At 39.9% G+C, this 288,358-nt stretch overlaps 2 protein-coding genes across 6 annotated transcripts; one reads left to right on the forward strand and one right to left on the reverse strand.

Annotated features, from left to right (window-relative positions):
• The first annotated feature begins 12,562 nt into the window (after positions 1-12,562).
• AASS (aminoadipate-semialdehyde synthase) lies at positions 12,563-72,482 on the forward strand. 2 transcript variants are annotated; one of them, XM_070755443.1, is made up of 24 exons: positions 12,563-12,736; positions 17,683-17,906; positions 20,537-20,713; positions 24,242-24,326; positions 26,345-26,412; positions 26,513-26,659; positions 31,190-31,268; positions 31,351-31,478; positions 33,026-33,174; positions 35,951-36,073; positions 37,348-37,459; positions 41,353-41,412; positions 41,501-41,568; positions 43,879-44,000; positions 47,410-47,536; positions 49,628-49,738; positions 52,280-52,388; positions 53,744-53,884; positions 57,490-57,657; positions 60,232-60,327; positions 62,733-62,848; positions 64,115-64,203; positions 69,027-69,203; positions 69,749-72,482. In XM_070755443.1, exons 2-24 carry the CDS (start codon positions 17,694-17,696, stop codon positions 69,865-69,867), a joined length of 2,784 nt encoding a protein of 927 aa, XP_070611544.1. In that variant the 5' UTR covers positions 12,563-12,736; positions 17,683-17,693; the 3' UTR covers positions 69,868-72,482. The 2 variants fall into 2 exon arrangements, with proteins under 2 accessions (XP_070611544.1, XP_070611545.1); XM_070755444.1 differs by lacking the exon at positions 12,563-12,736 and having other exon boundaries at positions 17,665-17,906.
• A 2,780-nt stretch (positions 72,483-75,262) lies between these two features.
• On the reverse strand, positions 75,263-230,783 carry PTPRZ1 (protein tyrosine phosphatase receptor type Z1). 4 transcript variants are annotated; one of them, XM_070754742.1, is made up of 30 exons: positions 230,503-230,783; positions 189,330-189,395; positions 148,134-148,313; positions 146,356-146,507; positions 143,202-143,297; positions 142,886-142,952; positions 140,247-140,404; positions 139,232-139,382; positions 135,877-136,061; positions 131,580-131,706; positions 127,162-127,205; positions 125,762-126,086; positions 117,212-117,341; positions 113,813-113,904; positions 109,194-109,279; positions 107,381-107,401; positions 107,153-107,249; positions 105,704-105,786; positions 102,801-102,935; positions 102,026-102,160; positions 101,674-101,837; positions 101,148-101,283; positions 89,293-89,439; positions 87,293-87,386; positions 86,389-86,462; positions 83,943-84,071; positions 83,260-83,409; positions 80,133-80,275; positions 77,904-78,039; positions 75,263-76,251 (listed from the first exon to the last, which is right to left on the reverse strand). In XM_070754742.1, the coding sequence occupies exons 1-30, from the start codon at positions 230,561-230,563 to the stop codon at positions 76,111-76,113; spliced, it is 3,705 nt and encodes a 1,234-aa protein (XP_070610843.1). In that variant the 5' UTR covers positions 230,564-230,783; the 3' UTR covers positions 75,263-76,110. The 4 variants fall into 4 exon arrangements, with proteins under 4 accessions (XP_070610843.1, XP_070610841.1, XP_070610840.1 ...); XM_070754740.1 differs by having other exon boundaries at positions 125,159-126,086; XM_070754739.1 differs by having other exon boundaries at positions 122,573-126,086.
• Between the last annotated feature and the right edge of the window lie 57,575 nt (positions 230,784-288,358).

A 288,358-nucleotide genomic window follows, 5' to 3' on the forward strand; every position in this document is an offset into this window, starting at 1 on the left:
ATGTAAGTCGAGGACTTAACAGTTCACTGAAACGATGATGATCGTTCAAGCCACTCCAAACCTTGTTACCTGGCTGGCTAGCCACTCCTATCCAGTTACATGACCATCAAGCCACACCCACAAATATAAGCCATACCCACAGTGACGCTGCCCGTTACTACCTATGACCATCATTAAGTGTTGTACCACAAAGCTATGTTTTCTTTTATGTCCACTGAGAGCATCTGCACCAAAGACAAATTCCTTGTGTGTCCAATCACTCTTGGCCAATAAAGAATAATATTCTATTCTTGGGAGAGTAGAGGAACCATCCTTTGGTCTACTCACCGAAGGATCCTCAATTTCCAAGAGAAAAACGGTCTCTCACAAGTAGTCCACCATCAACAACAGCTGAGTCCGAGCCCAACTGTCATCAACGACCTTACCGCTGATGTCACAATTCACAGAGTCTCCAGCCAATCAGGGCCTTTTATGGGCGTCATCCTTCCTGGAGGCAAGTCATTGGTTCTCCCATGACTTGTGGACTTCAACTGCCAGAATTCCTCAGCCAATCAGGCTAGCTCAGGAATTCTGGCAGTTATTATTATTATTATTATTATTATTATTATTATTATTATTATTATTTATTGGATTTGTATGCCGCCCCTCTCCGCAGACTCGGGGCGGCTAACAACAATGATAAAAAACAACATGTAACAATCCAATTTAATAAAACAACTAAAAACCCTTATTATTAAAAAAAAAAAAAAGGAATTCTGGGAGTTGAAGTCCACATGTCATAGAAGAGCCAATTTTTCCTACCCCTGATCTAGGACAAGGGTAGGGAATATGGCCCCTTCGTGATTTGTGGACTTCAATTCCCAGAATTCCTCAGCCAATCATGTTAGCTCAGGAATTCTGGGAGTTGAAGACCACATGTCATAGAAGAGCCAACTTTGCCTACCCCTGCGACTAAAGAAACACACTCTCACACTCCTGGCAATGGAAGGGAGATCTCAGTGCAAGGCGTATTCCCAATCCTGCTGCTACTGGTGCGCATGCGCACGTAGCTTCCCTTCTCTTGCAGCAATTTTTGCTCCTGCGTATGCGCAGGAAGCAAAATCTTGCAAGGGGACGTACACACGAGATTTCAGTGATTTTTTTTTTGCTTCTGTGGATGCATAAAAAAAAATCACCAAAATCTCACATGCGCGCCCCCTCGTGAGATTTTGCTTCCAGCGCATGCACCAGAAGCTTAGTTTCCAGCACTGCACGTATGTCGCCATCTTGTTTTGGACTTTTCATGAGATTCAGCCACAAGGTGTGGTTATGAGTCCCAGCCACGACATGCAGGAGCTCATCTGTTTGGAACAGCTCATCTGTTTGGAACCCATATCACATCTCAGACATCAACACCCTTGAAAATGTCCAAAGATACTTCACCAGAAGAGCCCTTCACTCCTCCACTCAAAACAGAATACCCTACGAGACTAGACTTTCAATCCTGGGCCTAGAAAGTTTAGAACTAAGATGCCTTAAACAAGATCTAAGTATTGCCCACAAGATCATATGCTACAACGTCCTGCCTGTCGGCGACTACTTCAGCTTCAACCACAACAACACAAGAGCACACAACAGATTTAAACTTAATTTTAACCGCTCCAAACCTGACTGTAAAAAATACGACTTCAGTAACCGAGTTGTTCGAAGCGTGGAACTCATTACCGGACTCCGTAGTGTCATCCCCAAACCCCCAACACTTTACCCTTAGATTATCTACGGTTGACCTATCCAGATTGCTAAGAGGTCAGTAAGGGGCGAGTACAAGTGCACTAGAGTGCCTTCCGTCCCCTGTCCTATTGCTCTCCTATATCTCCTATACCTTTCTTCTATTCCTATATCTCTTCTTCTATTCTTTCATTGATATGTTCTATTACTATACCTTCTTTTCTATTCTTTCTTAGATATATTTTGCTATGAGTATCTCCTCTATAACCTTCATCATGTATTTTACTATGTGTATATAGATATATACCCACTAAAACCATCATTGTGTATTGGACTAAATAAATGAATGAATGAATGAATGAATGAATAAATAAAGGAGTAAGAATTAAAGAAACCAAAGAGATATGGAAAAAATGGCATGAATGGATCTGCAATAAAAATTAAATATATCAATATAGAGTATAAGTGTACATTTAGAAATTTAAATATACTAATATTATAGGTTTTACTAATTTATGGAAATGTATATAGTTTGCTTAAGATATAGAGATATGATTTGTAACTTCAATATGCAAAATGAAACTGCATTGGATCTGTAATAACAATTATGTGAATTATTTTTTTTTAACAATAAAAGTTTAAATAATTTTTTAAAAAAATTAAAAAAAGAAGAGAAGATATAGGAATAAAATGTATCAATGAAAGAATAGAGCAAGGATATAGGAATAGAAGAAAAGATATAGGAGATATAGGAGAGACAATAGGACAGGGGACGGAAGGCATTCTAGTGCAGTGTTTCCCAACCTTGGCAACTTGAAGATATTTGGACTTCAACTCCCAGAATTCCCCAGCCAGCGAATGCTGGCTGGGGAATTCTGGGAGTTGAAGTCCAGATATGTTCAAGTTTCCAAGGTTGGGAAACACTGCTCTAGTGCACTTATACATGCTCCTTATTTGTTGGGACTATTTGTGTTGAATTCTGTTTTTTAAAAACTTTTCTTGACGGATAACGTGGAATAAAAGACACAGTGCGCAATTTTAAAAAATGGGAATCGGACTGTAAAAAATTGCCCTTATAAGAACAAAGGTGGAGGAAAATCAAAGGGCAGGAAGACAAAAGGAACTCTGTCTGCTAACGTATTCCCCATCCAAGGACTTTTCTGGGACACTAATTTTGTCATAACATTTGAAGCTTTTGTTGCTTGTTGCTCACTTCCCATTGATAGAGAAATACTCGGATTGTGCACCCTAGTGGTTATGTCATCCTCATTAAAATTGGTGTTCACAATATGGCCAGCCAGAGTTTTGGACTGGATTTGGCATTTTTAATCCAACTATCAAGTCCTTCTGAAAGAACCAGGATAGTGTTCTGTCGGGCTCTCTGGTAGACTCCTCTCAAAAATTCACTGGTACAAATTTCACACACACACACATTTGAAAATTCAAAACAATGTCCTTTCTAATGAAAATTCCCTTAAACCAAGCCCTCTTTTGGTATAGCAAAGAGCACTCGTCTCCAAACAAACTGGTAATTTGTACAAGTCCCTTATCAGTCCTGTGATACTTAGCTTGCAGCTGTGAGGCAATTCACAATCCTTCTTCTTTCACAAAGTGACACACACTTTGCTCTGGTTTAGTTTCAAAGCGGGAAAAAGCAGCACACCAAAGGTCAAAGTCAGTAAAGCAGTCACGAAACACAATGATCACATAATCCTCCACAATGGCCAAACCCACAGGCTGCTATTTATAGCAGCCTCACTAATGACCACAGCCCCACCCAACCACAGGTGGCCTCATTTTCTTTGATAATAATCTCTCAGTTGTTGTTGCCTATGCATCGCTCTCCGCATGCGTGGCTGTATCATTAACTCTTGTTCTGAATCCAAGGAGGAGCTAGAGTCTTCGGAGAGGGGCGGCATACAAATCTAATAAATTATTATTATTATTATTATTATTATTATTATTAATTGATCTCCTTCTGAGCTGTCTGCCACACTCTCCTCCTCCCTGTCACTCATGTCTTCTTGGTCAGAGGAGCCTTCATCAGCAGATTCCACTGGGGGCAAAACAGGCCTGCAGCATGTGGATGTCTCCCCCACATCCACAGTCCTTGGGGCAGGAGCTGGGCCAGAGCTAACCATAACAGATAGGCAGATGTTCTCCTTTGACGATGTTAATAAAAGGATCGTGGCAAGGGATGTAAAAGCTGTTCTAAATAAAGCTGCCTTTTGCAATTGACAATGAAGATTTTTGTCAATGCCGATGGTGTTCAAGTAATGCAACAAATGTTTGCATTCAAGGCATCTATTGTTTATCAGTACTATTTTTGCCTTCTTTTGCTACAGACCTTCGACTGCTATTTAACCAAGGAGAGAAGCAACCTTGGAACTAAGGAGAAATTCCCTGACCAATGAGGCCAATTAATCAATGGAGCAACTTGCCTCCAGAAGTTGTAAATGCTCCAACACTGGAAGTTTTAAAGAAATTGTTGGAGAACCATTGATCTGAAATAGTATAGGATTTTCTGCCTAAGCAAGGGGTTGGGGTAGAAGATCTCCAAGGTCCCTTCCAACTCAGTTATTCTAAATATTATATTTCCACCAAAGGAGAAATGGAGAAACATAATCTTAGAGGCAGAAAGCAGCCCCAATTCTAACTTTTATTTTATAACCCAATAACTTCTCTTACCTTGCAACCAGGGCCGCCATCAGGAATTTTCGGGCCCCATACAGCCTAAGTGTCTGGGCCCCCCGCCATTTTAAAACTATTTTAAGTCGCCAAGCCACTCCATCCCCCGGGGATCATTTCCCGCTTCACGCCAAGCGAGGCGGTCCCATAGGCCAGTGTTTCCCAACCTTGGCAACTTGAAGATATCTGGACTTCAACTCCCAGAATTCCCCAGCCAGCGAACGCTGGCTGGGGAATTCTGGGAATTGAAGTCCAGATATCTTCAAGTTGTCAAGGTTGGGAAGCACTGCCATAGGCTATTTCAGGAACTGGGTTAAGCCGATTGTGTGGACTCGTCCAGTAGAAAGAAAGAAGCGGGAGTGGCGAGGGAAAGAAAGAGCCTCCTGGCATCGGTCAGGCGGAGCGAGGCTTATTTACGGCTCCTTGGCACTTCTCCCTTCTTGGAAGAGGCCTTGTTGACAAAACCATGTGCTTTCTAGCGAGGGGAGAGGGGATACAACACTCGGCAGCCACCGGCGAGGAGCTGGAAAGGACGACGGAAGAGAAAAAGCAGGGTACCAGCAGTTGGGCGGGTGTCTTGAGGGGGCACTCCCATCTGGAAGGAAGGGAAGAAAGGCGAGGGCAAGCTATGAAGGAAGGAAGGAGGAAGGAAGGAAGGAAGGAAGGAAGGAAGGGTAAAAGGGGCGATCAAGAGAGGAATGGGTGAATGAATGGACAGAGGGTGGGAAGGAAGGAAGGAAAGAGGGAAGGGACAGGAACATAGGAAGGGTGCAAAGGAAGCAAGGAAAAGTGTGAAAGGGGAGAGTAAGAGAGGAAGGAGTGAAAGAAGGGAGTGAGGGAGGAAAGAAGGGAGGAAGGAGAAGGAAAGCAAGAAATGGAGGGAAGGAAGGAAAAAAAGAAAGAAAGAAAGAAAGAAAGAAAGGGGGAAGGGACAGAAACAGAGGAAGGAAGCAAGGAAACTTATGAAAGGGGAGAGTAAGAGAGGAAGGACTGAAGGAAGGGAGGGAAGGAAGAAGGTAGGAAGGAGAAAGAAAAGAAGAAATAGAGGAAGGGGAGGTAAAAGAGAGAAAGAAAAAGAGCAAGAAAGAAAGCAAGAAAGAAATAATGAAAGAGAAATAAAAAGAGAGAGGGGGAATGAAAGACATGGAAGGAGGGAAGGAAGGAGAGAAAGAAAAAGGAAGAAAGAAAGCAAGAGAAAGAAAAAAAGAATGAAAGAGCAAGTGAGAAAGAGAGAAAAAAAGAAAAAGAAACAAAAGAAAGAAGGAAAGAAAGAAAGAAAGAGAAAAGAAAGAAAGAGAATGAAAGAGAAATAAAAATAGAGAGGGGGAATGAAAGAAATGGAAGGAGGGACGGAAGGAGAGAAAGAGAAAGAAAGAAAGCAAGAGAAAGAAAAAAAGAATGAAAGAGCAAGAGAGAAAGAGAGAAAGAAAGAAAAAGAAATGAAAGAAAGAAAGAAGGAAAGAAAGAGAAAAGAAAGAAAGAGAATGCAAGAGAAATAAAAAAGAGAGGGGGAATGAAAGAAATGGAAGGAGGGAAGGAAGGAGAGAAAGAAAGAGAAAGAAAGAAAAAAGAATGAAAGAGCAAGAAAGAGAGAAAGAAAGAAAAAGAAATGATCCCCTTTCATGCAGGCTCTGGGTAGGGAGCTACCAGCGGCCTCTCTTTTTCCCATACATATTGTTTCAAGCTGTTTATTGCACTTCGGAGACTGTGAGAAAAAGATAAAAGGGAGAAATCTTACTATGCCTCAGTGACTCAGTTCAACTGCGTCCCTCAGATCATTTTGTTTTCTTAGCAAATTACATGTTGCTTTCAGCCCCAGGATTATTTTAGGGCTAAAACAAATTATGTCATTTAAAAAAATGTGCTACAAAAACTGTATTTTTTTCTTGGAACTGCAATAGTATGATTCTATGTTGCTATAATTATTTGTCACAAAGAAATATTACTTTGCTTGGAGAGGTAGATTCTCTTTCTTTCTAAGAAGTTATTTCAAGTCCTTAGCGTAGCTTATCAGTGGGTGAACGTTTACTGCAAATTATCGCACTGCATCAGTAATCTAATGGAAATGACAAGATTAAAAAGCTCACATTATATGAAATGAAATAAGGCTTCCCTGTATGTCTTACCTATTTAACATAATGAATACTTCCATAGCAACAAAATTCAGATGGTAAGCAATTACCTTCTTCTGAGTCCTTGAAAAGAAGACATTTGACACAAAACAAGTGGTGAAAATCAGAATGAATGAAAAGATCTGGGTGAATAAGATGTTTTCAACCCACTTCCCCCCCCCCTCCGGATAATAACAATAGCTCTTAGACTTGTATACCGCTTCACAATGCTTTACAGCCCACTCTAAGTGGTTTACAGAGTCAGCATATTGCCCCCCTACATTCTGGGTCCTCATCTTACCAATCTTGGAGGGATGGAAGGCTGAGTCAACTTTGAGACTCAAACAGCTGAACTGCTGGCAATTGGCAGTTAGTAGAATGAGTTTGGAATGCTGCATTCTAACCACTATGTCATATTTTACCAATTTAATTGTGATGGAAAATGGAAAAAAAGATGGAGGACCAAAAGTCACAGTTGTTTGGGAACAGGGGCATCTGCAGAATAAAGATGCTAAAAGAATTGAAGAAGGCAATTGGGAATGGATGGTTGAAGCTTGTCTTGAGTGGTTTTAACATATCCCAAAAAAGTTAATGATGTCTCAGTCACAAAATTGCAATCTCTATCGTCACTCCCTGTGGATAGCTTTTTGGAGATTCCTTAAGGTCTTCATTTACTTACTTACTTACTCACTTATTTGATTTATAGAAACATAGAAGACTGACGGCAGAAAAAGACCTCATGGTCCATCTAGTCTGCCCTTATACTATTTCCTGTATTTTATCTTAGGATGGATATATGTCTATCCCAGGTATGTTTAAATTCAGTTACTGTGGATTTACCAACCACGTCTGCTGGAAGTTTGTTCCAAGGACCTACTACTCTTTCAGTAAAATAATATTTTCTCATGTTGCTTTTGATCTTTCCCCCAACTAACTTCAGATTGTGTCCCCTTGTTCTTGTGTTCACTTTACTATTAAAAACACTTCCTTCCTGAACCTTATATGCCAATAAATGCCCTCTCCGAAGACTCAGAGTCTTGGGTCTCTAGGTCACTTCCATGTCTCATTTATAATCCCAAATAGGGAGCAGAGATTTATGTGAACTTAAAATAGTTCAGTATTGTAAGCACCATCCATAATGCTGTAAAGCCAAGAAATAAGTTTCTTGATAATAAGATTAAAGTTGAATGGAGCTTTAATTCATTTAATGGAAGCCCCTGAAACCATAATTATTTTGTTAAATGTGCAAATAGCGAAGAGTTACAGCAAATCTGACATTTTAGATAGCAATAATTTACAGTGGTGGGTTATCAACTTGCCCACTAATATCACCAGTCATAATAGATACAACTTACTTTTCTTGTATAGAATTCTCTAATTATTCTGTTAAACTTTTAGTACAGAACAGTATATCATATTTCTATACTAGCGGTAATATGGAATATTTCTTTTCAATTGAATAGAAATGCATTAAATATATTTTATTCATCCTTCTTTAACTACAACACTTAAACGATTATGGTACTCCATGAATAATGTGTTTTGTCAAGTGCTGAAAGGTTAAAATGTTCTCAGTGAATGATTTTTATACATTTTCCAAACAAAAAGCTGATTTACAAATGGATTCTATTTTTTTTTTCTATTACCAGGATTCTTTTTAAACTATGGAAGTTGGATCTTGTACTTTCAGATTCGCAAATGTGTTTGTTTGGCAGAATAGAGTTTTACAAATCATACTGGCACTTTACAGAGGCACTCCATTTAATGATGTCTTAACTTATTGTAGGAGAGCTATGCTACCTTGTGTATCTGAAATTCAGGAATCTGGTGGCCACTTCAATTAATACATTTTATTAAAAGTCATAAGCTTTTGTGAGCTGAAGGTCACTTCTTCAGATACATGAAGGAGTTTGACCAATGTAGGACTTGGATTTTAATGAGATGAGGAGGAGGAGAAAACAGGATGGTGACAGAAATAGAGGTTACGTGGGAAAATCTCTCTTACAATTTTATTTATTTTAAAAATCTGTGTGGCTGCCCATCTTAAGAGTACAACTCTGAGCAGTTCATATAAAAAGTAAGAAACCATGTAAACCATTGTCACGGCGGCATCATGTGACATATCAGAACTTTTTTCCCCTTTGCTAAACCTGGTGTGGATGTGGCCAACGTGGACTGGGAGTTTGACAGTCTGATATAAATCATAAAAGCAAAAACTAAAAGCCAGTGCAAGCATTCGTAGGCAGCGGTGGGCTACTAGCTGGAACGCTAAATTGCGCTCGCCGCTGCAGCTCTTAAGTGCTTGCAGGGCCAGCGTGATTTTGCTTCTGCATCTGTGGAGATAGCAAAATTATGCATGAAGCTGCAGGTGTGCCTGTGTTTTGGTGAGGGTTTTTTGCTTCCGCGCATGCCGAAACATGGGCGCACCTACAGCTCCGTGCCCAATTTTGCTATCTCCACAGGTGCAGAAGCAAACTTGCGCTGGCCCCGCAAGCACTTACAAGCTGTGGCAGCGAGCACAATTTAGCGTTCCAGCTAGTAGCCCACAGCAGCGGTTCATAGGTCCAATCATTCTTCCCCAGAGCCAAATCTTGATGGCCTTCCAAAAGACTAAAATGGTGGCGTGGATAAAGTTTCTTCCCATTATCTTCTTCAGGGTTTGAAACAAAAGCTTCTCAGATGTGGTAGATATTTATCGTAGCCTCAATATTCTTTCATTTCATTTTATTAGCTGGCCCAGTTTACTTAGTTTAAGACTTGTAAATAGCTGCCCATTGTATAACAAACTCTGGTTGTCTTCTAGTCAAAAATGAAACCATTAAAACCACATTAAACCAACAAATCCAAACAGATAAGAACAAAAGGGGCTTGCCAAGTCGAGCTTCTGAAATGTAGTCGCAGCATCTTATTTTATTTATTTGTATTCCGTCTTTATTATTTTTTTTCTTCTTATTTTCCCCACAACAACCCTGTGAGGAAGGTTGGGCTGAGAGAGAGTCACTGGCCCAAAATCACTGGCTTTCATGGCTACAGCAGGACCTGAACTCACAATTTCTCACTTTCTAGGTTTACTTCACACTTCGGGGGGGGGGGGGGGGGAACTAGGTCTTTGGTGTTTTGGAAGGCTAGGATGGAAGAGGCCTGCATAACTTCAGTAGGGAGTGTTTTCCTTAGGGTAGGGGCTGGCTTCATGGCTTCCATAAGGTGCAGTCATCTTTAAAGCCGGGGTCCTCAGACTTGGCAACTTTGAGACTTGGAAGTCCACAAGCCTTAAAGTTGCCACGTTTGAAGACCTCTGCTTTAAAGGAAGGAATTAGGAGGGTGTTCACTCTCAGGTTCCCCAACCTTTCCAGCTTTGCAGACTGGCTCGTTGAGTGGAGGAGGGGAAAGACAGGATGGTTTTGCACGAGTGGCCAGCAAATGTACATTTGCAGGTTCGTTTGCGCAGTGGCAGGCACAGGTGTTCACTGCTCACACAAATGGAGCCCGCATGCACATGTGTTTGCCCACTGCTTGCACAAAAACATAAGAAGAGCCATGCTGAATCAGGCCAAAGCCCATTGAGTCCAGCATTCTGTGTCACACAGTGGCCCACCAATTGTACATGGGGATCTTGAGCAGAAAGAGAAGGCAAAACCCTCCCTTTCTCTTGACCCTCAACAAATGGTACCCAAGGGAATCCTGCCTGCCTCAACCAACATAGAGGCAGCACATGGACATCCGTTTCAATAACCACTGATACACTTGGCATCCATGAATCTGTCTAATCCTGCCTTGAAGCTATCAAGGCTGACAGCTGTCACGACCTCTTCTGGAAGTGAATTCCATAAACCACCTCTCGGTGAAGAAATATTTCCCTTTATTTGTCCTCACTTTCTTACCTATGAACGTTAGGGAGTGCCCCCTTGTCCTAGTATGGTGTGATAAAGATTTTTTCTCTATCCACCTTTTCTACCCCATGCATGTTTTTATACACTTTGATAAAGTCACCCCTTAAACGCCGTCTTTCAAGGCTGAAGAGACCAAGGCGTTGCAATCTGGTTTCATAAGGGAGGCGCTCCATTTTCTTGATCATACTTGTTGCCCTTTTTTGCATCTTTTCCAGTTCCACTATATCCTTCTTGAGGTGCAGTAACCAGAAACGTACACAGTATTCCAAGTGTGGCTCACCCACTGCTTTTGAAGCCCAAATGGTTCACGGCCCAGTAGTGGATTAGGGATCCCTGCTCTATCTAACCTGGCAAACTGGATAGATGTTATTTATTATGCATTCAATTTTACTTATCATGTTTATATTCTATGTGTTGTATCTGTGGGATAATTTCTCTCCCTCACCTGTACTATCTTTACAATAACTATGGGAAGTTATGTGACCAAGTCCATTTCATTACTGGGAGAAGCGTGAATGTGGGTTGAGTTACTCTGGGAATATTTTATGCATAATCAATCAAACAGAACTGGAAGGGACCTTGGGAGGACTTCTAGCAGGAGATACCAGTGATGGCAAACCTATGGCACGGGTGCCACAGGTGACACGCAGAGCAATGTCTGCTGGCACGCGAGCCATTGCCCTAGCTGAGCTCATGTATGTATGTGCCGGCCAGCTGATTTTTGGATCGCACAGAGGCTCTGGGAGGGTGTTTTTGGTTTCCAGAGAGCCCCCAGGGGGATGGGGAGGGCATTTTTACCTTCCCGCAGCAGCAGGGAAGCCTTTGGAGCCTGGGAAGGGAAAAACAGGAACCTACTGGGCCCACCAGAAGTTGGGAAACAGGCCATTTCTGGCCTCCAGAGGGCCTCTGGGTGGGCAGGGGAAGCTGTTTTTGCCCTCTCCGGGCATTGAATTATGCAATATCGCATGCATAATCCTCTTTCAGCATCGGATTAAAAAGAGGTTCGCTGTCACTGCCCTATACATGTATAAGTGCACTAGAGAGCCTTCCGACCCGTCCTATTGTCTCTCCTATATCCCATATATCTTCTCTTCTATCCCTATATCTTTCTTCTATTCTCTCATTGATTATTTTGTCCTATACTCTCTCTTCTATTCTTTCTCTAATTCTATTTCCTCGAAGGTGTCCTCTATTACCTTCATTGTGTATTATTGTGTATTGGGCAAAATAAATAAATAAATAAATATACCATTTCAGACCAATGGCTGTCTGTACTGATTGTCCCATTTCATCCCAGTAATTAAATGGAATAAACTTTTGACTCTTCAATTTAGGAACATATATTTGTTTATGGATCTAAACACCTTTTGGCACCCTTCTCTCTACTTGTCCTTGAAGCAACTGCGGCCAGTGACACTAGAGACATGCTAAATCTTGGCACTGGAAACAGATTTCATGCCAGGCTAATTTTCTGCCATCTTGAAGGCTGGGTGGAAAGGCCTTTGCCCATTGGTGAGGAAAAGGCCTCTAATGGGAAATAGAGGGCAGTCAGGCAAACTAAAGCCTATCTGGTCCGGTGATGAGTTAGCTGGTTGCACTCCATAGTTTGCAGGGATGGAGAAATCAGCAAACAATTTTTGAAACTAAAATGCAGATGTGAGCATGTGCCCTTTTTTCTTACTTTCCCTCCTTCCTTCCTATTTTCTCTTTCTTTCTCCTTTCTTTCTTTCTCTCTCCCTTTTTTCTTTCGCCTTCGTTTCTTTTCTTTTTTCTTTCCTTTCTTCTTCCTTCTTCTTTCTTTCCTTCCTCTCCCTTTCTCCTTCCTTCCTTTTTCTTTCCTTCCTTCTTCCTTCCATCCTTTTTTCTTTACTTCCTTCTTTTTCCTTCCTTCTTTCTTTCTCCTTCCTTTTCTCTCTTTCTTTCTCCTTCCTTCCTTTCTTCCTTTCTTTCTCTCCCTCCTGCCTTCCTTTCTCTTATCAGCCCTTCACGCGCAACAACCCAGAAAAGTTTAACGCGCCCTTCTGAACTTGCAACTCTTCTGGACGAAGCAGCGTTACTCCGCGCAGGATGCCCAGGGCGCCCGCCCAACGAGGCGCGCCGGGCGAAAGGGGGAGGCGAGGGCTCTGCCGGGCGGCGGCGCCTGACGGAAGAGGAAGGCTCGTACCCATGCAGTGGCAGGGGATTGGCTGCCGGGGAGGGAGGGAGGCCACTCGCCCCGCCGACTCCCTCCGCTCTGTAAATAGCGGCGCTTGGCAAGGTCTGGCGCCTGCTCGCCCTGGTGCGCGTCGAGCCCTCTTGGGGGAACTGTGGCAGCTCTGGCGTTAGTCCCCAACCCTCGAGGTAAGCGGCTTCCTGCAAACTGGACGCCTGGTCCACCCGGGGGATGGCTGGGTTGGGCGAGTCGGGCCTAGGGGTCTCCCGGGCTCCCGGCGCGCACATGTTGCTGCGGCTGTTTTTGCAGCGCCTGCTTTCCCTCTCCTTACTTGAGCCCCTTTGCAGTAGGCCTCGCGGGGAAGCGCATGGGCAGTGGGAGCAGCGCGCCAGGTTCGCAAAGGGAGGTGGGAGCGGATCCTCTTCCCTTGACCTCTGCAGCCAATCTGCATCTCCTGGGAACTTCTTTTCTTCTTCCTGGCGTTTAATGGAGCTTCGTAGCCCCTTTAGCTCTTCTCTCTTTCTCATTTCTCCTGAACCCCTGGCTTTGGGTAGAGGGTACGCTTGCCTTTTCCCAAATTGGTTTGGGCACATTCCCAATCGGCCTTTGGGAATCATGGTTCCAATATAACGTCGAGTCCTTCACATGGGAAGAAATATTCTGGCTATGAATCAGAGAGGAGCAAAAGAAAAACTTTCGGATTTTTTCCCCCTCAGCATGAAAATCCCTCAGGCTTTCAGAGCTAGAAACTGAGGCGAAGAGAAAGGAGTTGACTCCAAAGTTTCTTTAGCCACTAGATTCCTAAATCGAAATACAACAGCTAAAGACGTTTAGGCCTCCCAGATATAAACACTGCTCAAAAAAATAAAGGTAACGCTCAAATAACATATCCTAGATCTGAATGAATGAAATACTGTATTTTCATTGAATACTTTGTTCTGTACAATGTTGAAAGTGCTGACAACAAAATGAAATTGATTGTCTATCAGTGGACAGTTTGATTTCACAGAAGTTTGATTTACTTGGAGTTATATTCTGTTGTTTAAGTGTTCCCTTTATTTTTTTGAGCAGGATATATAGATACATAAAAAGGTGGAATGCTAAGGTGAAACTGTGAGGTGTGCTCGCCCCATGGCTCTGAGTGCTAGTGGAGACAAGTGCAATTATGCTACTGCACCTGGGCAGGTAGCAAAATCGCACGTGGACACTGCCCAGGTGCAATAGCATAATTGCACTGGATTCTGCTTGCACTCAGAGCCACGGAGGTGAGCACACCTCATCGTTCCACCTTAGCAGACCACCTCTGTATATATATACATACATACATATGACAGTCTTGGTATATTCGGGTTTCTTCCCGTGTAGGATTTGGAAATTTCTGGCGACGTTTCGACGAGGTCCCACTCGTCATCTTCAGGCTGGTGTTTCTGTCCTTGTTCTAGGGCGATATACACACAGTGGTACCTCTACCTAAAAACGCCTCTGCTTACGAACTTTTCTAGATAAGAACCTGTTGTTCAAGATTTTTTTGCCTCTTCTCAAGAACCATTTTCCACTTACAAATCCAAGCCTCCAGAAAAGGCAGGGAGAAGACTCTGGGGCTTCTCTAGGAATCTCCTGGGAGGAAACAAGGCCTCCACCCGCTCTGTGGTTTCCCCAGTCGCACACATTATTTGCTTTTACATTGATTCCTATGGGAAAAATTGCTTCTTCTTACAAACTTTTCTATTTAAGAACCTGGTCACGGAACGAATTAAGTTCATAAGTAGAGGTACTAATGTATGTATGTATGTATGTATGTATGTATGTATGTATGTATGTATGTATAATTCATTTATTTATTTTTCAAACATTTATAGGATAGTAGTAATTTGTAAAAACATAACATAAATAAAAATTAACAATAAAAGGACAATAGGATGGTAGGCACAGTGGTGCGCTTATGCACGCCCTTTACAGACCTCTTAGAAATGGGAAGAGGTCGACAGTAGACTATCTAAGGTTGGGGCCTCCCAGATCTGTCTGGCTAATGAAATTGTTGGAATATGAATGTTCAAATGGTTTCAAGGCAGTTGAAGATTTTGCTTTAGAGAATTGCTTTAGAGATTAGAGATTTCCAAAGGCAACTTGAATATATTCCTGTTTAACATACACGGTGAGGCAGTTTGGTGTAGGCAGGGAATAAAAGAACTAAGGTAGAAATTGATTTCTAGTCCTGCTTAGGCACAAAGTTAGCTGGCTGACTTTAGGCAACTCCTCCTCCCTCAACTCTGCCAGAAAGAAGGCAATGGCAAACGACTACTGAAAATGCTGCCAAAGAAATTGCATAGAAAACAGCATTCATTATTTAGAAGGGCAGAAAGTTTTGAGGTTATGACCCCATCATATCCCCATTCAACATAATACCATTGGCTTCTAGATTCTTATTCTTGTTTAGATTAAAGGTTTGGCTATGTTTTTGCTACTTTTGCAGGTTTTCTGGGATTGTTTCTGTATCAGATAAGGATTATCTATTTCCATACTATAAACATCAGGTCAATAACACAATTCAGTAATGTAGAGGAGACATTGATTTTCCGTTGCCATTTCTTAGTAGCTAGTGTTCAGTAAATGCTCCCTGTGATTTCAGAGAAAATAAATAGGTGTGTTGGATGCCTAAATTGTAACTGTGGTATTTATTGACTTTTATTTTTATTTTGTTGGTTATAAAAATCCAGAGTATTTCTAGTATTGGTGCACTTCCATGAGTAGCAGTATAAGAAAAATAAGTAAATAACTTATTAAGATGAATTCTCATTGATGATCCTGTATGAATTTTTCTAGAGCCTTTTAAAGGCCAACTTAATTGGTGACCATCAACAGATCATTCATTCATTAGTGTATTTAAGTATTTTGCAGAATTTTGAAGAGCATGTCAGAATAATTCCATCCTGAATTTTGCATATTTAATTTTATTGGATATCCTGGATTCTGGCATTGAGAGAAAGAATTTTTTTATACCATGATGATTTATAAACCCTTATCATGTTTCTTCTATGGTTTTGCTGCAAGCTAAAACTGCAGGCTTTTCTTGTAGAGGCACACAGTTCCACCATACTTCGACAATCACTACTCTAGAATATCCCTTTTTTTCCAGTTTTGGTGATCACAAAGATTAGCAGTGCCCCAAGCTTGAAGTCATAAAGGAAGATAAGAAAATTCTGTTGTCTTTTTTTTATTCCTGGTTCCCTTCTGAATTATTTCATTTAAGCAGCCATATACTGGATTGATATTTTTAAATGTTATTTATTTGTTAAATTTATTTGCCGCCTATCTGGCTATGAGAGCTATTTTTCTTAAGCTACCAATTTGTGAGTCAAAAAAAGTCTTCTGATCTGCTTAGGTCCTCTTAATGTGTATTTTAAGTTTAGATTTTTTTTAAAAAAAGTGAATGACACTCTTCCATTTAATTAGTTTGCTATTTGATAATTGGGATTGATACTATTAGAGCTCATTATAATCTCCTTTTGCTTTTAATATAATTAGCAACTTCTAATATTAGTAAATTTGATCAACTCGCTGCTTTAATAGAATTCCAGCTTGTATGTTTTTTTCAAGCATGAAAACGATTCATTTATTTAAGTCAGTTAACAATTCAAAAGAACTTGTGCCTTCTTACCCCATGTTACTCATTTTAGTAACTGTAATAGTCAAGGAAGGTGTTATATAACTGTACAGTATATTGATTTGAGAAGTGGCAACTAAACTGTGAAACAATGTTGCCGTTGGCAGAACATTATGAATATATTTGCTACAGTGTTGAAAATTGGCTATAAACTATTGCCAATATATTTGTAGAACTTTTTTTAAGGCTAAAATTTCTTGTTACTAATGAATGCATGCTAGTGCATATATAAATTCCGAAACTCCAATGGCCATGTAAATCACCGAATAGCAAGAGCACTCTGACTTTGGAGGCATAGTGGGTGAAATTGTGGGTACTGTGGTTGAAAACTTTGAAGGATTGAGGATTCCTCAACAGCAAGATGTAAAGTCTCTTTGTCTTTTGTTCCATTGGAGATTACATCATGAACAGAAATCTATTGTTCTGTAGATTATTTCTTATCTTTTCCCCTGAAGTAGCAGAAAAACTTCTTTGCCACCTTCTGATTCACAGTTTCAGGTGTTTCAAAAATGTATCCCTGTGATTAGGTAAGAATATCTCATAGCAACACTATAAAATTATTGTAAGGTATAGTCCTAGTACAGTGGTACCTCTACTTAAGAACTTAATTTGTTCTTTGACCAGGTTCTTAAGTAAAAAAGTTTGTAAGTAGAAATAATTTTTCCCATAGGAATCAGTGTAAAAGCAAATAATGCGTGCAAACCCATTAAGAAAGAAATAAAAGCTTGGAATTTGGGTGGGAGGAGGAGGAAGAAGAAGAGGAGGAGGAGGACAGTCACTGCTGAAGGAAGAAGGTGAAATTGCTAAGTTTGGGAACCCTTGGGTTAGAGAAAAGATCCCCACCCATGTCTTGCCTATCTTGCAGCTTTTTAGTCTATTTAATTTTTCTTAATTTTTAATTAATCTTTTTATTATGCTATAAGCTGTTCATAGTCACTATTACAAGTGTGGTGGAGTGGGTGGCATATAAATTTAATAAATGAATTTTAAAAATAAATGGAATTGGAATTGTGGATTATTATAATTTTGATCAATGCAGTTGATAGGAACTTTTGCTCAGAACCACGAACAATGTTAATTCTAAGGGAAGGTTAGGCTTGATTGGTTTGGATCTGTTGTTTGAGTTCTTGGAGCACTTTTGAGGGTTTTGGAATTATGGATGTATATTTATGGTGTTTCTTTCCCTCCCTCTCTCTCTCTCTCTCTCTTTTATATGTTACCTGTGTTTAGTAAAAAAAAACCATTTGAACAATTAAAAAAAGGGCTCAAAGTGCTTGACTATTAGTATAGTAACACTAAGAGCAGTAATGGTAATCTTAATGTCAATATGCAATTTTAGCTTATTAGCTGCCTAAATTTTACAGCAGATTTCTAAGGAGTCAACATTTCCTTTTCTCTTGTTCCATTAAAAAGTTGCTTCGAAACATATTTATGCTGTATTTGTTTTTGCTGCATCTTTGCTGGGGCAAGGTTTTTTAATCATGTTGCAAGCATTCAAGCACACGGGGGATCGGTTTGAGAGACACCTTTCAAGATGGCGGCATTATCATAAATCTGTCCTGGCAATCCGAAGGGAGGATGTTAATGCTTGGGAAAGAAGAGCCCCTCTAGCACCACGCCATGTCAAGATGTTGACCAACTTGGGGTACAAAGTTCTGGTGCAACCGTCCAATCGCAGGGCCATCCATGAAAAGGTAAGTTTGGGTCATGGTGGTGTTTATGCGTACTGTTTTGTTTTGCTCTTTAGAACAGAAAGAATATATGAAACACATGGGCAAATTTATAAATGGTCTATATTATATAGAAATGTTTTATGGAAAGCTTAAATGAAATCCTGGCATGGGTAGGCTGAAATGCCCTTAATAAGGAGAAAAGCATCCAGAGGCTTTTAGAAAAGAAAAAGGGAAGAGGCAGAGACTTAGAAAAAGATACCTGGGATGCCAGTAAAGTCTAGATCCATCATGGCGAACCTATGGCATGCGTGCCACAGGTAGCACACGGAGCCATATCGGAGGGCACGTGAGACTTGGCCATGTTTTGGCTCCAGTGCGCGCCAGCTGATTTTCGGCCTTGGGAAAGGCTGGTTTTGTCCTCTGGACATTTCAGGAAAGCTTCCCTGAAGTCCTGGAGACAAAAAAAAAATCCCTCAATGGAGAAACCAGAAATCTGGAATAACGCACTTCCGGTTTGCTGTTGTGCTTCTTTTTCCAATTGGGAGGGTTCTGGGAAGCTTCCTGAAGCCCCATAGTGCAAAAAACAGCACAATGGGCAAAGTGGAAATGCATTTTCTCAACTTCCGCTTTGCCCATTATGCTGTTCTTTGTGCTCTGGAGCTTCAAGAAGGCAAACTTGGCAACTTTAAGACTTATGGACTTCAACTCCAAGAATTCTCCAGCCAGTTATGCACAACGGCAAACCAGAAGTGTGCTTTCCCAAACTTCCCGTTCACCTGTTTGGGCATATTTTTCACCTACCAGGCTTCAGAAAGGCCTGTGCGCATGTGTGGAGGGCAGCACGGGAGGAGGGTGCACCTGCGTGGTGGGAGGGAAGGGGTTTGGGCATGTGCACACATGCTAGCACACCTGCACACGCCTCTTTTGGCACGCAAACCAAAAAAGGTTTGCCATCACTGCTCTAGATCAAAAGTGACACTCAGAAGAAGGAATGTAACCAGTGGTCAGTTTCAAAAATTTTTGCTACTGGTTTGATGGACATGGCTAGGTGGGAGGGGCATGGGACTGAATGAGCATGGCCAACTTGATATCATTCACGCCCACAACACTCAGTCACATGACCCTCCCACCTAGCCACACCCACAGGAAAAGGTAGGATTTTTGGGGGAATTTCCATCTATCTACCCCCGCTGTCCCTTTGCCAGTCACCGCCATTTCCCCTCCTTCGGTGGGCCTGGCCCTAGCCCCACTTTCTCCCCCCCCAAACCGCCTCTTTGTTCGGGCTGCTTACCATCTGGAGTGGCTGGTCCAGAATCTGGAAAGCAAGCTGACCAGAGTTTTCAAGGGTTTCTAGCCAGCCACCACTGCTGGAAAGGCCCAGAAGTCATGGAAAAAGCTGCTGCCGCGCCATCGCCCCCATGTTCTTAGTGCATGCACATTCCATTGGACTTGCAAGGCAATGGGATGTGCGTGCACAAAGAACACGGCAACAGGGTAAGCAAGTGGTAACTAGGGAACCGGTTCAGAGGCATAGCCTGACTTGGCGACCTTGGCCAAATTTCCGGCAATGGTTCACATGAACCGGTGCAAACCAGGTGAATACCACCTCCGGTGTTAATAAAGGCAGCTAGGCAAGAGCAGCAGAAGTGAAGAAGAAAGAATTTCACACTGAAGAATCTTCCGTTCAGAAACCTCTGGCCTTCTTAAATGGGAAAGTAATTATATTGCAGCTCTGCTCTGTGCTGCTGAATATGATCTAACTCAGTGATGGAAACCCTTTTTCTCATGGGTGCCGAAAGTGCATGTATGCATGCTATCACACATGCTCGAGTGCCCGCCCATAATTCAATGCCTGGGGAGGGTGAAAACAGCCTCCCTCTCACCCTGGAGGCCCTCTGGAGGCCAGAAATGGTCTGTTTTCCAACTTCTGGTAGGCTGAGTAGCCCATTTCTCAACTTGTGGTGGGCCTGATAAGCCCATTTTCACCCTCCCCAGGCTTTAGAGGCTTCCCTGGAGCCTGAAGAGGGCAAAAATGCCACCCCCCATTCCCCCAGAGGCCCTCTATAAACTGAAAATGCTCTCCCATAGCCTCTATGTGAGCAGTGGCTTGTGTGCCAGTAGATATGGAATTTTGGAATTTCCACCTATCTACCCCCGCTGTCCCTTCGCCAGTCACTGCCATTTCCCCTCCTTTGGTGGGCCTGGCCCTAGCCCCACTTTCTCCAACCCACACACCGCCTCTTTGTTTGGGCTGCTTACCATCTGGAGCGGTGCCACCTGTGGTACCCATGCTATAGGTTCGCCATCACTGATCTAACTGAAAATCAAGTTAGACCCACTCCATGGGGAGGCTTCTGCTATAGCTATTTGACCTAGAAACAGATAGGACAGGCACAACAGACTTAACAACTGCCTTTATTAACCTCATTAACCTTATTAACCTGTGGCTGTAAGTCGAGGACTGCCTATAACTTGGCCTTGCCTGTGTTATAAAAAAGCTTTTCAAAATCAAATCTGAAGTGCCGCACATTTCTCTTGACCAGTGTAGATATAAATAATACTCATTCAGAATAGCATCTAGAAAACCTGTCTGTTTTCTGCTTTTTGTTCGTCTCGGCTCTGTCGGTAACCTTTTAATGATCCATTGGCAGGACTATATTAAAGCGGGAGGCATTATACAGGAAGATATTTCCCAGGCTTGCCTCATTGTGGGTGTGAAGAGGCCTCCAGAAGATAAGCTAATTCCTAACAAGAACTATGCATTCTTCTCTCATACTATCAAAGCTCAAGAGGCAAATATGTCCTTGCTGGATGAGATCCTAAATAAGGTAATACTGAACTTACCGAGAACTATTGTTGTGATGAAACCATTATGAAATGCAATAGAAGCAGTGTGACAATACTTGTCAAGCATGTAATTAACTTTCCATGCTATGACAATGATCTATAATGTGCGTTTTAAAGGCAAAAGGGAGGAGAAAAATACACACACTCCTAATCTATTTTTACGCATTTTTAGGCTATACAGTAATACCTCATGATACGAACTTAATTGGTGCAGGGAGGAGGTTCGTAAGACGAAAGGTTCGTAAGACGAAACATTGTTTCCCATAGGAAACAATGTAAAGTCAATTAATCCGTGCAACCAAAAAAACCCCCACAAAAAAATGGCTTTCGGCGACTGCTGGGAAGCCGCGCGGCTGTTTTAAAAGGTGACAGCCGGCCTGGGGGGCTTCCCAGCACCCCCCGAACCCGGGTTCGGGGGGGTGCTGGCAAGCCCCCCAGGCAGGCTGCGACCTTTTAAAACACCCGCGCCACTTCGCAGCTGTCTCCTGAAGCCGAACGCTAAAGCCGAACTTCCGCGTTCGGCTTCGGGAGACAGCTGCGAAGCGGTGCAGGTGTTTTAAAAGGTCGCAGCCAGCCTGGGGGGCTTCCCAGCACCCCCCCCGAACCCCCAAACCCCGAACCTGGAAGTTTGGCAAAAGTTCGGGGTTCAGGGGGGTGCTGGCAAGCCCCCCAGGCTGGCTGCGACCTTTTAAAACACCCGCGCCGCTTCCCAGCTGTCTCCTGAAGCCGAACGCTAAAGCCGAACTTCCGCGTTCGGCTTCGGGAGACAGCTGCGAAGCGGCGCGGGTGTTTTAAAAGGTCGCAGCCGGCCTGGGGGGCTTCCCAGCACCCCCCCGAACCCGGGAAGTTCGGCAAAAGTTCGGGGTTCGGGAGGGTGCTGGCAAGCCCCCCAGGCCGGACGCGACCTTTTAAAACACCCGCGCCGCTTCCCAGCTGTCTCCTGAAGCCGAACGCTAAAGCCGAACTTCCGCGTTCGGCTTCGGGAGACAGCTGCGAAGCGGCGCGGGTGTTTTAAAAGGTCGCAGCCGGCCTGGGGGGCTTCCCAGCAACCTCCCGAACCCAACCCGGGGTTCAGCAAAATTTTGCCTCTTCTTACGAACTTTGTTTGAGTTACGAACCGGCGTTCGGGAGGCTTATGGGAAGCCCCGCCGCCCGGCTGTTACCTTTTAAAACAGCCGCGCGGCTTCCCAGCAGTCTCCGAACGCCGGTTCGTAACTCGAAAAAAGTTCGTAAGAAGAGGCAAAATTTTTCTGAACCCCGGGTTCGTATCACGAGTTGTTCGTAAGACGAGGGGTTCGTATCTTGAGGTACCACTGTATTAATCTAAGCAGGCAACCTTCCCATCAGCGAAGCTTACATTTCAGTAGACATGCATCAAATGCTTGATTTAATTTTTTTTACTATAATTAAAAGATGTTTATTTTTACTTGATTTTCCCTTCTGTTCTCATACATATCTTTCACTAACTTTTCTCCACTCACACAGTAAATTATTAAATTAGGCCAGGGGTCGGCAACCTTAAACACTCAAAGAGCCATTTGGACCAGTTTCCCAGAGGGGGAAAAAAAGCACCAGGAGCCACAAAACCTAGTTGGACGTGGCCAACTTAATGTCACTCCCTCCCACCGAGTCACATGACACCCCTTCCCAGCTACGCTTACCCAGGTTTTGTGGATCTCTATATTTTATTTTCTAGGGAAAACAGGTATATATATATCTCTTTTCCCTCTCTCTTTCTCTCTCTCTCCCTCATCTCTCTCTTTTGCCTCCTCTCTCTGCTGAGGAATGATCGCCACCCCGGTGGAGACTTCTCTTCAGCTGACCCTCCTCCCCTCTTGCAAGTCCCTGGCTGTTTGTGGCACACATGGGGAGACCCTCCTCAAGTCAGTACCAAATTGTAGCAAAGGCATGCACAAGGTGGCCGGTCACTCGTTTAAGGAGGGTCTTAATTGGACACAAAAGGACGCAGCTTCTGTCCTGCCCTAAAGATCTGGTCATTGTCTTGCCGTTTCCTCTTACCCATCTGCAGCTCTTCAGCCAAGTGGTGAGGGTGTAAGCTACAGCCTGAAGCAGCAGGAAGTGAAGGCTGCTTTATGCGCAAATGTGGCATGAAGGCAGGTGCAGGGCTGCTTCACTCCTGCACTAGGGCTGTGGTCCTTGCCTTGCCCTGCCCCACTCCCCGCATGAGAGAAGAAGGGGAGGGGGAGAAGGGTCGCTGGAGCTTTAATGCAGGAGCAAAGCAGCCCTGTTCCTGCCTTTGCACCACATTTGCGCATAACGCAGCCTTTGCTTCCTGCTGATTTGGACTGGAGCTTATGCCCTCCCTGCTCAGCCAAAGAGCTGCAGGGGTGTGTGTGTGTGGACATGACAAGACAATGGCCAGATCCTTGGGGCTGGAGAGAAGCCATGTCCAAAGACCCTCTTTATGCAAGCAGCCGCCCATCTGCTGCGCGCACCTTTGCTGCACTTTGGCGCTTGCTTGAAGAAGATCTCCCCCTGCTTGCACACCCTCCTAGCCCTGTCACAGCCAGCAAGGGAGTCACCAGAGGGGGAGGAAGGTTGCCTGAAGGGAAGCTTCCACTGGAGGTGGCGATTGTTCCTCAACCAGCTCTGGAGAATCAGCCCCGGCTGCTTCTCCATTCCCACCATTGCCCTTACCTTCTCAGGCGAGGTGCGGGCGGGGTGGGTGAGATTAACCAGTGATGGGACATGGAGCCACAGCAAGTGGGCCCAAAGAGCTGCATGCGGCTCTAGAGCCACGGGTTGCCGATCCCTGAGTTAAGCAAAGGATTAGAGAGAGAAATTGTATTTTAGGTTATTTAGAGAAATCTAAGTGGAGTAAGGGAAGGATAAGTCAAACGCAAATTGAAAAATCAAGATTGCCTTGAAACAAAATAGTCACTAATGCTAAGAAATACCTGCAGTGTCCACATAGTAACAGCCGGCTGTCAGAGCCGCGATCGCTCGTCCCTATCCAGGGTGCTGATTGGGCGCGTATGCCCCAGTTACATTGTAAGCGGGAACTTTCCTCTGTTTGGATTGGTGGCTGCCTCAGGCAGCTAGCTGTATAAAAGCCTGTGTATTCATGTTATCTGTAAGCCTGTACCTGCCACTGCTGGCATGTTGTTTGATTAAACTACTATGTTTGAATAAGGCCTCAGTTATTATAATACCCTCTGGGGACAGAGAGGAATTTCAATTCATATTAATGATTTTTTAAAAGCCTACATAATATTTTGAACTTGTGAGTAAAACAAAGGTACTGTACATTTCTCTTATTCTGCTATTTCTGAAATGAAAGATATTGAAGCTGGCTTTATCTTTGATATTTGCTTCAATCCCATTTGTTCCAGCAATATATGCATAGGATTTGTGAAGCACCCAAACCAGATATAAAAACTGAAACCATATTCACCTCTGCTAAATGTATCTGTAGCTGGATCATGGAGACTAATGTGAGCAGCTTGGCTTCTATGACTTGACACAAGCTCTCTGCTTTATGTTTTTAGAATATTCGATTGATAGATTATGAGAAAATGGTGAATCACACAGGAGTGCGAGGTGTAGCATTTGGAAAGTGGGCTGGAGTTGCAGGTATCTGGATTGAATATTAATATTGTGCATTTATTTCCAAGGAGAATATTTGGGGTAACTATGAAGTGACACTGTAGATAAAGCGATGCTTCTGTTTTGTTCAGTTTTAGTTCATTTAGAACAAGGGCGTCAAACCTAAGGCCCAGGAGCTGGATGTGGCCCTTGGGGTGCTTAGATCTGGCCTGTGGGACCACTCTGAAACAGTGAAAGACCAGCCTGTGGGACCTCTGACAGTGAAAATGGAGCTTCAGAGGATGGACCTCCTGGGATCTGTTTTCACTGGCAGAGGGGTTGCAGGAGGCCATTGCAGCCGAAACGGAGCTTGGGAGCCTGTTTTCGCTGATAGAACACTCGGGCACCCTGACATGAGTGACATTGAGCTGGCCATGTGTACCCTGACCACGCCCACCCAAGTTCCCAAAGGTCAAATACAACCCTGATGTGTCCCTCAATGAAATTGAGTTTGATACCTTTGATTTAGAATGTCTTAAGTTTCTGCAACATATTGCACTCTTAGACCTTAAGATTCTACCTTATCACTATTTGTATACAGTGATCTCTCGATTAGCGCGGGGGTTACGTTCCAAGACCTCCCGCGCTAATCGATTTCCGCGTTATAGTGGTGCGGAAGTAAAAAACACCATCTACGCATGCGCGCCATTTTTTTTCATGGCCGCACATGCGCAGATGGTGGAGTTTGCGTGTGGGCGGCGGGGAAGACCAAGGGAAGGTTCCTTCAGCCGCCCAACAGCTGATCTGCTCCGCAGCGCGGAAGCAGCGAGGAGCCGAAGATGGGGTAAAGGCAAAGGGGAAACCCCATCTTCGGCTCCTCGCTGCTGCCGCGCTGCGGAGCGGATCAGGTGTTGGGCGGCTGAAGGAACCTTCCCTTGGTCTTCCCGCCGCCCAGGCAAAGGGGAAACCCCAAGATCGCTTGCCGCTTGCCGCTTGCCGTATTGCAGCTTGGAGCCTTGCTTCGCCTCCTTCGCTGCAATACGGCAAGCGGCAAGCGATCTTGGGGTTTCCCCTTTGCCTGGGCGGCGCTGGGGCCATGCGGAGCCGCTCATCTAGGGGGGCGTGGACCGGCAAGGTGCCCTCCGCTCTCTCTCTTTCTCTCCCTGTTACCGGTGTGGTATAAGAGAGAGAAAGAAAGAGAAAGGAGGGCGACTTGCCAGTCCACGCCCCCCCTGGATGAGCGGCCCCGCATGGCCCCAGCGCCGGACTCCGCCGTTGCCTCCGCCCTTGTTCAGCTCTGCAGCTGAGAGGCCACGTCCACCCCCTCCTCGGTGTCCCCGGCACCCAGCATCCCCACGCCGCCTCCACCTCCCGGTAATGCGCCCGACCTCTGCCTCTCTTTTTCTCTCTCATATACCACGCCGGCAACAGGGAGAGAAAGAGAGAGAGAACTAGCGCGGACTTATAGAAACATAGAAACATAGAAGACTGATTATTATTTTGATTATTTTATTATTAATTATTTTTTAATTAATATTTTTTGAAAAACCGCATTGCAGCGTTTCGCGCTAATCGAGACCGTGCTAATCGAGGGATCACTGTATCTCAGTTTCATTTGGGAGGTTGCAGTATGCCTGGTAGCTAGTCATCCTGCCTCTTCCCATTAAAACAAAAACTAGAATGCAATGCCTCACTCAGGGGTGGATGATCCACATTATCTAATCAGTAGGATACGTAATAGAGGATCTAATCCAGTATTTATTTGAATAGGAGATTGCATTGATATGTAGGATCTAGTCTGGCTCAGTTTTAGATAACAACAGATAGCAACTTTCTCCAACAGGGGAAACTCAAACAATGCAGACTAGAGTTCCTTCATTCCTAGTAATTTATTTGATAAAGGTCTGAAGGTATTTGTGCTTCTGAACTTCAGAACTAACCCCATTTTAGAAAGGATGGTGATATATTTTTGATATACAAGCTATAATGCCATTCTCTGTCTCAATTGATTTTTTGGCAACATGATTCCCTCATTTGATTAATAACTATATAAATTGCAATTCCAGGCATGATCAATATTTTACATGGAATGGGATTACGTTTTCTTGCTTTGGGACATCATACTCCATTTATGGTAAGACTGTGTACCAAACTGCCAGCCAAACATTGGATTACAGGCATTTTTAACCTTTCTGAAAGTGTTACTGACAACAGTGTTCTGTCTTTGGTTTTAGCATATTGGTATGGCCCATAATTATAGAAATAGCAACCAGGCTGTTCAAGCAGTTCGGGATGCTGGCTATGAAATTTCCTTAGGATTGATGCCGAAATCTATTGGGCCCCTCACATTTGTGTTTACAGGAACTGGCAATGTCTCTAAGGTAGGACACATTTCAAACATGCCACATTAATACATTTTCTCACTGAAATCAGAAGCTATTATCTACATCAGGGTAATAAATAGTTTTTAGAAGTATACATAGTAATGTCTACTTACCTTATAAATACTGAGCACAGTAATGTGATTGATCCAGGTGGCAGGTAGAAGAAGGCATTGCCCTTATATTAAAGTGGGAAATTCATGGTCTTTTTTCCTGATAATTTGCTCCTATTTTTTTCTTTTGGACCAGAACTACCCAATGGGGCTACCTTTGAAAAGTGTTCGGAAACTTCAGATCGTGCAGAATGCAGCTGCGAGAGCAATTATGGGCTTCTCTAAGTATGCCCATATTGCTCCAACTCTCCACAGTCTGCATTGGTTGCCGATCAGTTTCCGGTCACAATTCAAAGTGTTGGTTATGACCTATAAAGCCCTTCATGACCAGAATATCTTCGGGACCGCCTTCTGCCGCACGAATCCCAGCGACTGGTTAGGTCCCACAGAGTCGGCCTTCTTCGGGTCCCATCGACTAAACAATGTCGTCTGGCAGGACCAAGGGGAAGAGCCTTCTCTGTGGTGGCTCCGACCCTCTGGAACCAGCTCCCCCCTGAGATTAGGATTGCCCCCACCCTCCTTGCCTTTCGTAAACTCCTTAAAACCCACCTCTGCCGTCAGGCATGGGGGAACTGAAACATCTCCCCCTTGCCCATGTTGTTTTGGTGTTTGATTAATGTGTGCTTGTTTTTTATATATATTGGGATTGTTTTATGAATTTCTTAACTTAAAATTGTAATTGGATTGGTGGGTATTGGATTTGTCACTATGTACTGTTTTATGCCATTGTTGTGAGCCGCCCCGAGTCTGCAGAGAGGGGCGGCATATAAATCCAATAAATCCAATCTAATATAATCTAATCTACCCTTACAGATATCACTGAATCTCTCTTATTGTTGTAAGTTGTCTTGATAGTGAAATACGGTACAGTGGAACCCCGACATAAGAGCTGCTCTACTTAAGAGCAACTCGAGATAAGAGGTGGGAGGGGAGAGATATTTTTGTTCTACTTACAAGCCCAAATTCGAGATACAAGCGCCAAGGAGCTGTCTCCTGAAGCCAAACGCTAACTTCCGCGTTCGGCTTCAGGAGACAGCTGCGAAGCGGCGCGCGTGTTTTAAAAGGTTGCAGCCGGCCTGGGGGGCTCGGGGGGTGCTTGCAGCTTTCTTTCTTGCTCTTTTTCTTTCTCTCTTTTACCTTCCCTTCCTCTATTTCTTCTTTTCTTTCTCCTTCCCACCTTCTTCCCTCCCTCCCTCCCTTCACTCATTCCTCTCTTACTCTCCCCTTTCATAAGTTTCCTTGCTTCCTTCCTCTGTTCCTGTCCCTTCCCCCTTTCTTTCTTTCTTTCTTTCTTTCTTTCTTTCTTTCTTTCTTGCTCTTTTTCTTTCTCTCTTTTACCTTCCCTTCCTCTATTTCTTCTTTTCTTTCTCCTTCCCACCTTCTTCCCTCCCTCCCTTCACTCATTCCTCTCTTACTCTCCCCTTTCATAAGTTTCCTTGCTTCCTTCCTCTGTTCCTGTCCCTTCCCCCTTTCTTTCTTTCTTTCTTTCTTGCTCTTTTTCTTTCTCTCTTTTACCTTCCCTTCCTCTATTTCTTCTTTTCTTTCTCCTTCCCACCTTCTTCCCTCCCTCCCTCCCTTCACTCATTCCTCTCTTACTCTCCCCTTTCATAAGTTTCCTTGCTTCCTTCCTCTGTTCCTGTCCCTTCCCTCTTTCCTTCCTTCCTTCCCACCCTCCGTCCATTCATTCACCCATTCCTCTCTTGATCGCTTAAAGCCGGTCCCTGGTGCAAAAAGGGTTGGGGACCTCTGTCCTACAGGATTGGGTGGCAGAGAAGTTGAACATATGTAAATTTAAAAGTTTAAGAAAGTTTACAAGTTAAGTGAAAGAAACCTCATTATTCATTTATATGTACATGTACATTTCTTCATTAAAAACATGTCTTTCTGCATAATTTAGACTAACTTTGTGAGTTTTTTGAGGGCTGGAACCAATTAAAATTATTTACATTAATTCCTATGGGGAAAAGTCGTTCGAGATAAGAGCTGCTCGACTTAAGAGCCCAGGTCCGGAACGAATTAAACTCGTATCTCGAGGTACCACTGTACTGGTTTTCACTGTGTTTTCTATGAAATCACAATTCATGAGAACTGGATGGAGTTTTACAAAGGACTAAGTGCAAAACCTCTCTTTCTTTCTCCCTCCCTCTACCCCCCCTCACACACAAACAATACTTTTAAAAAATTAACATTCTCAGCTTTATGACTCAAAAAAGTATAAACACTCCTGCAACAGTCAGAAGGGTAAATTAGGAATCCAACAGGACATTTAATTTACAAAGTTGATATTAGTAAGGTTTTTTTTTAATGCTTTGTGGAAATAAAGTACGGGCAAAATAGTTTATTATTTATTTATTAAATTTATATACCGCCCGTCTCATTATAAAGCTTCCACGAGACTCAACACACATTTTTCTCCTTAGCTATTTCTTTTTTTCAAAAGTAAATGAAAATGGACTACAAAAGTTTAGTCATATTAAAACTGATTATATCCCACAGTGGGATCGTGTACACTCATTGGTGGAATTTCCAGGATTTTGGAGGCTTTCTCAGATCTTCCCATAGGATTTCTAGGCTGAAGGCAGATAATTTGCTTCTTAGAGTCAGAGTTTGAAATAGCATGGGGAAACAAATGCCCCTTGTGGTCCAGAGTCTCTTTCTGTAGTATCTATCTCACATTCGGTAGTAGAGTCTACAGGGAGCAAGAAATGAGAGCAAGGATTGAGAAGGAGGGAGTAGTGATCTAAAGTCAAGTAGGACATGAATGGCACTTTTCCTTAGCCAATTTGAGCATCGTGCCATTATCGACTCAGCATACTGGTTCTATAAAGCAGTGGTCACCAGCTGAAGGTGCAAGGACCAATGGTGGCCTGTGAGAAAATTCGGGTGGTCTGCAGATAAATTTTTACATTTCTCTCAAGCCCGGCTGAAGTTTTCTTGACATTTGTGCTACAGCGCTTTGACTCCCAGTGACAGGATGGGGTCCTTCAGGAGGTTAGCTTGGGCGCCTGTTAGTGGAGAGAAGTGGCCTAGGTCAATCCAACTTTGCTGTCCATTGCAGCTAGAAATCTCAAATGTGGCTGTGAATGAATGCTTCTTTTGCAGCCAGTCTAGATGCTAGATCAGCCCCCTGTAAACTCTCATCTCTCGAGGAGTGCTTGCTGAAGCAGCATGGGAAACTTTGGCCGGACTCCTCAAGAGACAAGAGCTTGCAGCTGTAGTGCTTCTCAGACTTGCTTTACCACTTCGAGCCCCAAGCGACAGGAGACAAGGACTGCCTCGGTAGGAACTGGTGCAAATACTGTATAATGCGGTGAAGGTGGAATGCTGATGTCGTGCAAATGCAAGTAACACTTTGCTCCTGCACTTTCCAGCCATCGCCATTGGTACTTCAGCCAGCTTGGACCACTCTCACCTACGCTTTAACAGTACCATTACCTTGTTCTGCTCCTTTTTGCATGTTGCACCACTTGCAAAGTTGCACATTGCACATGCTACCCCCTATGGTGGAGATTTCCAGCCCCACCACAAGCTGGTCCCATATTCCAGAATTGTAGTAGTCACAGGACTAGCCCTTTGGTCATCCCGGAGCAGCTCCTCCATTCAGGTGCACTGGCCTGCCGGGTGGTGTCCCAGAGTGGAGAACCTTCTGTAGGATGACCAAAGGGCCAGTCCTGTGACTACTACAGTTCTGGAATATGGGACTGACTTTCTCACCAACATCAGCAAACCACCTGTCAGTCTGCCCGTCTTCATTTTCCTTCATTCAGTTTGACCAAGCTTCTTGAGAGAAGGAACACAAAAGAGGTTTCCAGGCTGTGTGCCTGGACCAGGCACTTTCTCTTGGGTCTCCCACCTGGAGACCTCACAGAAGCAGGCAGATAGGCCCGAAAGGGGGATAATTGCCCCCCCCCCCCAGTCATCCGTGGGATTTAAAATTATGGATTTGGTGTTCCCCGAGGTCCCAAAAGTTGGATAAACAAGAAGAAATATTAAAAGTAAAAATAAACAAATAAATAAATAATAGAATTGTATTAGTAGAGATATGATTTAAGTGTTATGTTAGAATTAGTAGGGATAAGATTTAAGAATTTAGTTTATATATGAAGATTTATTATAAAAAGTTAAACAAATTTCTTCTTTTCATTTAAAGTAATAAGTCGATTTTAAGCATTTTTTGAATGTATTCTTTTTTCTGTATTGAAAGTTTACTTCTAGAATAAGCGGGGAAGATACAACCCCATTTCTATGTTAAATGTATGTTTGTCAGTTTTGTCTGTTTTAAGAAAATTAATAAAATTTATTGAAAAAAAAAAGTTGGAGATCCCTGCTATAAAGTATAGTATGCAACTGTCTTTAGTATAAATATTATTTCCCATTACATTGCATTATTTCTAAAACCTTATACTTTTATCTGCAGGGTGCCCAGGAAATGTTTAATGCTCTGCCTTGTGAGTTTGTGGAACCCCATGAATTGAAGGAGGTCTCTAGAACTGGAGGTACTACTGAATTAATCATACGTGCATTAGAAATTTGCAGTATTTAATATCTCTGTCTGATTTACTGCCTACTTCATCACAGACCTTAGAAAAGTATATGGAACAGTACTAAGTCGACATCATCATGTTGTAAGGAAAACTGACGGGGTTTATGATCCAGTAGAATACAACGAGCATCCAGAACGCTATATATCACGGTTTAACAATGATGTAAGTAGGACTTCTAATTTTTCTAGGTTAGGAGCTCCTTGTTCTTTGAAGTCCACCATAGATTGTGAGCACCTGCCCTTTAGTCATGAAACATTTCTCTGAAATTCATGCTAACGCTGGAAATTCTTGGCAAAGTATCCTATCCAAACAAGGCTTTTTTTGGCTTTTTTGGGGGGTGGGTATCTTCAATTCTTGATTACCTAGATCTGCTTTTGGAAAGCGCACAATTTGCATGTAACCCCCAATGATTAAAAGTGTCCGCTTCTGAAGGAACCCAATGTGCTGTCACCAAAAGTTTCTGCCAACTACCACCGAAGGAAGTACGCTTAGGGCTCCTCTTCAGTGAGGTAGGAAAGGATAATTTTTCCAGAAGTACAGAGTGGTACAATCTGTCCTCAAGCATTCAGCATTGTAAAAGGAGGTCTATCTTGACCACCAATTATCAGGCAGCCTGTTCTGCACCCAATTTTTTTGATGTCAAAATAAGTGTGAGGGACCTGGATGGGTGTCAACAAACTCAAACTCAATCCAGACAAGACGGAGTGGCTGTGGGTCTTGCCTCCCAAGGACAATTCTATCTGTCCATCCATTACCCTGGGGGGGAATTATTGACCCCCTCAGAGAGGGTCCGCAACTTGGGCGTCCTCCTCAACCCACAGCTCACATTAGAGAAACATCTTTCAGCTGTGGCGAGGGGGGCGTTTGCCTGGTGCGCCAGTTGTGGCCCTATTTGGACCGGGAGTCATTGCTCACAGTCACTCATGCCCTCATCACCCCGAGGCTCAACTACTGTAACACTCTCTACATGGGGCTACCTTTGAAAAGTGTTCGGAAACTTCAGATCGTGCAGAATGCAGCTGCGAGAGCAATTATGGGCTTCTCTAAATATGCCCATATCACTCCAACACTCCGCAGTCTGCATTGGTTGCCGATCAGTTTCCGGTCACAATTCAAAGTGTTGGTTATGACCTATAAAGCCCTTCATGGCACCGGACCAGAATATCTCCAGGACCGCCTTCTGCCGCACGAATCCCAGCGACCGGTTCGGTCCCACAGAGTTGGCCTTCTCCGGGTCCCGTCGACTAAACAATGCCATCTGGCGGGACCCAGGGGAAGAGCCTTCTCTGTGGCGGCTCCGACCCTCTGGAACCAGCTTCCCCCTGAGATTAGGATTGCCCCCACCCTCCTTGCCTTTCGCAAACTTCTTAAAACTCACCTCTGCCGTCAGGCATGGGGGAACTGAAAGATCTCTCCCTTGCCCATGTTGTTTTGGTGTTAGATTGATTGTGTGCTTGTTTTTTTTTTAATATATATTCTGGGGTTGTTTTTTATGAATTTTTTAGCTTAAATTGTAATTGGATTGGTGGGTATTGGATTTGTTATTATGTATTGTTTTTACCTTGTTGTGAGCTGCCCCAAGTTTGCGGAGAGGGGCGGCATATAAATCCAATAAATCTAATCTAATCTAATTCAGTTGATGGAAACAGCCATTCAAAGTAATGAATTTGACATCGCAGGCAATAAGTAAAATACCGTTTCGTTTACAGATTGCACCCTATGCCACCTGCGTGATAAATGGAATCTACTGGGAGCCGAACACTCCACGCTTGCTAAGCAGACAGGATGCACAAAATCTTTTGACTCCTCTCCAGCCTTCTCCTGCTGCTACAGAGGGCTGTCCTGAATTGCCACACAAGTAAGATCTTTCAACTGGGACGTGATTTGGAAACAACCAGCTCAGTATCACAGCATAATGGATGGAGTTGGAACCAGACTTAGAGCTTGCGGAGTTTGACTGGCACAGAAAAAATGAAAACATCTCAGAAAGCATTGGAAAAGCAATGCCCTTTAATCCCCCCTTTCCTTCTGTCATGCCCTATGCCACTTTAATATTATTCCAGAAGATGCTCAGATGTTCTAGAACATGAGTAGTGCTGTAGGTTTATTAATTTATTTTATTAGATTTGTATGCCGCCCCTCTCCGAAGACTCGGGGCGGCTCACAACAACAATAAAAAACAGTATAAACAATGGAATAAATCTAATAATAAGAATTATATAAAAACCCCAACTGTTAAAAAAACCATACAACACATACATTCCAAACATAAAATATAAGAAAGCCTGGGGGAGATGTCTTAGTTCCCCCATGCCTGGCAATATAGGTGGGTCTTGAGTAACTTGCAAAAGACAAGGAGGGTGGGGGCTGTTTTAATCTCTGGGGGGAGTTGATTCCAGAGGACCGGGGCCACCACAGAGAAGGCTTTTCCCCTGGGGCCTCCCAAATGACATTGTTTGGTCGATGGGACCTGGAGAAGGCCAACTCTGTGGGACCTTATTGGCCGCTGGGATTCGTGCGGTAGAAGGCGGTTCTGGAGGTATTCTGGTCCAATGTCATGAAGGGCTTTAAAGGTCATTACCAACACTTTGAATTGTGACCGGAAACCGATCGGCAGCCAGTGCAGGCCACAGAGTGTTGTAGAAACGTGGGCGAATCTAGGAAGCCCCACGATAACTCTCGCGGCCACATTCTGCACGATCTGAAGTTTCCGAACACTTTTCAAAGGTAGCCCCATGTAGAGAGCGTTGCAGTAATCGAACCTTGAGGTGATAAGGGCATGAGTGACTGTGAGTAATGACTCCCTGTCCAAATAGGGCTGCAACTGATGCACCAGGCGAACCTGGGCAAACACCCCCCTCACCACAGCCGAAAGATGGTTGCAAGACAGATGATAATTGATAAACTGGGCCTAATATATCCAAAATAGCCAGATGCCAAATTATCTTCTTCAGCTACTATCGTCATCATTTCTATTATTAGTCATGCCGGTTAGGCTGGCAGAGTAATAGGTAATGATTAATTTATCTAATTGCTACTTAAAACTCTCACTCCTGTCCAATAAAGACAAATAGTAATAAAAGATCTTAGAATATTAAATGTTAATATTAATATTAGAATATTAAACGGCTTGCCAGCTACAAATATAGGGCAAATATCATTTAAAACTAGTTAGGGCAAGCGAGACAGTTTAAAAACTGCAGATCTGTTTGGATGAAAATTCCTTTGCCTATTAATAGATAACATTGAGGGGTTCCTTGTCAATCTGAAGAAGTTAAAATCCTTACAAATAGCATGTCTGCAAATGATGTCAAGATTTATAGACCAATCATTTGAGTTTTAATAGAATATGTCAACTCTAGAAAGTGACACATTTAATCCCAATTGTCAGGGCTTGAATAAGTCTCTGCTGAAGGTCTCCTATTCTTACCAATGCAGTAACTTTTCTGTTATTGCTAATAATATTTTTCCCCCTCTACTGAGTTCAGGTATGCATACGAATTCAGCTGCACTTCTCTATCTCTTGTGTCGGTAACTTGGTGACCTCAGATAGTTTGGGTTTATACAGTCTCTTGCCACTAGCCATGGTGGTTGGTACTGGTAAAAATGAATCCAAAATATTTGGATGACAACAGTTATCGATCTGTCTTATATGACCTACTGTATATGGTTATTGCATTATGATTTCATGAATTTTAATTAATTAATTAATTAAGTAAGTAAGTGATTTTATAGGCTGCCCTTCTCCAAGTTGACTCAGGCGGCTTAAAAGAATAAAAAGACACAATAATAAAATACAGTTATAAAAATACAGTTTAGAACCCCAATACTAAACATCCATACTTCATGCATTCATAGCTAATAACCAGAACAGAATATAATGCTCAATGGCCCCAAGCTTGCCAGCAGAACCGGTGTTTTTAAGGCCTTTCAAAAGGCCAGGAGGATGGGGGAATCCGAATCTCTGGGGAAAGTTGATTCCAGAGGACCGGAGCTGCCACAGAGAAGGCCCTTCCCCACAGTCATGCCAGGCGACATTGCTTGGCTGGCGGGGCCTGGAGAGGGCCGACTCTGTGGGCTCTTATCAGTCGCTGGGATCATGAGGCAGAAGATGGTCCCACAGGTAATCTGCTCCTATGCCATTTTAGTCATGTCCCATTCTGCTGTCTTGATTTTAAACATACCTTTAAAAATACTAAAATTAAAAAAAAATCATACTACTATTTACGTATAAACTTTACCTGATGACTAGCATTGGGTTAGCATTCTTCCCACAGTTTTCATTCCTTTTTAAAAAATTGTACCCCAGAATTGCTAATGCTTCTCAAGTTTCCAATTTTATTGTTTTTTTAAAATTAATGTCAACCTTCTGGGGATGAATGTAGTTAAATCAGCCTCACTATTTAAGCTATAAGTAGTGTTGAAAACACAAAGAGACAAAGGAAGCTCCAGAACTATTCCTAATTTGGGTCATTGTCCAATTAGAACATGGTTAGAGGCTAGATATTCAGAAATATGATTCTCATAAGACAATGAAGACAATATTTTTTCCACTTAAATCTATCCATAATGACCATTCATTCATTATTTTGAGGGATTTTTTGGTCAATTGATTATTATTTAATCTATTCTAGACTTGTTGCAATATGTGACATCTCAGCAGACACTGAAGGATCTATAGAATTTATGACAGAATGTACAACGATTGATAGTCCATTCTGTATGTATGATGCTGACCAGCACATTATTCATGACAGGTAAGAGATTTTATTTTTACGTTTGTACCGGCTTGCTTTTGAATTGGATTAAGAATTTTTTTGTTTTTTAGAATCCTTTACCTTAACTAGGATGAATGTAATCAAGCATAAGGGATGACAAAATAACTTAGTTTAAGGAATTTCTGGAAATAAAAGTTTCCTGTCTAACCAGTCCTTTTTTGCAGTCATTTGTAAATGAGTCCCTTCTCAAAACCTCTCTGTTCTCTTAAACAGTGTGCAAAAATTAATCAGACTTTTTGGAAGGGAAATGAATTTTTTATTCTGCGTATTATTTACTTTAAGTAAATAGTAGATAGCCAGATTTGGGAAGTAGGTCACACTCCCTAGAATTCCGTAGACCAGGAATATCAAACTGAAGGCCCAGGGGCTGTATCTGGCCCACATGGTGCTTAGATCTGGCCCATTCTGGCCGCCTGTAGCCCTCACAAGCTCTATTTTCACTTTTAGAGGGTTGCCACTGCAGCCACAAAGGGAGCTTGTGAGACCTGCGGTTAGTCCTCCTGAGCTCCATTTTCAGTATTTCAGTAGCAGAGGATTGCAGGAAGCTGTTGCAGCCAAAAACAGATCTTGGGAGCCCGATTTCACGGGCAGAGTGCTCGGGTCATCACAGGCTCCCCCAACACAAGTGACGTTAAGCTGACCATGCTCACCCTGGCCACGCCCATCCTGGCTATGCTCATCCTGGTGCCCATGCTCAAAGAAAACGCTGATGTGGCCCTCAGAGAAATTGAGTTTGGCACCCCTGCCCTAGACCCTATCTGATAGGTCCATGATGGCATACCTAGGGCACGGCTCCACAGGTGGCATTCGGAGCTTTATCTGAGGGCACACGAGACATTACCGTATGTCAGCTCCAGCATGCATACATGTACTGGCCAGCTGATTTTTGGCCTTGGGGAAGCCTCTGGAGGACAAAAAACAGCCCAATGGGCAAACTGAAAGTCCATTTTTCAAAAGTTCCCATTTGCCCTTTGGGCTGTTCTTCTCACTCTAGAGGCTTCAGAGAAGCCTGAGGTTGAAAAATGGCCCAATGGGCGGGGCACATGCAGTGATGCGATCATGCACAGTGTGGCACATGCATGGACATATGTACACTAGCATGCGCCCATACTCCTGTTTTTGGCACACAAGAAGAAAAAGATTCACCATCTCTGTGATAGGTTGTTCCTTCCACCTTAAGAGACATTTATTCTCTCTCCCAACTCCATTCTTTGGCTGTTCATAACATGGAATGAAATGTCTCTTTCTTCCAGTGTGGAGGGACTTGGGATTTTGATGTGTTCCATTGATAACCTACCAGCTCAGCTTCCAATAGAGGCAACAGAATGTTTTGGTGACATGCTGTTCCCCTACATTGAAGAAATGGTAAGTAGAGGATGCACCTTTTGATCTATTCTAAATAAGAGAAATCTGCTGTAAAATGTAACAGGCTTTCATGAAATGATTTCTAAATATTCTTTATTTCATCTTGCTAAAGTTTAATCTCTTCAAATGGTTTAATATTTTCAAATGTTGTTGGACGGCTTTTCTTTCTTTCTCTGCTCACATTGCTTGAGAAAAAAAAATCATCATTTGGGATAATAATATAGAAGATGAATGTTGCGTACATATGGCAGCTGTTTCGTTGAAGTTGTCTTCCTGCCTAAATTATGATGGCTCTTTTCTGGATATGTTTCATCTCTGCTAATTTGGGCAGTTCTTCAAAAGGTGGCTAGGAAAACATTTTTTTTAAAAAAAAAAATTCAATAGATAATATTATACTATATCCCAATCTGATTGGCTATGTGGTATCATGATATAATTACATTTGTGATATTTAAAGTGGAAAATGGACAATATTGAATTTGAAAAAAAATATGTCTGTAAATAGTTATAGTAAAACCAGTGAAAATTTAGATAGCAGAAAACCTCCAATACAGTGGTTACAAAATTTAATATAGCTTTAATCTGCACTGGAAATATATCTTGGGTAGAGTTGTGTAAAGTAATAACTCTATTTGTGGAGTCCTTGGTGCTCTCTGAACTTGGTTGTTTGTTTTTAGATGTTTTATTACCTGAGTAGGTAACATCATCAGAGTTAGTGAGTACACAGTTTACTCCCTGTTTATTTATGTAGTAGCTTACCCTACTAGTGTTGATAGGAATGTGGTTTTCTCCTCATTAGTTTCTGTTTATGATATTCGGATATTTTTAATTTTTTGGCTAGATTTTGTCTGCTTATCCTGCTTTTCTGTTTGCTAGATTCCTGCTTATATGGGTTTTGGTTTTCTAGAGTATAATGTGGTCTTTTTGGTTCCTTCTTACATCACAAAAGTGCAGCAATGCTTTTGACATTTGACAAAAGGGGCTACCTTTGAATAGTGTTCGGAAACTTCAGATCGTGCAGAATGCAGCTGCGAGAGCAATCATGGGCTTCCCCAGGTATGCCCGTGTTACACCAACACTCTGCAGTCTGCATTGGTTGCCGATCAGTTTCCGGTCACAATTCAAAGTGTTGGTTATCACCTATAAAGCCCTTCATGGCATCGGACCAGAATATCTCTGTGACCGCCTTTTGCCACATGAATCCCAGCGACCGGTTAGGTCCCACAGAGTTGGCCTTCTCCTGGTCCCGTCGATGAAACAATGTCGTCTGGTGGGACCCAGGGGAAGAGCCTTCTCTGTGGCGGCCCTGACCCTCTGGAATTAACACCCCCTAAGAGATTAGGATTGCCCCCACCCTCCTTGCCTTTCGCAAACTTCTCAAAACCCACCTCTGTTGCCAAGCTTGGGGAAATTGATTCCCCTGGACCGTTTCCGCTTTGTGTATGGTTTGTATGAAATGCATGAGTGTTTTTTATATTAAGGGTTTTAAAGTGTTTTTAAGTATTGGATTTGTACTGTTCTTGTTGTGAGCCACTCCGAGTCTGCAGAGAGGGGCGGCATACAAATCTAATAAATAAATAAAAAATAAAAGCCTTTAATCCTATGGATGCCTCTGGAAACTATCGTTAACTTAATTTTATTTTAAATCTTTATTGATTCACCCAGTACTGTACAACAATTTTCTGACAACTGATAAATAGAGGTTAGGAAAGATTTGTGGCTGACAAATCTTACCTGTAGAGGGACGTGACTATTATAGCAGTTTTTTAAATACAGTGGTACCTCTACTTACAAACTTAATTTGTTCTGTGACCAGGTTCTTAAGTAGATAGGTTTGTTAGAAGAAGCAATGTTTCCCATAGGAATCAATGTAAAAGCAAATAACGCATGCGATTGGGAAAACCACAGGGAGGGTGGAGGCCCTGTTTCCTCCCTGGAGATTCCTAGAGAGGCTCCATGGAGACTTCTCCCTGTCTTTTCTGCCTCTGTTTCCTCCCAGGAGGTTCCTAGAAAGGCCCCACAGAAGCTTCTCCCCACCTTTTCTGGCCCTGTTTCCTCCCAGGAGATTCCTAGAGAGGCCCCATGGAGGCTTCTCCCCACCTTTTCTGGTTACAGTTTCAGAGGCTCGGGTTTGTAAGTGGAAAATGGTTCTTGAGAAGAGGCAAAAAAATCTTGTACACCCGGTTCTTATCTAGAAAAGTCTGTAAGTGGAGGCGTTCTTAGGTGCCACTGTACTAGGCTGCAATTCTATATCTTTAAGCACTAATTGCATGACATAAAAACAATGAACTAAGTTTATAGCAGCATTATTGATTATTTTGAGAGTAGGGCGGTTTAAAATAGCTACTAAAGATAAATATGTACATATTAAACATCAAATTTTAATCAATTTGGATTCTGAATATCTTTTAAAATGGAGACAGCAGTGACTGAATTTGGGATAATCTCATATAAGACTAAGCTATTCTGTGGGCTAGAAATGGACTTCAAATGTGTTCATAGCACATCAAATGGTGCTTCCAGTTCAAGTTATTCCTTTGTTATGAGGAATTATTCAAATACATTAGACTATAACTTTCACAGTCATTGGTGTGATATCGCTTTGCTTATCCCTATTTAAACAGTGATTATGTAAAATCCAGTTGTTAAGCTGGTTTCTTATAGTTTCTTTTCTGTTGTGATATGAAAACTTATCTGTTAAATTTAGTTCCTTTCTAAAATTTACTCAAGAGCAAAAAGAATGATCTTTTATGTTACATACTAAGAATCATAGTTCTTGCATCTTTTGCCTTCTAGATAAAACCTGTAATTATCAAGGAATGTACAAAAAGACATGTCTTGTATATTTGACCTTTTAAAATTTATTTTGTCATTCTTCTTTTCTTCCTGCCTTCCCACTTTTGTATATGTCACAGATCAGACATCCTCTGGATAAAAAGTTGGAACTGTTTCTTGATTTCATCTTTATAAAATTGTACACATGTAACATAGTCTGTGGTATAAAAATATAGTGCGCTTGTATTCTTCTCACTTCAGTGATGTTAATACAGTATTAAGTTAAAATGTGGAGAAGTTAATCCTAGAAAAGCTTTAATTGGCAATTAACATTTCAGAAAATTTCTCATTTTCAAAATAACGTGGCTACTATGCAGCCAGCTTTTTCATCTAAGTTTCTGTCTTGACAGTTCCTATGTTTTTAATAATCCCCCCCCAAGGTTCTCTTACCTGCCCAACATAATTACATACCGTGTTTCCCCGAAAGTAAGACAGTGTCTTCCTTTTTTTTTATCCCCAAAAGCCCCACTATGTCTTACTTTTGGGGTATGTCTTATATTGTCCCGGGCACCGGGGCCGGCTCGTCTTTGGGCTTCGGCCCGGGTGAGGCCTCTTCGGGCGCCGGAGCCGGCGGCGACTTCCTGACGCGCTACCGGCTGGTGTCGTCTAAGCTCCGCAAGCGCTTCCTGCACAAGCCCAACGTGTCAGAGGCGTAGGAGCAGTTCGCGGCGCTGGTGAGGGAGCTGCGCGCCCAGGAGAGTCTCCCATACGCAGCCTGGTGCCAGCTGGCGGTGGCGCGCTGCGCCCAGAGCTTGGGCCACCCGGCGGGTGAGGCGGCGGCCCTGGCCGAAGCGGCGCGGCTCTGGCTGCGGCACGAGCGGGAGCTCCAACTGCGGCAAGGCAGCTAGATGAGAGGGAGGCGGCAATACCCCCGTGTTTCCCCGAAAGTAAGACATATGTCTTACTTTCGGGGTACGGCTTATATTAGCTGACCCCCCTGAAACCCCCGATACGTCTTACAATTGGGGGTGTCTTACTATCGGGGAAACAGGGTATCTGAGGGGGGGGGGTGTCTATGTGAAAGCAAGTATTCTGACACAAAATCTTGTTCTCCGCAGCTCCTCTCTGATGCTTCAGAATCACTGGATAGCCAGAATTACTCACCTGTAGTTAGAGATGTAAGTCTTAAAAATCAATTGTCTTTCTTCCACACACTTTAAAAAGGAAATGTAAAGTGAGTAACGAAGTCTCTCCTATATCTTCTAGGCAGTGATTGCATCCAATGGTTCACTGACTGATAAGTATAAATATATCCAGAAACTGAGGGAGAAGAGGTAATACACAGAGTATTTCTTTCCTCTTCAGAATATATTAATCTCAAGTGTAAAATTATTGAGTTTGTGTGTGCATGCTAATATGAATGTTTTCTTTTATGACATGAGGTTAACATAGCAATCACAACGTGTCTATGTAAAGTCATGCAAAAATAAAAGAAGCAAATATGGACCATTCCTTCTAGTGCTACCACTAATGTTTAGGTATTTGTGATTCTTTGGGAAAATGTGCAAAATTTACTTTTAGACCTGATCATCTGGATTATAGTCTCTTGCCACTGAAATATGTCGTATATAAAGATTCACTTGAAAATTACATTGTCATTGATTTGAAGGATTCATTTGAAGGCAATTCAATTTAGTGCAGAACTCAATTGATATAATAAAGTGGTTTCTGCATTTTGTGATTGTGGCGACATGCGGACAACAACACATGACTTTTGTGCCCTGTTTAATGCACACTTGAGGACCTTATGGCAGTGCAACAGAAACCAATTAATATTGTTAGTTTCTGGGCAAGATCTGTGTGACTTGTACATATTTTAATCTTGTATTTTATATTTTGTATTCTGTATCGTATACTATGTGTTATTTTAATTGTGATGCTTCTGACACAATTAAACAAATTACAAAGCGGCTTTATATAACACTAATTCTGAAAGGGTTACATTGGTTGCCCATTAGCTTTTGAACCCAAGATGCTGGTTCCCATCTTTATTGCACATTCAGAACCTGCAATTAACAATTTAGCAAGATGCCAAAGATCACAGAGGGAGAAGTAATGGTGCAAATTAGCTGAAATTTGTCATCTTTTTTCATTTGGGTTTTTAGAGGGATTTTGATTCTTCTTTGTTTTAAAATGTATATCTATCATATTTTAAGACTTGGGGTACATTTCTGTGTGTTTCCCATCACATACTTCAGAAAAAAAAAGGTACCATTTTTAGCAATTTTGGACAAAGAATCTTCTACAGTTTATAAGTGATAGTTGAGGCTTGTTTTGATCTTGTAATGATTCTATTTCTCTGTGGAAGTGTTTCTTTCAGTACTTCATCCAGAGAGAGGGAGGCGCTTCCATTTTGCCTAAGGACAGATAACCTCTGGTCTTAGATTGAGCAGGGCTGTGCAACATTTTTAAAGTTTAAAGTTTGCATCTCACTTAGAGGTCTTTTGGAAAGACCTCCACCAATATCATGCAGCCTTGGTCTTTCGTTATACACTGGCCTCAGGCAATTCATTTAGTTTTGGGGTGTGGGAAGAAGAGTTGTCCTGATATAGTTTTGGATGATGTAGTAGAAGTTGTGGGATTAAACCCTATTGTTTATGTATTATCATATTTTCTTTTTTTTAATTATAATTTTTTAAATTTAAAATGAAACAGACACATAAAAACGCACAAACATAAAAGAAAAATACACATTTTCTTTTTGTGAATGAATTCAGACTGGCTAGCTAAAAGATTATTAACATTTATATTTGAACAACTCTCACTGATCAATACAGCAAGCCCTATAATCGCGCTTAATAATATGTATTGATATTATGATGGCAGCAGATTTATTTATTTAGCATATGGCACTTGTTAGCCAAGGATCACTGAGATGGCTGGCTGCCTCTGTGAAAGGATTTTTTCAAGTGGGGTTATCTTTATCTGCAGGATGCCTGACTACCAGTAGCCAATCAGGGAAGGCTCCTTTCTTGTCTCTTCCGCTGTTTATTCACTCACGGGAATTGAACCGCTGACCTGCTGACCTCAGCGGTGCACAAGCCCAGTGTCTTACCTCATGAGCCAGCATGGCCCCTGGCAGCAGAAAGAAATATATACTGCTAAAAAAAATAAAGGGAACACTTAAACAACAGAATATAACTCCAAGTAAATCAAACTTCTGTGAAATCAAACTGTCCACTTAGGAAGCAAAACTGATTGACAATCAATTTTATTTTGTTGTCAGTACATTCAACTTTCTACAGAACAAAGTATTCAGTGAGAATATTTCATTCATTCAGATCTAGGATGTGTTATTTGAGTGTTTCCTTCATTTTTTTGAGCAGTGTAGATTATTTTCAACCTTGTAACACTAAAGCTACTGCTAAAGTTAGTAGAAGCACATATTTGCACACTATTAAGCTGAGCATTTTCACTATTCAAATGCAAATGCAATATTGAAAATATTTTCATATGGGCTGACGTTTAATGAGCTCTGAAGGAATAAAACCCTAGTAATAAAAAGGTTTAAAGCTAATTTATAATGTTAACAAAGTTCATGTTTGTTATGCTGATAAACACTTTTAATTGTATATCTATTTTAGGGAATATATGCAATCCCTGACCATGGATAAGAAGAAGAGGGTTTTAATACTTGGATCTGGATATGTTTCTGAGCCTGTAATAGAATATCTTACAAGAGACCCCAATGTTGAAATAACAGCAGGTTTGTAAGTAAGGTTATAACCTTAAAATCTCAGCATTGTTGAAACTAGGGGAATTTCATTTATTCAATTTCTCATTTATTTGAGAAGGACTGTCTCTTTGTTCCTTCTGTTTGTTCTTGGCTGGGGTACATGTAGTCCTCACCTTATGACCACAATTGGGACCAGAATTTCCATTGTTCAGCAAAGCATTTGTTAAGGGAGTCATGCCCAATTTTACGGTCTTGTTTCTTTGTCATGGTTGTTAAAGCGAATCAATGCATTTAACTGAATCAGGCAGTTGTTCTGGCTTCCCCAAATGGTGATCACATGACTCTGGGACATTGTAACCAACGTAACTACATGCTGGTTGCTAAGTGCCCAACTTTTTTTTGCCTGTTCATGGGGATACTGCAATGGTTGCGATAGCACTAGCAATAGCACTTAGACTTACATACCACTTTTACAGTATAAAGTATAAAGTATATAAGTGCTCTTTATAGCCTTCTCTAAGCAGTTTACAGAGTCAGCATATTGCCCACAACAATCTGGGTCCTCATTTTACCCACCTCGGAAGGATGGAAGGCTGAGTCAACCTTGAGCCAATTAGACTTGAACTGCCAAACTTCTGGCAGCCGGTAGTCAGCAGAAATAGCCTGCACTACTGCATCCTAACCACTATGCCACCATTGCTCTTGCAAGTGGATGGACTAGTCATAAGTCACTTTTTCTGGGCCATTTTAATGATCACTAAAGAAATACTCTGTCTTACATATTGGCAAAAAGAATCAGAACACAAAATACAAACTTGGTAGAAATGAACTTTGGTCACTCTGTCAAAGACCTTGGAGTACTCATATCCAATGACCTAAGTTGCAGAACTCACTGTAACAACATTCATTCATTCATTCATTCATTCATTCATTCATTCATTCATTCATTCATTCATTCGATTTTTATGCCACCTTTCTCCTTAGACTCAGGGCGGCTTACAACATATTAGCAATAGCACTTTTTAACAGAGCCAGCATATTGCCCCCACAATCCGGGTCCTCATTTTATCCACTTTGGAAGGATGGAAGGCTGAGTCAACCTTGAGCCGGTGATGAGATTTGAACCGCTGATCTGCAGTCAGCTTTAGTGGCCTGCAGTACAGCACTCTAACCACTGCACCACCTCGGCTCTTAGTATTGCCAAAAAAAGCATTAAGAGTTGTTAATCTAATCTTACATAGCTTCTTCTCCAAAAACATTGAACTGCTAACCAGATCTTACAAAACCTTTGTCAGATCAATTCTAGAATACAGTTCACCTGTATAGAACCTGCATTGCATATCAGACATAAATACAATCAAGAGAGTCCAGAAATATTTCACAAGAAGAGTGCTTCACTCCCCCTCTCGCAACAAAACACCTTACTCCATCAGACTTGAAATACTGCGATTAGACAATTTACCACTACGTCGCCTCTGATATGATCTAACAGTAGTTCAGAAAATCATATACCTAAATGTCCTTCCTGTTAGTGACTACTTCACATTCAACCACAACAACACACGAGCACATAATAGATTCAAACTTAACGTAAACCACTACAAACTAGATTGCAGAAAATACGCCTGGAACGCATTACCTGACTCTGGTTTCTTCCCCAAACCCCCAAATCTTTAACCTCAAATTGTCTACAGTTGACTTCTCCCCTTTTCTAAGAGATTTGTAAGAGGCGTGCATAAGCGCACCATTGTGCCAACCGTCCCTGTCTTAGTCTTCTTTTATCATTATTTACTCCTTATGTTATGCTTATACAAACTACAATCCTATACTTGTTCGACAAAATAAAAATAAAAAATGGTTGTAATTCAAGGGCTCCCTGTGCAGGCCATTGGGTGGAATAAACATAGATTCTACTTGCAGAAGGGCATCACAGAGGCAGCCTGACATGAAAACTAAATATTTAAAAAATATTTTAACACTAAATCTTATGAAAACAACTACACTTACTGATTTATGAATTTACAACAAGAAATGGGTAAAAGCAGAAGAAGGCAAGCTTGTGTTTCAGTGCCAAAGGGTTCTGTACATCTTTAGGCCTGCATGCGTGAATATTTGCTTTGCTTTTCCTCAGTTCCCTGTTTTTTATTATTATTATTATTATTATTATTATTATTATTATTATTATTGGGTGTGTTTTTAAAAATCCTATTATGGAAGCTGCCTAGACTGAGGTTTATAAATGTTTAGAAATAAAAAAACACAGGTGTCTGAGATACTAACCTAAGATGGAAATTAATCCAATATACCTGTGTGCACTGATGTTTGTGATGTGTTGCTAAATCTTCTCCCTGAAATATGCTGTGTTCCTTTGGAATTAACTTTTCCAAAAGTGGCATTAGCAGCTGTGCATTTTTTTTAAATTGCAGAATTGAGATTTTAAACTGAGAATTGGTATTTGGATGGAGCCTCTTCCTACTGTGATTACACTTTTAATTTTTAAAATTTTGTTTAGTGATGTTCTCAACATCTCTCCATCCATGCTGATAAAATTCTAGGGTGGGGTGTTTTTTTCCTCTTTTGCTTCATTTATTTAGATGAAGATCCAGAGCCTTATGCTAGCAACTTGAGTTAAAATGCACCTAAAATGCTTACGGTGTCACCCACATTAATCTTCTGCCTGGTGGAGAATGTGGGAGTAGTTTACCTGAATGGCTTGGAAAAACTAAGCCATCATTTCATTATTTTCATTTGTTGATACTCTTGATTTCTTTCCCCTCCAAACAGTTTCTTCGGTGGGCCTTTGTCCTAGAACAGGTACTGCTTTGCCTGCATGGATTAGCTTAGTTTTAACTAAATATTGATCAGAACTCCCTTCTGTTCTTGCCACTATGTACCAAAACATGGTTTTAGAGAACATTCACTTTTTGATCATGATTCTACAGATAATATTTTCCAGAAATAAACCTTGTTTGTTGAAGTTTTATTGCTCTAATCCATTTGATACCTCGTTCTCCTTTCATCTTAAAATGCTGCCTCCCTGTTAGAATGGCTGCTTTCAGAAACCATTGCAAATCAGAGATGTTTATTACACCTATTTTGCCTAAGAAAAATAATTTTGCCAATTTGTGATGGCTAAGGTACAGAAATTTTTTGCCATTATTGGTTTACATGACCAGTTGGGCTTTATATCTCACAGATAATCCCCTTTTTTTCTGGATGGTTCAGCAAGCTATGCCTAATCTGATAAGGATGTGAAACTTTCTGACATTGTTTCAGTGGAGGAGGATTGCATGAGAACAAGGTTTTCCTGAGCTCATCCTGCTAGCGCTAAGCTATGGTTCTGGTTTTGAGAGGCAGCATACTTCTCAAATCAAAGATAATATACAGGTTAAAAACACTATGGGAGCCTTTTTCATCTATCATTTGCACTCTCCAATAGCCTCTATCATGAAGACTCAGCTTGAGCATTTGTCCAAGAAATACAATAATGTTGATCCCGTCGTTATGAACATCACAGAAGAGGAGAGATTATCATCATTGGTGAAGAAACATAATCTTGTTGTTAGGTCAGTATTTGATCATCAATTTCAGAAAGTGAAAATGAACTGTTCAAGAATAAGCTTGATAATTTAAGCAATTCCTAGCAATCCACCAGGTTGGAATTTTATTTATTGAAACTTTTTAGGTCTTTATCCAAAATACTATGTGCATAATTAGATAACATTAGCATTACACACAAAAAATAGAATAGAATAGAATAGAATCCTTTATTGGCCAAGTATGATTGGACACACAAGGAATTTATCTTTGGTGTACATAAAAGAAAGTGTACATAAAAGAAAGTGTACATAAAAGAAAGATTCTTGTCAAGAATCATTAGGTACAACACTTAATGATTGTCGGGTACAAATAAGCAATCGGGACAATCAATGTTAATATAAATTGTAAGGATACAAGCAATAAGTTATAGTCATACAGTCATAAGTGGGAGGAAATGGGTGATAGGAACGATGGGAAGATTAATAGTAACAGTAATTCAGCCTTGGTGAATAGTTTGACAGTGTTGAGGAAATTATTTGTTTAGCAGGGTGATGGTGTTCAGGAAAAAACTGTTCTTGTGTCTATTGTCTTGGTGTGCAATGCTCTATAGAGTCATTTTGAGGGTAGGAGTTGAAACCATTTATGTCCAGGATGCAAGGGGTCTTGAATTATGAATTAAATGAATTAAATTAAAGGTAAATGAATTATAATGATAAAATCATCACAAAAATAAAAGTCTAAATGTATATTTCATATATCTCATAAGTATACCCTGATGAAATATAGTGAAATACACAAAAGATTATATGATAATACATTTGGTCTTATATAGATGTTGCCTTTTATATTATTGGTTTTTTAATTTTTTTTTAATTAAGAGCATGTTCCAGGCTAATTGAAATATGCAGTATATTTTCTGGTTCAGGTGTTTGTTCCCCAAAGAACTCAGGATTATATATGCTAATTTCTCTCAACTTAGTGTTTTGTATGGAGTGTGATGCAAGATCATAATCTGGAACAGCAAAGTTTGAGAAAAAAATAAGATGTAAACTCCCTCCCTTCCATTTATTCTTAACCATATCTGTGTGAGAGAAGGATAGAAACTGGCCCATATTCACTTAATGATATTATTTATTTTATTTTATTTATTTTTTTATTTTATTTATTTTTTTATTTAAAATGCTTGGCTGTACATTTAAAATAACTGAGTGGAAACAATAAAAGCAACATAAAACAACAAAGATAAAATTAAAAGAGATATAATAAATATAAATGCTGAAGTATCCTATGCATAATTAAAAATCCCAATGCACATACACTATATCAAGTTCCGCCAACAACTCTGCCTTCTACTATGTTAAACCCAGTTTATTCAATTTCAAATTTGTCATAGTAACTGAAGAAGTTCATAATTCTGATTTCAGTGGACTATGTGGAACTAAAGAAGTATGTGTGGGTGTGTGAGTATCCATGCAAACACGCAAACACAAGAAAGCTCATGTAGCAAGAACTAAATGCATTAATTGCCGCACGTTTAATTAAGTATTGGTCCATTTGAGTTAGCACTGACAACTAATGATTTCCCATAATGATGGAGCAGAAAGATGAAAAGGTAGAGGTATTCTACCTACAAATGTTCATGAGAGAGTCTAGATTTAAACCTGGATCATTACATATGTAGGATGTGCCCTAGCCCTCTCAAAATTTCATTTAGCAATTTTTTTATGTTGCAAAAATGCTGCTTAATTACATTTGAAAAATAAATTAGAGCAGTTCATATTTAGAGACAAACAAGTTAGTCCATTTCTCAGAAAATTTATTTTAAAAAGTCTGACAATTATTTCCTTCTTATACCTTGATACTGAATACTATTTGTGGATGTAAGCGTGCTTGGAAAAAAGTTATTTTTCTTTTCGCTTTGTAACCTTATTTTAAAAGTCAGAGAATGACCTTTCCAATTAAACTGATTTTATAGAAATTGGTAATAATGGGCTACTTTTCTCTTTAGAAATGAGACAACATTGTCCTGGGTTTTCTACCTGTTTTGACAGCATAGAAGGGAATTGGCATTTTCTAGTGTTAACCTTGCCCTCACTTTTCCCCCCTCTTGTTTTTAGTTTGTTGCCATATTCATTCCATCCTCTGGTTGCTAAGAAATGCATTGACAGCAGAGTGAATTTGGTGACCGCGAGTTACCTGACGCCTGAAATGAAAGAGCTACAGAAAAGGTATGACCCACCATGTTTCAGCATTTAGCATCCTCCGCAGATTTCTCAACATCATTCTTGAAGCTGAATATAAATTTAAGTCAGGTAAATGACTTAAATGTGGATTATCTCCAGGCAGAGAAAGTCACCATTTTAATCGGAATATCAAAATCCAGCCTGGCCAAGTCACAACTTGGGGCAAGGTTTGTGACAATTCTGCAGTGCTGATGAGTGACAACGGTCTGGCCACTCCTCATTTCTCCTTCAGATGTCACTTCCTCCAGCAAGAATGGATAGCTGGCCTCAGGATTTCCCCCCTCAAAATCCTTTGCAAACCATGGCTGGATTATATTGCTTAAGAAATACAGTCTTTTGGTGGCAACACTTAGCTGTTTTTAAGAGGATGAAACAAAGCAGGCAGAATGATGTCTTGTCCCTATATGCTTGTCTTGCCAGCCATCCCACCCCCAAGTTTCTGTTTGTTTTATAAAATATTAAACATGTTGTAGGCACATGCAATAAGATTCCTCCCCCCAATTTTTCCCATTGGGAACCCATATCAATGAGTTTTGGTAGTTATAATAGGGAAGTGCACAAGGAAGGAAAGGAAGGAAGGAAGGAAGGAAGGAAGGAAGGAAGGAAGGAAGGAAGGAAGGAAGGAAGGAAGATCAAAGACTATGTATATGACCTGGAGTCGACAGTTTGCTCCCCCTGTTTGAAAGAAAGTCATTTAAATTAAAAATTGGGTTTTCCAGATAATTTCTTGTGTTTAGAAAGCACATGCACACCAATATACATAGCTTATTCACTGAAGGAATCAAGTGTGGTCCATTCAACTCACTGTAGTGATATTTGAAAACAATGAAATACAATGAATTGTATGTACCCCGCCTGCTGAAGTAGTGTCTTTTAAGTTTGGCCTCTTTGAGACATATGGACTTGAACACCCAGATTTCATCGGGCAGGGTGGGTTCAGTTCTGGATGTTGAAATCCACACTTCTTAACAATTGCAAGGTTGAAAATCCCTTTATTAGAGGATGGTTTGGGAACTACTTAGTTCAATCAACAATGGAATATAAGTAGTCCTCGATTTACTGAACCCAAACTTTCTGTTGCTAAGTGAGACAATTAAGTACATTTTGCCCCTTTCCGGACCTTACTTACCATAGTTGTTATGTGAATCACTACATTTGTTAAGTTAGTAACACAGTTGTTAAGGGAATTTGGTGTCCCCATTGACTTTGCTGGTCAGAAGGTTGCAAAAGGGATCACATGATCCTGGGACACTGCAACTGTCATAACACGAACCAGTTGCCAAACATCTGAATTTTGATCACTTGATCCTGTGGATGCTGCAATGGTGGTAAGTTGCTGTTGTAACTTCAATGGTCACTAAACGAAAGGTTGAAAATTGAGGGCTACCTGTAGTTCAGGCATGTCAAACTGGCAGCTCAATAGGCCGCATGTGTCATATGCAGGTCATGTCCATCTCTCGTCCATGAAGGGGAAAAATGTTGCGATATGTCACATGACGGCAACCTGATGCTGCAAGTTTGACACTTGTTACCATGTATTGATACTTGTTACCATGAATTGTTTTTATCACTGTTGTGAGCCGCCCCGAGTCTACGGAGAGGGGCGGCATACAAATCTAATAAATAATAAATAATAATAATAATACTTGTGCTGTAGTTAGTAGAGAGAAGGATAGAAACTGGCCCATATTCACTTAATGATATTATTTATTTTATTTTATTTATTTTTTTATTTTATTTATTTTTTTATTTAAAATGCTTGGCTGTACATTTAAAATAACTGAGTGGAAACAATAAAAGCAACATAAAACAACAAAGATAAAATTAAAAGAGATATAATAAATATAAATGCTGAAGTATCCTATGCATAATTAAAAATCCCAATGCACATACACTATATCAAGTTCCGCCAACAACTCTGCCTTCTACTATGTTAAACCCAGTTTATTCAATTTCAAATTTGTCATAGTAACTGAAGAAGTTCATAATTCTGATTTCAGTGGACTATGTGGAACTAAAGAAGTATGTGTGGGTGTGTGAGTATCCATGCAAACACGCAAACACAAGAAAGCTCATGTAGCAAGAACTAAATGCATTAATTGCCGCACGTTTAATTAAGTATTGGTCCATTTGAGTTAGCACTGACAACTAATGATTTCCCATAATGATGGAGCAGAAAGATGAAAAGGTAGAGGTATTCTACCTACAAATGTTCATGAGAGAGTCTAGATTTAAACCTGGATCATTACATATGTAGGATGTGCCCTAGCCCTCTCAAAATTTCATTTAGCAATTTTTTTATGTTGCAAAAATGCTGCTTAATTACATTTGAAAAATAAATTAGAGCAGTTCATATTTAGAGACAAACAAGTTAGTCCATTTCTCAGTTGTGAGCCGCCCCGAGTCTACGGAGAGGGGCGGCATACAAATCTAATAAATAATAAATAATAATAATAATACTTGTGCTGTAGTTAGTAGAGGTACCTTGCTGTTTCCTTTCACCTGACAACTTTCCTTGTATTATAGCGCAGAGGCAGCTGGCATTGCCATTATCAGTGAAGTAGGTTTGGATCCTGGCCTTGATCATATGTTGGCAATGGAATGTATCGACAAAGCAAAAGAAGTGGGCGCTACGGTAAGCTCAACTAAAAAAAGAATCCACGTCATCGCCCATGCTCCTTTTCCCTGGTTTTGTTTTTATTTTTCTCTTCCGCCTTAGAAAAACTGGAAAGCTTTCCTCTTTCCTTTGCTTTTTCTATGAAGCATCAGGTTTTCCACATGCCAAGACAAAATAGAAAGGGCAAATTCCGATGAATCTTAAATTTTGAGTTTCACCCAAGCAAAGTTCATAGTCTGAGGAGCTGATTAAGTCCTGCAGAAACCAATGATATAGAGCTGCTGTAATTTTAATACATTTATAATGAATCTGAATCATTTTCAGAGGGATTTGTTGTGTAGTAGAATTCCCTTCATATCACAGTCACTCATGCCCCCATCACCTCGAGGCTCGACTACTGTAACGCTCTCTACATGGGGCTACCTTTGAAAAGTGTTCAGAAACTTCAGATCGTGCAGAATGCAGCTGCGAGAGCAATTATGGGCTTCTCTAAGTATGCCCATATCACTCCAACACTCCGCAGTCTGCATTGGTTGCCGATCAGATTCCGGTCACAATTCAAAGTGTTGGTTATGACCTATAAAGCCCTTCATGGCACCGGACCAGAATATCTCCGGGACCGCCTTCTGCCACACGAATCCCAGCGACCGGTTCGGTCCCACAGAATGGGCCTTCTCCAGGTCCCGTCGACTAAACAATGTCGTCTGGCGGGACCCAGGGGAAGAGCCTTCTCTGTGGTGGCTCCGACCCTCTGGAACCAGCTCCCCCCTGAGATTAGGATTGCCCCCACCCTCCTCGCCTTTCGCAAACTCCTTAAAACCCACCTCTGCCATCAGGCATGGGGGAACTGAAACATCTTCCCCTTGCCCATGTTGTTTTGGTGTTAGATTGATTGTGTGCTTGTTTTTTAATATTCTGGGGTTGTTTTTTATGAATTTTTTAGCTTAACATTGTAATTGGATTGGTGGGTATTGGATTTGTTATTATGTATTGTTTTTACTTTGTTGCGGAGAGGGGCGGCATATAAATCCAATAAATCTAATCTAATCTAAACTAATCTTTTTCTGAAGTTCCCTCATGGGATTGCAGTGAACTCTCTTTTATGATTTGTTTGTGGTTAGAATGTGCAGGCTTCATATAAATAGTAGATCCTAATTCTAAAAGAATTAATTTTTAATTCTTTTTTGTTACTAGGCATTATAAAAGTTAACTGGATGACTTTCGAAGGAAAACTGTAAAAATGGCTTAGATGTCTTTCTGTAGACATAGATTAATCAGAAAAACAGAATTAGACTATGTTAAATAAATTCAGGAATCTCTATTGGATAAACTAACTGAATTTAAATTGAGAACTTTATTTTCACCAACTACAGGTAATCTCCTACACTTCCTTCTGTGGAGGCTTGCCTGCTCCTGAATATTCTGACAACCCCCTAAGATATAAATTTAGCTGGAGTCCACAGGGTGTCCTACTGAACACAGTTAAACCTGCAACCTATTTAAAAGATGGAGAGGTGATGTAATTTCTCTCTAGATGTATATACTTTTGTTTGTATGTGTGAATGCTTTCAAGTCCATGGCTTTCTTGTAATATGTCACCAATGATCAATCACTGCCTTTCTCCTGGGACTAAAAGAAAGTGACTAGACCAAAATCACCCATAACTCCTGGTTTTTAGCTTGGTGATTTTAACCACTATATCAAACTGGTTTGCATGTACTGGTTTGCATCTACTTACGAACTTAATTTGTTCTGTGACCAGGTTCTTAAGAAGAAAAGTTTGTAAGAAGAAGCAATTTTTCCCATAGGAATCAATGTAAAAGCAAATAATGCATGCGATTGGGGAAACCACAGGGAGGGTGGAGGCCCTGTTTTCTCCCATGAGATTCCTAGAGAGGCCCCACAGAGGCTTCTTCCCACCTTTTCCAGCCCTGTTTCCTTGCAAGAGATTCTTAGGCCCCACAAAGGCTTTTCCCCACCTTTTCTGGCCCTCTTTCCTCCCAGGAGATTCCCAGAGAGGCCCCACGAAGGCTTCTCCCTGCCTTTTCTGGTCATAGTTTCGGAGGCTTGGGTTTGAGGGTGAAAAATGGTTCTTAAGAAGAAGCAAAAAAATCTTGAACATCTGGTTCTTATCTAGAAAAGTTTGTAAGTAGAGGCATTCTTAGGGAGAGGTACCACTGTATATGTTAAAACGAAAAGGTGGCTAATCATTATATCAGATTGAGGTGTTTTGAAAATTCTTCTGAAGTGAACAAAGTCAGTTCTTAATGGAACATTTATTTTCATTTTCAGTTAGGCAGGGACTGATATAACTGAGCCAGTCCTTTTTTGTATCACTACCCATTTCCAAAGTTGTCTTTCCTATGTCATCCATGGCTAAGGGAAATGTAGCCTTAGCTGTCAATCAACTGTTCTATTAACTAAACTATCTGGTTCAGGGGTGCCAAACTCCTAGCCCCTGGGTATGCCCAGTGAAGGGCTACCAAATTTTTTACTACCACACTGTGGGCGTGGCTTATGCAGGACGCCCTGCATTTTCTTTCAACATCTTTCAGTGCAAATTGTGTGCTCTGGGGTGGAGCTCAATTTTCGCCACCACACTGCGTTCCCCCCCCATCTGGGCAGTAGCCCACCCCTGGGTACACCTCCACCAAGTTTAGCGAAGGGAGAAGAAGTGATGATACAGCATACATAGACATAGACATAGAAGACTGACGGCAGAAAAAGACCTCATAGTCCATCTAGTCTGCCCTTATACTATTTCCTGTATTTTATCTTACAATGGATATATGTTTATCCCAGGCATGTTTAAATTCAGTTACTGTGGATTTACCAACCACGTCTGCTGGAAGTTTGTTCCAAGGATCTACTACTCTTTCAGTAAAATAATATTTTCTCATGTTGCCTTTGATCATTCCCCCAACTAACTTCAGATTGTGTCCCCTTGTTCTTGTGTTCACTTTCCTATTAAAAACACTTCCCTCCTGAACCTTATTTAACCCTTTAACATATTTAAATGTTTCGATTATGTCCCCCCTTTTCCTTCTGTCCTCCAGACTATACAGATTGAGTTCATTAAGTCTTTCCTGATACGTTTTATGCTTAAGACCTTCCACCATTCTTGTAGCCCGTCTTTGGACCCGTTCAATTTTGTCAATATCTTTTTGTAGGTGAGGTCTCCAGAACTGAACACAGTACTCCAAATGTGGTCTCACCAGCGCTCTATATAAGGGGATCACAATCTCCCTCTTCCTGCTTGTTATACCTCTAGCTAAGCAGCCAAGCATCCTACTTGCTTTTCCTACTGCCTGACCACACTGCTCGCCCATTTTGAGAATCACTACCCCTAAATCCTTCTCTTCTGAAGTTTTTGCTAACACAGAACTGCCAATGCAATACTCAGATTGAGGATTCCTTTTCCCCAAGTGCATTATTTTACATTTGGAAACATTAAACTGCAGTTTCCATTGCTTTGACCATTTATCTAGTAAAGCTAAATCATTTACCATATTACAGACCCCTCCAGGAATATCAACCCTATTGCACACTTTAGAGTCATCGGCAAATAGGCAAACCTTCCCTACCAAACCTTCCCCTATGTCACTCACAAACATATTAAAAAGAATAGGACCCAGAACAGACCCTTGTGGCACACCGCTTGTAACCTGTCTCTGCTCAGAATACTCGCCATTAACAATAACTCTCTGATGTCTATGCTTCAGCCAGCTTGAAATCCACTGAACTATCCAGGGATTAAGTCCAATCTTCACTAATTTATCTATCAGCTCTTTATGTGGAACCATATCAAAGGCTTTGCTGAAGTCCAGATAGGCAATATCCACGGCACCACCTTGATCCAACACCTTTGTTTCATAGTCAAAGAAATCAATGAGATTAGTCTGACATGATTTGCCTTCAGTAAAGCCATGCTGATTTGGGACCAATAAGTTATTGTTTTTTAGGTGCTGATTTATCCTCTTTTTGAGTAGAGTCTCCATCATTTTAACTATAACTGATGTCAAACTAACTGGCCTGTAGTTACTAGCTTCTTCTCTACTGCCCTTCTTGTGGATAGGCACAACACTGGCCATTCTCCAATCCTCAGGAACATCTCCTGTTAACATCTCCTGTTAAACAAATCAGTCAGGGGGGTAGCAATGACAGATCTGAGTTCTTTAAGAACTCTGGGGTGGATGCCATCTGGACCCATTGCCTTATTTATCTTTAATTGTTCAAGTTCTTCTAAGACATCAGCTTCTAAGATCACTGGAGCATGATACCTGTATGTTACATGACACCCCTGGTCTAGTTCCTTCCTGTTAGAATAATCAATGGACAACACAATGTCATGTGGTTAGGTAATCAAGGAAGAAATCACTCTATGGGGGAGATAAATTTGATAAACAGTAAGAAAGCAAACTGTTTCATGATGCTGTAAATGGCACGGAGACTGTTTTAAAGAAAAGCAAAACATTTGATCTGCTCAAGAAAAGGGAGCACCCACTTTCTCCTAATTCTGAATTAAATCTCCTTTGAATTCAGCCACACCCTTTAGAAGAAATTTGAAGAGGAACAAACAATTTGGCATAGTAATAATAACTTGTTACCTCAAAATACCTAATTATGAGATTATGTTAGTAACATTGGCTTTGGGGCTATGAATCGATAAGATTTGAGGCAATGAGGACCCAGATTGTGGGGGCAATATACTGGCTGTGTTAAAAAGTGCTATTGCTAACATGTTGTAAGCTGCCCTGCATCTAAGGAGAAGGGCGGCATAAAAATCGAACAAACAAACAAACAAACAAATAAATAAATAAATAAATAAATAAATAAATAAATAAATAAATAAATAAATAAATAAATAAATGTCAAAACTTGTCTTAACAAAGTTTCTGTTAAGGGAATGCAGGTTATGTGTGTCATGTAGTATACTGAAGGTCTTGTGAAGGAACAGCAGGGGCTGGAAAGGAAATTGCCATAAATAAGATTTGGGAGAGATGCTCAACCTTCATAATTATGGAAGACAGGCATTTGTAAAGAAGAGCTTACAAAGTTTGGTGGGTCCTGTCCTCAAATGTAATACACTTACACGATTGTTATTTTTCCTAATCCTTAGATTATTAATATTCCAGCTGGAGGAGCTTTGCTTGATTCTGTTACTGACATGGATTTTTTCCCAGGATTAAATTTGGAAGGTTTTCCAAACAGGGACAGTACAAAATATGCCGAACCTTATGGCATTCAATCAGCTCATACTCTTTTAAGAGGAACTTTAAGGTACACGGTAGGTACATTTGGCATCATGGAAGCATGATTGATGGTAGAGAGCGCATGGGCACCCACAGAGGAGGGGGGAAATGGTAAAATAGCCATCATGACTCAAACCACATGGGTTATGTATTTGCATGGATAGGGAACAAAAGGATGAAAGATTGGGCTTTTGTATTGTGATATCCTAATCCATACATCATTGTTTTTCTGTCATTGTGGTTCATACATACATGCCTATGTTAGAGCGCTGAAAGTACTGTATGTGCGCATCAATTAAAATATTAGTTAATTGCTCTTTGGTTTTAATTCTGGAACAGGAGGCTTTTTTATTTTTTATTTTTTTATTTTTTTTATTTTTCTCGACATTAAAGATATACAGTCATACCTCGTCTTACGAACCTAATTGGTTCCAGGGAGAAGTTCGTAAGACGAAAGGTTCGTAAGACGAAACATTGTTTCCCATAGGAAACAATGTAAAGTCAATTAATCCGTGCAACCAAAAAAACCCCCGCAAAAAAATGGCGTTTGGTGACTGCTGGGAAGCCGCACGGCTATTTTAAAAGGTGACAGCCGGGCTGGGGGGCTTCCCAGCAACCTCCCGAACCCTGAACCCAGAAGTTTGGCAAAAGTTTGGGGTTCGGGAGGTTGCTGGGAAGCCCCCCAGGCCAGCTGTCACCTTTTAAAACAGCCGCGCGGCTTCCCAGCAGCTTCCCGAAGCCGAACGCCAAACCCGAACTTCCGCGTTCGGCATTCGCCGACTGCTGGGAAGCCGCACGGCTGTTTTAAAAGGTGACAGCCGGGCTGGGGGGCTTCCCAGCAACCTCCCGAACCCCGAACCCGGAAGTTCGGCAAAAGTTCAGGGTTCGGGAGGTTGCTGGGAAGCCCCCCAGGCCGACTGTCACCTTTTAAAACAGCCGTGCGGCTTCCCAGCAGCTTCCCGAAGCCGAACACCAAACCCGAACTTCCGCGTTCGGCGTTCGGAGACAGCTGGGAAGCTGCACGGCTGTTTTAAAAGGTGACAGCCGGGTTGGGGGGCTTCCCAGCACCCCCCGTACCCCGAACCCGGAAGTTCGGCAAAAGTTCGGGGTTTGGGGGGGGTGCTGGGAAGCCCCCCAGCCCGGCTGTGACCTTTTAAAACAGCTGCGCGGCTTCCCAGCTGTCTCCCGAAGCTGAACGCCAAACCCGAACTTCCGCGTTCGCGTCCAGAGACAGCTGGGAAGCCGCGTGGCTGTTTTAAAAGGTCACAGCCGGGCTGGGGGGCTTCCCAGCACCCCCCCGAACCCCGATCCCAGAAGTTCGGCAAAAGTTCAGGGTTCGGGGGGGTGCTGGGAAGCCCCCCAGCCCGGCTGTGACCTTTTAAAGCAGCCGCGCGGCTTCCCAGCTGTCTCCCAAAGCCGAACGGCAAACCCGAACTTCCGCGTTCGGCGTTCAGCGACTGCTGGGAAGCCGCACGGCTGTTTTAAAAGGTGACAGCCAGGCTGGGGGGCTTCCCAGCAACCTCCCGAACCCCGAACCCGGAAGTTCGGCAAAAGTTCAGGGTTCGGGAGGTTGCTGGGAAGCCCCCCAGGCCGGCTGTCACCTTTTAAAACAGCCGTCCGGCTTCCCAGCAGCTTCCCGAAGCCGAACGCCAAACCCGAACTTCCGCATTCGGCGTTCGGAGACAGCTGGGAAGCCGCGCGGCTGTTTTAAAAGGTGACAGCCGGGCTAGGGGGCTTCCCAGCACCCCCCGAACCCCGAACCCGGAAGTTCGGCAAAAGTTCGGGGGTTGGGGGGGTGCTGGGAAGCCCCCCAGCCCAGCTGTCACCTTTTAAAACAGCCACGCGGCTTCCCAGCTGTCTCCCGAAGCCGAACGCCAAACCCAAACTTCCGCGTTCGGCATTCGGAGACAGATGGGAAGCCCCACGGCTGTTTTAAAAGGTCACAGCCGGGCTGGGGGGCTTCCCAGCAACCTCCCGAACCGAACCCGGGATTCAGAAAAATTTTGCCTCTTCTTACGAACTTTTTTCGAGTTACGAACCGGCGTTCTAGAGGCTGCTGGGAAGCCCCGCCGCCCGGCTGTTACCTTTTAAAACAGCCGCGCGGCTTCCCAGCAGTCTCCGAACGCCGGTTCGTAACTCGAAAAAAGTTCGTAAGAAGAGGCAAAATTTTTCTGAACCCCGGGTTCGTATCACGAGTTGTTCGTAAGATGAGGGGTTCGTATCTTGAGGTACCACTGTACTACAACATCATATACCCTCAATACAACTTAATAATCATATATCATTTTTCAATTGCAATAGGCTAAATCACACTCCAATTTTGCTTTTTCTTATTCAGTCCAAATTAGAACAGCACTGAAAAAGTGACTGATGGATGGTCCTCACAGTTATGACTGTTGCAGCTTCCCCATTCAGGCTCTTGACAACTGGCATCTAACTGGTTGCAGTGTGCCAAGGTCCTGTAATTACCATTTGTGACCTTGCCAACAGGCCTCCGACAAACAAAGTCAATGGAGTCAATATGGTCATGTGCTGTTTTCATGCTTATTAGGTTAGAAGGTCTGAAGGTTTGTGTCCTTTCCTAAATCTTTTCCATTTGTCTTTTCTAGGGTTACTGTAAAGCTATAGAAGGTTTTGTGAAATTGGGACTAATAAATCAAGAACCCTGCCCTATGCTTAGTGCAACTACACCTTCTGTAAAATGGGTAAGTTACACCCGTTCCAAATGAAAGAAATAAAACTGAGGATGGTATGATAATCAATTAGTTCTTGTAAATTTAGTAAGTTTTAAAAGTGTATTGTTTTAAATTAGTGTAAATAAGAGCAAACCTGCAAAAACATTTCCTCTTGAGGGATTCTGAGTACAGGGGCTGCCATTCAGAGGGCTGAATCTATGGTTAACTGCCAGCCTTTTAATCATTTTTATTAAAGTTTTTTTTTTACAAAGTTAAAATTACAGGAAAAAAACTCATAGAAGAGAGAAAGGGCTATAAAGAGGAAAATAGAAGAAAAAATTATAGTATAGATCAAGGAAAGAGAAAGAAATAAAGCAATTCCAATCTTCTTTGCAGAGGTTGCAAACATGATTAATTCCCCCCAAATTAAATAATTTAGTTCCCTTCTTCCCATCTATAGCTCTTTTTAATCAGTAAGTCCAGAGATCACCATTCATTTTTATCTATTTTCATCAAAAACTTCATTAAGTCTATTATAGTCTATTATAAAAGTAGTTATTGCTCCGTCCCTAGTCAGATAAGTCAGTTTAGCCTTTTCGCGACATTCTGGCATCTTCCTGATTCACTTTTCCATTGTGGATATTTGTATATTTTTCCATCTTTGTTGCATCTTCAGTGAGTCTTTTCTTATTGTCTATCCTTAAGCTCTGTTAGGAAAACTTCTGTTTTTAGCTGAATATTAATTTTTAAAATTCTCTGTATATGTATTTGTACCCAGCTTATTTTTTTAAAAAACCCAAACTTTTCCCCAAGTGTACCTAATATGGTAAAACTCCACTTCATGTTTTTGCCATTTTCAACAATTAGTGATCTGTGTCTCTAATGATATATGTTATCATCCCATACTGGGCTTATAACCAATGTTAGAACCCTAAATTGAAAAACAGAGTATATGTGGTAGTGGTGGTTTTCAGACAATAACCCAGACTAATATAAGTAGAGTATAAATATTATTTACAGATATTCAATAGTAGTAAGTAAACAGTCCACTTCATACATATACAAGTCAAGCAATTATATGCAAACCAGATATCAGGATGCACAGTTCTGTGCATACAGCAGCTAACCAATAATATTCCCTTTCAGAACATACAGTTCTATATACATATATATAATTCTACAATATTTCTCTCCTGCAAAATATGCAGTTCTATATAGTACAATAAGTATTACATAATAGCAAGAGCCGGGGTGGCGCAGCAGCTAGAGTGCTGTACTGCAGGCCACTGAAGCTGACTTGTAGATCCGAAGGTCAGCGGTTCAAATCTCATCACCGGCTCAAGGTTGACTCAGCCTTCCATCCTTCCGAGGTGGGTAAAATGAGGACCCGGGTTGTGGGGGCAATAGCCTAGCTCTGTTAAAAAAGTGCTATTGCTAACATGTTGTAAGCCGCCCTGAGTCTAAGGAGAAGAGCAGCATAAAAGTTGAATAAATAAATAAATAAATAATACATAGACTAACATTTAGCACACAGCAAATGTATAGTATAGTCACACAGACAAAACTAGCAGAGAGTGAGATGAGGGAGTTAGCCTGTTAGCAAAAGCAATAGAGCAATAGCAAGCATTAGCAACAATAACAGCAATAACTGAGAGAAACACATCTGACTCACTTTTATAGCTAATTGCAGCACTAGCCCTTAAAGCAACATTATGCTGATTCCTCCAAACATACATTGCTTGTTAGTTCATATATTGACAAACCCAACCGATGAGGTATGTAGTACTGGCAACATATACCTATAGTATATCATTATGTTAAAAAAAATCCCTTAAATTAGAAGGCAGTGTAAATTTCATTTCTTTTAACCACATTCTTTCCCATTGATCTGTCTGTATGTTGTAAAATGTTCTTAGCCTATGTTATCTTGTATTCTAACTCATTCATCTTCTATTTCAAATTTCAATAGTCATTTATAGATTTTAGCAATGACATGTTTATCATTTCTTGTATACGTGTTTTCTATATCATTCTAGATAAAAAGCTAGCTTCTATACCTGATAACTTTTAATCTATATTCAACCTTTTCCTTAGTGATGCATATGAAAACCATTGAAAAATAAAACCTTCTATAGCAGGGTGGGCAACTATGGCTCCTTTACAACCTATGGACTTCAATTCCCAGAATTCCCGAGCCAACATGGCTGGCTCAGAAATTCTGGGAGTTGACGTCTACAGGTCAGAGGTGTCCACCTCTCTTCTATGGTCATTTGATTTCAAATTCTCAATTTTCCTGTATTAACAAAACTTGATATGTTACCCATATTTCCTTGCCTGCTGTTTCTTTTGCTATAATTTTTTTCTGCAATTTTTAAAGGCCTCAGTATTTTAGTTTTCAAATTTTCAACCATTTTTCTTAAACTGTTTGTATTTAGAAAGAACTAATGTGTAAGTTACTTGGACTTCAGCCTTCTGCCAAACATGATGAACTCCAACAGGCTGTCTGCAAACATCTGAATAACAACAAAAAACAATTGGAAGCAGTGGAATGGTATGATTAAAATTGTAGTATCCCCCCCCCCTTCCATTTCTAGCATTTGGATATTTCATATACTGGACTGTTATATTGTTTTTATTTAAAATGTGAATCACTCATGTTTATCTCGAAATGCTTAGCTTCATGAATAAATCAGTACTCAGATTTGCTTGCAAGATTACTGGGTTTTTTTTAGTTTCCAGTCCTTGAATACCTATAAGGGGAGTGTAATACTGTTAGAACAAAAGTAGCTTTATTAGCAAAAGACAAGTTTTGAGCTAAAAATATATCAGCAATACTCTGATTTTGCCAAATAGGTTCAATATTTGAATGCATTACTGAAGGTCACAAAATTGAATGACTGTGAGGGAATGTAGGAGGGGGGGTTACATTCCTGAGACAACTCAACTTTGATTTTATGTGAGAGAGAAAGTGGGTGAAGACACCTACCATTACAGTTACAGAGTAAATTGGTGATGGAGATAGAGGAGATGGAGGATTATTTCTATAAATGTGGGGGAAAAAGTCATCTTGGAAGAATCATCATGTATCATTCTTTGTGTTAAGCCTGATATCAACAGAATATCCGCGGAAAGGGGCGGCATACAAATCTAATAAATAATAATAAAAAATTGTAATAATAACAGAACAGTCCACCCCCCCCAAAAGACCATAGCTTGTACCAAGGCACAAAAATATTCCTAGACTTCATGCTTAATCATTAAGATAGTGAATTCTTCCCTAAAAAAAGGAAAAACTAAGATTTATCTGCTACCTATCTTATTTAGATAAATGCTTTTGTACAGCTAATAATAAATAATAATTTATTAGATTTGTATGCCACCCCTCTCCGAAGACTCCCATATGTATGCCATTGTAACTTCAGTGCTCACTAAACAAATGGTTGTAAGTCAAAGACTGTAACTTTGCTTCTCAGTCATTTCTGTGCAGAATATGAAATTCATACATCTTTGTCAATCCTGCATGTATTTTAGGCTTCTTTTCCTAGTTTGATGTTTTAAGGTGTGAATTTTTAATAAGAAAATTGTGTCAGAAATTTGTGTATATTCAGGTTACATAGCCTACCTATATCCATGAAACTATAATTTTCAGGGTAGCTGTAATAATACTTTTTCAGATATGCATAGAATTTGAAAAAAAACAAAAACAAAGTTCAAGTGCATTATTTTCTGCCCTTTATACCTGTTGAACAAACTCCATTTCGCTGGGGAAAAGTCTTCTTATTGTTCTTGGCATTACCTGTTTTTATCTACCTTTCAGGTTGGGGTTGCTTGGAGATGAGCCTGTTCCAACAGCACATAGTATAGTGGAAGCATTGGCTAAACACATGGAAGCAAAACTCTCGTACGGTAGGTAACAGGCTCTTCACCCATAGTTTTATTTTCCAATCAGGTAGTCCTTAACTTATGACTGAGCCTAAGTCATTGCAGTCATTAAGAGAGTCACCATGTCACAGTGTCTGATTTTCCAATCATTTTTGTGGTGGCTATTAAGCAAATGCTGTAGTTGTTAAGTACAGTGATCCCCCGCTCGTTGCGAGGGTTCCGTTCCAGGACCCCCCGCAACGAGCAGGTTTTAGCGAAGTAGCGCTGCGGAAGTAAAAACACCATCTGCGCATGTGCAGATGGTGTTTTAAACTTCCGCAGCGCTAGCGAGCAGCCGAAGATTGGGGGGCGGCGCGGCTCTTTTAAAACATTGCCGCTGACATGGGGGGCTCGCTAGCACCCCCCGAACCCCCAACCCGGGTTTGGGGGGGTGCTAGCAAGCCCCCCATGTCGGCGGCGATGTTTTAAAAGAGCCGCGCCGCCCCCAATCTTTGGCTCCTCAGCGGCGAGCGAGCGAGCGAAGCCAAGCCGGCAGCAATGTCGCCGCCGCTGCAGCCAACGCGCGCTACGATCTTCCGGGCCAGCCAGGCTCAGTGACGGAAGGCAGCCGCTTGGCCCGGGATGCTGGGCCGAGAGGAGCCGGGCTTGATCCGCTGAGCCTGGCTGGCCCGGAAGATCGTAGCGCGCGTTGGCTGCAGCGGCGGCGACATTGCTGCCGGCTTGGCTTCGCTCGCTCGCCGCTGAGGAGCCAAAGATTGGGGGGCGGCGCGGCTCTTTTAAAACATCGCCGCCGACATGGGGGGCTCGCTAGCACCCCCCCGAACCCCCAACCCGGGTTTGGGGGGGTGCTAGCAAGCCCCCCATGTCGGCGGCGATGTTTTAAAAGAGCCGCGCCGCCCCCCAATCTTCGGCTCCTCAGCGGCGAGCGAGCGAAGCCAAGCCGGCAGCAATGTCGCCACCGCTGCAGCCAACGCGCACTACGATCTTCCGGGCCAGCCAGGCTCAGCGGATCAAGCCCGGCTCCTCTCGGCCCAGCATCCCGGGCCAAACGGCTGCCTTCTGTCACTGAGCCTGGCTGGCCCGGAAGATCGTAGCGTGCGTTGGCTGCAGCGGCGGCGACATTGCTGCCGGCTTGGCTTCGCTCGCCGCTGCAGCCAACGCGCGCTACGATCTTCCGGGCCAGCCAGGCTCAGTCACGGAAGGCAGCTGCTTGGCCCGGGATGCTGGGCCGAAAGGAGCCGGGCTTGAAGATCGCAGCGCGCGTTGGCTGCGGTGGCGAGGGCTTGCGATGGAGGGTGGAGGAAGCGGCCATGGGAGGGCGAGCTGCCTCAGGGAGGAGGATCGGGCGGGACCAGGTGGGGGCTGGAATTTCTCCGCTGGGAAGAAGCGGCCAGGGCGAAGGGCGGGCGAGTGGCGAAGGGCGGGTGAGCGGGTGCTGGGGAGGGCTTCTCGCCCTCCCGCCAGCAAGAGGGGGAGCGAACGGCGTGGGCAGGCGAAGGGCGGGCGAGCGGCAGCGAGGAGTTTGCGTGGGCGGTGGGGAAACTCCTCGCTGATGCCAGCAAGAGGGGGAAGACCCAGGGAAGCCGCCCAGCAGCTGATCTCCCGGTTGCCATCTACGCATGCGTGCCCATAGAAAAAAAGGGCACGCATGCGTAGATGGTATTTTGACTTCCGGGTTGAAAAATCGCAAATTACCCTGTTCACAATGGTCGGGGACGCAATAACCGGGGGATCACTGTATATCCATTTTATCCAATGAGTATTTTTGGTGGAATCTAGAAGCTAATAAAAAGAAGGAAGGAAATACCCAACTATCAGATGGATTCATCCAATCTGTCCTAATTAATGTCAAGGAAACAACCAAGCATTGAAATGGTCAAGCCATTCAAATGATACAGTATAGATAGTCCTTGCTTAAGTGCTATTTGAGACTTCAAAACCTGTTGTTAAGGAGCACAGTTCGGTCAGCCATCCCAGGTTCGTTTGTTTATTCATATCAGAAACATCACAATTAAAATAAGGCATACTGTATAACATAAAACTTAAAATATAAAATTAGAATATCTACAAATTAAACAGATCTTGCCCAGAAACTAGCAACATTAATTGTGTTCTGTCTTGCTGCCATGAGGTCCTCAAGTGTACATTGATCGGGGCACAAAGGGCAGGTATACATATGTGTTGTTGCCTGCATGTCATTACAATCGCAAGGAACAGAAGCAACCAGATAGCCCCATTTGTTCAGAATGTCTCTGGATGTTCTTGTTGTGCACAATCATCTATTCAATGATTTCTATATTTCCAAGCTTTCATCAGATCTAAGTGTCAGCTTCTTCATTGGTCCCATCCAGTGTTGGTTCTTTGTAGCTTTCCATAGATCCACTCTGCTTTCAAATTCTTTAAAGTCTTCCATCGACTTAAGGAAGCTTTATCTGGATTTTAGTCTCTGTTGAGCTGGTTGTAGGCAATAGATAGTTGTGTAGATGTTGATGAAATGTCTCTCTCTGTTTGCTGCTGCTGCTCTGTGAACTGCCAGCTTGGTGGTAGATCTTTATCTAAAGAGGTTGGCTTAAGGCATTTGGTGAGAAGCAAGGGGGAAAAGTTCAGTTTTGGGACAACTATGATCTGGGTGACTGAGAATGTCTAGGCATTTGGTAATATTCTGCTACCTTCATTCAGAGCAACATTTACTTTCCCAGCATGTACCGATTTATATCAGACTGGGCACAATGTTGTTCAACCTCCTCAAATATTTTCCTCTGTACAGCTATTGCCAGTGGTCCCAGGTAATCAATCAGGAAACATGATCATATGAGCTAAATCTATTTTATTATAAGGCTCCATTCACAGCTTCTTGCAGATGAAAGTGCAAACTTCCCGCTGTCCCTTTTAACCATCTGATTGGGTCCATCCTACAATTCTTTCTGTGTTAATTCTTTAGGGATTGTACTCTCTCTTTGATTGTTTCCTAGGCAACATCTCTTTCCCTCATTCCCTCAAGGTCACTCACACATTCCATTAGGCGTCATAAGTCAAAAGAATCATGTGACTGGTTGCAACACTTAGCAACCAGTTCTGCAGTTCCAATTGCAATAATTAATCGACAACCACGAGGGCCATTAAGTGAGAACTTCATGTGACTGCAACTGCCTTCCAGTTTCCTGACCTGTGTTTGCTCATCCTAATCTGGCAGAGAAGGCCCTAAATAGCAACCATGTGGCCTTTTTAAATAGAGAAGTGAATCTTTAGTATGATTTGGATGGGAATTAAACCGCTGTTTTAATGCACTTTTATTTTATGGTAAAGTTAGTGAATAACTGATTTTCATACTGTAAGTACAAAATTTTTTTTTTTTGCAATTAAAACTTTATTTAGCAATAGCACTACACATGCAGATATACAGTGGTACCTCATCTTACGAACACCTCTTCTAACGAACTTTTCAAGATACGAACCCGGTATTTAAGATTTTTTTGCCTCTTCTTCCGAACTATTTTCACCTTACAAACCCAAGCAGCTGCTGCTGGGATGAAGGGGTTTATTTTTTTCCCCTTTTTTGAAGAAAGAAAAGGGAGGGGCTGCTTGGAGTAGGAAAGATTTTGCAGAGAACAACGTGCTTGCAAAGGCACTGAAAGGGTGTCTTTTTAAGAAAGAAAAGGGAGGGGCAGCTTGGGGGAGGAAAGATTTTGCAGAGAACAATGTGCTTGCAAAGGCACTGAAACGGTGTCTTTTGAAGAAAGAAAAGGGAGGGGTGCCACCCTTGCCTTTCTTCCTTCCCACTCACCCTTTAGCCTAGCCTTACTTCTTCCACCCGCCCCCTTTAGCTGCTCCTCCCTGCCCTCTGTTCGCCTCCCTTCTAAAGTTTGGGATTTTCCTGAAGGATTTGCACACATTATTTGCTTTTACATTGATTCCTTTGGGAAACATTGTTTCATCTTACGAACTTTTCACCTTACGAACCTCCTCCTGGAACCGTATGATGAGGTACCACTGTACATGGAGATATGTATTCAATTCCCTCTTTCAAAAGGTGCCTTAGCAGTTCTTTGCTATTTTTTAAAATTGTGCTTTTATTGGTTTTTCACATTTTACATATCATAACATTTCTTTTGAACAGATGTACAGTCTTTTATATACATCACTATATTTATAAAATGTATACATCATTTTACATTGTTTTCTAATTCTATATTTTTGTCCAACTTTTATTCTTTGATTTCTGTCATTAGTCCATCCATACCATTTTCCTCATATTTCGTAATAGTCTTGAGTCCTTTTGTCCTCTAAGTTATATGGTTAATTTGTCCATTTCTGCACAATCACATATCTTCTTGATTATCAAACTTTTAATAGATATATTAGAGTTCCTCCAGCATTGTGCTTATACAATCCTAGCAGCTATTGTGATATGCAAAATCAGAAACTTAGTTCTTTTATCGTCTTGCCTTTTAAATATATCTAATAAAAAAAGTTCTGGGGTAGATTCTACTATTGTTCCTATTATTCTCTATAACCGATTATGTATTTTTGTCCAATATTTCTTTACTTTGGGACACAAGTACGTGTGAAAAAAAGGTGCCTTGCTCTTTTTTGCATTTCCAACAAATCAGATTTGAATTTGGATATATTTTAGCCAATCATGCAGGGGCGAAATGCCAACGGTAAAACATTTTATAGATGCTAATTTCTATTCCAGATTTGTTCATTGTTCTGTTCTTATATTTTATTATAATGCTTTTATTGTACTTAATAATGTATTTTCAAAAAACATTGTCTATAAATAACAGACCAGTTCATTTTAATGCACAACTTGGTCAATTTTTAAAGAACAATTTCCTTTTGTTTAGGATCTGGAGAGCGAGATATGATAGTTATGAGGAATGAATTAGGAATTAGGCATCCCTCTGGTCACGTGGAAGACATATATATCAATCTTGTGGTATATGGAGATAATAATGGGTATTCTGCGATGGCCAAAACTGTGGGGTACCCTACTGCTATTGCAGCAAAGATGATTCTTGAAGGTATGTATCTTTCTTCCCATAAGGAGTCCTTGAAAGTAATGTGGTTGCTTTACACAATTGTTATAAAATGCCTCCTGAAAGAGCACAACGTATTTACAGTATTATGCCTTTCTATTATACCTTTCTATTTATGTGGTAAATTAAGCCTCGGTGCCCAACTACTTATTAAAGGGCTGCGATTACACTTGGTGAGATTTCGTTAAGATACGTTCTGTTGTTCTAATCCAGAAATATGTACGGAGTAATTTCCCATAATGATCCTGTCCTTACATTCCTAGTACGGTATGTTCCCCATTTTTCTTTTTCTTTCACTTCTCTTTCTCTGAGTGAAAGGAAGTGAATTGTTCACTTGAAATTAATACACTTGCAGTAATGTTTCAAGAATAAGTAAAGACACAAGCCTTAAATGCAAGTAGAATACCATTCCTTTTTTAAAAAAATAATGAGTATCTTCCCTTTCTTAAAAGAAATGTTATAAAACTATTATGCGGTTATGCCCCTCTCAATCTTTTTCAAATAGAAAATTATATTATTTTGTATTTCAGGTGAAATTAACAGCAAAGGTATGATCGTCCCGTTGACAAAGGATATATATGGACCAATACTAAAATATATTCGGGCAGAAGGCATTGCATACACAACCCAGAGTGTTATCAGACAATAAAGTAGCCTTCATGTTCTTCATAGCCACCAATCTACTGAATTTCTAGTATGCAAATTGAAGCTTGAAAATCTGCCATGGATACCTTCAGTTGAGAAGTCTTCTTCTGACTGAATCCATTGAAATAAACAGAAGAGCAACTGTGTTTCTATTATCTTGAGTATCTCCAGCCTTTGGTTCAGGCTTTTACCTGAGATGATCCTATTGAATTGGGTTTATTAAAGGCTGCAGTCCCAATGAACTTATTTGGAAGCACATCTCAATGACTTCTGTTCCATTTGTGTACTTATCACAATATTTATCATTTGTATACATGAAACAAAGCTATTAAGATTGTGCAGAAGTATTTTTCATTGTTTAATAAATGCTGCAAAATTGCTGTATATGGTGAATGTTAAGACTATTTTCTAATACAGTGTTTAAAATGGGTTTCTAAAACAAATTTTAAATTTGCTCTTTATTAGGAATGGTTTATGAAGTAATTACACATACTATTGATTTTGAAAAGCTCCCACTTCACCCAGCTATGGTTAAGTTTTGTTATATCGTTGGTCTTCTAAGAATGTGTAAGGGGTAGTTCATTTTTCCAGAAGCCATTTTTGTAGTCACTTTGTGATTTGATCCATATGCTTGATGAGCATCTACACTAATTCCTCAAATGGTAATTACAGAGTCAAAAGTAGTTTGGCTTTTTAAAAACGTAAATCAAATTGCTGAGCTAGCTCAGTCTAAGAACTTTCAGTTAATGGCTACAATTAGCAGAATTGGAAAAGATCTAGGACTTTGAAAAAGGAGATGTTAATGTGCAATACCCCAACCTTTTCTAACCTGGTTACCCTCCAACAGTATTGGGACTGCAGTTTCCCATATTGTTAGAATGTATAAACCGTTCTTTGAATATCATAAAAACTGATACAACTGTAAGAGAGATATGCTTTTATAGCCAAAGGGAAAACTTTTTCAGTTGCACTTTTTATTTCGCATTTTTAATGTATTTACAATGTGATTGTTCTAGATACTTCTATAATATATATTTAAAATCCTATTGTGGAGGTAAAATGCCAACTGTTTGCCAACTGTTATATTCCTTGAAATTATGTTTTATATACTAGACAACTTCTAAATTCTGAAGTGACATGTAAAGTTGCCAATTAGTTTATTTATATTATCTTGAAGACAGAATATTCTTCAGTGCCTTGTAAAATCCTTACATGCTTCGATATTGGAGAGAAACAATATTAGGTAGATATCTGGTATATTTAAAAAATCTGTTCTTATTCTGTAATGGACTTCCAAATCACTGTTACACACATAATATGAATTATCTGTTTCAAATGGAAATATGCTATAGAGAAAAGAAATCAGGATATTTTCCTTAAAACCATTCTGGAATGGACAAAGGTCTTTTTTTTTTTTTTGCATCCCAGGAAATGGGATTGGAAGTATGGATAAAAACTGAATGTGATGGAGAAAATGTGGAATCTCCACTGACATATGCAGTCAAACAACATTGACCATAGATAGCTAAAATAATGCCATCATAATTTTCCCAGGAGTTTTAATTCCAATGTGTGATAGCTCTGGCTCTTTTCTTAGTATTTTTGGATATACAAATACTAAATTTGATATTTGATGTATTAGATGAGAGTAATTTTTAATATTGTATAATCCTGTACACATTTATTGAAAAGTAAATTCTGTTGTAGCAATGAAATGTATTGTGTATATACAAGTGTATCAGTAGAAGCTTTAATATCTATATAGCATTACTATCCTTAATTTTATTTATTTTTTGATGCTCACTTATTTTAACAGAAGATAATTGCTATCTGAAATCATTTAGGTTTTTCTAAACACTATCCAATGTTCTTTCTGTGCCTTTTGCGGTCACTGAGAAGTAGAAAAATGTGAGTACAAGATATTAACTGGAAAGTGGTGGAACTGCTTCATTTATACTTAGCAAATTTTGCAGAAATTCTTTTTAGAGCTGCTGGCCTGCAAACAATTTTTCACCTAATTTCACAACAAAATGTTTCACTTTGTACAATCCTCATAAAACAAATAAACAAACAAGCAAATAAACCCTGTTCAAAAACAAAATCTGAAAAGGTTAAATAATAAAGCTGTGTTACTGTACATTTCTGTGGCTCCTGCATTAAAAAAATGTATGCATGGAGAAGTAAGAGAGTAAGGAAACTAAGAAGTAAGGAGTAAATGTATCAGTAGAATTTTAGGAGGGATGATATATAAGTTTAGACTTTACTCAGGGAGGCACAACCTGTTTAAGAGAAATGTTTTAGGTAATCCAGAATTGATTCAGATCTTTACCTTTACCTTTTATCCTCCCCAAATAAAAGGATTATAACGGAAGCCTTAGTTTTTATATGGTTTTCAGTTTACAATATTGGAAAGGGACAAGAAATTGCCTAACAATAGTCACTGAGTCCAGAGTCACTGACAATAAAAAGAGTGCTTGTGAATGGACTATTTTGTAATTTGTATTGTTTTTGAAAATTTCCTGCAGAGAGGTAAAGTGAAGGGTAATGTATTACATTGGGTTTTAAAAAATCTGGTGCTTTTGCTATCCTGCCACACAAAATAAAAATGTTTGACCTTCATGTGTGAGCATCTTTTTAGAGTAATACTGTGGGAGCAATTCTTCATATATATGAGAGTGTTCATACTGATTATTATTATTATTATTATTATTATTATTATTATTATTATTATTATTATTATACAGTTTATATACATTTAGTGCAAAGAAGCATTAGACCTACATGCAGAAATGTTTTGACTTATTTTAAGTATAAGGTATCTGTCAGAGATCCTGTAAGGCCTTCTGTTTGAAGATCTCTATTTCTAATAACTGCATTGATGTAGTAAAGTATTAACTGCGATGAAATCTCCTTAGCTTTTAAGATCACTCAATTTTGGCTAAAAAGAAAAGTACAGTTAGCCACAGAGTGGCTTGTTCACTACAAAGAAGACTTTCTATGTCTCAGGTATTGAATTTTTTCTCCAGAATTAATGAGGATTGGTAACGTTGCTGCAATGTTACCAAATATCAAAATGAATCTTAATGGAAAAACTTATATATCCATAGCATTGTCCTCTTTTACATCTAAGGAGGCACCTTAGAATGTTGCCTGATTTTGTAATGAAATATTTGGTTCTAACGATGAGAAATGAAGCAACAAGTTAAAATCAAAATATTTGGTTAACAATGTGCCAGAAAGGTGTGTATTGGAACTATGAATCACTATTATCAGTGAATACTAGTGCTGCACTATGAAACTATGTGATCAGGCTTGTCCCCTTCTCTCCTCAGGTTTGCCTCACAGAGGCCTCTCCTATCCCTTCTCTCCCTCAGGCTGGCCCCATTGATCCTCTCCTATCCCCTTCTCTCCTCAGGTTTGCCTCACAGAGGCCTCTCATCTCCTATTCCCCTTTCTCTCCCTCTGACTGGCCCCACTGATCCTCTCCAAATTCACAGGATGCAGGTCGGATGAGTCATGGATTGGCCATGCCCAAATGGCAGTTGGAACAGAGTTCTTTCCAGGTGTGGGGGGCTAATAAAATGTCTAACTCCTTAGCATCAGAGCATGTTAACAAACACTAATTACCTGATGGTCATTTTAAAACATTGTTTCTTAGCGAGCACCTAGAAGACAACGGGAGCATATGTGCCAAGTTTCAAATTTGTAGGCTTTATGGTTCTGGAGATTTCGTGATTCTGCGCCATTCACATTTTTATATACAGAAATACTGGAAAATTTGCAAGCTTCATAGTGGTTGGACTGACATTTAGGAAAGGAACTATGTACAAGAATAATATGAAGGTTTGCCTTTGTTAGGATTATTTGTATCTCTGATATACAGTGATCCCCCGATTATCGCGAGGGTTCCGTTCCAAGACCCCTCGCGATAATCGATTTTTCGCGATATAGTGGTGTGGAAGTAAAAACACCATCTGCGCATGCGCGCCCTGTTTTCCATGGCCGCGCATGCGCAGATGGTGTTTTTACTTCCACACCTGGGAAGACCCAGGGAAGGTTCCTTCCGCCGCCCAGCAGCTGATCTGCTCGGCAGTGCCGCAGCAGCGAGGAGCCGAAGATCGGGGTTTCCCCTTTGCGTGGGCGGCGGGGAAGACCCAGGGAAGGTTCCTTCGGCCGCCCAGCAGCTGATTTGCTCGGCAGTGCCGCAGCAGCGAGGAGCCGAAGATCGGGATTTCCCCGCCGCCCACGCAAAGGGGAAATCCCGATCTTCGGCTCCTCGCTGCTGCGGCGCTGCTGAGCAGATCAGCTGCTGGGCGGCCGAAGGAACCTTCCCTGGGTCTTCCCCGCCGCCCACGCAAAGGGGAAACCCCGATCTTCGGCTCCTCGCTGCTGCCCGCCCGCCGCTCGCCCGCCGCCCGCCGCTCGAGAGCAAGAGGGGGAGAGATAGAGAAAGAGAGAGAAGGAAAGAAAGAGATGAGAGAGGGAGGAAGAGAGTGTGAGAGAGGAAGAAGCAAGATAGAGAAAGAGAGAGAGAAAGAAAGATGAGAAAGGAAGAGAGTGACATCATCGGGTGGGAAAATATTTTTAATTAATATTTTTTGAAAAATCGCGATATAGCGTTTCGCGAAGATCGAGATCGCGAAAATCGAGGGATCACTGTACTCATTTTTAAAATATATATGCCATTCAGTTCCCAAAAAGATTCTAAGCCCCTTACAAATACAGATGTTGCTTCACATATAACTTCGTTTAACAATCATTCAAATTACAATAGCCTTGGAGATAAATGTAATTTACAACCTGTCCTCAAAGTTACAGCTGTTGCACTGCCCCTTTGATCATGTGATCACAATTTGGTTGCTTTGGCCACTGGCTTGCACTTACAATTGGTTGCAGTCAAGTGGTCAGGATTTGCAACCTTTCCAGCTGGTTTCCAACATGCAACATCAATTGGAGAAAACTGGATTTGCTTAACTATGTGACTTTCTTAACAACAACTGTGATTCATTTGATAGTGGTAAAGACAGCGTAAAATCAGATCCATATGTGATGACTCACTTGACCGCATTGCTTAGCAACTGAAATTCCAGTCCCAGAACTACCTGTAACTACCTAATAAAAAGAAAGCAACAAGAAAAACGCCATCCAAAACAAATCCTTAGCAACAGTAAGGTTTCTTGTTGAATAATGCAGAGGGCAAACTTATTTGCCTCCTATAGGCAAATCTTGCATACAGATGTCACCATATTAGCAGCCCTTAAAAAACAGTAACAGTTTGGAGGATTTGGGTGCAAAATTTAATCCTAAGTATCAAGGCCTATGAACATTTTTCTGCCTTGCTAATATTTTGCTACTGAAAAATGAAAAGGCATCTCTGAAGGTAAAACGAGGGTCTTTAAGAGTGATGAGGCAGACTTTATTTTTGCCAAGTGTTCATACAGGCTAAAATATTGATATTCATTTTTGTAATGCCATGGATAAAAACCATTGAAACAATGCTTAGTACAGACGTTATTTTCATAGAAACTTCGTATTTCAAAACAAGTATATTTCAATTTTCCACAAAAGTTAAAATTACATGCAGAGATAGTTACCATTTAGGATGCATGACAATATATCAGAAGCTACTAAAATTAAGAACAGGTAATGTACTACATCATTTTAACAATGCAATTACACAGAACTAGAAAACTGACTTTGTAGTAAAATATAAAAATCTACAATTATAAATATAAATTTGGTCCATGGAATCCACTCTAGAAATATTTACAATAAGTATCAGTTCTACCAAATGCCTACTAAAATCTTAAAATGTTGAATATAGTAGAGAATATATTTACATTCTACCATATTAAAAGTTAAATTTCTAACAAAGGTATTAGGAGTGCTATAAATAACAGGGAATTGAATACTAAAACACATGTTGCTGAAAACTTCAGCATCTATAGTTATGATAAAATTTAAGTGAAAATGTAATCACAAAAATTAAAAACTAATACTGTAAAAGACTACATACCATTCTTAGAAACTGCAGAGTTCAGTAAAATTAGTTCAAACATAACAAAATGCATTACGAGATTTTTTTTCCCCAAAAAGGCACACATTGTTAATGCATTTGCAAGAAATGTTTATTCAAATAAAATGAAATAAAAAAGATTATCTAATAGCTGGACATCACCCTGCCCCATGTAAAAAAAGGAAGTATTTCCAGCTCTGAATAAATTGCTCTGTTGTATTTTGATTGAAGTCAAACTAATGATTCCAAGCTCTCTGCTGCGCTGCCATCTGGTAACGCTGAGCCATTACTGTCGATGGATATTGAGGGATTTTCTTCTTGCCTTGAACTAACAAGGCTGAGGACAGTTTTGTACAAAAACTGGTAATGGTCCTAAAAGATTGGGGATGTGTAGAAAATGATGGGACATTAGAGCGGCTTTTATGGATTACAAGAATCACTAACAGCACCAGATAGGAAGAAACAAGGTTCGCCTGGTGCACCAGCTGTGGCCCGATTTGGATAGGGAGTCTTTACTCAGGGTCGCTCATGCCCTTATCACCTCAAGCTTTGACTATTGCAATGCTTTCTACATGGGGCTACCTCTGAAGAATGTTCAGAAAATTCAAATTGTGCAGAATGTGGCCGCGCGAGCAGTCATGGGTCTCCCCAGATATACCCATATTTCTTTAACACTCTGTGGACTGCATTGGGTGCCGATTGGTTTCTAGACACAATTCAAAGTGTTGATGATGACCTATAAAGGCCTACATGACACTGGACCAGACTACTTACGGGACCGCCTTCTGCCGCACAAATCCCAGTAGCCGATTAAGTCCCACAGAGTTGGTCTTCTCCAGGTCCCGTCGACCAGACAATGTTGTTTGGTGGGACCTAGGGGAAGAGCCTTCTCTGTGGGGGCCCCGGCCCTCTGAAATCAGCTCCCTCCGGAGATTTGCACTGTTCCCACCCACCTTGCCTTTTGCGAGAGCTTCAAGACCCATCTTTGTCGCCAGGCATGGGGCAGTTAGATCATGCCCCCCTTTTCTGATCATTAATATAAAGGGATTTTAGCTTATAGTTTTCAATTATTAGCTTTGTACACATATTGTTTTTGTATTGTGTTCTGTAAGCCACCCTGGGTCTTTGGAGAGGGGTGGCATAAAAGTCTAATAAATAATAATAATAATAATAACAACAACAACAACAATAACAACAACAACCCCACAGAAAGGAGAGCACTTTCTTGGCCAAGAATAGTGCCTAGATCCATGATGGCGAACTTGTGGCATGCAGAGCCCTCTCTGTGGGCAAACCAGCCATCACCCCAGCCCAACTCCCCCATGTATGCGCTTGCACCTCTCAACGGTCAGCTGGTCTTCGGGATTCTGCTGCACATGTGCAGAGAGGTGCGGCATATGCAGGGATGCACATGTGCATGCATTGTATTTGGGGGGCTCATAAGGTATCGCCATGCCCTGTTTTGTCCTCCAGATTAGTGCAGGAAACTTTCCAGTCCCAAAATGGGGCATATCTGTGCTCCGTTTTGGGCCTAGAAGGCCTCCTGCACCAACCTGGAAGCCAAAAATGGATGAAGGGAATTGGGGCGCATACATAGAGATCATATATGCATGCACAGGCAGTGGGGCACATGTGGGAGATCACATGCACATGCACAGGGGTGGGTCACATGGGGGTGAGTTGCGCGCACAATTCATTATGGGTGTGGGCGTGCTGATATGCACTGTTACGTGCTCTTTTGGCACACAATGACAAAAAGGTTAGCCATCACTGGCCTGTGTGATGGTAAGGAGGAAATATAAAATGACATATTCAAAATGGTAAAAGTAGCAGTTCCTGAGTTATAGATCAAGTATATCTGTGTTCAGCAAATTGGCAAATTAATTGTTGCCAATATGAAACAATACCAAGCCATAGCAATATTATTTTAAATACTTAAATTGAGATTTTAATCTCTTGGGGAATGGAATTTCACTCCACAAAGAAAGCAGTTTCATCATGCAGAGTAATTCTTGCCTACTTACAATATCTGTGAAGACTCCAGGTCTCATCAAATTGACCATTTTAGCTACATGATAAACATCCACACAACTTTCATTTTCTAGCTGATGCATAAGTGTTGTTAAAGCACAGAAGGTACCCGCTGTCACTCCTCCATGCCTGATGGGGGGAAAAATACATGAACGTACATCTAGAAAAAAGCACAGGCTTTAAATTTTGATAAAATACACAACCGCCTAATAAAAATGCCATTTAGGATTTCCAAGAAGGGTAGAGTATCAGTCAAATGTGATTTATTTATGATCAACTATTGGTTCTAATCACTATTAGATGGGCATATCCACTAAAAAGAAAAATATTAAAGATTCACATTCTCTTACTTAAGAGCAGTGTTTTTCAACCAGTGTGCCGTGGCACACTAGTGTGCCGCGAGACATGGTCAGGTGTGCCACGAAGAAGGAAGCTCAGGTTCCGGTCTCGCAACTTTTTGCTGAGAGAGTGAGAAAGAGAGAGAGAAAGAGTGAGAGAGAGAGAGAAAGCAAGAGAGAAAGAAAAGAGAGAAAGAGAGAAAGCAAGAGTGTGAGAGAAAGAAGGCAAGAGGAGAGAGAGAGAACGAAAGCGAGAGAGAGAAAAGGAGAGGAAGGGAGAGAGAGAGAGAGAAATGAGCAAAAAGGGGAGGAAAAAAGAGAAATGAGAAAATGACTGAGACAGAGAATGAGAGGAAAGAAAGAGAAACAAAAGAGAGAGAGAAGTGACTCTTGATTTAAAGCATATGATAAAAAGCACCCAAAGAATAAGAGAGAAAAAAACCCATCCATCATCTGTTTTTGGAAATGGTTCAAGAGTGTGTATACACACACACACACACACACACAAGGGTGGGGAGGAGACAGGGATGGAAAAAGAGAGGAGAGTGTCTTAGGGTGTCATTTTGTGTCATTTTGGTTAGTGGTGTGCCCCAGGATTTTGTAAATGTAAAAAATGTGCCGTGGCTCAAAAAAGGTTGAAAAACACTGCTTAAGAGCACTCTTAGTTACCACTTGACCTGTTTAAGTGTTGCAGTTTTTATGAAACATAAGAATATAAAAAAGTGATGGATGCAGACTACTTTTGGATCTTTTAACAACTGGGTTATTATAAACCAGTAAATCTCTTGCCCTTTATTCCAGAACTATGCTTGCTATCTTTCTTTTTTCCTTTTTTCTCAAAATTATTTATTGTAGGTATTTCTTGGATCTACAGTAGTACCTCTAGATACGAGCTGCTCCACATGCGAATATTCCAAGTTACGAGCCACGACGTGTGTGAAATTTCTGTTCAACACCCGAGCTCAAATTCGGGATACGAGCCAAGCTTCCACTAGGTGGCGCAAGAATCCTTGCTTCTGGTTATCTCGGTGTGAAAAACAAAGTCTAAAGGCATTCGTTCGAGATGCGAGTTGATCGACTTACGAGCTCGGGTCTGGAACGAATTAAACTCGTATGTCGAGGTGCCACTGTATTTTGAAGCTGAATTAATGTCTTTGAGTTGACATGACAGTTAACTTTTCTGTGCCACTATGTATTTTATTATTATCCTTCTAAATAGTTTTATGTGCATGCTGTTTTAAATGTGCAAATATAGCAATAGACAATTTAAATACATTTCATTGCCTTAATTTACAGAGTATAGCATTAGGGCAACTGACTAGAAAGTGGGAGGCCATGAGTTCTAGTCCTGCCTTAGCCAGGAATGACTTAGGGCCAGTCACTCTCAGCCCAACCCTCCTCACAGGGTTGTTGTGGGAAAAATAGGACAAGGAAGGAAGAAATCAAGGTATGCTCACCACCTTTAGTTATTTGTAAAAATAATAAAGAGAAGATGCAAATAAGTAAGTAAATAAAATTTTTAAAAATTTTCCTTTTTTTCCTGATACGACTGAATAATAAGAAATTATTAGTGATTGCTTTTGCATGATCTTTTACTTATAATAATTTTCTTATTCTATTAAAGTTTTGATATTTCTTTTCCACGTACTGTACTCTTAAACTATTTTGCTCCTTGGATAGTTCCTACAGCTGCAATATACTGAAGTACTGACAGGATCAAGAGACAAGTCACATTGTTAAGAGATGTTGAATACTGCCAATTTTTAAGTGGAAGAGAAATTTGATTACAATTGCTTTCTATAAATACGAGTTTTATAAATCACAGATGCTGTACAAAACATACAAAGAGATGCCAACAACTATTAAAATTGAATTAATACTTACTCATCATGCACAATTATTGGGCCATCTCTGTTGGAAGTTTCTTCTTTTATGACGCTTATAAGTTCAAATGTTTTACTAATAGGGCTATCTGGATTTGGCCATTTTGGACACTGAAAGTGCCTCACTTCAAGAACGTAATCATCCTCAAAGATTAAAAAAAATATTGATTCACAATTATGAAATAGGTGAAAAAGACCAGAAAAACATATTTGGATTGAACATTTCCCACAGTTCTGTTAAAAGGTACTTGGGCCTTTAGGATTTTCTGAATGATGACAGATCTTTGCCACTAAATGCATCAGAATTACTGATATATAAAAGACTGAGTGAACAGAACTTCAATCTCCTCCTCCTCAAATGTTTGGGACATGTTTCATTTATGGCCAGCATTCTGATATAGGAATATAAAGAACTAATAAATAATTATAAGAAGCATACTAATCAATTAATTGTTAACCCACTGCCTTCAGTTACTTAAAAGGTATTAAAGGTAGAATATAATCTACCTTTAATATACTGTATACCCAATCAAAGGAAACAATTATTTTTCATACCAGTTCACTACATATTTTGGTTACAATGTGTGAAATAAATGAAACAAGTATCAATAAAACTTATTCACTCAGACTCCTTTTCATATCAGCAAAACTACATGAATTTCTGATAACATTGAATGGCAAAGCTAAATAAAAATTAAGAACCTCCAAAAAGGTTAAACACAGATACTGTAGTCCTCTACTTATGACCATTCTCTGAGTCTTCAGAGAAAGGCGGCATACAAATCTAATTAATAATAATAATAATAATAATAATAATAATAATAATAATAATAATAATAATAGAGCCTACAATTTCTATTATTAAGTGAGACATTTGTTAAGTGAGCTTTGCTTCATTTTACGACTTGCCGCAGTTGTTAAGCAAATCACTGTAGTTGATAAATTAGGAACCAGGCTGTTAAGTGAATCTGGCTTTCTAATTGACCTTGCTTGTCAGAAGATCTCAACAGGTGATCATGTGACCTTGGGACACGGCAATAGTCATAAGTATGAATCGGCTGCCAAGCACCTGAATTTTGATCACATGTTCATGGGGATGCTGCAAATGTTGCAACTGTGAAAAATGGTCATAAGTCACTTTTTTCATTGCAACTTTGAATGGTCGCTAAACGAACTATTGTAAGTTGAGGACTACCTGTACTTCTTTATAAAAGTATATATACGTATGTAATAGTTTAGAAATGGTTTCCATGAAGATTTTAACTTTAATCATTTTTAAATTATGACTGTACAGGTATACTGTGTCAATGATTCAAATCTGGCAATTTGCATAAACGTGCTTAAAATTATATTTTTGGAAGAAATAATTATATTCATGGCTTTACTTTATGCCTTACTATGGCATATTTAATTATGATACAGTGGTACCTCTACTTAAGAACTTAATTCGTTCCGTGACCAGGTTCTTAAGTAGAAACGTTCTTAAGTAGAAGCAATTTTTCCCATAGGAATCAAATGTGCAAACCCATCAAATGTGCAAACCCATTAGGAAAGAAATAAAAGCTCGGAATTTGGGTGGGAGGAGGAGGAGGAAGAAGAGGAGAAGGACAGTCGCTGCCTAAGGAAAAAGGTGAGGTGAGCGTCCCCTTTTGCCCTTCCGCGCCCAGACGCTCCGGGAGGCAACCTCACACTGGGTGTGTGGGAGGCAGTGCGAGGGAGTCACCACAGCAAAGTGGTTTATTCCTTCTCCAAGTGCCCAGAAAAAGGAAAATGCTCCGTTTGCTCTGGGCTACCAAAGCCTCCTTAAGCACCACCGAAAGTCCGAGATGGCCGGGATTAAAGGGAGAATGGCAGGAAACTGTCCAGGCATTCATGCCATTCTCAAATTTCCTGGGAAATTTTTCTGGGCTCGGGTTCTTAAGTAGAAAATGGTTCTTAAGTAGAGGCAAAAATATCTTGAGCACCTGGTTCTTATCTAGAAAAGTTCTTAAATAGAGGCGTTCTTAAGTACCACTGTATTTGGAATTACAAAAATATAAGTTACAAGAGTAGAAACCAAGCTATAAAGCCCTACATGGCATCGGGCTAGATTACCAACGGGACCGCCTTATGCTACATGAATCCCAGCGACCGGTGGGGTCCCACAGAGTCGGTCTTCTCAAGATTCTGTCAACTAGACAATGTTGCTTGGCGAGGCCTAGGGGAAGAGCCTTCTCTGTTGGGCTCCGACCCTCTGGAATTAGCTCCCCCTGGAGATTCGTACTGCCCCCACCCTCCTCGCCTTCTGCAAGAGTCTTAAGACTCATCTATGCCGCCAGGCTTGGGGTGATTAGACCCTAGCCCTCTGACCAATGAATGTTACGTATGATTGTTGTGTGAATGAGCATGACTGGATTTTATAGATTAGTACACTTAGTTTTAAATTAATTGGATTAAAATGATTATATATTATATTCTTCTTTTTATATGTTGTAAGCTGCCCCAAGTCTTTGGAGAGGGGCAGCATATAAATCCAATTAAATAAACAAACAAACAAACAAACAAACAAATAATAAATATTGTAATCCCCCCATAAAATCCCAGCGACCGATTAGGCATTGGACCAGAATATCTCCGAGACCGCCTCCTGCTGCACGAATCCCAGCGACCGATCAGGTCCCACAGAGTGGGCCTTCTCCGGGTCCCATCAACTAAACAATGTCGGTTGGCGGGCCCCAGGGGAAGAGCCTTCTCTGTGGCGGCACCGGCCCTCTGGAACCAACTCCCCCTGGAGATCAGAACTGCCCCTACTCTTCCTGCCTTCCGCAAACTCCTCAAAACTCACCTTTGCCGTCAGGCATGGGGAAACTAAACATCTCCCCCTGGGCACATTGAATTTATATATGGTATGCTTGTGTGTATGTATTTTAGTATATGGGGTTTTTTAAATTTTTCAATATTTTAATTAATTGGATTATGTATTGGATTGCTTTTCACTTGTTGTGAGCCGCCCCGAGTCTTCGGAGAGGGGCGGCATACAAATCCAAATAATAAATAAAATAAATAAATAAAAGCAAAACAATTATCTGAGTTGCGTTTGAATTTAAATGACAGTAATACTCTATTGTATGGTAAGAGAGTAAGTATACTTGTGTAGCTTCTAAAATGAAATCCTGGATTATGAGTTTCTCTTCACTGGATAAACACTTATGCTCTTCTGAAATCAGGCTGACTTTAAAGCTCTCACAATTTATAGGATCTTCTTTGCTTGGCCAGTAGACAAATTCATCTTCTGCCTGCTAAAAGGAAAGGAAAAGAAAAGAAACCTTTCAGATTTGCTAGTTTATTTTAATAAACTAACCGGAATGTAATTTAATTGTGCATTCTAAAATAGGTCAGTAATCATGATGACCGCTTTATGAGTACAATTAAGATTTTAAAAATATGTTTTAAAAGACATTGTCCTGGTTTTGTTTAGAAAATCAGTAATTGTTTAGTCCATCTTAAAGCATAAATACCAACTTTTAAACAAAGTTATCATGATAACACATGCCAGGCAACAATCTCCTATCTCTTATTCTTATGACAAATATATTATCTTTCAAGAATTCCATCTTTTAAAGTATTTTATTTTATTATCCCTATTATGACCAAAAGACTATTTCCCATGTCTTCATTAAGATATTAGTAATGAGAAAAGTGGTTTCTTATATCATTTTATTATTTTTAACACCGAGTTCACTAATCAGTAAAGCGATGAGATTCTGTTTCGTGATTAACAACTCTAGTAAGTAATAAAAATGCTGATATGAAGCAAAGCATTTAATCTTACCATATTCTGACTATCGGGGAGCATAACAATAATTTGAGCATTGTGATCCCATATCATTTTCCAGAAATCTTTGATAGTGTGTAGCAAAGGATGTTGGGTAATAATGAATTCATTACTTTGATAATAACCCTGCAAAGAATACAAATTAAATTAAAGACACCCTGTTTCTTATAAGCATGTGTTTCTTATAAGGAGTGCTTTCTTTTAATAGGATTGTGCTGTTTCTTTGAAGCATCTTACTTATTAAAAGCAAGATTTCTCCAGAAGATGAAGTATTAAAGCAGTGCATAGACCCCAGACTACTGTAGAAACACTTCAGAGCAATAGTGGGTTCTACTTACCTTTGCTACTCGTTTGGGAACAGGAGCACGTGGATGTATGCGCGCAGTTCACATATGCGCAATATTTCTGCACATGCACAGAAGCTTTTGCACATGCGCAGAATGTTTTTGATGACATTTGGGCAGATGGGCAGACCTCCCCCTGCTGCAACCGGCTTGCAGAACCAGTCCTAACTGGGAGCAATCCACTACTACTTAAAAGAATTGCTTATTTAACCTTTTCCTTGACCTGTTTTATAACTACATGGTTTAGGGCTTTTTAAAATGGTTATATTGGCAAGGAAGAATATAGTGAGTATGTTAACTTTTGTCCAAAAGTAATCTCAAAGATGCTTTTTTCAAAAGGCAACTGGACTTTCTTTGTTTTTCCTTGAAGATGTTTTGCTTCTCATCCAGGAAGCTTCTTCAGTTCTTCAGAGTTCTTCAGGGAACTGAAAAGGCTTCTTGAATGAGAAGCAAAATGTCTTCAAAGAAAAACCAAGAAAGTCCAGTTGTCTCTTGAAAAAGCACTTTTGGGATAACCATGACCTGGATGACTGAGAATATCCATAGACATTTGTCTAAAAGTAAGTTATTTTTGAGGAACTATGCAAGGTGACCTACATAAGAATTATTTGTAAAACCTTTATGAATGCTAAACAGGAAGTTATTTTTCTTCATGCATTTGAAGCAGAACATTATTTGAATCATATAAAACAGAGCTATTGGGGGTAAAGTGAAAGACTTGTTAGATCTTGGCAAAAATAACTGCAGTAGTTTAATAGTATCTACACTATAATTCTGCATAATCTGTATTTAATTCATTGCTCAAAACTGATTTAAAAATGATATAGTATAATTTTACTAGTTTTCTGTAAATATACTTCAAATTGGCTATTTATGTATACAATTAGAGTGATTCATAATTTGTGCTTTTGTTTTTGTGGTTTTAACTATTTTTATCTGCTTATAGATTTTTAATTTCCTTTTTATTTTCCAGGGTATTTTCCCACTGCCTTTTCCCTTTTCAGTATAGTATATTATAGTATGGTACGGTATGTTATGGCATAGCATGGTATGGTGCAGTACAGTATATACTCCCTTCACTGTATAACTTATTAATTTTTAAAAAAAATTAAGACAGCAACACCGCCACAAAACCAATGGCAGAAATGACAAAACTCAATTGGTTGAGGTCTTTGTGTTGAAAAATTACCGTAGTCTGAATTGTGTTTGTGTGGTATTTTTCCTCTTCCCGTCATTGTATTTGTTTTAATATTTTTTTCCTCTTTTTAATATTGACCCACAGAACACTGAGTCTGTGGAGAGGGGCGGCATACAAATCCAATAAATAATAATAAATAATAATAATTTCAGATTGCACCATGGATTCTCAGTGGGACTGATTATTTAGCTTTCTTTTCCTTCCAAAAGTTACAAAATAGGCAAATTAAAGTTCCCAGAGATGATGCCTTTCATTAAAAAGACCCAATATGAGCCTGCAGTCCCTGGCCTCTATGTCTTTTCAGTCTTTAATCAGTGGGAACAGACTAAGCTGGATGAGAGGAGATTGTTTAAAAGCTGCAGTTACTCCATCCTGGGGTTGGGATCAGTAGTGGGTTGCCACTGGTTCACCACGGTTTGGGAAAACCGGTAGCAGAGGTGGTGGGAAGCCCTGCCTATCTGGCTGGACGTCATCTCGGATGATCTGTGCATGCGCACAAGAAGCGGGTGCACACATCTCCAAATAAGTAGCAAAGGTAAGTGAAGCCCATTACCAGTTGGGATGGTTCAAAAAGCTACAAATAAAGGTTAAACAGTCACATCCAACTATAAATAGTTCATGTTTACTAACTTAAGGACTGGCATGGATTTCTGAATAACTCTTCAACTTAAAACCAAACATAGTCCTTACATTTACTTGGTTACACATGTATTCAACCTATGGATGCCACTTCAGACAAGTTAATTTCAGCTCTTGATGTTCCCCTTGCCCTATCTAGTCTTGTTACTGATTTGTTTGGTCAAATGGGCAAGCCTTGGCTGACACAAAGGATATTCCTGAGAAAGTTGACACCAATTTGTAGATCAATTCAAATTGCAATGTGATTTACAAGATAACTCACCATAATATAGGAAGCATTAATGTAATCAGTGCCCTCACCAGACAATGAGGAAATACCAACTCTAGATCTTTCCACTGTAACACAAGGATAAGAATTTATTGGAGTGTGTTGTGCCAAACACCAACCATTTTCTGACATACATTTTTAAAATTCTCCAAATCAGAGAAACTGAAAGAGTACCTGCTATTAATATCTGCAGCTATCTATTGTAGAACCAATATCTGCAGCTATCTATTGTATTTATTTTTACTGAGGTTTCCTGAGATCCAGAAGAATAATAGGGCCTTCCTTTCTTTCACCCATCTATGCAAATGATACATTTGGGATCATTTGCACATTGGATCCCTACATTTTATCCCTTCAGAAAAAGCTATGGTAAATTGCTCCTCCTTCACTTAGTAGTATGTGAATGGTCTGTAAATTATGAAAATGAATCTTTCTTTCTTTCTTTCTTTCTTTCTCTCTCTTTCTCTCTTTCTTTTACTTCTTCCCTTCCTTCCTTCCCTTCCTTTCCTCCCTCCTAAAAGTGCATTAAATACAAAACTCAAAAGAGAGTGTTTGGGATGATCTGAGTTATATTATCTGAAATGTACAGTGTTTCACAAACTGTCGTTTCAAGGTGCATCCATCTTACTCATTTTGAATTATAGCTATTTAGGCTTATATAGAAAAATACCAAAAGTTAATATAAATGACTACTTACCACAGGTTTTAGTATACAGTACTGCATAGCTAACTTCAGAATTGGTCAAAATATTAAAAATAGAAAGTGTAAAACAGCAGATTTGTTTTCCCAAACTTTCTTTATTATGGTATACTTCTTGTATATTGATAATAACCGCAATAAAATCACTGTCTTAATTTTGTGGTTATATTTAGTAAATTTTGTTTTTGATAAACCTACCAGGAATTATAGATGAAGTCCTGTTCTTTTCTCTGTTGCACTGTTTCAATGCGGTAGAATAATCACATTGCTGTATATTTGATTGACTCAGAAGCTGAATAAATACACACATAATAATGGTATTAGTAATAAATAAACAATTTTAGTACCACTTGAATACCAGTACTATCAGCACTGACAAAATTACCACCAGTCAATTGCCAAAGGCAGCTTCATTCCAAATAGATTACATCCTGCAACAATCCCTTTAATGCTATCAAACACCCACACCTGCCTACCCCAGGTTCTTGGGAAGGACTTGATAGATAAATAAATATGCCAAACCCAGTATGAACAACTGGTTGACTTTGCAATTAACCATAATAATAAAGAAGAATTGCTTTAGGTGGACAATGCATGTTTCTCTTTATCCTCTTATCTCAGAATAGATAAAGTCTACAGTGTTCCCTCGCTTTTCGCGGGGGATGTGTTCTGAGACCGCCCGCGAAAGTCGCATTTCCGCGAAGTAGAGATGCGGAAGTAAATACACTATTTTGGGCTATGAACAGTATCACAAACCTTCCCTTAACACTTTAAACCCCTAAATTGCAATTTTCCATTCCCTTAGCAACCATTTAGATTATTAATCGCCATGTTTATTTATTAAAGTTTATTTAAAAAAATATTTATTAAAAGCAGACGAAAGTTTGGAGATGACATATGACGTCATTGTGTGGGAAAAACCGTGGTATAAGGAAAAAACCCACGAAGTATTTTTTAATTAATATTTTTGAAAAACCGTGGTATAGACTTTTCGCGAAGTTTGAACCCGCAAAAATCGAGGTAACACTGTATTGCCTTTACCATGACTGCAATCCTTCTGCATAAAAGCTATTGACCTACAAAAGCTTTTATGCAAAAGCTATTCTGCAGGGACCATATAAAATGTTTGGTTCAGACATCTATAATTTTTCTAAATCTCAAGTTATACTAATCAATGAAAAAGTAAAATAGATTAATGATAAAATTCCAAAGTACAACAAATTTATTTATATTCTGCCTTTGTTACAGTTAATTTAGAAATAACTCAAGGCAGCCAATTCTCCCTCCTTCTCCTATTCTCCCCACAACAACGCTCTGAAGTGAGTTGAGCTGAGAGAGTGTGACTGGCCTTAAGTCACCCAGAAGGCTTTCATGCCTAAGGTGCAATAGTGGGTTCTACTTACCTTTGCTACCGGTTTGGGAATGGGAGCGCGCACGCATGCATCGTATGCATGCAATGCTTCTGCACATGCGCAAAGCATTTTTTGATAATATATTCTTGGGTGGGCAGAACCTCCTGCCACTGCTGCCACCAGTTTGCCCTACTAGGTCGAAGCGGTAGTATCCCACCACTGCTAAGGTGGAACTATAACTCATGAACTCTGGCCTAGTGCTTTAACCACAAGACTTAACTGGCCCTCAATGAAAGAGGTTTTGTAATTAGTGGTGCAGTTTAAGATACAAAGCAGCTGATGAAGATTAAATATCATCATCTGGGTTCTATAGCAGCGCCTGGGACATAAAGATACTGCATACTATCAAGTACTGTATATTCATTGCCATAGATAACCAGATTATTATTATTCTTTTTTTCAGTTCAAATATATATATATTATTTTCTACAGAGTCTAAGTGATCGAAGCTTCAAATCCAATTCCTTTTTATTCCTGACAGGCATTGCAACTGCAATAATGGAAAAAAAACATATGTTAAGATGTCAAAATGCAAACCCTGGGGTTTTCTCTTGTATTCCAATGTTGTACACAAAATCTGTAAATTATATCAATTATGTTACGAAGTTATAACATACATTTTGTCATGCTTAATCTGCAGAAATATATGGTAATGGTCCTATGATTTCAGTGAGTCAAAATGTTAGGCAGCAAAAGCATAGAGTATTTCTCTATGACTGACATGTAATGTAAGGAGGAAACAGCTGAGGTAGAATTGCCAATTTCTTGAAATCCAAACAGCCTCACCTTGAATTGTTTCTCTAATCTTGTCTTTCCCATTGGTCCTGGTATTAAGAGTGAATTCATATAGGCATGAATGTGATTTTCGGGTACTTCTGTTTCTTTGCTTAGTATGGCTTCCACAAGGGCATCATGAATGAAGATGTACTGTTCCTGATTTACAATGTGAAAAAATAGACTTGGTCATAGCATTAATATTTATTGTGATTTAGGCTATGTCCTACTATAAACTGTTTAGCAGAGCAGAATTGATCCCACTAATTGTACACATTTTATTCCAAAGTAAGAAATATGTTTTCCACAGTTACAGAGATTGCTATCTTTTACCATGTTTACTGATACTAGGAGGCATAAACAAACTCTAAGGAGTGTAATGTTTCGTTTTTGTTAGAACTTGTCAGTCACATGTAGTCTCCTGTGTTTGGACTAGATGCTCAAATGCTGAGTTGCCCTTAGATCTTGAGGACTTAGTATGAGTCCTCAGATCTCTAGTGAAAAAGTGCAAGGAAATAAGAAAGAAAGGTATACCATTCATAGCACCAATGCAGATACTACTTGACTTACAAGCAATCATTTAGCAACCATTTAAAATTACAATGGCATTGCAAAGAAGAGACAACCAGTGCATCATCCCCATGGTAACGTGATCAAAAACCGGACGCTTGGAAACTGACATACAGTATAGTTGTTGTGAGTTAGAAAGGGTGCAGAGAAGAGCAACAAAGATGATTAGGGGATTGGAGGCTAAAACATATAAAGAACATATAAACATATAAAGTTGTAGGAACTGGATATGTCTAGTTTAATGAAAAGGGGTAGGAGGACATGACAGCAGTGTTTCAATATCTCAGGGGCTGCCACAAAGAAGAGGGAGTCAAACTATTCTCCAAAGCAACTGAGGGTAGAACAAGAAGCAATGAGTGGAAACTAAACCAGAAGACACTTAGAACTAAGGAGAAATTTCCTGACAAAACAATTAATCAGTGGAACAACTTTTCTCCAGAAGTTGTGAATGCGCCAGCACTGGAAGTTTTAAAGAAAATGTTGGATAACCATTTGTCTAAAGATGTGTAGAGTTTCCTGCCTAAGCAAGGGGTTGGACTAGAAGACCCCCAAGGTTCCTTCCAACTCTGTTATTATTAATGACACCAAACTGGCAGGAATAGCCAACTCTCCAGAAGATAGGTACAAAATACAGAAGGATCCTGACAAACTTGAACAATGGGCGCTATCTAACAAAATGAAATTCAATGGTGAAAAAAGTAAAGTTCTACATGTAGGCAAGAAAAACAAAATGCACAGGTGCAGTATATGTGGTACATTGCTCAACAGTAGTAACTGTGAGAGGGATCTTGTAGTCCTAGTATACAACCATTAAATATGAGCCAGCAGTGTGCAGCAACTGCCAAAAAAGCCAACACAGTCCTAGGCTGCATTAACAGAGGGATAGAATCAAGATCACATATAGTGTTAATATCACTTTATAAGGCCTTGATAAGGCCACACTTGGAATACTGCATTCAGTTTTGGTCGCCATGATGCAAAAAGGATGTTAAGACTCTAGAAAAAGTGCAGAGAAGAGTGACAAAGATGATTAGGGGACTAAGGGCTAAAACATATAAGAACTGAAAGAACTGGGCATGGCTAGTTTAATGAAAAGAAGGGCCAGGGGAGACATCCAATATCTCAGGGGTTGCCACAAAGAAGAAGGAGTCAACCTATTCTCCAAAGTATCTGAGGGTAGAACAAGAAGCAATAGGTGGAAGCTGAACAAGGAGAGAAGCAACTTAGAACTAAGGAGAAATTTCCTAACAGGTAGAACAATTAATCAACGGAACAGCTTGCCTCCAGAAGTTGTGAATGCTCCAACACTGGGAGTTTTTAAGAAGATGTTGGATAACCATCTGCCTGAAGTAATGTAGGGTTTCCTGCCTAAGCAGGGGGTTGGACTAGAAGACCTCCAAGATCCCTTCCAACTCTGTTGTTGTTATTATTATTAGTAGTATTTTTACCTTTAATTGCACATATATATTTGCAGGTATATAAGAATATTTTGAACGATGCTATATTTTAAACCCAATTGGCTGCCGATCAGTTTCCGGTCACAATTCAAAGTGTTGGTTATGACCTATAAAGCCCTTCATGGCACCGGACCAGAATATCTTCGGGACCGCCTCCTGCCGCACGAATCCCAGCGACCGGTTAGGTCCCACAGAGTTGGCCTTCTCCGGGTCCCGTCGACTAAACAATGTCGTCTGGCGGGACCCAGGGGAAGAGCCTTCTCTGTGGGGGCCCCGACCCTCTGGAACCAGCTCCCCCCTGAGATTAGGATTGCCCCCACCCTCCCTGCCTTTCGTAAACTCCTTAAGACCCACCTTTGCCGTCAGGCATGGGGGAACTAAAACACCTCCCCCTTGCCCATGTTGTTTTGTTGATTGACTGACTGTGTGCCTGTTTTTTATATATACTGTTTTTTATGAGATTATTAATTTCAATTGGAATCTGGATGGGTGGGCATTGGATTTGGTATTGTGTACTGTACTGTTTTTTATTATTGTTGTGAGCCGCCCCGAGTTTGCGGAGAGGGGCGGCATATAAATCCAATAAACCTAAACCTAAACCCATCCCAGAACTGATCTGCATGACAAATTTTTAGTTTTTCATTTTAGATCTAGATCAGCAAAGCTCATAAAAAGATCTCATAAAAAGTAAGATGTGGTATGGAAATACCATAACATTAACATAAGGTGTCAAGAAAGATCAGCTTAATGCTCCTGATACTGACTCCACTGTTATGATTTCTTATAATTAGTTGCAGAATAAAAATCAGCAAGCTGATATTAATTTTATCTTGTAAAATGATATAGGCATTTTTTACACTTTCCTTATAATAACTTTCAAAATACAACTCTAGTGCATTCTTTCATTTTGGAGTTCCCTAATGAAACAAACCCAGATTTACAAGACACCTTTTTCTTTACAAGTGGCTTCTTGTATCAAGTCAGCAGTGGTGATAATAGAGTATTGGGGGGAGGAATTCAAGGTGGGCCCCAGTGCTGTGATAAAAAAAATCAGGTGGAACTTCGATAGCACCAATGTGCATGCCATCCCCTTTTTTGCCCATATATCACTAGAATGTAAAATGTGGATGAAGCCCACAAATAAAATATGCATTTTCTGTGATAGAATAGATTTTAATTAATTTATCTAATATATTTTTTCTAATACAGTACACTGAAAAGGTTACAGGTAGCCTTTGACTAATAACAACAATTGTGCCCAGAATTTCAACATAAGATATTGGCAGTCACTCAGTGGTTCACCACATGATTTTATGACCTTGTTATAGCAGTTATTAAGAGAACATTGCAGTCATTAAGTGAATGCTGCAGTTATTAAATGAACCCATTGTATCCAATGCAGCTTTTTTTACTTGAAGTAAAGATTGGCCTCTGGCAAAAAGTGCCGGAACTCATGGTCAAGTGATCATGGGATGCTGCACATGGCCAAATGGTCAAAATGCAATCATGTGACTACAGGGCAGCCATTGTAACCTCAAATGATCCCTAAATATCTGGCCATAAGTTAATGATTATCTATATATTTCTTTTTCAAAACTAATCAGCTTTCAGGTGGAATATGAACTGTTTTATTGTGGGGCAGGGGAGCCATTTTATAACACGGGTCTATCACTGGTATTGGAACCATAGAATATTTTGATTTATCTCTGATAAGTCCATTTAAAAAGTTATCCTCTCTTTTTTACCTCCTGCACTTTTTTCTTTTTTTTTTATTATTAACACATATCAACTGAGATTGATGTAAGCTCCCTATTTTTCCATCAATTGCTTTTGTCTATGTGCAATAAAATTACAAAGAATGTATACCAAAAACGGGTATTGATCTGTAAATAGATGTATATTTACATATAACAAAAAACTAAAATAAAACATTTAAAAAAAATATCTTTGTGAGTTTTTATGATACTATAACAATGTTTCGCTATAACATTGTTTTTTATTATTGTTGTGAGCCGCCCCGAGTCTTCGGATACAAATCTAATAAATTATTATTATTATAAATTATTATTATATATAGGCCAGTGTTTCCCAACCTTGGCAACTTGAAGATAAAGTAAATGGGTGAACCAAAGTTAACTTGGATGAAGGCCCAAGGCTTTGGCTCAGGTCACTATAATCTTGGCTATTATTGCTTTCTGTATAATCAGCAGCTGCAGCTACGATAAGGAAGTAGGGAAAATGTGTAGGGGGACTTGCTTACTGGAAATGTGCTATTGTGTGGGTATAAGATCCTCTTTTTATGTTAGGAGAAACAGGATGTTCCCATGTACACATGCCAACTGATGATATATATCGAAAACTGTTATTTTCCACAAACTGTTATAACCATATATGGCGACTTATGCTCCCCCAAGCTACTGTGTATTCCAAGGGTATATAAGAAAGATTCTGACACCCATTCGGGGTTCAGGCCATTTATTTTGTTATCTTGTGCTTGAACCTGCGCAATAAACCTTTCCTTCATCTAAAGTGCTGGCTTCTGTCTCGTCAATTCTACAACATTTTCTGGCACCCCAGATGGGACAGTAAGCGAGGCGATATTTCGCTGAGGGTAGCCTGACCCCTCGGGCCCATCCGGGGGCCACTGCTGAATATTCTCCAGGCGCCACGGGGGATCAAGCCTCCGGGAGACTGCAGTGACACCCCGCTGGGACCGACGGAGCTGAAGGTGAGCCCAAGATCCCTTGAGGGAAGGAAAGGAGGTCTGAACGGATTGGTATCCTGGCCAGGAAGGTTTGGGAAGACGTCTGCAGGCGAGTATTTGTAAATTCAAGTGGTACCGGTCTCATTTGAAGATCGAAGAGGGGGTCTGATCACCCCCCTGGACTCGGGGCGATTGTCCTAACGAAGTCTGTGTAGGCTGTGTGGGTGGTTAAACCTTCGCGGTTCCCTTCAGTGACTGTTGGAAAGTCCAGCACTGTGGGCCGGAGGTAGTGTGGTTAGGGTAGAATGGGTGGTGGAGGAAGCGTTCCCAGTACCCCACTGGAATGCATGCTGAAGGGTTTTGATACTTATTTCAATCATAGTGATTACAAGCCCCCCCCCCGTCCTAGGGCAACTAAGGAGAGGTTGCGTTTTTTATGCCAACAACAATGGCCTCATTTGGGGGTGGGGTGGCCACCGGAGGGAACGTTTAAAGACCAAATTATAGATGATGTGTGGGGAAAGATAGTTGTAAATGAGGAGCAGTACCCCAATCAGTTGCAATATATAGAGGCATGGGAAAATGCGGTGGCAGAAAAGCCAGGGGAGCTTTTGCAATGTCAGGCTGAAATGGTACGTTTGTGTGTGGCTAGACCACGGAAGGAAAAGGCTAAGAATACGCTGAGTAAAGGAGGAACTGCGAAGGGAATTGTGAAAAGGCAAGAACCGAAGGTGTCAGACTTTAAGAAGAAGGTGTTGGGGCAGGCTGAGGAGGAAATAATCAGGCCCCCACCATACGCACAAGTGTCACCCCCGGTAGATAACGCACAGATGGCAGCGGCTGCTGCATTATCAGATGATGAGGAAGGAGAGGCTGTGGGGCCCGCCAAAAGGGAAGGGGGTGGTGAAGGAATGGCATATGGAGCAGGTCGTGAGAGGGGCGCTGGGGCGATTGATCGAATACAAACAAGGGCTGTGACTGCGAGGGCTGAGGCAGCCAGGGAGGAAGCGGCAAAACTAGAGGAGACGCAGAGAGATTTTATGGCTCCGTTGCGTCAAATGGATCAGCAAGTGGTGAATGCTCAGACTGGGGATTTGGAATATAGACCGTGTTTTCAGTATGTCCCCTTCTCAACAACTGCTTTGCTCAATTGGAAGCAGCACTTTGGGCCGTTGTCGGTTAACCCAACTGAGTTGGCTGATTTGTTTCAAACTATTATGCAGACTCATAACCCTAATTGGGTTGTTACGGATGGTTGGTATGTTTTACCGGATGGTCGAATATATGTACCGGCATCAATGACTTGGCAATTGGTTCAGCTCAGAGCTATGAAGATATAAGGGAGAAAGTTGCAAAAGTTAGAGGGAGCCTTGGGGAAGAATACTATAGAGCTATTAGAAGTGGCACGTAAGGTGTTTGTGAATAGGGATAAGGTGGAGAAGAAGGAAAAGGATGCGCGGATGCATAAGAAGGCTGAGTTGTTGGCGGTGGCGTTACAAGGAAGGGCAGGGTTTCCAGGAAGGACTGGGTTTCAGGGCAGAGCTGGTTTTCAAGGCAGGGTAGGTTTGGGACCGAATCAATGTGCGATATGCAAGTTGGAAGGACATTGGAAATGGGAATGCCCACAGGGGGCACGGTGGGGACAAAGTGAGTGGAGACGGCCATTCGGACGACCTTTTGGGAGGCGAGGGCAAGGAATGGGCCACGGAGGCCCCCCTCGGTTCCCCTATAGAGGAGGAAATGCACAAGGAAATCCCATAGGTGGGGGAGCTACAGGATTAGCCGGAGTAGCCCCAGAGAATGCCGCTCAGGTTGAAGGAATTGGCTTGGCGGGTACTGGATGGACTGCGTGACGGGGACCCGGCTTAGAGCAGACCCCCCCTGAGCCTATGGTTACAATGAATATTGGGGGTCATCAGACTACATTTTTGGTGGATACAGGGGCTGGCCGGTCAGTGGTGAATGAGCAGATTGCCCCTCCCGGACCCCATGAAATACAAGTTCAGGGGGTGTCTGGACGGGTAGTCGGGAGACAAATTTTGAACCCAGTCACCTGTGAATTTAATGGTTCTGAGCTCAGACATGAGTTTGTGTAAATTCCGGAATGCCCTGTGCCATTGCTGGGCAGGGATTTATTGAATAATTTAGGGGCTACGATTTTGTTTAATGGGGGACGGCAATTTTTAACGCTTAGTCATCGCCCTGAGACAATGTGGAGATTGATGGTGGCTAAGGAAGTGGAGCAGGCGGTGTCAGAAAAGTGGAGGGGGTTTGCGGTGCCTGGTCTGTGGGCTGAAGATAACCCCCCCGGCTTTGCCTCGCATCACCCCCCCCATTATAGTGGAAGTGAAACCGCTTGCCACTCCTGTGAACATTAGGCAGCGCCCTTGTTCTAGGGAAGCAATAGCAGCAATTTATGATTGTATCCAAAAGTATTTAAAAGCTGGAATTTTGGTCCCTATTCAATCCCCATGGAATACCCCGATTTTGCCAATACGGAAACCAGATGGATCTTATAGGCCTGTGCAGGATTTGAGGGTGGTAAATAGTATGACAGTTACCATTCACCCGGCAGTGCCCAACCCCTATACACTGTTGAGTTTGATTCCACCAAGGGCAAAGTGGTTTTCTGTGATAGATTTGAAGGATGCATTTTTTACGATCCCAATACATCCAATTAGCCAGCCGCTGTTTGCTTTTGAATGGGAGAATCCAGAGACGGGGGCTAAGAGGCAGTATGCATGGACTCGTTTACCTCAAGGTTTTAAAAATTCACCGACGTTGTTTGGGACAGCTTTGGCTAAGGATTTGGTATATTATGTACCTAGACAGCAAGGGGATACAATATTGCAATATGTAGATGATGTTTTGGTTACAGGACAATCAGAGGAATCATGTTGGGACAACACTAATGCTTTACTTGTATTGTTGTTGGAGTGTGGTTATAGGGTGTTTCGGAAAAAGGCACAATTTGCACGGAATCCCATTTGAGGTGGCCGGACGCTCTACCATTGGCTCTTTATTCCATAAGGAGTGCTCCAAGAAGGCAGCACCGACTTTCACCTTATGAGCTGATGTTTGGGCGCCCTCCAACACTTCAGAGGAGAGATCTGGCTGGATGGCCTGAATTGGGACATAAGGGGGGAGTATGGAAAATGGAAATGGTACAGGAATTGGAGAAACATGTAGAAAAAAACTCCGAAATTATGTATTGGAACAATCCCCCCCCCAAGACTTGTAACCAAGTGCCATACTTTTCAGCCAGGGGATAGGGTGTGGGTGAAACATTGGAAACAGGAACCATCAGAAGGGAGATGGAAGGGTCCGTATGTCGTAATTATGACATCTCCCCTTGCTATTAAGATAGCCGAGTCCAAATTTTGGATACATTGGACTCGAGTGACGAAAGCAGCAGATGAGGAATGGAGCGTGCAGCCAACTGCTCATCCAATGAAATTGAAATTTTGCTTTGGGTATATTAATTGCTACACGCTTTGCTTTTAGCATATGTGTTGTGTACAAATATAACTGGGCTATCGAGAAAAGGCTGCGTGTTAAAGGGAGACCACTCTGCAGGGACCTTACCGGCAATAGGTCTGCATCGCACAGTGGTGAAGAAGCCCCCTGCTAAACCACACCGGAAGCTGGTTTTCAACGCACGGGAGAGGCTGGGATGAAGGGGTCAAGGGGTTTTGGGGTGCTTATGTTAATCTTGCTCTTATGCTTTGCTGATGCTAATCATGTATGTATTCATAACTGTGTGTGTGCTTATACTGGAGGTCTGGCGGGGAAGATCTATAAAGGGTGTAAATATATAATATCTTTTAGGAGAGTTTTTGGAAACATTGTGCAGATAGAGGTCGACCGTTCCATTCCGTCAGGAACTACGATTGCATTTGGTATAAATGGCCGAGGTAGGGACCCAATCACATATCTCACAATTAAAATGTGGAAAGCAGTTGAAGGAGAGGTGCGGACCCTAGGTTGGTCTGTTTATGATTCCCTTAGGAAACTGGAAAAACCCCTGCCAATCAGTGCCATAGTCAAAAATTTGTTTGTTGAAATGGCTGAGAAAGTAGCAAAGACACTGACTGTTAGGAATTGTTTTGTGTGTGGAGGGACGAATATGGGGGAACAATGGCCATGGGAGGCCTTGGAGGCAGAGCCCCTTGTTTTTAATAATCTGTCTGTTACTGGCAACATAACTAAAAGGGAAAGAGTGACAGGAACCATGTGGACTTTAACCACTAACTTAGTGGGTAGAAATTGCTTTACGAGAATGGGTAGTGTGAATGTTGGACACTTGATTTGTTTGGGATTTTGGGATTTAGCTTATGAAAAGTGGATTTCCCCGGGGAATGCTACTGAACCTGTGAAATTTGATACTACTACTCTTGAATACCTTGGGTCTGTAGGTCAGGGAGAAGAATGGGTAGCTCCTCAGAATATGTATTGGATATGTGGCAAGATAGCCTATGAAGCCCTACCTAGTAATTGGTCTGGCTCCTGTGTGCTAGGCTGGATTAAACCTTCATTTTTCTTATTGCCGATAGCGACTCGCCAAATGTTAGGTGTCCCCCTGTATGAACCCATTGGCCCACGCGATAGAAGACGGCGAGATATAGAGAACACGGACAGCCAGGATAATACCTTTTCTGGGTTCCCATGTAAGACCTTGGCTGAATATGAGGAAAGTGAGGTTTGGAGCTCAGAAAGGATTGTGTGTACATATGGGAAGGCTACGTGGGCGGAGGATGGGTCCTGGGGATACCGGACACCGGTTTATATGTTAAATAGGATCATTAGGCTACAGGCAGTCCTTGACTTGTCTGGAAGGAGGATAGATTTTGCTTTGAATTATCTATCGGAAACCTCTACCAAGCTTCGGACTGCTGTGTATCAAAATAGATTGGCATTGGATTACCTCCTGGCGAAGGAGGGAGGAGTTTGTGGGAAGTTTAATCTTTCTAATTGCTGCTTACAGATAGATGATACTGGAAAGGTGATTAAGCAGCTCACTAAGGAGATACGACAATTGACCCATAATCCGGACCAGGTATGGAAGGGCATTAATTTAAAAGATATGTTCGGTACTTGGTTTCCTAAGTTGCCTGGATTACAGGCAATAGTGGCATTTATTGGGTTAATTGCTGCGGGCTGTGTACTTTTACCTTGTATCTTACCTGTCTTCATTAAGACTATATCCAATAGCTTATCTTTGCTGGCTGAGCGTAAAGCTACTGCTCAGGTAATGGCTATGTGGGAATTTGCTAAAGATCGTAATGAAGCTGAATATGCTGCATTGGATGCGGAAACTGCGGAAACTGAGTATGCGACTCTCCTTGCTGAGGAAGAAGAGTCGCAAAGGGGGGAATAAAGTAAATGGGTGAACCAAAGTTAACTTGGATGAAGGCCCAAGGCTTTGGCTCAGGTCACTATAATCTTGGCTATTATTGCTTTCTGTATAATCAGCAGCTGCAGCTACGATAAGGAAGTAGGGAAAATGTGTAGGGGGACTTGCTTACTGGAAATGTGCTATTGTGTGGGTATAAGATCCTCTTTTTATGTTAGGAGAAACAGGATGTTCCCATGTACACATGCCAACTGATGATATATATCGAAAACTGTTATTTTCCACAAACTGTTATAACCATATATGGCGACTTATGCTCCCCCAAGCTACTGTGTATTCCAAGGGTATATAAGAAAGATTCTGACACCCATTCGGGGTTCAGGCCATTTATTTTGTTATCTTGTGCTTGAACCTGCGCAATAAACCTTTCCTTCATCTAAAGTGCTGGCTTCTGTCTCGTCAATTCTACAACAAAGAGATCTGGACTTCAATTCCCAGAATTCCCCAGCCAGAGAATGCTGGCTGGGGAATTCTGGGAGTTGAAGTCCAGATCTCTTCAAGTTGCCAAGGTTGGGAAACACTGATATAGGCAACCTAATTCAAAGCAAACCTTTTTTTCTTTTGGGGTATACATTTTTTATTGTTTTTCACACCTCACAGAGAGTCCAATTTACATACCTCAAATTAAAATATAATACAATATCAAATGCCAATTTCTTAGTCAAATTAATCAAATTTTTCTAATTATTTATCCAATTATTTCTGGTATATATCATTCATCCTGTGCTACCTCCTTTCCAAATGCTATCATCCGGATTTTAGATACTGTTCTTCGCTTTCATTTATATTTAAAGTGCTATAGCTGTCTACATTTCTCTTGGCTATTTGCTGTTTTTCCTAACTATCCCATCGTGCTTCAGTCTCTTTCAAGCGTTCTTAGAAAACACATTCCTACTTTCATATAACCCCCCCTCATTTTATCATAACTGCCCTTAACAATAGAAAATATCAAAATCTACATCTCTTTAAAAGCCCAGGAAGGAAAGAAAAAAAATAAAGAAAGAATAAAAGAATAAGAAAAGGAAAAACACTATTCATATTGTATCTTAATCTATACATACGAGGAAGGATTATTATTAGAAATTTTAAAATACATTTCCTACTCAATTCATTTATTTCACTTCTTTCATTATATCAGTATGTCATTTCTACTTTAACAAATCAAAATAAATATAAAATATTATTACTCCATTACTTTATGCAAAAAGTATCCTCCATTAAAAAAGAAAAAACCCACAAAATATTAATATTCTTCCCTAATCTAGATATTTTCCACTGCTGTTCTTAGTGTGATAATCTTCCCTAATCTATAAACCCCACTGGCAATCCCAGTGCAATAATCTTCCCTATTCTAATTGTTTTCACTGCTAAATGCAATGTCATAATCTTCCCTATTCTATATATTTCCCTAATCTATATGTTATCCCTAATTCTAAATGTCTTCCACTATCGAACTCAGTGATAATCTTCCCTAATCTATTTATTTTAACTCTTTGTTGTTTCATCTGTCTTTCCTATATAATAGCGAGTCTTCGGAGAGGGGCGGCATACAAATCTAATAAATTATTATTATTATTATTATTATTATTATTATTACTAACATAATTACTGCTAGTTATTATCCCATATTAATCCTACTCCTGTTATTGTAACTCTCCTCCCTTATCTCTTCCCCTTCCTCCCACTTTATTTATCACCATAAAGCAAACCTTTTTTTTCTTACCTCTGTCTGCACCAAATAATTTCTTTGTGTTCGAATATGCTTCAGGAACCCAAATATGTTGACAGTCCCTTCATGCTGAATTTGCTGGAGCATGCTGTCTAATACTATGTATGTTCCTGTCCTTCCAACACCAGCACTGTTAAACATTGAAAATGAAGAATATATCTAAATGTGAGAAAAAGCATTAATACTTTTTCATTAATTCATATCAACTCATTCACAAAAGAAGCCACCCGCAGAAGAAAGGGCTTGATACCTTCTTATACATAGTTGAAAACAACAATTTGCACTTTATTATTCAAATACAAATCCAATTAAATAAATAAAAATAAAATAAATAAACCTGTTTTATTAAAGTGAAACCTAAATGAGAAAGCCAAGTAATAAAGCAGACTGAAGTTCACTTGAATTGAAAACATTAAGAAAATATAGTTTACTTATGGAGAGATTCATTATGTTTATCCTAATAATTAAAAGGGGAGAAGTGGAACAAATACCTAACAAGTGAAAGATAAGAACCACAGACCTGCAATGAACCACTACAGGACCTACAGCATGTCTTTTAGCGTAGGATGCCTTTCGAACAAATGTCAGCACTGGCAACGTGTATTCAGGAACACCCATGTCAGGCCACTGAGTATAATGATACTGAGAAATTAAACGACCACTTGACCTTCCTTTTTGGGAGCCCTATGACATAGAATAAAAATTAAATCATATTATATATTTATTTCATAGTTTGGTGAAGCCGTATCTCCCACAATGTGACTCTGGCAATGTATGAAATGAATATGGTACTATTATTCAAGACAATACAATAAAACCTGCAGGTCCCAATAAAATTGAAAACATAAGCAACAATCAAATAGAATATCTACCTTTTTCACTTTGGTGTTCCTGATAGTGAAATTTCTCACAGTATAATAGGCAAGAACATAAATGCTCTTTTGTGTCACCAGAAAATTTCCGTATTCTTCACTGCCATCAGCAGGCCAGTACTGGTCACATTTTCTCTGACAGCCAAGAAACATACAATGTTAATAAGGCATTATTTTAACTAGTAAACTGTCTGAGCATGTGCATGTAAACATCTCTAAGAGACTACCTAATATAAAGTGTCTGTGAAGGCGGTTATTGTTCCCCAGACTTTGGAATTTTAAAATATTTAATCTGATTTGAATGGAATGCTAGGCATGGAAATGGCGTGTTTGAAAAATAGCACTAAATTAGATTACTTTCAATCAAGGATTAATACTTTTCTTTCCAATTTTCTTCAATGTTTTTTATTAATTTTGTAGAATTATGGAATTCACCAATACAAATGAAAATAAGATCAAATCCAGGCTTCTGCCTTCAAGATTCCTGGAAATGCAGTTATCACTTTTAAAAGCTAGAGAGAGGGGTGGTGGTGGTGGCATTAAAAGCAGATTTTAAAAAAAATCTTCTCAATTGAGTTTGGACAGCTCAGGTTTTCTAATGATTGTACAAGTGATTGCTTCATACTAGTATTAGGTCTTCCACTGTTATGAGTCGTTTTCATAAGAATATTTCAAACCTCTGTTCCATGAGTTTATAAAGCATTCAATTAATAGGTTTTATTAATAAGTTCATATACCATATAAAACTAAAGAATATTAACTAAGAGGTTTATACCCGTCCTTTCTCAACAAGATTCGTTATCATAACGATGACTTCCACATTATGTTCCCATATCATTCTCCAGAAATCTTCTGCTGTTGATTTTAAAGGGCCTTGGGCTGCAATATAAGCTTTTGGTCTGTTGTAGCCCTGCATGAAACAAAGCAAAGAATACAGTTTATGAAAGGACAGTAGTTCTATTTTTTAAATGCAATTATAGATTCAGGCACTCCTCTAGAAGTATATCTTTTTTTTTTACGGAATGAAAAATAAAAATTACATATTTTTCTTGGATTGAGGTTATATTTGAGGATGGATTTCTCAGACTTTCAAGCTGAATTGGATTGATGACTGGTTCTCGCATCCTTTTATATAGGGTTTTTTTTAAAGGGAATAACATGAATGGCTTTGTGAGAGACCAATATTTTATGTAAATTTATTTCATTTGCTGATCAACTGCTATTTGACCCATGAGGTAAACACCAATATGCAATTTATCTTAAACAGGGGAAAAAGAAAGAAAGATGGATGGATGGATAGATAGATAGATGATTGATAGATATCTATCTATCTATCTATCTATCTATCATTTATCCATCCATTCATCCATCCATCTATCTATCTATCATCTATCTATCTACCCATCTATCATCCATCCATCTGTCTGTCTCTCTGTCTGTCAATCAATCAATCAATCAATCATTTATCCATCCATCCATCCATCTATCTATCTATCATCTATCTATCTACCCATCTATCATCCATCCATCTGTCTGTCTCTCTGTCTGTCAATCAATCAATCAATCAATCATTTATCCATCCATCCATCCATCCATCCATCCATCCATCTATCTATATATCTATCTATCGGGAATGGAGCTACGGTGGCGTCATCCCGGCTTCGGGGTTTCTGAGGGGAGGCTCAGAGAAGCGGGGAGCTGCCGACTCGACTTGGGAGCACCGAGGGGAGGCAACTCTGGACCCCGAACCAGACATCCCCCCCCAAATGCTTCGTCACCCATCGGGCAACAGGGGTGGAGGCAGGTGTGGCCGGGCTGGCTTCGGAGGGTCCTGGCGGGCAGCAGTTGCAGTTCAACCGGCCAATGGGCAGGAGGGGCGAGGAGGACTCAGAGCGGTTTCTCCCATATGGAGAAGCTGCGCAGGCTCGCTGGAGGGAGGGAGGTGAAATGGCAGCAGGATTAGGACTCTGGGCCACAACTTCAACTGGCTGCCACTTCTTTGGTTGCGGAAACAAAGGGGAGCACATGGCTGTCCTTGAGGGCTCTGGAGGAGGGGGAGGGGGAGGAAGGGGGGCATCTCGCCAAAAGTTTAAAATAAAAGTTTCCCATTGTTCCCAACCAGGAGGAGGAGGGTCTGCCTTCCTGCTTAGAGTCCCGAGTCCCCTCAAATACCCCCCACCGCTTTCCAGCCACTGTCAAAAAACCCACGAGTGGACTGAGCACAGAAAAGGGAACATGGGCATGTTTTTGGCATGTTAGAAAAATTCTCTTTCAAAGGCAAGGAGAAACTTAGCCTGGGTGGGAAATTTTCAACACGGCTTCGCATAAGATCCATTGTTTGGAGAGGGGGCTTCAAATTTCCCCCCCTTCATTCCTCCTCTTTACGACCACAAATGAGCCCTGAAGGGACTTAAAGGGACTCCCCCAGAGGAAGCGAGTGTCAGGCATGGAGTGAGAGGCAGGGAGCCTTGTCTGAAGCTGAAGCGCCGGAATTCTCCTTTGCCACTGTCGCTGAAAACTTTCAAAAAGGGTGGAAGCCCCACCGGCTGACAAGCCACCAGCAGCTTCCCACGCGTGTCAATCCTCCCACGAGGCTCCCTCCAGGCAGCTTCCACTGTCTTTCCTTCCCCCTCCCCCGCCTCCAAACAAGGATCCGAATGCTGGCGGTAATAAGGCAAAAGGGGTGAGTTTTGGGATTGCACGCATTGTTCGCTTTTATATTGATTCCTATGGGTAAAATTGCTGCTTCTTACGAACTTATGAACCTGATGACGGAATGAATTAAGTTTGTAAGTAGAGGTGCCACTGTACTATCTACAGTTTATATAGTGTAGGAAGAAAGAGGAAAGAAAGAAGGAAAGAAGGAAAGAAAGAAAGAAAGAAAGAAAGAAGGAAGGAAGGAAAGAAAGAAAGAGGAAGGAAGGAACGAAGGAACATAGAGGGATAAGAAAGTAAGTAAGAAGGAAGATATATTTTTGCATGCCTATGCACACTCTATACTATGTAATATGTATACCATATGTACACATATGGTATATTTATACATAGGATTAAATAGTATATTTTTGATGCTCAATAGTAGTAAATAAATAGACAGGGAAATTGTATCTTGTTGAAGACTTGGAGGCCAGACACCCTAACTCTAACCCTAACCCTATCCCTTGATGTGAGTGACGTTGAGTTGGTCATGCCCACTCAGTCACATGACCAAGCCACGCACACAGCTTTATATCTTTTTATACAAAGAATGATATATATCTTATAAAGATATAAGACCTCTCCATCCTTCTTAATAAATATTCTCTAAAGCAATGTTTCTTAACTTTGGCAAGTTTATGAGATGTGGACTTCAACACCCCAAATTCCCCCAGCCAGCAGAAAAACACTGCTCTAAAGAATACATTTTATTAATGTTCTTAATTTATTTTATTGGTTGGGTGGCTTAAGCTCCCAGCTGGGTCTCTTTCTTTCTTTCTTTCTTTCTTTCTTTCTTTCTTTCTTTCTTTCCTTCTTTCTTTCTTTCTTTTTTTCTTTTTTTCTTAGCAATTTGGTATACTTCTCTCAAATTTCTTATTGTTTCCAGTGCTGGAAAAGGAGAAATCTTTCAGGGATCCAAGGTCAAAAATCACAGAAACAAACAAAAATAAAAGAACCATATCTGGGAAGATGCAAACTTACGTCAACATAATTGGCATTAATATAGTCAGTAACTTTTCCGTCCTTGTCTGAAAGTTGGGTAAGTTTAACTCTGCTATGATCATCTACATTGGAAAGAAAGTGAAAATAAGAATGTTTTAGCAACAGGAATACAGTAATAGTCTTTCTCAATAGTGAACTACTAAAATTTAAAAATTCAGAAATTATTTATAGCGCATCTACTATCCTGTTTTCTAAACATAGTACAATAAAGTGAAAACAAACCAAAATAAAAATATGCAGGATTCAAAGAGAGAGAGAATAATGACTTTTAGTAGAGGGGTTTTTGGCTATATATGAAAGCTTCTATGTGAGTTTTTAGTGTAATACAGTGATCCCCCGCTCGTTACGAGGGTTCCGTTCCAGGACCCCCCGCAATGAGCGGGTTTTCGCGAAGTAGCGCTGCGGAAGTAAAAACACCATCTGCGCATGTGCAGATGGTGTTTTTACTCCCGCAGCGCTAGCGAGGAGCCGAAGATTGGGGGCGGCGCGGCTGTTTTAAAATGTCGCCGCCGGCATGGGGGGCTTCCTAGCAGCCCCCCAAACCCGGGTTGGGGGTCCGGGGGGTGCTGGCAAGCCCCCCATGCCGGCGGCGACATTTTAAAACAGCCGCGCCGCGCTGGCTGTCGGCGCTTTTGAGCTGAGTCCCGGAGCGAATTCGCTCCGGGACTCAGCTCAAAAGCGCCGACAGCCAGCGCCAGCAAACGGCTTCTCCGTGCTGGCTGTCGCTGCTTTCGAGCTGAGTCCCGGAGCGAATTCGCTTCAGGACTCAGCTCGAAAGCGGCGAGAATGAACGGCGTGGGCGGGCGAAGGGCGGGCGGCAGCGAGGAGTTTGCGTGGGCGGTGGGGAAACTCCTTGCTGATGCCCGCTGCTCGCCCTCCCGCCAGCAAGAGGGGGAAGACCCAGGGAAGCCGCCCAGCAGCTGATCTGCCGGGCGCCATCTACGCATGCGTGCCCATAGAAAAAAAGGGCACACATGCGCAGATGGTGTTTTGACTTCCGGGTTGAAAAATTGCAAATTACCCTGTTCGCAATGGTCGGGGACGCAATAACCGGGGTATTACTGTATTCCTTTTGTAAATAATCCACACTGTTCCTAGAGAGACAAAAGATTATGTGTAGTAACTAGAGAGGGAAGAAATTGTTTTCTGTTCTGTGCATATTGACTTATAAATTCATTATCATTTAAATTAAACTGTTATGATTTTTTTTAAAGTTTCATTGGAATACCCAAACATAGTAAAGTTATTTGTTTATACCTCACCTTCCTTCTATAGCAAATAGTCAAGATGGCTTCTCCAATTACATAGAAATATAGCAGCTAATTTATATCATATTTCTTAACATTAACAACTTTAGGATGTTAATTCAAGTTGTAGAATTTCTCAGCATATTACTATTTATAATAAACAATATGTAGAATTACTTACAGGCAACAATATTTATGTATCTATTCTTAGTCTTGTTATCTGGATGATTAGAGCTATCTGATGTAATACCTAGATCTACTGTGCAACTCTGGATTTCCTGGGAGAAAAAAAATAGAAACATGCTGCTAAATACAGATGTATATTTGTATACATGCCCCACCCCACCAAATAGCCACATCTTGCCACTAGTTCTTTACTAAAGTAAGATTTGTTTAAATAATTCCTTACCTGATAAAATTCTTTCAGTGTCTAATGAAGGAATGAATGCAAAAATAAAAATAAATCAAATTTCACAGCACACAAATGAATGTTTATATATTACAAATACAATGGAAAGCAGTTATGGTTATGAGATACACATATATACGATAGATATATACATGTTGATACTTGAACATTGCTGAGCATTTCCAATAATAAGGCATGCAATTAAAATAATTTTAAAATATAATTTTATTGCCTAGATCAGGGGTGTCAAACTTGATTTCAAACTTGAAGGCTGTATCAGAGTTTTGCTTGACCTCGGGGTTTGTGATATGGCCAGAGTTTGGCCGTTTTGACATTATGCATGTCTGGGGGGGGGGGAATGGACCACTGAGCTCTGTTTTTGGCTGGGACGTCCTCCCGCAACCCTCTACCAGCAAATAGATGTGGCTTGTGGGTCTTAAGTTTGACACCCCTGGCCTAGATATATGGCCTACAATGTTCATTGAAGTCAGTGAAAATACATCACTTTGCTATCTTAAATCATGGATTGTTGTTTCAATGCATAATGCAGAAAAATGCTTGTGATTTTTCAGTAGTATTGTCTTCAACAGAAAGTGGCTTGGTAAATGCAAACTTGTTTTGCAAATAAAAATATTAATGGCAACGTTTCCATTAAAACATGCAAATAATGTCATGCATAAAACTGGTAAAATACATGAACTGCAAATGAAGTTAAATTTCTATTTCACTGATGCAAGACACAGAAATTAGGTTACTTTTTATGTTTTCAATGCCTTATATCAATACTATTCATATATTGCTTCCTAGAGAAGAAAATCATAATGTATACATGTATTCTTATGAAACTAACCAAAAAATGAAACATTGGGAATCTCCCAAATGTAAGATGTTAAACCGAATAAGGTAAAATTCAATGTATTATTCTGTTACATATTGATCAAGACTTCCAAATGTTTTTCTTTTCCTGTACTTCGGTCACACTCTGTTGAAGTATAGCGAACAGAACCATTTTACTTTCATATTTATTATTCAGAATTAAGGTCAGAAGTAGCACTTCTCAGGTGCGACATGCCAATTATGTCAAAATCCCAAAACTGCTCAGCTTCAAGAGCATAAAGTATAGAATGAGAAGTCCAGTAAAAAAGAAGAAAGGGCAGAAGAAGAAAAGTTAAGAAAGGGCAGAAGAAAAAGGTTAAGAGGTTTAAACTACAGTACTGTGGGTGTAAAAGAGACCTATACTTAAGCATAGAGGTGATTAATTCAACCATGTCAAATGAAAGAGTTCAACCGAATTCACATTTAGTAGCATATTGCAGTTAAGAATTTGATTTTTAGCCAGGTTCTCATCAGTGAGCCTCAACTATGAAATGTATAACATGTGAAATGGGAGTACAGGATAATAGTAAGTTTGAGATGGGGAGATTTATAGGACACTGTCAGAATAAAATTTCCTCTTCAAATGCTCCATGTGCAGAAAAAGCCCAAACATAGTTTCTTGCACTTTTTAAAGTTAGTTCAGATGTGTACTTTTTGCAGCCTTATTACTATAGGTTTCTACTAAAGTAATTAAAAGTGTGCTTCAACCCCACACAGGCCTAAAAATTCTTTTCATACAGAAACTTTGTTAAGATGAAAAACTACTCAACTTGATCATTGCCACCTACCCAGTCCACTTTGTGCTCATCTTTTCCATATATAAATACGGACATTTCACATTTCATTCTCTTAATTTCAAAAAATCTGATTCCCCCACCCACACTTATGAATATACTTTCAACTGTGCCTTTAATTTTAAGGATGCAATAATTTGTACCTCAAATTCTTCTGCAAATCCATTACTGGCATGCAAATCCGCAACATGTTTTGGAAAATGTTTTGTTGGGATTGCTCCAACATCATCTTAAAGGTAAATTGAGAAAGGGGGAAAATTTAAACAAGATAAATAAAGTAATTGTAAATAAGTACTTATGATCCATGATTGATTGGTTCTCCTGAAAACTAGAATAACCACATTGTTATTGAGTGCCTTATTTTATTCCTTTCTTTTTTCTTTTTCTTTTTGAAATAAACTCTAGCCAGAGTTTTTTAGTGTTTCTTTTTAACTTTTTCCCCCTCAAACTTTTAAGAAGATGACTGTATTTTTCGGAGTATAAGACATACCAGAGTATAAGACACACCTTAATTTTGGGGGAGGAAAACAATGAAAAAACAAATCTGCCTCTGTCTCCCAACTATTTGCCTCCCAGCAACCAGCAAACAGTACAGATTATATACACTGTTCATCACCTCGAGGTTCGACTACTGTAATGCTCTCTACATGGGGCTACCTTTGAAAATGTTCGGAAACTTCAGATTGTGCAGAATGCAGCTGCGAGAGCAGTCATGGGCTTACCTAGGTATGCCCATGTTACACCAACACTCCGCAGTCTGCATTGGTTGCCGATCAATTTCCGGTCACAATTCAAAGTGTTGGTTATGACCTTTAAAGCCCTTCATGGCATCGGACCAGAATATCTCCGAGACCGCCTTCTGCCGCACGAATCCCAGCGACCGATCAGGTCCCACAGGGTCCAGGTCCCGTCAACTAAACAATGTCGGTTGGCGGGCCCCAGGGGAAGAGCCTTCTCTGTGGCGGCCCCGACTCTCTGGAACCAGCTCCCCCCAGAGATTAGAACTGCCCCTACCCTCCTCACCTTTTGCAAACTCCTTAAAACCCACCTTTGTCGTCAGGCATGGGGGAACTAAGATATCTCCCCCGGGCCTATACAATTTATGTATGGTATGCTTGTGTGTATGTCTGTTTAATAATGGTTTTTTAAAAATATTTTAAACTGTAAATTATTAGATTTGTTATAAACTGTTTTTTTATTGTGTTGTGAACCGCCCCGAGTCTGCGGAGAGGGGCGGCATACAAATCTAATAAATAATAATAATAAAAAATAATTTCTGTGCATGTGCGTCTGACCCATAGAAATAGCAAAGAAATGGAGAAATATCCATTATGGCAGTATATAAATTCCAGAAAGTTTTCTTAAATGTAGCCACACTAGCTCCTCCCAATTATTTAAATAGATCTACTCCAAACATGACTAAGTTGGGGTTTAGCTCAGCTGCCTTATCTTAATATTAAACAGGACCACTACTACATTTCAGATTATACTTTTACATATCCTGTTAAAATTGATGTGGCTTTCTGGAAGTATAGATATTCTATACTATTTAAAATAATATACAATAGAACTGGGCCTCTTCAGATCAAACATTTATTTTAAAAAGTTTCTTCATTTTGTTGTCTAGAACAATAATAAAGTAGTCTTTAAAAAATAAGACTAATAATTTGAACATTCTATTGCTATTTATAACTATTGCCTAACCTCCCTGCAGCAAGCAACAGCCAGTTTCAGCATAGTCTGATTAGCACAAGAAAATAAAATTCTGCCTTGCCTCTCCCTGCCAGCAATTTGCCTCCATGCAGCTTTTGTTTCACTTTCATTTTAGCACATGGGATTGCCTGCAGCTTCAATCAATCAACTGAGGGTCAGGAGGCATATAATCAGTGGCTTGTGTTAATCAGGCTCTGGGCTGCTTGCTGCAAAGAGGTAAATTGCTGGGAGGCAGAAACCAAAGGGTGGGGGTTAGTTAGGGCTACATTTGGTGTATAACACGTAGCCAAGTTTTCCCTCTCTTTTTGCGGATAAGAAGGTGTGTCTTATACTCCAAAAATAAGGTATTTATTTAATTGTTTTTGTTGGCTGTTTTTAGCTGGATGAAATCTACATATTAAATGGGTAGCTATAATATTTTCCAAATAAATAAACATAACTTCAGTGGGATACCTATACATTTTTCAGGTCCTCAATTTATTAAAAGGCTAAAGTATATATAAATATTTTCTGCGATAAAAGTTTAATTAACTTTGTGTCTGAATGTTTTTTTAGAGGGATACTATGATTATCTTCTTCAAAGTGTTGGTTATGACTATAAAGCCCTACATGGCATAGAACCAGACTATCTCCGAGACCGCCTTCTGCTGTATGAATCCCAGCAACCGGTGAGGTCCCACACAGTTAATCTCCTCTAGGGTCCCGTGGACCAAACAGTGTTGGCAGAACCTAGGGGAAGAGAATCAGTTCACCCCTGGAGATTCGCACTGCTCCCACCCTCCTTGCATTTCGAAAGAGCCTAAAAACACATCTTTGCTATCAGGCCTGGGGACATTAGACCTTCCCCTGTCCAATGAATGCCATTAGCGTGATTAATGTGTGAATGTGAATGAATGTTTTAAAATTAGAATTTTAAGAATTCTTTTTAGTACATTAATTGGACAAACTATTGTTATGTATTTTGCTATATGTTGTGAGCCTCCCCGAGTCCATGGAGAGGGGCACCATACAAGTCCAATTAAAATAAAATAAATAAAATAAAATCTTATTAAAAATGAGATATTGAACTACCCCCCCCCCCCAATTATGATCAATAGATTGCTTTGTATGTTGTTTTTCTTATGTCATAATTTGTAATTTCAAATGATGAATAAACATTGAAAAAAATCTACACAAGTAATTTAGGGAGTTTGGCTGTATACAAATTGAACCAACTAACTAACTAAATAAATAAATAATGATTATGTCAGCAGATGTTCCCTTATTTAAGTTAAATAACATTTTAAAGCTTCAGCTAACAATAATTTGCTGTTTTGTATTAGGATTCATCTGTTCTTCTTTTATTTGAATAGGCTTGAATGCACAGATCAAATTAGCAGTTCAAACCTGCATAAAACTGCATGAATGTGCAAGAATAACTTCACACCTTGGCGAAGGAAACTGTCAAAATGTATTTCCTAATGAAATTAGACTATATGTTAATTTTCTTTTAAATACAAAGCCATACAATTTCACTATAGGTAAAAGACACAAACACCCTTGTAATAGGCATAAAAATTACATGTTATATAAAGTGGGTTAAACTTATATGAATATCTACACATATAAACACACAAGGGATAAAGATCCAGATGTTGCAAAATAAATAATTAAAACAGAAAGATAAGTTGTATGAAGCTCTGTTTGCAACTGTTAGGCTGCTTAGAAAGTTCACTTCAACAAGATGGAACACAGCATAAAATAAATCTTCTTGAATACAATTTTATTTAGAAAATTGCTCAATATCATTTTGTGAGCATACTGCAGATGCTTATTGCTGACAGTGTGATTGTCGTTTATTGAAGCTTGCTAGAATGCTAGAGATAGCGCCTATACACTTTTATCCAGAAAAGGACTCTTTGGCCAGCCTTTTCTTTGTGCTTTTCCTATGTGATGATTAATCCTGGAATTTAACTTTTAAAATATATATATATATATTCTTAAATGCAAGGCACATACATTTGGCTTTTATTTCTCCTCAGAACTGATTTTGGATTAATATCTACAAATGGTAATTAAACTTTATATATTCTCTATAAAGCTAAATATAGAGCCATTGTTAATAATGAAGGTGGCACAGGGGATGATAAAATAGATTTAAGTTTAAATGTCTTTGCTTTGTGCTCCTACATAGTTTCACAAATATAAAATTGTGAAACAATATGTTTGCCTTTTAGGAACCACATTTAGAAATACAGAAGACCTAAGAGTCACTCATGATTACATTTCAAAGTGATTATGATTATCTACCATGTTATTGTTAATGGCGAGTATTCTGAGCAGAGACAGGTTACAAGCGGTGTGCCACAAGGGTCTGTTCTGGGTCCTATTCTTTTTAATATGTTTGTGAGTGACATAGGGGAAGGTTTGGTAGGGAAGGTTTGCCTATTTGCCGATGACTCTAAAGTGTGCAATAGGGTTGATATTCCTGGAGGGGTCTGTAATATGGTAAATGATTTAGCTTTACTAGATAAATGGTCAAAGCAATGGAAACTGCAGTTTAATGTTTCCAAATGTAAAATAATCCACTTGGGGAAAAGGAATCCTCAATCTGACTATTGCATTGGCAGTTCTGTGTTAGCAAAAACTTCAGAAGAGAAGGATTTAGGGGTAGTGATTTCTGACAGTCTCAAAATGGGTGAGCAGTGTGGTCGGGCAGTAGGAAAAGCAAGTAGGATGCTTGGCTGCATAGCTAGAGGTATGTCTTCTATGTTTCTATGTTCAGAAATTTCTAGAAAAGGCTTCTGCTCAGATACCCAAATGCAGGAGAACATAAACTTCTTATTCTGCATATAGAATTGATCTTGATGTTTTTCTGCTGGATGCTTAGATTTTATAATCTGAGCGCAAAAACCAAAATGGAAAATATCTATTCAACACATAATTATATGGTATATCACACTAATATCATGCCTCTTCTTCAACTCACAATTTTATTTACTGAAACGACACATTAATTACCATGATTAAAATTTGTCATTCTTCCTAAAATAATTTAGAAGCACACTACCTGACACAGGAAAGACTGGTGCTGGGGGAATGGATATCACTCGGGGGGATGTATTATCTTCTAAATAAAAGTGTGCAGTTTGAAAGCATTTCCTAAAACAAAAGAAAACAAAACTTCACATAAATATAAGATAGTTCCACCCAATATTAAGATGACATGCAGTTATTTGTCTGTTGAATCATGACTGAAACACATATGTTCTGACACCTACATGTCAACACCAGTACAGTATATTCCAAATAATAGGGCATTCCTCAGCCACAGTTTAATACATTTATATTGCCTTGGTTTATAAATGACAGTTTTAAAATATGACACCTTCAAGCTTTAATTTTGGCTAGATCACACCAAAACATTATATGATATCATTTGTTTTTTAAATACAACTTTTACCTGAAGTTGCAGAAAATATAGCAGACATCTGTCATGGGGCAAGAGTGTACCACCAAAACACATATACAGTACTTAATAATCAAGTTCAATGTTTCAGTGATAATAAAACTATTACTACAATCAAATCCAAATGCTTCCTTAACAGGTCTTTTTCATAAGCCAGCTAGCTTAATCCTGGATCTGCTCTTTCAAATACCTTTTTATATTATACTGAGATATGTTTCTCCAGGGATATTGGATTTAATGAAAAAATAAACCGTTGTGAAGAGGTTCTAGAAGTTTCACATAAAACAGCTAAAATTCAAGGAGGAAAGGTTAATTAATCTAATGATCATCACCCTGTTGCACTCCTCATCTATGCCCATTTATTATAGATTATAGAACATTTCATTGATCAACAAAGAATTTAAGTCAAAACATTTACTGTGCTGCATAACATAATTTGAATATTCTTTCAGTACTCCAGATGTGATAATAGAAATAGCATCTGGTAATGGCATGCTATTAACAAATTAAAAACAGTAGTAATCAACTTCAGATTTCAAACAATGCAGTTTTGTATTTGTTTTCTGGCTACTACATAAATTAATGAAACTGGATTTTTAAAAATTTTCAAAACTATTATGCTTCACTGATTTAAATACTAATATATTATAGTGTACATAAAATTATTTTACAATGGACTTAATAGACTTCGTTGCATTATGCTTCAATAATTTTTTTGCTAAGGAAAAAGGAAATATCAAGATAAATTAGTTTTTTTAAAACTCTAAGTTAAAATATAAGAAGAAATAATATTTAAAATTTGAACAACTAAAACATGTTACACCAACACTCCGCAGTCTGCATTGGTTGCCGATCAGTTTCCGGTCACAATTCAAAGTGTTGGTTATGACCTATAAAGCCCTTCATGGCACAGGGCCAGATTATCTCAGGGACCGCCTTCTGCTGCACGAATCCCAGCGACCAGTTAGGTCCCACAGAGTGGATCTTCTCCGGGTCCCGTCAACTAAAGAATGTCGCTTGGTGGGACCCAGGGGAAGAGCCTTCTCTGTGGTGGCCCCGGCCCTCTGGAACCAACTCCCCCCAAAGATTAGAATTGCCCCCCCTTGCCTTTCGTAAGCTGCTTAAAACCCACCTCTGCCGTCAGGCATGGGGGAATTGAGATCCTCTTCCCCCTAGGCCTTTACAATTCTATGCATGGTATGTATGTATGTATGTGTGTATGTATGTTTGGTTTTTTATATTAATGGGTTTTTAATTGTTTCTAACATCAGACTACTATTGTACACTGCTTTATTGTTGCTGTTAGCCGCCCCGAGTCTCCAGAGAGGGGCGGCATACAAATCCAATAAATAAATAAATAATAGAAGAATATTCAGCTAATTAACACGGTTTACTAAGTTAAATCAGTTCAATTCAAATCAAGCGCAGTTTAGATGTTTAAGTCGCAAAATATTCCAAGCAGAGTTCCAACTTCTGGAATATTTCTGTGTTAAGACAGAAGGAAAGATTTTGTTCTTGTATGAGACAGCACTGGTCTTTTCTTACATGACACCAGTATTAAATGGTGTCGAAAGAGGGATCTGAACACAGCAGCAGCTGTAGAAAGAATAACCTCAAATACATGGCAAGTACAGCAATTGATTTCTTATTTTGGGAAAGTGGCAGAAAATTGGTTCAAGTCCAGCAGGAGTTAGAATTTGCAGGCTTTGAGGCTGAAAAATGGCCTGAAGAGGACAAGGAGGCACGCTCCTAATAGCCATAGGTGGGAAAGAGGGTATTCATGTGTATTTGTGTGTGTGTTTGCAAGTGTTATCAGCTAGCTACTGCCTAATCACAAACTGTTATTTATCATCAATTATTATTTACTATTATATTATAATAATTGAGCAAGAACAAGACTATGGAGAACAGGTTTAGCTGCAAGGACAATTCATAGGTGAATTGATTAGACATTGCCATAGGATTTGAACATTTCATGAAATGGCCAAAATACAAATCAAACTGGCAAAAATAAACAATTAATAATAATTATAATAAATAAAAATAATAATAATTAGCAGGACAAAATGAAAATGTCATCAACCTCCGTTGAGATAAAGCTGTAAATGTTGAAGAGCTGAAGATGGGGAATCATAATGCCCTGTAAGACTCTAAATTATATATGTTAAGTGCAATATGTAATTAATTCCTTGCTCTACAAAACAATTTTAATATTCCTCATCTGTTTTTGTGCGATTTTACCACATCCAGAATTAAGATGTGCCAAGAAGGCAAGAAAGATAGGAAATGTTGCTTTATTTGCATTTTAACATGAATCTGATAAATTTGTGTTTTGAGACAATGTTGCAAACTGAGATCCAATTATTAGTTGAAATTCACACCTTTTTGTGATGATGTTCCCAATCTCTCATATCAATTGAAAACACTGCACTTCTATTTTACACATAGTACTAATAATCACAATATCCATATGGGTTTTCACATTATACAGATATTAACAGAATTGGTTTAAAAGTGCCATTAAAAACAACTAGGAATTCACCAAAATATGCTCAAGCAAATATTTCTTGTGCCTAATCAAATATGTGCATCTTTATACCAGTAATTTGCTTGGATCTTAAATTGTGGAAAAATCATCTCCTCAACAATTCAAAGAAGTGGTCATAGAATAAGTAACATAACCCAGAAGACCATCCATTTATCTAGCACAATGTGTTACTTCACTTGAAGAAGTATCATCCATCATTTGCTCAATATCACAGTGCATATTTAGGATTGTTCTTAATATTTTAGCAGCATTTTAACACGGTTGAAATTTTATTTCAAACAAGGAACCATTATGTTCAGACTTTCAATTATGGTTTTCTATTAAATTCATTCATCTTAATTTATTAACTCGCTATTAAAAAATTACCCAAACAGGATTTACCAGTATCAGGCAGAGAAATTATTAACAAACACGTAAGAGTATAAGGAGGCTGATAAAAAAGAAAATCTTACCTCCAGTATATTAGAATAGCAACAAGTATCACTAGACAGGTGAATGTCAAGGCTGATACAATCACAAGGGGTATAACTGTCTTCTGTTCTGGAAGTCCAATAATCAATTGATGGCTACTATTACTTGCTTCTGCAGTCGGAGAAAATTGAAACAGCCTATATTTAAACTTTGGCAAAAGACACCACATAATTGGCCATGATTTCAGAAGCCTAGGTTATTGTCACTTACCCTAATGCTTTAGCACATAGAGCAAAATGTGCATAAAACTGTGTATGTATAGACAGCACATGCACATTTGCAAACCAGTTTAAAGGAAATAGACAGAAAAGGCAGCAAAGCAGAAGTCAGGCTTAAGCAACTGACCCCCCTCAGAGTCCAGAATCCCATTTGCTATTCATGATCTTTATGGTGAAAAAAAAATCAGGTTTGATTTAATCCAGAATAATAAAATAGGCAAGTACTTTATTTGTGATTAGAAATAATAAAAATAAGTTCATATGTTTCCCTATGGTTTAATGCGGATAGGATGCAATTACTACTTCTAACTTATCATTTCTATTCTTTATAATTAAAGGCTTCATTGAAGATCAAACCTGCAACTCCCATAAGAAAATAGGATTTTACTAAAATAATACAACCCAAAAATAGACAAGACTTAACCTTTCTGCCACGAGAACTTGGAAGAAATTGTAGAATTTTTGTATCAAAATGTCTGCTTTGCTTCATTAGTATATTGATATCAAATGGCAGGTATGTAATTATAAATGGTTCCATAAATATATTGTAATGATCTCATGAAAAGAGTAGAAGCTAAAAGCTACAATTATAATCTTCTAAATCTTCACAGAGTATATTTGAAATATTAACATAGTCTGGAGACAAAGGCACATATTGTAAAATATTTCTAAGTAAATTTCCCAGCAATGACAATATAAATGCATTTATGTAACCGATACATAAATCTGAGCTCTTAGTTGAAAATGAAAACAATAATAACAATGGGATTGGGGAAGACAGCATGACAGGGTGCCAAATTTGGAAATTTACTATCTGAAACAAATGATTGTATTAAGACAAATTGAAAATGCTTTTTTGGGCCAAATTAAGTAATTTATATTTTAGTAAATACCCTATTTGTTAGAAAAGTCTATATTTAAATTGCATCACAGGACTAGAGAAATTAGCCCTGATTTTTTAAAATGGGGATCAATTATAAACTATTATTACACTTAAGAGATCCTGACAATGATTTCTAGACATTGTGTGGCCCATGGAGTTATGCCCAACAATCAACAGAATGGATATGGCTATCAAAATTGATTTCTCCTTCTGCAAAGAGGGCAGTGATCCTTCTAAGCAGATTTTGAAAGCGCAGAAAAAGGAATGAAAAGCCAAATAGCAAATAGCACTTCATTCATTGTAACATCATGAAAAAGTAGGTGCTGTGTGAAAGAGATGGGTGCACATAAAACTTCACAAAATCCTAAAGGAAAAAGGCAGTCACTACTCATACCAAACTGTACACATGTATTAGCATCTAAAATAACATTAGGCTTCTCTATTGTAAGCTATCAGCTACACAAGACTGAACAGAACACCTGAATGCCTGTAAAAACAATTGAGGTTTTTTTCCTTTGGATCTTCAGATTTCAATAATTTATATTACTGACAATGGAAGGAGATAAAACATGTATTTCATACATCAGAATGCACAGGAAAAAAAAGTAAGCAGCCTTTTAAATAATCTATTTAACACTATTGACAGTCAAGAATCTGTTCAAGGCAACTAATTCTTCTGCTTTTAAGTTTGTCTTATTTATACAGATCTGACTTGCATAATCTGATTAGAATTTTCATGTGATTTTAATGCAGAAAATAAAAATAAAAACATGTAATAGCATTAAAGAGGTTTTTTTCCTTCACTGAAGAGACAGGGGTATTTATGAGCATTGCAAATACAGTGGTACCTCTACTTATGAACTTAATTCGTTCCATGACCAGGTTCTTAAGTAGAAAAGTTTGTAAGAAGAAGCAATTTTTCGAATAGGAATCAATGTAAAAGCAAATAATGTGTGCTATTGGGGAAACCACAGGGGTGGGTGGGGTGGAGGCCCTGTTTCCTCCCAGGAGATTCCTAGAGAGGCCCCACACAAGGCTTCTCCCTGCCTTTTCCGCCCCGAGTCTACGGAGAGGGGCAGCATACAAATCCAATAAATTATTATTATTATTATTATTATTATTATTATTAATACTGTTTAGTGAATGGAGAATAATGGGCAGCATTTAAACGCTATTTAGAGAGAGCAACAGAAAAATTTTAATCTATTTTTTTGCCTAATGCTACAGGAATGCTATTAATGAGACCATCCCTCTTACCAATATTTATTTGTTTACTACACCCGTGCACACTTGGAATAAGGACCTGGATTGTGGGGGCAATATGCTGGCTCTGTTAAAAAGTGCTATTGCTAACATGTTGTAAGCTGCCCTGAGTCTAAGGAGAAGGATGGCATAAAAATCAAATCAAATCAATCAATCAATCAATAACAGGTATTTTTGTTTAAAGTGGAATAAATGCAGTCGAAGCAGAAATGATTATCACTTTGGGATCTGCTAGAATTGCAACCCCTCCTGGACCCCCCCCCCATACCCGCATCATGGTCTGCTGGAAGACTAACTACCTTGGTACCCACAGAAGTACCTTGGCATTTGGTTAGGTTTGTAGAGTTCAGATAGAATTAGTCATGGCAGACTGCTGATGACACAGTGGTCAGCCTTATTCTGTGCTGCATAATATGAACTATGAGTGGCATCAAAGTGATACAGAAATCTCTCTGTTTTGCTGTCTTATAGTTTTCTAGATTTCTGCAATTCAGATATGGTAACAATCTGTAAGTGCTTTAAAGGTAGTGATGACTGATTACAATGAGGGACCTCATTTATTTAGGGACAAAAAAGCTTTACTCATACATTGCCTTCCGTAATAGTCGCAAGACTCATTTGTGTCACCAGGCTTGTGGCTATTAGACTTCTGCCCCTGGCCAACAAACATTATGCAAGTTAGTGGACTGAATGGGTATGAGTGTTTTTACGGTCTTTGAGTTTTAGATTATTAATTATTGATTGGATTCAGGATGTGATATATTGTTATTTTATATGTTGTAAGCCACCACGAGTTCTCAGAGAGGGGCAGCATAAAAGTCAAATAAATAAATAAATAAATAAATAAATAAATAAATAAATAAATAAATAAATAAATAATAAATAAATAAATAATAAATAAATAAATAAATAAATAAATAAATAAATAATATGGTTTAGAGTCAAAGGGTCAGATAACCAAATCTTGCATTTTGCTAGCTAGCTAGCTAGCTAGCTAGCTAGCTAGCTAGATAGATAGATAGATAGATAGATAGATAGATAGATAGATAGATAGATAGATAGATAGATAGATAGAATCCACTGGTGGGTTGCTACGGGTTTGCCTTGGTTCGGGCGAACCAGCAGCGGTGGCAGGAGGCTCCACCCACCCATGCAGACATCATCATGGACATTCTGCAAATGAGCAGAAAGTTCTACGCATGAGCAGAAGTGTTGTGTGTGCACATTTCCATTCTTGAACTTGTAGCAAAGGTAAGTGAAGCCCACCACTGCATAAGTCTAATATTCAATCCATTCATTTAGAGTTGAAAACATTTACACAACTTCAGGCTTACTCAAGACTCCTATTTCCTATACATAGATTTCTAGTTGATTAGCAAAATATTGCTTCATAGAAAACATTAATGTTTAACTGCTGCTCTGCTGAAATAAAAATAAAGCAAAGTGGAAGAAGTACTGTTATAATACAAGGGTTGCTTCCTGTTAAGCAACAGTTCTAATGTATCCTTTAATTGCTGTTTAGGGTGAAATGCATATTTTATTGTTAATTAGAATAAATTAAATGTATTGTCTTTACAGTGATACCTCGTCTTATGAACTTAATTGGTTCCAGGATGAGGTTTGTAAGGTGAAAAGTTTGTAAGACGAAAAAATGTTTCCCATAGGAATCAATGGAAAAGCGATTAATGCGTGCAAGCCCAAAATTCACCCCTATTGCCAGCCGAAGCGCCCGTTTTTGCACTGCTGGCATTCCTCTGAGGCTCCCCTCCATGGGAAACTCCCCTCCATGGGAAGTCTGGAGATGGGGTTTCCCATGGAGGGGAGCCTCAGGGGAATCCCAGCAGCGCAAAAGCAGGCACTTCACTGGCAACAGAAGTCCGGAGGCGGGGCATCCCAATGGTGGCGGCTTGGGTTTGTAAGGTAAAAATAGTTTGGAAGAAGAGGCAAAAAAATCTTAAACCCCGGGTTTGTATCTCGAAAAGTTTGTATGACGAAGGGTTTGTAAGATGAGATATCACTGTACTTAACTTTTAAAAACTTTTTGACTCTAAACTGTACTTTTCATTTCTACCCTTTATACAAATTGTCAATAATCTGATTGATGATCTTCCTGGAAAGCTGTTCAGTGTGACACATAGGTATACATTTTACTGGATTGTTCCGATGGTGAATATTTCTTGTGATGATCTAAAATCTATATATTGGATACCGATAATGTCATTTCAGTGAAGGTAAAAAGAAAAAAAGAAGAAAAAAATGTATTCCTCAGAATCTTTAGCCTTCTAACCATGCACAGTAGCTCAAATTGTTGAATACTTAAATTGTCAATTGTCAAAAACTTAAAGACACAATTGTTTCCTATACACAAAAGATAAAAGATTATATAATACTGCCCTCTACAGTTACAGCCTCAGTGTGCAATTTACTCAATTTATCAAATTTAAATCTGTATGAGTCCGTAATTTTGACATTGCATTATATCATGTGAATAAAAAACTGATCTATATTTCTTAATGTTTATTTTAAATTAAGTCATATTGATATATAAAAAGATATTTAATTCTTCTTTCAGTTTTAGTGTGAGGGCAAATAGCAAAGCCCTTATGCCAAAACATTGAGATCAAAAGCTTTTCCTTACCAAGAATTGTCTTATCCTCAGCTATTCCAGCCAAATATTATATGATCAATTCATAGCTCTAAAAGTCAATACTATGCTGTTTTCTTCCTACCCCAATTCATTTTTTTCTTTTGTATTATATTAGAACGTAAGCTAACATAAAGAAATGTTTTGCACTTAATCTCCAAAAGGTGTCATATTAATGAACATTTCCTATATTCAAAGAACACATTGTTTTGAATCAACATGGGTCTTCTCATAGTATTGCCTCCAAGTTACAATCCATTTTTAAAAAGATATTAAAATCAAATTAGAAGACTGCTATAGCTATGCAAATCAAAAATACCCACCCACAACTAACCTGCCTCAGAAATGTTGAATACTGTGGAGACAGCTCTAGATATGAATTCTATTGATGACTGTTGCAGTCCAGAGGTTAATTCTGAGTTACCTGTTCCAACTACCCCCTCCAAGTCATGTTCATTAGCATCAAAGAAACTGAAATCTGTCGACATCTCCTCATTTATGCTATCTGAGGTACCTGGGCCAGAACCACTTTCTTCATCAGTGGTAAAAACTGCCCAAGATTTAGATTCTAATGTTCTCTGCAATGGGCTACTAAGAGTCTGGATGGAATTATCCAGTAAAGCCTGATCGCCGTGTTTCTTCATCTTCCTGTTTGGAGCCATGGCTGGAACTGATGCTTGCTTGAGTTGGTCCGTCTCATCAGAAACTGTACGCTCTGGCAAAGAACTGAGGGTTTTCTTTGCTTCCTTTTTATGAAGCCTTTCAAAATGTAGTTTTCTAATTATGTTCTGATGACTGTTCACACTGCTTAGGCCAGTATCTGGCTCATCTACCTCTTCCTGAGTTTCTCTGTTGGAAATGCATGTGTGACAACCACTTACGGGCAAGCCACTATCATACTCATCATATTCATGATCAACAAGAGAAGACCACGGTTCAGAATCAGATATGGTTGTGGGGAGCGATTGAGTGGGAATTAATAGAGGGTTTAAACTTTTGCTGCCTTCACTGCTGGAAGAATCAGCCATAAGAGGACTATGTATATCTGGTGCATTGATAGAGGAATACTGAATAGAATCAGAAATGATTTCAGGCATAGAAAATGTCACATCAACTATCTTAACACTTGAGGATAAAGTGAAAGGCTCAGCCTTTGGCAAATCATTTGAAAGGCTGTAACCGTGAGGAAAGATAGCTGCCTTTGGCAATATTTCAGTTGGCCCAATAGGAATAGTCACTGTATTCACTGCATTATGGGACAAAGCATTTTTATTTTCAAAATTGGTTGGTGGATTTGGCACACCATTATTATACAGGGAAGGAGAAACCTGTTGCATGTCTTCATTCTTATGCAAATAGGGAGAGATGTATTCATCACTTATATGTGAAAATGTTAAACTTTCTGGTGAACTGATAGCCTTACCAACAGTATGGGATATATTTGCAGCAGATGGTTTTGATGTAGAATGCAATACTTTTTTATTTTCAGCTGCATTTGTTGCCATTTGAGGCAATATTGGGTTAAAAATAGAGCTACTACTATGACCATTTGTAACATTTTCAACCAGTACTGGATCCCCAGCCACAGATGTTTTACGAACTGTATCATCATTGGAGGACTGAAAGGAGTTTTGCAGCAATGAAATATTATTTAGGGTAGCTGAAGCCCAGTAAAAGTACTGTTTGCTGGGAGAAGGCAGTGCTTTGCTAGAAGCAGGGGTAGAGAAAGCTTGCTGTGAGCTTGCACTAAGCATAGGCTTAAGCAAAGTGTCATCAAAGGCTGGAGTTGTAACATGCAAAGACTGAATAGGAACATTTTCCAAGCGCTTACTAACATAATAATCAAACACCTTAGTAACAGGAAAAGCAATAGATCCTGGCAGGATTCCCTTTGCACTAGAGACAGTAATGAGGCTTTCTTGAGGATGTGTATCCTGCTTAAGTATTTCATAATTAGAAACATATCTAGGAGGTTCAGTCATTTCATTTTCAGTATGAGAAGCCATTTCACTGAAATCAGAAATTTGCAGTCCTTTGTCATATCCATGCATTACACCATTTGGGGGAGTTGTCTCAACCTCACCTGTGAATACAGGTGTGCTGCACATTACTTCACTGGAAGGAACATGCGAAGAAGCTTTCAGTACCGACCAAATATCTGTGTCAGGCAAAAGGGACTCACTACCAGAATGAGCTTCAGAGCAATCCATTTCACTAGAAAGAAAACATGGAGGCCGAAGAAAAGCATCAGCTTGCAGGACTGCAGAAGAAGGCGTAGGCACCAGCATATTGCTATAGCCGATAAACAATGGACCCCGATGAAATGTGCCAACAGACTCATGCACAAATTCAGACGTGTAATAAGAAGCAGCAACAGTTTGAGGAGAGCCCACATTACCAGATAAAGCATAAATAGACTCAGACATTGTAGACACTCCATGCCCATTGAAATCATTGCTGGATGGTTCCACTTGAAATAACAAGTGAGCTCTATCATGGCCAAATCTCAATGTCTCTGAAGTAGCATGGACCATCTGATATGATGTCACGTCAGAAAACTGAGTGAGGCGTGATTGGGTTAATGTGCCACCCTCCTCCAATGTCAAAGAAACATGCAGGGGCCCTTTATCATTTTCAATAGCTGGAGCAACTTGTGGAAATGTTTGAGAAACCTTATATAAATGGTGAAACATTTTACTACTGGAGGAAGCAGAGGAAAATGGAAGCAGAGGTACATCATCATAGGAAGACAAGGTGGATTCAAATGACACATCAACACTGGGAAATACAGGTGTAGCATGCAAGGTCACATCACTACTTGATGCTTCAGGGGAAATGTTGAGCAACTGAGTGTCAGACAATAAAGGGGTGACTAGAGGAAACACTTCACTACTGTAGGAAGGTTGAAGTGGTATCTCACCATTATAAACTGCTTGAGTTGTCTGAGAGAGTACCTCACTTCCAGAAGAAGCAGAGCCATGTTCTTCAGAATTTGATGAGACAGAGTAAGATGATAACTCAGAAGAGGAGAGAGAAAAGGTAGAAGAATGTAGCAATACTGTAACTGCTGCTGGAGTATCTTGTTGCCCCTCGGGATCATTAGGATAAAGTGCTGTTGTAGGAATAGGGGAATTAATGTTAGAAAGATCCTTGCTATCCAATGTAACAGCAGTACTATCTGTGCTATTAGGATACCACTCATTTTCATTGATTGCAGATATTTTTGGGGCAGATTCTTTTGCTTTTGAGGGTAACATGTCTTCTGATAGAATTTTGACATAGTTTTGAGAAAGATCATCCTGTGTGGTTGTGTCTGGACTTCCAGAACTAAAAGTATTTTCCTGAGATGTCTCCATAGTAACTAACCGGGTAGCAGAGGTGATAGGAATGGAACCCCAAGAGTCATCAGTTTCTAGGTCAGGCTTAAAAGCAGATACCTCTATATCATCTTCATTACTATCAGCAGCAGATTCTATGGTTGTTTCATTGCCAGAAAAAGTGTGTGCATACTCTTCCTCATTACCTTTGGTGGAGCTGCTTGCAGGAGGAACAATTGCTGTTGCGGCTTGAAATTCCATGGTCTTATCCTCTTCCTCCTTTAGTCCTTCAGTGATAGGTGGGGAAGTTTGATGAAAAATTGTTTTGGAACGATCGTATAAGTCTTTCTCTTCTGTGAGGTATCTCTGTGTCCCATCTTCATTGAATTTTGTTTCCATTCTTTCCTGACTGTAGCTAGATGTGGTAAAAGGGTACTTGCTTTTTTGTATTTGGTTTGTTGAATCTCTACTGGCAATTACAGTAGCTTCTTCATACAACCCTGTCCTTTCATCTTCCATTTCATCTTCCTCCTATAAAACAGGCAACAAACATGTGTAAAATTTAGTTAATGTCTTCTTAAATAATGCCTGAATAAATTAGCTAAGATATTATAAAGAACTGTACTTCTGTAGAAGTATAGAAGCAGAGTATAGAAGTATAGAAGCAGAGAAGTGAGCCCCTGGCTTTGCAGACTGGCTGGGGGTGGGGGTGGGGAGGAGAGAATGGTTACATGTAAGTGCATGCATGTGCACAGCTCCATTTGTGTGAGTGGTGAGCACCTGTGCTGCTGCTCACCCAAATGGAGCTGTGTGCACGCTCATCTGCCGCTTCAGAACAGTCCAGTTCTGAAATGGCCTGGCAGTGGTCTGTGGCCTAGAGGTTGGAGACACCTATAATAGAGTACTGAAATATGATCTCTCTATGGATTATCTTTTTTTAAAAGACTGCCAAAAGTAGAATCGATGTTGTTTTTGGAATTAGCAATATTCCAGAATTTTGCAAACATACCAAATGTTTTCAGTGATATACATAATCACTATTAAGAAATGCACATGGTAATGAACCAGAAAATATTTTCATTAGATGTCATGAATTACATTGATTCCCATCCAATAATAAGCTCTATGTATGATAATTTCCCCTCTATCTTGATAATAGTTACTGATACAAAATGTACAACATATCATAACAAAGATTTCATCTCCTCAAAAAGTATGAAGTACAGCATGACTGGGAAACCTATTTAAAAGAACACACAACAAGACCTATTTTGGGGTACGGTTGCTTTCTGCATTGGGTATAATGTATATTTTTGAGAAGTTGATATAAATTGGTCTGATTCATACAGCCAATCAATAGCCATGTCCTACAAGTATCTACTGAGATATATGGGATATTAGTTCAATAGATCTACTTTTAGACATTGTAATCATTTTTCATGCTTTAATACAACTCTCCATATTATTTAGAATACACTGATTTTGTGATAGCTAAATATTTTACTTCAAATGTCAAAATATCCACACAATTTTCTATTAAACTCAAGACTTTTATTTTCTAATAGCAGTTAGCATAATATCTTGCAAAATAATGTAATAACAATACCTCATAATCTTCTGTTTCAGTCAATTCAGGAAACAGTTCAATTTCTACAAAAGAAAAATATAAATGCTTTTATAAATATAAATTTTAAATTCATAGACAACAAATTGTTTAAGTGCTTAAGATCTATTCTAAAGGTTTTTAAAAAAATGTTTCAAGTGTGTTTTTTAAAAGTTTTCATGTAATTGCTGAATAATTTTTGTGCTCTGATTTCCAGCACAATAATTCACGAGATATAGTATGGTATGTAACAGAAATATTACAAAGTATGGATGTTTCCTCATAAAAGGAGCAGAAATAATTATCTAGAACACACTGATAGAATCAACCTATTCTAGGATACAAATGTATGGGGAAGATTAAAAAATTAATCTTTAGTTTAATATTGGAACTTCTATGACCAAGGACTAAGTTATATGCGACTATGATGAACATAGTATCATAGATCACATAAATGACATAAATGCATAATAATTAAATAAACCATGTGTACTGAGAAAATGCAATCTAGGTATCTATCTTTTGATTCATATAATACCAGAGTTGTATTTGTGTATTTTAAATTTGGAACTGATCATACTATACTTTGGAGGTTAATCTTAATATTGTTTGTCCCATATTTTATTAATGATATTATCATCTCTGAATTATGTTCTGTTTTAATATTTTCAGTATTTTATGAATGTTTAAAGTTGGGATCAAATATTCTCAGTAAATAATATATTTAAAATCGATAATGTGTAGCACAAATAATATCCTCACCATCTTCCAAAATATTACATTGATTAAGTTTTTGCAAACAAAAGATGTCAAATTTCCAATCATGAATTCCCACATTATGTCTTAGTCTTTTAATTAAGGAAGCAGGAAAATCAATGCACCCTTGTGACTTTCTTAAACTTGAATCTGTTGAACATGTCCATCTTTACAGCTCATTCCATAGGAATGTTAGAATTAGTCTAAGAAGTTACTCTTACATTTTCATTTATTACAAGATTATGCTATGACTGATTGTAATCCTTTAATAACTTTTAAGACTGGGGTGTGGTCCGGCAGCATAAAATTTGGAATTGACTGCTAGTAAAGCAAGACAAATATATTAATAAATCTGCATTTTTCCCATTATCAGTAATTATTTATCTTTTAGTTTTTATTATTGTATTATATAATAAACCTCATTCTAATGCAAGGGCAGAATTTAAATATATTTAAATAGTCAACTCAAGATTTTTTATCTTAGGCAACTCTACAACTATATTAAGTTTTTTTATTTGATCTGAGGAAAAAACAAATTTATGTAGGCATATGCTATTATTTTTCATCAACGAGGCAAATCACAAGCTAAAAGGGAAGAAACCTGACAAGGTTACAATTGTTGATGTGCTGGTAAGTGTTTAAAACTCAATTCAGTTGCCATCATTGCACTGCTAACCCAAATGTTTATTCAGATTCAACCAATTCACAAAATTTCAGGAAATTTAACAATTGCCTCTTGCAAGCCTGTATGATCTGGCCCAAGAACTAGTTGTACCCCTTAATAAATAATTTAGGAATAATTGGAATAGTTTGGGCATAATTGGAAGTTCCATAAAAAAAGTGCATCATACTTTTCTGGTGTAGAATGTGCACCAGAGGTGTTTAAACAGTGTATATAAATATGTAAGTGTACAAAAATAACATATTTAGGGGGAAAATAGCATGGAATGCAAGAGTTAAAAAAACAAAGCAAAAAGAGATGAAGAATTTTATTAGATGTTTAGGAAAAATGGTCTTACCTGTTATGTTCTGAAGATTAAGAAGCTAATGGATAAAATAATGATGATATTCCCTAGCTTCTTAATACTGATTTATATATATAAATGCTTACGCACGCACGCACGCACGCACACACACACTCATATTTTTGTTGCCAGGAGTTTAGACATTAATGGCTGTGTGTTGCGTTATTTTGAGGGGACAACACATTTACATTGTTATACAAGCTATACACACACTACTTTACATTGTAGCCAAGTGTCATTTCTTCTGTAACATCACATGAAAACATATACTTAAATATGTACAAAATATGATGGGATGTACTCACTTCTGTGACATATGGTGTGCATGTATGTACATAGTAACATTTTTGCTGATAATGAAAATGAAAGGAGACTAGTATAGATCTATTCAAATAGATCTATCATATTAGATATAGTATAGATCTATTTAAATAGATCATATCATATCCCATCATATTTTGTACATATTTATTCTCATCAGCTAGATATATGTACGTATGTATGTATATAGGGTTGATAGACTCCTGGCGATGTTTTGACGAGGTCCCACTCGTCATCTTCAGGCTGTTGTCTTCGGCTTTGTGCTCGGATGAACAAAGCATGGTCTGAGCTAAGCCAGGAGTCTATCAACCTTATACGGGAAAAGACACGAATATACCTAGACCTACATACCTATATCCATGAAAATCTACGAAAACAAATATAAATGTGTGTGTATGCGTGTGCGTGGGTGCTTGCATGTATGTATGTATGTAACATATTTTTGCTGATAATGAAAAGGAAGGGAGACTACTATAGATCTATACACAAACACAGTGATTTGTATGTATGTATATGTATGTATGTATGTAACATATTTTTGCTGATAATAAAAAGGAAAGGAGACTACTAAAGATCTATACATACACACACACAGTAATTTGTATGTATGTATATGTGTGTATGTATGTATGAATGCATGAATGTATGTACACAAACACAAATGGTGATTTAAATATTTTTCTATTTCATTCATTAGTCACAATTACAGCACAATCTTACAGATATTCCTTTTGCAAATTATAACCATGCAGAAGTTATGGCTGAACTTATTCACCTTTCCCCTCTCTATTCCTCTTTTTAAAAGTACGTAGTTTCAGAGTCTATACTTAATTTTAATTATATAAAAATTGCACTGGGTGGCTTCCAGCCAAAAACTTTATACTTAAAATAAACAAATGCTGCTTTTCTTTTTTAAAAACACTCACTGATAAAATTTTACATATTCTTGTATTTTTGCTATCACTTGCCCAATTTAAATTACCAACAAAACACTGGAGACAGCACGATGAAGAGCCAGGTCTCCCTTGAATAATATTGAAGGAATAAATTTAAGTGAGTTTTATTTGCATAAACCAGAAACCAGGCTGAAAAATCAGGATGCATCTCGTTTGAGAAGATGCAAAAAGGAGACAAGAAGAAAGACTCTGAAATGCAACAGAAGCTTTTTCAACTTCATCACAATAAGTCTAAGACAAAATAGTTTCTCGAGCTTTCTATAACAGTTTCCTAACGTGATACTTCCTTGCTTGGATGAAAAAAAAATGTTGGATAGGTTTATGAGTTCTTTGTTGATAAAGGGAATAACAAATAAATTTAATGTTATTAAACAATCAACTTAAAGCTATTTGGAAATATATTCTTTAAAAACAAAAACACTTTACAAGCAGGGGAACAAATTCAGTATTTCATGAATGGATGTTTGTTCTCCTGTTGACTCCTGAAAGTTCACCAACCCTTCTGAACTAGATTTAAAACAGAAAGGCTTTAAGAAGAGCATCTATGAGAAGAAAGGGAGAATTTATTCTGCTGGAAAAAAATTGTTAAATACAACCATATTTATGGTTCTGAGTCATCATAATACATTTTCTCAAAGAATATTTCACATAAATTCAGTCCTTCCAGTAAATGTGCAATAGCGCTATTGTTTTACATGAAAGCTGAAATTTTTTAAGAAATTAGTGACAATACAATAGATACTAGCTGCAAAATTGGATAATATTCATTTCAGTGGGAAACAGATGAAACAAGTGAGTTGGATTATGTCTTTCAAGCATGAAAATGAAGTTTTGAAATAAGTGCAATTAATTGTTAGTCTTCTGATTTCAGCAATTCAACATTAAGAAGCAAGGGAATTCCATCACCACTGCACTGAAATCTTATTTCAGAAAAAGCAACATGCAATGGAATTTCAGAATCATAAGAACAGAATTTGTTAATTACTGGATCCCGTGTCACAGGCCTTTCCTTAATATATAAAAAATAGTCATGTTTTATACATTCTTTTAATCACAGGTACTTATTATTTTTTCTCAATTATGTTTCTCAGTTATGTCTGAATCTAGATTTATTATTTTAAATGTAATATTTGGCATATTTTATGTACCAGCTCATAATAAAACTTATTATGGATATTATTTTTATTCTAAAATAATAAATCTGGTTCTAACATTTCAAATAAATCTTTGAAATATCTCATAAAATGAGATATTTAAGGTGAAGAACATTGATACAGAAATACCATTGCATTGTGTTTTGAGCTGGTTTGCAAATACAAGACTATTGTGGATTTTAAAATAAAATTTACCTTTGTAAACTTACCTGGGTCATCTAAAGGCATGTCAACAATAACTTGATCACTGTACTTTCCATACAGACCATTAGCACAAATAGCAACGATCTGAAGAATATAACTTGTATTGGGCAGCAGATTATTCAGAATTGCTCCCTGAAATGATTTAAATTCATAAACCATATTTATTACTTTCTGTATTTCATGTGAAAATGCATATTATATTTTTTTTAGTCACAGAAAATTCCACTGTCAAGAAAAGGCTTTCAAGTTAACTTAATGTAAAAATAAACATGAAATTTTAATTATTCCAACACTTCCACCCATCCATAGCTTATTACCATATCTTTGGTGTATAAGACGCACCTTTTTACCTCCAAAAAGTGTGCCAAAAATTGGGTGTGTCTTATACACCGAATGTAGTTGGGTGGCGAGCAGCAGAAGCAGCCTTCCTGTAGTCTTCCGGTGGCAGCTTTTCACGCAGTTTGGCTGCTGGTGTCAGCCGCCACTACCAAACTGTGCGAGAAGCCGCTATCACCGGACTGCAGGAAGGCTGCTGCTGCTGCTGCGAACCGCCACTGCAGAAGCCATCCCCACCAGATTCTGGGACATGGGGGAAAGCCGAGCTTCTTATTTCTGTCGTGTGGGTGTCTATCTCCCTTTGTAGGTTTGTCTCGCACGTGAGAGTGCCCACCTTTCCTTACCCCCCTTGGCCACCGAGGAGAGCAGTGCGGCGCTTGCAACTCTTTCTCCCGGCCTTGAAGCAACAGCAGCTGTAATGACGCTGCCGCTTCCTCCTCGGCCTTGACGGGTTTCAGTTCTGGGTGGGGATGGCAGCGAAGGAAAGTGTGTGTGCGGCGGCAGGAAGGAGAACAAGATACCTGCCACAGGCAAGGCTGGGGCTTACAATCGGGTGGGGGCTCCTTTCCTCAGTGGTTCGTCTTGTAGCTGTAGGCAGCTACACCAACTTTCTCCTTCCCGGTGGTGGCGGTGGCGACTTTCCTTCGAGCAGCAACAGCGCCGGGAATGTCACATGAGAAAGGGAAGCTGCATATATTTTCTGTGGCTGTTCGGTATCCGAATTTTTGTTCAGATACCGAAGCAAATTTTTGCCGAAAATTTTGTTCGGTATCCGAAATGTACGAGAAACAAAGCGTCCGAGAACCGAAGTACCACTGTACATACATACATATACATATGTTCGGGCAAAACCCGAACTCAGAACAATCTACATACATATACCCGTGAAAATCTACGAAAACAAATACATACATATACATATACATACATATGTATTATGTATTCAATATATATTATTGCAACTGTTACTTTTTTCTCATAATATTCAAGGGAAAATGTTTTTGTTTATATTCCTCATGAGTCAATAATGATGGCTTAAAACACATTTAAATTCAGTTGTACAAAAATTCCTTGACTTATGACCATAACTGGGGATAGAATTTCCATTGCTAAGCAAATAACTTCATTTGTTAAATGAAGCATGCAGTCATTAAGTGAATCTGGCTTCTCCCATTAACTTTGCTTGTTGGAAACTGGTAATACAAGTGTCATAAATACATGCCAGTTTCCATTGACAAGTCCATGGGGATGCTACAATCAAGTGAATGGGAGGACTGGCTTTAAGTCACTTTTTCAGTGCTATTGTAACTTCGATTTAATAGTTTGAAATCAAAACTACCTGTACTTTATCGGCATAGCTTATTTAACATTATTGCAATCAATTTGGAAATAAGACAATATTTGTGTTAACCAATGTGGACTCAGAGTGAGCAACACAGTGATCTAGTGGTGGAGCTCTCAGGTCACAATTGTGAGGCTGTCAGTTCAATCCTATGTAGCAACAGATATTTCTCTCTCTGGGCACAAAGTGAAAACATCTTCTGCAAAGGCATCATGAAAGCATCTGGTTAGTAAATGTTCAGCCTCATTCAGTCACCCCAACTCTACCACAATGCCAGGGTTTTTAAAAAGAAAAAGAAAAAATGCAGACTCAGCATACCACTGACACTATTGGTACAGGCTACAAAAAGCACCAACTTTTCACCTTGCAAATACAAATGACTAAAACTTTCATATTGTCACTTGTCTGCTATAGGTTTCCCAGTTTTTAAAAAGCATCACTGAAAGTGACCTCCAAGGCAATGTGCAAGATGGACTGGTAGAGAAAAGTAGGCAGCAAAGCTTCCTTTTTCTTAAGATCCCTTAAGCTAACTTACCTAAGATTTGGAGTGAGTCTACTCTCCAGTAATGCCTATGTCCCACTCCATTGTGTTATAGAGAATCCAGAGAGATTTTAAAGTATAGATGGAGGAGGAGAAGAAGAATTTGGAAATTTGCCTTATGCAGACTTTAAAAACTCTTTAAAGTTTATTTATTTTGAAACTGAGAATAGTCTCTCTAGCTAAGCCCTAGATGTTTTGAATTAGTATATGATTTTATGCAGTTGGTTCACAGAGCAATTGTTTTATAACAATTTTTATAATATAATCAGATGATATTTTGGATACCATCCACAAGGACATTTAACATTAAAAAGGGAGTACATATAAAAATATTTGGAGTTAAAAGCTGCACTGAATGGCCATTAAGGCAAGTAATCAATATGAATTTGAATATCATTGGCTTAAATGATGGGTGAACTGCACAACATTGATTTTGTCATCATTTAGGATAGTAAGTTGTTTCAGATAGATAATTATTTGCATATTTTTCTTATGCTTCTGATTAATATCTTTATTGTAAGAGATTTATGTAGGTTATGTGGCTGCTAACCTGTTACAATGATCCTGGCAGGCTAAAAGTAATAAGGAACACCCAATAGAACAATTAAAAATAATCTCATGGATGACAGGTCGTCTAGGGCAGGGGTCTCCAAAGCTGGCTGAGGAACTCTGGGAGCTGAAGTCAACAAGTCTTAAAGTTGCCAAAGTTGGAGACCCCTGGTCTAGGGCCTGGGGCAGGTTATAGGACCCACTAGCACATGAAACCTGAGACTGATTCCTGTCTCAACATTCCCAGGAAACCAAAATGACCAGGAGGTTCAGTCCCAAGCCCCCCTCACCAATTCTGCCAATGTTCATCAACAGGTGTGACCAAAGCTATTACAGCTTGCTGTAACCTGGTCTAAAATCTGGCTGAAAAGTGTCAAAATAATCAGATGGAGACTTCAATCATCATCATTCCAAGCATCTAAGGCCCTGGTAGAACCATGTATCAGAGGCCCAAGGAAAGACCAAGTTCCCTCTGAAACCCAATAAGAATCCATCAGATGCTGGAATAGACTGTTCAACTAGGTCCTATCTTCCTGCAGTAGAGCAGTCACAGATTACTCCAAGACCAATAGAGAGAGGTGTGTCCATGTCATGGCATTTAAAGCAACATCACTCTAATCTAGATCATGTCACCATAGACCTAGATTAAAAACCAGATAAGAACCGGGTGTTCAAGATTTTTTTGCCTCTTCTTAAGAACCATTTTCTACTTAAGAACCCAAGCTCAGAAAAATTTTCCAGGAAATTTCAGAGTGGCACAAAGGCCTGGCCAGTTTCCTGCCATTCCCCCTGGGTTTCTCTCTCTGGCGCAGTCTACGGGAGGCAGCCTCGTGCCAGATGTATGGGAGGCATGTGTTCTTCCTCGCTGCCTCCGAGTCCCCCTTTTTAAAAAAACCTGAAAGTTTTCTATTTTTTTTATTCACCTCACCTCACCTTCTTCTTTAAGCAGTAACTGTCCTCCTCCTCTTCTTCTTCCCCCTCCTCCCACCCAAATTCCAAGCTTTTATTTCTTTCCTAATGGGTTTGCACACATTATTTGCTTTTACATTGATTCCTATGGGAAAAATTGCTTCTACTTACAAACGTTTCTACTTAAGAACCTGGTCACAGAACGAATTAAGTTCTTAAGTAGAGGTGCCACTGTATTAGTCTCCCCATCAGCCTGATTTCACCAACAGGGTCCCTGTGCCAATTATTTCTTTGGCAAGGGGTATTTATTTTTATAGCAATATTTACACAATCCATGAAATGTATTAGTAAGGGAATGGTTTTAAGGAATGGGAATGGCTTTAGGGTATTGCATCAGGTGAAAACAACTTGGTAATAAAAAGCTGTCACAACAATTATGCTGTAAGCCGCCCCATGTCCCGGGAGAGGGGTGGCATATAAATCCAATAAATGAATAAATAAATTATCCCACTGAAGCACTTTAAATTCAAGTTTATCTAATCCACTATATTTGCGCAATCCCAAACATTTTGATTTCCAGCTCTATAGAAAACATTCACAGAAAACCTTTTAAATGTTCATTTACCAAGTCCTGATAACCATCTGTTAGAAATTCATGCTTTGTCTGGTCTTCTCCTTCCAACTGTTGGTAAAAAACAGCAAATTTTTCTATCATTGTGTCATATACAACTCGTGGCCTTTCCCAAGTAACAAGAAGACTGGTATAGTTCTTTGGATCGGCTTGAACATTTTCTGGTTCTAAGCTGCAAACTTAAAAGAAAGAAAAGGTGGTTTACAAGTTATAGCAACTATGTATTAAAAAGCAACAACTACAAGATGGACCTACAAAGAGAAAATTCACATTTATGGCTTTTACTCATAAAATAAATATAATTTTAAATTAAGCAATAAATAGTCCTCCTCCCCAAGAGGCTTGAGTACTGCACTCAATAATCTTCACTAGAGCTGTTACTAGAGATGTTAGCCTCACTTTTCAGTTTTCATACTGTAATATATGTCTTTATATATTGTGAGTTCATATCAGGGGTGGGCTACACCCTGGACGGGGGAAACACAGTGGGGTAGCAAAAATGGAGCTCCACCCCAGAGCACTCAATTTGTACTGAAAGATATTGAAAGAAAATGCAGGGCATCCTGCATAAGCCACGCCCACAGTGTGGTAGTAAAAATGTTAGTTCATATATAAACATTTTAGTAGTACATGTTAATTTGTTAAATTTATGTCTTTTTAAACATGGAAATTGAATAAATATGATGAGGAAATAAATAAAACTTGTCCTATTACTGTGATATAATTGCAAGAACTAGAATGGTAATAATAACAATAACCCAAACAACAACAACAACAACAACAATAATAATATGATCATCTATGTTTCAAAGATATACTACCCTACTTGCATTTTTTTCAAACTTGGAGACTTAATCTGGAAATCTCTTCTCATTTTAAGATGGAATATCTTAACTCAGACCATGAGAGCGTTTTTGGTTTTTTTAAAAACAACAATGGTCATTCTATATCCAATTAAGTATAGAATTGCTGTGAATGCTTGGATAATTTGCGTGCAATGAAAATACATTCTGTGGTATTGTGGTAAAAATCAATGATTTCCCACAGGCCAGAAAAGCTAAACTGTTTTTAATTAGATTTAAACTAGTTCAATGCAGGCACCTTAAAATATAAATTGGCCTAGATTCAGATTAAAAAACCCTAACTCATTTATTGAGATGTCACCATTGCCCAATCAATTTTCATTAAATTGATTTCACTTAAGTTTTTTAATGTGTTTTTCTCGAACATTATTTCAGAATTTATTTTTTGAACACAAGAGGGCACTCACTACACATTTAGCTTTCCAACTTTAAACCTGCATAATAAAATAAATTTTAAATTGGTATTTTCCCCATTTTATCAAACTGAAGTTTAATAACCCAATTTTATTTAATGTGTGACCAATTTAAAGTTTCTTTTAGAATAAAATAATAAACAGATAATGTAGTAATGATCATTTGCTTGATTTTGCTACATATTCTTTTGTTAGTTTGAGTAGATACTCAGTAGATTTATCCAGTGGGCAAAAAAAGCTTCACTCAGTTTTATTAAGTGCTTTTTGGCCTTTAGCTAACTAATCTCATTCACCACGTGGTTGGATTATAATAAAACAACAAATCATGGAATCTATGCGGGGTGAAGCATGTGACAAATGTGTGTGACCACAGCTTATATACTTGTTATAGATCTCAGGATGGAAATATAAATGCGGCATTTGCAAGATGCCATTACCATAAATGGATGATACTTATTTTACATCCACAATTTTTGTTGTGAACAGGAGTTATTTCTATTGCAGTAGCTCACTTAATCAAGGTAAAGGTAATATGAGAAGCCTTATCTAATTTGGTGTTTCCAGATGTGCTAACAGTCCCAAGGTATCTAGAAGGCACTAGCTTGATGTAAAGGCATGTACTTATGTGTGCATCCTCAAGAGCAGTGTTTCCCAACCTTTTTTGAGCCGCGGCACATTATTCATATTTTCAAAATTCTGGGGAACACTTTAGGGGGGGGGCGGGGGAGCTAAAGAAAAGTTTGGACAAAAAAAAATCTCTTCCTCCATTTCACTCTATTTCTCCCTCCCTCTTTCTCTCTCTTCCTTCCTTCCCTTCTTTCTCTCTCTCCATCCCTCTTTCTTTCTTTCTCTCTTTTTTGCTCTCTTTCTCTCTCCCTCCTTCCCTCCCTCTATGTCTTTCCCTCTCCCTCCTTCCCCCCTCTCTTTCTCTCTCTCTCTTGCTTTCTTTCCCTCTCTTTCTCTTGCTTTCTTTCTCTCTCATTCTCTCTCCCCTCCTTTTTCTCTCTCTCTCTTTCTCTCTCGTTCACTACGCCAGCAACAGAGAGAAAAAGAAAGAGAGAGAGAGAGCCGGAGCCCCTCGCCCTCCCAGACCTCCCCAGCGCCCGGCCACGCGCCGCCTCCCGTTAGCCCGGCCGACTTTTCCCTGCTGCCGTTTTCTCTTCATGGCGCAAAGCCACACAGTCCCGGACTCCCGGATCGCTCGCTTCTCCGGCCAGCAAGCCGGCTGCCCGGAAAAGCCCGCTTTTTCAATGAGCGGTGCTTTCCTGGGCAGATGGCTTTGCTGACCGGAGAAGCGAGCGATCCGGAAGTCCGGGACTGTGTGGCTTTGCGCCATGAAGAGAAAACGGCAGCAGGGAAAAGTCGGCCGTTTTCTCTTCATGGCGCAAAGCCACACAGTCCTGGACTCCTGGATTGCTCGCCCCAAGGCAGAAGCGGAGGAGAGAGGGCGGATCGCACCCCAAGGCAGAAGGCGGTGGCGGAGGAGAGGGGGCAGATCGCGCCCCAAGACAGGAGGCGACGGCGGCGGAGGAGAGTGGGCGGATCGGGCGGGCAATGGGGCAGGGCAGAGAAGCCAGGGGCGTGTTTGGCCGGAGGCACCGTGGGGAGGCAGGGGCGGCCGCGGCTCCCTTTACTCCTACTGCCGCACCTCCCCGCCCCTGCCTCCTTTTTCCCGCCTTCCTTCTTTGGGGCCCAGCAGGAGAACGCCGGATACGGCGGTCCGGCACCGGCAGCGCCCTGCCCAGCTGGAGCTTCTCTAGGTCCTAGCTTCGCGGCACACCTGACAGTGTGCTGCGGCACACCGGTTGATAAACGCTGCTCAAGAGTATGTTGATATAGCTTTAAAAGCTCAACTACATGACAAATTTTCAAGTTTTGGTAAGGTTGATTTTATTGACGCATTTATTTTTTGTTCCTTGTTTCATACCCCACAGCTAATTAGCACAAGAGATAATTGCCTTAAAGCTCTTTGCATATGGACAGTTGAATAAGGATCTCATTGTTTTCCTTCCTTAGGAGCAATTCACTGTGGCAAAAATTATACTTAGCCCCACAATTCTAACAAACAAGTACCTGCTTCATGAATTTCTTCCTGCCCGGTGTATGATGAAAATACTTGGCCGGAAAACTTATGCTGTTGATCTCTAAAATTATTTTGTAGATAGTCCATTAGCATCACATAACCAGATTGCTGCATAGTTAAAACATCACAAAACACCGACAGCTGGAAAAAGGCAAGAAACAGAAACACAGAAGTAATTTAATAAGGAATACACTTCTGAAAAGCCCCATTCAGATGATGGGGAAACATGCATTACTCTAAATGTTGCCTGGTTCTTCCTATATAATATTTTTGTTCAGCAGAATATTAGTTCTTTACTAGTGAATTCATAAACTCTACAGACAAACATTTTTAAAAATAAAAATTTGAATATCAAGGTTGCTGACCTTATTATTAAACTCTTTCCATACCTTCCATTCCAATGGACTTTTCTTCTCTTCTTTTTGTCACTATAGTTCTAAAGAAACTCCAATGTATTGTGCAGGGATGTTCACTTTGATGCAACCCCCCCCCCATTTCATTTCAATCTCCAAGCAATTTTTCAAAAGATACATACTCAGAACCTCATTTTGTCATTATTTTTGTCAATAAAAGAATTCAGATGTACATCAAAATGGAATTTTAAACCATAATAGAAATAAAAAGTGGTACATGAGAGGAGAAGAGAAAGAGAAGTCATGAGGGGGCAAACTGTAAAGTTTGAAGATCATTCCAAACCTTAACAAAATACTTGTTACTGGTCAACATTGTTATAGATACTGTCCATTCTATCACAACATAGTGATAGTATGGACTGTCAGTTTGTAGGTACAGATATTCCAATTACTAACAAGCAAATATATTTTGTTGATTCAGAAAAGAACATGCTTTTCCTAAAGCTGGTGTAGATATAGATACCATAACTGTTTATTTTTTGAGGAAACTTTGTCCTTGTTTCACTCTAATCATGTAAATTTGTCGACTGATGCTGGCTGATGATTCTTTACCATTAAGATCAACTCTTTCATTCGGACATGTATAAATCACCTGGTTTTCTGAAATGTTAACAGTGTCTTTGAACACAATCCATTCAACTGTTTCTGAGCATGGAGGAGTTGACAAAGATCCATTGTAAGTGTAATATTTGTCTGTTGAATTTGGCAAAAGATTCAACAAAATGAAAGGTTCCAGTTCATTTTTCTTCCCTGCAAAATATAAAGAAGTTCCCATGATGATATTTTAAAAATCCAAATTGCATGATGTAGAAATGGGGTAGCTAGATGAAGGCATGGATCTGTCTAGGTTAGAATTCAAGACTAAATTGTCGTCAAGATGATTGAAAATCAATATAAATAAGGAAACCTGTAGCTTGCATTGTCTCCAACACACAATTTATATCTCACAGAGCCCTGGAATGCCAGGCCCAAAATTTGGGGAGATAAAGGCTGCCTTAAACTTTGCAACGGTGTCAGGCTCCCTTAATATTTGTAAAATTTTCCAAGTCTGCCACGAAGGTACCTAATTTTTCCAATGAGGAGAAATGGAAGAGTTAAGGGGAAAAATTAGTGCTTTAAGTCTGTGAAAGGAAACCAAATTAAAGCTATATAATAAAGCTATATAATATAAAACTATTACGTACACTCATTGATTGTTAATCAATGGCCACTAGCCATGGTCTAAAATGTTCAGTAATCCATTCATCCAGCCAAGTCCCTTTTTAAGCTGGGTTGCTCAGTTTTGCTCCTCCTAGAGACCCTAGAATCTCTCTGTTCCTGCTGATATTATACCTGAATAGTTACAGTTTTAATATCAGTATCATAAATAAAGAAAACAGCCTATTAGATTAAGATACCAGTTGAAGGGAAAAATTAGAGGTGCAAGTTTTATGCTATGGTAATGAGCTTCCTGTAGAATCTCATTAGTTTATGCTAAAAATACAATGCTAGATTATGTGTTTTTTTCTTTAATCCAGAGAATAACTCTTAAAATGAATGTATGTATGTATTTAATTATAAGCCTCCTTTAAACTGTCATGCTGGGAATCTAATATTTACAGATTCCACTAAACTACCTGAGCCTGTAAATGTCTTCAATGGATCTGTTATAAACAATAGAAGTGACTACAATTCACCAGTTCTGTCATCTATCCTGTGAATTACACAAAGTGTCAATTGCTGCAACACATTATCCATCTTGGTGGCAGACTTTCCTTTTGTAGAAAAAGTTCCCTTCTCCATGCCTCTTGCCAAACAGAACTCAGAAGCAGAGATCTCTCTGTCTTGGAAATGCTTGGCGGACCCATTTCCGAGCATGGAGCTTGGCGGACCCAAGTAAGGTGGTACTTTTACGGCAGGGTTTCCACGTCTTAAATCTGTTCTTCATTGGGGTTGCTGAACAACATGCCGTGATGATATCTTACTGAAAGCAATGTATTATATTTTCTCTGTCTTCTCTCAAATAAACAGTTTGCTATAGCCAGTGTCTTGATACATATCAACCTGAATATTATTTGAGTTTCAATCTTGCACTAGTGTGCTTCCTAGCCATTATAAGGAAGGTTTATATTTTGTCATGATATGTAAAGTTTTTGACTTTGTTTCGGAAGAAGAGAGTACCATATTTTTCGGAGTATAAGACGCACCTTAGTTTTTGGGGAGGAAAATTGGGGAAAAAAATATGCTAACCAGATATTCATCTGGCTAGTGTCCTTAGTATGGTCAACTTCAGCACATTATTTTATTCCCTGGTTAAGGGCTTAAAAAATTTATTCTCAGTGAGTAACAATGAAAGAGCTTGCAAGCCAGTAAGAGCTGGGAACATCATTAGCACCTGGAAAGAAACAGTCTGAGCAAGTAGAGCAATGGAAAAAACCCTGCAAAGACTAGAATTAGGGCTTGGAAAACGTTCTTCTTTGCAGAAATAAAAGAGCTTGCAAGCCGGTAAGAGCTGGGAACATTAATAATACCTGATTAGGGCTGGAAAGAAACATCTGAAGCAAATAAAGCAATGGGGAAAAAACGCTACAAAGACAGGGTTTGGAAAACATTCTTGACAGAGAGTAACAATGAAAGAGCTTGCAAGCGGGTAAGAGCTGGGAACATCGTTAGCACCTGGTTAGGGCTAGAAAGAAACTTACTCAGAAAAAGTTAAAGCAATGAAAAAAACCCTGCAAAGACTTAGGACTTGGAAAACATTATTCGCAGAGAGAAACAATGAAAGAACCTGCAAGGTAAGATCTGGGAAGATCATTAGCAGCTAGTTAGGGCTGAAAAAAAACCCTACATTCAGAGTATAACATGCACCCAAATTATCAGCCTCTTTTAGGGAGGAAAATGGTCCGTCTTATACACCAAAAATACGGTATCTTTATCACATAAAATGATATTAAATACTATGGCTGTGATACCAGAGTAGCAGGTAAAGCAATAAAGCTCTTTGCACAGCACTAGAGCCATGTTGTTTTGAACATTTGGCATGGCATCTAAAATGTTCAGAAGAATTTCCATTGAAATGCAAAGTGACTACTGGATGGTATGCGTAACCCTACCATTTATATAACTTATAATTTATATAACAGCTATAAGATCTGAATAAATTTTTGCCATGTATCCATAAATTCATGTCACCAGGTTTAGAATCTTAAAATAGATAACCATATAATTTTTCATATTTTATTGCACACTCACCAAACCGACTAACGCTGCTCACTCCTTCAATAATTGAATTATAATCTAAATGATCTTCCAGACCAACCTGTTGAAGAAAGATTGCATTTTTTCAATAAGAAATCATGCAAGATAATGTTAATCTGACAGTTAATAAATTATAAAAATTACACTTCTTTTAATATTTTACACTGATACAGATGAATGCCCAACCCCTTTAAAAAATAAAATTAATTCTTCTTATGCAAAAATAATTAACAATAATAATACCCTTGCCCTCAAAATGGAAATAAATACATTTCAAAGTAAAAGAATAATTAATCATTAAAAATATTACCTCAAATAAAACTGATAAAATTCTTAATTTCCCATTTCCTTCAATTGCTTTGTCGACATCAGAAAACTCAGTTGAATCATAACAGTAGATTTGCATCTATAATATATAATACAGTTTAAAATGTTAATAGAACCGTGAAAAGAATATGCAAAGGACATTCTGGTACATCAGGAAATTTAGAAATTTAAAGCACTGATATGTTAAGATGCATATCACTTGGTTTCAGTCAATATATATGGATATTAAATTAAATTAAAAATAATGTTATTATTATTACAAAATTATATAGTTAATGATTATTTTTCCATTAATACTAAAATACATAACAAAGTTATTTGGTGGCACTGGACATTAGCAATATTTTAAATGATTCCAAAGCCATGCATAATCCCCTGTTCAACTGATATTGTTCTGTGTTTCAGAAGAGGCTAAGTTTAGATTGTTTTGATTGTTCTAAAGTTATCAGCAGTAAATATAACAAGAAAAGTGACAGGGCAGCCCATAAAATACCAGAATGGTATGAAATTTCAATTCTACTAAAATAATAATAATAATAATAATAATAATAATAATAATAATAATAATAATAGAAGCTGCCGATGAGACACTTGGCACTATAACTCAAAGGCAGCAAGAACTGAAGGACCAAATACTTGCTCATGCAGGGTCCAAGGCAGAGCGAAAGAGACTGCCAGCCTTAAAAAACATAAGCAAGAAACGACTTGTCCCACTGATGGAAGATATTAACTCTGCACTTGCAACTGTCAATGTAACTTCAATTGAAGAATTGAATCAGTTTGCCTACAGTACAGGTGTGATAGTAACTGAAGAACTAGCAACAGAAACCAATCGGAAAACTAACTGGAAAACTAAAATGGAAAATCCGACTAGAACTGAAAATCAAAAGCTTGAGATCAGATGCAAGCAACTTGAAGAACATTAAGGAGCAGAAACTGAACAATCAGAAGATCAAAGACTATTTGACAAAAAAGTACTGACTTAATACAAGAAAGATCGAGGAAGCTCTGGAAATTGTAAAGCAGCAGATAACAGCGACAGCCAGGAAAATTGAGCGATATGAAGCTAGGATCACCCAGTACAGGCAGAATCAAACATTTCAATCCAACCAGATTCAGTTCTACCAGAACCTGCATCAGCAAACAGATAAGAAAATTGAAAAGCCAGAGGTGAAAATAACAACAAAGTTCTGGAAAGATCTCTGGGAGGTCCAAAAGGACTATAACAGGACTGCTGGGTGGATAAAGGAGTTTGAGAAGGAATTCTCAGGGAGCAATATGCAGCAGCTGGAGATAACACCTGAAATGATTGCAGAAAGAGTGAAGAGGGTAAAGAACTGGACATCCCCTGGCACTGATCAGGTGCATGGTTTTTGGCTGAAATACCTGACCAGCCTGTATGCAAAAATGCCCGAATTGTTCAACAAAATGCTGCAGACAGGAAATATCAGTGAATGGCCTACAGCTGGCAGAACATATTTAATACAGAAAGACGCAGCGAAAGGAGCCATACCAGGAAACTACAGGCCAATAACATGTTTGCCGACCATGCTCAAACTGCTGACAGGTATCATAGCTGACAGAATTCAGGACTACCTAGAAGAAAATGACACCATGCCAGTGGAGCGAAAGGGCAATAAAAGATGAAGCAGAGGTACGAAAGACCAGCTCCTAATTGATAAAATGATTTCATAGAACTGTAAGAACAGGAAAACAAACCTATACATGACCTGGATTGACTACAAGAAAGCCTTTGACTCATTGCCACACAGCTGGATCATAAAATGCCTGGAAGTCATTGGAGCCAATGAAAACATCAGGAAATTCATAGAAAAGGCAATGAAATATTGGAAGACTGAGCTTTTTGCTGGGAATGAAAGCTATGGACTGATCAACATCAGAAGGGGCATCTTCCAGGGGGACTCTTTGTCCCCATTGCTATTCATCATCGCTATAATTCCGCTGTAACTCATCCTACAGAAAACAAACCTAGGCTACCAAACTGCTAGGAATTCACCAAAAATTTCACACCTGCTGTATATGGATGACCTGAAGTTGTACGGAAAATCAGAAACTGAGATACAGTCACTAACCAACACTGTGTGAATCTTCAGCAATGACATCACCATAGAGTTTGGCCTGGATAAATGAGCCACAGTGTCACTGAAAAAGGGGAAAATCACTGAAAGTGGGGGCATTGAAATGCCAAATGGTCAAACCATCAAGTGCCACCAGCTAGAAGCCGACAGACACTTGGGCATCTTGCAACTGGATAATATCAAGCATGATCATGTGAAAACTGTGATCAGCAAAGAGTACATCCAGAGGACCAGAAAAATTTTGAAGAGCAAACTGAATGGTGGCAACACTATCAAGGCTATAAATACTTGGGCCATACCTGTCATTAGATACACAGCTGGCATAGTGAACTAGACTCAAGCAGAGTTGGACAACTTGGACAGGAAAACCAGAAAATTAATGATGATCCATCATGCACTACACCCCCACAGTGACATTGACAGGCTGTATTTACCAAGGAAAATAGGCAGCAGAGGACTTTTGCAAGTGAAACAGACAGTGGAAAAAGAGAAGCATGCATTAGCTGACTATGTGAAGGAGAGCAAAGAGTCAGCGTTGATGGAGGTCAACAATAGGAAGCTTCTCAAGAGGAAGCAAACTAAGGACCAGTACAGAAAAACTGTAACTCAATGTCGTATGGACAGTTGGCGGAACAAAGCATTGCATGGCCAGTTCTTGGAGAAGATTGAAGGCAAAGTGGATGAAGAAAAGACCTGGTCATGGCTTACAAGTGGAACACTCAAAAAGGAGACAGAAGGACTAATACTGGTGGCACAAGAACAGGCCATTAGAACAAATGCTGTCAAAGCCAGAATTGAGAAATCAACCGACGATCCAACAGTGCAGACTCTGTAAAGAAACAGATGAAACACCTCAAAAATTGGGTCCAGAATTAGTAACTAGCACACATGGCAAATTAGCTATATTTTTGGGAACTAATTAAGGTTATCAATTATCAAAGCTAAATTTATTAATGCCATTTATAGTTATTTAATTGTGTCTAGGCAAATGAATGTGCACAAATATATTTATATTTATAATGTTATTAAATCAATTACCTCAAGGGGATATTTTTGTCCATCTATACTATGTTCAGATCCATCATGAGATATATTACATTTCCCCCAATGAAATGATATCCTGCTTGCTTTAAATATTGCTTCTGATCCTCCGCCAATCACAAAGTATTCATTTTTCAGATTAATTTCCACTGGGGAAAAAAACAGAAAATAAATATTATTCATTATATTTAAGAAGAAAAAATTGACTTGCATTTCAAATTTATCAGCATTAATTTTAATATTATCAAATCAAATGATATCACACCATGAGTGAAATTTAAAATAGGTTAACTACATTTTCCTCCACTGAAATAAGCAAGATTTGAGTTAAATTAGGCTGATTAGTAATTATAATAATGTTTATATATTTCAACTCAGTATATGGTTTGAATTTAACCTAGTAAATATTATTTATACCTTATGGATGGGAATTATGAAAATATATAGGTAGACTCCAATATAGAAAGAGTTAATTTTACTGTTAAGAAATCTTATTTTCTACTCTTACTGTGTTTAAATTAATCATTTCTAAGGACTTTAGAGATGAGAATCAAGGAATTACTTATAGCTCTCTTCCTGCCTTCCACCTTTAAATGTTCATGTACCATCAAGCATTTCTTCTACACATTTCTATGAAAACAGATCCCATTGCCTATGTGGAAACAGAATGTAATCATGGTTTACTATTTATGTTAACATAATGTAGTTAAAAATAAATCTAAACTAAGCATTAATATATAGTGTTTGCATAATTAGATTAAATAAGATTATTTATATGAATTTCAATATACTTTGAACACTTTAATTACAATGCTTTTATATATCAGCATTGTTTTTTTCATTTTATAATTTTCAAAAGTTCAGTTTGCTTTAAAAATTCCCTGAAAAATAAAAGGACAAAATAAATTATGTAGCAATACAATTGGTTTGCAACTACATAGCTTCAGCAGATAAATGATACAATATGTTACAGTAGGAAAACCTATTAATACTAAATATTATATTTAATTTAATTTAATTTAATAAATAGCTCAATTTCAAATGCTGAAATATATTTTATAGGCCTGGTGGATATTGAACAGATTTCTATTCCATACTTCAAGTTTTTGTAATTTTCTTCCAGTTTTCAAATGAAACATTGCTAAGTGATTCAAATGTATGTTTTCTTATACAAAAATCGTTTGTCAAAAACGAACTGATATGAAGGTTTGCAGGTTTTATGAAACAAATTCTAAACAAATAATATTATAGATGATTAAATACCAATTGCATAGATGGTGTGTTTATTTCATTCATTTATTTATGCGACATATCAATGCATTCAATCTATACATGGCACATTCTCAAAAATTAGAATGATGCCTCTTGAAATAGAAAATTGCAATTAAGCATGATAAATTTTTAAATATATATTTATAAACTACTCTGTGAAAACATTTAGCTGGGTCTTTGTGACATAACATTATGCACAATGTGGGCTGTACTAATAGCATACATATTATGCTAAAATATATTTATATTCAGAAAATAAAGAGGACTGGATTATAGGAATTATGTTATTTCAAGGGCTATTTTTGTTAATATGTTTCTTTTGTGCCAGGAAGCCTCATGATTTAACGCTTGTTTGCTACTGCCAGCTGTCTTCCCATTAATTGCAAGAATCTTAATTTTAAAAAGATTTTAAAAACTGTAAAAAAAAACCCTGTAAATAATGTTTCACACATGATCAAAAAGTTTTATGAATATCAAATCAAGTATAAATATGTATACTAAACCTGTTTTGCCTGTATTATGGATTAAGGTGCCTTCTGAAGTGTCTTCGTCCCAACCTTTGAACTTTAGTTGCTTGAGGTTCACATTTACTTGAGTGAGATCTTCATCAATATTTATAGGTGACTGTTTGGCACCATTGCATGCTGGATATTTTTTTCCCCACCTTGTTTGATTTAAGGCTCCTAAAAATCAAAACAAATGAGGGAAGTAATTTAGCTAAACATATTTGATAGGTTTTCCTTTGTTTATGAAAGCCACAAATTATGTTCTAAAAGACATTCTGTTAATCTCTGAACAACAACATGCTTTTACAACAATATATGACAATACCAGAAACGTTATTATGAGTTACATTTACAAATGTCCTTCCAGATCACAAATCCTCAGCAAAGCTAGTACACTGAAGTATGAATGTTTTCCTTGAACGTGAAGTTTGAGTTTGAGCTCAATCATTTTCAGTTTCATGGTATCTACAGTAGGAATGCAAGAGAGGCAAATGGTGAAAATGTGCATGTTTTAAAGATGGTTTCACTGGAAAATGGGTGAAGAGGACTTGTAATTGTAGTGTCCTTGATCTGCAATTGCAAAGGAACATGTTTATTATGGTCATAAGTTGTGACCAACTTGATTTTATAAACTTTTTTAATGGGTCAATGGAGATTCTCAGTCATCCAGGTTATGGTTGTCCCATATGTGCTTTTTCAAGAGGCAACTGGACTTTCCAGTTCTTCTTTTTTCTCTGAAGACATTTCACTTCTTATCCAAGAAGTGAAATTTCTTCAAAGAAAAACCAGAAAGTCCTGTTGCCTTTTTTAAAAAAAAGCACCTCTGGGACTTTTTTGAGGGGTTTTAAAGGGAAACCGTTATTTGCTATTTTTGCTGAAAACCATAGATTGGCAAAAATGTGAATTGCAGTCATATGACTGCAAGATATTGCAAACAATTGTTTGTTAAGTACCCAAATATGCTGAGGTGACTGTGGGGCTGTCAGAACATAAAATTTTTACTTACAATCAGTCCTTTAACAACCACTCGAAGTTAGAGCAGAGCCCTCCCTCCCCAAAACAAGGAATTATGACCTGGTTCTGAAGTGCCGTGTAATAATAAGTCACATAATGTTTCAATATGTAATGGACAATTAAGCAAGCATTTATTTTAACCACAAAAAGGGCTGATACTTTGTTTTGTCCTTTCTTTGGTATGGAAAGTATGTGCAAAGTTTGATTACCTTTCTCATCTTCAATACTGCTTAATTTTGGGATAGTCTTATCCTTGGCAGGAATGGGTGATTCATTCCAGGAATAAGACATGATAAGCTCTTTGGCTTGGCAATATCAAGTGAGACAATGCTTTTGAGAACAGAAAGGACTAATTATGCTTTAGAATCTAAATAAGCTGGTTGGCAATCCCCATGAGATGGAAGTTCCATGCAGACCTGACTGAGACAGGTACTACATAACCAATAACTCTGAAGAGGCTCACCATCCATCATTTTTCTGGGTTCTCTGACTGGCAGAAGAAGTCTTTTGTCTTCATTTTATTCTTGAATACTTTTTTAATATTATCTGATTGCTATTTTATGTTATGATGTTATGTTTAATGCTATGCTATTATACTGCTTTGGGAGAAAGCCGTATGTTCTTATATTAATGTTGGCATTGCTTCTGAATCCAAAAGTACCTGTGACTCAAACCCGCTGGGCTGGACACAGAGCAATATACAGCAGGATGCATGTAAATTTTGAATCAGACCTCAGGACACAAATATACATGACATCATATACCCATTTCATCATTTTAGCATCATTGCAATTTTTTCCAGAGACTACTAGTCATTTTCATTATCCTCATCTCCCAGTTCATTCATTATTAGTTTCTATTTTAAAGTAGAGTTATCTGGGAACTCAGTTGTTTCTTAGATTAATATTCAGCCCTTTTTCTCAATCACTTTTGTTTCAAAATGCATTTCTTCAGCACAGTTGCCCTATCAAAGAATGACATTTCTTAAGTTTGCATTTCTATATATTTTTCATATTTCATCCAATGTCTAATTGACCATAAATATGTCAAATAACATTTTAGTGCAAGAGTAGCAAAGTGGTGTTCATAATCCTTTCTAGTATAGCATCTCTCAAATTTAAAATGCCCCTACCATGTGAGGTCAGCAAATCTGCTTAGATTTCCATATTGTTTGAAATTGTTACAAAGTTTGCTGTCACAATTCCATTATTTTATATGTTCATGTTGAATTTTCACAAGACATTTATGTTTGCATGAAAAACGTGGTGGTCTAGTATTATTTCAGTCTATTATTTTCACCTATTTTCCCCATCCTTCATATGACAAGAAAGAAATGTATATCACTTGACAGATGCCCAGAACCACCAACTTAGGTCTGAATAGCAGTAGCAATAGTACTTAGACTTAGACTTCACAGTGCTTTTACAGTCCTGTCTAAACGGTTTACACAGTCAGCAAATTGCCTCCAACAATCTGGGTCCCCATTTTACCCACCTCATAAGAATGGAAGTTGAGTCAACCTTGAACTGGTGGGACTTGAACTGCCAATTGTTGGCAATCAACAGTCTGCAGAAGTAGCCTGAAGTACTGAGTTCTAACCACTGTGTTACCACGGCTCTATGTATAACTGAATACATGCTGAATACCTCTAAATGAAAATATATTATAGATTAAGATTCCTTTCACAAATTCCAAAAGAGCGAAACAAGAACTTATAAAGCCATTCAGTTGCAGTCTAGCCATTGCTAAAATATTGATGCTGGACACATCATGCTGGACAGCTGTTTTGCTAACTTGAACCCCCAATACCAAATGATTCATGAGAGCGAGAAAGGAAACTGACATCATATATATCATTACACTATTATGCAAAACATGTATTCTGTGTCAGTTATGATTAAATGGATATGGGCATAATACTGACATGATATAAATGTGGCTTCTATTGGGCATCCTGGATAGAAATAACAGTAAGGCCAGATGTTATTTCTTTGACAAGAATGATGATGATGTTTGTCCATCGTGTTCGAAGAGGACCTTGACATCTAATGGGTTGTGGGTAGTGTTGGGCAAACCGAACTTGCAAAGTTCGGGTTCGTGCCGAACTTTGCAGTGTTTGCATTGCTGAACCCAAACCCGAACTTTTTTTAAAGTTCGGGTTTGGCATTTGGCGTTCGCTCGAACACCGTGAAGCGCTGCTGCCCGGGAAGACAGTGGGGAATCCCATCGTAGGATTCCCCACCTCCGGCGCTGCAAGCAAAAGAAGGTGGGGAATCCCACGATGGGATTCCGGGGGCAGGATTTTTACGTCATGGAGACTCCTTCCTGGCCAGCCGAAACGGGGAGGAAGGAGTCTCCGTGATGTCAAAGCCCCGCCCCCAGAATCCCATCATGGGATTCCCCACCTCTTTTTGCTTGCAGCGCCACTGCAGCATCCTTTTCCATAAAAATAAAAGGAAGCAAAAGGAGGTAGGGAATTCCCCACCTCCTTGTTTATTTTTATGGGAAAGGACGCCGCAGTGACACTGCTGCTATTTGGGTTCAGGTTCGGGTTCAGCAAACTCATCCGAACTTCACAGCAAAGTTCAGCCAAACTCACCGAACCCAAACTTCGTTGGGTTCGCCCAACACTAGTTGTGGGATGAACGCAATGTATCCACAGGTGGCTGATAAGGCCTATATGGGCACGAAATATTCTGCCACATGTTGGGCAGACGTGTGGGGACCATTGCCACAGCATTTGCAGGTCTGGCTTTGCAGAGTGTTCGCTTCTCTTCTGCTATGAATGTTTTTTTGGCCTCAGATGTCTGGCAGCCTTGGTGGATCAGCGTGCGCCATGTTGGTCGATCTTGTGTTAGGGTTTCCCAGGATGGGGTGTTGATATCGAGGGACTTGAAGGAGGCTTTCGACGTGTCTTTGTATCGCTTCCTTTGTTCCCTATGAGACCACTTTCCTTTAGACAGCTCACCATAGAGGAGCTGTTTAGGGATGCAATGGTCCTGGCTCTATGGAATCAACTCCCTCCCCCTAAATATCCATATTGCTCCCTCCCTACTGGTCTTCTGTAAGGCCACAAAGACCTGGTTTTGCCGGCAGACCTGGGGGACATGAATTGACATCTATCATGGCCAAACTGTATGAATGGTACGTATGTATGTTGATTAGATAGTTTAACTATGGGTTTTAATTAGGGTTTATTTGACTTCTTTTTATTGTATTTGTAATTTTATATTGTTGTAAGCAGCCCTGAGTCCTGTGGGATGGGGTGGCATAGAAGTCTAAATAAGTAAGTAAGAGTAAGTAAATCAATCGATCAATCAATCCTGTCCAGCGTGTCTGGGCCCTCATCAGCAGGGTGGGAATTGATAGAAGGCCTGCTCTGGAGAGGGCCTCAGTGTCAAGCACCTTATCCTGCCACAGGATCCTCAGAATTCTATGGAGGCAGGTCATGTGGAAGTGGTTCAATTGCCTAGCATGTCTCCTGTTCTACAGTCCAAGTCTCACTGGCATACAACAGGGTAGTTAGCACTACTGCTCGGTAGACTTTGAGCTTGGTAGACTTTGACAAGAATAATAGGAGCAGAACAGTATTATGCCAAATTCATCACGGTGTCATAATCTGGCAATACAAAACTTTGAGAAGGGCATAGAACGCAACAAAGTGACTCATTAAACTATGATTTTCTACCATTATGGGAGGATTCTGAGCAATATTTCCAGGAAAGTATTTGTAATAGAAAGATCACTTAAAAATAAAAACAATCATGCTTCCTCCTCCTAGTTCTATTTTCCCCATCTTTAAACATTAAGAATTGTTGTCTATGAAACAACTGACTTCTGACTGCTTAGATTTAATTTTTACCAAAGCTTTTAATTATAAATCTAAGCTTGCAAACTGTGTCACCCATTTAAATTAATAGTAGACAGCCAGAATTGCATCAAAAATATTATTACATTGGCATTTTGCTTGATTACTCTCATTTTTGCTGACTTCTATATAATCTGTCACAAAGAACAGAAATATAAAACAGACTGCCATCTCCTTATTCTCTGCCAGAGCAGGTAATTACTATGATTTTCACGCAGCAATTGTTCTATCCTACTCTGAAAATATTCTTAGCATTGTACTTTCTTCCCATGTCCTCCCTATACTTCACTGTTGCTTATTGGAATTGATCCTAAGATGCTAGTCCTGCAGCTGACAGATACTATATACTGGATTTTTATTCTTTCCAATACAAAAGAATGTTTTAAAGAAAGGAAGTTGAAATTCTGTTGATGAGTTTAATAAATCGATGGGAGAGAATATTTGCAGCCCAGGGTTGAACTGTGGTGTTGTTGATGATGTTACCTAATGTGGTAATGAAATGTTTGCAAGAAATCAATCAAACTCAGAGAGCATCAAACATCCCACAGTTTAAGAAAACTCTGAAAAAGATCAGGGAGAGGGCTCCAAGGGAAAAAATACCAGTGGATTCCTATATTGGTTAGTGGTTCAGAATGTTAGTGATTTATTTATTCTAAGTCCTACCATCTCCCTGTCACATGATCCAGAGTGGACCTCATGAGCATACAGAGCCTTTCCCAGCACTTTCGGTGCAACATGAATGAAAGCAAAAATTTATACTTAGAAACATCATTTTTTACACACAAGAAAACACAGGTGCACCTTGGCTCATGGTAAGATGCTAGAAGGAATTCCAGAAGTCATTCTCGGCATGCTGTGGCTCAATTATTTATCAATGCATTATAACCCACCTCTGCCGCCAGGCATGGGGGAATTAAGACTTTTTTCTCCCCCTAGGCCGTTACAACTATATACATGGTATGTTTGTATGTATGTCTGGTTTTATATATTAAGGGGTTTTAATTTGCTTTTAGTATTGGATTTTATTGTATATTGTTCATGATTGTTGTTAGCCGCCCCGAGTTTTCGGAGAGGGGCGGCATATAAATCCAATAAAACTAAACTAAACTAAACTAATAAACAATAAAAGGTTATTTTCTTTCTATTTCTTCCTTTTGTTCTGAACAACCAATACACACAATGGCACATTTGGACTTCTCACTGCTTCTCAATATTAGGAAGTTGCTATACTTATGCCAATATGATATTTCAGTTTTAAAAATTAAATAAATAAATACATTTACAGACATTTCTAAAATTTTGTTTCACTTTGTCATTATGGAGTAGTGAGTGTAGATTAATGAGAAAAAATGAATTTCAACAACTGTAGAATCAGGCTGCAACAAAACAAAATTGATAACAGTGAATGGAGTATGAATGCAATGAATGCACTTTATATACTATTTCAAGAGTCGAGGAAAACCGTCAATAGAGTTAACTCTCAGTTAATGACTATTTGTTCAGCAATTCAACCATTTAAAATTATTATAATGCTGAATGAGACACTTATGGTTAGTCCTGGAAGTTGCAGCTGTTATAATGTCCCTACTGTCACATGGTCACAATTTGGGCACTTAGCAACTGGCTATCAATTACAATAGTTGCAGCATCCTGTTATCGCATTTGTAACCACTGTTGTTTTCCTACAAGCAAAGTAAATGGAAAAACTGTTAGGAGATTGCAAATGTTGATCACATGATCTATATCCCAAACCATGTCCAATGTGCCTAACCACCACCACTGGAACTGCTACCATTAAGTCAACATGGTTACCTGACATCACACTTAAGAACCATGACGCAGTCGTTAGAATGCAGCACTGCACTGCAGGCTACTTCAGCTAACTGCTAGCTGTGGTTCAGCAGTTCAAATCTCACCACTGGCTCAAGGTTGACTCAGCCTTCCATCCTTCCAAGATGGGTAAAATGAAGACCCAGATTGTTGGGGGCAATATGCTGATTCTGTAAACTGTTTAGAGAGGGCTGTAAAAGCACAATGAAGCAGTATAAAAGTCTAAATGCTATTTCTATTGAGATATTCATTTCCCCCAGACCTATACAATTTATGCATGGTATATTTGTGTGTATGTTTGGTTTTTAATAAGGGTTTTTACTTATTTTAAATATTAGATTTGTTATATGTTGTTTTATTACTGTTGTTAGCCGCCCCGAGTCTACGGAGAGGGGCGGCATACAAATCAAATCAAATCAAATCAATCAATCAATAAATAATAATGACCTCATTATTTAATGACGGGATTCACAGTTCCAGGGACATTTGTTAGCCAAAGATTACCTTCACTATAGCAGCGTTTCCCAACCGGTGTGCCGCGGCACACTAGTGTGCCGCGAGACACGGCCAGGTGTGCCGCGAAGCGCCTAGGAAAGCTCCAGCTGGGCGGGCAGCTGCCGGTGCCGACCTGGAGCTCCCGCTCGCAGCTGTCCCCCGGCTCCTGCTCGATGCCGCGGTTTTCGGCGCTCTCCTGCTGGGCCCCAAAGAAGGAAGGCAGGAAGAAGGAGAGCTTGATTCTTCGCGGCTTTTCCCTGCCTTCCTTCTTTGGGGCCCAGCAGGACAGCACCAGAAACCGCGGCATCAGGCAGAAGCCGGGGGACAGCTGCGAGTGGGAGCCCCAGGACGGAGGCACCGGCAGCGCCCCGCCCAGCTGGAGCTTCCCTGGCGTTGGCGGCAAGTGTCCTTTGTGGCCCGGCGGGAGGGCACTGGTGGTGGGAGGGGTGGTGGTGGCTGCACGGCCGCAGGCACTCGTGGGGAGATGGTGGCGGAGAGAGGGAGCTCCAGGCGGTGGCGAGAGGGAGCTCTCTCTCTCTCTCTCTCAGCTGACTGCAAGCGGGAGCCCTGACGGTGGCGGTTGGACGTTCTGCTGGACGTCGTACATGCTGGCGCTGCGGGCCTGGCATATACGGTGTCCAGCAGCACGTCCAGCTGCCGCCGTCAGGGCTCCCGCTTGCAGTCAGCTGAGAGAGAGAGAGAAAGAAAGAGAGACATATAAGAGAGGCAGAGAGAGAGAGAAAGAGAGACATAGCAAGAGAGGCAGAGAAGAAGAGACAGAGCGAGAAAGAGAGACAGCAAGAGAGGCAGAGAAAGAGAGATAGAGAAAGAGAGAGAGAAAGAGAGGCATAGCAAGAGAGGCAGAGAGAGAGAAAAAGAAAGAGAGACATAGCAAGAGAAAAATATAGACTTAGCAAGAGAGGCAGAGAGAGAGAGAAAGAGAAAGAAAGAGAGACATAGCAAGAGAGACAGAGAGAGAGAAAGAAAGAGAGATAGCAAGAGAGGCAAAGAGAAAGAAAGATACATATAGCAAGAGACAGTGAAAGAGAGAGAGCAAGAAAGAGAGAAAAAAGCAAGAAAGAGATAGCAAAAGGGAGAGAGAGAGAGCAAGGGAGAGAGAAAGACATAGAGGAAGGGAAGGAGGGAGAGAGAAAGAGAGCAAAAAAGAGAGGAAGAAAGAAAGAAAGAGGGATGGAGAGAGAGAAAGAAGGGAAGAAAGGAAAAGAGAGAAAGAGGGAGAAATAGAGCGAAAGGGAGGAAGAGAGAGGGTTTTTTTGTCCAAACTTTTCTTTAGGCCCACCACGCCACCCCCCGCTTTCAATGTTCCCCAGGATTTTGAAAAAATGAATAATGTGCCGCGGCTCAAAAAAGGTTGGGAAACACTGAACTATAGGGAATTGAACTACTTTCAGATTAAAATCTAAAATATCCCAAAGAGTTCTTAGATAAATTAACAAGAACTGAGCTCGCAGTAAGCAAATAGAATAAAATTGTGGTAAAAAGTGAATTAATTAATTAATTAATTAATTAATTAATTTGTTTGTTTGTTTGTTTGTTTTCTATGCCGCCCAATCCTGAAGGACTCAGGGCATTTTACAACAATATAAAAATACAGGAACAATTAAAAAGAAATCTAATATACAATTCTAACTATAAAATCCAGATTAAAACCCACACTAATTAAACAATCAACATGCATGCACAACATTCATACAATTTGGGCATGATGACTATTGATTCATGGGCCCTAGGCCTGCCAGTAAAGCTTTCATTCCATTCCTCATATGCCATTTCTTTAGCTGATTTCCTCCCAGAGAAAATATCAGAACTTTTAACCTGATAATCATTTAAAAGTTCATTTTCCACTAATTAAAAAAAAGGACTGCTGTGAACAGCTGGCTAGGAAGTGACATTTAAGCTAACCTCCTTTCTGAATTATATCAGTATAGGTGACCTTTAAAATAATTGTAGTCTCAGTGGCCGTAGTTGATTCTGAGTTATAAATTTATAGATCTGAAAACAGGCAAACTTCACAGTCTGTGGAGCAATGTCACATTTCAGTGTGGCTGTAATATTCCATAGATATCATTTTGGGATTTTTTTCTACTTTAACTGAGTTATGCATATTTTATCCATAAAGTTGGATTTTATATTACAGTCCCATTCCCTTATAATAAATATTTTAGAAAGACTTGCTGAATCTCCCCGCTCAGTCATGCCTAATTCTTGGAGACTGCCTGGAAACAAATCCTTCCATGGTTTTTTCCCGAAGATTTTTCAGAAGTGGTTTGCCATTCTTTGCCTTCTAGAGCTGAGAGAATGCCCGGCCGGTGACTTCACTCCCCGGCCCGGATTTGCTGTAGGGCCAGGGAGACACGGTCCTCGGCGCAGCCGCCATCTTGTGAAGCCGGGATCTCGCGAGATTTCGCAAGATCCCGGCCATTTTGGGTGACATCGGCTATTGCCGATGATGTCATCGGGGGCAGAGCCTGCGAGCCCTATAAAAGGGGCTGCGCAGGCTTTGGGCCTCCTTTTCGCCCCGACGACGAGGAGCAGCGAACACCCACCCGCCCTCCCTATCTTTCGCCCCTATCTTTCGCCCCTAAGGCCGACCCACAGTGTGCCACTGTGGGTCGCCCTTAGGGGGGCCGAATAGGAATTTTTGGCGGTCTCAGTATTTTCTGTGACCGTTTTTTCGGCTATTTCACACTGCGGTGACGGATATGCGGTTAGGGGGTGCTTCGCCCCCTGTTTAGGCTAATTGGCTTACCTTTGGTCATTTGGGTAGGCAGGTTAGGGGCGGAAAACTGGGTGGTGTTTAGCAACTGCGTGTTCTCCGTTGGGCATCTTTGGGGATGATTGACAGGTTCTCTCCAAAGGTCATGGTGCCTTTAGCTCGATCTGACCATTTGGGGGGAACCCGTCTTTGGGTCCCACCCATTTCTATCCCCTTGTAGGGGTTTAGACTGCGAGACCTCCCACATGCAGGTGCATGGCAGAGATCCAGGTGAGGGCGGGGCCCTTCACCTGGATCAGCATGGAGCTACGCCCATAAGTTGCCCCGGAAGTTTTTCTGACGTCATTTTCCACCCCAGAAGTAATTGTTTGACCCTGTGGGTCCTTGTTAGGGTTTATTTAAATTTATGCTAATTTAATGAATAAATTATGCTAATTTAATTAATAAAAATGACCCATTTTTAAATCCAGCTCTTGTGTCTGTGTCGTTACTCCGCCTCTGCTGCAAAGGGAATGGCTCAATATCTCTTTGCTGGCTTTGTGTTCAAGATAGGATTAGATTAGAACTCACTGTCAACTAGTTTCTAGCATGATGCTTTAACCACTATACTAAGCTGGCTCTCATTAGAAGTTTAGTTCTATGTATATCTATGTCTCCTATGGACAACTGAACACTGAATTTTCATGAAGTGCAAAATTTATTATTTCAGAGGACACAAAAACAAAAAGTCCTACGAAAACACTTGTAGGAAAGGAAAAGGGAATTTTCTACTCTTACATTTTGTTCCTGTCTTTTAATGTGTTCAGGAACTTTTTAAAAATGGGTAAATGATGTAAAATAATCAGGAATTGTGCAAATCCAATGACATCATAAAATCCAAGGCCAATTTCGATGGGTTCATATAAGTGAGGATAAACAAAAGCTTTTCAGGGCAATTGCCATCAGCATTCCTCCTAGTGCAGTGATGGCGAACCTATGGCACGTGTGCCACAAATGGCATATGGAGTCATGTCTGAGGGCACATGAGGCATTGCCCTATGTCCAACTGATTTTCAGCCTTATTTTTTGGTCATTTTTGCTCTCTCCATGGCAAAATGGCCCAACAGGACGACCTTATGTGCTCACCCTCAACTTCCTTTTCGCTGTCAGAGATCTTCAAGAACTTCTTCAGCTTTGGACAGTTGCAGCCAGGCCTCTCACATCTCAGCCCATTTCAGTCTTTCCTGAAGGGAAAGGGAATAATGGAGCTCCAGATCAATCCGGAGCTCTGTTATCAGCTACACAGGCCTTCAGGAAAGCTTTCCTGGCTGCAGAAGAAATGGGCAGAGGTGTGCAAGGCTTGGCTGCAACTATCTGAAGGTAAATAGTAGAGCAACTCCACTTCCTTTCATTTCTGAATTTCCAATTGGCCCTTGGGCTTTTTCCACTATCCTCAAGCTTCAGGAAGCTTTCCTGAACCTTGGGGAGAGCAAAAAACAGCCCAATGGATCTACTGGAAGTCAGGAGGCTTCAGTGAGGCCTGTGCACGTACACGGGGGTGGGGTGGGGGTGCAGTGTGTTCTCTGTGTGTGTGGATATGTGCATGGCAATGCATTATGGGTGAGGGCACGTATGTGCACGCTAGCGCACACACCCTTTTGACTTGTAATAAGTAAAATAATAAACATTGACACTAAAATTCTATTGGTCGGAGAGTTTTTCCTTGGGGTTGGGGAGCGCAATAGATTACGGAATGGATTTATTACATTGAAAACCATTTTCACCTGGATTTTGTTGGGAAGATAGATCAATTATACTGTAGATACTGAATTTATTATATTTAATTGGATAACAATTGATAAGAAATAGTATTAAGAAACAAACATAAATGTTTAATCCAGAAGGAATTATTTTTAACTGACAATTTTAGTTAGATAAGATGCCATGGTAAATTTTCTACTAATTGATAGCAACAATAGTTTGTTAACAGAGTGTTTTGAAACTTTAACCTTGCCTTTCTCAACAGAATGTATACAGTGGACTCCCACACAAATCTGAAAGCTTGGAAGACTAAACCTTTGGTCCTGGTGACTAACCCAGATTGGATCTTGCACATCTAAAACTAAACTAATGAATGAAACAAAGCAAAACAAAAGATAAAATGGTAAAATTAAGATAAAAGAACTTTTGATAATGTAAAACAATAATTGGAACTGAATATCTTGAAAAAATTAGACACTCGACAGTGGCAAACTATCAAGCCAATCAAGATAGTTTCTTATTTATTTTATTCAGTATTTATTTATTTTATTAGACAGAGACATCCCTGGACATCAAAGTGAGAATAGACAACTTGTTAGAACTATGAAAACAGATGTCCCCATATCCTATATATAGTAATTAGTCTGAGACAATAGCAACATCTTCTTATATTTTCGTGATGTTAGATCATTTAAAAGTAAAAGTCAAGCAAATTTCATTGCAGAATCCTGGGCCCACTAACCATACGGTACTGATTAGTGCTAGAGAAAGAAACTGGCAACAAGGCAAAACCCAAGATTGAACAAATTTACTATCCTGAATAGCATATTTTTTAAACAAAAGTAACTACTGGAAAGTAAATAAATCAGGAATCCCTGCAACAATAAAGAACAGAATGGAAACAGAAACCCCAAAAGACACTTTTCCTTTGCCTAATAAATATCTCATAATCTACAACCATGCATGGAAATTCTACAGCATCAAATGATGGAATGTAAAAACCTTATTGCATTTTGTTTCGGTGCAAAAATAATGCTATTAGATTCTTGATTCTTTTCAATGAATAGCAAGAAAACAAGGAAGCAATTATGAAAATACATTGGATTGGTGGCATTTTTTGAATAGAGATATGATGATACAGTACATGTCTCATTCACTGAGAGTAATTCAAACCAGTTGTAAGAATCAATTAAGTTGATAAATGACCTGAATGTTAAAATCTTAATTGAAAAATATAGATATGAATCTTATTTTCGTCTGCACAATTTCTGTAATAAATTATGCATTCTCACATTATTCATCATAGTATTATTTGTACAATTATAATATAAGTCAGAATAAGAGATAAAATAGGCAGAAATGTTATTTTGTATTCTCTCTTTTTGATATTTTCAGTAATTAATATTATTTTGTGAAGTAGACCCAGAGACAGGGTTTTGAGCAATCGGTACTTTTATTCAGCTCAGAGAACAAGTGACAGCTCAGCAAGGTAAAGTGACAATTCAGCGAGTACCGACTGACTCTGCCTGGAGAAACCGCTTCTTTTATACTTTTGCGGTTCCCGCCAAAGCTAGAGCCGGCCGCGTCTGAGCCAATCAGGAGCGACTTCCTGCTTGGGCTCAGACAGCGCTGGAAAGAGGAACAAACTATTTACAGAGTTACAAGGTAGCCATTTCAGGATACAACACCCCTCCCCTCATAGTTGGACTCATCCATCAAGAAAGCCATGTGACGAAGTCGTCCAATCGGTGAGGCCTCCGAGGCTCTCGCGCTGACCTGCGCAGTTCAATTTCTCCTTCGCCACTGACTGTGGAGGATGGCTCGCCGCTGTTCTCCCGGTGCGGCGGACTTGGCCTGGCAGGCCCAACGAAGGCTTCGGAGGACGAGGATGGCTCGGCGTCGCTGGATGGTTCCCCCTGGCCCGATAAGTCTCTTTGCGTGTTTCTTAGTTCGGGCAATGTACTAAAGTCTGTTGAAGGGGGAGAGTCCATGTCAGCGGGTTGTGGCAATTGATTTTCAGCTCGTTTCCGAATGTGGTCTATGTGTCGTTTCCACAAACGACCATCCTCTAGTTTAACAACATAAGTCTTGGGTGCGTTTTGCTTAACAATAATTCCCTTCATCCAGTTTACATTTCCATCAAAACATTTTACATATACATTTTGTCCCAAATACATTTCTCTTTCTGGTTTCATACACATTTGGTTATTATTGACACAGAACCTTGGATTTAACCTGTCTAATGGTGACCTCAACTTCCTTCCCATCAATAACTCTGCAGGGCTTACATGTGTGTGCGAGTTAGGGGTAATGTGCTGGGTTAGTAAGAATTGGTCCAAGTTTTGTTGCACATCCCCAGGGCCTGACCTGTGCAATGCCTCCTTTGCCACCCGTACGTAACGTTCTGCCAACCCGTTAGCCCAGGGCGAGTAAGGCGAGATGAGGGCATGCCTGACCCCTAGGCCATCTAGGAATAATTCGAATTGCCTGGCTGTTAGCTGTGGCCCATTGTCAGACACTAAGAGATCAGGGCAACCATGGGATGCAAACAGTCTGCTCAATACCTTGATAGTGGCACTTGTGGTTATGTTGTTCATTGCTATTATTTCCAACCATTTGGAGAAGGCATCAACCACTATTAAAAAATACTGAGACCCCACTGGGCCAGCAAAATCAATGTGGATCCTAGACCAAGGACCAGCAGGCTGTTCCCACTCAGCCGGAGTTGTTTTGGGGGGACTGGGCCTTGACTCTTGGCACGGGTCACACTTTGAAACCCAACTTTCAATATCAGCATCTAGCCCTGGCCACCATAAATGCCCCCTTGCTAGGCTCTTCATCCTGACAATCCCAGGATGGCCCACGTGTAACATTTTGAGTACCTTTTCCCTTAGGCGTTTGGGGATGATCACTCTATCCCCCCACAGCAAACAACCTTTTACATACGATAATTCAAGCCTTTTGTTTTTAAAATCACACAATTCAGGTTTAACAATATCATTTTGCCATCCCTTTAGAACACAGTTCACCACTTGTTTAAGGATTTGATCTTGCTGCGTGTGTGCAGCTACCTCTTTTGCTGTGGTTAGTGGGTTTTCCTCGAGTTCTATCATTAGCACATCTGTGGAAGGAACAGGGTCTTCCACTAAGTCTGCTATGGGGCATCTGCTGAGGCCGTCTGCATGATTGATTTCCTTCCCCCCCTTGTGGGTGAGCTCATACTGATACCCTGAGAGGAAAAGAGCCCATCTGATTAGTCTTGGAGACATAAAAGGTGGAGTGGGCTTGTTGGGGGCTAGCAGGCCTAGTAGGGGTTTGTGGTCAGTGACTAGCTCAAAGCTTCTTCCAAAAATGTAATTGTGAAACTTCTTCACCCCTGCCACTAATGCTAGAGCCTCCTTGTCTAACTGGCTATAATTCCTCTCTGTGCTGGTCATGGTTCTTGAAAAAAATGCTATTGGGGCCTCTGTCTTATTAGGTAGAACGTGAGCTAAGACTCCTCCTATGCCGTACGGCGAAGCGTCGCAGGTGAGCCTAATGGGTAGTGAAGCACTATATTGGACTACTACACTTTTCGAAGTTAATAAATTTTTTATTTGAGAAAAAGCTTCACGTTCAGTTTTCCCCCATGTCCAGCGGGCTTCCTTCTGGAGTAAACGATGGAGAGGCTCTGCTACTGTTGCCTTCTGCTTTAAAAAAACGGAATAAAAATTAAGGAGGCCCAAAAATGCCTGCAACTCATTCTTATCTCGTGGCTCTGGGGCTTCTCTAATTGCTCTCAGCTTCTCTGTTGTGGGGTGGATACCTTCTTTATCTATTTTATACCCAAGGAATTCAATACTGTTAGTTCCCCAGACACATTTATCAGGCTTGATTCGTAGCCCTTTGTCCTGTAGCCTCTTAAGTACTTCCCTTATTCTTTTGTTCACTTGTTCCTGGTTTTCCCCTGCAATTAAGATGTCATCAAAATATGGAATTGCCCCATTTACCCCTGACAATAGGCGTTCCATGATGCTCTGGAATATTCCTGGGGCTATGCTTACCCCAAACTGTAACCTCGTGCATTTGAAAGCCCCCCTGTGCGTTACAATCGTTTGAGCGTTTGCTGTTTGTTCATCGACCGGAAGTTGCTGGTAAGCCTGCGCCAGGTCGATCTTTGCGAACCTTTTTCCCTCCCCCAGGGAGTGTAAGAGTTGTTGCACAACCGGGATGGGGTAGGGGTGGTGTTGGAGTGCCTTATTCAGGGTTGATTTGTAATCAGCGCAAACTCTTAAAGAGCCATCTGGCTTCAGGGGTGTCACTATGGGAGTTTCCCATGGCCCCTGTTCCACAGGGACCAAAATACCTTGACTAATGAGTTTGTCCAGCTGCATGTCTAGCTTGGGGAGAAGCGGAAGGGGGACCCTGCGAGGTTTCAGTCTAACCGGTGGGACCTTGGGGTCAATAGAGAAAGATATAGGGGGTCCCTTATACAATCCCAAGGTGGGGCTGAACACTTCAGGGAACTCTTTCACAAAGTTAGGCATATTATCACAGTTTACATTACACACACCCGAAATTTCGATCCCCAACGGTTCCATCCACGCTAGACCCAGCAGGGAGTGTTTGGCCCCCGTCACAATAAGTATGGGAAGGGTACATTTAACATTCTTAAATGCAATAGGTACATTTGCTGTTCCCAGGACCGAGATTACCCCCCCTTGGAAGTCTCTGATCACCAAAGAGGTTTGAGTTAGGTCAGCCTTAGACACATTAGGCATATATAGTTTAAATTTTTCCCAGGGCATGATGGTATATCTCGAGCCCGTATCCAGCTCCATTGAGCAAGGCTGGTTATTTAGTAACAATGAGATAACAATTTTAGCCCCCTTTTTGGTTGCCGTGTTATTCACGGAAAATTGAGAGTTACCTCTATTGTAGTCGCGGTTAGCGGTTGAGTAGTTCCTTTGACCCGAGTTGCGGAACGGTCTCCTTTCTCGCGATTGGGGGGGCTGGTTTTGAGGTCGCTGGTATTGTTGTGTGGCAAAAGTTTCTTCTGGTGCCGTTGCCCTGCATGCGATGGCGATGTGGCCTCTCCGGTTGCAACGGCGGCAAGTAGCGTCTCGGAAGGGGCATCGATGGCGCTGGTGATTTCCCCGGCAGCCCGCGCAGGGGGCTGGGTGAGTAGCTCTAGGGTGTCTCGGCTGGTCTTGCAGGAGGAGGCAGTTGTCCCCGTTGCTAGTTGGCTGGCTGAGGTCGTCTGTTCCCACGGCGCTGGGAGACTCGGCGTCGATTTTGGCAATGATTTCTCGCCTTCCGTGCTCTTTTAATTCTCTTGCCGCTGCGTCGGCTGCTTCCGCGGTCTGCGCTAATTTAATTACGGTTTGTAGAGTCGGCTCTTCTTCGGTGAGGAGTTTATTTCTCACTGTGTTGCTCTTCATGCCGAAAACCAAGGCGTCGGTGAGGCGAGCTTCCGGGTCTTTAAACTTGCATTGAGCAAGTACCGTTCGAAGCCGCGTTGTAAATTGGCTGATCGACTCGGTTTCTCTCTGAGCCATCATGTGGAATTGATGCCGGTAAACCATGGCTGGTCTGGTTGGTTTGAAATGGCTCGCTAGTTTCTGTTGAAGAACGTCCCACGCTGTGGTTCTTGCTTGTTCTGGTTCGGTGAGAGTTTGGGCAAGTCTACGGATCTCTGCGCCGCAGTAATTGAGAAAAATAGCCCGTCTGCGATCGGCTCCGGCGTCCTGCATTCCCGCCGCCTCGAGGAAGATCTCGAAGGTGGCCATGTACTCGTCCCATGTCATTTTCTCGGGATCGAAGAGTTCCGGAGCCTGGCCGATCTGGATTTTGTCCATGTTGCACGCGAAGTTCTTCCGTTCGTTCGTCGCCAGTGAAGTAGACCCAGAGACAGGGTTTTGAGCAATCGGTACTTTTATTCAGCTCAGAGAACAAGTGACAGCTCAGCAAGGTAAAGTGACAATTCAGCGAGTACCGACTGACTCTGCCTGGAGAAACCGCTTCTTTTATACTTTTGCGGTTCCCGCCAAAGCTAGAGCCGGCCGCGTCTGAGCCAATCAGGAGCGACTTCCTGCTTGGGCTCAGACAGCGCTGGAAAGAGGAACAAACTATTTACAGAGTTACAAGGTAGCCATTTCAGGATACAACATTTTGAAACTTACAGAGCATGAAATTAATACTATTATTCTGGTCCTACATAAGTGAAATATTATATTTGGAGAGAAATAAAATGTTTTAGAACTGAGTATAACTCATATGGCTAGGGATATTTATCTGTCTGTCTGTCTGTCTGTCTGTCTGTCCGTCCGTCCGTCCGTCCACCCACCCATCCATCCATCCATCTATCTTATATATACATTAAAATGTTTTAATTAAAAGCTAATATTTCATACTGTTTATAGAGAACATGGGATAACGTTTGTGTTTTTTTAACTAATACTACATTATTATATTGCTTCTAGTAATACTGTACATTTCTAGGTGTACATTTTCTGTATTCAGGAATATTTATTCTTAGACCAATTTTATTGCTTATTGTGGTAAAATCTGTGTTAGATATGAATAGGGGCAAGAGGTGGGTTCCTCCCGGTTCATGACCCCCTGGTGACATCCGCGTCCAATGCAAACTTTTATTACTCATTCTACTATCTCCAAATCCAGTATGTTAGAAAATGGAGAATAAGATTAAAACTATGCTAAGTGTGCTTTTCCTTGTTCTTCAAACAATATATATTCTGTTGACATTTTTCTTAAGTTAATTTTTACTTTGATGTCAGTATATATTTTATTAGGACTCTAACTTGTCCTATTTTTGCAGTTGTTATAAACTCTTCTCTTAATATCATCACTGTTTCAATATTTGGTGTATTACTGACCCCCTCAGAGAGGGTTCGCAACTTGGGTGTCCTCCTCGATCCACAGCTAACATTAGATTTTGGCTGTAGCGAGGGGAGCCTTTGCCCAGGTTCGCCTGGTGCACCAGTTGCGGCCCTATCTGGATTGGGAGTCACTGCTCGCAGTCATTCATGCCCTCATCACTTTGAGGTTTAACTACTGTAATGCTCTCTACATGGGGCTACCTTTGAAGAATGTTCGGAAACTACAGATCATGTAGAGCAATCATGGGCTTCCCTAGGTATGCCCATGTCACACCAACACTCCACAGTCTGCATTGGTTGCCGATCAGTTTCCGGTCACAATTCAAAGTGTTGGTTATGACCTATAAAGCCCTTCATGGGATCGGACCAGAATATCTCCGGGACCGCCTTCTGCTGCACAAATCCCAGCGACCAATTAGGTCCCAGAGTTGGCCTTCTCCGGGTCCCATTGACAAAAAAATGTCATCTGGTGGTGGCCAGGGGAAGAGCCTTCTCTGTGGCAGCCCCGACCCTCTGGAACCAACTCCCTCCGGAGATCAGAATTGCCTCCACCCTCCTTGCCTTTCGCAAATTCCTAAAAACCCACCTCTGCCGTCATGCATGGGGGAATTGATTCCCCTGGGCCGTTTCAATTTATTTATGGTTTGTCTGGGATGCATGACTGTTTTTATAATAAGGGTTTTAAACTGTCCTTTTAATCCTTAGATTTGTACTATGTACTGTATTGTGGTTGTAAGCCGCTCTGAGTCTCCGGAGAGGGGCGGCATATAAATCTAATTAATAATAATAATAATAATAATAATAATAATAATAATAATAATACTTATTATGAATCTTCTGACAGAGAAATCATATAATAAGGGGCGAACATAAGTGCACCAGAGGGCCTCCCATCCTGTCCAATTATCTCGCCTTTATTACTATATCTCTCTCTCTTCTATTCCTATATTCTAAATTCTACTCTTTCATTAATATATCTTATATCCATATATTTTATTCTACCCTTTCTTTGTTATATTTTACTCTGAGCATATCCTCTATAACGTTCATTATGTTTTTTGGACTAAATAAATAAGTAAGTAAGTAAGTAGGTAAGTAGGTAAGTAAGTAAGTAAGTAAGTAAGTAAGTAAGTAAGTAAGTAAGTAAGTAATAATATAATTGGAGACTAATCAGAAATTACAATATTCAAATTCAAATTCCAGGATTGACCTATAATCAAGTGAAGAATATTTATAGTTTAGCCATGAAGTGTAATAGAATTTTAGTTTAGCCATGAAGTGTAATCAAATTTTTAACATTCATTTTCCTGTCAACTTTTAGTACCCTTTTCACATCATTTAATGTAATCCCCCTTTAGTGTTAATTTCTTTCATTGATGTCAACCCAACAGCAAAATATTTTTCATGGATTTGTATATTTTTATGGTCAAGCAATTCATCTCCGATTCTTTCAGCAGGCAGTGACAGGTTCTTTCTTTGAATGTAGATCAACAACACTGCTCATGCTTGAGAAAACAATTAAATGAACTCTTAATTTCTAGTTAAGCACATTCATTAATTAACCCAGAAGAGATGGGACAAAAAAGGTCACTTCTTGTATAAGAAAAGTAATCTTTTTCCATTCAAACTATTATATACACTAGGAAATAGAGTAAAAGATAATAACCAAAGAATTAGGTGTAATACAGGGGTGAAATGCTCCCGGTTCGCTTGTGCCTGTCAGTCATCGGAGAGCCAGTCACGAAGGGAGTCTGAGGCTCCGCCCACCTGCCTGGACGCTGCCATTTGAGTTCTTTTACCCTCTTTGCAGACTGACAGGCACGAGCAAACCAAGACATTTCACCCCTGATGTAATATAATACAGCTAAATATATTCTATACTAACTAGCAGCATTCATAAATCTCTTTATATCTTTGTAAATGATTTGTGCTTTTACCAACTCCACATTACCATTCCAGTATTGTGTTTTGCTGTGCCTTTTAAAAAAATTCCTGTTGTGGAGAACACAATTGGTATAGGTATATGGTGGACCACATTCAATTCGAGATTATGGATAAAAGGATGAATTCGATTAATGAAACTGATTTGTAACAGCTGATGGGGCGATGGGGCAAGGTAAGACGATATATGGCGAGTAGGTTCCGAGGCCAAGCTATAAGAAATGAGTTGGAATCACTCTATAATATGTAAAGAAATATTTCACTCTTGGGTTTAAATGATTTATACAAGAAATACCCCCAAACTGGTGGTGGGGTATGATTGATTGTCTGGTGGTGGGATCACTGAGCACATGTTATATGTTATATGTTGTGTGTGTGTTTTATACTGTAAAAATCAATAAAAATATTTTTTTTAAAAGAGAACACAATCATTTACATCCATTAGTCTTCCCCTTCTTCATGACCATCCATTGTCCCTTAATATATATTTTTGCAATTCAGTCCTCATTAATTCCTTCTATAAAATAATTTGAAAGCAAGATGGGTATCATATAAATTTAATAATATGACCAATTAATCCCAATTTACTTCTTTTATGTTAATCAGTAATTTATGTAATCAGCCCATATTTATTTTCTCAGACTCTTTTAATTTTAATTATTCATTCCTATGTTTCTGTTTCTATACATCGCTGTTAGCCGCCCCGAGTCTCCGGAGAGAGGTGGCATACAAATCCAATAAATGAATGAATGAATGAATGAATGAATAAATAAATAAATAAATTTTTTGTCATCCTACTCTCTCTTACATATCTTTTTCTCATGCAAGCCTTTTTACTTTGTCATCTCAAATATAAAAAGTATCACTTTTTATATTTTCCTTTATTGGGATTCTTCTGTGTCACTCTCTAATTCTTTTCATTTTGTTCCATATCACTTCCCATTATGTCCACTTCCCATTCATTCTGTCGGGTGATTAATCCATGTTCTAATGCTGCTTTCACTTTTTATATTTTCCTTTATCATTCTCTTATACAGTACTCTACTTTACTTCCTTTCTCTTCCATGTGCATTCCCCCCCCCCCAAGATCTACTCTTGATGCTACCAAAAATGATCTCTCCCTGTCCAGACTCTTTCATCAAGAAAGCCTTCCCTAATTTGTTCATTCATATTTACCCAAATCATTCAAGCTTTTAGTTTTATATTCATTCCTTTGCTTTGTACTTTATGAATAGATTTGTGCTTAAACTAGGTATTGTCATTCAGCATGTCACACAATTATCTCCTGAACTCTTTTCTAAATCCTTCCTTGATCATCATTCACATGCTTACAAATTCCATCCACAAAATGTAGATTATATATTCATATTTTGTGATGTACATTTTCCATTTCCATTCATAATTAAACCAACATTTTTCTTTCCATAGAAGTATTTATAAATTCTACTTCACAAACTTAGGAAACCTTCACTTTGACTTATCTCCCTTTTTTAGTTTTTAGTTTTATTACTTTAATTCATGCTTTTTATTATTTACTTCTATTATTTTCCAAATCAATATTCCACATCTCATGCTTATCCCCAATTGGGTCTACAGATATTGATCTTCACCATTTATCATAGCTTTAGTAAACTGAGGTTTTTTGAGCTATGCAGATAGCACTAAGTTACCAGCTATTTTATTTATTTATTTATTTATTTTTATTTTGTCCAATGCACAATAATACACAATGAAGGTTATAGAGGATATACTCGAGTAAAATATATTATAGAAAGAATAGAAGTCAAAATATAGGAACAAAATATATCAATAAGAGAATAGAAGAAAAGATATAGGGATAGTAGATACTATATAGGAGATACAGGAGAGACAATAGGATAGGGGACGGGAGACACGCTTGTGCACTTATGCACGCTCCTTACTGACCTCTTAGGAATCTGGAGAGGTCAATCGTGGATAGTCTAAAGGTAAAATGTTGGTGGTTAGGGGAAGATACTACGGAGTCTAGTAATGAGTTCCATGCTTCAACAACTCGATTACTAAAGTCGTATTTTTTACAGTCCAATTTGGAGCGATTAATATTAAGGTTGTATCTGTTGTGTGCTCGTGTTGTTGTGGTTGAACCTGACGTAGTCATTGACAGGCAGGACTTTGCAGCATATGATATTGTGGGCAATACTTAGATCATGTTTAAGGCGTCGTAGTTCTAAGCTTTTGAGACCCAAGATAGTAAGTCTAGTTTCATAGGGTATTCTGTTTTGGGTGGAGGAGTAAAGGGCTCTTCTGGTGAAGTATCTTTGGACATTTTTGAGGGTGTTAATGTCTGAAATGTGGTATGGGTTCCAAACAGATGAGCTGTATGCTAGGATGGGTTTGGCGAAAGTTTTGTAAGCTCTGGTAAGTAGTATGAGATTGCCAGAGCAGAAACTACGTAGGATTAGATTAAGCCCTCTTGGCGATGTTGTTGCAATGGGCTTTGGTGCTTAAGTCTTTTGTTATTAGTACTCCAAGGTCCTTAACCAAGAGAGGAATATCTGTGATAATTTGTTTATTCAGTTTGTATTTGTAGTTCTGATTGTTTTTGCCGATGTGGAGGACAGAGCATTTGCTGGTTGAGATTTGAAGTTGCCATGTGTTAGACCAATCAGAAACAGAGTCTAGGTCTTTGTGCTATTGGTGGTGTTGAAAAGTTTAACATCATCTGCGAAGAGAACACAGTTGCTTGTGATGAGATCGCAAAGGTCATTGATGTAGAGAATGAACAGCGTTGGTCCCAGTATGCTACCTTGGGGGAACTGCTTTTAACAGGGACAGGGGTAGATATGGTGCTTTCTATTTTAACCACTTGTCTGTTTGACGGGAATGCTGTAATCCAGCAGTGGAGGAATCCTGAGATGACATAGGATTTGAGTTTTAGGAGTAGTTTGTCATGGACCACTGAATCAAAGGCTTTGCAGAAATCAATATAGATTGCATCTATAGATTTACCTTAATCAAGATATGTTTTTGCAGTGGAAGAGCTGCAGGTTGCAGGATAGTTTTTTTCTGAATCCAAATTGTTTTTTAGAGAGCAGATTATTAGATTCAAGTTGGAGAGTAATTGATTCCATGACTTTGCTTGGGATGTAGCATAGTGATATTGGTCTGTAGTTATCTACAAGAGAGGGGTCTCCTTTTTTGAAGATGGGGATGACCGTTGTTTTCAACTATAGCTTAGGAAGTGTGCTGGTGCTGAAGGATTTTTCAAAAATTATGCTCAGTGGTTCAGCTATAGTAGAAGAGAGCTTTTTTAGGAAGTATGCATGTAAACTGTCTGGTCTGAATGATAGAGAAAGTTTAAGGTCACATAATACTTTTTCAACTCGGTCTTCATTTCTATTGCTAAGCAAGGCAATTAAGTGAATTTTACTTTATTTTATAATCTTTCTCACAGCAGTTATAGAGTGACTCATTGCAGTTGTTAAATTTGTAACACAGTAATTATGTTATTAATTATGGATCCTTATACTACATGGCTTAGGACCAGATTATTTACGGGACCATCTTCTGTCTCATATGTCCCAGTGACCGATTAGGTTGCATAGGATCCTGTCAGCCAAACAATGCCAGCTGGCGGGACCGCAGGAGAGCCTTCTCTGTTATGGCCCTGGTCCTCTGGAACCAACTCCCCCCAGAGATCCATACCGCACCCACTCTTTCGAAAAGCACTTAAATCACATTTATGTCAGTAGGCCCAGGGGTTATCATGTTTTTACTGTTGTAAGTTGCAAGGAGAAATGTGGCCTGTAAATTCAATCAATCAATAAATAAATACTGGATTTCACGACAGCTACGTAAAAATGACTTTCTGGGATTCTTGTTAATAAAGTTGGAACTTGGTAACAAGGAGATTAATTCATGTCTGAAAGGCTGAAGCCATCCTCAGATGTCATCTTCTCCAAAAGGAGAACTTTCAACTTTGTAGAATCTATGATATATTAAATCTATGATGTGTAAAAATGAGCCTGCTCACAAATTTAAATAAGCTACTGCAAATGAAGACAGAAATACTCACTACATTTCCATAGTAGTGAGGTCCTCGATTTATGACCACAACTGCATCCAAAATTTATGTTACTAAGTGAGACATTTGTTAAGTGAGTTTTGCCCCATTTTACCATATTCTTTGCTACAGTTGTTAAGTGAATCACTGCAGTTGTTAAATTGGTAACACGGTTGTTAAGCAAATCTAGCTTTCCCACTAACTTTGCTTGCAAAAGGTGATCATAGTGCAGCCACCATAAATAAGTGCAAGTTGCCAAGCATTTTGATAATGTGACCAAGGGGATGTTGCAATGGTTGAAAAATGGCTACAATTCACTCTAACTTCAAATGGTCACTAAACAAATGGTTGTAAGTCAAGGACTACCAGTATTGATTGATGTGCCAAAAGCATAATCAAAGTCCAAGTCCAACTTTACTCCCAACAGATTCACTTTAATCTATGGAGAACTTGCAATAGCTACTACTTAACCTTACAAACAACCTTAACTTTTACAGTCACAGAGTGTGGAAGAATAGGCTAATAAGAAACTTTTAGACACCTGTGCCGAGACTTCTCCCCAATGACAGAAGGGCAGAATTGCTTATGAAATCCACAATCCTGAAAGGGGAGGAGACAGGAGGAACTATATGTGTTTTGAAAGCTTAAAAACCACAACAAACAGAAAAAGCAGGGAAATAAAAGAAGAATGTTTCCCAGAGACTGAAGAAAAAAAAAAAAAGAGGCACAGAACCAAGAAAAGATGGCATTACTTTACCTGCTGGTCATTAATAAAGAATAAAAGAGAAATATAATGAAAGAGAGTGACACAGAGAGGATTTAAAGAAACACCAGGGTCTATACGAGTTAAAACATTGAGAAGAGTGGTGGGGTCTGATGGCCGTGGCAGCAAGGAGCCTTTCCTCTCTCTTGGAAAGGCTTCAAATCCCCACTGCTTGGGGGTTCTGGTCCTTTTTGATCAGACCAGATCCTTCCTGAAGGGAAGGTGATGCATGGGATACTACCAGGGGCCTGGTAGGGGCTGGCATGCCCCACCAGACGAATCGGCCCAGTCTCGCACTGGCTATGGTGTGAAGCCAGCTCAGCCATGCCTGAGCCAACACAGCCACGGAGACAACGCAAAACCAGGATGGAAAGATGATCGGTAACATTTGGAAAGAGCTGGAGGTGTACTTACAGAGGAAGAAGAGATTTAAAGCCGGTGCTGGTGAGTGAAAGTGGCCGAAAGGGATTTTGGATTTTTTTTCCTCAATTAGATTTCAACGGAGCTAAATCAGCTTGAAATAGAACAGGAAGCAGCTATCATTGCGATGAGGCAAATGGTGAAATTTTTTAAAAGTAGCAATTGCCCAAGATTGGATTTTTAAGATTCTTAACTATACTGTATTTGGATTTGTCTTTTTGAATTGGGACCCCTTAAATTCTCGCTGTGGAGGCTCTTTTTTTCTTTTTTTCCTCCATTTACATGCATTAAAGGAAGAGGAAGTCTATAAATACTGTAAGATTTCAATAAATTTGTTATTTAGCACCATCTTGTGGTCGGAGGAAACATAGCAGCCAATCTGTGTAACTATGTTGACATGGTTTGGAAACATATCTTATCTGCTTGGCCTTCACATTTGTTTTCTATGAGAAAGGAGGATGTCAGCTATGGCGTGGAAGGAACTAACTATTCAAGGTGGAACTGACTGAATTATTTGAAAACATATTGGATAATGCAATTTGAAAAGAGGTTTGACACACTTTAAGAAAATTGACATTGAAAACCCAGAAGACAGCAGAAGATAGCAGCACTTCAAAGAAGAGGAAGGGACTGAGTTTTTTTCCCATAAAGCCATAAATTATAAAAGGAAATGACTATGAAACTATAAATGAATTGGAATTATTAATGACTTAATTTTATTGGAGTTTATTATTGAAAAGAAAACTAGAGATAAAAATGTTAAATGGAATGATGGAATAAGGAGAGGAAACTGAAATGGTTATGAATGAGAAAATTGAAAAAGGTTGTGATTATGATTATTATGGATGAGAAAATCAAAAATGGTTATGATTATGGTTATGATTATTTTGGATGATTACTACTTTTGATAGTCTTATTGATTATTTGAATTACAAAACTGATCATAATAAATATATAATTCAAATAATCAATAAATAGAAACAGAAACATAGAAGACTGACGGCAGAAAAATACCTCATGGTCCATCTAGTCTGCCCTTATACTATTTCCTGTATTTTATCTTACAATGGATATATGTTTATCCCAGGCATGTTTAAATTCAGTTACTGTGGATTTACCAACCACGTCTGCTGGAAGGTTGTTCCAAGGATCTACTACTCTTTCAGTGAAATAATATTTTCTCACGTTGCTTTTGATCTTTCCCACAACTAACATCAGATTGTGTCCCCTTGTTCTTGTGTTCACTTTCCTATTAAAAACACTTCCCTCCTGAACCTTATTTAACCCTTTAACATATTTAAAGGGGGGACATGATCGAAACATTTAAATATGTTAAAGGGTTAAATAAGGTGACAGCCAGGCGGAGGCGCTTCTCAGCGGCCTCCTGAACCTGAACGCCGAACCCGAACTTTTGCCAAACTTCTGGGTTTGGCATTCGGGAGAACGCCAAGAAGCCCCCTGGCTGTTTCAGAAGGTGACAGCCAGGCAGAGGCGCTTCTCGGAGGCCTCCCAAACCCAAACTCAAACTTTTGCCGAACTTTTCGGGTTCGGCGTTTGAGAGAACGCCAAGAAGTGCCCGGCTGTTTCAAAAGGTTACAGCTGGGCGGCGGCACCAAGTAGAGCGCCATTTTTGCTAAAAAAATTTGCTTGCACGCATTAATCGGTTTTACATTGTTTCCTATGGGAAACATTGTTTTGTCTTACGAACCTTTCGCCTTATGAATCTCCTCCCGGAACCAATTAAGTTCGTAAGACGAGGTATCACTGTACTGGTATAATAAAAGAAATAAAAGGAATGAAGCGAATAGGAAGGTTTTTTTTAAAAAAAATTAAAACATAACCCTTCCTCCTATGTATATTGATATTGTTATAATTAGATTAAGATTTGATATGAATCTTTCCTTTCCTTCCTGGGATATAAAGAGAAGTAAGGGCAACTACGATAAAATGAGGATTCTAAAAAGTAAGAATGAGTTTAAGAATATAAGCAATGGATTGTAGCACGACGGCACAGTCTTGGTAGATAAACAGCAAATAACCACAAAAAAATTAGATAGCAAATAGCACTTTGAATTCAAATCAAGCCTAAAGATAATATCTGAAATCCGGATGATAGGATTTGAAAAGGAGATAGCACAGGATGAATGATATGTACCAGAATAAATTGCATACCGGTAAATAATTAAGAAATTTGGATTAAGAATTTTGCATTTAATATTATATTGTATTGTATTCTAATTTGAGGTATGTGAATTTAAATCTCTGTAAGGTGTGGAAAAACAATATTTTTTTTAAAAAAAAGAGTTAAAACATTGTTGTAGCCTAATAATAGTTGTATAGCAATGATAGTAACATACTTGTAATAGAAATAATACGCACACATAGAAGGATGAGGCAAGTATAGTAAAATAGTAGAGAACATTGTATAAATGTAAGTAGTAATAGCAATATAGTATAATACAATATACAGTACATAGAAAGTTTCACATATATTTGTATGTTTTGTATATTGAATATTTTGTCAAAATAAATAAATAATCTCCCTAATCTTTATAGGGAGATATAAAAATCCCATTGTCTTATACTTTTCATCGATATTTTGAGTTGGAGTCTGTTGTGATTCCGTCTGAGGCCCCTCAGGGAACGGCTGATCCTCTGCCGGCTTCCTGCTCAGAGGGGGAGGATGAGGAACAGGAGGTTCAGGCAGACGGGGAGGAGGAATCTCAGGCTGAGGGAGAGGGAGGACAGCCAGAGTCCCCCGAGGGGGAGCTCTCCCCAGCAAGCAGCCTGGTTTCCTTAGATGAAAATGCACAAGCAATCATCGATCTCCGGCAGAGAAGAGCAACACAACGAAGGAGACAATTAGCCAGGTACTTTCAGCACTAAAGAGGCAACAGCTGGGTTTGGGTGTGGTGCTCTCTGGAAAGGCTGAAAAGGCAGACCCACCCTTCCTGGCTTGTGGAGTATTATCTTTGGGAGTCCTGGGACCTGGCTGTGATCTTTGGCGTCTTGGAATTCTGGTTTGTGACTTTGAATACTGAAACCTTGGGGGGAAAAGGTGTGGGTCTTATTCTCTACAGTGGTGGGTGTGCCAGCAAGAAGTCTGCTGTATTGTCTGGCCGTCAGGACTCTGCTGTGAAGTCTCATAGCCTGCCTGTTGGGAAGAACAGGTTTTTCTCTGTGTTTATTTTTCAAACTATAAAGTGCTTTTGCTTTTACCAGCGTGTCTGGCTGTTTTTTCCAGTTGGTGTTGAAGTCTGGGGGCACCCAGACAGAACAGAGTCCATCAAATTGGATATGGTTTTAAAAGAACCTGTGACACAGGGAAATTTACGTGACACCCGGGTTTGACTTTCTTTGCTACCCATATCCTAAAGACAAAGGAGGTGCACTTCACAAAGCCCAATAAAGAGAGTTGGCAGCAGCCAATTAATGGCTTGGATTAGGAACAAGAGCAGTCCTGAAAACAATTTATTTTGTCCCAGATAATCTAGGAAACCCACATAGTGTACTTTGTGAAACAGAATGAAACATTAAATTTGCATTCAAGAAATGTGATTATATGCAGATCTCTTTAAAGAATTGACTTGAAAGCCAGTAATAAGTTCTCTGCCTTTCAAAAGGAGCATGATTTTAAAAAGGGCCATTTCTTTGCCTCATTTAGTATTCTTACAAAACCTTCATTATAATAATGGGAAGTGGCATATTCTTCTTAATGTTTGACAATGGCAGAGAAGAGAAACATGTTTTAACTGCTATTTCAAGAGTTTTGGTGTCTGAGATGAAATATGCATCTCTGGTAAGCCGTCTAATCCTACCCATGTATACCCATAAATCCTACCTTCTGCAAATGTATCTAGGACTGAAACTTCAGTCCTTTGTGAAATGAAATAAAATACTTTTACTGTATCTTCAGTTTAAAATAGAAATAATAATCTTATGTATTTTGTAATTTTCTACAAAATTAAGGTTTCAGAGACACATGGACTGGATTGAGAAAACACACTGCAATAACTTCAAATCTAACTTGACCCTCTGTGCTTGTGTTTTGCTCCAGGGGAGAATTCATCTGGGACCATAGCAGGTCCATATTATATAATTATAAGTTCTTACCTTCCCCCATTCCCCAAAAGTACTATAAAAAGAATCACACAAGATTTAGCAGAGGCTTGGCACCTGTCATTCTGGCAGCAAGTCAATTTCTTTTGGTTTTTAATTTATATAAAAACAATATGAAGTCATGAATAGTTTAAAGACTTAGGGAAAATTACATTTAATGCAGGAGATTTGTGATGAAATTCTAATTTTATAGAGAAAGCTGCGAAGATTAAGAGATCTTTTTTTTTCTTCCAGTGATCCTTTTATGCAGAAATATCTGCATATCAAATTAAAGGCCTGGGAAAAAAGAAACAAAAGGCCAGTTGGAAGCAATTATTTATTATTTATACAGATTAAGAATTTTTTTTCCACAGGTCTTCTGGCAGTTTGCAACCAATAATAAAACAGTTTTACCTTAGTCTTTCAACCACACTACAAATCCTAATCAAAATTCAACAAAAATAAAATAGAATAAAAATCATGTAATAAAAGTTCAGCCCATCGATCATTCAGATTCTACAAGAAACAAAATACTTTTGATATCTCCCAGTAATGGGTCTCCATGGAAAGGCAGTTCTATAACAGGGCAGTTAGTGAAAATATTTTTTTCCCTCTTAAGTTGAATGTGCAGGGCAAAATATTATGTTTGAAGGAAGATACTTACGGGCCATCCTAGGGAGAGCTTTATACAATATAATGCATCCATTTCAGTTTATCAGAATAGCTGTCCACAATGTCTTCTTCATATGCTGGCCAATATTGTAAAGCAATCAGGACAAAATTTAAACTGAAGTGGCAATATGGATGCAATAACTGAGCAAGGCCTATTTGATTTCTAAGCCAGTTATCTTCTAATGATCCTGTCAAATAGAGTTAAGCTTCAGGGTGAATGAAATAGGAATTATAATTGTCCAAGAATTATAGTAATACTTATCCTTTTGTGTGTATGTATGTCTTTGAGTCAATGTTGACTACTTAGACATCTGCTTTAAGTTTTCTTGGCAAGATTTTAGAAGTGGTTAGGTTAGGATAGGTTAGGTTAGTTAATTAATTTAGTTATTTGATTTATATGCTGCCCTTCTCTGAGAACTCAGGTTTCCTGGGACTGAGAGAGAATTATTGGCCCAAGTTGTCAACCAGCTGGATTTATGCCTAAGGCAAGACTGGAACTCACAGTCTCTCATTTTTCAACCAGGTGCCTGACCCACTACACCAATCTGGTTCTTACTAAAGCAAGAGAGATGACCATCTGAAAGGAATAAATTCTGCATTAACTTGAGGATTATTTGTTCTAAATAAATGTATGATTCTACTATTTTGAATAAACAAAATATACGCTTGTCTTAAAGGCACGACAGTAAATATAATTGAGCACCACATAGTAAAAAGGGGGTGCCTATTTTACTGGTTACACATAAAAATATTAGATAAATAGATAGATAGATAGATAGATAGATAGATAGATAGATAGATAGATAGATAGATAGATAGATAGATAGTGTTGTGATTCAACCTGAGGCTCCTCAGGGACCGGCTGGATCTCTGCCGGATCCATGCCCAGAGAAGGAGGACAGTGAACAGGAGGGGAGGACCAGGCAGACGGGGGAGAGGAACGTCAGGAAGAGGAGGAGGGAGAGCAGCCTGAGACCCCCGGGGGGGGGCTCTCCCCAGCTAGTAGCCTGGATTCATTGGATGAAGACGCACAGGCTATAATAGACATGAGGCAGCGACGAGCAGCTCAAAGACGGGGCCAATTAGAAAGGTATTTCCATCCCTGAATTGGCAACAGCTGGGTTTGAGTGTGGTTCTCCTCAGCAGGGTTGAAAAGGCAGGCCCGCCCTTACAGTCTTGTGGAGAGTTATCAATTGGGAGTCCTGTGACCTTGCTTCGATCCTCGGCGTCTCTCATCTTGGCTTGTGGCCTAGAAGTCTGGAAGACTTGGGGGAGGCGTGGGTTTTCTTATCTCCAGCGTTGTTTTTGCCAGCAAGAATCCTGTTTTATTGCCTGGCCTTCGTGAAACCTCTGTGAAGCTTCGTAGTGTTCCTGTCTGTAAGAACAGTTTTTGTTACCTGTGTTTGCTTTGAATTATATAAACTGCCTTTGCTTTATACCAGTGTGTCTGGATACTCTTTTTGGTTGGTGTTGGCGTCTGGGGGGACCCAGACAGAACAGATAGATAGATAGATAGATAGATAGATAGATAGATAGATAGATAGATAGATAGATAGATAGTTGTTTTTCTGTTGAAATAACCCAGGTATTCCCAAATATGGGAGGAAGCAACTTTGCTTTCCTTTTGCCTCTCGGTCCCATGCAGGAGCCATTCCAAGGCAGATATAGTAGCTGATGAGGCCACAAGAAGGCCCAAATAGATCTATACTAGGCTCCCTTCTTTATCAGCAAAAATATTATATTTGGGTATGCTGGGTGATTCGACAGAAAAACATGTAATCTTTCCCTGGCTCAGCTGATAAAAGGGAGCCTGTGGCTTAGAGGAAAAATGGAAATCCAGTCCACTTTGCTTCCTTGTTGGACTACTTTACTAAGGAAATATAATAACCAGACATACATAGTGAACTAGCACCTACAGAACATGAAACTACATCCCAGGCTGACTTTCCGTGTGATTCAGATTCATACTTAATTTATCATAGAAGATTCTTGGTAGATCAGTGTTCCAGATATAACGGCAGTGCAACATGAACCTGAGAAACTAGGGCTGTGCAAGTAGTACTTTCTAACTCATCATGGGAGTAAGAGTGACACCACTCTGCATTATTAAAACAGCCGCACCTTTTGCAGGATTTATGTGCTGCTTTGGCAACTGCTTCTAGAAGTTTCTACATGCCTATGCATGCACAGCCACTTTATTCCATTCCATTACCCAAAGAGAAAGATAGTAAGAAGCAAAATAATAACAACTCTGAAAAGATCGATCTAATTAATTGGAAACACATTAAATGGTTTCAAAAGAGAACATACATAAGTCATAGAGGGAAACCTCTAAACAAACTACATCTATTATCTCTAGTGCAATGAAGCATAGCATGCTGAAATGGATCTTCCAACACAAAGCACTTCTTTCAAATGCATTTCACACCCCTGTGAGACCTACCCCACATGTACTGAAACTTGTTTTGATTTTAAGCAATTGGAAAAGAATCAAGACCAATCATTCGTTCGTTCGTTCGTTCGTTCATTCCCCATCTTTTATTATTTTTTATAAATAATTCAAGGTAGTTGGATTAGGAATAAAACACATCTTCCTCCTCCTATTTTCCCCACAACAGCCCTGTGAGGTGGGTTGGCTCATAGAGAATGCCTAAGGCAGAACTAGAACTCACAGTCTCTTTGCTTCTAACCTGGTGCCTTAAGCAATGGACCACACTGATTCTTTGAAGTCTTATGTGATTGCCTCCTATAAGAAAATTTGTTCTTTCTGCTTAGCCTGCCATTAGTATGAGCCACTCAATATCTCCTAAGTGTAAGTATAGATGATGTCATCCTTCTTTCACACACCCCGCCCGCCGCTCACTGAAAATGCACTCCATACACAGAGGTGGGTTCCTGCTGGTTCAGACCAATTCTATGGAAGGTATTTCCCCCCACGATGGGCAGCTGGACATGCCAGCTGGACATGCCCCCAAACTGGCTTTCTTGGCACCGCCATCTTGTTTTGGGGGGGGTTCCATCTTGGATTTTTAACACCGTTCATGCCCACACGGCGCACAGTGCATGAGGAAGTAAACCGACAGCGAGGTAAGCCAGAATCCCCTCCTGCCCATATCCATGTTTTCATTTTAGCTTTGGTTCAAAACTGCTGTTTTCTGATCTTAGCTCATCAAAACAGATGGACTTTAGCTATTTCATTTCATCCTAATAACAGTCCCAACTCCAACTGACCTGACACACCTGTTTTCCTCCAGTGGCTAGTCACTGTCATGGGCATTTTGATCTGCTAACAGAAGAACACAATTGGAAGGGACCTTAGTGTTCTTCTAGTCCAACCCATTATTCAAGCAGGGGGCTTGAGCTACTAGAACCTTTAATCTGAAATTAAATGACAGAGAAGTGAGGGACTAGAAATCTGATGGATGCCAATGATAGAGAATATGATTTTTGTCATCTTTTAGGGGTCTGAGAGCGATAAAAGTTACATTCATTTGATGACTATTCAAGTTACAATGGCACTGAAAAATATGACTTCCAAGTTCTAACCAATCTTTGCACTTATTAGTTTCAGTCATGTGATTGTGATCCAGGCCAGGGGTCGGCAACCTTAAACACTCAAAGAGCCATTTGGACCAGTTTTCCACAGAAAAAAAACCCACAGGGAGCCACAAAACTTGGGTGGGTGGGGCCAACTCATCACTCACTCCCACCCAATCACATGACCCCCTAACCATGCCTACTTAGCTGGTCATTAGGGCAGAGAACTGGGAACCACAAAACTCTTTTCTCTCTCCCTCCTGTTTAGATGTATGTCTCTCCCTCTCTCACACCTCCATCTGTATCTCTCTCTCTCTTTCTCTCTCTCTGTATTTCTCTCTGTGTGTATCTCTCCCCATTCCCCTCTTTCTCCCTCTCTCTCCCCCTCTGTATACCTCTCTGTGTGTCTCTCCCACTCTGTATCTCTCTTCCCCTTTCCTTCTGTATCTCTCCCCCCATTCCCTGAGTATCTCTCTCCCTTTCTCCTGCTCTCTGAGTACAGTGATCCCCCGGGTATCGCGACCCCGATCATTGCGAAACGGCTATATCGCGAGTTTTCAACCCGGAAGTAACACCATCTGCACGCATGCGTAGATGGTGGAGTTTGCGTTCCGGCAGATCAGCTGCTGGGCGGCCGAAGGAACGTTCCCTGGGTCTTCCCGCCGGCATGGGGGGCTTCCTAGCACCCCCCAAACCCGGGTTGGGGGCTCGGGGGGGGGGTGCTAGGAATCTCCCCATGATGGCGGAGACCTGTTAAAACACTCGCGCGGCTTCCAAACCGAGTCCTGAAGCCAAGCGCCAAAGGCGAACTTCTGCGCTTGGCTTCAGGACTCGGTTTGGAAGCCGCGCGAGTGTTTTAAAAGGTCTCCGCCAACAATGGGAGCTTCCTAGCACCCCCCCCCGAGCCCCCAACCCGGGTTTGGGGGATGCTAGGAAGCTCCCATTGTTGGCGGAGACCTTTTAAAACACTCGCGCGGCTTCCAGGACTCGGTTTGGAAGCCGCGCGAGTGTTTTAAAAGGTCTCCGCCAACAATGGGAGCTTCCTAGCACCCCCCCCGAGCCCCCAACCCTGGTTTGGGGGGTGCTAGGAAGCTCCCATTGTTGGCGGAGACCTTTTAAAACACTCGCACGGCTTCCAAACCGAGTCCTGAAGCCAAGCGCTTTTAAAGCCAAGCGCTTTTAAAACACCCGCGCGACTTTCCAATGAGTCCCGAAGACAAACGCGTTGTCTTCGGGACTCATTGGAAAGTCGCGCGGGTGTTTTAAAACATCCCCGCCGACATGGGAGGCTCGCTAGCACACCCCCGAGCCCCCAACCCGGGTTTGGGGGGTGCTAGGAAGCTCCCATTGTTGGCGGAGACCTTTTAAAACACTCGCGCGGCTTCCAAACCGAGTCCTGAAGCCGCGCGAGTGTTTTAAAAGGTCTCCGTCAACAATGGGAGCTTCCTAGCACCCCCCAAACCCGGGTTGGGGGCTCGGGGGGGGTGCTAGGAAGCTCCCATTGTTGGCGGAGACCTGTTAAAACACTCGCGCGGCTTCCAAACCGAGTCCTGAAGCCAAGCGCAGAAGTTCGCCTTTGGCGCTTGGCTTCAGGACTCGGTTTGGAAGCCGCGCGAGTGTTTTAAAAGGTCTCCGCCAACAATGGGAGCTTCCTAGCACCCCCCCCGAGCCCCCAACCCGGGTTTGGGGGGTGCTAGGAAGCTCCCATTGTTGGCGGAGACCTTTTAAAACACTCGCGCGGCTTCAGGACTCGGTTTGGAAGCCGCGCGAGTGTTTTAAAAGGTCTCCGCCAACAATGGGAGCTTCCTAGCACCCCCCAAACCCGGGTTGGGGGCTCGGGGGTGTGCTAGCGAGCCTCCCATGTCGGCGGGGATGTTTTAAAACACCCGCGCGACTTTCCAATGAGTCCCGAAGACAACGCGTTTGTCTTCGGGACTCATTGGAAAGTCGTGCGGGTGTTTTAAAAGCGCTTGGCTTTAAAAGCGCTTGGCTTGAGGACTCGGTTTGGAAGCCGCGCGAGTGTTTTAAAAGGTCTCCGCCAACAATGGGAGCTTCCTAGCACCCCCCAAACCCGGGTTGGGGGCTCGGGGGGGGGGGGTGCTAGGAAGCTCCCCATGATGGCGGAGACCTGTTAAAACACTCGCGCGGCTTCCAAACCGAGTCCTGAAGCCAAGCGCAGAAGTTCGCCTTTGGCGCTTGGCTTCAGGACTCGGTTTGGAAGCCGCGCGAGTGTTTTAAAAGGTCTCCGCCAACAATGGGAGCTTCCTAGCACCCCCCCCCGAGCCCCCAACCCGGGTTTGGGGGGTGCTAGGAAGCTCCCATTGTTGGCGGAGACCTTTTAAAACACTCGCGCGGCTTCCAGGACTCGGTTTGGAAGCCGCGCGTGTGTTTTAAAAGGTCTCCGCCAACAATGGGAGCTTCCTAGCACCCCCCCCCAAGCCCCCAACCCGGGTTTGGGGGGTGCTAGGAAGCTCCCATTGTTGGCGGAGACCTTTTAAAACACTCGAGCGGCTTCCAAACCGAGTCCTGGAAGCCGCGCGAGTGTTTTAAAAGGTCTCCGCCAACAATGGGAGCTTCCTAGCACCCCCCCGAGCCCCCAACCCGGGTTTGGGGGGTGCTAGGAAGCTCCCATTGTTGGCGGAGACCTTTTAAAACACTCGCGCGGCTTCAGGACTCGGTTTGGAAGCCGCGCGAGTGTTTTAAAAGGTCTCCGCCAACAATGGGAGCTTCCTAGCACCCCCCAAACCCGGGTTGGGGGCTCGGGGGTGTGCTAGCGAGCCTCCCATGTCGGCGGGGATGTTTTAAAACACCCGCGCGACTTTCCAATGAGTCCCGAAGACAACGCGTTTGTCTTCGGGACTCATTGGAAAGTCGCGCGGGGTGTTTTAAAAGCGCTTGGCTTTAAAAGCGCTTGGCTTCAGGACTCGGTTTGGAAGCCGCGCGAGTGTTTTAAAAGGTCTCCGCCAACAATGGGAGCTTCCTAGCACCCCCCAAACCCGGGTTGGGGGCTCGGGGGTGTGCTAGCGAGCCTCCCATGTCGGCGGGGATGTTTTAAAACACCCGCGCGACTTTCCAATGAGTCCCGAAGACAACGCGTTTGTCTTCGGGACTCATTGGAAAGTCGCGCGGGTGTTTTAAAAGCGCTTGGCTTTAAAAGCGCTTGGCTTCAGGACTCGGTTTGGAAGCCGCGCGAGTGTTTTAAAAGGTCTCCGCCAACAATGGGAGCTTCCTAGCACCCCCCAAACCCGGGTTGGGGGCTCGGGGGTGTGCTAGCGAGCCTCCCATGTCGGCGGGGATGTTTTAAAACACCCGCGCGACTTTCCAATGAGTCCCGAAGACAACGCGTTTGTCTTCGGGACTCATTGGAAAGTCGCGCGGGTGTTTTAAAACATCCCCGCCGACATGGGAGGCTCGCTAGCACACCCCCGAACCCCCAACCCGGGTTTGGGGGTGTGCTAGCGAGCCCCTCATGTCGGCGGGGATGTTTTAAAACACCCGCGCCGCCCCCAATCTTAGGCTCCTCGCTAGCGCTGCGGAAGTAAAAACACCCTCTGCATATGCGCAGATGGTGTTTTTACTTCCGCAGCGCTACTTCGTGAAAACCCGCTCGTTGCGGGGGGTCCTGGAACGGAACCCTCGCAAAGAGCGGGGGATCACTGTATTTCTCTTTCTCTCTCCCTCCCTCCCTCTCTGTATCTCTCTCTTTGTATCTGTGTCTGTGTTTCTTCTCACTCTCTCAGAAAACCCAGCGAGCTCTCCTTTTCTTTCTTCTTTTGGAAATCTGGGCTGGCTGAGGAATGAGCACCAACTGCAGCATGAGCAGGGAGACCCTCAAGTGAGTGGCTGCCCACCCCACACACGTCTCTGCTTTCCTATGGTTGAGTCCAGATGCTCATTTGAGGAGGGTCTCCCTGCTTGTGCGCACTGTCCCAGCCCCACCACAACTGGTCAGGGGGTTGCAGGAGAAGGAAGAGGAAGGAAGCTCGAAGGGAAGCCTCTGCTGTGATTCACACTCATTCCTCAGCCAGCCCGGATTTCCAAAATAAAAGAAAGAAAGGAATAGCGAAGAGCCCCAAGGAGACCTCAACCGCTTGATCCAGCCTTGGCTTTCCTGGCCCCCAGGATGGGCGTGTGAGGTTCGGTGGGCCCATCCCTCTTTCCATTGTTGCCTCCACCCAGAAGCCATTCTCACCCCACCAGCTCTCCTGTCAGCGAAGCCGGTGTCAATCATGACCCGCTCAGGCCAGTATCTCAGGGCAGAGAGCAGGTTGAGCATGTTCCCAAGCAACTGAGGCATGCCTAGCATCAAAAAGAGCTGGAAGAAGCTCCAGCACAAGTGAGGTGCTGGAGAATCATCCCTGGCCATTTCTCCATCCCCTGCCTTCTCAAGTAAGCCGAGGAGTGACAGGGAGGGGAGGGGCCAGCCAGCCAGTGATTGGACACGGAGCCATAGCAGAGGGCCCAAAGAGCCACAAACAGCTCCAGAGCTGCAGGTTGCCTACATCCATTCTAGACAAGTGGTTGTCCAGTATTTTCTTATTTCTGGAAGCAAGGTTAATTATTTTCACTGTTAGGACATTTCTCTTAAGAGTTCTAGGTTGGTTCTCTCCTTGATTAGTTTTTATCCATTGTTCTTGAACTGCCTTTATGTACTTTGGAGAATAGGTTGACCCCCATTTTCTTTGTGCAGCTCCTCAAATACTACCCCTAGTTTTTCTTTTTACTAGATTAGATATACCCAGCTTAGGCAACTGTTCATCATATGTTTTAGTCTCCGAGTCTTTGGAGAGGGGCGGCATACAAATCCAAATAATAAATAAAATAAATAAAAATAAATGTTGTGTTTTTATATGAAGTAGCTTTCACATGTTTCTATCTACAGTACTCTGGTCTTACATTCCATCTGACTGGCAATATCAGTGCACACAACGTTCCATGCTTCCACTGCATATACACCTATTTCCAACCCCCAGTAAGCAAAATGTCATTTTTAGAAAACCTCTTTAAGCTGCAGTGTAGTAGTAGCATTTCTACTTGCTTCTATGATACTGAATTACTTGTTCATCCTTGCTATAAAATTTCCATAGAACTGCAGAGCAATATAGGAACAAAACAACCGTCTGTTTCCTATTGCTATGACAGGTGAAGCAGTAGAAGTTTAAGAAAATTCATGGGAAATGAGATTGCAGGGCAGAATTGCCCTAAATATCCTAAAAGTACAAAGGTTTATAAGAGGTAGAGAATTGTTTTTAGTGAAAAGAGGCTTGTGCACTCAGGACAATAGTTGGAAGAGTTAGAAAGATTTTAATTCTTTTCTGGATTTGAAAGATTGATCAGCAGTTTTTTGCTTCACAAATTAGACCATGCTTATTTCAAGAATTACCACTTTTTTTGTTCCATGCTAGAAATAGTACAAAATCATGATTGCTTTCTTAAATTTGCAGTCAATTCTGGGCTTTGGTGCTATAAGAAAGTTGTCCAGAGGCTGCATGCAATAATCGACCATGGTATCCTTCTGCGCCGGCTGGAGGGGTTGGGAGTGGGAGGCACTGTTCTCCAGTGGTTCTCCTCCTACCTATCCGGTCGGTTGCAGTCAGTGTTAGTGGGGGATCAGAGGTCGACCTCGAGGTTACTCCCTTGTGGAGTGCCTCAGGGGTCGGTCCTCTCCCCCCTGCTATTTAATATCTACATGAAACCGCTGGGTGAGATCATCCAAGGGCATAGGGTGAGGTATCATCAGTACGCTGATGATACCCAGCTGTACATCTCCACTCCATGTCCAGTCAATGAAGCAGTGGAAGTGATGTGCTGGTGCCTGGAGGCTGTTGGGGTCTGGATGGGTGTCAACAGACTCAAACTCAACCCGGATAAGACGGAGTGGCTGTGGGTTCTGCCTCCCAAGGACAATTCCATCTGTCCGCCCATAACCCTGGGGGGGGGGGAGAATCACTAACCCCCTCAGAGAGGGTCCGCAACTTGGGCGTCCTCCTCGATCCACAGCTCACATTAGAGAAACATCTTTCAGCTGTGGCGAGGGGGGCCTTTGGCCAGGTTCGCCTGGTGCACCAGTTGCGGCCCTATCTGGACCGGGACTCACTGCTCACAGTCACTCACTCACTCACTCACTCACTCACTCACTTATTTATTTATTTATTATTTGGATTTGTATGCCGCCCCTCTCCGAAGACTCATGCTCTCATCACCTTGAGGTTTGACTACTGTAATGCTCTCTACATGGGGCTACCTTTGAAAAGTGTTCGGAAACTTCAGATCGTGCAGAATGCAGCTGCGAGAGCAATTATGGGCTTCTCTAAGTATGCCCATATCACTCCAATACTCCGCAGTCTGCATTGGTTGCCGATCAATTTCCGGACACAATTCAAAGTATTGGTTATGACCTATAAAGCCCTTCATGGCATCGGACCAGAATATCTCCGGGACCGCCTTCTGCCGCACAAATCCCAGCGACCGGTTAGGTCCCACAGAGTTGGCCTTCTCCGGGTCCTGTCGACTAAGCAATGTCGTTTGGTGGGACCCAGGAGAAGAGCCTTCTCTGTGGCTGCCCCGACGCTCTGGAACCAGCTCCCCCCAGATATCAGGGTTGCCCCCACCCTCCTTGCCTTTCGCAAGCTCCTTAAAACTCACCTCTGTCGTCAGGCATGGGGGAACTGAAATTTCCCTTCCCCCTAGGCTTATAGAATTTATACATGGTATGCTTGTATGTATGAGTGGTTCTTTAAATTGGGATTTTTTAGATTGTCTTTTAATATTACATTTTTTTACATTGTCTTTTTATATTGTTGTTAGCCGCCCCGAGTCTTCGGAGAGGGGCGGCATACAAATCTAATAAATAAATAAAATAAATAAATAAATAAGTGAATAAGTGAACATCATAAGACCTTCTAATATTTTTAATTAGGTGGACAGAGCACATTTTAATAACTGATCTTTATCAGCTCATACTGCAGGCAACAGGCAAAATCTTGCTGAATTACGGTAATGAAGCATTGTGAAATAGGAGTATCCAAAAAGTGTCAAAATAGTATACTCAAAAAAATTGCCTGTTTTTATGTGATGCATACGATTGCAGCTTTCATCTTAATTTTTTTGAACACACTCTTTGAGATCCCTTGATTAAGTAGCAGATAATGTACTTACCTGAATAAGACCAATCAATAGTTTGTGCAAATGTTCGATGTGGTCGAAAATAGGCAAGAATCCGTTCTAAAAACAAACAAACATCAGAAGAAGTTAACATTAAACAGCAGAGAGGATTTAAAAAAAATATTTTTAACTTAAGTGCATTTGCTCTCAGTTTTAGTGACTTGGTGTAATTGCCTGTGCATGAGGCAGCATCTGGTTGACTTTAGGCTGGAACACTTCAAGGAGACCAGTCTCTATGAAACTGTACTGGAAAGTAGAGAAAATACCTTGAGAGAGAAAAACGATGGCAAGTCATGTCTGTCTGCCCAAGAAAAGTACATAGATATGACCCTAAATTCTCCAAGAGTCAATAGCAGATTGAAATTTACTTTGACCTTTCTTAAAAATAACTAATGCATATGCTATCAAAATATGTACTTAATTTGTACTACTCTATAACAAGAGTACACTGAGTACACTTCACTCAGTTCTTGTTTCCATTGTTCTGGTCTCTACAGCTTTCCATACTGGGAAATAATTTATTTATATATTTAGAAGATTTATATGGCTGCCCATTCATTCTCATTGATTCTGGGTAGTTTACAAGCATTTAAAAAAGCACTATAAAAGAATAAAAATAATACACCCACAGTCCCACACCGGTAGCAAAAAGCAATCAAACGAACACTTAGTGGGCTCCATCCCTCTCTGGACTCCACAACTAAATGGCTGAACCTGGTCTTCAGGGCTCTATGAAAGTGTTGCAAATCTCTGTAGGGATGGTATTCCAAAGGGAGGCAGCCAACATAGAGAAGGCTCTCCTTTTGGGTCCTGCCAATTGTACCTCCTTACAGGACCCACAGCATCCCCTACCTTCCTGCTCCAGTGGGTGGATGTAACTAGGAAAAACGTTTCTTCAGATAACCTGATTACAACCATGAAGGGCTTTACTTTTATTTTTCAAAAAATGGAAGAAACGCAACAACAGATAGCAATTATTTATTAATATCTGGGTTGATTATTTGAGAATTCATAAACTATGCCTATGCTTGCCTGCTATCCCTAACCTTCTCTCATACGTTCTCTAAGTAATAGCTTGGGGTGAAAATCCTGCTTTGCATTATAGCAAGGTTCTTGGTTTTCTGGTTCAATGCCAGAGAGCAAACCAAAACAAACAAAACCCCAGTATGAGATTCTATTTCCAGAGTTGAATAGTAACTGAATAAAGTTACAGCAAGGGAAGAACTGTGGTGAAATAGGCACTGCTAATGTTAGCACATGAATTTTCGTAGTCTTTCACTTGTTCAACAATTTTTAGAAATGTTTAGCATGTTAATCAAATTTTAAACATAATGTTATTAAACTTTAAATGAATTACAATAGCCATTTATTAAAACATTCATAATTGTATTGATGCATATGAATAGTCATATAATTATATAATTAGATCACTATTATATGAAATCCTATGTACTTTTTTAAAAAAAGATTTAACCTATTACATAAAAAGAAGTACTGTATATAGTAAGAGAAAAAATAAATGTATATTGAACTGCAACAGGAAAAATAAACAAATGAAAGGAAACACATTCCAAATAAATGAAAAACAGTCCAAAATGCATTATTAGCTCACCATCAACTCCAACCCTACACTTAAATTGTATTTAATTGACAAAAGACTGTGAAAAGAAATATATATATGACATTTGGAATAAGTTTCTTTGGTGTCATCATGATTCAATTTTTGAACAGTGATCTACTTCAGGACATATAGATTCATACTGTTTCTCCTTCAGCACAAAGTTAGACCAAAATCTGGAAATTGACAACATTTCTTAACCCAGTCTTGATCATCTAGAACAGTGATTTTCAACCTTTTTTGAGCTGCGCCACATTTTTTACATTTACAAAACCATGGGGCACATTGGGGGGGGGGGGGGTGGCTAAAAAAAGTTTGGACAAAAAAGTATCTCTCTCTTCCTCCCTTTTGCTCTATTTCTCTCTCCCTCCCTCTTTCTCTCCCTTCCTCTTTTTTCTCTCTCTCTCCATCCCTCTTTCTTTCTTCCTTCTTTCCTCTTTTTTGCTCTCTTTCTCTCTCCCTCCCTACCTCCCTCTATGTCTTTCTCTCTCCCCCTTCCCTCCCTCCCTCCCTCTTTCTCTCTTTCTTTCTTTCTCTCTCTATTGCTCTCTCTCTTGCTTGCTTTCTCTCTCATTCTTTCTTTTTCTCTCTCTTGCTTTCTCTCTCTCTCTCTTGCTTTCTCTCTCTCTCTCTTTCTTTCTTTCTCTCTTTCTTTCTCTCTCTCTTGTTTTCTTTCTCTCCCTCTTGCTCTTTCTATCTCTCTCTCTTGTTTTCTTTCTCTCTCTGAGCTTCGCGGCACACCTGACCATGTCTCACGGCACACTAGTGTGCCGCGGCACACTGGTTGAAAAACACTGATCTAGAACACAAATATTTTTGCATTAATATATAATCACTTTTTTTTGCAACAATGAAAGTTTTCATATATTGAATATTCAAGATTCCTTGTGTGATGAAAAATCACATTCAAATTTTTACCCAATAAATGCCCTGACACCAGTGTATCTAATTGCATGCAGCTTTGCAGCTATGGCGTGCCAGCATGTGTTCAAGCAAAATTTTGCTTCCTGCATCTGCACAGGTAGCAAAATTTCACACGGGGACGCACATGCATGCATATTTCATTGAGGGGTTTTGCTTCTGCACCTGCAGAAGCACATGCCTTCCTGCGCGAGATTTTGCTACCTGCACAGGTACAGGAAGCAAAATTTCACTCGAACGTACGCTAACGGGCCAGAGCCACAGAGCCGCACACAATTAGGCGCACCGATAGGAACCCACTGCTGCCTGACATTTCTAACTACTTTAAAACCAAATTCCTACTGTTAGAACCAAAAACTTTCCATTCATCTATAAAGGTGATGATGTAAAATTCTCAAGCTGTACCCAAAATGTGAGAATTGAATATCATGTTCATTCCACTATTGTAGTTAACAAATCAGCTATTATCATTAGCATTGTCAAAACTGGTGTTCCTTCTATAAAAGAATTAACATTTAAGCTTACCAATTTTCTAAGTTTAGTGCTAAAGTTTACTTCTAAATAACTAATGTTACTTTATATTATCCATCAGTCTTGATGCAAAATTATTTTTTGCAATAAATATATCTATATTTCCATAAAGATATGGATTATTTTAACTGCCTCATATCTTTTTCTATCTAGAAGATAATTTTGAAATGTTCTTATCTATTATTATAGATAATATTGGGTATTATAAATAAATAATACTGGTTATTTCCCTTGGCATAATAATCCCAGATATTTAATAATTTAGGAACAATATATTAAAACTAATATTAATTTTATGAGCTTTAGAATTTTCTTGCCAATTGGCAAGTGACTGTCCAGTTTACTGAATAATCCATATATTTATCATATCTAAAATCATACCTTAAAAAATGTCAATGTTTGTAGACAATATTTTTTTAAAATCACTTGCTCATTACAGCATCTTATTCAGAAAACATTTTTAAATGTTGTGTATGTTTTATTATGTATGTTTTATTTTAGGATTCCAACACTAAATTACAATTTAAAGGTGATAAAAACATCTTTGATGAGTTTCACATTGCATTTTAATTAATAGTGAAATAGTTATTAATGAAATAATTCCATTGTTTATTGGTTATGTGATAAGGATACGATAGTCCAAGAAATACGAAGGTCACCCAGAAAGCAATGCACCACATTTTTTCCTCAGCCTACAGTAATGGTATGAATGCAAAATTTTAGATATACATTATTTGAATTATTAGGAGTGTGTGTGTAAATTTTGTGTTTTTTTCAGACAGATAGAGTAGCTGCACCCCCCACCTCAGCACTTTTCATCCCGCCGGCCAAGAGCACTCGGGCAGCAGCTTCTGCCAGACACGGGCAATGAGCGGGACAGAAGGGCGGGGAGAATCAGGAGGCTCCTTTGGCGGCGGGGGCTGCCTGGCTTTGTGATTTTGGCTGGGGGGGAGGGAGTTAGGAAGGTCCTACTTCTCCCCCCCCAGCCAAAAACCCAAAGCCTGTCTGTTGCCGCACGGTTTAGCCAGGACAGGAGCGGCAAAGTGACATGGAGGAATGCGAAGCTGAAACCAGGCACTTCGCCGCTCCTGTCCTGGCTAAACCGTGCGGCAACAGACAGGCTTTGGGTTTTTGGCTGGGGGGGGGGGAGAGGTAGGACCTTCCTAACTCCCTTCCCCCCCCCAGTCAAAAACCCAAAGCCTGTCTGTTGCCGCACGGTTTAGCCAGGACAGGAGCAGCGAAGTGCCCGGTTTCAGCTTCGCATTCCTCCACGTCACTTCGCTGCTCCTGTCCTGGCTAAACCGTGCAGTAACAGACAGGCTTTGGGTTTTTGGCTGGGGGGGAAGGGAGTTAGGAAGTTCCTACCTCTCCCCCCCCCCAGCCAAAAACCCAAAGTCTGTCTGTTGCCGCACGGTTTAGCCAGGACAGGAGCGGAGAAGTGACGTGGAGGAATGCGAAGCTGAAACCGGGCCGTTTCAGCTTTCCATCCCTCCACGTCACTTCGCCGCTCCTGTCCTGAGCGGAAAACCCAAAGGCGGTCTGCTGCTGCCCGCTTGAGCCAGGAGGCATTCAGGGCATGGAGGAATGGGAAGCTCAAATGCCGGTGGCTTCAGCTTCCCATTCCTCCATGCACTTCGCCCTGAATGTCTCCTGGCTGCCTGGCAGAGCACTCGCAGCCAGCGGGCGGCGGCGGCGGGGGACAAAAAGTAGGCCAGCGCCCAGCTCCTGCCTCTCCGGAGCTGCCGATCGAGCGGAGCAGCGGTGCGGGGAAGGAGAAAGAGCGAAGCAGGCGGCGGCGGGGGAGAAAAGGCAGGCCAGCGCCCAGCTCCTGCCTCTCCGGAGCCACCGACCGAGCGGAGCGATCTTCTGCCGGCCATGGGTGAAGGGCGGGGAAGCCGGTGGCTGTAGCAGCTGGTGCAAGAGGCTTCCCGCCCTTCGCCCATGGCCGGCAGAAGATTGCTCTTGCCCGGCTCCCCGTCCCTCTTCTGCTGGCCACAGCAGACCGCCTTTGGGTTTTCGGCTCGGGGAGGAGGGAGTTAGGAAGGTCCTCCTGCTCCCCCCCCAGCCGAAAACCCAAAGGCGGTCTGCCGCCACCGGCTTGAGCCAGGAGGCATTCAGGGCAAAGTGCGTGGAGGGTTTGGCATTCAGGTTCAGGAAGCTGCTGGGAAGCCTCCCGGCTGTTTTAAAAAGTGACAGCCGGGCTGCGGGGCTTCCCAGCAGCCTCCCAAACCCCAAAATTTTGCCAAACTTCCGGGTTCGAGAGGCTGCTGGGAAGCCCCCCGGCTGTTTTAAAAGGTGACAGCCGGGTGGCAGCGGTTTTTTGCGGGTTTTTTTTTGTTGTTGCACGGATTAATTGACTTTACATTGTTTCCTATGGGAAACAATGTTTCGTCTTACGAACCTTTCGTCTTACGAACCTCCCCCTGGAACCAATTAGGTTCGTATCTTGAGGTACCACTGTATTCAGTAAACTCTGGAGTATCAGCTTTGCAAAAATAAAGCACTCATTGAGAGAATGCCAAAATGAAAAAATGCACAGCCCAATGAGATTCTCTGTGTATATAAAATGCTGATTCATTATTGAAGGAAGGAAAACTACAATATGAAATGAATACTGGGAAGGAAACCCTCATTTTCTTGTATCTTAAACTCTTCCCTGAATGCCAGTCCCTAACCTAGATAAAGGATCCTGAGAAGAACAAAGCTCTGTCATTATATTTAGGATTCCTTCCTTCCTCCCTCCCTCCCTCCCTCCCTCTCACTTAGTCCTAAATCAGAGGATGGTTCCTACTGGTTCTAAACATTTATTTAGAGTGTGTGGAAAATGTGCACTTCCATCACAATGCGAATTGGTGGGCAAGGTAAGTAGAACGCACCCCTGCTCTAGATAGAACAGCCTTTCTCTTGTGCGGCAGAAGGCGGTCTTGGAAATAGTCTGGTCCTATGCCATGTAGGGCTTTATAGGTCATAACCAACACTTTGAATTGTGTCCAGAAACCGATCAGCAGCCAATGCAGTCTGCGGAGTGATGACAAAATAGAGGCATGCTTTGGAAGGCCCATAACCGCTCGTGTGGCTGCATTTTGGATGATTTGAAGTTTCCTAACACTCTTCAGAGGTAGCCCCATGTAGAGAGCATTGCAGTAGTCTAACCTCGAGGTGACAAGGGTATGAGTGACCATGAGCAAAGACTCCCTGTCCAAATAGGGCCACAACTGATGCACCAAGCGAACCTGGGCAAACACCCCCCTCGCCACAGTTGAAAGATGGTGGTCTAAAGTCAGCTGTGGATCAAAGAGGATGCCCAAGTTGTGGACCCTCTCTGAGGGGGTCAATAATCCCCCCCCAGGGTAATGGACGGACAGATGGCAATACCCACAGCCACTCGGTCTTGTCTAGATTGAGCTTGAGCCTGTTGGCACCCATCCAGACCGTGACAGCCTCCAGACATCAGCACATCACTTCCACTGCTTCACTGAGTTGACACGGGGTAGAGATGTACAGCTGAGTATCATCAGCGTACTGGTGGTAATTCACCCTGTGCCCTCGGATGATCTCACCCAGCGGTTTCATGTAGATATTAAACAGCAGGGGGGAGAGGACCGACCCCTGAGGAATCCCACAAAGGAGGGACCTGGGAGTCGACCTCTGACCCCTGCTAACACCGACTGTGACTGACCGGAGAGGTAGGAGGAGAACCACCATAAAAAGGTGCCTCCCATTCCCAACTCCTCTATCCGGCACAGAAGGATACCATGATCAATGGTATTGAAAGCTGCTGAGAGATCAAGAAACACCCCAGGATAAACCCCTGTCCCGGGGCCCCCAACATTATAATTTTATGTTCTTTGTAATGCTGTATTGTTTTTATTGGATAAATTTTATATTGTATTTTTATGTGTATTAAGTTATTAAGAAATGGCATTCTTGATTTTGGTGACTACAACTACATCCTAGTTTATGTCCCATAATATGTAATGATAATATAATTAAAAATAAATATTGCCCTTATTTATTTTATTTTGCAGTTCTATTATAGCTACTGTGCTCATGAAGTTTAATATGCACAAGATTAAAATCAAATTATATATCAAAGTCAGAGTTAAACAATAAAAACAGAATTTGGTATATGCTTTATGAATTTAAATAATATCCTACTACAAAACATATAAATGCATCCAATGTCTAAATACATTCAGAAGAAATGTGATCAGAAATATTTATCTGAAATATATGCCACCATAAAAAAAAATAACAGAGAGTTACAATCCATTTATATAGTGCAGACATGCACTATATATTGATATACTGTATATATGTAACAAAATAGGGATCTTTAAATTATTTTAAAATTATTCATCTTACAGTATAAGACAGCTTGAAAAGTCTAATTTGTTGAATCAAAAATGTAACAGGATTAATAACTTTTATGGTGGTTTCAGTTTATATTAATTTGATTAGCTCTTTTAAACAAAAAGCTGTGTAGTAAATGCATGAGTGTGCCCACGCACATACAAATATTCTATTAGCTATCTAGAAAGATAATACTATATAATATTTTATCATTGTAATGTGTATGAGAAACATGATTGTGTGTGGGGGGGTATATACATACACACCAGGGGCGAATTCCTCTTACCTGCTTCTAACGATGCGCTGAGCACGCAGCATGAGGATTCTCATGCACATACTCCCAGCGTGTTTTTGCTTTCACGCATGCACAGGAAGCAAAAATGTGTGCACACATGATTTTGGAGAATTTTTGCTTTTGCACATGCGCAGGAAGCAAAAATGACCAAAAATTCAAGAAAAAAGATGGAGATGCCTGAAGGACTGGCACCGGACAGGTCGCACACAAATTGCACAATCTGGCAGCCTCTACTTGTGCTGAGTTGTCTACCACACCGGTAGCAACCCACCACTCACACACACACACACACACACACATATGTATGTATGCATGCAAAGTAGAAATGGAGAATTAAGTAGACAACTCTTTTTTCTATATACATATATGCAACCTGGGGGGTGGGGAAGGGATGGGCAGAGGACTACTGTCAAGTAAGTTCTGGCTTAGGGCAACAAAGCTTAGGGGCCTCTCCTTCTGAATAGCTCCATTGTAAAAATGCAAATCTTTGCATCAACAGGAGGTGGCAACATCATTCACTGTGGCCTAGAGGCACCATATACCCTTTGGATAAGAAGCACAGGAGTCACACTCAGTGTGCTATTACATGAATGAAACTAGGACAAAAAGATGTCAGAAAATATATTTCAACTCCCACCTGGAGTTGGTTATTCAGAGCCTGAAATTGCTTTCAACATTTTCCCACAGAATTGTGTTAGATGTTTTTTGTTCTACCATTTTAATAAAGAACAACTTCTATACTCTTCCTCAAACAGTTTGTCAGTTTGGGTTTACTTATGCATACATAAACCCAAAAGAACAGCTTTTTGGTTCAAAATTGTGCCAAATATTTCTATTATCATAGAACTAGTTCCTTGTTTAATCCTTAACAAAAGTGGTCTAAGAATAATTTCCCCCAACATCTCCTTTAACAAAGCCCAGGGCTTAAAAAAACATTTTAAAAGCATCCCCTTTTCATCTGGAAGAAACTTTTATATCCTATAAACCTAATTATGGAGTTGATGTATCTGCTTTTGAGCCCAAGGCTGGAAATTTTTTAAGGTTTAATTATTGCTTTGTGTTGCAAGCTGTTTTTCTAATAGCTTTGTTAAGTCAAGAGCAGATGTAACTATTCTAATCATACAGGAAGTTTCATTGCATTAAAAAAACTGCACTGACTTATGTATAAAAACATAAAGATGAAATCAGCTTATTGGTGTGGTTTAATCATTGCTTATTATACATTATTATTATTATTGTCAGGCCGAAATCATTTTAGTTGGGGTCTTTGGCCTGCCACTTTATTGTATCTTAATGTGCATTCTTTACTGTGGGAATTTGGCAGGGGGAATTGCATGAGGGTTGTCTGTATGTAGCCATATCAAATTTGTTCTAGAAAGTCAAGGTCGTTCTTCGTCTTCACACTCCTGCACCTGCATGGAAGGAGATAGGTGGATCTACCAGGCTGACAGCCGAACATTGGTCAATGTGATTGACTTGGGGGTGTCAGGACAAGGGCTTGAACTTTCAACTGGGTGATGAACCCTGAAGATTTGGGATTCACTCAGAAATGCCAACATTGCTCTGTTACTTTGAGGAAGCAATTACCTTAGACTCTGATTTAATTCTATATGCTATTTGAAACCCTGACAATTATTATACCTCAGATATATTTATTTGTAATTATTTCATATTTAGATAAGATTCATTTTAATATCTGAAGCATCTTCTACTTTTTATGGAATGGATCCTGTAATTTGGTTATATATTTACAACTTCCATTTTTCCTTTTTAAAAAAAAATGGAATTAGCCTCTATCCTCACCAAATTTTAGAAATTCACCTAAAACAGATGAGGAAAAAAAAGTCAGGGAGAGAAAATGGTTGCCATGGTATCCATTTGGTAAAACATCTGCAATGAACCTCCATACTACTGCATTTGAACACCACTTTGAAAACTATATTGATCCAAAATGCAGCAGCCTGCAGAATATGGTCAGTTGCAATGACCATATTATACCTAATTTGCAAGCCATGCATTGACTTACAACAGTTCATGTAGTGACTGTTCAAAGTAACAATGGTATTGGAAAAAGTAATTTATGACTATTTTTCATACTTTACCACCATTGCAGCATCCCCACGGTCATGTGATCAAAATTCAGAGGCTTGGCAATTGGTTCATATTTATGATAGTTATGTGATCACTTTTTGCGACTTTCTGACAAGCAAAGTCAATGAGGAAACCAGATTTGCTTAATAACCACATGACTATATTAACTGCAGTGATTCACTTAATAACTGTAGCAAGAAATATGGTAAAATGGGACAAAACTCACTTAACAAATGTCTCATTTAGCAACGTAAAGTTTGGAGGCAGTTGTGGTCATAAGTCGAGGTCTATCTATGGTGGTGTTTATGAGATAAGAGAGATTGAACCTAGCAGATTTGCCTATAAGCCCTTTGCTATATATTATTAATGGAGAAAGGTGTTTATCTTAGCTGGATAATACTAGAAATCACTACTGTTGAAATTTAATGAGTAGTTTTGTCTTCATTTTCAATAGCTTATCGGAATTTGTGAGCAAGCTCATTTTTATACATCATAGATTTAATATATCATAGATTCTACAAAGTTAAAAACTGTCCTGTTGGAGAAGATGACATCAGGGATGATAGGTTGAGGACTAAAGCCTTTCAGACATGAATTAATCTCCTTGTTACCAAATAATAACTTTATTAACAAGAATCCCAGAAAGTGGCAGTTGCATACCTGTCATGGAATGCAGTATAAGGACCCATAATTTGATCATCAGGATAAATCACTGTGTAGACCAGGAGTAGGCAAAGTTGGCTCTTCTATGACTTGTGGACTTCAACTCTCAGAATTCCTGAGCCAATCATGCTAGCTCAAGAATTCTGGGAGTTGAAGTCCACAACTTTGCCTACCCCTAGTCTAGACAAAACAAATTTTATTCAGCAAGTAGGCACTAAATACAAGGTTATTTAATTCCTGTGATAAGAGAACTAACATTTGGATTTGGAAAATAGATTTGTTTTTGTTCTCAGACTTGCAAAACCTTTTGATGTTTGCAAAAAGCTAACATTTCATTGAGGAGCTGTGTCCAGACCAAATCAGATAATTAAAAAGCCATCAAGCCATACATCTTTTATGTAGTCCAGTCACCGAGCTGTTTTGAATAAAGGAATACTGTGTTCTAAATTAACTTTTGTTCAAAAGCTTTCCCAGGAAAAACAATTGTGCTTAGCTTATTTTATGCAGCTTATGTTTTGTTAGCTTATAATAATTGAATAAAATAAAAAGCCTAAACAGACCTTTTTCTAAAAAAAGTTAGTTATTAACTCTTATTACACTAACAGTGGGTTGCTACCAATTTGGCCTAATTCAGCAAACCTGTAGCAGTGGAGGCAGGTGGCTCCGCCCACCCACTCAGGACACTGCAGCGCATGCAACAAAACCGTCATGTGCATGCACAGAAGCATCACACACGTGCATAGAAGTCTCATGCGCATGCACAAGCAAACCAGTAGCAATGGGATTTAGAACTCACTATTGTATTACACAATACCAAGTGATCCTTTAAGGGGAAAAATGGTACCTGGTATCTCACTAGTGTGCAGTAGATCATTGAGTTGGAAGCTTGAGATAATTTACTGTTCATTCAGTTATATTTTATTCTAGTTTAAGTTCTATATGCTCTCAAACAAGAAAAATCAAATCAAAAGTAAAAAAAACAGTTAATGGAAGGGACCTGTTATTCCCAATTGACTGTTAAATCATTATCTACAGTAGCATCACTACACAAATGACAACATATACAGTATAGATGTATACAAATAATATAGACTGATGCTAAAGTTCTAAATGTAATACGATGTACTGTTTATTCATTTACTGATCAAACTTATATCTTGCTTTCCCTTTGAGAGCTCATGATAAGAAATTAGGCGTTGATTGCTTACCTGAATGCCTCTTCTTGTACGCTGAGCGGGTACAGCAGTCACATGGGGTTGCTCGCTGTCCAATCTGCATAGGACTGAGCCTTGTCTTTTAAAAGATTGTTGGATCCGCCCCTTCCCAGAAGTTGCGAATCCGTAGACTTAGGCTCGAAAGTGGTGGCTCAAAAGTGCTCTACTCTCGTGATTAAGATAGATTAGAAAAAATACAACAAATAGTCAGGAAGACATAGGGAAGTGACTGCTATACCCGCTCAACATACAAGAAGAGGCGTTCAGGTAAGCAAACAACACCCATTCTCCGTACTGAAAGAGCGGATACAGCAGTCACATAGGACATACCCAATAGATGTGTTCCTGGGAAGAGATTAGTTCAGCTATCGTGAGAGATAATGGATTGGAGGACTCTTCTGCCAAAGGCAGCATCCGCTGAAGTGTAAGAGTAGATTTTATAATGCCGTACGAAGGAGTTAGGTGAGGCCCAAGTGGCAGCCTTGCAGACTTCTTCCAATGGAGTTTCAGTGGCCCAAGCCACTGTTGTGGCTGTGCTTCTTTTAGAATGTGCCGTGATTCCTCTTGGTACATTGAGGGAGGATGACTTGTAAGCTTTTGAGATTGCTCCTCGAATCCAATGGCCTAGCACAGTTGATGAGACCTTGGCCCCCAAGTGATCTGGGGTGATAGGCTACGAATAAGGCTTCTGACCTACGAAAGACCCTGGTTCATTGGATATAGATATGTAGTGCTCTAGTGAGATCTAATGTGTGCCATCTGATGGAAAGATGATGGTTCTGGTTAGAGCAGAAGGAAGGCAATACTATGTCCTGGGCTCTGTGAAACATGGAAATGACCTTTGGAAGAAAGGTAGGGTACAGACGGAGGACTACTTTGTCTGAGTGGAACTGGCATAGGTCTTGACAGATGGAGAGGGCCGCCAGTTCAGAAATGCACCTGGCAGAGGTGATTGCCACAAGGAAGGCTACTTTGAAAGACAGATGTCTAAAGGAAGCTGACATTAACCGTTCGTATGGAGCTTGGGTAAGAGAATGCAGAACTCGAGGTAAGTCCCAGGATTGATATCTTTGAACGATGAGAAGTCTGAGGTTTGAAATGCCCTTTAACAACTCTTGTACTTCTGGAAAACTATGGAGTGGTTGTCTGCGGGGTCATGCCAGGACCAATGATAAGGCTGTCAGGTGATGACAGATGGTGTTGCCTGAGGGGCCTTGATGAAAACCTCTCATGAGGAAGGACACAATCCTGTAGATGGGAATGCAGATAGGAGAGAGACCCTCCTGCGTATGCCACTGGCGAAATTTAGACCAGGTATGGTCGTAGATCCTGTTGGTGGATATCCTTTTGGATTTTAAGATCACTTCCACAGCATCTGGGTCATAGCCTCGAAGGTGTAGGCCATGCCACATAAAAGCCAAGCGGTGAGGTGGAAGCACTCCGGTTTTGGATGGTGTGAGAACCCCTGTTGAACATATCCCCTGAAATGGGGAATCACCAGGGGTCCTGGACGGAGAGCTGTTGTAGGTCCATGAACCAGGAACGGCGAGGCCAGTGAGGGGCTACCACTATCACCTGGGCCTCCTCGAGGATTATCTTGTGAATTACGTCTGGTAGAATTGGCCAGGGAGTTCTGAGTGTGTTTGTTGCTTTCGCTCCTGGGGATGGGAACCTGGAATAGAACCTAGGGAGTTGAATGTTGGATGCGGTCGCAAACAGGTCTAGCAATGGGCGACTAAATTTGAGGCAGATCTGATGGAATAGGTCCAGATGGAGGCTCCACTCTCCTGGGTCCAGAGTCGACCGGGAGAGCCAGTCCGCCTGAATGTTGGGAACTCCCGAGATGTGGTTGGCTGATAAGGATTGTAGGTGTCTCTCTGCCCAGAGACCCAGTTTTAGTGCTTCCTGCTTCAGGGCCTTGGACCGGGTGCCCCCTTGTTGGCAGATATGACTCTTTGTGGCCATATTGTCCATTAGGACCAGGACATGTTAGTTGTTGATGTGTGGCTTGAATTTCTTGAGGGCTAGCGACACTGCTCTCAGTTCTAGCCAATTGATTGACCTGGATGACTGCTCCACTGACCACATGCACTGGACTATTAGGCCCAGTGCGTGGGCTTCCTAGCCCACCAGACTGGCATCTGTGGTGATGGTAAACTGGTCTGGAATTCTGAACAAGGATCCTTTGTCCAGGGCAGAGGAAGTCCACCATGAGAGGGATCTCAGGATGGTGGGAGGAACAGAGATGGAGCATGCCGAGTTGCTAGTTCCCGATCCCTGGAATGGCAACAGAAGCTACTGGAGCTCTCTGGCATGAAGACAGGCCAATGCAGGACACCATCTTTCCCAGTAGGGAAGAAAGGGTGACAATGGTGGTCTTCTTTTGAGATCTAACTTGGGAGATAAGCTTCCTAATGCTGGTCTTCCTCTCAGTAGTAAGGAAAACTTTGGATTGAATAGAATCTATGACTGCCCCCAAGTGTTGAAGGGAGGTTGAGGGACGGAGCTGACATTTCTTGATATTGATAGAAAAAAACATGTTCCTATAGGATAGTCATGGAAAAATGAAGATCTGAGTGGGTACCCTCTTTGGAGGGGCCGTGAATTAATATGTCATCCAAATAGCATAATATATGGATGGGAGTAGCCTGGATATGGGCCGCTAGGGTGCCCAGGAGCTTAGTAAAGATTTGATGGGCCGAGAAGAGACCAAAAGGCATGGCCCTATTGATAGTGCTTGGCCTGGAAAGCGAAGCGGAGAAATTGTCTGTGGCTCTTGAAGATCAGGATGTGGAGATAAGCCTCCGTGAGGTCCAAAGAAGACATGAAATCCCCTGGATGCTAAGATGGTTGATAGGGAATGCATCTTGAATTTCCTGTACTTAATTTCTTATGATCCAAGATGGCTCTCCATCCTCCGGAGGTCTTAGGGACCAAGAAGAGGATGGAATAGAAGCCTAAGCCTCTTTGAGAGGATGGAACTGGCTGGATAGCTTTAATGGAGAGGAGGTGCTGGCTAGCTTCCTCCATGCGGAGGCAGGAGGAAAGAGATCTGGGAGACGGGCATGAGATGAAATGTTTAGGGGGCATGGAGATAAATTCCAATTGGAGCCCCGATCCGACCATGGAGATAACTCCAGGGTCCTTACAGGAACGGCGCCAGCTGGAGGAGAACCAGGCCAGCACCCCCCCCATGGGAATAGAAGGCCAATTACCACCTGGTTCTTTTAAAGGCTCTTGAGGAGGAGGAGCCCCTCTGGTAATGAGACCCTCTGCCCCTGGGATTTCTATCTGATTAGGAACAAAAATGGGAATTATACTGACTGAGTTCCTCTGAAACGCGAAGCCTTGTTTCTGTTGGCAGCCAGTGCGCCGAAAGGACTGATGCGTTTTGGGAGCATTCTTGGTAGTAGGACCCAGGACTTTCTTTTCATCAGTGGTTTCTGTAAGCAGCGGGTCAAGAAAGTCGCCAAATAGGTGATTGTGTTTTAGGGGACCCATGGAAAGCTGCCACTTTTGCCTTACTTGTGCTTGCCAGAGACGGAGTCAGAGGAGTCTTCTGGCCTACTGCTTTTTCTGCAAATCTTAAAGATTGCAGAGTGGCATCCACCTGCTGCTGAAGTTGTTGTAGCCATAGCAGCATGGCTCTGGTGAAAAAGGGCACTGCCACTGCGCATTTAATAGCCCAGGTGTCAGCAAAGAAAAATTTCTTGAGCATTTGCTCCAGACATTTGTCCTCAGGCTTTAAAACCTCTTCTGCCTTGCCAAGCATGGCTGCTGCAGAATGAAGAGTTTTCACCGGTTCATCTGCTCTGGGAAAAAGGAGAAGATCCTCATAAGATGGAGAGACTTTGTACAATTTCCTGTCTTTGGAAGTGGGATTAGAACCCAAGGTAGGATGGTCCCACTGTTTCAATAGAGCATCTTTAAATAACTTAGGAATGGAAGAGCAGGGTTTTTTAAAATGACTTTTAATTATTAGATTTGTTATATATTGTGTTATTATTATTGTGAGCCGCCCCCAGTCTACGGAGAGGGGCGGCATACAAATCTAATAAATAAACAAATAAGTAATAAAAATGGAAGATTTTCCTCTTGGGGAGCTGCAGAAGATTGTGCAGGTTTGTCCTGACCAGCAAGGCTGCTCTGGCCTTGAGTAGAAGTGACTTGAACAGTTGAAAGGGAAAATGGTAGCAGATGAGGGAATCTTGTTTGGGATTCCTCATACTCTGACAAGCCTTGGAATGGATCATCCCTGTCTTCTGGATCCTCATCTTCCTTGTTCTCAGCCTGTGAAGACTCAGAGTCCTAGTTCAGGTTCCTGAACTAGTACTCTTATAGGTTGAGAATGAGCTCACGGGCCTAGAGGCATGTGGTTGAGCACGAGGTTGAGAAGGCACATTGATAGCCAATAGTTTGGCATCAATGCCTTGGGATAAGGCTGAAGACATAGATTGTAGTTCTGGAGACAGGTTATTAATAGATGCAGGCAGAAGTGGCGTCACCCTGTGGGCCTGGGCTGGGTCTGGCTCTGGGGGATCCTCCATAAAAACCTCCAGTTCACCTGAACTTAAAACTCAGAGGTTAAGTTGGGGCCTGTTTAGGTTTGGCTCATCCAGGGAAAGCACAGGGACACCTGAAGGAGGCAGGTCAGAGGCCTCTGGAGGGTCAGCAGAACTAACATGTACTTGGGCCTGCACTCTTAAGCATTTAGCTGATTGCTCATGAATCTTTTGGAGACTTTGTCCATATCTTTTCAGTTCTAATGGTCCTAGCCATGTGGAGAGCTGCTAGAGAGGAGGAGGAGGCCTGAGAGATGGGTTCAATTTCATTTCCAGTAGGCCTGGTATCCTGGGGACCTTTAGAAGAAGTGCCTCTCTTGGGAATGGACGAAGCCATGGCCTGAAAAAACTACAGGAACAAAGTCTGAGCCAAGTAGGTAGAAGCTGCAATGTATAAGCAGAAATTCCCAAGAGGAAAAAGAGCCCAGGTTCCTAGGCCCAGAAGTGTCTGTCACTCAAAGACCATCTGGACAAATCCAAAGTTCGTGACAATGAGTACAGATAGGCTAGGCCTCACTTAATAACAAAGACCAAGGCATTCTAAGAGGCCTAGTGGTGGAGTAATAGCCTGAGAGTCTCACAGCCTACTTTGGGCCACACAGTGGACTTTATGGCGCCAAGCAGCTTGAGTATTGGCGAGCCGCTAGTGCCAGTATTATTTGTTTGCTTGTTTGTTTGTTTGTTTGTTTGTTTGTTTATTGTTTGTTTGTTTGTTTGTTTTTTAGAGGTGAAAGGGACCATGCAGGTCATCAAGTCCAACCCCCTGCCTGAGCATGAATCCTAAAGCACCCCAGCAAGGTGGCAGTCCAATCTCCTCTTGAAAGTGTCCAGAGTTGGGGAGTTCACCACCTCCGCAGGCAGGTTGTTCCACTGGTTGATTGCTCTGACTGTCAGGAAGTTCTTCCTTACTTCTAGGTTGAATCTCTCCTTGGTCAGCTTCCAGCCGTTGTTCCTCGTCCGACCCTCTGGTGCTCTGGAGAATAGAGTGGCCCCCTCCTCTCTATGGCAACCCCTCATATACCTGTATACAGCTATCACGTCCCCTCTGGCCCTCCTTTTCTCTAGGCTATCCATGCCCAGTTCCCACAATCTCTCTTCGTAAGTCTTGGTTTCAAGTCCCCTAATCATTTTGGTTGCTCTTTTCTGCACCTTCTCCAGAGTTTCAGTGTAACTGGGTGCTGAGGGCCTTTGCGCTAAGGGAAACTCCACTGGAGAATCAAATTAAGTCCAGGGGACAGAACAAAAGCCCTTGTTTCACATCCCACTCCGCAGGACGATGAAAAAAGCCACAATCAAATGAAACCACACAGCTGAGTAGATTTACTAGTAAATACAAGCCGGCAGTGGCGTGAGCGAAAACTGGCTCACAGTCTAAGGCTTCTAAGGAATAGTAATAATGATAAAAACAATTACTTATCTTTGATTTGAAATAGTAGAGTGAAAGAATGAAGAGAAGGTGTTTTGAGTGGAGCTGAGCAACCACATGTCCTGCCGGTAGGAGGACCAAGCGAATTCTGGGGAGGGGCAGATCCAGCCATCTTTTAAAAGACAAGGCTCGGTCCTATGCGGATTGGACAGCGGACAACCCCACGTGACTGCTGGACCCGCTCTTTCAGTACAGAGAATTAGTCTGCAGTCAGGCATGAAAAGAAATACATCTTCCTAGACTCATTCCCACATTTTCGCTATACCGCATTGGCATTGTACTTGAAAAATGCTTTCCTTTCAATGCAACAAACATATGTTTGGGTCTGTCATATGTTGTATCTACGCACAGAAATACAACACTAACAATTATTCATATATAGAGCAGATTTTCTCTTGTTTATTTGCTTTGATTGAATAATGAATGTATTGTTTTGTTTTTCCATGCAGTCAATGTTTCTTGTTCAGCAGAGACATACCAATTAAAAGAAGCATTTACTGTGATACAATAAAATATAGCTGTTGTTATATAAGACAGGCTATGATGAGGATACCATATGCCTCTTCCCAGGGGGCAAGGGTACGTTAAGCCTTTTGCTGACACACAGGAATATACTTGATTCTTCAACTTGAAGTGTTTGCTGAATGCAGTACAATTTAAATAAGTTGAAGTATTTTGAATGATAGCATGTGAATCTGGATAGATTGAACATATACATTTTACATGAACATGTCTAATATTGTACTCATTAAAACCTGAAGAGTATTGCTGAATTCATCAGTATCACCACAGTGTTAACATACCATGATGTACTCATTTATTTAGGTTACACTAGCCAATATGATTTTACAAGTAATTTGAAGGCAATTTCTACCTTCTATAAGGTATCTACTAGCTTTATTAACATTACTTGGCACTAAAGAAAACGAAAGGAATTTTTATTTTAGGAATTTTTTACTCTTGATTGTTATGCAGTAGCTTTTCTTCTTGAGATAATTCCTTATAAACCACTTGATTCCTTTTTAAAGCATTTTAATGGTGCTATGCTTTCAGATCTATTATGTTCTCAGCATACAACTGATCCATTCACCTTGCTCATTTGAGCTGGTCTATTTGTTGCCTTAATTTACTTCTCTTAACCTGATCATTTATTTTTAGTCATAATCCACTCACTTCACATTGTTTGTTCCTTTAATTTATGTACAGATGTGATTCTGGATGGCCAAGAGCATCAGGATAAACAATACCAACAGAAGATTTTAAAAAATCAATGATAACAGAGAATAAACCCAGAAAACAACAACATTTCATTTAACCTTTTGACCAGTTATGCCTTGGAGCACAAGCAGCACTTTAATGCTGCACAAAAGGCTGGCAGGGTTGGGAGTCCATCTAATCTCAGGGGTATATTGTTCCAAAAGACAAAAAAGGCCAATTTCCTAAGCCCTATTAGATGACATTCTTTAATTGAGAGGACCTGGCCCCATGCCATGAAGGCTTTATATGTGATAACCAGCACTGTGAGTTGTACTCAAAAGCATATTGCATATCGCAAGCATATTGCAAGCAAGTATAGCTCATGGTGCAGAAGTATAACCTGGATGTGCTGTGGTATACTCATAAAAGCCCAAGATATTTGCTGGTATAGAACCTACCAGCTATACCTTCCACATCACCCAGGTATAACACATTGCAGTAATCTACTCAAGAGATACCACTCAGGAGGCAGACAACTTCCACACAAAACAAGATTACGAAAAGTCCTCTTGATCACAACAGCCATTGTCACCTAGAAGTTCTGAGTCCAGAAGGACTTCCTGGTTGTCTGGGATGCACATCCCAAAATGGAAAAACACTAGGTCCTACGGCCACCCAATCTTGCCAAAGTTCAACCACAAATACATGAGCTTCTTCTTACTAATTATTTCCTTTCTGATAGCAATCTATATTTCATATACTTCTTGCACTCCATGGAACTCTTAGAAACTATGTTCATGTTCTAAAGAAAGAAAAATTGGAAAAGAAGAGGAATGCCTACTTGTGATAAAACATTAGAACATTTACCTGCTTGATAGATACTTTGGGCAAGACATGCAATTCAATCAAACAACCTACAACTATAAAAAGAGAAAGAAAAACTCTGATTCAAAATACCTGAGAATAGTAAGACTTACAAATTATCTTGGACAGACCAATCAGTTATAAATGAGTAAAGAGAATAACTCATAAATTAATCATTTTTGAAAACTTAAAGAGTTAGCAAATGTTACTGGCTTTAGTTGTATTCAGATGCACACATTATTCACTGCTTAATTTCTTGCCTAAACAACTAGTGCCAAAAACCTAAAACTTTGCAGCACATTAGAGTACAGTAACTCATAAAAGTCTAAAGTTAAAACTCCTGTTTCCCATTTCTTATTGGCCGATATGCATTAAAACAATAAAACATAAATGGCAAAAATAGAACCAGTTTAATCTAATGATTAAAGCAGAAGATAGATAGATTAGATAGGTAGGTAGGTGGGTAGGTAGGTAGGTAGGTAAGTAGGTAAGTAGATAGATAGATAGATAGATAGATAGATAGATAGATAGATGATAGAAAGAAAGAAAGAAAGAAAGAAAGAAAGAAAGAAAGAAAGAAAGAAAGAGAGAATTCTTTATTGGCCAAGTGTGATTGGACACACAAGGAATTTGTCTTGGTGCATATGCTCTCAGCGTACATAAAAGAAAAAGATACTTTTGTCAAGAATCATGTGGTGCAACACTTAATGATTGTCATAGGGGTCAAATAAGCAATGAAGAAACAATCAATATTAATAAAAATCTTAGGATACAAGCAACAAGTTACAGTCATACAGTCCTAAGTGGGAGGAAAAGGATGGTAGGAATGATGAGAAAAACTAGTAGAAATAGAAGTGCAGACTTAGTAAATAGTTTGACAGTGTTGAGACAATTATTTGTTCAGTAGAGTGATGGCATTCAAGAAAAAACTGTTCTTGTGTCTAGTCTTGGTATACAGTGCTCTGTAGCGACATTTTGAGGGTAGGAGTTGAAACAATTTGTGTCTAGGATGCGAGGGGTCAGTAAATATTTTCACCACCCTCATTTTCACTTGTGCAGTATACAGGTCCTCGATGGAAGGCAGGTTGGCAGAAAGACTTATGAATTCTAGTCCTGCCTATGCCATCAAAGCCAGCTGGGTGACTTGGGGCCAATCACTCTCAGCTCAACCCAGCTCACAGAGTTCTTGTTGTGGGGGAAATAGGAAAAGGGAGGTATTGAATATATTCACTGCCTTATTTGAAAATATATATCAATCAATAAATCAATCAATAATGGAGTATCTACTGTACTTAATTCATTTTTCAGGACAATGCTCTATTTTAAACTGCTGTTGCTAAACTGTTTTCTTCTATTTAGCTGTTCAGAGTAATAAGTTGTAAAAAGATGTTGCATTTTTAAATGCACTGTCTTCTTGATGCAATTGACTGAGGACCATTTGTGACTCTCAACTACAGCAATCAAGCCATCAGAGTTAGAAGAACTGGTTTACTCTTCTAGTTTATTCTCAGCTTCTGGTGGTCCTTCTTAGATAAATAGTAATATGTTTCCTCCTGCTACTATTTCTTTCTTTCCACTTTACAACACATGCAGCATTTCATCAATAAAGATTTATAGGAAATGTTATCAATCATATATTTAAACGTGAGTAAACTTACCTAACACACAAACTTTATGCTTTAAAACAAATAAAACATAAGTGACCAGATAGTTTGGTCTAGTAGTTAAGGCACCAGACAGAAATCAGGAGACTGTGAATACTAATCCTACTTTAGGGATAAAAGCCAGCTGGCTGATTTTGGACCACTCACTCTCTCACAACTCAATTCAACTCACCTCATAGCAGGATTGCTGCTATGGTGAAAATAGGAGGAGGAAAGAGTATTAGGTATGTTCACTACCACCATATATTAAAGGCAGATTTTAAAAAATCTTGGGTTGCCTACATTATCAAATGAAGCTACCTAAAACTATACTGTACTTATATAAATAACTATAAATCTGAGTTAGATACAGTATTTGCTTAATAGGTCACAGAATAGCACCCTAACCAGGGAAGTGTTGTTGTGAGCTGCTCCGAGTCTTCGGAGAGGGGCGGCATACAAATCTAATAAATAATGATAACAATAACAATAACTAACAATAACGATAACAATGACAACAACAACAACAACAACAACAATAATAATAATAATAATAATAATAATAATAATAATAATAATAATAATAATAATAATAAAGTGTTTTGGAAAGGGATCAAGGAAGAATGGCATATGCCTGCAGCCTGTCTATCTGATTTCTTTTAGAAAAGCTGGACTGAAGCATTTCATCCCGCTGGTCCACAAAATGAGTTTTCAAACTTTTGATTCACATTGTTCCATTAATTTACTGGATAATTCATACCACACCGTGCCTTCTTAAATTTAAAGCTTTTAAGTCACTCTTGCAATGCTGAATTTGGCTGATACAAATTTAAAGCAAGAGAAAGCCAATCAAATTTGGAAAGTTCTAATAGTTTGCCAAGAAAATATACAAGTTTCAGTTGTACAGGCAGAGAAACGGGTCTTTATTCATTAAACTCCATCTGGAGCCCTTTGTTTCTACATAATACATTCCATTTGAAAAAAAAACCAATGGTATGTCAATAAAACTTTTAAAAATGCTGTACAAAAACTATAATTTTGTATTTCATTTTTCTATAAACAACAAAAAATGTTACTTATCTGTATTTTTTTCAGGCTTAATTAAAGTATTGGATTTAAGTCAATTTAGATTTCCACTGAAGCATTAACTATGTGGAACATTAAAAGCAATTTACTAAGGATTCTTTTCTTTTTAATTCCAGTCTCCAATATTGTGTTAGCCTTGAATGTTTGTGGATAGTAATGAGTATTACAAATACAACTGGGATTCAGTTGAGGGAACAGCCATTCTTCTGCCAGCAGGTTTCCTTTTTCACTGGTGATAGAAATACTGATTGCCTTGAGGTAATAAAACATTCACGTCAAGGTAAAGTTCAAGTGGAGCAGCTTGTGATTTCATGCTCATGTGTTATAATGTGGCAAATTATAGTAAGACTGTCATATGTTAGATATGTTTTATTCTGCTAGAATAAGGAATAATAATCCAAGAAATGGAGATTTAGTTATGAAGACATCTGTATCTGCTGAAAGATTGACCATAAATAAGGTCTGATCCAGAAAGTGATGAATACTGTTCAGGATTTATAGGGTTTCCTCCACAAGTAGCCCGCAGCCCTTTCCTTCATTCTTGGGCAAGCTGTACAGCAGAATAACTGAATCTCTTTGATGTAACTAAAATGGCAGAGGTTGAAGATCAGAGCCCACAATTATTTATGTATATATTTATTAAAGTACCGTAATTTCAATGTAGTCTCTTCATCAGTCTCAACACAACTTCCAATATTAAAATGTTAAGATATCATATAAATAAATTTAAGTATATCAGTTACTACCTTCCAAATAATAATGTTTATCTATAATAATAATGTTTATCCGAAGAGGTTGTTTATGTATTTATTGTTTAAAATCATTAAAACATCTATAGTTATGAAAACATTTGAAAGGCTAGTGCTGTCCCACTTGAAAACCATCATGGATCCTCTGTTAGACACCCTGCAATTTGCATAGCGAGCAAACAGATCAACAGATGATGCTGTTAATATGGCTCTGCACTACATCCTACAACATCTTGAATCTCCGAAGTCCTACGCAAGGGTCCTCTTTGTAGACTTTAATTCAACATTCAATACCATCATTCCAGACAGTCTTCTAACTAAGCTGAACCAGCTAGCGGTACCTGAATACATTTGTAAGTGGATAATAAGCTTCCTAACAAACAGGAAGCAGAAAGTGAAGCTAAGCAAAATCACATCAGATACCTGTACAATTAGCACAGGGGCCCCCCAAGGCTGTGCATTCTCTCTACTTCTCTATACCAATGACTGTATCTCTAACGATGCACCTGTTAAACTACTGAGGTTTGCAGATGATACAACAGTGATCGGTCTCTTTTGAGACAGTGATGTATCTGCACACAGATGGGAGGTTGAACAACTAATCTTATGGTTTGACTGGAACAATCTGGAACTAAATACACTCAAAACCATAGAAACGGTGGTAGACTTTAGGAGAAACCTGCCCATACTTCCACCTCTTACAATTAATTTAATTTAATTTATTATATTTATATGCTGCCCCTCTCCGAAGACTTGGGGAGGCTCACAACAACAATAAATACAATAAACAATAATACAAATCCAATTAATAAAAATAGAATTAAAACCCCTTAATATTAAAAACAATCAATGCAACACAGTCATACCATTCTCAAGGGCTATAGTCAGAAGAGAGGGGGAATTAGTCCCCCCATGCCTGGCGACATAGGTGAGTCTTTAAAATCTTGTGGAAGATGGGGAGGGTGAGGGCAATTTGAATCTCTGGGGGGAGTTGATTCCAGAGGGCCGGGGCCGCCACAGAGAAGGTTCTTCCCCTAGGTCCCGCCAGATGACATTGTTTAGCTGATGGGACCCGGAGAAGGCCAACTCTGTGGGACTTAATCGGCTGCTGGGATTCGTGCAGCAGAAGGCGGTCCCGTAGGTATTGTGGTCTGATGCCATATAGGGCTTTATAGGTCATTACCAACACTTTGAATTGTGACCAGAAACTGATCGGCAGCCAGTACAAGCTAGACAACACAGTATCAACAGTAGAGACTTTCAAATTTTTAGGTTCAATCATATTACAAAATCTAAAATGGACACCTAACATCAAAAACATTATCAAAAAAGCACAACAAAGAATGTTCTTTCTGCGACAACTCAAAAAGCTCAAACTGCCCAAAGAGCTGCTGGTACATTTCTACAGAGCAATTATTGAGTCTGTCATCTGCACCTCTATAACTATATGGTTTGGTTCCGCAATCCAACAAGACAGAGACAGATTTCAGAGAATAATTAGAACTTTAGAAAAACAGTTGCTATCAACCAGCCTTCAATTGAGCACCTATATACTGCACAAGTCAAAAAGAGGGCTGTGAAAATATTTTTAGACACCTCACATCCTGGACACAAACTGCCTCAATTCCTACCTTCAAAACAATGCTATAGAGCACTGCATTCCAGAACAACTAGACACAAGAACAGTTTTTCCTTGAATACTATCACTCTGCTAAATAAATAATTCCCTCAATGCTGACAAACTATTTACTAAGTCTACACCACTTTCAATCTTCTCATCGTTCCCCTCACCCATCTCCTCCCACAAATGACTGCATGACTGTAACTTTGTTGCTTGTACCCTTACAATTTATATTGACTAATTTCTAATATGATTTGATTGTTTATTTGTACCTAGGTTATCATATTGTACCTTATGATTTTTGACGAACTTATCTGTTCTTTTATGTAAACAGAGATAATGTGCACCAATATTCATTCCTTGTGAGTCCAATCACAGTTGTCCAATAAAATTCTATTCTATTCTTTTCTTCTCTTTTCTCCTCTCTTCTCCTCTTCTCTTCCCTATGGCTGCTCAATTCACTCATGGTGACTACAAGACTTACAGAAATAAAACCCACAAATAGGTAACCCAATAAATGCCCCCTGTAACTGGGGACACACTGAAACAAACCAGTTCTTGCAAATTTTCTGAAGGGTGAAAGAATAAGGGTTAGTATGACTTCTGAGAACAAGCAGTGCTACAGATAAGGATCTACCATGGAGAACATCAGTCTCAAGATTCTCAATGTATAGCTAGATAACATAGGGTTATCACATTTTATTTAGATAATTTGTCCCAGGAGTAAAAAGGACCCAGGATGTAAAAAGGTGTTGTAGGTAGTATCAGCATCTTGAATCGAAGGTGGCTTAGCACAATCAGTCTTGTTCCAGCAAGTTAGGTATTAATCTATCAAATCATATAATACCAGCTAATAAGAGGACATCTTCCAAATCATTTTCATGGATAGCCTCCTTGTAACAGACAAATGATTGCAATGCCACAATCCCAACATGGTTGTCATTCAGTTGCTAAGTTGTGCCCGATTCTTTCTGATCACATAGACCACAGTACACCAGGCTCCCTAATAATAATAATAACAACAACAAACAAACAAACAAACAAACAACAAACAAACAAACAACAAAACAACTGTTATTAGTTATTATTATAACAGTTATTATTATTACTGCTATTGTTGTTGTTGTTGTTATTATTATTATTATTTATTAGATTTGTATGCCGCCCCTCTCTGAAGACTCCCTCTTGGAGTTTGCCTAAATTCATGTTTATTTTATTGATGACATTATCTAACCATTTTATCCTCTGCTGTCCCCTTCTCTTTTTGCCTTTAATCAGCCTATCTGCAAAACAAACAAAACAAAACCATAGCCAATTTTATATTTGATAACATCTAGAGAACTGGGCTACTATATGAAATGCAGTAGCAACTTAGCACCCTAAACCTTAATTTTAGTTCATTCTCTCTATATATTCTTTTTTCTTTATGCATTATGATTTTCATCCCTAATATATCCATAACTGTTCTTTCTTCATATCCCATCTCCAGTGCTTTCTCTTAGCCCTTACTACTATGTAATATTTTTTCCTGTCCTATTTCTCCATATGTCTTTTAATCAACAATTTTCCTTTTCAAAGCAGAGCGTCACTTAATGTGAAAACTTCTAGGATGTGAATTCTTCAGAGATTTATCTATCTGTTATTTGATTGCTTCCAACTAAGCAGAGAACTCATTGTCTTCAACAACTCATTTCAATCCAGATAGCTTTTAAAAGGCATTTTACCTCTTAATGTAATGAACTCAATTTAATAATTTTCATTGTAGATGTCTACTACAAGATAAAATAGCAATAGCTAAAAATGTTATTTCCAAATCAAGTTTATTTAAGTCAGGGGGCTCAGGAATCAGTGATTTCTTACAGCAATCTTTTTTGTATTTTTTAACTAAAGGGGAAAAATAAAGAAATCATAGCTATATGATTTTGATATTTTGATAGTATAATTTGTTTATTTGCTTTTTAAATTAATTTATAGTCTGTCCCATTCTATCATGATTCTGAATAACAAACAATATAAGACAATTTAAAACAATTACAAAGGAGAAATATATTTCTGGGGAAAATACCAAAATTCTAGACAAGCCCCAGAAGGAGTCCATCATCCACAATCACCCAAGAGAAAAGACCAGATTTAAGAGTCCATTTGAATAAGATAAGATTGGTGGATGACATATGAATCTTGGTGTAAGCTGTATCATTCCAAAGGGCAGGAACTAACAAAGAAGGATCACTTCCCGAGTTCCATCATATGACACTATTTAATCTATGGACCCACAGCATGCTGATTCTGCCAGATTGTATAGGATGACTAGAAACTATGGGGGACAGACAGGTTCTTGGACTTGTGCCCTGAATGGATCTATAGGTGACAACCTATACCAGTGATGGCGAACCTATGACACGTGTGTCAGCACTGACACGCGTAGCCATTTTCAGTGACACGCGGCCACTAAGGAAGTCAGGTGTCCATTTTTCCAGATGAAGAAATATCGTCGCTTCGTGTTCTCTTTCATTGAGTGAGCCGATTCTTTCCATTACAATGAAACCTGTTCCTTCCAAAGAGCCCCTTCCGGGAACGGAGGTGGGCCGAAGGGGTTTTTCTACTCATTTCCGAGGGAGCAATACTGCGGTTTGTCCAGCAGATGGCATTACGATCCCATTCATCGCTCGCGCAGAAAATGGGTCTTCTAAGCACGAAGTCGCCGCCTTTTGTCTTACTGTCTCTCGGGGATCGTTAAGTCTCCACCATCAGACATTACGGGGAACGCGCGGCTTCCCAATGTTTGGGGGTGGGTAGGTGAAAGAGGGCTGTCAGATGCTGCACAAAACGCGGGACTTCTTGAGATCCAGGTCGACCTCGACCGGATTTTAAATCTTCGAACCAACTGCGGTTCAGAAATTTCAAACAATGGGAGGAACAATGGAGGGATTTGGGGCGCCCGTGCGTGGGGGGGGGGACGTTCCCATAGCTCTTCCATTCGCTCTTCCGGATGAAGCTCCCCCTCCCTCTGTTCGATTTTCTATGCCAGGAATTGGGCAACGGAGGCAACTGGTGGAGCGGCCTTTGCTTTCTTCCCGCAGCTTCAGCTGGGCGCGGGCTGGAGAGGGCCTTGCTCCTTGGGCTATTCCTGCTTCTCGCCGGAAAGAGAGAGGCTGGGCTGCCCTTCGACATGCCCTCCCCTTTTCAAAGCCCATGGGATCTTTCTTTCTTTCTTCTTTTTTCTTTCTTTCTTTCATTCTCTCTTTTTCTCTTTCTTTCTCTCTCTCTCCTTCCTTCTCTCTCTGTCTCTTTCTTTCTGTCTTCCTACCATCTTTCTTTCTTTCCTTTGTTTCTCTCTCTTTCTCTCTCTCCCACTTTGTTTCTTTCTATCTTCCTTTCTTCTTACCTTTCTTTTTTCTCTCTCTCTCCTTCCTTCCTTCTTTTTCTTTCTTTCCTTCCTTCCTTCTTTTTCTCTCTCTTTCATTCTCTCTTCCGTCCTTCCCTCCTTCATTTTTTCCATCTCTCTCTCTTTTTCTTTCTATCTAACTTCTTACCATCTTTCTTTCTTTCCTTTCTTTCTCTCCCTCTTTCTCTCTCCCTCTTTCTTTCTGTCTTCCTTCCTTCTTACCATTCTTTCTCTCTCTCCTTCCTTCCTTCCTTCCTCCCTTCCTTCTCCCCTCTGCTCCCTCCCTTCCTCCTTTCATCTCCTCCTTCCCTCCCGTCTTTTCCCTTCTTTTGAAGTTTGCTCTTTGCTTGCTTTTTCTGTCAAACCTTTGCAAGGATATCTGTCCCAGGCTTCTGGAAATAACCTGCAATTCACGTGAGAATTTGCCGTTTCAGTGAGTCTTTGGGGCAAGGGCGCCCCTCCCTCTCCTGCAGGAGTTTTTTTTTTTTAAAAAAAGAGTCCGGGGACTATTCCAGAAAGTGAAAGTAAAACTCGGCGAAGCTTGTTTGTTGACGAGGTCAAAGCTTGAGAATCTAGAAATGTGCCGCTTGGAGAATCAAGAGGAGTGCCACTATGAACGGGAAATTTGGAGTGCCTGGAATCGGTTACCAGACACTTAGCACAAAATTATGTTTTCTTTCTCAAGGTGACACACCACCCAAGTTATGCTCGGGTTTTTGGCAAATTTTGACACACTAAGCTCAAAAGGTTGCCCATCACTGACCATACCATAAATTTCACCCCTAAGGCTATTGGTAACTAGCGTGGTTCATAGAGAAAAAGTGTTATATGAACAGAGCCGAAGTGGCGCAGCAGGTAGAGTGCAGTACTGCAGGCCACTAAAGTTGACTGTAAATCTGCAGGTCAGCGGTTCAAATCTCATCACTGGCTCAAGGTTGACTCATCCTTCCATTCTTCCGAGGTGGGTGAAATGAGGACCCGGATTGTGGGGGCAATATGCTGGCTTTGTTAAAAAGTGCTATTGCTAACATGTTGTAAGCCGCCCTGAGTCTAAGGAGAAGGGAGGCATAAAAAATTGAAAGAAAGAATGAATGAATGAATGAATGAATAAATGAATGAATGAATAAACAAATAAACAAATAATAAACAAACAAACACACACACACACAAACACACACACACACATACATACATACATACATACATACTATGGTATGCCTATCACTGTCTGTGTTTCTGTGTTCTAGGCCAGCTACAGCTTCTAAATCTATGATATTCAAGAACAGCTCCATGTAAAGTGCAAAGCATTCATCCAAACACAAGGTGATGGAAGTATGAGTGACTTCATACGTAAAGGTACTTCAATAGTGAAATGACAACTGGCCACAAAGAAAAAGAAATCACAGAAGCCTCCTGTAGATATTAAACAGGAGCTGTTTGCTGGTTCCTTACTGAAATAAAGAACTTGAGTTGAAGCAAGAAAGGTCAGAGCATTAAGCCCTAAGGCAATTCATAGGAGAGGATCCTGGCTTGACCTTTCCCTCCCATAATCAATCAACATTAGCTTGAGCTGACTACAGAGGAAGAAATATAAGCATTGAAACCATGACCCCAACTCTAATCCTTGTAGTGGTCCAGAATGATATCATGTTAAATAGTATTGAAAACCACATTCTGAGTGAAAGTACCAGTAATTCTAGATAATCCATATTTTCTAGGTCCGTAAACAAACTATCTTTTCAACAACCTTCCTTAAGAAGGAAAGATCAGACACTGCATAAATTTTCTTCAAGACTGTCAGGTCTTGCTTTTATAACTCTGTATCTCAGTAACTATCACATGGGTTCAATCACATATCATTCCCCCAGACAGCCTTTACTAAACAGGAAGAATATGGAACTAATAAGCAAGTGACCACTTTACCAGACCTGAAGATCCTGTTCACTTCATTAGAATTACTGGATCAAATAATTATACAAAAACATATTTCTAAAACATTAATATAACCAACTCAAATGGAGTCCAACTCCAAGCAAACTCTGAGTGATTTTGTCTACCATAGGCTGCAAATATCCCTCACAATAGCCATGCAAATACTTCTGTGTTCTGTCCCTTCCCAGCAAAATAAAGTCACTTTAAATATGGACTCTGGATGTCTAGCAGCAGATACATAATGGTAGAAAAATGGGTTTTGCTATTCTTATTGTTACAACATAATCTCTAATATGGGTTTGGTCTAATTCATTGTTCATCTTCCTCCAGTGATACTCCAAATATCTATTCTGGCATTTCATCTCTTGGCATTCCTCAGAAAACCAAGAGCATATCAGGAACAATTAACAATTAGAGGTTGCATAGGAGCAATCTGAGCCAACACCCAACCACTTGCCTATTCCAAACAGCAACCTAGGCCTTGGGGAAAACGCTAAGCTTCTGAAATCATTATCTACTTGGAGCTATTAGTCACATGGGTGGATCATTCTAATAAATCTCATCTTCTGCAGGGTCGATGTTGGGAAATGGCCAGCCAGGTAGGGAGGAGGGATCAAGCAGGACATTAGTTTTGAATTGTTGTACAACTGCAGGTGATCCAGGATACACACATACACACACAAACTCCATGGAATCTTATCTATCTGTTCCGAAGGGAAAGCAAACCGTCTGGGGAGATTCCTGTATTGTACAGGGAATACAATAAAGTACTTAGGTTCAATCCTACACATGAGGATCCTGTCACTTGTGCCTGAGAGTTAGAGGCAGCACCAGACAATCAAAAATCCATTAGAAAATGATCTGATTGTGACAATTCATTGATATTTTACATTCTTAGATCACAATTGTCCCAAGGAAAAATGAAACCCCAGTCCATGGTTGCCATGGTGGACATGAATTACTGGCCTGTCCCAGACTGCATATTGCGTAGAAGCAGTTTAAAGTAACCAAGAACCATAAACCTTGTGAATGTGACTCTTAGCTAAGCAATGGAATCTAGCAATTTATTTCATTTCTTTTATTTCAAGTACGTATTGGTAGTATTCATAAATAAAATGCTGTTTTAGGACAAGGATGGTAGGTACGTTGGTGCGCTTATGCACGCCCCTTACTGACCTCTTAGGCAGAGATATCTGCAGAAATGACAAAATCCAACTGCTTCTTAAAACTCAACTTCAACCAAGATATCTCGTACCCAATGATTTGCAAAACAAATCCCTTAAAAGCCATAATAATTTCCACCTGCCTCATTGTGTCCTGGGCTTGCAAATGTACAAAACATGAGGGCAAGTCCAAGAGGCAATTTTCTTCCCTAAGCTCCTACAGGTTTCAATTAAAACACCAGGTTGGTAGTCTCATCTGCAATCAGGTTATCAATGAGAATTGTTTTATCTTATACTGCAGAGGTCCCCAACCTTTTTTGCACCAGGGACCGGCTTTAAGCTAGATCAGTTTTCCATGGCCCGGTGGGTGGGTGGGTGGGGCTTTGGTCAAATGGGGGTGGGATTATGGAGGGGTGGAGCTTAGTGACGCAGCCCTCCACACTTCTCCACAGGGCGGGGAGAATCAGGAGGCTCCTTTGGCGGCTGGGGGCTGCCTGGCTTTGTGATTTTGGCTGGGGGGGGGGAGTTAGGAAGGTCCTACTTCTCCCCCCCCAGCCAAAAATTCAAAGCCTATCTGCTGGATACGGGCGATGAGTGGGACAGAGCGGTGCGGAAGCTTCTTGCAGCAGCTGCCACAGCCACCGGCTTCGGCGCCGCTCGTCCCGCTCATCGCCCGTATCCAGCAGATAGGCTTTGAGTTTTTGGCTGGGGGGGGAGAAGTAGGACCTTCCTAAGTCCCCCCCCAGCCAAAAACTCAAAGCCTATCTGCTGGATACGGGCGATGAGTGGGACAGAGCGGCGCGGAAGCCTCTTGCAGCAGCTGCCACAGCCACCGGCTTCGGCGCCGCTCGTCCCGCTCATCGCCCGTATCCAGCAGATAGGCTTTGAGTTTTTGGCTGGGGGGGGGGAGAAGTAGGACCTTCCTAACTGCCCCCCAGCCAAAATCACAAAGCCAGGCAGCCCCCAGCCGCCAAAGGAGCCTCCTGATTCTCCCCGCCCTGCCCGACGCCCCACCCTGTCCTGCATAATGTCCTCTGCCGGGAGGGCAGTGGCGCCGCGGACCGGCTGGAAAACCCCAACGGCCCGGTCCCGGTCCGCGGACCGGCGGTTGGGGACCTCTGTTATACTGAACTAAAATTCAATAAAAGCGGCTAGAGGCCACAATGAGTAAGGATTTGATGACCTGGTTATAGGAATAAATATTAGAGGGCAGGACTGGACAGTTCTGAGCCATAGGTCCTGCTTCCCCTTAAGCAAGTCACCCTCAACTTTCCATCATATCTCCCTTGGTGAAACTGCTTTCCTTCTCCTCTTTCCCCCTAGCCTAGTCCCTCACATCCTTACTCCCCAACCATGCTGCTAAGCACATATGATCATCCCTGTCCTTAACCTGATGCAACCACAACAACCTCCCACACTCTATTATAGACCCAATATTGCAGTTAACAAACACCTTGGTTATTACAACTTAATTCTGCATACGAATATGTGATGCATGTTCTTTAAACCAGTATCCGAAAGGTACACATTATCAAAGCAAACCTATCTTCAGTGTTATCCATATGAGCAATCTTGCTGCCACAGAAACCCTTAATAAGCTTACCTGAATAGAGCAAAATAATTACATTCCACAACTTAATTCATGTTGGGCTCAAAGCTAGAACAATTCCACAGGCTATACTATTACATTTGTGCAAAAGTTATACCACACCTGGCCAAGGCTGACATTTACTTATGCCTTTTTTAAATCAGTAAGTTTAAATTAAAGTTAAACAACAATGACAATTAAGGCAATATGTGAAAGATAACAGAGAGGGTCTTGTAAACATTATAAACACTAGACTTTTTTCAAAATGGTTGTTTTAGTCCTATATGTATGTATAAACAAAAAAACAATTAGGATTAAAAACTTATCTGGATTAAGCCCTATCATTATTTACTTGTGGAAAATATTTCATGCTAAGATTTAAGATTGCAACACCTTGGGGAAAATAAAATGTCAGTAGAAAAATATGTTTTATGTCACATATTTTTTCTAATAACATTATATACATGCACATGTTTGTTTGTTTGTTTATTTGTTTGTTTATGGACTAAAACCTAGACACATTTTGTGAAATACCAGTTCCAACAGTACCTTGTCAAATTAATGTAATATTAATTTGTAGTATGTTCCCAAAGCAACCTGTCAAGGAAATGGAATCTCTGATAGAAATCTCCTTCTTAGAGCAATATAGTAGTTAAGAGAATTAGTTATAAAACTCAAAATCTCTGTTTATATTTAGTTCATATTTGTTATATTTAAGATCACCTATGTGCTGGTCAAAGGGACCAGCACATAGGTGGTTCTTGGTTACAAAGGGAAGTTCTTGGTTACTTTAAACAGCTTAGGGTACATTATTGGTCTATTAAACAAAACATCATTAATATATGTTGAAAACTTTGAGTAGCAAAAAATGAAAACAAGCTATCAAGATTGCCATTATTAAAAACAATCCACACATTGTTGCTGCCATCCCTTGAAATAATAATTGCCTCCTATGAATGTTGAATCAATTTTATTCCACTGATAATATTTTTAATCCGTAACACAATTCGATTACTGTGATTTGAAAATCCATGCAACAGTACCAGCAAGACAACCAAGGCCCAACACTTTGATTTTATGAAATTAATTTGAATTTACATGGTTGCATGCTCCCCTGAGTATTTAGACTGTATCATAGATTTAAAATATTGCAGTTTTAGCCAACATAATTGATATTAAATTGCTTGGTAAAATCGATAGAAATAGAAATAGAAAATAATTAAGCAAACTCACTGCTTAAAGAAATAATAAGATGAGAGGGAGAAAGTAGAGAGAGAGAAAAAATATTCCCTTCTAATATGTCCTTAGGATCTTCTGCAATGAAGGATAAAGGGGTTCTCTGATATTTAATGATTTTTTTTAAAAAAAATGCCATATTTGAAACTAAATAAGCATTTAGGATGCATCTTCAATCTCATTATTCTGGAATAATCCTATTAGTGTATTTCAGTTATTCTATGGAATTATCTGTCTTCTTTTTCACATATTTTTTAATAGTGCTATATTTTGTCTATAGCATCTCTAAAATTGAAAATGATTTATATCTACCCTCAAAAAAGAAAAAAAAAACCCTAAGACATAAATATTGTAAAATGTAGCAGTTTCCTTGGACAAATAGTTCTTGCACTGATAAGTAGCATTTTCAGTTTTATTAATCAAGGCTTTATCATCTTTTCCAAGATTATTTTTGTCTCCTCGGGCAAAAAAAATCTTGGTATCTCCCAATAGACCCTTGCCTTAATGAGAAAAATAGTTGATAAGGATAATTAGTTCATTAACAAAAATATGAGTCAAATTGGAAAAGTTTAAAAAGTACAAGAAGTTGTAAAGAATAAAAGCTCTTTGATGCTTTTCTATTAGAAGATCAGATTTCCAGGGACTGAATCACACTGTTTCAAGAGGAATTGAAATTGTCAGCAAAAGAGCTGAACCATTTCACCCTTAAGTTCCTAATTAAAGCAGGCAACCACAGTGGGAACTGACCATTTAAATGACAAGTAGAAGAAAGGAGGGAAACAAGAGTTGCTAAGATGACATTACTCAAATTAATTACTTCACAGTAATGCTACAGTTCTCATTGGAACACATTGCCCAGAAAAATAATGCAAGGATGCCAAAATACCATTTAAGCTATTTTCAATCCTGTTGCAGTGTGTAAGTCTAAATAGACTCAAAACCAGCACTTTGGCACATTGTATTGATTGCTGTAAGCTATCCAACTACTTTGAAGAATAAAGAAAAGTGAGAGAGCACCAACTGATTATGGTATGGATTCAACACTGTTTCTTTTAAATAGTCTATATATTGCCACAAATACATGCAAATAATCTGCCATCTTTCTTTGACTGTGTTTTGTATGGTTCACTGATAATTTATGCTGTTTTCCATATTTGGATTTTGTTCCCCACAGAGTTGTTTTGGCTTGGGGGTTCACTATATAAATTTAAATAAGTAACATATTAACAGATGGGAACACTCCTATATGATGAATATTAACACGAGACTACTTCTGTTCCTCTACATAGTAGCTGTATGCTATTATAATCTATCTTTTATCTTCTTCACATTTAAAAGTTAGATTTAAGTAATCCAGGACTTCCTAAAGCCTTGGAGAAGGGTCATCAGATTGGGGCTGCAAAAAATTATTTAGACAACTATGAGATCGCAGAAAAGTAGTTAAGAGTTCTCTACATATTTTTGCTTCCATTGAGTGATCATCCAGATTTTTGTAGCCCAGATTAGACAATCCTAGTTCAAAGATTATATCATGTTATACCAGGGGTCCCTAATTCCTGGTGTGCAACCCAGTGACAAGCTGTAGCACATTCAGAACTGGGTTTCGTAAGTGGAGGGCAAGTGTGCACCATTGTGTTTGTAAAAGTGGCACACTCCCCCCCCCCGTCACTGCCACCACTACTGGTCCACAGAGCTGGAACAGTTGGAGACCACTGTGTTATAAAAATATGTGTAGATTTAAGGCCTTTGAAAAAGATCTCAAAACTGTAACACCATTTATAGCATTTTAAAATTTTTGTTTTACTCTCTGGCCTGATCTATGTTTTGCCAGGGATATCAATTAAAGGTCTCTCTTGCCACCTATATAATGTGGTTGTCCCACATTAATATTGGCTCCAGGAATTACTAGGTGTTCAATCGAAACTCCCAGAAGAAATGCATCCCAATCCCGATCAGACCTATTTTTCAAATTCCCAAATTAAGCCATATTCAGCCTAAAGTCATGCAGAGTAGAAGAGAATCCAAAATGAATTTAGGACTTGTGTAGGAATCCCAACTTTAGGGATGTAAGTGTGAAAAATGGTCATAACTTACAACAGTCACTAAATAAAAAGTTGTAAATCAAGAACTATTTGTAATTCATCCTCCTAACTGTCTGGAAAACTCTAGGAAGCCCATCTTGTTGCACATTAATATCGCAGAAAAGTAGGTGACCAGTCAAAGGAAGCAACTTATTCAGATAAACAATGTGTTTAGATTCAATTCCAGAAAGATGCATAGATCAAAACAGTGCTTGGATTCAATTCCAGAAAGATGCATAAACATAGCACATATACAGTATCTAGCAAATATTTAAATTAACTGTATTTTCTTCCAGAAATATATGCCAGCTACAGAGGCCAGCTGCACAATTTTGAGAAAAGACACAGGTGCTTTAAAGAATTGCAAACAGGTGCCACTTTTGTGCCCTTAAGTACTTCAAAGAACCTTTTGTGATGTGAATGTGAATTACACATTCCTAAGAAATCAGATTACATGGTGCGTTAAACTCATCAAGAGTTTGCTGATATCACAATTTTTTTGTTTATTGTTTATTGTTGTTGTTGTTTTTCCTTTGTTGGTATCTATTTGTCTCTTTTAAAATATATTTGAAAACTAATTTTAAAAATAAAAAAAAAAGAGTACCACTTCTCAAAATGGCATCAAACCAAGTATACATCTAAGCAATTTTGCACATACACACAGCTCAAGGTGTTCTAGTGTAATCAAATGGTATTAATGTATTTGGCCAGAGCTACCAATGGCTACATGTTCTGGCCAATAGTTAATACAAGCTCTGGGATCCTGTGGAACCTGCTAGATATGGTCAACTCCCTTGGAGCTCAGTGAAGATTTTCTGGGCTAGATTTACTTTGGCCTATTCTTGGGCAATTCTGAAGAATCCAGACTAGAAGCATTTCATCTAGCGTTTCATTTCATTCACAGAAGCTAACAGAACATAATCCCTCAACACTGTTCAAAATCATTTGAATTGCTTTGTTGAGATGAATCAGACAGACTTGCCAATTCATGAAATGAATCTCATCGTCCCCATGACCAAAATTACTTGCTATCTACTGTATATTACTTATACTTTAATCAGATTCATCCTTAGATGTGTCCAATACTCACTCAAGTTCCATCACCTGTAATCATTCTATGTACTATTATGCACCCATAGACCCAGGAACAAAGATATGTTTGAAGAATGTCATTTCCTGTCTATACCAGGTTGCAATAGGGTGGCCAACCAAGTTCAAGAAAGAAGTCCTAGTTAGATCTACCACACTTAAGATCTGGACCAGCCAAATTTACAGTATAACCTGCTTTGTTCAATGAGTTTGTTCAACAACAATCTTCACCTGGCAATGTTCCATCCATGGCATGGACACTACTCTGAAATTGATATAAAGATGATTTCAATAAAGGAGAACATTTGTAGTTCAGGGTTGAAATAAGGAGTCCTTGGGTAATGAAACCACTAATAAAAAGCAACCATACTAAGAAAGCACCAAGGATCCCTTAAAGATTATTTCCCATTTCAATCTCATTCCTTAATCTCATTCCTATCACAGTGGGAAATAATTCTTTGAAATTGACTGGTAAAAGATGAAGAAACCAAGAAATCCACAAAAGCCTAAGTTAGATAGCTTCAGTATAAAGTCCTAAAATCCACCAATGCCTTGAGGGTCTTCAATATTGTATTCAAGATTATCCAAGACAGCTCAGTTAGGTTTTCTATTATGCAGTCAATACACCAGTGGAATTCCTGTCTTCACCTGACATATCTTAAAAGATACGGCTTCCCAGTGAAAGGGCCTGAAAAGATGAAAGACCTAAGGACTATAGCAACCTCCAAGTGATTCCAAAGTACACAATATTCTGTAGCTGATATATCTTAGGAGATATTACTTACACTTCCCAACCCATTTCCACCAGGTAACCTTGTTTAAAATATTCAAGAAGAGGAACCAGTACTTCATTATAAAAAGGTATTTTGTACCTTTATGTAATTGATATTAAAAATGTAAATGCCTTTTTAAGGTGTCATAATAAATTCAAGTTGTGCCCCATTAAAAGAATCAGTGTCCAGCAACTGGAGAAATGTTACTCATTTTAATAACTAAACTGAATTATTTTCACATTGAACAGATCTGACTTTAGTTGAGATTTTTTTCTGGCAGTCTGCATATTTTGACACTCATTTGTTTTCTGTTCAACTTATTAATTAATTAATTAATTAGATTTGTATGCCACCCCTCTCCGAAGTTTAAGATCTTAAACTACTGAAGTTTGCAGAATATACAACAGTGATTGTTCTCATTCAAGACAACGATGAAACTGCATACAGACAGGAGGTTGAACAATTAGCCTTGTGGTGCAACTGGAACAAACTGGAACTGAACACGCTCAAAACTGTAGAAAGGTGGTAGACTTTAGGAGAAACCTTCCCATTCTACCACCTCTTACAATACTAGACAACAAATATTAACAGTAGAGACCTTCAAATGTCTAGATTCTATCATATTTCAAGATGTAAAATGGTCATCTAACATCAAAAATGTCATTTAAAAAGTACAACAAAGAATGTTCTTTCTGTGCCAACTCAGGAAGCTCAAACTGCCCAAGGAGCTGCTGATGCAGTTCTACAGAGGAATTATTAAGAATGTCATCTGCACCTCTACAACTGTCTGGTTTGGTTCTTCAATACAGCAAGATAGACACAGATTTCATAAGATAATCAGAACTGCAGAAAAAACAATTACTGCCAACCTGCCTTCCATTGAGGACCTGTATATTGCATGAGTCAAAAAGAGGGCTGTGAAAATATTTACTCACCCCTCGTATTCTGGACATAAACTGTTTCAACTCCTACCCTCAAAAAGATGCTATAGATCACTGCACACCAAGATAATTAGACAGAAGAACAGTTTTTTTCCTGAACGCCATCACTCTGCTAAACAAATAATTCCCTCAATACTGTTAAACTATTCATTAAGGCTGCATTACTATTACTATTAGTCTTCTCATCATTCTTATTAACCATCTCCTCCCACTTATGAGTGTATGACTTTAACTTGTTGCTTGTAGTCTTACAATTTATATTAATATTGATTCTTTCCTGATTGCTTATTTATACCTTATGACAATCATTAAGTCTTGTACCTCATGATTCTTGAAAATGTATCTTTTCTTTTATGTACACTGAGAGCATACGCACCAATGACAAATTTCTTGTGTGTCCAATCACTCTTGGCCAATAAAGAATTCTATTCTATTCTACTCTACTCTACTCTACTCTACTCTACTCTACTCTATTCTATTCTATTCTAATCAATTCAATTCTACTGTACTATGATTGGAAGAATTCCCTTAAAACAATGAATACCAAAGCATTATTATTATATCACTTATCCTAGTCTACTGGAGACTCTACTTAATAAACTCAGTTAGTTGCAAATTACGTAAGTCTTTTTAGCAGACTCTGAAATAGGAATGCAAATTAATTTGGTGTATGAAATAAAATGTTATAAAGAATTTTTTTAACCTAATTGAAATAGGATACTAGTTGTCACATGGTGGAGAGAGGTTTAATATACTAAAAGGATGTTTACCCATTGGGTAAAGAATAGAGATTAATGTTTTTGTGGTAAAAGTGGACTTGAATATAAATTATTGCACCAAAGCATTACTTTCAGTAAATATTAATAATATAAGGTACATTAGCCTAAAAAAAATCCAATGCTAGCTTGTCAACATGTAACACTTGTAAAATGAGCGGTATAGTATGACTCCTATTGTAACTAGTATTAATTACAAAGAAAAAAAGAATTTGATTATGCAAGTTGCAGTGTTAAAAAAACAATAATATTTGAATAAGTAAGTGATGGCAGCAGATAGATTAGTAATAAATTGTTTTGCAATACATCCGCCCCTCCCCCCTTGTTGCATTCCGCTTCTAACTACATTGGAGGTAAGAGCCATTGATTTCAAAAGAAAGAGCTTTCACATCCAGGGCTAACTGCCTGAACATGCAATATACAATGTAATACCCAGGACACTGTACAGACAGGTTGATGCCTGTTGTCAACACCCTGCCTTGGACTGTAGGCAATTTCTTATTCCCGGTCTCACTCTCTCTCTCTTTCTCTCTCTTTTTAGGTCATATGTGCAGATGTTCACCTAAATGTTGCATTTTGCCAGGGAGAATGGCTGAAACGGATTTCCTACGCTCTCCCCCCCCCTCCCCCGGTTGCTGATTTCATGGCATTGCCACTGATCTGTATGAAATCCTATTGGATGTGGCAGAAGGGAAAGAATGCAAGGAGGAAGCTTCTTCCTATCTTACCCATCTGCCGCTAAAGGGAAAGCTATACTTCCTACACGGGGAAGCTTTCAAGAAATGTCCATTCCTTTAAAAGAAACCCCCGCCCCTCCCCAATCTGAGACCACCCCCCAATCGCCGAAATGAAAAAGAAAGAGAGGAAGGGAGAAAGAGAGCGAGAGGGGGGGAAGGAGGGAGAAAGAAAGAAAGAGAAAGGGAGGAAGGAAGAGAGAAAAGGAGGGAGAGAGGAAGAGAGAAAGAGAGCGAGAGGGGGAAAGGAGGGAAGGAGAAAGAAAGAGAAAGGGAGGAAGAAAGAAAGAGGGGAAAAAGAGAGAGGAAGGAAGGGAGAGAAAGAAAGAGGGAGGGAGAACGAAAGAGCAGGTGCGTCCTTCTTAGGCGCCCCGTCCCACGCCCACCGGCCAAAAGGGCTCCTTCCTCACTCCGGCCGCGGCACCCCAGAAATGCCTCGTTTCTGAAGTTTTGTTCCAGGCGCCCTGAAGGAGGTGGGGAAGGGGCGCGAGGGAGGGAAGGGAAAGGGGAAGGAAGCGAGAGGTAGCCCATTCCTAGGCTCGCCGACCGCGCGCAAGGCAAGCCACGAGAGAATGGGACGGAGGCACCCAGGCAAAGTTGCCCCAACCGACGCCATACAAGCGGCCCTCACTCACCTATCGGGCAGAGGCAGAAGAGCTGGACGGAAACAAGCAACAAATGCCGGAGGAGGCGCATTTCCAACCCGTCCCTGAGGGGTTTGCCTCTTTTCTTCGAAGTACCCTCTTTGGCTCTCTATTCCTCCCCCGCCCCCCGCCGGTAAGTCGCCTTTTCCCTCACCGGGGGGAAAAAAAGGCTCGGCGGGCTGCAAAGGCTTCAGGGCTGAGGGGAGAATTCCCGTTAGCGAGGAGCTGCGAGAGAATCCAGTTGGGGCTGAGCGACCAAGCGCATCTCGCTTCCCTCGCCAGCCTCCAGGCAGCCCGAGGCGCTCGGCGTGAGGAGAGCGGAGCGGAGCTGAGGAGCGGGCGCCGGCTCTGGTTCTCGTCCGCGCGCGCGGGGAGAGAAATGCACGGGGCCTGAGCACGAGCGTGACAAGACGCGCGCTCCCGGTGGGGCCGGACCGCCCGCCTCAGCCGAGCTCGGGCAGCCGCCAAGCTGGGAGGAGCGGCCTGGGAGTGGGCTGGGGCGCGGGGGCAGCCAGCCGGGGGTGTGCGTGAGGATGGAGTGGTGGGAGGGGAGGGTCGCGCGCCCATGGCGGAGAGGCAAAGGAAAAAGGACGAGCGCCTTCGATCCCACTAAGCATCCTTAGTGTTGGGGGGGGGGAGCTACTCGTGGTTAGGATGCCCTTTTCAGGCTTGCTCTCCATTCCTTCCCCCTCCTCCAAAAATAAGGTCAAGAAGCGGGGAGGGGAAAGGAGGCAGCCTTTCGAACAGATGATTTTTTAGAGGTGTGTGTGCCCGCAGGAAAATTAAAGAAATGGCTGGGGGGGGGGGAGAAAGGGAGGGAATAATAGTCCATTATCTCCTCCACCCTCCTCCGGGCAGAAAAAGAGAACTGGTGGTGGTCTCTGTCTCCTCTGAAGCGGCCTCTGTCAATGGCCACACCAAATCATCACAAAAGCCGGTATGGGGGACAAAAATATCGGTAGGCATACCATTACGTTGTTATTCCTGCTGTTGCCACCAAAATACAAAAGGAAGAAATGCGATGGTTGCAGGCACATTCCCTTGCAGTCCATGGCCTTCTTCATCTAGGGACCCGAACTTGAGGTAGCGCAATGGGGTGAAGTGAATGGTTGCAGATTTTCTCTCCCGCCTTGTTTAGACATAAAAAGCCAACCTGCCTTTCTCCATACCGCTCAGCTGATGATGAAGCCATGTGTCCAGGATGGTACAAGGGTTTTATAGAAGGAAAATGAAAAGGTACCTAATCAATCTTAAGACTAACAATAGGCAGAGCTTGCAGTTTGTTCCATCACTCCCCTCTTGCATCTTTGTTTTGAGTGTTTGCTGTCTTGTCTGATGAAGATTTGGGAGCAAGTCCCAAATTCACATCCCATTATCAGTTTCTGAGCTGTTTTCCCTAAAAGGCATGGCTTAATCAAAGCTGAAGAGCTGAAACAGCGGTGGATTGGTCCCAGTTCAGCCTGGTTCTGTGAACTGGTAGCAGCAGCAGTTGGAAGCTCTGCCCACTCACCCAGGATGCTTCTGCACATGCATCAGGCATGCATGCAAACCCACGCATGGACCCGAAGCAACAGGATTTATAACCCATCACTGAGCTGAAAGTGCTATTCAAGAGCACCTTCCCTAAAGATGAGAACTATGAAAGTAACCTAGTTGGCCTTCCCTGGTTTTGCAGAATTAAGCATTTTATTTTTTTTATTTTTTTTATTTATTTTGTCCAATACACAATGAGGGTTTTAGTGGGTATATATCTATATACACATAGTAAAATACATGATGAAGGTTATAGAGGAGATACTCATAGTAAAATATATCTAAGAAATAATAGAAAAGAAGATAAAGTAATAGAACATATCAATGAAAGAATAGAAGAAGAGATATAGGAATAGAAGAAAGGTATAGGAGATATAGGAGAGCAATAGGACAGGGGACGGAAGGCACTCTAGTGCACTTGTACTAGAGTGCATGTCTTGGTCTAGTTCAGTGGCTCTAATTTGACTCTGCTCATGGATCTCTCTCTCTCTCTCACTCACAACCTAAACAAAAGAAAATTCTGTATCTCTTCCCCTTCTCCTCACCATCTAAGCTATCCTAGTGACAAGGTGTTAGCGCCGGTTGTGGCCCGCCAGTGGCCTGTGCAGCTGGTAGCTGATTCAGACAGCGAGGAGGCCAGTGTTGTGATTCACCAGTGGCCTGTGCAAGGTACCAGAGTCGGACAGCGAGGAGTCTGGAGAAGGCTCAGTGCCAGAGGCTGGGATTCAGCCAGGGCTGTCAGAACAGCCAAAGGCTACATTGAATGAAGAAGAAGAGGAGGAGGAACCTGTTCTTGATGCATGCATGCGTAGAACTGCCAAAAGGCAGGAATGGCTCCTGAGTAGAAGGATTACTCTGGGAGTAAGGCTTGGGGATAATTGGCCACTTCCAAATCCTATTTAAATCAGGAAAACAGAGGATGAATTTGCAGGAAACAATTTCCTTCATTCCAGTCTTGTCTTTGACTTCAAAACTTCAAAATCATCAAGTTTCCTGCAAATTGCTCCTGGGCATTTGGCCAACAACAGTATGTAAGGAATATCTGCTGTTATCAGAAAGACTTTGTGGACTATTGCCGGCTGTTAAGAAGCGAAATTAATAGCCATTGCACCAAAAAGACTGATTTATACTTTCATTGACTTTAGAACAACTGCTAAGAAAGATAATTAGTAGCTGTGAATATTAAAACAAGATTTGTTTGGATGCTGTTTGTGCTGTGTTTCTTTGTCCGACAGCTGGTCAGAACAGCACCAAAGCTGGGCCCCAAAACAGAGACTCTGGCCTTGACTTCAGCCCTAATGCCATCATGGCATTTTGAAAAGTTCATTTTGCACCATTCCACAAGGCCCCTGCAGCCCAGCGCTTTCCAGGATCAGTCATACACAGTTTACCTTTAGGTGGTACTTCCTTTCTGTTTCCAGGTCCCTGCAGCTTATCAGGGTTGCAGGTCCAGGCTGTAATTGAAGCAGCTTCAAGGAATGCTCTTCAGAGGCCTCTGCAGTCTCCAAAAACTGCACAGAAGCGAAGCTCCTCCATGATATTTGGAGATTCTGGAGGTCAACCAGTGGTGGGTTTTACTTACCTTTGCTATCAGTTCGGGAACAGTGGAATGTCGGTGTGCGGGTGTGTTCAACACTTCTGCACATGCTCAGAATATTCTGTGCAGCAGCTGGCAGCCATTTACCTTGCTATCCAGATGGTCCTCGGCGGCGGGCGCACATAATAATAATAATTAATAATTTATTTGATAGATTTGAATAGATTTGAATGCTGCTCCTCTCCGAAGACTCGGGGCGCATACTCCCGACACGTATATGTGTGTGCCCCGTGCAAGATTTGGCTTCTGCACTTGCAGAGCAAGCCAAATCTCAGGAGATTTTGGATATTTTTGGCAATATTTCTGCTTCAACACAGGCGCAGAAACCAAGAAACCAGGGAAAATCTCTGAAATCTTGTGAGTGCAAGCAAGATTTCAGTAATTTTTGCAGGTATTTTTGCTTCCGCACATGGCAGAAGCAAAAAAAATGGGGATTTTCACTGGAAATCTGTTGATTGTGCCATTCCCGGGCTATTTCCGCTATCCGGATGGCATCTGGACGTGGGGGAGGAGCCCATGACTGCTTCTGTGCATCTGCAGAACCTTTTGAGAATGCTCAGAACCATTTTTGATGGCGTCCAGGCAGGTGGGTGGAGCCTCCCGACGCTGCTGCTACCGGTTTGTCCAATCTGGGACAAACTGGTAGCAATCCACCACTGAGGCTAATCCTCTCTCACTACTTCCAGAGGGTCGAGAGGCTGTGCGAGAGCACACAGCCTGCTCTTGCATGGTCTCCATACCCTCTAAAAATCATGGGAAAATGGGAAAAACACGAATAGGTCTAGAAGCCACCAAGATCTGAGGGGAACTGCTTTTACTTTGGTCTCTGTTTTGTCTCCAGAACACACTTGTAAATCCATGCAGTAGAGGCTGGCTTCATTTAACAATCCTAAGTGGGGCTGGCAACTCAGATACTAAGAAAAATGTTCGTAAACATAACATCAGGTGATCTTCCTGTTTGTGGCGGTCTTTAAACAAATCATCCATAGTCATTAAGTAAGACTACGTGCCATCTTCCTTGTAAAGCAATCATGTGCGACTCTGTGACCATACTGAATGGAAGATGGTTGCCAAGCACCTGAACCACAATCATGGAACTCTGGGATTGCTGTGTAGGACATATGGTAAGTGCCAGGAGAGGTCCTAAATTCATTTTCTTCAGCACTGCCATAACAGTCCCTGAAAAAAAGGGAGGAGTACCTCTCTCGGCTATCTAAAAAAAAATAATGAATTATTTTTCCTATAGAAATATTTTATTTAGCACCCACAGCAGTTAGTGACATGAGATCCTGCCCTTGCAGTGCACCCTAATGTACAGTTATGGGCTAAAACCTTGCAAATGCTGAAATACCAATGCCAGTGCCATCATGTATACCAGTGATTTTCAACCTTTTTTGAGCCGCGGCACATTTTTTACATTTATGAAACCCTGGGGCACATTGAGGGGGGGGGGCGCTAAAAGAATTTTGGACAAAAAAATCCTCTCTCTCTCTTCCTCCCCTTCACTCTATTTCTTTTTCCCTCACTCTTTCTCTCACTTCCTTTCTTTCTTTCTCTCTCTCTCCATCCCTCTTTCTTTCTCTTCCTTCCTTCCTCTTTCTTGCTCTTTCTCTCTCCCTCCCTACCTCCCTCTTTCTCCTTCCCTCCTTGTCTTTCTCTCTCTCTCTCTTGCTTTCTTTCTCTCTCTTGTTCTCTCTCTCGCTTTCTTTCTTTCTTTCTCTCTTTCTTTCTTTCTCTCTCTCTTGCTTTCTTTCTCTCTTGCTTTCTTTCTCTCTTGCTTTCTCTCTCTCTTGCTTTCTTTCTGAGCTTCGCGGCACACCTGACCATGCCTCGCGGTACACTAGTGTGCCACGGCACACTGGTTGAAAAACACTGATGTATACCATACATATTTGCATTCATAAAGGATAAGTTGGGCTGGTATTAGGCAATACACACAAGAGATAAGCAACATGAAGTAAAATTTCTGCCAATCTGCCTTCCATTGAGGACCTGGATACTGCACGAGTCAAAAAGAGGGGTGTGAAAATATTTACTGACCCCTCCCATCCTGGACATAAACTGTTTCAACTCCTACCCTCAAAATGTCGCTACAGAGCACTGCACACCAAGACAACTAGACACAAGAACAGTTTTCCCCCCAAACACCATCAGTCTGCTAAACAAATAATTCCCTCAACATTGTCAAACCTGCACTTCTATTTCTACTAGTTTTTTCTCATAATTCCTATCACCCATTTCCTCCCATTTAGGATTGTATGACTGTAACTTGTTGCTTGTATCCTAAGATTTTTTATTAATATTGATTGTTTCTTCATTGCTTATTTGACCCCTATGACAATCATTAAGTGTTGTACCTCATGATTCTTGACAAATCTATGTTTTCTTTTATGTACATTGAGAGCATATGCACCAAGACAAATTCCTTGTGCGTCCAATCACACTTGGCCAATAATGAATTATATTCTAAAAAAAAAGATGAAAATAAAAACAGATGTGCGAGTATTTCTAATAATCAACATTCAATAATTCAGAATTGTATAGATGATTTTACTTCAGTAAATTATATTCTATCTTTTGCTATTATGGTAATAAAGGTAAGAAATTACAGGTAATTCTTGACTTGTGATACTAAGCCTGGAATTATGGTCACACATCATGCTAGTTGTTAAGTGGGTTGTCATATGACCGACTTGATTATATGACTTCTTTGTGGTGGTCATTAAGCAAATCACCACTGCTGTTGAGTGAATGTGCTATTATTAAGTGAACTCATTGTTCATAATGAGTGTCCTTGGTTTGAAACCAGAACGATACACACACACACTCTCTCTATTCCTGCCTCCTATTTTCTCTATGTTAGCAACGTTGTGAGCTCGGCTGGACTGAGAGAGGAGGTTGGACCCAAGGTCATCCAGACAGCTTTCATGTATAAGGACTTGAACTCACCGATTCCTGTTTCTAGCCTGTGGCCATAACCACTAGACTAAACTATCATCACCTAACCACATGCAGAGGGGACCAATTGTCAGAACTTTGAATCAAGATCATAAGTACCTTTTGGAGGGATCTGTCATAACTGAATGTCACTACGTCATAAGTTGAGGACTACCTGAATATGTAAAGAACACTTCCCAGGGTAGCATATTTATTCATTTAAAAAGGAAAAGCCATGTGACACTTCGCAGCCTGCTTTAATTAATATGTGTCATAAGTTTAATCTCATACTTAGGCATTTTTTAAATAACAAAGACATATCTCTTTTTCCTATATTTCTTTTTGCTGTTGGAAAAAAGGTAAGATATAAATCTAATGAAACAAGATGTCACAATAATTAGAGGAAACTAAAAGCCTTGTGTTCTTTTCTCTTCTTTAGTGTTAATTATAATACTCCTGACATGTAATGGAAAAATGCTCACCCTAAGGTGACAATTGTTCCTATCTATAACTTCTGAAACATATGCAAGTTCAAACGAGATCTTAATGATTATTTAATTTCATCCAGCATACCAGGATATTTTGAACATGATATGGAATCCAGTTTTAAATCGCGTTTAGTATATCTGATGTGTGTTTATGTGTGTAGGTGGAGATTTTATTCTTGTAGTTAATTTGACAGGTTTTAACTAACCACATATCTTACAGTGGTTAAGGCTCTTATTTCTCATTTTCGCAATTGCGGGCTTTCAGTAACTAGTAACTTGGGTGTCTGCTGTAACAGTTTGTAAAAATCAGTAGACTGTTAGTTTATCTGCTAGACTGCCTGTACTTAGGTGTATCCGTAACATTAACCTTGCATCTTTGATCCCCACCTTATAAATTGAAATATCACTGTTGATGATATAACAATAGGACACACAGAAATGTAATTTATTACATGTATTAAAGGATTCTGTTTTTAAAAGAGAAATGTCACCATTCCAGGAGACATTTCAGTGGAATGCATCAGCAGCAAGGATCAATGTTAACCTTTTGCTTCGCTTCAAAATTGCTCTCAATTTCTTTTCTGACCATGGATGACTTCAGCAATATTCAGGTCACAACAATCATTCTATGATATAATTTCCATGAAGCTTGATGCATTTATTGCAACCTAGTAGCACAGAAGGATCCCATCACTCATAGCTCTTATAAATTGATTATGGATACCCCAGTCTTAGGAGAGGGGCGGCATACAAATCTAATCAATTCAATTCAATTTTAACATTCTGTTTTCCAGTCCAAGAGGTAGAAGAAAATATGTTAGATTATGCTTGACTTACATAACTGATCTCTTTTCTATCTCAGTAACCAAGCCTGATTTGCAAATGGTACGGTTCTAACAATTCAGAGCAAGAAATTCTTGCTGGCAGACAAAATACCTACCAATTTCTCTTGCTCAAGTGAACTAGCGATGGGACTGGAGGAAGAAATGAATTAGAGAAGAAGGTTTCTGAATGTCCCCGTTCTAAACTTCTTCATCCTTAAAAATGTTTAGTTATGTTAAACTTATGAACATTTATTAATGGACAAGTTATATACTAGTGATGGTGAACCATTTTTCCCTCGGGTGCCGAAAGCGCGTGCGCACACACTATCACACCTGTGTGAGTGTCCACACATTCAATGCCTGGGGAGGGCGAAAATTGCCTCTGGCCCTCTGGAAGCCAGAAACAGCCAGTTTCCCAACTTCTGGCAGGCTCAGTAGGCCCGTTTTTCATCCTCCCCAGACTCTAGAGGCTTCCTTGGAACCTAGGGAGCCCCCCCCCCCCCGGAGGCCCCCTAGAAGCCAAAAGTGCTCTCCCAGAGTCTCTCTGCAAGCCGAAAATCAGCTAGCTGGTGCTCACATGCGTGTTGCAGCTGAGCTAAGGCAATGGTAGATGATGATGATGATGATGATAATAATAATAATAATAATAATAATAATAATAATAATAATAATTTATTAGATTTGTATGCTGCCCCTCTCTGAAGACTTGGAGTGGCTCACAACAATAGTAAATGTAACAAATCCAATACTTAAAAAGACATTTAAAAACCCATATCATTAAAATAACCATACAACTCTATCATACCATACATAAATCATATTATCAAGGGGATACCTCAATTACTCCATGCCTGGCGATATAGGTGGGCTTTCAGCAACTTACAAAAGGCAAGGAGGGTGGGGGCAGTTCTAATCTCTGGGGGGAGTTGATTCCAGAGGACCGGGGCCACCACAGAGAAGGCTCTTCTCCTGGGGCCTGCCAGAAGACATTGTTTAGTCGACGGGACCTGGAGAAGGCCAACTCTGTGGGACCTAATCGGCCGCTGGGATTCATGCGGCAGAAAACGGTCCCAGAGGTATTCTGGTCCAATGCCATGTAGGGCTTAATAGTCATTACCAACACTTTGAATTGTGACTGGAAACTAATCGGCAGCCAATGCAGGCCATGGAGTGTTGACGAGATATGGCTCCATGTGCCACCTGTGGCACCCGTGCCATGGGTTCGTTATCATACAACATAGTTGTGATGGCAAAACTATGGCACATGTGTCAGAGGTGGCACACAGAGCCTTTTCTGCTGGCATGCATGCCGTCGCCCCAGGTCAGATCTCTGTCATTTGTTTCATGAGTTTCTGTTTCCCTGTAAACCAGTGATTTTCAACCTTTTTTGAGCCATGGCACATTTTTTATATTTACAAAGCCCTGGGGCACATTGAGGTGGGGGGGGTGGCTAAAAAAAGTTTGGACAAAATTTTTTTCTCTCTCTTCCTCCCTTTTACTCTATTTCTCTCTCCCTCCCCCTTTCTCTCTCTTCTTTTTTTCTCTCTCTCTCCATCCCTCTTTCTTTCTCCCTGCCTTCCTCTCTTTTTTGCTCTTTCTCCCTACCTCCCTCTGTCTTTCTCTCTCCCACCTTCCCTCCCTCTCTTTCTCTCTCTTTTGCTCTCTTGCTTTCTTTCTCTCTCTTGTTCTCTTTCTCTCTTGCTTTCTTTCTCTCTCTCTCTCTCTTGTTTTTCTCTCTCTCTTGCTTTCTTGCTTTCTTTCTCTCTTTCTTTCTCTCTCTCTCTCTCTCTTTCTTTCTCTCTTTCTATCTCTCTTTCTTTCTATCTCTCTCTCTCTCTCTCTCTTTCTTTCTTTCTCTCTCTCTTGTTTCTCTCTCTGAGCTTCACGGCACACCTGACCATGTCTCACGGCACACTAGTGTGCCGCGGCACACTGGTTGAAAAACACTGCTGTAAACAATGAAACAGAACTTCAGAAAAGAAAAATATGTTATCTCTTACCACACTGCCAGTGTTGGGAAGCTCTGCCTCCCACCAGCCAGCTGTTGCATGCGCATGTCCATGCATAGGTGTATTTGGACATGCACACGTTCACTCAGATGCATGCACCTTTCAGTTTGGGTATCCTCACATGCGCAGTTTGGGGAATTAATGTCTAAAAGGTTCACTGTCACTGCAGTATAGTATCCTCCTTCTGACATTATTTCCTCTTACTACTTTCCTTCTTCCCTGGGCTACTTTTATGATGATTCTTTTGGCTGATAGCAGCTTTTTTTTTTTTTTAAGTACTGCAAATAAGTATTCCATCCTTCAGCATTCTAATTCCTACTATTAGGAGTGGTTTCAAAGTAGCTACAAGAATGGGCAGCATGTCAGAACTGGTTTTCTGTAAATGGATTGGTCATCAATACCTCTTTTGAGTGCTTTAGAAGAGAGTAACACCATTATAAAAGGCAGTATAAAAGGAAATGCAAATAAATTCCTTTGAAGTAGTGAAGAATTATTTTCAAGAAGCAGAGTTCCTCTAAACTGAGAAAAAGAAATTTGCAATGAAAGAAAAAAACAAATCAATTTATTTTAGAGTAAGGATTATAATTCTTACACCTGCATTCCTGCATATATATGGAGATACAGTGTTCCCTCGATTTTGGTGGGGGATGCGTTCCGAGACCGCCCGCAAAAGTCAAATTTCCGCGAAGTAGAGATGCGGAAGTAAAAACACTATTTTTGGCTATGAACAGTATCACAAGCCTTCCCTTAACACTTTAAGCACCTAAATTGCAATTTCCCATTCCCTTAGCAACCATTTAGATTATTACTCACCATGTTTATTTATTAAAGTTTATTTTAAAAAATATTTATTAAAGGCAGACGAAAGTTTGACGATGCCATATGATGTCATTGGGCGGGGAAACCCATGGTATAGGGGAAAAACCCGTGAAGTATTTTTAATTAATATATTTGAAAAACCGTGGTATAGACTTTTCGCGAAGTTCGAACCCGCGAAAATCGAGGGAACACTGTACGCTTAAAATTGTTTGACTTCAAAAGCTGATATAGCAATGTTTGGAGCTATATGTAGGTGTTTTCAAAACCTGATTAAATTTCCCAAAATTGAGTGAAAGTTTTTTTTCACACTAAACGATTAAGGAGTTGTTCAGAGTAAATGATCAAGCTTACATCAAGCAGCTAGTGCAAACTGTTATTTAAGAAAAGGAGGACAATTTGGAATTTGTATGCTTGGAAGATCATTATACAATTATTGCTGTTTTCAAACATACTACACGTATGAAGTAGATTTTTTCATTATTGCTCTCATAAAGAGCACTAATGAACCTGCTGATTACCGAAAATAGTTTGGGTAATGAAGGAGAAAGTTTAGGAAACACTACTGTAGGTGGTAAGCATTCATACCTTTTACTTATAGTTTCATAAATTCATATGGGACAAATTGGATGTTCTACATTGTATTCACATCATGTACTCCTTTCTTCCAAAAAGCAAATATATTTAAAACAAATACTGTATCTCTACAGTGATGCTACAATACAAAAAAGATTCTTGTGCAAAATTGCTCATTATCCTAGAGCAGGGGTATCAAACTCACATCGTCACGGTGCTGTTACATGACATTGGGACTTCCCTCCTTCAGTAAATTGACAAATCTGGTCCACTGCAGAGGTTTGACAGCCCTGTCCTAGAGGATAACACCAAAGTACAGCATCCATCCATTCATTCATGTTCTATAATCTCACATATTGAATTTTATCACCCCATGGGCCTCACCTTGCCTAAAGCCTGATATATCCTTCACAAGTTTCTAAACACAAGGATCAAATACTGATTTTTCATATCTCCTACCTTGAAGTTGAGACAGAAAGGAGGAATGTATTGAATGAACAACAGAACCTGGATTGACCAGGTGAAAACAATTTGTGAAGTCTCTTGATTTTATCCATCTTTTACTATGTTTGTCTATAGAATGGAATATTGAAAGTAGATAATAAATATAACATGCATATGTAAATATGGTATCACAGTTTGTCCAGACATGCAAAATAATTATCAATCTTCATTGGTTTTCATAATTAGCATATCAGTTAATGACTTCTAGGTATTCTGAAGGAGAATATTTAGAAGAAAATAATCAAGTGGTTCATCATGTCCCAAAAGTGCTTTTTTTGAAAGGCAAACAGCCTTTATTTTTCCATGATGTTTCAATTCTTTCACTTCATGGGAAGCAAAATGTCTTCAAGGAAAAACAAAGTCCAGTTGCCTTTCAAAAAAACACCTTTGGGAGAACTATGACCTGGATGACTGAGAGTTGCCATAGGCATTGAATGAGTCATATGTATCATCCTCCAGAATTTCCTCCTGATCTACAATTCTTTATAACTGGTTTGTTTTAAAATGGTAAAATATTTCATCTTCTCCCTCTCTCAGTTCAGTTTTTAAAAACTTCTACTTATCTTGGCTATAAATACCTTTTGCTATTATTTTACTGGGTACTTTCCTACAGTATGTAAAGGTGGAACAAAACAATTTAAATGAAATAATCCTATTTTATTTAGATAAACCTATGAACTATTCTGATGGAAAACATACCAAAGGGAAGAAGAACAAGTCTGATCCAAGAAACTGTCACTGCTATTTAGCAATTTAATCACACTTAGCAACTGGCTGCTTCTGCACGAAGGAACCCACCGTCAGCATATCTCACAGAAAGTGGTCATACAGTATCCACTCAAGGTGGCCTTTTTAGCCAAAAAAATAGGGCTGGAATGAAAATGGCTCTTTTAAAAACAAACAAAAATTATAATGTCAAATATAACAATCACAGAACAATGTAAGTATCAAATGTAAGACTTTGCAACACGTATAAATAAAGTGCAAGGAATGCTTTCCTGAATGAATGGAAGGATTTGGGATGAATTTGATGTAAAAGGAGGAATCAAACGTTTTCAAAAAATATGCAGGATTTTTGAAATAAGGAGTATCACAAAAACTGATTATATTGTAAAACTCTGATTTGGAATAAATCTCATGATAACAATATCAAGAGTGTATGAAAAGTAATTATATATTATAGGTAATAGGGTAATCAGGAAACATTTAATGGAGAAGGCATGGTTTCAGTCCTGTAGCTTGCATAGATGCAGAAGTGAGAAAACTTCATATGAACTGCCACTTAATAAATCTGAGAGATTTGCTGGCATTTAACAGTTGAAAGTGATGTGAGATCGAATCTGGGTCGGTCATTGGAAGCAGAAGTTTATTCTTCTGAGCTTTCAGACTTGAGCTGGAGCCCAAGGAACTTCTCTCTACTGGAATATGTGCTTTGTGCTATTCTGTGAGTTATATTTATATGGTACTTTCCTTGGTTGACTGGTGTGTTGGTGGCTGGTCATTGTTATGGCCTGCCCACATCCTGCTCAGCTGATCACGGATTTCGATGATCGAGAGATGGGTGCATTTTGGTATCCTAGGCCAGTGTACCTGGCACCAGAGTCTGAGAATGAAGAGGATGTGGAGTTAGAGACTCAAAGCCAACCAGAGACTGTGGCACCTCCAGAGGTATTATTGACTGACTCAGGAGATGACAAAGAGCCACTTATAGATGCAAGGGTATGCAGAACTATGACCAGGCACAATTATTTGAGAAGAAAGTGGTTTGGGTGTGAATAGCTCTATAGAGCACTTGGCCCCAGGTTGTGGTGCTATAAGGGGGGGGGGGTGTTCACAAGGAATCAGTGACAAGGTGTAGATTCCAGGCTTTAGAGATCATATTTGTTTCAAGACAGTTTTAAATATCTACAGTCTGCTCATTTGGGGCTTCTGCCAAAATGCTGTGAGTTTGAGTGATTAATAGACCCTTCAAAATGCCTTTTAATGTGGCCTGAAATGGTCATTAGCTATGGACCTCTGCCCAATTTTTGATAATGTTTCTTTTATCTTTAACCATTTTATGCTATAAATATTTTTTACCAATATATATTGCCATCTTAAACCTTTCTGGCTGTTTCTGTGTGTGAACTTATTTTCTGGGGTTTTTTCACATAGACAGAACAGTCATTGACTGTTGCTTCATTATGCTGCCATGCCCTTGGTTCCTAAGATCCCAGATTTGATCTTGCAACCCTATATTGAAGCATGTATATTTTACCTTTATACTTTGATTTAAGAAAATATACAAAGAGTTGTTCTTCAACACACAATAGGTTGTTTGTAGAAGGGGTGAACACCCCGTTTTAAAGCCAATAGTGCATCAAAATGTAAAAACTCCCTTCCTTAAAAAAACAAACACCCTCCTATCTAATTATTTTATATCAAGCACAGATAAATAGTAAATATCCCTACCAAATTAAATGTGATTTTAGGCTAAAAGGGGTTTAAACAGGAACAGGTACTTCAACAGCAACAATTTTATCTCAGATGCTGCAAAAACATCCCCAGATCATTATATGTGTATTTATAATATACAATATATCCATGCAATCTGTTGCAAATTGTTAATTAGGACTGCTATCATGTAGGTTGCATATTAGTGGTTACACAGTGTTAAAATAGAGTGCAATAGAGCCCAGATAACATTTGTTATGTGGGAGGAAGGAACTGAGACATGCTTTGCTAAAAGATTCACAGTATCCAGAGAGTCATCATAAGGTAAACAAGCATACTTACCAGACTAGAAATAAGCTACATTTGTTGCTCTGGCTTCACTTTTCATATTTATTGCTTTGATTTTTGAAGTTGTGGGGGGGAGGAGTTGGGGGGTGAAAGTGCTTTGTTGACTACAGAATTCTGTTACAAATACTTTTTGACACGAAATAATTACTTAAAACTCCTGAAAAATTCACATCCATTGACTGAGGTGAACTATGGTGTGGCAAACAGCAGATTGTGTTCTCTTTTATTTATACTGTGGCAAGTATGTTAGCACACCATATGTGAGCTTATTCCTCTGTAGCAATTAGCATCCTATCTGCTTGTAGTCATAAACTTGCACACTATACATAGCATACTATACATGTTTTTATTCTCTTTAACTTTCAATTTGTATTGGACAAAATAAATAAATAAATAAATAAATAAATACATACATACATACATACATACACAAACAAACAAACAAACAAACAAACAAACAAACAAACAAACAAACAAACAATTCATTTATATGTTTGTCTGTGTGTGCGCGCATGTGTGCGTAATTTTTTATTTAAGAAAGGGAAATTGAAGGCACTGGCATAAAGTTCATTTAACAGAATTTGAAAAGGGTCATGGAATTGTGATTAGCCACAGGCTGGGTTTGAGTCAGCAGGATGACATGGTGGTAAAAAATGAAAAATGGAAATAAATTGACTGATTGATTTGAAAGATTGATTTGGAGTCCGTGTAATTAGTCACATTGTTTCTAAACCATGAGAATTCCTACACTTAATTTAATTTGCATTGAATGGACCACAGTGGCGAATTATTTCTGGTTTCATTGCCACTCTTTAGGAATTCAGATTTTTGAATTCCAATACTGAAGAGACAGGAGACTGGTGGAGTGAGTTCTTTATTAGGTTACAGGGAGTAACTTTCAGCGACCATATACAAAAGGCAGGGGGTTTAAATAGGGAGCCAATCTGGCAGGGAATCAATCAGAATTTTCCTACCTTCCTTCCCTATCGGACTGGACTGAAAACTTCCTAGCTTCTTCAGGACATAACACAGATAAATTGGATCAGGCACAGATAAAGGTAGAAAATAACTGATGAGAGGATTGGTATGAGAGTCCTATCTAGCGGAATGTAAACTGCATCAGTGTAGGCTTCAAAAGTAAAGATTGATGGAGAAATCTGTCACTCTTTAAGGGACACTCTTTAAGAGCTATTATACAGCAAAAAGCACAAATTTAGATACCTTCTGTCCTAATAAACTACTGATTTTAACCATGGAAAGGTGTATTTCAGCTGAATATTAACAAAACAATTCTCATTACAAAATGGTCAATTTACAAGTCTGCCTTTGGGTATAGGCTAGCTAACATTATTAAGTCATTTATTAAAGTTGTTTTTGCTTGATTTCTGTACTAAGTAGACCCAGTGATTCTTTCCCATTGTAAGAATCTATCACATGAATTTATTTCCAAATAAACCCTAACCCAAATAAACAAAAAGTTTGAAAAGTTCCAATCCAATCCATCCTGACTGGGAAAAGAATAAAATCTTCCATGTAAGCCTAAGTAAAGTTCATTTATATTTAAATAAAGATGCATTATTGTTTATTTAAATATAAATATCTTTTAATATGGTATTGGTCCACCTTTTGTGGCAAATACAGCCTCAATTCTCTGAGGTATTGATTCATACAAATTGTGAATTGTTTCCAAAGGAATTTTAACTCATACTTCAGTTAAAGCACCCTCCAGTTCTTTTAGAGACGATGGTGATGGAAATCGACTTCTTACCTGAATCTCTAAAATCGACCATAAATGCTCAATAATGTTGAGGTCTGGTGATTGTGGTGGCGAGATGAGATGCTGAACTTCATTAGAATGTTTCTCGTGCCATTCTTTAACAATTCTTGCTCTATGGATTGGTGCATTAACATCTTGAAAGATGGCATCCCACTCTGAAAACAGTTCTTGAACCATAGGATGAATTTGGTCTCCCAAAATTCCTAAATAGTGATAGCTGTTAATTCTTCCATGAAGGGAAATCATTGTCTGGGCGGATTTCCAAGAAATAGCACCCCAGATCATCACTGAACCCCCGCCATGTTTGACGGTTGGGAGAAGGCAGTCTGGATGGAATGATTCTTTTGGCTGTCTCCAAATGTAAACACGGACGGAGGTCAGAAAAATGGTAAACAATGATTCGTCAGAGAAAATCACATTTTGCCACTGCTCGAGGGACTATTTCTGGTGGTTTCTACACCACACTAAACACTTTGAAATATTTGTCTTTGAGAGCAGAGGTTTTCTAATTGCAGCTCTTCCGTGGAATTCAGATTTGTGAAGCTCCCTTCGAACAGTTTTTGTGGAAACTGGGTTCTGTACATGAGCTCTGCAGTGATTTTAGGAGCTGTGGTCTTGCGATCCGCTCTAACAATTCTCTTTAGAGTCCGACGGTCTCTCTCAGACAACTTCGACTTTTGACCAGACCTGTGCTTGGCTGAGGACATTTTCCCTTCTCTTTCAAAAGCAGTCATTACTTTTGAAATTTGGCACCTTTTGAAATGCCAAACATTCGGGCACTTTCTGTTACACTAGCGCCTCCCATTCGAGCACCAACAATTTGGCCTCTTTGAAAGTCTGAGGTCTGCCATTTCTAGAAGGTTATAACCAATTTCCTTAAATTTCTGTTAAAAAAGGTAGTTTTAAAAAACATATCAAATAACAGAATTTTAAAAAACATTAAAATATGTCAAGTTTTGATTGATTTGAACATGTTCAAACATTATGATGCCAAAAAGTCATATGTTTCCATTTTTTTGTCCACACCTGTGTATTACTATATTTCACCACTCCAGTCTGCCAGCTTCTCCTCTGCTGCTCATTGTCCTAAAGCAGCTATTTTTTACAGCACAAGTTGCTATTGGCATCAATAGCAATTTCCTTCCCTTATCAAATACTGACTTTAGGATACAACGGTTGGCTTGTAATGGTCTTTGAGTAAAACATGGCTGAAATTGATGACACAACTGTACTCTATGGGACTGCACCAAGTCTTTTTCTGCAACTGCTGTTTAAAGTTCAAAATCTAAAAACAAACAAGAAAATGTTCTATTTCAGTAAAGACAAATAGATTTGTATATCAAAACTAGCTCATTCACAATTAGATTTTTAAAATTTCAAGAAACCCGTGTTGATTTTCATTCAAAGCCTTTATAGCTAATAAAGTCGGTAAGACATTATATGTTTTTTAAAAAATCTAGAACATTGTTTAGCAAAGGGAGTCCAGTAACTACCAAAATTATTTGCAGACTAGGCCATTCTCTAGTTCTACAAGATTGTTCTTTTAGTCAAATCCTCTGACTCAAGAGAGCTCTTGGAGAAAACTGTTAGGGTATGTTCCATGCATAACAAAAGTACTCCCTAGATATAAAACAACTACTGTTGAGAAAAAAAAGGGAGCTTTCTAGGAAAGAAGGAAATCAACAACAAAAGAAGCAAAAAAGCAAAGGAAAGAAAGAAAAACCACTGTTGATCGTGAATGTGAAAACATTCCTTTTATCCCTTGACCTTGTTTGTAGATGAATTTAAAACCCTTATACATATTTACTTGGAAATGTCTCATTAAACTCAATGGAGCTGAGTTTGCATAGAGGTTGCCCTTAAATAGAGTGTTTTAAATTTAACTACTGCAAACATTTTTGTCAACCTTCCACCACCACCTCGGGTGTAGAATTATGACTGCATTACTGTATAATTACTGTATTACTTTTACATATATGAAAGATGAAAAAAAAATTAGATTACAAATCAGAAATACATTATATTACAATTGCAATAAATATACAGAAAGCACACATTTGAATTTTCACTATTAAGATGTTAAAACTGTAGTGTGCAATTTGCAGTTCGCCTTTGAAGAGAATCCAACTTTATCTGAAATAGACAAGAAGACTGCAAAGTATCATTTCTCTCAAACGAAAATATATTTTAGATTGACTTTTCGCTAAGCTCATTCATTTCTAACACCATGGATAGTACTGTTCCTGTCCCCCCCCCAATAATAAACTACAAATCATAACAATAGTATCTTTACTGTCAGAAAAAGAAAGTACATTCATTATCATATGATTTATATTTCTATTGCATTCAATATGTTGTTTTATGTCATGGGGGTTATTCTTTGAATTCTTATAAGCATCTCTGATTCTTCCAAAACCCATTTGTGAGCCACCCCGAGTCCTCGGAGAGGGATGGCATACAAATCTTAATAATAATAATAATAATAATAATAATAATAATAATAATAATAATAATAATAATAATAATAATTTTAAAATGTAGACAGACAGATTAATATATTGTTATCAAACTATGATTATACAGAGACTTAAGCAGAGTATTGATCCAAATTCAATTACATTTGGATACTTAACTTCCTCACAATTATTTGGATGTAGTAAAACTAATGTCTAATTTAACCACAAAGAGAATGATTTTCTATCTTTGACCTTCGTTATGCAAATAGTGTTCATCTAGAAACATCATATTTATTAATTGAAAAGTATTAGTTATAATACAGTAAGGGGCGAGTACAAGTGCACTAGAGTGCCTTCCGTCCCCTGTCCTATTGCTCTCCTATATCTCCTATACCTTTCTTCTATTCCTATATCTCTTCTTCTATTCTTTCATTGATATGTTCTATTACTATATCTTCTTTTCTATTATTTCTATTTCTAAGATATATTTTACTATGAGTATCTCCTCTATAACCTTCATCATGTATTTTACTATGTGTATATAGATATATACCCACTAAAACCCTCATTGTGTATTGGACAAAATAAATAAATAAAAAATAAATAAATAAATAAAAACTAGATACCGTATATGATCCAGCAGTCGGTTGCTCCTGGTTCATCCCGGTTCTGTGAACTGGTAGTGGTGGTGGCAGGAGACTCCGCCAACCTGCCTGGGATACATCTGCATATGCGCAAAAGTATGCACATGCGCAGGCGTATGTGTAAACTGGTAGCAATGGGTTTTAGAACCTACAGCTGATATGATCATACAGCAATGTTGGAACTCGATTTAGCATTGTATCTTTCTTATAGGCTGAGAATTATATTAATGAGAAGGTAAATTGATAAAGATTAAAAAAATCAATATTATATTCCAAGGAGGTTTTTGGCCAACAGAATAGCCAAGCTCCTTAGACATTAAATTAAATTTGGCTGCAAGCTGAGAACATTTCAAATACATTTATTCAATATATAATTTAATTTTGTAGCAAGGATTTGGGAAGAGAGAAAAGTCTCAAGCAGAGATGGGTTCCCACTTACCTCTCTACCAGTTCACTCTCCCATGCCACCTGCCCATGCCTTGTGGGCGCACATGTGTTTCATGTGTGCGTGCATGCACAGTGCAACCCTCCTGAAAAAATTAAGAAACAAATGCCAAAAACAAAATGGCAAGGTATGTGCAGTGCTGGAACTCAGTTTCTGCACATGCACAGAAGAAATGAAAAATAACCACCCCAAAAAAATTCAAAAAAAAATTCAAAAAAAGATGGTGGCACCCATGGAACTGGCGCTGACCGATTTAGTTCGGTGATATCATTGTGACATTTTTTCTTTCTTTCTTTCTTTGTTTGTTTGTTGGTTTGTTTGTTGGTTTGTTTGTTTATTTAATAGTTCAGTGCTATCATCATGACATCACCAGCAGGTCGCTACCAGTTCACCCAAACCTGTCCGAACCAGGAAGAACCCAACTCTGATTGATAGCAACTGTTGAGAAATAATAACTATAACTGTCATCCAATATATTTACTCAGAAGCAAATTGCACTTAAAACAATATTTTTAGTCCTGCATAAATATGATAGGGTCTAAAGGCCAGACATGCTTGCCTCATGACAACATAGCAACTACACATATTTTTATGTGCTTTAGCTTATTAATAATGATAATTCATTGTTAACTCTGATCTAGATTGGAGTCACTATTTTCAAGGTTATAATTCATAATTCTAACCAAGACTAGAGTTCCCAGAGAAAGGGTTAAAAAAATCTCCCAGTCACCTTGATTCAAGATTCCTTTTACTTTCTTTTGAAATGTAAAAAAAAAAGGATATACCCATATTTCTTTAAATTTCCTCCCTGAAGAATAATAATAATTCTGAATTAAAGTGATTAGAGGTAACCCAAATTGGATTAAGGTTCCACATATTTCCTCCAATAAAATAAAGAGGGGCAGTTGTGTGCTACGTTATTAAGCATGTAATGTCTAGTCTAACTAGAAATTTGCAGAATGTAACTAAACTTACATTCCACTACAACCAATGAAGATGACTTCCATGGAAGTTGTATACTTCTCATCAGGGATGAAGTTTATTTTATTTATTTATTTATTTATTTATTTATTCATTCATTCATTCATTCATTCATTCATTCATTCATTTATTTATTTGATTTTTATGCCGCCCTTCTCCTTAGATTCAGGGCGGCTTACAACATGTTAGCAATAGCACTTTTTAACAGAGCCAGCATATTGCCCCCCCCAATCCAGGTCCTTATTTTACCCACCTCGGAATGATGGAAGGCTGAGTCAACCTTGAGCCAGTGACCTACAGATCTACTTCAGCTTCAGTGGCCTGCAGTACAGCACTCTACTGAAATCTACTTACCTTCTCGACCAGTTTGGAAGTGCATGTTCTGCATACAATTTGTGCTTGCTAGATTCGCATGTGCGCGCTTTTCTACCCACACTTTGCTCATGTGTGCTTTTTCACCCTCTGCGAATGCACAGAACACTTGGTACATGCGCAGAAGGTAAAAAAAAAAAGTAAATGGTGATGTCTGGGTGGTTATTGGAGTATCGTGTTGCTGCTGCTACTGGTTCTCCGAACCACTGGACGCCATCTCTACCAGTACACCCAAACTAATAACATTTCACCCCTGCTCCTCATCCAGGATAAATATCTCAGCAAGGGAGAGACCAGCTTGACTTAATTAGCTCAAGAAGAAATTGGCACATATATTCACTGGGGAACTGAAACACATAGCAGGGCAGACAATATTTTTGGGGGGTTGTAGGAATTTGAAATATTGAGAGCTTATTGTGGGGACTGTGGCAAAACAATGCTAGTAGCAGTGATGGGCTCCTACAGGTACAGTCAGGTATGCAGAACCGGTAGAATTTTTTTTAATTTTTAATTTTTTTCCCCTTCTGGTCTCTGGGTATGTTTTTCCTATTGTAGTAAATGAGGTTGAATGTGTATCATTTTAGAAGAGTTGTGTGTGTGTGTGTATGTACATATACATACAGCTTATATAGTAGATAATGTATATTTTTGTGTGCCTTTGTATAATATATATGTACACATATGACATATTTTGGATGTTATTTATTTTATTTATGGTCCGCCTTGGAAATTGTATCCTTGACGTGAGTGACGTCAAGTTAGCTACCTTTAAGCCAGTCGCAAGACCTTTTAGCCACCACCCTCTGTCATATGATCGTCAAGCCACTCCCACCTGGTCACATGACTGGCAAGCCACAAACACAAAATAAGCCACGCCCCAGTGTGGCAGTAAATTTTTTTGCAGTCTTTCACTGGCTAGTAGGAACTGAAAATATTGAAAAAACCTGCCACAGTGAGCACATGCAGGTGCAAAATACTCATTTAGTAGTAGTTAAACTGTTGTTATATATGCCATTCCTTCTAGATTTTCATAAAGCTTTTCTGAAGTTGTGCACAATTCAAGAATGATTTGGAAGAAATGCTTCAGACTTGCATAAATGTGAGCATACCTCTTTGTCACCCATTAATGCTGTTTTTCTGTTTGGCTCATATGCAACCCGAAGCCATTTTTGAGACCATGTAAAAAAAATTTCCCTGCATATCTAGAACTTGAAATTCCATGACTTTATATAATATGGGGGGTATTTTATTTGAGTATTTTTTGGGGGGTGGGGGGCCTTAGTTTTTGCTGTGCAAAAAAAGTCACACTTGTACTGTTCAGGTCGTATACAACCCGGAGCGAAAAAGGTTTCATTTAGGTACTTAGATTTGGTCTTTTTGAAAACATATTTCACTGGGATACTAATTTGATCCTTTCTGAACACAATGAAAGTAAAATTGAGATGATAACATTAGTGCTTATATTTTTATTTTGCTCGCAAAAGGCCGCCCCTAGCATTTTTGTGCAATTTTGTTCATTTTCATCTAGCTCAGGCTTCACAAAAACGCTAGTGGCGGGCTTTTGCAAGCAAAATAAAAATATAAGCATTATTTTTTTCATCTCAATTTTACTCTCATTGTGTTCAGAAAAGTTCAAATTAGTATCCCAGTGAAAAAAGTTTTCAAAAAGACCAAATTTAAGTACCTAAAATAAACCTTTTTTGGTCCGGGACGTATAGTCTTGGCAAACAGAACAGCAGGGTTAAAGCAACCTATGTCTGAGAAAGATGATGTGGCTTTAGAGTCAAGATAACATATAACTGGTGTAATTCACTTTGTTATCTATCATAACTTTCTTGTAGTAAAATGGATTGCCTTTTTCCATAAACAGTATGCTGAGATGTGTTACCTATCTGCTAAATCTACTTAATGTAATTACCAAAGCATTTGCTATTTTTGTGTTTATGGATTATATCAGTTAACACTATCTTCATCGTTCCTATGGAAATATGGTTTTGAAAGCAGCAGCTCCACCACTAGCAACAAGCAAGGGATGGGAATCTTTTGAATCTTTTATGAATAATGAGAGCAGTGACAACAATAGAAGTTGCAGATATTTATTTATTTACTTAGTTTGTCAAACATGAATGAGATAACAGGTACAAATATAAACATGGACATGAGCATAGGAAATGAGTACAAATAAATGAGGATAGAAGGACAGGGGGAGTAGGCACATTGGTGCGCTTATGCACGCCCCCCTACAGACCTCTTAGGAATGGTGTGAGGTCCACAGAAGACAGGTTAAGGTTGAAATTATGGGGGGTTGAGAATGTAACAATGGAGTCAGATAGAGCATTGTAGGCATTGATTACTCTTGCTGAAGTCGTATTTTCTGCAATCAAGTTTGGAGCTTACTTTGAGTTTGTATCTATTGTTTGCCCATGTATTATTGTGATTGAAGCTAAAATAGTTATTTACAGGTAGGACATTGTAGCAGTCAATTTTGTGTACTATGCTTAGGTCATACTATAGGCTGTGTTATTCAAGGTTGTCCAAGCCCAACATTTCAAACCTGGTGGCATAAGGGATTCTATTGTGAGCAGAAGAGTGGATGACTCTTCTCATGAAATACCTCTGATATTTCACAATCTGGATCTGGCATTCCAATATATCAGTGCACAAAGTGTTTATTTGATTAAAGTCAACACATTTGAGTTGCATGCATTCACAGTTATACCAGGACATCAACTTTAGAGAACCTTAAAATGTATACAGTACAAAAGAACTTTTCCTCTACAGTATATTACTGTCTAATGGATCTGACCTAAATTATAAATTCAGTGCTGCCCCTTATTATATTAAGTATCAATTAACCCATATAAGTAGAGTGATGTTGCTGCTAAGAAATTAAATTCTGGAAGTAATTTAATGCCCAGTATTGGATGAAATCTGATAGTCATTCCAAATTTACTCAAAAACAAGGTTTCTCATGTATCGCAGGCATTTGATCAAAATAAATGATCACTACTTTCAGTTTTGCCTCCTTTCTTAGTAATTAGGTAGATGATTGCAGCTTATCCAGTGTTTGTTTGTTTTTTGTTGGAAGAGTTTGTGTCCCCAAAAGAAAAAAGCCTTCTACAAATGTTACGTTTTGGCTGAATTTTTGAAAATTAAGGGAGACTAGGATAGATCTATTTTGGCCCAGTTCTGGCCTCATCAGCTAGCCTCACACTGGGATTTGAACTTGCAGCCTTTGCCTTGTAAGGGAGAGAACTAACCTCTAGGCTACAGTATCTAATCCCTTCAGCTTTGTACCAGGGAAGGGTTATATGTCCCCCCCCCTTTCTTTCTGTCGAATCACCCTGGTATATTGAAGGAACATCACAGCTTCCTTTTTGCCTCTTGGCCCAACCCAGGGCCATTTCCAAGGCAGTTAATTTATTCATAACCAACAAACTATATTCTGTATGTGTCACATGTTTTTGCTGATTTTTTAAAAAAATTAAGAGAGACTAGGATAGATCCATTTCAGCCTGTGTATGTATGTATGTATGTATGTATGTATGTATGTATGTATGTATGTATGTATGCATGCATGTATGCATGTATGCATGCATGCAAGCAATAAAATTATACAAAAAAGCAATATTTCCATGCGTGTAAAACCCTTATGAATAGCAAATTGAATTTTATACAAGTTTATAACCATAAATAACAAAATCTCTCCTGCAATTGTAATATAACTCTTTCTCTTACTTCCAGCTACAACATCTGAAATGAGCACTGCTTGTAATCCACAGCTTTCTGTTCACCTAAAAAAAGAAAAGCGCACATTGATTTTCTACTGGAGGTTTCTTTGGTAGAAATGCCACTGATTATTTTGCAGAGATAAACAGAGACAAAATCCTTTTTAAAACTATAGTTTGCAAAGCAAATGGTAAAGCTTTCTAGGAAATAATCTTGGAGGCTGCAATTACTGTAGTATAAACCTTGGGACATTCCAGCTTCTTATAGTTGAGAGATGAGGAGAGTGAGGTGGGAAAGAGAGATGAAGATGGTTACTCAATGAGTTTCTCCCATAGCAACTGATATGCCAATTATATCTTTTCATTTATTCCATAGCCAAAAATGTGAGTCATTAGCAGGAGCAACAAGGTTGTTGCATGAATAATAGATGGCACAAAACATTTGAAGTCTCTCTAGGTACTCCTCAATATTAATGGCTGTTTTGGTGTTATTTACTAGGTAGTATATTAAGAAAGAAGCAGCTAGCATTTAGAAATACAATTTGCCAGAATGACACCTTTAGAAGATAAGGGTTGGTTGCCAGGCAACAGATATTCTGAAACCAAAAGCTAACTGCAGAATGGTATGAGCCTCGGTAAGATGTGATAAGGAAAAGTTCTACTTTTTAATTCCGTTTATTATGTTCATAAAAAGATTGTTTGTGACATTTACAATTTCTCAGCAGGGAATTAAATGTCCAAGGGCATCAACATTGATAGAAACATTTTTTTATTATACAGTATTTCCTTCTTAAGACACAAAGGAATAATGCATGCCAAGCTGATACACATTGAAGTATTGTGAAGTAAATTCTAAATCTGATTATGATTCAAGAGACCAATAACTGGGTAGACAATTGCATAAAGTAGTTGGTGGAAATCATTGTACACTCTAGAGCATTAGATTAATGTGCAAAGGAATGTATTATGTGGTATGTTTTTACTCAACACCAAGATCATATCCAACCAGAACAGTTTCTGGAGAATGTGTCATACTATTCTCGGAAATGTAGGACAAATTAGGGCCAGGGGGAACAAATTCTCCAAATTACATATAAACCCAAATAGCAAGAGGATATTAAAAAAAGTAAATCCAAGCAGGAATGTGATATATGTTCAAATACTTCTTCCTCTATTGAAATGTGTGTCATGACTTCTGAGTATTATGTCTCTCAGATGCATTGTAAAAACAAAAGGGAGCAGTGGAAAACAGAGGGATGCATCCCAGGCAGTCAAAAACAGTGATATGCCACATGTGCAAAGTTATCCTAATTTTAATAGAAATGCAGGGTATTAATAATGTATCTTACAGAGGTGAAATGCTCCTGGTTCATTCTTGCCTCTCGGTTGTTGAAGAACTGGTCGCGAAGGGGACGTGAGGCTTCGACCACCTGCCCAGACGCCATCATGTGGTTTCTTTTTTCCTCTGTGCTTGCACAGAATGCTTTGCATATGCACAGAGGATAAAAGAATCCAAATGGCGGTGCCTGGGCAGGTGGGCGGAGCCTCGCACTCCCTTCGCGACTAGCACTCCAATGACTGACAGGCACAAACGAACCGGGAGCATTTCACAGCTGGTATCTTACAATACTGGGAAAGGCTAACCTGATAAAGTGTGTGTAATTGTGATCTGATAGGGTGTGTGGCCAACTATTAATTGGCAGTTTGAAGACTCTGGTTATTATGGTCCTTTATTTTAAATTCAGAGCAATCTGAGATGATCAGCTTTTAAACAGAAGCTACCTTTTCTGAAGAAATTAATTAGGCATTAACTTTAAATATATGACTAATATTTATTCCTACCAGTGGCATCTGAGCTGGTGCAGTGGTGGGATTCAACTTTTTTTTACTACCATTTCTGTGGACATGGCTTAGTGGGCGTGGTGTGGCCTGGAGAGCATGGTAGGGGAAGGATACTGCAAAATCCCCATTCCCTCCCCACTAGGGGTGGGCTACCATTCCCAGCCCTACCGGAATGGGCTGGGAATGCGCCCCCCCGCATGCCCCTGTGCCCTGCATGCGTGCCTAATTTCACACGAGGATAAGATTTCCAGGTTTTTTTCGCATCTGCGCATGTCCAGAAATGAAAAAAACCCCAGAAATAGCCTAAAAAATGGTAAATGGCTGCTTGCCGCTGCTGTTCGTCCTGCTCGCCACTGTTTGCCCCCCCCACCTGTGCTCCTGTCATGGCGGCTCCCTGCTGCCTTATGCCCTGTCTGCCCCTGTGCCTCTCGCAGCAGCGGCTGCCTGCAGCCACTGGCCGCCTTTTGCTCTGCCCGCCCCTGACGCCTCTCACAGTGGTAGCTCCCCACCACCATCCACTTCCGCTCGCCGTGCCGCGCTGCAAGCAGCCCACCTGATCCTTACCTTGCCTGCAGGGGTGCTGCAGGCATGGTGTGGCCGGAGATGGGCATGCGTCTTTCCGGCAGCAAAAATTGCCAGCTTCTTTGCCTCCGTGCATGTGCAGAAGCAAAAAAGACGGTAATTTTTACTAGAATTGTTCTGTCTGCTTGTGCACATGCGTGCACAAGCAGCTGGAACCAGAATGGGCCTATGCGCTCCGCTTTCCCCAGCTGAACGATCGTTCCGGGCATTCCGGCTGGAGCCCACCCCTTCTCCCCACCCCACTGTTGTGATTCAGTCTGAGGCTCCTCAGGGAACGGCTGGCATTCTACCGGCTCCATGCTCAGAGGGGGAGGACGAGGAACAGGAGGAGGAGGACCAGGCAGACAGGGAGGAGGAATTGCAGGCCGAGGAAGAGGCAGAACAGCCTGAGACCCCCGGGATGGAGCTCTCCCCAGCGAGTAGCCTGGAGTCCTTAGATGAGAACGCACAAGTCATCATCGATCTCAGGCAGAGAAGAGCAGCACAACAAAGGGGACAATTAGCCAGGTATTACCATCCCTAATAGGCAACATCTGGGTTTGGGTGTGGTTCTCCCCTGAAAGGCTGAAAAGGCAGGCCCGCCCTTCCTGTATTGTGGAGAGTTATCTTTTGGGAGTCATGTGACCTTGCTGCAATCCTTGGCGTCTCTGATTCTGGCTTGTGGCCTTGAAGGTTGAAACCTTGGGGGAGGCGTGGGTCTTATTCTCTACAGTGGTGGGTGTGCCAGAAAGAAGCCTGTTGTATTGTCTGGCCGTCGTGACTCTTCTGTGAAGCCTCATAGCATCCCAGTGTGTAAGAACAGTTTTTTCTCTGTGTTTGTGTTCAAAAATATAAAGTGACTTTGCGTTTTACCAGCGTGTCTGGCTGCTTTTTTCAGTTGGTGCTGAAGTCTGGGGGCACCCAGACAGAACACCCACTATCCTGCTTTCCAGCTCCTTTCTCATGTTCAGGACAACAAAAGAACACCCAGCCGATCAGCTGGGACTAGGGAGGCAACGGATAGTTGGGGGCAAGTGGCATTTGTCTAAACTACTCAAAATTTCCACTTCTGGTTTGCCAGAACTGGTCAGAACCAGCTGAATACCACTTCTTGAGCTGGGAATTCTCAGAGCTGTGGTCCCAGTACTTAGGGATGAAAAAGATTTATCTAATTCATTCCAGATTGCAAAGGGTTGTTTATAACACCAGCACCTTTTCTGAAGCTTAAAAGATAGGGAGACAGAAAAGGAGAGACTAATATCACATGCCTCTGCTTCCCTCCCCAATGTCTTTTGTTTCCTGCTGAACTAATCCTTTTCACTATTAAATCTGCCTCACTTGCCATCCTTCTTGCTTGTTTAGATGACTTTTCCCAAGCTCTCTTGGTTGTGCACTTGACTGATGGTTCTTATATTGGCAAAACGATGAATGAGCTAAAGCTCAATTCTGTGTTTTTTCTGCTGAACAGAAACATGAAGCTGCTAGTTTCTCACACAAGATCTCACACATTGGAAGCAGTCATCGGAAGTCTTTAGTTCCATAAATAAATCATGAATGTTTTGCATATTGGATTTAAATTTTATCTTCCATATCAAATGTAGATTTATAGTAAAATATTATGTAAGTCTTAAAAGAACATTTTGTAGACAAAACTACTATAACATTGGCCAGCAGCAAGCCAATTTGGTGTCAATGTGATGTTTTGTCATGATGTCATTGCACAAATTACTTAATTATGTACAGTGATCCCCCGATTATCGCGAGGGTTCCGTTCCAAGACCCCTCGCAATAATCGATTTTTCGGGATGTAGTGGTGCGGAAGTAAAAACACCATCTGCGCATGCGCGCCCCTTTTTCCATGGCCGCACATGCGCAGATGGTGGAGTTTGCGTGTGGGCGGCGGGGAAGACCCAGGGAAGGTTCCTTCAGCCGCCCAACAGCTGATCTGCTCCGCAGCGCGGCAGCAGCGAGGAGCCGAAGATGGGGTTTCCCCGTTGCGTGGGCGGCGGGGAAAGCCCGATTCGGCTCCTCGCTTCTGCCGCCGAGCAGATCAGATGCTGGGCGGCTGCGGCAGCAGTGAGGAGCCGAATCGGGCTTTCCCCTTTGCGTGGGCGGCGGGGAAACCCCGATTCGGCTCCTCGCTGCTGCCGCCGAGCAGATCAGATGCTGGGCGGCCGCGGCAGCAGCGAGGAGCCGAATCGGGCTTTCCCCTTTGCGTGGGCGGCGGGGAAACCCCGATCTTCGGCTCCTCGCTGCTGCTGCAGCAGCAGCGAGGAGCCAAAGATCGGGGTTTCCCCGCCGCCCACGCAAAGGGGAAACCCCGGCTCCTTGCTGATGCCCCCGCTCGCCCGCCCGCCCGCCAGCAAGAGGGGGAGAGATAGAGAAAGAGAGAGAAGGAAAGAAAGAGATGAGAGAGGGAGGAAGAGAGTGTGAGAGAGGAAGAAGCAAGATAGAGAAAGAGAGAGAGAAAGAAAAATGAGAAAGGAAGGGAGTGACGTCATCGGGTGGAAAAATCGCGATATAGCGTTTCGCAAAGATCGAGATCGCGAAACTCGGGGGATCACTGTATTTGCACATAGTGTATTTCACTATTTGCTCCCTTATCTCCATCATAGCACACATGAGTGCACCTTGGACACTAGCTTGAAACTGTGGGCAATTTGAAACTAAGGAAGAAATAATTGGGTTACTTAAGTTAGATGTACCAGTGCTTAGAGTCATTAACTGAGATGGGAAGCTATAGAAATTAAACAAATAAAACAAAAAACAAACTAGCTGTGTGGATAATTTAATGTCTTAAGGCTTATTATTTTTATAGAACTTTTTATAGAACTTGCATCTATTTTGCAAAAGTACTCGTCATTTGGCCTCAAAAACTCATTCAATATATTGCTTAAAGCTCAATAGTGGTACAGTATATCCTTGTGTTATGCATCACTGGGTGGTGGAGCAGTGTTTAGAATGCAGTACAGACAGTGAAGGGCTACCAAAAGTTTTATACTGTGGACATGGCTTATGCATTTTCTTTCAACATCTTTCAGTGCAAATTGGGTGCTTTGGGGTAGAGCTCCATTTTTGATACCTCACTGTGTCCCCGCCGCCCCCGATCTGGGCAGTAGTCCACCCCTGAGTACAGATAATCCTCAATTTATGAGAACGATTGAGCACAACATTTCTGTTGTTAAATGAGACATTTGTTAAGTTAGTTTTGCCCCATTTTATGACCTTTCTTATCATAGTTTAAAAGTGAATGACTGTAGTTGATATGTTAGTTTGATTCATTTGTCAAACAAATCTGGCTTCCCCACTGACTCTGATTGTTGAAGGTTACAAAAGGTGATCACATGACCCCCGAATACAGCAACTGGCATAAATACATGCCGGTTGCCAAGCATCTTAATTTTGATCATGTGATCATGGGGAATGCTGCAATGGTCGTAAGCGTGAAAAACAGTCATATGTCACTGTTTTCAGTGCCATTGAAACTTCAGTCACTAAAAAACTGGTGGTAAGTCAAAGACTACCTGTAATTAACTTTTGGCATCTTTTTGAATATTTACTGCCAAAGGTATGGTTGTTATGTGAATCTGACTTCCCCATTGATTCTGCTTGTCAAAAGATAGCAAAAGAAGATCACATGACCTTATAACCCAGCAACAGTCATAAGTATGAATCAGTTGCCCAACATCTGAATTTTGATCACATGATCAAGTAATACATTTGAAAAACTGTCATAAATAACTTTTTTTCAGTTGAAACTTGCAACACTCACTAAATGAATTGCTGTAACTCAAGGACTATCTGTATTGCAGGCTAACTCTGTTTTCATTCAGTTCTGACCAGCTCAAGGTTCACTCAGCTTTCCATCCTTCCAAGGTCAGTAAAATGAGAACCCAGATTGTTGGGGGCAAAAGGCTGGCTCTGTAAACTGCTTAGAAGGGACTGTAAAGCACTATGAAGAAGTGTATAATTCTAAGTGCTGTTGCTATTAATTCAGCCTTCCATCCTTCCAAGGTCGCTAAAATGAGGACCCAGATTGTTGGGGGCAAACTGTAAATCATTTAGAGAAGGCTGTAAAGCACTGTGAAGCGGTATATCAGTCTAAGTGCTATAATCCAGTGTTTAAACCAACTCCAAATAAAGACTGTATGTTCATTGAACTACTAATTTCAGGGGTGAAATTCAAAATTTGTGCCTACTAATTCTGTGGGCTTGGCTTGGTGGGTGTGGCAGCAGGAGAATACTGCAAATTCTCTATTCCCACCTCCCTCCAGGGGAAGAATACTGCAAAATCCCCATTTCCTCCCCATTCCTGGGGGAAGGATATTGCAAAATCCCCATTCCCATTTCCCACCTCACTCTGGGGTCAGCCAGAGGTGATATTTGCCAGTTCTCCAAACTACTCAAAATTTCTGCTACTGGTCTCATGAACCTGTCAGAAACTGCTGAATTTCACCCCTGATTGTAGTAGTAAACAAAACCAAATATTTGGTTGATACTTTATTTCAGTCTTTCAAAAACTCTCTATGTCTGATAGGGTCTAATTATATCTGGAAGGAAGCTGATAGAGTAGTTCATACTCTGACTTTTTTCAAAATTAAAAAAAGATGCTTCCTCCCACCTTCTAATAAAGATTTTGCCATGCAGTTGGGATACTGGGGTTCTTTGTTTTGGACAATGTTTGCAGGATAATTGATAAGGACACAAAGTCCATTTTTGATTTTTGCAGTCTACCAGAGCTACTGTGATTAAAGACAAATGAGAAATCTTGATGAAAAAAAAAGATCATATACTTCTGTATAGGTAAAAATCATTCTCACTAATTATTTGAAGTTTACTGTAAATTTCAGGAGGATTGGGCAAGGAAATTGGATCCTGATACTACTGCTTAGGGTTGCTTCTCATGTGCTAGATCTCACAATTCAGAAATATAGATTGATGAAATAGTCAGAACATTACCAAATGCTGACAAGTGCAATCAATAAAGAGGACATTGGTAGCTCAGGGTTGAAATGAAGGGTCCTTGGTACTCTCTGAACCTGGTTATATTCTTCCAGATGTTTTATTACCCAAATTAGTAAGGAGTGGAGTTTGCTCTCAGTTTATATTCTAGTCATTTGTTCTGTCAATGTTGGTGGGGGTGGATTTAGGATTCTTTGTTTGGATTATTTATTGTTGGCTTGTTTAGCAGTTCCTTTATTGGGTTATTGTTGACTTGATTGTTGGTCTGATGTAGACCTTCTCATCTAGGTGTTGATTGCTAGTGGGGAGGTGTTTTGGACTTTCTGTTCCCTTTTTGACTTGTTGATTGTCTCTTTTGAATAGTATATAGATATTGTTTATGTCTATGTTTCTATTGATGGGTAATTTGTCAGAGTGTCAGGCTTCTAGAAATTCCCTACCATTTTTGGACTTGGCTTGGTCTAGGATGGTCATAGTTTCAAAATTAAAATATTGGTAAGGCTGTCAGTACGCTAGTTAGCATGTAAAAAGTTATTAGTCTGATACATATGCAAATGTACCAGAGGCAGGAACTGGAATCAGGTTGAGAAAAAAGTCAGAAAAGGGAAAGGGAGACAGAGTTTAAAATATTTAGGCAGCTAAGTCTTTATCTATGTTCTACAAATGAGAGTCTTTAATAGGAATTGTTACAAGTTTTTTTTTTTAATGCCCCAAAGGAATTCAGACTTAGTTTTCCCTTTGCTGGTCTTCTTAATGAAACCTTAAATTTAAATGACTATTAGCTCTCTTCTCACATATTCTGTCTCAGCTTTAGAGAGATCGCCTATTGTAATCAAATACAACAGTTTCTTTAGGGGTACTGAATTTCCTTCCCTCTCAATGGGAGTCACCAAAAAGGAGAAGAAAAAAATTCAGTGTGTCAGCAAAGGGACAATCTAATCCTCTTTGCGACTACATCAGCTCTTGCAGTTTTGCTCTACAAATCAAAAGGCATTCCGTTAATGAAAGACCCTTTCCTTTTCATTTTTATTCAGCTTGTGAAATGTGACTAGCATTCACAAAAAGGAAAGGGTGGGGGAAAAGAAGTTTCAGCAAACTTTCAACACCAATATCCACAAGAAGAGTCTACACTTTGATTTGTTGCCTGGTTTCCGTTCACTATTCTCCTCTCGTTTCTCTTTCTCCCCATTCTCTCTCTGTTTCATTTTACGCTGTGGACCTTCTCCCGTGGCTAAGTGCATTGCATTCAGAGAGTCTTACAAAAACAAAGCTCTTGTTTCTTGATCAGCAACAAACTCATCTTTGTTTGTGCAGCTCAGTTAAGGAAAGCAGGCCAATTTGATGCAGGTTTCTATGGTTCATGGGTACAAAAGCATCTATTTGTATGCAGGCTCTCTGGCAGCCACACAGCAGACTGTGAGATCATCGAGTGCTGGAATCACCAGCTGTAATAAGGAACTGTTAAAATAAATATATATATATAAAACTCTTTTTATTCAGTGCTTTTATTTTCTCAGCTATCTGTGCCATGGATTTATTCACAGTTCTATGAGGTGGTAACAATGGCAGCTACGAATACCTCTGAAAACCGAGAGCCCATTGGACCTTTCCCCCACTTTTGTTTAAGGACTAATGATATTTGTCTTAAGCAGGAAATGATGCTTGACTGCTTCATCCCAGGATTATAATTACTGGAGCTGAAAGAATTCTCACTCTGTATTTGACAGACTTCCATAGCACTCCTCTGATGGTCCCATAATGTCCTGCAGCAGATAATCATCCATTTCACAGTCACTTCTCTAAAATCATTCGTTTGATATGAGATATTTAGAGAGATTCATTTTGCAAATTCAGCCAGTTTCCCTAACATTCATGTTGCATTCTGAAATGTAACATCTTAAAAATATGCCCCATTAAATTCAGTCGAACTGAATTTAGGTAGGGGATATCTGGGATTGCAACCTTAAATGGAACCATCTATAATTCTGCATTTTATTATGTTGGCTTTGTGTGTGTGTGTGTGTGTGTGTGGGGGGATTGCATTTGAATTTTATAATTCATTTTTTAAAAAATGAGATAATATAAAATTATCCAGCATAATTTTAATCATGAAATCATTTCATTGATGATACACCAATGGAAGAGTCTTCATGGTCTCTGGCCTTTTTTTGCAGATGGTTCATTGCCCAACTATATATCATCTTCAGTGCTATTATTCAGTGCTATAATATTCTCCTCTATTGGAACGATCTGGCTTGAATGGTTAAATATGAGTCACTTGCTGTTTCCTCTGTAATCCGGGAAAATTCCAAGTTGCCTTGAGACTCACTTTGACCTCAACAGTCATATAACTCGTACATATAAAATATAAAAATTTCTTCCTAAAATCTAAGAAATGTAGATAGGTCTGTTGCATATGGCAACTGAGTTTATAGGAAAACCCAATCCCATAAACCCATTTCTCTGTTATGTATCCTTTAAAAGCAACATTCCAAACCTTGGTTCAAAATGCATGTACTCCTACAAACACACACACACATACAGAGGAGGTGTGTGGAAGCAGGAGGGAAATGCTCACGGTTCACTCATGTATGTCAGTTATAGGGGGTGTGAGGCTCTGTCCACATATTCTCCATCATTCTGCTCACTTTGTTGATCTGAAAAAGCCCATGGAGGCAGTTTCATTATTCTTTTCTCATGATATAGCCTGGAAAGCTATAGCTGTGCAGTTCAGTAGAAAGATTATTATATTATGAGATTTTTGTCTTTTCAAAAGAACAATTAACTTTTAACAGTTATTTTTTTATGAATTGATCCAGGGATGTATATGAAATATGGAATGTTCATATACATCCCTGGATCAATTTATAAAAAAAGTAACTATAAAAAGTTAATTTTTCCTTTGGAAAGAAAAAAATCCCAGTGGATCTGGGATTTGGAGTGAAATTTGGGGTGAACAGGTAATCATTAATATTGCCTTTCAAACCTGCCATGAACTTGATTTGAGAACTCTAAAACAACTGCCAAGGACATTAATATTTCATGTTTTGGATATTGGATCCTATAGTTTGGAGATATTTGAACTTTGTACTTAGAGAGCAATGTGTTCATGAATGCAGAGTATTTCCTAGCCACCATAAAAGCTTCATTTGTAGAAATCCTCAGCTTGCATCTATTTCATACTCTCCAATACACTTCTAGATTTTGTCTAGCAAAAGTAGTTGTACGTATGTTGGGACTTCTGAATTAATTAAGCAGAATGTAATATGAACTAGATGGAATGGAAAATGTATGCAGAACTTCAAAGGGTTTGTGTGTGGGGGGGGGTTGCATTTCAACTTCAAGATTAAACTGTATACTGGCTTACAATAGGTGCTTATCAGTGACATCATCAAAGTAAACAAAATCCACATGGTGCAGATGGCACCAGGTCATGACCTCTATCAGAAATGACGTATTACTAATCCCATCAGGAAAGGCTACTTGCCAGCCCTAAAATTGATGATTAACATCAATCTTCATTTCATTGCATTGACTCTGTAACCTAGATTTGACTTTACTGAAAAGATGTATTTTGAAGCCAATCTAATTTTGCTAGCTTTGATAAGAATAAAGAATACCATATTAAAGTTATATTTCTATTGAGTTTTTTTTTTAAATTAGCACTTTAAATTCCTGAAAATGAACTTTGAAAATTAAAGTTGGGTTTTTGTTTCCTGTTCCCCTTTTCTGAAAATAAAATACATATATTCCTCATCCCACACAGTCCTTAGAACAACCTGTTTTGCCATGTCAAAAATGTTAATAATGCTACACTATATAGATCTGTCTCTGATCCTTTAAATCTGTTGATGAAATCCTCACAAGCTGGTGACTGCAGTATCTGCTTTTTAGTACTTTTCCTAATGCTTAGATAAATTTCTCTTAAATAGTAAAAGTTACCTTTCATGGCATCCTTTCATTGCAGTAAAGCTCAATGATACAGCATGTATGCATTATAATACAATTCTATAAAATGTTGACTTGGAACTATAATTGATATAGATAAGTTATAATTTTCTTATAAATATCCCGGCAATTTCGGAACCAATTTAAATGCAATACATCAATCTTCAGCTTTGATCTTTTTAGGTTAATAGGCTTGGGGACACATTCAGAAGCCTTGCCGAGTAGAAAAAAAATGCATGAAAAGCAAGAATAAAATTGTAGTCTTTTAAACTCCATGGTAACTCAAATTGCCTGACAAATCCAGGTCACATTTCCATTTTGGATTTCTCTTCTCCTGCTGAAGAATAAAATAGCCTCTTTTAAAAACTTCTTACTGACTGAAAATTGGTGAATCTTCTCAGAAGCAGCCAGTTGGAGCTGACCAATTTGTGGCTTATACAGAACACTCCAAAGGTTGGCAAACAGAGAGCATTTTTTTTATATAAAGAAGGGAAACCCGAACAATAATGGTGAGTGCCCTTAATGCTGTCAGTGCCAGGGGGCTTGGTTTGAAGTGTTAGTAAGCTCGCAGTAAATAGCAAAAGGAAAAAAAAAGTCAATTGTCAAAGAAGAGCTGCTGGAAAACCTATTTAGTTCAACAAGAATACTTCAGTAAGTTCATGATATGGCCATAAAAGTAGACTACACTTCAAGCAGCCTTTCAGATTTCAAGCTAAGCTGAAACACCCACAAATATGGATGTGAAAAGCCTTCAATTGACCCAATTATCAGAACTTTCATTGTAAAAGTTGCATGGTCAACTATAGACAATTTTGGATAGGGCTAGTTTGGTGAGTGGTGATTAGGTTGATGAAGGAAATCTAGTTTTTTCTTCTGATTTCATTCATTAGTTTGAGGGTTGAGCATGGATGATGTTATCTAGTTGTGTAATGAAGCATCTGCAAGAAAACAACCAAGCTCAGAGAACACCTCATCTCAGTGCTGAGCTACAAATGTTCTATATTGATATTAATTTACATAGAAACATAGGGATTGACAGCAGAAAAAGACCTCATGGTCCATCTAGTCTGCCCTTATACTATTTCCTGTATTTTATCTTAGGATGGATATATGTTTATCCCAGGCATGTTTAATTTCAGTTACTGTGGATTTGCCAATCACGTCTGCTGGAAGTTTGTTCCAAGCATCTACTACTCTTTCAGCAAAATAATATTTTCTCACGTTGCTTCTGATCTTTCCCCTAACTAACCTCAGATTGTGCCCCCTTGTCCTTGTTTTACTTTCCTATTAAAAACACTTCCCTCCTGAACCTTATTTAACCCTTTAATATATGTAAATGTTTCCATCATGTCCCCCCTTTCAGTAATTTGTGGGTTTTTAAACAAAAAAAATTTAAATATCCATCAATAAAACTGAAGACTTCAGATAAACTAATCTCATGTTCCTCCAGAATAATTGCCATAATAATTGCCATCTATGAATTTACTGAAATGTAACAAGGGTTTCCTATTCCCATAAGAAAAATCTCTTAAAATCTGAGAAACAGAAATCCTGAGTAGTGATCTATTAATAACATCTTCCAGCTGAGCCTTGGATGAGATTGCAGAAGCTCAATTTCAATTCCAGATTACTGAAATAAATTTTTTGCATTACTTCCGTATCAATATAGCATATATACCCCATTCTTCTGCCCATTGCTTCATTAGGGAAACTGTTGTGTTCTTTAAAAATATTGTAAGAAATTCAGTGATTGGTTAAGACGCGGCTATTTGGAAAATAGCCGCGAAAGTTAAATAACTGTCTGTTGGGAAAAGCCCGCCGTTTTTAAAGAGTATAAATAGGGCAACGGGCTAGCCGTTGCCCTCATTCGGAAGATATCTGCTGGTGATTGTTTCCTGTCTTATTTGCTACAATAAATGAATACTGTTTGACCAACCTCCGGAGTCGTGACTTAACAGTGGCGACGAGGAGGTCGAACTCCCGCAAACGCAGCCATGAACTCGGCCATGGCCCCACCACCGCCTCTCGCAGACTATGAAGCCACAATTAATAAAGCATTACAACACAATGCTTATCCAATACCAGTTGTGCAACAACTCCTACACACTTTAGGTAACGGGACAATCTTTGCGAAGTTGGACCTTGCTCAGGCATACCAGCAACTCCCCGTCGATCAGAACACCGCAGAAGCCCAAACAATTATTACTCACAGGGGCACCTTTAAATGCTCTAGACTCCAGTTCGGAGTTTCTACTGCCCCTGGCATTTTTCAAGGCCTCATGGAACGAATTTTAAATAACATTCCTGGGGTCGTCCCATATTTCGATGACATATTAATTTCGGCCACATCAAAACCAGAACTCTGGGACAGAATCAGAAGTGTTTTAACGAAATTTAAAGAGACGGCTCCATTTGAAGGCAGACAAATGCTCCTGGGCAGTCCCCAACGTTCAATTTTTAGGTTTTAACATAGACAGATTTGGAATTCAGCCCACTAATGATAAAGTTGAGGCCATAAAAAACGCCCCAACCCCCTCCAATAAGACAGACTTGCAGGCTTTCCTTGGACTCCTTAACTTTTATTCCGTCTTTCTTAAACAGAAAGCTACGGTGGCAGAACCGCTCCATAATCTTCTAAAGAAGGACTCTGCCTGGACGTGGGGACCGACAGAACATGCCGCTTTTCTTGCAGTAAAAAATTTACTTTCCTCAAATAGTCTCTTGGTTCAATATAACATCGCTATGCCCTTAACATTAACATGCGATGCATCACCCTTCGGCATAGGAGCCATTCTTAGTCATAATTTCCCAGATGGCACTGAAGCCCCGATTGCCTATTATTCTAAAACCCTCTCTTCAGCAGAGAGAAATTATTCCCAACTTGATAAGGAATTAGCAGCTGTGGCAGGAGTCAAACGTTTCCATTATTACCTCTGTGGTCGCTCTTTTACTTTGGTTACAGACCACAAGCCTCTCCTCGGTATTTTGGTGGGAAACAAACAAACTCCCGCCTTTCTTTCCCCTCGCATGAGTAGATGGGCTATTTTTTTAGCCGGTTATCATTATACCTTAATCCACAGGGGGGGGAAGGACATAGGGAACACCGATGCACTAAGTAGGTGCCCACTAAAAGAATTAGTCATTGATCCTGCTCCAGCCTCTAGCATTTTATTAATCGAGACAAATAAGCAAGCCCTATTGACAGCATCAGAGATAGCTGAACAAACACAAAAAGATCCAATTTTAAAAAACATTAAACAAAGGGTATTGAAAGGTTGGCCAACTGAACAACAAACAGAACGATTTCAGCCATATAGAAATAGGCAACTTGAACTCAATGTATTAAAGGATTGTATTTTATGGGGGGACAGAGTTGTAATTCCAAAAGCATTGCAGAATCGAGCCTTGCAACTATTGCATATAGGACACCCAGGAATAGTCAAAATGAAAACAATAGCCAGGAGTCATCTCTGGTGGCCTGGATTGGACAAGGACATAGAGTTGTGGGTGGGTGGTTGTGTACCCTGCCAAAAATCAAGACCCAATCCACCAAAAGCCACACCATCAGAGTGGCCAACACCAACAGGGCCCTGGTCCAGGATACATATTGACTTTGCAGGACCAATCAGGGGCCAATCTTTCTTATTAGTCATAGATGCATATTCTAAATGGTTGGAAATTGAACTCATGGCATCTACTACTACCAGTGCAACTATAAAGGCCTTAAGGAAAATGTTTGCCACACATGGCATTCCGGATATTGTGGTTTCTGATAATGGGCCTCAACTGACAGCTCGACAAATGGAGTTATTTTTTGCAGACCAAGGCATAAAACATGTGCTCACTCCCCCTCATTTTCCTCAAGCTAATGGACAAGCAGAACGAATGGTTAGATCCACAAAGGAAGCATTAAGCAAAGCACCACTAGGAGATTGGCAACCACAAATTGATGAATTTTTAACCATTCAACATATAACACCATCAGCTTCAACGCACAAGAGCCCAGCAGAATTGTTAATGGGCAGGAACCCTCGTTCTAAATTAGACCGAATTCATCCAAATTACCAAAACGAACAAAAAGAACTTAAAATACAAACCGATAGACAATTTAATAATGGGGACTTAATTTACGCTAAAGACTATGATTCAAATGATAAGTGGAAAGAAGGAACAGTATTAGAAAAAAGGGTTTAAAAACGTATTTAATTGTGTTAGCAGATGGGCGTAGTTGGCACCGTCATATTGACCAACTACGCAAGCGGATTAAAGCTAACACAGACATTTTACCCACTATAGAAAAGTCAACAGAGGACTTACCGGGACCAGTTCAGGACTCCAGCAATGGCTGCCTGTTGCCCCTGGAGGCCGGCGAAGATCCAATTGCAACATCGCAACCAGGCCCATCAGAAACTAGCCTTAGCGGAGCAATACCAGCGCCGGCCATCCAGGCAGGCAGCTCCCAAGAAAATGAACTGCGCAGGTCCCAGAGAGCGGTGAAACCACCAATCCGCTTGCAGGACTACGTGACGTGGATTAACACGTAGCCATAGTTTTTTCTAAAAAGGGAGGGGTGTTTTGTTCTTTAAAAATATTGTAAGAAATTCAGTGATTGGTTAAGACGCGGCTATTTGGAAAATAGCCGCGAAAGTTAAATAACTGTCTGTTGGGAAAACCCCACCGTTTTTAAAGAGTATAAATAGGGCAACGGGCTAGCCGTTGCCCTCATTTGGAAGATATCTGCTGGTGATTGTTTCCTGTCTTATTTGCTACAATAAATGAATACTGTTTGACCAACCTCCGGAGTCGTGATTTAACAGAAACAATACTTGATTTTTAATTTCATTAAGGTACTGTTGCTACACCTTCAAACTCACTATTATTTGGACTATATTTTGTAGTTGTTGTTTCTCTGATCTAAGAGCCTTCTCTGTGGGGGGCCCAACCCTCTGGAACCAGCTCCCCCCTGAGATTAGGATTGCCCCCACCCTCCCTGCCTTTCGTAAACTCCTTAAGACCCACCTCTGCTGTCAGGCATGGGGGAACTAAAACACCTCCCCCTTGCCCATGTTGTTTTGTTGATTGATTGACTGTGTGCCTGTTTTTATATATACTGTTTTTATGAGATTACTAATTTTAAATTGTAATTAGATTGGTGGGCATTGGATTTGGTATTATGTACTGTGCTGTTTTTTATTATTGTTGTGAGCCGCCCCGAGTTTGCGGAGAGGGGCGGCATATAAATCCAATAAATCTAATCTAATCTAATCTAATAAAATAACCCAAGGGGGAATAAAGTATATTTCTCATATTTATATAGAATAAAAGATCTAGATTGCAAAATTCAAAAAATAAATACTGAATTAACAAAGGATTTTTTCAATTAATCTAATGTTGTCATAATCAATCAATCAATGTCTTAAACTTAAGACATGGCTGCATGCATAACTCTTCAAGATATGCATACGGCAATCCTGTAACACACATCACCAAGGATTCCACGATCATTTTAAATTTTTTCAAAGAATATTTTTAAAGCAATATTAATCGCACAATATAACTATTTTGAAGAAAAGCCCACTGAGGTTTACTGTCTGTGTAGCTCACTCCAAAATGACAGAGAATTAAAATGTTTCTTTCAACACACACTTAAAACTTACAAATATATTTTCAATTTGAATCTACATTTTTAAACTTTGTTGTATTTCCTTACCCTTCCAATATGTTATATTTAATTTCTATTACATTATAATAGAGTGTTTATTATATGAATATTTGATGTTGGTATCCATTGCATTAAGATATTCTTTTCTGGGAAGAAAGTACAGTAAATGCCTACTATAACAAACAGGAGTAGCATGTACAGCCTTAGTATCAGAGGTGGGTTCCTCCTGGTTTGGTCCAGTTCGCCCAAACTAGGATCAAGCCACTGTCATTGAACCAGTTCTATTTTTTATTTTTTTAAAAAAATATAAACATTCTGCATTTTCTTCTTCTTCTATGCACTGTGCATGTGTCACAATCTTATTTTTGGCTTTTTTGCATTTTTTTTATTTTTAAATTTTTAAAAACTATGTTCTTGTCAAATAGGCAACAAGTGGTCAAAATATTGAATGCTATATCAAATCCTGTACCTGTTAATAGCAGTGTCCCCCAAGGAAATGTTTTAGGGCCAACACTTTTTATACTTTACATAAATGACCTTTGTGATCATATTAAAAGCCACTGCATTCTTTTTATGATGATGTAAAGCTTTTCAACACTACCGACAATGCTACTTCCCTTCAAAAAGATCTTATATATGTGTCAGAATGGTCAAACAATTGGCCACTCAAATTTCAATCAACAAATGCTCTTTCTTACACATTGGCAAAAAAAAAATCAGGACACAAAATACAAGCTGGATGGACAAGACCTTGTAGATGATCCTCACTCTGTTAAGGATCCTGGAGTACTCATCTGTAATGATCTAAGTGCCAGAAGCCATCGTAACAACATTGCCAAAAAAGTAAAATAAAAGATGGTATTGAAGTTTTGGAGTATCTTTCAACTGTGGTCAGAAAACTTTGTCATCATGCATTTAGAAAGAACCTAATTAGATTCCAAAATTTGTACACTGACTTTTTAAGAGTTAAAGTAGGTAAGGCAGCACAAATTTTGTCCTATCTATGTTTCTGAATGTTTGCTTTATCTCTCTACATTCTCCTCCCCAATCCAATATCCCCCCTAATTATAATGACGTTGTTTCCTGCCCCACCACTTAAGGTAGTGATGGTGAACATTTTTTTCCTTGGGTGCCAAAAGAGCATGCGTGCATGCTATTGCCCATGCACAAGTGCCCACACCCATAATTCAATGCCCCAGGAGGGTGAAAACAGCTTCCCCCACATCCTGGAGGCTGGAACCGGCCTGTTTCCCAACTTCTGGTGGGTCCAGTAGGCTCATGTTTCACCCTTCCCAGGCTCCAAAGGCTTCCCTCCCCCATCCCCCAGAGGCTGTCTGGAAGCCAAAAATGGCCTCCCAGATCCTCTGTTTGAGCCAAAAATCACATGTACATTGGAGCTGAGCTAGAGCAATGGTTTGTGTGCCAGCAGATATGGCCCTGCATGCCACCTGTGGCACTCATGCCATAGGTTTGCCATCACTGACCTAAGGTATCTGCTTCATTTATTTATTTATTTTAAAGAAAGATGGTGTGTCTGAATTGGGAACAGACATCAGGCTGAAGGGTACATCTGGGCATTTATTGCCTGCAGCACAAATTAATTTCCAAACCAGAAACTGGCACATTAAATATGGTGAATCTATTTTCTGCAATTTTCTATGCAAAATGAAAATGGTATACCAAGGTACATGAGAATATTTACATGGGTGGTTGATTAGCAGAGCACTGCACAAGCCTATGCATGAAAATCTGATAGATGATTTCATAACAGCTGAAAATGTGCATATATTGTACTGCTTCATGGAGGTGGAATACAAATGAACAGAATATCTTCCAGCTGTATCTACCAAATAAATAGGGAGTTACTAATTTTATTCTTAGGCTACCCTATAAATTACTCATAGATTTTACTAAATATAGGTAAAAGTAAAGGTTCCCCTTGCAAATGCATGCTAGTCGTTCCCGACTCTAAGGGGTGGTGTTCATCTCTGCTTCTAAGCCAAAGAGCTAGTGCTGCCTGATGATAATTCCATGGTCATTCCAAAGGCGCATAGAAGGCTGTGGCCGTCCCACCACCTATTTTTATATTTGGATTTTTAATGTGCTTTCAAACTTCTAGGTTGGCCGAAGCTGGGACAAGTAACGAGAGCTCACTCTGTGATGTGGTGCTAGTGATTAGAACTGCCAAATTGCCAACCTTTCTGATCAACAAACTCAGCATCATAGCCACTGAGCCACAGTGTCCACCTTGCACGGTGGACTTTACATTTTAACACCTTACACCTTACTGAATATAGAAACATAGAAGACTGACGGCAGAAAAAGACCTCATGTTCCATCTATATCTATATATAGATATGGTTTAATTTTTTTAGGCATAATCTTTAGAGATGAATTTGAATAAAAGAAAATTTAGACTTGAGTAGCTAGTGGTGATCTGAGAAATAAGATTATTTTGGTTGATACCAGTATTAACTATACCAGCATTTTCAGAATTTGCATTTCATAACTGGAGCAATCTTAATGCTGTTTAAATTTTAGACTCCTACCTAGGCTTCTGTTTCCCCTTCCTATTTTTCAGAAAGAACCAATCCCACATTTAATATTTATCTGAATGCACTAACTTCAATTCCAGGCAGTCTTCAAATAGAATGAACAAAATGAGTGATAGGTTGTCAGAGAGTGAAACAGATTTCTCTAGAAGCCTGCGGTATATATCTGGCTCATGAAAACTGCTGGGTTTTAAATTCTAAAATATATTTTAGAAGTTAGAAGAGAGTTGGGCTTGTTAATATATTCTACTGCTCAAAATAATAAAGGGAACACCCAAATAACAAATCCTAGATCTGAATGAATGAAATATTCTTATTGAATACTTTGTTCTGTACAAAGTTGAATGTATCAATCAGTGTTGCTTCCTAAGTGGACAATTTGATTTCACATAAGTTTGATTTACTTGGAGTTATATTGTGTTGTTTAAGTGTTCCCTTTATTTTTTTTGAACAGTGTATAAAGACATTAAATGCTAGGAAATCAGAGTAAAACATTGGAATGGAGGCTTGTCCAGACATTTTATTCTAGTTCTCCAATCTAGCATTCAGATGAAATGAAATATATTGTCTTATCAATGGCAAAAAAATATTCAAGTTACAATCCCACCATCTCTCATATACAGAATAAAAGAGCATTTTGTGTTACCTCAAAGTACTACATATCTTGCATCAGATCTGAATGATAACAATATAAAATCAGATAACAAGATCAGATCAACTCGACTGCAGAAAATATGACTTCAGGAACAGAGTGCTCAATGCTTGGAATGCACTGCCTGACTCTGTGGTTTCTTCCCCAAACCCCAAAAACTTTAACCATAGACCAGTGATGGCGAACCTATGGCACAGGTGCCACAGATGGCACGCAGAGCCATATCCCCTGGCACACGAGCTGTTGCCCTAGCACAGCTCCAACATGCATGTATGTGCCGGCCAGCTGATTATTGGCTCACACGGAGGTTCTGGGAGGGTGTTTTTGGCTTCCAGAGGGCCTCTGTGGGACCTGTGGAGGGTGAAACACGAACCTACTGGGTCCACCAGAAGTTGGGAAACAGGCCGTTTCCAGCCCCCGGAGGGCCTCCGGAGGTGGGGGAACTGTTTTTGCCCTCCCCAGGCATTGAATTATGGGTGTGGGCACTCGGGCACATGCGATAGCGTGCACCCATGCTCTTTTGGCACCCGAGGGAAAAAAGCATCGCCATTACTGCCTTAGACTGTCTACAGTCGACCTCACCCCATTCCTAAGAGGTCTGTTAGGGGCATGCATAAGCACACCAATGTGCCTACCATCTCTGTCTTACTGTCCTATGGTCCAAATTTACCTGTGCCAACTTTGCTTTAGTTTATGTTCATACCAATACCTGCTATCTTGTACATGTTTTGACAAAATAAATAAAAAAATAAAATAAAATAAAATAAAATAAAATAAAATAAAATAAAATAAATGCAGCTGCGAGAGCAATTATGGGCTTCTCCAAGTATGCCCATATCACTCCAACACTCCGCAGTCTGCATTGGCTGTCGATCAGTTTCCGGTCACAATTCAAAGTGTTGGTTATGACCTATAAAGCCCTTCATGGCACCGGACCAGAATATCTTCGGGACCGCCTCCTGCCGCACGAATCCCAGCGACCGGTTAGGTCCCACAGAGTTGGCCTTCTCCGGGTCCCGTCGACTAAACAATGTCGTCTGGCGGGACCCAGGGGAAGAGCCTTCTCTGTGGGGGCCCCGACCCTCTGGAACCAGCTCCCCCCTGAGATTAGGATTGCCCCCACCCTCCCTGCCTTTCGTAAACTCCTTAAGACCCACCTTTGCCGTCAGGCATGGGGGAACTAAAACACCTCCCCCTTGCCCATGTTGTTTTGTTGATTGATTGACTGTGTGCCTGTTTTTTATATATACTGGTTTTTTTTATGAGATTATTAATTTCAATTGGAATCTGGATGGGTGGGCATTGGATTTGGTATTGTGTACTGTACTGTTTTTTATTATTGTTGTGAGCCGCCCCGAGTTTGCGGAGAGGGGCGGCATATAAATCCAATAAACCTAAACCTAAATAAAATAAATAAAATAAATAAAATAAATAAAATAAATAAAATAAATAAAATAAATAAAATAAATAAAATAAATAAAATAAATAAAATAAATAAAATAAATAAAATAAATAAAATAAATAAAATAAATAAAATAAATAAAATAAATAAAATAAATAAAATAAATAAAATAAATAAAATAAATAAAATAAATAAATAAAATAAAATAAAATAAAATAAAATAAAATAAAATAAAAATCAATCATGATTGTCATTCTAAGATCTTGGAGAAGTACTGCAGACATCCCTAGACCAACAGAAATAATTTATATTTGTGATAAGAAAAAAAAAAGAATGATTGGACAAGTCAAGTGTCGGGAGTCAGATTTTCCTTAAATAAAAAGTAATAGCAAGCCTCAAGTTAAGAGAAAAAGTTAAACCTTAAAAAAACATAAAATGTGGCTTTTAAGAAAGGTTAGATCCACATATAAAAAAAGGTATCCCGTGATGTTTTCACCCCAATTTATGTAGGTTGGCTGGCATGAGTCTTCGGAGAGGGGCGGCATACAAATCCAAATAATAAATAATAAATAAATAAATGCTCAGAATCTTTTGTGGTCTATAAATCAATCATAAATAAATAAATGGGCAGTTCAATGCCATCTGGAACTACTTGTCATAGAGATGCTAATCTACTCTGCCTCTCAAGACTGAGCTGCCAGACACATGTGACTTGTATCTAATTAAGCAATCTCACCCCATACTATCTTCCTGTCATGCAATCTCTGATGCTAGTGTCTTTTCTTTTGTTCTTCAAAGTTAAAACATAATCCCATTATCAGTCAAAGATCTATTGGTTTGGCTATCACTACCAACACCTTTTCTATCTGGAAAGACCCATCCATCCATCCATCCATCCATCCATCCATCCTGGTCTGTCTATCTGTCATCGTTCTTTCTCTCATATCTATTCATCCATCATCATTCCACCTAGCTGTCTTTCTATCTTCATTAAATCACTTTATTAATATCTCCGGGACCGCTTTCTGCCGCACGAATCCCAGCGACCAGTTAGGTCCCACAGAGTTGGCCTTCTCCGGGTCCCATCGATTAAACAATGTTGTCTGGCGGGACCAGGGGAAGAGTCTTCTCTGTGGTGGCTCTGACCCTCTGGAACCAGCTCCCCCCAGAGATTAGGATTGCCCCCACCCTCCTTGCCTTTTGCAAACTTCTTAAAACCCACCTCTGCTGTCAGGCATGGGGGAACTGAGACATCTCCCCCTGGCCGATATAATTTATGAATGGTATGTTTGTGTGTGTGTCTTGTTTTTTAAAATAAGGGGTTTTTAGAGACTTTTTAATATTTGATTTGTGATATATTGTTTTTTGTTATTGTTGTGAGCCACCCCAAGTCTGCGGAGAGGGGCGGCATACAAATCTAATAAACAAACAAACAAATAAATAAATAAATAAATCTAATAAATAAATAAATAAATAAATCTAATAAATAAATAAATCTAATAAATAAATAAATACTGTACATCTAATAAATAAATAAATCTAATAAATAAATAAATAAATCTAATAAATAAATAAATCTAATAAATAAATAAATAAATCTAATAAATAAATAAATAAATCTAATAAATAAATAAATAAATCACTGGGTTATGAATAGTAATCCTCATAATAAAAATAATAGGCTATCATTACTTGCGTTCTTTAACTCTGTCATTCTAAGGTCTTTCTATGACTAAGATTCCCAAATTTTATAATGATTCATAAGCAGCATCTGTTTAGGCAGTCTGGGCTTCAAGATTTAGTGACCTTAATGGTATAGACCAGTGTTTTCCAGCCTTGGCAACTTGAAGATATTTGGACTTCAACTCCCAGGGGGTTGAAGTCCAAATATCTTCAAGTTGCCAAGGTTGGGAAACACTGGTATAGACAACATATTAAACTCAAGAACACGGGCAGAACCTCAATCTGACAGGAGGGAAATTTAAAATAATGTTTGAAAGTTTTACTTCACAGAAAAAACAGTGGATGTTTGGAATTCACCTCCAGCAGAGATAATCTTCAGTAATTGAATTTAAATATACTTGGAATGAACATAGTATAGACATATGTCTACAATCTGACAAAATCTGACATAAATTAAAATAAATAAATAACAAATAATGCAATAAACAAACAAATAAATATAATTTACAAACAAACAAGCCATTCAAAAACAAAAAAACTCTAAGGGCAGACTCAATGGACTACTGGATCTTTTTCTGCCATCTGTTTTCTGTTTTGTGATGTTTCACTATGAAATATAGCAGGCATCTTCACTACTCAAGATGCCCATCACATTTGTCAATGAAAAACAGGAAATCTTTATATAGATCATGGCCATTCAACCCAAAAGACCAACATTGATCAATTCCAACTGCCTCCTCTGTTTTTCTCAGTTAACCCTTTTATTTTCTCTTATAGCTTGGTAAAGCATCTACTATCCTTAAATAAGTAGTTCCTCTTCTAATAATTGTATTTTCCATTCTTGATTATTTTTACATTACTTAATTACCAGATCAAAAACCTTTCCTATCTTCAAAATGATATTGATATATCATCACTCTCTGATTCTTCTAATAAAGACTGCTTTCATTATATTTTTTAAAAAAGTTAATTACGGCAGCTAATTAGAAATACCTTCCATTTCCTAGCGTAGCAGTCTCATTTAGTAAACAGAGCTCTTTTTTAGATTTTTTCTTTTAATTATTGCCTGATATTTCTTTATGCTATAAATAAGGAAGCTAATGTCAAACCAAAACTACAATTAAGATTTAGAAAATTCTCCCTTTTAAGTTGAAAAACTTCACCTCAAAAATAGTTACACATACACTAGGACCAAAATTAATGTAATGCTAATAATAAAACACAATATTTATTGCAATAGAAAAAGAAAAAAAGGAGAATGTTCTGCAAAGTGTTTTTAAAGGAATTATGCCTTTTACTTTTCTTTTTCATTTTGCTTTTAATTCTTTATGTAATTTTATGCTTTTAATTCTCTATGATATGTATAGCATCCTGAAGGAGCGGATTCTTCTGCAAGTAGTATATCAAACGTTTTTTAAGGTTTTGAATTGTTTGTTTTATGGAATGGAATCTTCCATTAATTATCAACTAAGTAATTAGTAATACTTATTACCTAATTAAGTAATTAGTAAGACAAGTTATTGTAATTATATGTATTTTCTTTACACAATTAAATAATAATTCAGTACTATTTGCCATCCTGTGATCTGTGGACCCCAAGGCGTCTGCAAAGGCTTGAGAAATATTATGATTTAAATCTTTTAAATACCTTTTGTGGCCATGGTTATTCTATGGCCATGGTATTTAAAGGGAATCTGTGGTAAACCAAAGTTTGAGAACCCCTGATATAATTGATTACATATTACATAATTAACTATTACAAAAAAGGCTGGTTTTCTTCATTATAAATATTTAAAAACAATTTCATATATTTATGTTATATGTATGCCCTATTTTATTTACCACTATCATTAGTGTTGCTCCACATCATTTTAATGCTCAAATTGAGCTACTTTGATAGTAGTTTGAAAATAGGGATAGTAAAAATAAGATTTCCAAATATTTCTGCATATGCCTTGAATTCCAGTCATTATTTAACCTCCCTTAATCTATATATAAGTATAAGCCAAATATCACTCATGCATCATCATGAAACCTCCAGAACCATAAAGCGTACAAACTTGAAACTTGGCACATATGGCTTCTAGGTGCTCACTAAGAAAGGATTTTTTGAAATGACCATCAGATCATTAGTATTTCTGATATTATTATTAACACGCTCTGATGCTAAAAAGTTAGACGTTCTACTCCCCACCTGAAAATACCTCTGTTCCAACTGCCAGTTGGGCATGGGCATGGTCAGCATATGACTCATCTCCTCCCCCTCCCCACCTGAAAAGAACTCTGCCAATTGCCTTATATTAACATGCTCTGATGTTAAGGAGTTACACATTCTACCTAAATTTTCATGCTTTAAGTGTTAATGTAGCAAGCCCAATCATGCTACTCATTAATTTTCAAGCTTTAATTATCAATTTATCAAGCCCAATCAATTAATTTCATAGTGAAGCATGGGTATCCAGCTACTAGTAGGTTAATATGCAATGGTGGGCAATGCTGTGATCACATCTCTCATGTGTTCTTAAAAAATGTGTACAGCTTGGATTTGGAATACCAATATTCAAAAAATATAGTATCAAACACTTTGCGTTGTCATTTTCCTTACTCTAATTTTCTTAGTTTATAGAACTTCTTTGAAAGCCAAACACCAACATGCAGTGATGGGCTACCAAAATTTTTACTACCACACTGTGGGCATGGCTTATGCAGGACACCTTGCATTTTCTTTCAACATCTTTCAGTGCAAATTGGGTGCTTTGGGTGGAGCTCCATTTTGCTACCCCACTGCATCCCCCCCATCTGGGCAGTAGCCCACCCCTGCCTACATGTGTGGCTTAATATGTGATTTTTACAAAATTAATAATAGAACTTCAGAAATGCCCATGTCCACCAATAACTACGATACCGGTGGATTGCTCCTGGTTTGGCTGGTTCTACGAACAAGTAGCAGTAATGCTGGGAGGCTCTGCCCACCTGCCTGGAACACTTCTGCGCATGTGCAGAAGCATCACACGAGACCAGTAACAATGGGTTTTAGAACCCATTACTGAACTATGGTAATAGTTGCAAGTCCACAAAGAAGTTACAGGATCTAAAATCAAGACAATCCCAGAGTAACATAATGCAAACAGGTGCCAGACATGAGCAATGAAATACATTCTGGAAATAACTTGAATAAATGTAGAGATTTCTTAAAATCTACTTGGATGAAGCTTAATGATCCCCACCTGGCAATTTAATTGCCAAGGGTAGGGCCACAATAGGAAAGCCCAAACTTTTCCAGTGTTAATTAATAAATAGGCTTGGAAGAACTTGGGAGAATGTAAAAAAAAAAACCCACTAACTAAAGTGACGCAAACCTATAAGAAATAAACAAACACTGAGCTCCACAATGGCCGTTCCAGAAGGTCTGCTTCTCCAAAAAATACTTGAGGTTAAAATTCCCTAGCAAGACCATTCCCCAATCCAGTCACAATGCAGTTGAGATGGCTCTGACTGCTAAGGAAGATACACCTGGTATTCCATAGTAACTTCTTAAAACACGTGATCAGATTGACTTTGAGGTCACTACCCCATGAACTCCCAGATATCATGGTCATAGGGGTCGATCTATTATGAGGTTCAATGAATGCTAGATTTGAGGTGGCACAGGAGACAACTCCAATACTTAATCAAGTGGAAGGGCTACCTCTTATTAGAGGTATGTTGGTTAAAGAGTAGGAACATCCAGGCTGATTACTTTATAACAAAATCCCATGCAGAAAATCCAAATAAGCCTGGGGGTGGGGGTGGTTTGCAGCCCTAAACTCTATACCTGTATTCAAATTGTTTTTGTTTTGCACAGGTTGCCTTCAGGAAATGAGGGGAGCCAAATGTCAATTTGTAAAGCATGCTTGGCCTGTTCTAAATTTGCCATAGGCAGGAGGGGTGAAAGTTGATGGAACAGCATGGTACAACCAGAAGCACATTCTACACATACCTTAATCAAGGCCGCAGCCTAGGTTACCAGAGCCAATTGGAGGGACATGTTCTCTACAGCCTGCAAAAGTGCTTTGTTGGAGAATGTGATTTATGACACAACCTGGGAGGAGGGGGGAAACAGAGTCATAGTTGGGACGTAAATTACATGGGGCAGAGCTGACTTCACTTGGGTCTGTGTTGCTCCTGATAAATAACTGGATTTTTTTTGAAACTTGGCTGGAGGCTCATGAATTGATTGGGGAATCTGTCGGAACTCTGACATAGATTTTAAACACCAAACGAGAAGGCTCTCTTCCTCTTCTAAATGGACATTGTTCTTCCTCATGAAACACTCTTGGACATATCAAAGAGGGAATTTGAAAGCATTATATAGAATGAAAATCTACCAAGAGGCAAAATCACTATAACTTCAACCACACAATTTTAAGTTAGTTGCATATTTTTATTTGTACATAGTTAATTGCTGCGATGTGCTGTGCTAAACATTGACTTTTAAAGAGAAAAAGCACATATCTTTTCCTGCTTATTAAAATGAAAAGCTTTTCACTCAGAACATGGCTGGGGGAAAATGTAGCTTTGATATCAAAGCCATATTTGGCCAGTTGATTCGAGTAGGACATCTGTTTTCTTCAAAGTAACTTTTTAGATCAAAGTAGCTTTCTTCTTTAGGTTTTCTCCTCAGATGAATTATGACTGAGCCTTGTTTGTGTGAGTGGTTACTCTTTAATTTATCAAACCATTTCATTATTTAGCATGATACCCATGACTATTTTATTTTTGCATTTAATTGCCACAAAATATTTTATTGCAGGGTTTTTTTTCATTTTTTTTACTGATTTTTCAGTATCTTCTTGGAGGCAAAATGTTGTCAGGAAATTACCTGGAGATTGTTTCCTTGGTGACTGCTGACACATTTTAATTTTCTATTGTCCTTCAAACTAGGACACTACCTATCTCCCAATTCAGATGCTATAGTTTAACCTGTATCTTCGCTTATACTTTATAAAACCTACTTGGAATAGGTTAATATCCTCATTTCTTTTACTGTGAATAATACTAAATGACAGAGGGGGATGTTCATTAAAATTATTTCCTTTTTACAGATCACTAGTCCTTAAACTACTGTGTGCAAAGTAGAGCATTTAACAAAAGGGGTTTTGCTTGCATTCAGAACATTCTCAATAAGCCCTGAAATGTAGACAAGGACGATTATGAATTGCAACTTAGAAGGCTGTCATCGCTCAAAAACTCATTTTCTTTTTGGGGGGGAAAGGGAGGGGGACATCCAGAATCCATCCTGTACTGTATTGCCATCTTTTTTGTATATTTGACAAATTGCCAATCTGCCTAAAGCTTTTCAAGAACATTAAAATATTATGCCTGACTATAAGGAAGGAAAACCTTTTCATAAGTGTGAATGTATACATCTATAATGATTTTTTGGCATTGGATAATAACCTGGGGCTTTATGTTTTCCACCTCCCCTGCTTTGAAAGTGCACAGGAGTTACAGAATATGGAAATTGAGCAGATCATAACAAACTTATAATAAAGCTCCCATATAAAGTTATACAAAGCTCTGCTGCTGCTACTTTTCTGGTGTGTCAGAATCTCCTAGTAAAACCTTTAGCATTATTCCTGGAATAATCCTTTTTTGCCACTCTCTGATTTCAAACCAGTCTCAGAATGAGTAGATGATCTTGACTCATTTACAGTTGATTGGGTGAATGGCAAAATGATGACCAATCCGGTAGATGTTGATATTAACAAATGTAGTTAGTACACTGCACCTCGGTGGTGCAGTGGTTAGAGTGCAGTGCCACAAGCTACTTCTGCTGATCACCAGCAGTTTGGCAGATCGAATCTCAGTAGGCTCAAGGTTGATTCAGCCTTCCATCCTTTCAGGATCGGTAAAATGAGGACCCAGATTTTTTGGGGCAATATGCTTACTCTGTGTAAACTGTTTAGAGAGGGCTGTAAAGCACTGTGAAACGGTATATAAATCTAGATGCTATTGCTATAGTAGCTTTCTTGGATCGCTTGGTGATTTCAGCTTGGAGTTGTTCCTCAAGACGTTATCATTATTCTGTAATACAATTTGCCTCTGTCACCTTTCAAAAAATACATGAAATTATAGATCATCAGAAAATGTGAAATTGGGTGTGTCAGCATTCTGATGCCATCAGATCTATTGCTTTCAATATCACCTGTGAGGCATTCTTGAATACTTGGTCTCAGGTGCTAATTGACAGGACAAAGTATCATTGAACTATAGAGTTGGAAGGGACCTTGAAGATCTTCTGATACAACGTCAATCATACATTGAAGCTGACTCAGATTAGGTCTAAGCACTTGCTCTAATATTTCTGACTTCAGGGAAATGAATCCCGAGTGAGGTTGCATTCCTCTGAAAGGATTATATTTAATTCTGAGATACTTTCAGCTTTGGCTAAGATGCCAAAATATAACTTTCCTTGGAAGAAAATATTTTTAAACGGTAGTAAATATATTGATATGGTGTTTGATACCCGAAAATAAGACCCTGTCTTATATTTTTTTGAACCGTGAAATAAGTGCTTGGCCTTATTGCCATGCACTCAAAAGCCTGATTGGACTTATTATCAGGAGATGTCTTATTTTGGGGGAAATGGGGTAGGCTGGATGTTAGCTATCACTGCACTATAACATTTCAGACAAATGATTGTGTAATCTCTGCCAGGGTGGCACAGTGGTTAGAGTGCAGGCTACTTCAGCTAACTGCTAGCTGTAGTTCAGCAGTTCAAGTCTCACCCAGCCTTCCATTCTTCCAAGGTAGGTAAAATGAGGAGCCAGATTGTTGGGGGGCAATATACTGATTCCCTAAACCGCTTAGAGCAATGGTTCTCAACCTTTCTAATGCCACGACCCTTTCATACAGTTTCTCATCTTGCGGTGACCCCCAACTATAAGTTTAGCGCCAATTCTTCCAACAGATGTTTAAGCTGATTGGCAAGACGTCAGAGGGACATCCCCCTTTAAACGCCTGATTGGTTGGATTGTAAAAACATGTTCCGAGATGCCAGAATAGAAGCTTTAGTTGCTAACACCATTGGAAAATTGTCTTTTCTCATGGTCTTAGGCGACCCCTGTGAAATGGTCGTTCAACCCCTAAAGGAGTCCCGACCCCAAGGTTGAGAACCACTGGCTTAGAGAGAGCTGTAAAAAGTACTATGAAGCAGTATATAAGTCTAAATGTTATTGCTATTCTTAAAAACCTCCAGTGATGAAGCACCCACAATGTCTTAAGGCAAGCTGCTACACTGGTTAATTATCCTCTATTAATTATTATGAAGTTTCTCCTTACTTCTAGGTTACTTCTGTACTTAATTAGTTGCCATCCATTGTTTCTTGTTTTGCCCTAAGGTGCTTTGTTAAATACATTGAATCCCTTCTCTTTATGGCAACCTCTCAAATACTGGAATGCTACTATCATGTCCCCCTTAGTCTTTCTTTTCCCTAGACCAGTGTTTTTCAACCAGTGTGCTGCGGCACACTAATGTGCCATGAGACATGGTCAGGTGTGCTGTGGGGAAATTAAACATGGGTCCCCAAACTACGGCCTGCGTGCCGGATATGGCTCATGGAGGCCATTTATCCAGCCCGCCGCCAGCCACCTCCATCCGAACATAAACATTCCCCTCACAATCCCTCCAGCTATCGGCGACAGGAAGAATGGAGGCACAGGGAACGCTCACTGACCAATCACCTTCTAGGATTCATCCTGACCACTAGTGATGAACCAATAGGAGGCCGCCTCTCATCCACACCCAGGAAGGTCCCTGCTCGGGCTGCCGCGCACTTGTCATTGTGTGGCCGCGGCAAGTAGTTAAAGCTGCTATTCCTCCTCATGGTCCCGATTTCTAATCCTGGTCAGGACTGGAGGTAAGTGTTGCCACCACTAGATGAAGCCTCAGCCTCAGCTGGTTATGTCTAGCCTGATGGTGTATAATATGTACTGTGTTAGAGTGTCGTTTTGTGTCATTTTGGTTGGTAGTGTGCCCCAGGATTTTGTAAATGTAAAAAATGTGCCGCGGCTCAAAAAAGGTTGAAAATCACTGCTCTAGACAACCCAAACCCAAATCCTGCAACTGTGCTTCATATGTTTTAGTCTCCAGGCCTTCAATTGTATTAGTTGCTCTTTGCACCTTTTCCAAAGTCTCAACATCTTTTTTTTGTAATGTGATCAAAATTGGATGCAATAGTCCAGATGTGCACTTATTAAGCTTTATAAAATGGTGTTAATACATGTGATTTTGATTCTATACCTGTTTATACAAGTAAGGATTGTATAAAAAGAACCTAGCCATTTTTGTTCTTGCCAGCTCCTTTTGAACTTCTTCATTTTTTGGAGCACCAGGGTTTCCTCTCATTATTCTGCTACAGCTGAGTGGGGTGGGGGTAGGAAGGGAGGGAGGCAGGAATGGGAGTGGGGGGGGGGTAAAATTTAAATAATAATATGTATATTATAAGAAAGTTTGAAAATGAAATTGAATACAAACAGGCTGTAAGGAATAAGGACCAGCAGGATAGCTGGCATATATGCTAATTGTTAGATGCTTAAGTTCTGATACCAAAGTAATCTATATATTATAAATATGTAATGTCTTTGTATGTTTTTTCTTTTTTGCTTGTATGTCTTTCTGTTTTTGTTTCAGTTTTTAAATGTAAATACTCATTAAAGATTTTTTTAAAAAAATACTAAATTAAAATCTGACATCTGGGATGCCTTTTGTTATCATAAAAGATAAATAAACCGAAAAATATTTAATTTTGCAGAAATAGCTGAAAAATCCAAGTTAAATCAATATCTTCAAGTTGATAATCATTATTCAGAAGACCATTTTGCTATTTTATTGTGCAAAAGTTTCCTGGAATAAACACAGAGGCTAATGAAGAATCCTATACCATGTTGGCCTAGGCAGAGAAGAATTTAGCAATTGGTCCTCCAAATTCTCCTCTTTGAAAAAGTGCTTCACATGATCACAATTCTCCTTTTAAATATAGCCCAAGGGTGTGAAAAGATGTGTATCCTAGAGCGAGCTAATTAAAGAGAGTGCACTGAAGTATGTATAACTAACCACAGCAGAACAGGCCGGGCCGATGCCCATAAGCAATGAAGAATTCCAGGCGTGAAAAATTATTCTAACCTCTCTCTCAAAATCTCAAAATTGTACTTTTCTATATACCAAAGCAGGCAATGATGATTCCTTTACCTACTAAAAATTATTTAAAGGATTTACCTCTGGTAACATGCAGTTATGCGATTTGAGAGCCTAAACTTAATAATTTTATGCAGAGCCTTTCCTTTGATGTCATTCTTTTATACACAAATGAGTTAAGCCATGCGTGCTATATTCTTCTGAGTGGGGCCCTGAAGTCCAGCCTGGGCCTTTAAGTTGTGCCTTAAAAGCTGCCAGGCTTACGTTTAACTTTCCACTCTCCAATACCTCATTTCTCTTGTCCTTGTTTGAATACAGAGCAGGGGTGGGCTGCTGCCCGGACCGGGGGGGGGGGGAATGCAGCGGGGTAGCAAAAATAGAGCTCCACCCCAGAGCACCCAATTTGCACTGAAGATGTTGAAAGAAAATGCAGGGAGTTCTGCATAAGCCACGCCCACAGTGTGGTAGTAAAGAATTTGGTAGCCCATCACTGATCCAGAATCACCCTTACAGGGTAGTTGGGTGGCATAAAAATTTGATAAACAAACCAACAAATAAATCTTAAACAAACAAAAACAAACAAACAAACAAACAAACTGTATAAAGTAGCAAAATTCATACAGTGTAATTGAACAAAGTTAAATACAGTATTCAGGAAACAGGAAACCTATAGCATGAATGGACAATGCGTCTTAGTCAATTATTTCAATTAATTCAAAATATGTAATGAAATGTTATCTAAGTTTGGACTTGGAATTTCAGTTTTTGTTATAGGTATTTAAAAATGCTGCTTTTGAAGTTTTGATAGACATGTAGACTCAGATATAGATATGGTGCTTGTGTGTGTTTATGCATGTGTGCATATATGTGTGTGTGTGTGTATGTCCTGGATTTTTTTGTCTTTATTAGCTGTCTAGAGCTACTGAGTACATACATT

This window comes from Erythrolamprus reginae, chromosome 6 (genome assembly GCF_031021105.1).
Source record: "Erythrolamprus reginae isolate rEryReg1 chromosome 6, rEryReg1.hap1, whole genome shotgun sequence".
Taxonomy (NCBI): domain Eukaryota; kingdom Metazoa; phylum Chordata; class Lepidosauria; order Squamata; family Dipsadidae; genus Erythrolamprus; species Erythrolamprus reginae.

Excerpts from the sequence above, each read along its gene's own strand:
- AASS (XM_070755443.1), top strand. The coding sequence starts at position 17,694 with ATGTTGCAAGCATTCAAGCACACGGGGGATCGGTTTGAGAGACACCTT. Across the intron at positions 26,660-31,189 it reads GAACTGGCAATGTCTCTAAG|GGTGCCCAGGAAATGTTTAA; the intron begins GTAGGACACATT and ends TTTTATCTGCAG. Across the intron at positions 31,479-33,025 it reads TATCACGGTTTAACAATGAT|ATTGCACCCTATGCCACCTG; the intron begins GTAAGTAGGACT and ends TTTCGTTTACAG.
- PTPRZ1 (XM_070754739.1), bottom strand. The coding sequence starts at position 230,563 with ATGCGCCTCCTCCGGCATTTGTTGCTTGTTTCCGTCCAGCTCTTCTGC. Across the intron at positions 142,953-143,201 it reads TTTTATCAGTTTTATTTGAG|GTTGGTCTGGAAGATCATTT; the intron begins GTAATATTTTTA and ends TTTCTTCAACAG. Across the intron at positions 126,087-127,161 it reads CTGAAACAGAAGATTATGAG|GAGGAAGATGAAATGGAAGA; the intron begins GTATTGTTATTA and ends CCTGTTTTATAG.